The sequence below is a fragment of the Ranitomeya imitator genome, chromosome 2 (genome assembly GCF_032444005.1).
Source record: "Ranitomeya imitator isolate aRanImi1 chromosome 2, aRanImi1.pri, whole genome shotgun sequence".
Classification (NCBI taxonomy): Eukaryota; Metazoa; Chordata; class Amphibia; order Anura; family Dendrobatidae; genus Ranitomeya; species Ranitomeya imitator.
In genome coordinates this window covers 267,181,625-267,469,982 of record NC_091283.1, presented here as the reverse complement: position 1 = coordinate 267,469,982, position 288,358 = coordinate 267,181,625, and the positions used below count along the sequence as shown (strand labels likewise).

At 45.5% G+C, this 288,358-nt stretch overlaps 7 protein-coding genes, 1 long non-coding RNA gene and 1 pseudogene across 14 annotated transcripts; 7 read left to right on the top strand and 2 right to left on the bottom strand.

Moving 5' to 3' along the window:
• Nucleotides 1-17,807: 17,807 nt before the first annotated feature.
• On the top strand, nucleotides 17,808-53,042 carry LOC138663061 (serine/threonine-protein kinase SBK1-like). The gene is made up of 4 exons (XM_069749125.1): nucleotides 17,808-17,964; nucleotides 49,574-49,811; nucleotides 50,775-50,977; nucleotides 51,280-53,042. The coding sequence occupies exons 2-4, from the start codon at nucleotides 49,640-49,642 to the stop codon at nucleotides 52,030-52,032; spliced, it is 1,128 nt and encodes a 375-aa protein (XP_069605226.1). The 5' UTR covers nucleotides 17,808-17,964; nucleotides 49,574-49,639; the 3' UTR covers nucleotides 52,033-53,042.
• Nucleotides 53,043-79,642: 26,600 nt separating this feature from the next.
• LOC138663060 (uncharacterized) lies at nucleotides 79,643-118,495 on the top strand. Its single transcript, XR_011318110.1, has 4 exons — nucleotides 79,643-79,796; nucleotides 88,525-88,689; nucleotides 92,581-92,645; nucleotides 115,112-118,495. It is a non-coding gene; the product is annotated as an uncharacterized lncRNA (long non-coding RNA).
• Nucleotides 118,496-119,666: 1,171 nt separating this feature from the next.
• Nucleotides 119,667-200,319, top strand: ABCC3 (ATP binding cassette subfamily C member 3). 3 transcript variants are annotated; one of them, XM_069749121.1, is made up of 31 exons: nucleotides 119,667-119,922; nucleotides 159,906-160,082; nucleotides 160,158-160,283; nucleotides 162,798-162,935; nucleotides 163,025-163,147; nucleotides 163,234-163,295; nucleotides 163,989-164,117; nucleotides 164,467-164,685; nucleotides 164,791-164,968; nucleotides 176,492-176,653; nucleotides 176,775-176,867; nucleotides 178,432-178,635; nucleotides 178,718-178,864; nucleotides 180,169-180,256; nucleotides 180,363-180,429; nucleotides 182,305-182,431; nucleotides 185,192-185,368; nucleotides 185,443-185,610; nucleotides 190,259-190,442; nucleotides 191,321-191,426; nucleotides 191,510-191,660; nucleotides 191,744-191,951; nucleotides 193,034-193,344; nucleotides 196,313-196,512; nucleotides 198,039-198,165; nucleotides 198,240-198,341; nucleotides 198,539-198,685; nucleotides 198,761-198,919; nucleotides 199,282-199,448; nucleotides 199,698-199,892; nucleotides 200,006-200,319. In XM_069749121.1, exons 1-31 carry the CDS (start codon nucleotides 119,875-119,877, stop codon nucleotides 200,115-200,117), a joined length of 4,602 nt encoding a protein of 1,533 aa, XP_069605222.1. In that variant the 5' UTR covers nucleotides 119,667-119,874; the 3' UTR covers nucleotides 200,118-200,319. The 3 variants fall into 3 exon arrangements, with proteins under 3 accessions (XP_069605222.1, XP_069605223.1, XP_069605225.1); XM_069749122.1 differs by lacking the exons at nucleotides 198,039-198,165; nucleotides 198,240-198,341; nucleotides 198,539-198,685; ... (2 more) ...; nucleotides 199,698-199,892; nucleotides 200,006-200,319 and adding an exon at nucleotides 197,868-198,004; XM_069749124.1 differs by lacking the exons at nucleotides 180,169-180,256; nucleotides 180,363-180,429; nucleotides 185,443-185,610; ... (11 more) ...; nucleotides 199,698-199,892; nucleotides 200,006-200,319 and having other exon boundaries at nucleotides 185,192-185,330.
• A 9,261-nt stretch (nucleotides 200,320-209,580) lies between these two features.
• Nucleotides 209,581-211,994, top strand: LOC138667378 (tripartite motif-containing protein 14-like). Its single transcript, XM_069755607.1, has one exon. The coding sequence runs from the start codon at nucleotides 209,683-209,685 to the stop codon at nucleotides 211,108-211,110; it is 1,428 nt and encodes a 475-aa protein (XP_069611708.1). The 5' UTR covers nucleotides 209,581-209,682; the 3' UTR covers nucleotides 211,111-211,994.
• A 4,331-nt stretch (nucleotides 211,995-216,325) lies between these two features.
• On the top strand, nucleotides 216,326-217,819 carry LOC138667377 (E3 ubiquitin-protein ligase TRIM8-like). The gene has a single exon (XM_069755606.1). It carries the CDS (start codon nucleotides 216,359-216,361, stop codon nucleotides 217,676-217,678), a length of 1,320 nt encoding a protein of 439 aa, XP_069611707.1. The 5' UTR covers nucleotides 216,326-216,358; the 3' UTR covers nucleotides 217,679-217,819.
• Nucleotides 217,820-240,628: 22,809 nt separating this feature from the next.
• WFIKKN2 (WAP, follistatin/kazal, immunoglobulin, kunitz and netrin domain containing 2) lies at nucleotides 240,629-242,788 on the bottom strand. Its single transcript, XM_069755605.1, has 2 exons — nucleotides 242,385-242,788; nucleotides 240,629-242,234 (listed from the first exon to the last, which is right to left on the bottom strand). Exons 1-2 carry the CDS (start codon nucleotides 242,586-242,588, stop codon nucleotides 240,735-240,737), a joined length of 1,704 nt encoding a protein of 567 aa, XP_069611706.1. The 5' UTR covers nucleotides 242,589-242,788; the 3' UTR covers nucleotides 240,629-240,734.
• An 11,898-nt stretch (nucleotides 242,789-254,686) lies between these two features.
• LUC7L3 (LUC7 like 3 pre-mRNA splicing factor) lies at nucleotides 254,687-266,022 on the bottom strand. 3 transcript variants are annotated; one of them, XM_069749119.1, is made up of 11 exons: nucleotides 265,812-266,022; nucleotides 260,571-260,637; nucleotides 259,417-259,456; nucleotides 259,185-259,329; nucleotides 258,835-258,909; nucleotides 257,869-257,973; nucleotides 257,374-257,535; nucleotides 256,678-256,958; nucleotides 256,441-256,595; nucleotides 256,158-256,339; nucleotides 254,687-254,910 (listed from the first exon to the last, which is right to left on the bottom strand). In XM_069749119.1, the coding sequence occupies exons 1-10, from the start codon at nucleotides 265,908-265,910 to the stop codon at nucleotides 256,191-256,193; spliced, it is 1,278 nt and encodes a 425-aa protein (XP_069605220.1). In that variant the 5' UTR covers nucleotides 265,911-266,022; the 3' UTR covers nucleotides 254,687-254,910; nucleotides 256,158-256,190. The 3 variants fall into 3 exon arrangements, with proteins under 3 accessions (XP_069605220.1, XP_069605219.1, XP_069605221.1); XM_069749118.1 differs by having other exon boundaries at nucleotides 256,211-256,339; nucleotides 256,441-256,592; nucleotides 265,812-266,003; XM_069749120.1 differs by having other exon boundaries at nucleotides 256,211-256,339; nucleotides 265,812-266,002.
• Nucleotides 266,023-270,522: 4,500 nt separating this feature from the next.
• Nucleotides 270,523-276,793, top strand: ANKRD40 (ankyrin repeat domain 40). Of its 3 annotated transcripts, none has more exons than XM_069749115.1 (5): nucleotides 270,523-270,834; nucleotides 273,055-273,203; nucleotides 274,925-275,374; nucleotides 275,495-275,676; nucleotides 275,770-276,793. In XM_069749115.1, the coding sequence occupies exons 1-5, from the start codon at nucleotides 270,728-270,730 to the stop codon at nucleotides 275,905-275,907; spliced, it is 1,026 nt and encodes a 341-aa protein (XP_069605216.1). In that variant the 5' UTR covers nucleotides 270,523-270,727; the 3' UTR covers nucleotides 275,908-276,793. The 3 variants fall into 3 exon arrangements, with proteins under 3 accessions (XP_069605216.1, XP_069605218.1, XP_069605217.1); XM_069749117.1 differs by having other exon boundaries at nucleotides 270,535-270,896; XM_069749116.1 differs by having other exon boundaries at nucleotides 270,596-270,834; nucleotides 275,501-275,676; nucleotides 275,770-276,057.
• A 3,539-nt stretch (nucleotides 276,794-280,332) lies between these two features.
• LOC138663054 (UDP-glucuronosyltransferase 2A2 pseudogene) lies at nucleotides 280,333-282,365 on the top strand (annotated as a pseudogene).
• The last annotated feature ends 5,993 nt before the right edge of the window (nucleotides 282,366-288,358 follow it).

The following is a 288,358-nucleotide window of genomic DNA, read 5'->3' as shown; positions in this document are numbered from 1 at the left end:
TTGAATGAATTGAATGGTTCTAATGTATCTTTGAATCGCGATGTAAATCAAGCTGATCAATTCATAACAAAAAATCCATCATTCTACCCCATTCATTCGAGGGTAGACTGCATGGACAGATTCCAGGCTGTCATGGAACGAGATTTAAGATCTTTGGATACATATGTCCAGCAAGAAACTCACAAAGGTAATTTAAATTGGAAGCAGCGCAGAGCTCTCCATGAAATTAAAAAAATGGACGAGATCACTATAAAAAAGGCAGACAAAGGTGGCCTAATTGTGGTGATGGACACATTGGTCTACAAAGAACAAATGAATGATCTCCTAAATGACAGCACCACGTATAGAAAATTACTCTCAGATCCTACATCTTCTTACAAAAAGGAATTGTTCAGTTTGATTGATGATGGTGCAGCTCTGGGTGTTCTTACTAGAACACATGCTGAATACCTAAAGGTTGATTGCCCCATTATACCTACAATATATGGCTTACCCAAGGTACATAAAGGTGTTACACCTCCACCAATGCGCCCTATATTATCAGGGATGGGCTCTCTAACAGAACATCTTAGTCAATGGGTAGATTCCCTCTTACAGCCATTGGTTACGAGAGTTCCAGGATTCTTGAGAGATTCGAGAGATGTTTTACATCAGCTCTCTAATATTGTATGGTGTGATGGATTTCAATGGATAAGTTGTGATGTCATCTCTCTGTACACCTGCATTCCACAAAATATTGTTATTCAAGCACTTGAATTTCATTTGCATAAGTACAGTAATTACACCATTGATTTGTGCAATTATATCTTGCAGGTTATTGTTTTTTTAATGACTCACAATTATTTTTTCTTTGATCAGCAGTTTTTTCTCCAATGTAAAGGAGTTTCTATGGGAGGCAAACATTCACCATCCGTTGCTAATTTGGTAATGTCATATTGGGAGGAATTATTTCTTTATTCGGATCGTAATCCATTTTTGATGGACATATTCTGGTATGGTAGATATATCGATGATTTGCTCCTCATATGGAGTGGCGATGAATCTACCATACCGGAGTTCCTCAGTTATCTCAATTCTAATGAATTTAATCTTTGTTTTACATGCAGCCATAATTCACACATGATTTCCTTTTTGGACTTGATGCTGCATAGTACTGTTGGCTCTGGTATTGCCACTTCCACATTTCATAAACCTTTATCTGGTAATAGTATTTTACATGCGTCCAGCAGTCATCCTGGACATACAATAAAGTCTATACCAGTGGGTGAGCTGACTAGAATAACCAGAAATTGTAGTGATGCTAGCATTTTAAAGCAAGAGACTGATTTGTGTTGTAAAAAATTAGAAAAAAGAGGCTACTCTAATTGGTCTCTGGATAGAGCCAAAAATATAGTACAACATAAAAAACGCAGTGACATGCTGCTATCTAAAAATAAGAGTAAATTGCATCAAAACCAAAAAATTTCTGCTCCATTAAATACAGTCCTCAATACAATAACATCAAATCTCTTATTTTGAAAAACATTCCTATTCTTTATGAGGATGAGATTCTCTCCAAAATTCTGTCTTCAGGCTGTCAGGTGATTGCAAAAAAGGCTACCACTTTGTCTGATATTCTTTCACCCAGCCTATTTAAATCTAGCAAGGTCTCCCACACATGGTTACATCATAAAGGCTTTTATCATTGTGGTGCTTCTAAATGTCGCACATGTGCGCATTCCATTGTTATGCATTCCTTTACTGATAGTAGTAACAGACAAGAACACAAAATTCAGCAATTTATTAACTGCAATAGTAAGAATGTAGTTTATATGATAACATGCATTAAATGTAATTTAAGTTATATAGGTTGCACTACTCGCATGTTAAAGACGCGTATTTCTGAACATATCACTGACATTGTTGTTTCTACTAATAATAATCGCTCTATGTCTCACGCCTCTAAGCATTTTATTATCAGTCATCAAAGAGATACTGCATTCCTTCGGGTTGTCGGCATTGAAAAGCTTCTGATAACAGCCAGAGGAGGAGATCTGAAAAGACGCTTAATGACGCGTGAAGCCTACTGGATGTTTTGCCTTAACACTTGCTATCCCATGGGTTTAAATGCTCGCAAGGAAATTATGTTTCATTACTGAGAGATCAATGCTGTTTAGTTATATGTTTTTTATATGTCTGTATTATATATTTTCTTTGTTTTTCTCTTTTGCAATATTATTGCGTTTTTATTGTATATAATTACTGATGTATCAGGTGTGGATTAATTCACTGTGATTGGTCACAGTTGCTATTTAAACCTCATTCTGGTGCATAGTAGGCAGCTTTGAAAAAGAACCTAGTGTTCGAAACGCGTAGCATGCTGCTATCTCCTCTCCTGTGAACCATGTTTTTGGACCTTGGATTTTAACTTTAATAAATTGGATATTTTTGGAAGCTGGATTTTCTCTTCTATTTTGTCCTAAACATATGGGCCCCTTGGATAATGTTTAGGGAGACCGCGGGTCTGACCGTATGGCTCAGTGGAGTCTCTGACTCAAATCATTAATTTTTTCGGATATGACCCCTTGGGCTGTGAATCAATATGCATTAATATCGACTCCGGGATGAGTTGGATGGGACAGCGGAGACCGGATCCACCCCCACCCTCCGCTCTCTTGTCTCTTCTTTTCTCTCTGTCTCTCCCCACTTTCTTCCGTTTGTAAGTTAATTGTTGTATTGGTTATAAAGGTGTTATGGCTATGATTAGGAATTAATTTGGATAACCTACTCCGGCAATATATCCGAGGCTAGCCGCTAATCTGAGTTCCGGAGATATAGATCCACACTATGACTATGACTATAAACATATTTCATCGCCATTGGTAACAACCTAATACATGGTTGAGGGGTGGGTGTCCTTGGGTGCCCACTCTAGAATTAACACACTGATTTATGGTTCTGCTACTAGAATAACCCTTTTTCCATAAGAAGACAACGGAGTCATGGTGTGGGATTATTACTCCAATGGTTTTTGTAAAAGTGACTTCATTCAATAAACTTGATTTACACAAAAATTGGCCAGAGAAGAGGTTTTTTTTTTTGCATTCCATTAACCATACATCTAGCTTGGACACAGGTCAGACCTGACCGGCACGCATCTTTTCTCCACTGTATACTTTGAAGAATCGAGCGTTATTAGAACTCAGCCCAAGATTACACCTAATATTTTTCCTCAATACAATGAGGCAATTCATTACTAAAGACGCCCACTCGGCCCCGAAATAGTGACTCCGCGAAAATTGGAGGAGGAGGAGAACAGGGAGGAGGAGGAGCAACACCGCCGAGTCTTTATCTGCGGAACGTTCAGTACTTTTAACATTTCCAGAAATGTCTGGACAATCAGTTTATTTTATTCCGCGGCATATTTATAACCTTCACACTGTGTTGAGACAAAAAAAACAAACGTCAGAACAAATTATTAATTCTCAACTTGGAATTATTTTACTGTCACCATGGGTGATGCATCAGGAGTAAGAAATCCGGGCAAACAAAACACTGCTGGTCTTAACCCCTCTGTGACCTTAGACGTACTATCCCGTCGAGGTGCCCTGGGCTTATCTGACCCTGGACGGGATAGTACGTCATAGCGATCGGCAGCGCTCACGGGGGGAGCGCCGCCGATCGCAGCCGGGTGTCAGCTGCTTATCGCAGCTGACATCCGGCACTATGTGCCAGGAGCGGTCACGGACCACCCCCGGCACATTAACCCCTGGCACACCGCGATCAAACATGATCGCGATGTGCCGGCGGTGCAGGAAAGCACCGCGCAGGGAGGGGGCTCCCTGCGGGCTTCCCTGAGCCCCCCGCAGCAACGCGATGTGATCGCGTTGCTGCGGGGGTCTTACCTCCCTCCCTCCCTGCTCGAGCCCCGGATCCAAGATGGCCGCGGATCTGGGTCCTGCAGGGAGGGAGGTGGCTTCACAGAGCCTGCTCAGAGCAGGCACTGTGAAGGCTGCAGCACTCTGAGACAGATCAGTGATCTGACAGAGTGCTGTGCAAACTGTCAGATCACTGATCTGTGATGTCCCCCCCGGGACAAAGTAAAAAAGTAAAAAAAAAAATTTCCAAATGTGTAAAAAAAAATATTCCAAAATAATGAAAAAAATATATATATTATTCCCATAAATACATTTCTTCATCTAAATAAAAAAAAACCCCAATAAAAGTACACATATTTAGTATCGCCACGTCCGTAACGACCCGACCTATAAAACTGTCCCACTAGTTAACCCCTTCAGTAAACACCGTAGGGAAAAAAAAAAAAAACGAGGCAAAAAACAACGCTTTATTATCATACCGCCGAACAAAAAGTGGAATAACACGCGATCAAAAGGACAGATATAAATAACCATGATACCGCTGAAAACGTCATATTGTCCCGCAAAAAACGAGCCGCCATACAGCATCATCAGCAAAAAAATAAAAAAAGTTATAGTCCTGAGAATAAAGCGATGCAAAAATAATTATTTTTTCTGTAAAATAGTTTTTATCGTATAAAAGCGCCAAACCATAAAAAAATGATATAAATGAGGTGTCGCTGTAATCGTACTGACCCGAAGAATAAAACTGCTTTATCAATTTTACCAAACGCGGAACGGTATAAACGCCTCCCCCAATAGAAATTCATGAATAGCTGGTTTTTGGTCATTCTTCCTCGCAAAAATCGGAATAAAAAGCGATCAAAAAATGTCACGTGCCTGAAAATGTTTTCAATAAAAACGTCAACTCGTCCCGCAAATAACAAGACCTCACATGACTCTGTGGACCAAAATATGGAAAAATTATAGCTCTCAAAATGTGGTATTGCAAAAAATATTTTTTGCAATAAAAAGCGTCTTTCGGTGTGTGACGGCTGCCAATCATAAAAATCCGCTAAAAAAATCGCTATAAAAGTAATTCAAACCCCCCTTCATCACCCCCTTAGTTAGGGAAAAATAAAAAAAAATGTATTTATTTCCATTTTCCCATTAGGGCTAGGGTTAGGATTAGGGTTAGGGCTAGGGTTAGGGTTAGGGCTAAGGTTAGGGCTAGGGTTAGGGCTAGGGTTAGGGTTAGGGCTAGGGTTAGGGTTAGGGCTAGAGTTAGGGCTAGGATTAGGGCTAGGGTTAGGGCTAGGGTTAGGGCTAGGGTTAGGGCTAGGATTAGGGCTAGGGTTAGGGTTAGGGCTAGGGTTAGGGTTGGGGCTACAGTTAGGGTTGGGGCTAAAGTTAGGGTTAGGGTTTAGATTACATTTACAGTTGGGAATAGGGTTGGGATTAGGGTTAGGGGTGTGTCTGGGTTAGAGGTGTGGTTAGGGTTACTGTTGGGATTAGGGTTAGGGGTGTGTTTAGATTAGGGTTTCAGTTATAATTGGGGGGTTTCCACTGTTTCGGCACATCAGGGGGTCTCCAAACACGACATGGCGTCCGATCTCAATTCCAGCCAATTCTGCGTTGAAAAAGTAAAACAGTGCTCCTTCCCTTCCGAGCTCTCCTGTGTGCCCAAACAGGGGTTTACCCTCACATATGGGGTATCAGCGTACTCAGGACAAATTGGACAACTTTTGTTGTCCAATTTCTCCTGTTACCCTTGGGAAAATACAAAACTGGGGGCTAAAAAATAATTTTTGTGGGAAAACAAAAAGATTTTTTATTTTCACGGCTCTGCGTTATAAACTGTAGTGAAACACTTGGGGGTTCAAAGTTCTCACAACACATCTAGATAAGTTCATTGAGGGGTCTAGTTTCCAATATGGGGTCACTTGTGGGGGGTTTCTACTGTTTAGGTACATTAGGGGCTCTGCAAACGCAATGTGACGCCTGCAGACCAATCCATCTAAGTCTGCATTCCAAATGATGCTCCTTCCCTTCCGAGCCCTCCCATGCGCCCAAACGGTGGTTCCCCCCCACATATCGGGTATCAGCGTACTCAGGACAAATTGGACAACAACATTTAGGGTCCAATTTCTCCTGCTAACCTTGGAAAAATACAAAACTGGGGGCTAAAATATAATTTTTGTGGAAAAAAAAATATTTTTTATTTGCACGGCTCTGCGTTATATACTGTAGTGAAATACTTGGGGGTTCAAAGCTCTCACAACACATCAAGATGAGTTCCTTAGGGGGTCTACTTTCCAAAATGGTGTCACTTGTGGGGGGTTTCTACTGTTTAGGTACATTAGGGGCTCTGCAAACGCAATGTGACGCCTGCAGACCATTCCATCTAAGTCTGCATTCCAAATGGCGCTCCTTCCCTTCCGAGCCCTCCCATGCGCCCAAACGGTGGTTCCCCCCCCACATATGGGGTATCAGCGTACTCAGGACAAATTGGACAACAACTTTTGAGGTCCAATTTCTTCTCTTACCCTTTGAAAAATAAAAAATTGGGGGCAAAAATATAATTTTTGTGAAAAAATATGATTTTTTATTTTTACGGTTCTGCATTATAAACTTCTGTGAAGCTCTTGGTGGGTCAAAGTGCTCACCACACCTCTAGATAAGTTCCTTAGGGGGTCTACTTTCCAAAATGGTGTCACTTGTGGGGGGTTTCAATGTTTAGGCACATCAGTGGCTCTCCAAACGCAACATGGCGTCCCATCTCAATTTCTGTCAATTTTGCATTGAAAAGTCAAACGGCGCTCCTTCCCTTCCGAGCTCTCCCATGCGCCCAAACAGTGGTTTACTGCCACATATGGGGTATCAGCGTACTCAGGACAAATTGGACAACAAATTTTGAGGTCCAATTTCTTCTCTTACCCTTGGAAAAATAAAAAATTGGGGGCAAAAATATAATTTTTGTGAAAAAATATGATTTTTTATTTTTACGGTTCTGCATTATAAACTTCTGTGAAGCACTTGGTGGGTCAAAGTGCTCACCACACATCCAGATAAGTTCCTTAGGGGGTCTACTTTCCAAAATGGTGTCACTTGTGGGGGGTTTCAATGTTTAGGCACATCAGTGGCTCTCCAAACGCAACATGGCGTCCCATCTCAATTCCTGTCAATTTTGCATTGAAAAGTCAAACGGCGCTCCTTCGCTTCCAAGCTCTGTCATGCGCCCAAACAGTGGTTTACTGCCACATATGGGGTATCAGCGTACTCAGGACAAATTGGACAACAACTTTTGGGGTCCATTTTCTCCTGTTACCCTTGGTAAAATAAAACAAATTGGAGCTGAAGTAAATTTTTTGTGTAAAAAAGTTAAATGTTCATTTTTATTTAAACATTCCAAAAATTCCTATTAAACACCTGAAGGGTTAATAAACTTCTTGAATGTGGTTTTGAGCACCTTGAGGGGTGCAGTTTTTAGAATGGTGTCACACTTGGGTATTTTCTATCATATAGACCCCTCAAAATGACTTCAAATGAGATGTGGTCCCTAAAAAAAAATTGTGTTGTAATAATGAGAAATTGCTGGTCAACTTTTAACCCTTATAACTCCCTAACAAAAAAAAAATTTGGTTCCAAAATTATGCTGATGTAAAGGAGACATGTGGGAAATGTTACTTATTAAGTATTTTGTGTGACATATCTCTGTGATTTAATTGCATAAAAATTCAAAGTTTGAAAATTGCGAAATTTTCAAAATTTTCGCCAAATTTCCGTTTTTTTCACAAATAAACGCAGGTACTATCAAAGAAATTTTACCACTATCATGAAGTACAATATGTCACGAGAAAACAATGTCAGAATCACCAGGATCCGTTGAAGCGTTCCAGAGTTATAACCTCATAAAGGGACAGTGGTCAGAATTGTAAAAATTGGCCTGGTCATTGACATGCAAACCACCCTTGGGGGTAAAGGGGTTAAAGAGGAATCCAATATCAAATGTGCATCAAAGTCTAGAAAATCCAACCAGGAGGAGGAGGTGAGCTGTGACATCACCTATTGTGAGTGGTGGATCCTGTGTAATCTACTGTATATAGAGGTGTTATCAGTCATTGTACAGTAGGAGGTGGTGAACTGTGACATCCCCTATTGTGAGTGGTGGATCCTGTGTAATCTACTGTATATAGAGGTGTTATCAGTCATTGTACAGTAGGAGGAGGTGAGCTGTGACATCACCTATTGTGAATGGTGGATCCTGTGTTATCTACTGTATATAGAGGTGTTATCAGTCATTGTACAGGAGGAGGAGGTGAGCTGTGACATCAACTATTGTGAGTGATGCATCCTGTGTTATCAGTCATTGTACAGGAGGAGGAGGTGAGCTGTGACATCACCTATTGTACATGGTGGATCCTGTGTTATCTACTGTATATAGTGGTGTTATCAGTCATTGTACAGGAGGAGGAGGAGGTGAGCTGTGACATCACCTATTGTGAATGGTAGATCCTGTGTTATCTACTGTATATGGAGGTGTTACCAGTCATTGTACAGGAGGAGGTGAGCTGTGACATCACCTATTGTGAATGGTGAATCCTGTGTTATCTACTGTATATAGAGGAGTTATCAGTCTTTGTACAGGAGGAGGAGGTGAGCTGTGACATCACCTATTGTGAATGGTGGATCCTGTGTTATCTACTGTATATAGAGGTGTTATCAGTCATTGTACAGGAGGAGGAGGTGAACTGTGACATCACCTATTGTGAATGGTGGATCCTGTGTTATCTACTGTATATAGAGGTGTCATCAGTCATTGTACAGGAGGAGGAGGTGAGCTGTGACATCACCTATTGTGAATGGTGGATCCTGTGTTATCTACTGTATATAGAGGTGTTATCAGTCATTGCACAGGAGGAGGTGAGCTGTGACATCAACTATTGTGAATGGTGGATCCTGTGTTATCTACTGTATATAGAGGAGTTATCAGTCATTGTACAGGAGGAGGAGGTGAGCTGTGACATCACCTATTGTGAATGGTGGATCCTGTGTTATCTACTGTATATAGAGGTGTTATCAGTCATTGTACAGGAGGAGGAGGTGAGCTGTGTCATCACCTATTGTGAATGGTGGATCCTGTGTTATCTACTGTATATAGAGGAGTTATCAGTCATTGTACAGGAGGAGGAGGTGAGCTGTGACATCACCTATTGTGAATGGTGGATCCTGTGTTATCTACTGTATATAGGAGTTATCAGTCATTGTACAAGAGGAGGAGGTGAGCTGTGACATCACCTATTGTGAATGGTGGATCCAGTGTTATCTACTGTACGTAGAGGTGTTATCATTCATTGTACAGGAGGAGGAGGTGAGCTGTGACATCACCTATTGTGAATGGTGGAACCTGTGTTATCTACTGTATATAGAGGTGTTATCAGTCATTGTACAGGAGGAGGAGGTGAGCTGTGACATCACCTATTGTGAGTGGTGGATCCTGTGTTATCTGCTGTATAAAGAGGTGTTATCAGTCATTGTACAGGAGGAGGAGGAGGTGAGCTGTGACATCACCTATTGGGAATGATGGATCCTGTGTTATCAGCTGTACATAGAGGTGTTATCAGTCATTGTACAGAAGGAGGAGGTGAGCTGTGACATCACCTATTGTGAATGGTGGATCTTGTGTTATCAGCTGTATATAGAGGTGTTATCAGTCATTGTACAGAAGGGGGTGAGCTGTGACATCACCTCTTGTGAATTGTGGATCCTGTGTTATCTGCTGTATATAGAGGTGTTATCAGTCATTGTACAGGAGGAGGAGGTGAGCTGTGACATCACCTATTGTGAATGTTGGATCCTGTGTTATCTGCTGTATATAGAGGTGTTATCAGTCATTGTACAGAAGGAGGAGGTGAGCTGTGACATCACCTATTGTGAATGGTGGATCCTGTGTTATCTACTGTATATGGAGGTGTTATCAGTCATTGTACAGGAGGAGGTGAGCTGTGACATCACCTATTGTGAATGGTGAATCCTGTGTTATCTACTGTATATAGAGGAGTTATCAGTCTTTGTACAGGAGGAGGAGGAGGTGAGCTGTGACATCACCTATTGTGAATGGTGGATCCTGTGTTATCTACTGTATATAGAGGTGTTATCAGTCATTGTACAGGAGGAGGAGGTGAGCTGTGACATCACCTATTGTGAATGGTGGATCCTGTGTTATCTACTGTATATAGAGGTGTTATCAGTCATTGTACAGGAGGAGGAGGTGAGCTGTGACATCACCTATTGTGAATGGTGGATCCTGTGTTATCTACTGTATATAGAGGTGTTATCAGTCATTGTACAGGAGGAGGAGGTGAGCTGTGACATCACCTATTGTGAATGGTGGATGCTGTGTTATCTACTGTATATAGAGGTGTTATCAGTCATTTTACAGGAGGAGGTGAGCTGTGACATCATCTATTGTGAATGGTGGATCCTGTGTTATCTACAGTATATAGAGGAGTTATCAGTCATTGTACAGGAGGAGGAAGTGAGCTGTGACATCACCTATTGTGAATGGTGGATCCTGTGTTATCTACTGTATATAGAGGAGTTATCAGTCATTGTACAGGAGGAGGAGGTGAGCTGTGACATCACCTATTGTGAATGGTGGATCCTGTGTTATCTACTGTATATAGGAGTTATCAGTCATTGTACAGGAGGAGGAGGTGAGCTGTGAAATCACCTATTGTGAATGGTGGATCCTGTGTTATCTACTGTACATAGAGGTGTTATCAGTCATTGTACAGGAGGAGGAGGTGCGCTGTGACATCACCTATTGTGAATGGTGGATCCTGTGTTATCTACTGTATATAGGAGTTATCAGTCATTGTACAGGAGGAGGAGGTGAGCTGTGACATCACCTATTGTGAATGGTGGATCCAGTGTTATCTACTGTATATAGAGGTGTTATCATTCATTGTACAGGAGGAGGAGGTGAGCTGTGACATCACCTATTGTGAATGGTGGAACCTGTGTTATCTACTGTATATAGAGGTGTTATCAGTCATTGTACAGGAGGAGATGAGCTGTGACATCACCTATTGTTAGTGGTGGATCCTGTGTTATCTGCTGTATAAAGAGGTGTTATCAGTCATTGTACAGGAGGAGGAGGTGAGCTGTGACATCACCTATTGTGAATGGTGGATCCTGTGTAATCTACTGTATATAGAGGTGTTATCAGTGATTGTGCAGGAGGAGGAAGTGAGCTGTGACATCACCTATTGTGAATGATTGATCCTGTGTTATCTGCTGTATAAAGAGGTATTATCAGTCATTGTACAGGAGGAGGAGGAGGTGAGCTGTGACATCACCTATTGTGAATGATGGATCCTGTGTTATCAGCTGTACATAGAGGTGTTATCAGTCATTGTACAGAAGGAGGAGGTGAGCTGTGACATCACCTATTGTGAATGGTGGATCTTGTGTTATCAGCTGTATATAGAGGTGTTATCAGTCATTGTACAGAAGGGGGTGAGCTGTGACATCACCTCTTGTGAATTGTGGATCCTGTGTTATCTACTGTATATAGAGGTGTTATCAGTCATTGTACAGGAGGAGGAGGTGAGCTGTGACATCACCTATTGTGAATGTTGGATCCTGTGTTATCTGCTGTATATAGAGGTGTTATCAGTCATTGTACAGGAGGAGGAGGTGAGCTGTGACATCACCTATTGTGAATGTTGGATCCTGTGTTATCTGCTGTATATAGAGGTGTTATTAGTCATTGTACAGAAGGAGGAGGAGGTGAGCTGTGAAATCACCTATTGTGAATGGTGGATCCTGTGTTATCTACTGTATACAGAGGTGTTATCGGTCATTGTACAGGAGGAGGAGGTGAGCTGTGACATCACCCATTGTCAATGGTGGATCCTGTGTTATCTACTGTATATGGATGTGTTATCAGTCATTGTACAGGAGGAGGAGGTGAGCTGTGACATCACCTATTGTGAATGGTGGATCCTGTGTTATCTACTGTATATGGAGGTAACATAGTAACATAGTAACATAGTTAGTAAGGCCGAAAAAAGACATTTGTCCTTCCAGTTCAGCCTATATTCCATCATAATAAATCCCCAGATCTACGTCCTTCTACAGAACCTAATAATTGTATGTTACAATATTGTTCTGCTCCAGGAGGACATCCAGGCCTCTCTTGAACCCCTCGACTGAGTTCGCCATCACCACCTCCTCAGGCAAGCAATTCCAGATTCTCACTGCCCTAACAGTAAAGAATCCTCTTCTATGTTGGTGGAAAAACCTTCTCTCCTCCAGACGCAAAGAATGCCCCCTTGTGCCCGTCACCTTCCTTGGTATAAACAGATCCTCAGCGAGATATTTGTATTGTCCCCTTATATACTTATACATGGTTATTAGATCGCCCCTCAGTCGTCTTTTTTCTAGACTAAATAATCCTATTTATCAGGTGTTATCAGTCATTGTACAGGAGGAGGAGGTGAGCTGTGACATCACCTATTGTGAATGGTGGATCCTGTGTTATCTACTGTATATAGAGGAGTTATCAGTCATTGTATAGACGGAGAAGGTGAGCTGTGACATCACCTATTGTGAATGGTGGATCCTGTGTTATCTACTGTATATAGAGGTGTTATCAGTCATTGTACAGGAGGAGGAGGTGAGCTGTGACATCACCTATTGTGAATGGTGGATCCTGTGTTATCTACTGTATATAGAGGTGTTATCAGTCATTGCACAGGAGGAGGTGAGCTGTGACATCAACTATTGTGAATGGTGGATCCTGTGTTATCTACTGTATATAGAGGAGTTATCAGTCATTGTACAGGAGGAGGAGGTGAGCTGTGACATCACCTATTGTGAATGGTGGATCCTGTGTTATCTACTGTATATAGAGGTGTTATCAGTCATTGTACAGGAGGAGGAGGTGAGCTGTGTCATCACCTATTGTGAATGGTGGATCCTGTGTTATCTACTGTATATAGAGGAGTTATCAGTCATTGTACAGGAGGAGGAGGTGAGCTGTGACATCACCTATTGTGAATGGTGGATCCTGTGTTATCTACTGTATATAGGAGTTATCAGTCATTGTACAAGAGGAGGAGGTGAGCTGTGACATCACCTATTGTGAATGGTGGATCCAGTGTTATCTACTGTATGTAGAGGTGTTATCATTCATTGTACAGGAGGAGGAGGTGAGCTGTGACATCACCTATTGTGAATGGTGGAACCTGTGTTATCTACTGTATATAGAGGTGTTATCAGTCATTGTACAGGAGGAGGAGGTGAGCTGTGACATCACCTATTGTGAGTGGTGGATCCTGTGTTATCTGCTGTATAAAGAGGTGTTATCAGTCATTGTACAGGAGGAGGAGGAGGTGAGCTGTGACATCACCTATTGGGAATGATGGATCCTGTGTTATCAGCTGTACATAGAGGTGTTATCAGTCATTGTACAGAAGGAGGAGGTGAGCTGTGACATCACCTATTGTGAATGGTGGATCTTGTGTTATCAGCTGTATATAGAGGTGTTATCAGTCATTGTACAGAAGGGGGTGAGCTGTGACATCACCTCTTGTGAATTGTGGATCCTGTGTTATCTGCTGTATATAGAGGTGTTATCAGTCATTGTACAGGAGGAGGAGGTGAGCTGTGACATCACCTATTGTGAATGTTGGATCCTGTGTTATCTGCTGTATATAGAGGTGTTATCAGTCATTGTACAGAAGGAGGAGGTGAGCTGTGACATCACCTATTGTGAATGGTGGATCCTGTGTTATCTACTGTATATGGAGGTGTTATCAGTCTTTGTACAGGAGGAGGTGAGCTGTGACATCACCTATTGTGAATGGTGGATCCTGTGTTATCTACTGTATATAGAGGAGTTATCAGTCTTTGTACAGGAGGAGGAGGTGAGCTGTGACATCACCTATTGTGAATGGTGGATCCTGTGTTATCTACTGTATATAGAGGTGTTATCAGTCATTGTACAGGAGGAGGAGGTGAGCTGTGACATCACCTATTGTGAATGGTGGATCCTGTGTTATCTACTGTATATAGAGGTGTTATCAGTCATTGTACAGGAGGAGGAGGTGAGCTGTGACATCACCTATTGTGAATGGTGGATGCTGTGTTATCTACTGTATATAGAGGTGTTATCAGTCATTTTACAGGAGGAGGTGAGCTGTGACATCATCTATTGTGAATGGTGGATCCTGTGTTATCTACTGTATATAGAGGAGTTATCAGTCATTGTACAGGAGGAGGAAGTGAGCTGTGACATCACCTATTGTGAATGGTGGATCCTGTGTTATCTACTGTATATAGAGGAGTTATCAGTCATTGTACAGGAGGAGGAGGTGAGCTGTGACATCACCTATTGTGAATGGTGGATCCTGTGTTATCTACTGTATATAGGAGTTATCAGTCATTGTACAGGAGGAGGAGGTGAGCTGTGACATCACCTATTGTGAATGGTGGATCCTGTGTTATCTACTGTACATAGAGGTGTTATCAGTCATTGTACAGGAGGAGGAGGTGCGCTGTGACATCACCTATTGTGAATGGTGGATCCTGTGTTATCTACTGTATATAGGAGTTATCAGTCATTGTACAGGAGGAGGAGGTGAGCTGTGACATCACCTATTGTGAATGGTGGATCCAGTGTTATCTACTGTATATAGAGGTGTTATCATTCATTGTACAGGAGGAGGAGGTGAGCTGTGACATCACCTATTGTGAATGGTGGAACCTGTGTTATCTACTGTATATAGAGGTGTTATCAGTCATTGTACAGGAGGAGGTGAGCTGTGACATCACCTATTGTGAGTGGTGGATCCTGTGTTATCTGCTGTATAAAGAGGTGTTATCAGTCATTGTACAGGAGGAGGAGGTGAGCTGTGACATCACCTATTGTGAATGGTGGATCCTGTGTAATCTACTGTATATAGAGGTGTTATCAGTGATTGTGCAGGAGGAGGAAGTGAGCTGTGACATCACCTATTGTGAATGATGGATCCTGTGTTATCTGCTGTATAAAGAGGTATTATCAGTCATTGTACAGGAGGAGGAGGAGGTGAGCTGTGACATCACCTATTGTGAATGATGGATCCTGTGTTATCAGCTGTACATAGAGGTGTTATCAGTCATTGTACAGAAGGAGGAGGTGAGCTGTGACATCACCTATTGTGAATGGTGGATCTTGTGTTATCAGCTGTATATAGAGGTGTTATCAGTCATTGTACAGAAGGGGGTGAGCTGTGACATCACCTCTTGTGAATTGTGGATCCTGTGTTATCTACTGTATATAGAGGTGTTATCAGTCATTGTACAGGGGGAGGAGGTGAGCTGTGACATCACCTATTGTGAATGTTGGATCCTGTGTTATCTGCTGTATATAGAGGTGTTATCAGTCATTGTACAGGAGGAGGAGGTGAGCTGTGACATCACCTATTGTGAATGTTGGATCCTGTGTTATCTGCTGTATATAGAGGTGTTATTAGTCATTGTACAGAAGGAGGAGGAGGTGAGCTGTGAAATCACCTATTGTGAATGGTGGATCCTGTGTTATCTACTGTATACAGAGGTGTTATCGGTCATTGTACAGGAGGAGGAGGTGAGCTGTGACATCACCCATTGTCAATGGTGGATCCTGTGTTATCTACTGTATATGGAGGTGTTATCAGTCATTGTACAGGAGGAGGAGGTGAGCTGTGACATCACCTATTGTGAATGGTGGATCCTGTGTTATCTACTGTATATGGAGGTAACATAGTAACATAGTAACATAGTAACATAGTTAGTAAGGCCGAAAAAAGACATTTGTCCTTCCAGTTCAGCCTATATTCCATCATAATAAATCCCCAGATCTACGTCCTTCTACAGAACCTAATAATTGTATGTTACAATATTGTTCTGCTCCAGGAGGACATCCAGGCCTCTCTTGAACCCCTCGACTGAGTTCGCCATCACCACCTCCTCAGGCAAGCAATTCCAGATTCTCACTGCCCTAACAGTAAAGAATCCTCTTCTATGTTGGTGGAAAAACCTTCTCTCCTCCAGACGCAAAGAATGCCCCCTTGAGCCCGTCACCTTCCTTGGTATAAACAGATCCTCAGCGAGATATTTGTATTGTCCCCTTATATACTTATACATGGTTATTAGATCGCCCCTCAGTCGTCTTTTTTCTAGACTAAATAATCCTATTTATCAGGTGTTATCAGTCATTGTACAGGAGGAGGAGGTGAGCTGTGACATCACCTATTGTGAATGGTGGATCCTGTGTTATCTACTGTATATAGAGGAGTTATCAGTCTTTGTACAGGAGGAGGAGGTGAGCTGTAACATCACCTATTGTGAATGGTGGATCCTGTGTTATCTACTGTATATAGAGGTGTTATCAGTCATTGTACAGGAGGAGGAGGTGAGCTGTAACATCACCTATTGTGAATGGTGGATCCTGTGTTATCTACTGTATATAGAGGTGTTATCAGTCATTGTACAGGAGGAGGAGGTGAGCTGTGACATCACCTATTGTGAATGGTGGATCCTGTGTTATCTACTGTATATAGAGGTGTTATCAGTCATTGTACAGGAGGAGGAGGTGAGCTGTGACATCACCTATTGTGAATGGGGATCCTGTGTTATCTACTGTATATAGAGGTGTTATCAGTCATTGTACAGGAGGAGGAGGTGAGCTGTGATTTCACCTATTGTGAATGGTGGATCCTGGTAAATGGTCATCTCCCACATCAGTATCAGGTGACCGCCCCTTGCCTCCATCAGCATCTGGTGACCGCTCGTCACCTCTATTATCAATGTACGGTATCTGTCGCGTCCATCATCAGTATCTCGTGACCTCCCATCACCAGTATCTGGTGACCGCCCCTCGCCTCCATCAGCACCTGGTGACTGCTCATCACCTCCATTATCAATATACTGTGACTGTCGCTTCCATGATCAGTATCTGGTGACCGCCCCTCGCCTCCATCATCAGCATCTGGTGACTGCCCCTCGCCTCCATCAAGCAGTATCTGGTGACCGCCTGTCACCTGCATCACTTCTTCCCGTCACTTGTACACAGGTTATGGAATTTCTCGGCAGGAGGTTGTGCCAAACATCTTGGAGAATTGGCCCCAGATCTCCTGTGTATGAGGCTTGTGCGGATCCTTCTGTCCCTTCATGTGATCCCAGACAGACTGTATGACATGATCAGGGCTCTGTGGGGCCTCACCTCCAGGACTTCTCGTTCTTAATGCCATTGGTTGGATGGTGGCGGTCCCTGTCCTGCTGCAGACACATTTGGAGGCAATCAGACGCCTCCTGATGGCGTCACATGATGGGTAAAGGATCTGCCGGGATTTCTCAGCGTTGAGGACACCAAGAAATGGACAAAGCTGAAGACCATGGACAGAGCGGTCGTCCAAGTGCAGCAGATAAGACGCATCACGTTACCTCCCATGGAAATCTCAGTCTGCCTGGGGTCACATGAAGAGACAGAAGCTGCATACACAGAAGATCTGGGGTCGATGCTTCATGATGTTTGGCACAATCTCCTGCCCAGTTCCTTCAAACGCTTTCTGCTTTGACGCTGTTCTTAAGGCAACGGTTGTCCAAATACTGACGTGATTTAGATGTCAATTTTGTTCATTAATATTGCGTTTCATTAATTAATAAAAATAAACTATTAACTCTTCAATATTTTTAAAGCTTTTTACTTTGCAGCAGTTCTTCAACACCTGCCTAAACCGACACAACAGATATATATACATGCACACGCACGCAGTACCATATATTTACAAATACATAAATTATATATATATATATATATATAATTGGCGTGTTTTTCCACGGATCGTCTAACCCTGCATTGTGCGGAGCGCTGCATGGATTACACTGGTGGGAGGGTCTATTGTCACTACCATGGTACGCGGCTCAGCCTGTTTAGCCATTCCATCTGCTGCAGAGACTGCGGGCTGACACTACAATGACAGGATCCGCACTGGAACAAAGGCACATGACAAATCCATAATACACCCCAAACAGGCGACATCCAGGACTGGGGGCATGGACTGAGGCTGCCTGACCTGCAGGGCTTTCATGTAAGGTGAGGAGGATGGTGCTATGCTCCCAGATGATGGCCACCCCTATAGCTATGCAGCATCCGACCCGTCACTACGTATATATACTCATATATATATGGATACATCATGGCCGGGCCTGTTCTAGTGTTACAGGATCCATTTATTTATCGACCACACCGTGGATCTAATGGAATCTATATTTATTTCCTATATCTATTGCTATCTTCTAACCACTCATCTATGACCTCTCCTATATATACAATGCACCCCTTATCTGTCCATACTCTGCACACTGATACACCTCCTCCATACCCCCCATTATTTAGAATGCTCATCCTGATGGACCCCTTTTTGGAGGGTAGTAAACGTTGCGCGGTCGGTTTAGTCCTTGTCCCTGAATGACTGCAGAGATTTCCATCTCATTCCCCACCAGAGTGCGCAGAGCGAGGGGCTGCTGGGGGGGCGGATTATCTGGTGGGTGCTGAGGACCATGAATTATGAGCTATAGCCTGGCCTCCATGTAATAGGCCCATCATCCCAGGAGAAACCACTGACCTCACAAATCAGTCCCTACATCATAGCTATAAGAAGGGGCAAACATGGCGTCCGGCGGTCCATGGCGCTCTACTACTGAGGCTTCTACTGATATCCCGGATAAAAGAAAGATTTATCTCCTTAATCTGGATGATGACAGATGTTCTTCATATGAGGAAGGCCTGATACAACATAGGTATAAAAACAGGAGGTCTCCACTACAGTCACCAATAGCAGAATTATATATATACAGGTACAGCTGGTATAACCTGGGCATCTCTGTATATAATTATATATGTACAGCTGGTATAGCCTGGGCATCTCCTGTATATACCACAATTATATGCGTACATCTGGTATAACTTGGGCATCTCTGTATATAATTATATATGTACAGCTGGTATAGCCTGGGCATCTCCTGTATATACCGCAATTATATGCGTACATCTGGTATAACTTGGGCATCTCTGTATATAATTATATATGTACAGCTGGTATAACCTGGGCATCTCCTGTATATACAGTAATTATATATGTACAGCTGCTATAATCTGGGCATCTCCTGTATATACTTATATATGTACAGCTGGTATAACCTGGGCATCTCCTGTATACAATTATATATGTACAGGTGGTATAACCTGGGCATCTCCTGTATACAATTATATATGTACAGGTGGTATAACCTGGGCATCTCCTGTATATAATTATTTATATACAGCTGGTATAACCTAAGTATCTCCTGTATATAATTATATATGTACAGCTGCTATAACCTGGGTATCTCCTGTGTATAATTATATATGTACAGCTGGTATAACCTAGGCATCTCTGTATATAATTATATATGTACAGCTGGTATAACCTGGGCATCTCCTGTATATAATTATATATGTACAGCTGGTATAGCCTGGGCATCTCCTGTATATACCGCAATTATATGTCTACAGCTGGTATAACTTGGGCATTTCCTTTATATAATTATATATGCACAGCTGGTATAACCTGGGTATCTCCTGTATATAATTATATATGTACAGCTGGTATAGCCTGGGCATCTCCTGTATATACCGCAATTATATATGTACAGCTGGTATAACCTGCATTTCCTTTATATAATTATATATGTACAGCTGGTATAACCTGGGTATCTCCTGTATATAATTATATATGTACAGCTGGAATAACCTGGGCATCTGTATATAATTATATATGTAGAGCTGGTATAACCTGGGTATCTCCTGTATATAATTATATATGCACAGCTGGTATAACCTGGGCATCTCCTGTATATAATTATATATGTACAGCTGGTATAGCCTGGGCATCTCCTGTATATACCGCAATTATATGTCTACAGCTGGTATAACTTGGGCATTTCCTTTATATAATTATATATGTACAGCTGGTATAACCTGGGTATCTCCTGTATATAATTATATATGTACAGCTGGTATAGCCTGGGCATCTCCTGTATATACCGCAATTATATATGTACAGCTGGTATAACCTGGGCATTTCCTTTATATAATTATATATGTACAGCTGGTATAACCTGGGTATCTCCTGTATATAATTATATATGTACAGCTGGAATAACCTGGGCATCTCCTGTATATAATTATATATGTACAGCTGGTATAACCTGGGTATCTCCTGTATATAATTATATATGTACAGCTGGTATAACCTGGGCATCTTCTGCATATAATTATATTAACAGTCTATGTGCCTCCCCTTCACATTCTCCTCCAGGATCTTTTCTCACGCCTCATTCTACCTTCATACACATTAATATGGAGTTGCTTCTCTGGAGGTTGTGGTAGCCATCATAATGTGTAGAGGGCAGTGAGGGGTCCATATGTACTGTGTAGGGGTGTGTGGGAGCCATCATATTGTGTAGGGGGGCTGTGGATGATATAGGACTCTACATGGAGGCTGTGGGAGCCATAATACTGTGTAGGGGGTTGTGGGAGCCACCATATTGTGTAGGGGGGCTGTGGAAGCCATCAGACTCTACATGGGGGCTGTGGGAGCCATCATACTGTGTAGGGGGCTGTAGAAGCCATCGGACTTTACATAGGGGCTGTGGGAGCCATCGTACTGTGTAGGGGGGCTGTGGAAGCCATCGGACTCTACATGGGGGCTGTGGAAGCCATCATACTCTGTAGGGGGCTGTGGGAGCCACCATACTGTGTAGGGGGGCTGTGGGAGCCACGATACTGTGTAGGGGGGCTGTGGGAGCCATTATACTGTGTAGGGGGGCTGTGGAAGCCATCGGACTCTACGTGGGGGCTGTGGGAACCATCATACTGTGTAGGGAGGATGTGGAAGCCATCAGACTCTACATTGGGGCTGTGAGAGCCATCATACTGTGTAGGGCAGCTGTGGGAGCCACCATAATGTGTTGGGGGGGCTGTGGGAGCCATTTTACTGTGTACGGGGCTGTGGAAGCCATTGGACTCTACATGGGGGCTGTGGGAGCCATCATACTGTGTAGAGGGGCTGTGGGAGCCATCATACTGTGTAGAGGGGCTGTAGGAGCCACCATATTGTGTAGTGGGGCTGTGGGAGCCATCATACTGTGTAGGGGGCTGTGGAAGCCATCATACTGTGTAGGGGGCTGTGGAAGCCATCATACTGTGTAGGGGGCTGTGGAAGCCATCAGACTCTACATGGGGGCTGTCGGAGCCATGATACTCTGTAGGGGGCTTGGGAGCCACCATACTGTGTAGGGGGCTGTGGGAGCCATCATATTGTGTAGGGGGGCTGTGGATGCCATCGGACTCTACATGGGGGCTGTGGGAGCCATAATAGTGTGTAGGGGGTTGTGGGAGCCACCATATTGTGTAGGGGCTGTGGGAGCCATCATACTGTGTAGGGGGCTGTGGAAGCCATCATACTGTGTGCGGGGCTGTGGAAGCCATCGGACTCTACATGGGGGCTGTCGGAGCCATTATACTGTGTAGGGGGGCTGTGGAATCCATTGTACTCTGCATGGAGGCTGTGGGAGCCATCATACAGTGTAGGGGGCTGTGGAAGCCATCATACTGTGTGGGGGGCTGTGGAAGCCATCGGACTCTACATGAGGGCTGTAGGAGCCATCATACTGTGTAGTGGGGCTGTGGAAGCCATCTGACTCTACATGGGGGCTGTGGGAGCCATCATAATATGTAGAGGGGCTGTGGAAGCCATCGGATTCTACATGGGGGCTGTGGGAGCCATGATACTGTGTAGGGGGGCTGTGGAAGTCACCATACTGTGTAGGGGGCTGTGGGAGCCATCAAACTGTGTAGGGAAGCCGTGGAAACCATCTGACTCTACATGGGGGCTGTGGGAGCCATCATCCTGTGTAGGTTGGCTGTAGGAGCCATCATACTGTGTAGGGGGGCTGTGGGAGCCAACATACTGTGTAGGGGGCTGTGGAAGCCATCAGACTTTACATGGGGCTGTGGGAGCCATCATACTGTGTAGGGAGGCTGTAGAAGCCATCAGACTGTACATGGGGGCTGTGGAAGAAATCATACTGTGTAGGGGGGCTGTGGAAGCCATTGGACTCTACATGGGGCTGTGGGAGCCATCATACTGTGTAGGGGGGCTGTGGGAGCCACCATACTGTGTAGGGGGGCTGTGCGAGCCATCATACTGTGTAGGGGGGCTGTGGAAGACATCGGACTCTACATGGGGGCTGTGGGAGCCATTATACCATGTGGGGGGCTGTGGGAGCCACCGTACTGTGTAGGGGGGCTGTGGGAGCCATCATACTGTGTAGGGGGGCTGTGGAATCCATTGGACTCTGCATGGGGGTTGTGGGAGTAATCATACTGTGTAGGGGGGCTGTGGAAGCCATCGGACTCTACATGGGGCTGTGGGAGCCATCATACTGTGTAGGGAGGCTGTAGAAGCCATCACACTGTACATTGGGGGCTGTGGAAGAAATCATACTGTGTATGGGGGCTGTGGAAGCCATTGGACTCTACATGGGGGCTGTGAGAACCATCATACTGTGTAAGGGGGTTGTGGAAGCCATCGGACTCTACATGGGGCTGTGGGAGCCATCATACTGTGTAGGGGGGCTGTGGAAGCCATTGGACTCTACATGGGGCTGTGGGAGCCATCATACTGTGTAGGGGGGCTGTGGGAGCCACCATACTGTGTAGGGGGGCTGTGCGAGCCATCATACTGTGTAGGGGGGCTGTGGAAGACATCGGACTCTACATGGGGGCTGTGGGAGCCATTATACCATGTGGGGGGGCTGTGGGAGCCATCATACTGTGTAGGGGGGCTGTGGAATCCATTGGACTCTGCATGGGGGTTGTGGGAGTAATCATAATGTGTAGGGGGGCTGTGGAAGCCATCGGACTCTACATGGGGCTGTGGGAGCCATCATACTGTGTAGGGGGGCTGTGGGAGCCATCATACTATGTAGGGGGGCTGGGGGAGCCATCATACTGTGTACAGGGGTTGTGGAAGCTATCGGACTCTACACGGGGGCTGTAGGAGCCATCATATTGTGTAGGGGGGCTGTGCAAGCCATCGGACTCTCCATGTGGGCTGTGGGAGCCATCATACTGTGTAGGGGGGCTGTGGAATCCATTGGACTCTGCATGGGGGTTGTGGGAGTAATCATAATGTGTAGGGGGGCTGTGGAAGCCATCGGACTCTACATGGGGCTGTGGGAGCCATCATACTGTGTAGGGGGGCTGTGGGAGCCATCATACTATGTAGGGGGGCTGGGGGAGCCATCATACTGTGTACGGGGGTTGTGGAAGCTATCGGACTCTACACGGGGGCTGTAGGAGCCATCATATTGTGTAGGGGGGCTGTGCAAGCCATCGGACTCTCCATGTGGGCTGTGGGAGCCATCATACTGTGTAGGGGCGCTGTGGGAGCCAGCATACTGTGTAGGGGGGCTGTGGGAGCCACCATACTGTGTAGGTGGCTGTGGAAGCCATCAGACTCTACATGTGGGCTGTGGGAGCCATCATACTGTGTAGGGGGGCTGTAGAAGCCATCGGACTCTACATGGGGCTGTCGGAGTCATCATACTGTGTAGGTGGGCTGTGGAAGCCATCGGACTCTACATGGGGGCTGTGGGAGCCATCACACTATGTAGGTTGGCTGTGGAAGCCATCGGACTCTACATGGGGGCTGTGGGAGCCATCATACTGTGTAGGGAGGCTGTGGAAGCCATCACATTGTGTAGGGGGGCTGTAGAAGCCATCGGACTCTACATGGTGGCTGTGGGAGATATCACACTATGTAGGTTGGGTGTGAAAGCCATCGGACTCTACATGGAGGCTGTGGGAGCCATTATACTGTGTAGGGGGGCTGTGGAAGCCATCTTACTCTGCATGGGGGCTGTGTGAGCCATCATACTGTGTAGGGGGCTGTGGAAGCCATCGGACTCTACATGGGGGCTGTGGGAGCCATCATACTGTGTAGGGGGGCTGTGGAAGCCATTGGACTCTACATGGGGGCTGTGGGAGCCATCATATTGTGTAGGGGGGCTGTGGATGCTATCGGACTCTACATGGGGGCTGTGGGAGCCATAATAATGTGTAGGGGGTTGTGGGAGCCATCATATTGTGTAGGGGGGCTGTGGAAGCCATCAGACTCTACATGGGGGCTGTGGGAGCCATCATACTGTGCAGGGGGTTGTGGGAGCCACCATATTGTGTAGGGGGGCTGTGGAAGCCATCAGACTCTACATGGGGGCTGTGGGAGCCATCATACTGTGTAGGGGGCTGTAGAAGCCATCGGACTCTACATAGGGGCTGTGGGAGCCATCGTACTGTGTAGGAGGGCTGTGGAAGCCATCGGACTCTACATGGGGGCTGTGGAAGCCATCATACTCTATAGGGAGCTGTGGGAGCCACCATACTGTGTAGGGGGGCTGTGGGAGCCACCATACTGTGTAGGGGAGCTGTGGGAGCCATTATACTGTGTAGGGGGGCTGTGGAAGCCATCGGACTCTACGTGGGGGCTGTGGGAACCATCATACTGTGTACGGAGGATGTGGAAGCCATCAGACTCTACATGGGGGCTGTGAGAGCCATCATACTGTGTAGGGCAGCTGTGGGAGCCACCATAATGTGTTGGGGGGGCTGTGGGAGCCATTATACTGTGTACGGGGCTGTGGAAGCCATCGGACTCTACATGGGGGCTGTGGGAGCCATCATACTGTGTAGGGGGCTGTGGAAGCCATCATACTGTGTAGGGGGACTGTGGAAGCCATTGGACTCTACATGGGGGCCGTCGGAGCCATTATACTGTGTAGGGGGGCTGTGGAAGCCATTGTACTCTGCATGGAGGCTGTGGGAGCCATCATACTGTGTGGGGGGCTGTGGAAGCCATCGGACTCTACATGAGGGCTGTAGGAGCCATCATACTGTGTAGTGGGGCTGTGGAAGCCATCTGACTCTACATGGGGGCTGTGGGAGCCATCATAATATGTAGAGGGGCTGTGGAAGCCATCGGATTCTACATGGGGGCTGTGGGAGCCATGATACTGTGTAGGGGGGCTGTGGAAGTCACCATACTGTGTAGAGGGCTGTGGGAGCCATCGAACTGTGTAGGGAAGCTGTGGAAACCATCTGACTCTACATGGGGGCTGTGGGAGCCATCATCCTGTGTAGGTTGGCTGTAGGAGCCATCATACTGTGTAGGGGGGCTGTGGGAGCCAACATACTGTGTAGGGGGCTGTGGAAGCCATCAGACTTTACATGGGGCTGTGGGAGCCATCATAATGTATAGGGAGACTGTAGAAGCCATCAGACTGTACATGGGGGCTGTGGAAGAAATCATACTGTGTAGGGGGGCTGTGGAAGCCATCAGACTCTACATGGGGGCTGTGAGAACCATCATACTGTGTAGGGGGGTTGTGGAAGCCATCGGACTGTACATGGGGCTGTGGGAGCCATCATACTGTGTAGGGGGGGCTGTGGAAGCCATTGGACTCTACATGGGGCTGTGGGAGCCATCATACTGTGTAGGGGGGCTGTGGAAGACATCGGACTCTACATGGGGGCTGTGGGAGCCATTATACCATGTGGTGGGGCAGTGGGAGCCACCATACTGTGTAAGGGGGCTGTGGGAGCCATCATACTGTGTAGGGGGGCTGTGGAATCCATTGGACTCTGCATGGGGGTTGTGGGAGTAATCATACTGTGTAGGGGGGGGTGGAAGCCATCGGACTCTACATGGGGCTGTGGGAGCCATCATACTGTGTAGGGGGGCTGTGGGAGCCATCATACTGTGTAGGGGCGCTGTGGGAGCCAGCATACTGTGTAGGGGGGCTGTGGGAGCCACCATACTGTGTAGGGGGCTGTGATAGCCATCAGACTCTACATGTGGGCTGTGGGAGCCATCATACTGTGTAGGGGGGCTGTAGAAGCCATCAGACTCTACATGGGGCTGTGGGAGTCATTATACTGTGTAGGTGGGCTGTGGAAGCCATCGGACTCTACATGGGGGCTCTGGGAGCCATCACACTATGTAGGTTGGCTGTGGAAGCCATCGGACTCTACATGGGGGCTGTGGGAGCCATCATACTGTGTAGGGTGGCTGTGGAAGCCATCATACTGTGTAGGGGGGCTGTGGAAGCCATTGGACTCGACATGGGGCTGTGTGTTGTGAATTCCGCTCTTGGGCTCCCTCCGGTGGTTTTAAGTGGTATGGCTGCTCCTTGGATTTAGCAGTCTGCAGCTGCTTCCACTGATTGTCTTTCTGCTCGGCAATTTATGCCTGGCTCTTCCCTTCAGCCAGTGCCACTTGTCAATGGTTCCTGGTTGGATTCACATCTCTCTTGGATTTCCCTGATATCCTGACCAGTTCAGCAAAGATAAGTCCTTGCTTTGCTCTTTTCTGTCCACATGTTGTGGACTTATTCGTTCTGTGCATTCTATGTTTTGTCTAGCTTGTCAGTATGGATTAATTCAGTTAAGCTGGAAGCTCTGGGAAGCAGATTTACCCTCCACACCTTTTGTAATGTATTGTACATAGTCTGTTAAGAGTCTTGTGCTTGGGTGCGAGGAAGACACAGGAGACAGAGGTTTAGTTATAACTTGCTTGTATTACTTCATACAAGTAGGTCACAGGGAAAAGGGCTTCACACAATTGCAGGTACACAGGCAGGAGACATGGCAGATGGCACGGCAGGTCGGAGTAAACATTAAGTCCAACATTTAGCACAAACTGGTTCCAAGTCTCTCTCTGTTACTTCCCTTGCAAATGTAGATCAGCATGCAGCAGAGTTCCAGTATCCAGAGATCCTCAGTAGTAGATGGAGAGTCCAAGGCTTCCAGGAGCAGGTAACAGGCTGACTGCAGACATGATTCAGAAGCACTGATTGCACAGCTGAGGCTGCTTAAAAAGGCAAGAGGCTGAGAACAGGGCAGAAACACAGAAGCTAGAAACTCCATACTGACTCAGGGCAAAGTAGCTGCAGCAGGACAAAGCAAAATGGCCGACGGAAAAACCAGGTTACAATAACAGAAAATCACAGCAGATATAACAAAGAGACCGAGAACCTTACACCTTTAGTCAGGTGTGGAGATTTTTGTAAACTCTGTGTGGATTTTTGTAGTTTTTATACTGACCACACAGTATTCTATCCTGTCCAATCTATCTAGCTAGACTGGCCTCCTGTGCTTCATCCTGGTTTCATTCTGTGTATGTCTTTTCCCTCTCCACTCATAGTCATTACTTGTGGGGGGCTATCTATCCTTTGGGGATTTTCTCTGAGGCAAGGTAGTTTTCCTGTTTCTATCTTTAGGGGTAGTTAGTTCTCAGGCTGTGACGAGGTGCCTAGGGAGTGACAGGAGCATCCCACGGCTACTTCTAGTGTTGTGTTGAGCTTAGGGACTGCGGTCAGTACAGGTACCACCTCCTTCATAGCTCGTCCCATGTTGCTCCTAAACAACCAGATCATAACAGTACAAGTGGCCATTTTTTCCGATGATTGGGAGTCTCATGTGAAGCAGGTCAGGATGGTATTCCAGATCCTTCGTGATAATGCTTTATTTGTGAAGGGGTCTAAGTGCCTATTCGGAGTTCAGAAGGTCTCTTTTTTGAGTTTTATTTTTTCTCCCTCGTCTATGGAAATGGATCCTGTTAAGGTCCAAGCTATTCATGACTGGATTCAACCCACATCTGTGAAGAGCCTTCAAAAATTTTTGGGCTTTGCTAATTTTTATCGCCGTTTCATTGCCAACTTTTCCAGTGTGGTTAAGCCCCTTACTGATTTGACGAAGAAAGGCGCTGATGTGACGAATTGGTCCTCTGCGGCTGTTGAGGCCTTTCGGGAGCTTAAACGCCGATTTACTTCTGCCCCTGTGTTGCGTCAGCCGGATGTTTCTCTTCCTTTTCAGGTTGAGGTTGACGCTTCTGAGATTGGGGCAGGGGCCGTTTTGTCTCAGAGGGATTCTGATGGTTCTTTGATGAAACCGTGTGCTTTTTTTTTCCAGAAAGTTTTCGCCTGCGGAACGCAATTATGATGTCGGCAATCGGGAGTTGTTGGCTATGAAATGGGCGTTTAAGGAGTGGCGACATTGGCTTGAGGGAGCTAAGCACCGCGTTGTGGTCTTGAGTGATCATAAGAATCTGATTTACCTCGAGTCGGCCAAGCGGCTGAATCCTAGACAGGCTCGATGGTCCCTGTTTTTCTTCCGTTTTGATTTTGTGGTCTCGTATCTTCCGGGATCTAAGAATGTTAAGGTTGATGCCCTCTCTAGGAGTTTTTGCCTGATTCTCCTGGAGTCCTTGAGCCGGTTGGCATTCTTAAGGAAGGGGTGATTCTTTCTGCCATCTCCCCTGATTTGCGGCGGGTACTTCGGGAATTTCAGGCTGATAAGCCTGACCGCTGTCCTGTGGGGAAGCTGTTTGTTCCTGATAGATGGACAAGTAAGGTAATTTCTGAGGTTCATTGTTCAGTGTTGGCTGGTCATCCTGGGATTTTTGGTACCAGAGATTTGGTTGCTAGGTCCTTTTGGTGGCCTTCCTTGTTGCGCGATGTGCGTGCTTTTGTGCAGTCCTGTGGGACTTGCACCCGGGCCAAGCCTTGCTGTTCCCGCGCTAGTGGGTTGCTTTTGCCTTTGCCGGTCCCTGAGTGGCCCTGGACGCATATTTCCATGGATTTTATTTTGGATCTTCCTGTTTCCCAGAAGATGTCTGTTATCTGGGTTGTTTGTGACCGGTTCTCTAAAATGGTCCATCTGGTACCTTTGCCTAAGTTGCCTTACTCCTCAGATTTGGTTCCATTGTTTTTTCAGCATGTGGTTCGTTTGCATGGCATTCCGGAGAATATTGTGTCTGACAGAGGTTCTCAGTTTGTCTCTAGGTTTTGGCGGACCTTTTGTGCTAGGATGGGCATTGATTTGTCTTCGGCGTTTCATCCTCAGACTAATGGACAAACTGAGCAAACTAATCAGACCTTGGAAACCTATTTGAGATGCTTTGTGTCTGCTGATCAGGATGATTGGGTGGCTTTCTTGCCGTTGGCCGAGTTTGCCCTTAATAATAGGGCTAGTTCGGCTACTTTGGTTTCACCTTTCTTTTGTAATTTTGGTTTTCATCCTCGTTTTTCTTCAGGGCAGGTTGAGCCTTCTGACTGTTCTGGTGTGGATTCTGTGGTGGACAGGCTGCAGCAGATTTGGACTCATGTGGTGGACAATTTGACGTTGTCTCAGGAAAAGGCTCAATGTTTTGCTAACCGCCGTCGGTGTGTTGGTCCCCGGCTTCGTGTGGGGGATTTGGTTTGGTTGTCTTCTCGTCATGTTCCTATGAAGGTTTCTTCCCCTAAGTTTAAGCCTCGGTTTATTGGTCCTTATAAGATTTCTGAAATTATCAATCCGGTGTCTTTTCGTTTGGCTCTTCCAGCCTCTTTTGCCATTCATAATGTTTTCCATAGATCTTTGTTGCGGAGATATGTGGTGCCCGTTGTTCCCTCGGTTGATCCTCCTGCCCCGGTGTTGGTTGAGGGAAAGTTGGAATATGAGGTTGAGAAAATTTTGGATTCTCGTTTTTCGAGGCGGAGGCTTCAGTATCTTGTCAAGTGGAAGGGTTATTGTTGTGAGTTCTGTTTTTGGGCTCCCTCTGGTGGTTACTGATGGTACTGGGTGACTTGTCTTTCCTGGGTCTCTGGGTTCCACCTGTTCCATCAGGATATGGGAGTTTCCTATTTTACCTGGCTTTGCTGGCATTTCCTCGCCGGTTATCAATGTATCCAGTGTGTCTTGTTACCTCTGCTCCCTGCTCCTAGAACCTTCTGGTCAAGCTAAGTTTGGATTTTCCTGTTTTGGTGTTTTGCTTTATTTGGTTTTTAGTCCAGCCTGCAGATATTTGATTCTTTGCTGCTGGTTGCTCTAGTGGGCTGAAATTGCTCCTCATGTACCATGAGTTGGCACATGAGTTCAAGTAATTTCAGGATGGTTTTTTGAAGGGTTTTTCGCTGACCGCGCAGATCACTTTTGTATTCTCTGCTATCTAGCTTTAGCGGGTCTCATTTTGCTGAAACTGTTTTCATACTGCGTATGTGCTTTCCTCTCATTTCACCGTCATTATATGTGGGGGGCTGCTATTTCTGTGGGGTGTTTCTCTGGAGGCAAGAGAGGTCTGTGTTTCTTCTAATAGGGGAAGTTAGATCTTCGGCTGGAGCGAGACGTCTAGGATCATCGTAGGCACGTTCCCCGGCTACTTTTATTTGTGTGTTAGGTTCAGGGTCGCGGTCAGCTCAGGTTCCATCGCCCTAGAGCTTGTTTGTATCTGTGCTTGTCCTTTAGTGATCCCCTGCCATTGGGATCATGACAGTATAACCGGCCCACAAAGTGTTAATTGTATTGGCTGAAGTAGGAGGATAAGTAGTCTGAGGAAGTTTTTTTTTTTTTTTTTTCTCTTTCCCTCAGAGTTTGCTGCCTAGCCTTATTGCAGCGTGGCTACTTCCTCCTCCTCTTAATCTTTGAATGGCTCTGATCCCAGCTGTTTATCATGGACGTCCAGAGTTTGGCTTCCAGCCTGAATAATCTTGCCGCTAAGGTTCAAAATATACAGGATTTTGTTGTACATGCGCCTATGTCTGAACCTAGAATTCCTGTCCCAGAGTTTTTTTCTGGAGATAGATCTCGTTTTCTGAATTTTAGGAACAATTGCAAGTTGTTTCTTTCTTTGAAATCTCGCTCCTCTGGAGACCCTGCTCAGCAAGTCAAGATTATTATATCTTTCCTGCGGGGTTACCCTCAGGATTGGGCATTTGCATTGGCACCAGGGGACCCTGCGTTGCTTAATGCGGATGCGTTTTTTTCTGGCATTGGGTTTGCTCTATGAGGAACCTAACCAAGAGATTCAGGCTGAAAAAGCTTTGTTGGCCCTCTCCCAGGGGCAAGATGAAGCAGAAATTTATTGTCAAAAATTTCGGAAGTGGTCGGTGCTTACTCAGTGGAATGAGTGCGCCCTGGCTGCAAAGTTCAGAGATGGCCTTTCTGAGGCCATTAAAGATGTTATGGTGGGGTTCCCTGCGCCTACTGGTCTGAATGAGTCTATGACTATGGCTATTCAGATTGATCGGCGTTTACGGGAGCGCAAACCTGTGCATCATTTGGCGGTGTCATCTGAACCGTCACCTGAGATAATGCAATGTGATAGAATTCAGTCCAGAAGTGAACGGCAAAATTATAGGCGGAAAAAAAGGTTGTGCTTTTATTGTGGTGATTCAGCTCATGTTATATCAGCATGCTCTAAACGCACAAAAAAGGTTGATAAGTCTGTTGCCATTAGTACTTTACAGTCTAAGTTCAGTCTGTCTGTGACTCTGATTTGTTCATTATCATCCATTTCCGTCGATGCCTATGTGGATTCAGGCGCTGCCCTGAGTCTTATGGATTGGTCATTTGCCAATCGCTGTGGGTTTAGTCTGGAGCCTCTGGAAGTCCCTATTCCTTTGAAGGGAATTGACTCTACACCTTTGGCTATGAATAAACCTCAGTACTGGACACAAGTGACCATGCGTATGACTCCTGTTCATCAGGAGGTGATTCGCTTCCTGGTACTGTATAATTTGCATGATGTCCTAGTGCTTGGTCTGCCATGGTTACAAACTCATAATCCAGTCCTTGACTGGAAATCATTGTCTGTGTTAAGCTGGGGTTGTCAGGGGGTTCATGATGATGCACCTCCGATTTCTATCGCTTCATCTACTCCTTCTGAGATTCCTGTGTTTTTGTTTGACTATCGGGATGTTTTTGAGGAGCCTAAGTTCAGTTCGCTTCCTCCTCATAGGGATTGCGATTGTGCTATAAATTTAATTCCAGGCAGTAAATTTCCTAAAGGTCGTTTGTTCAATCTGTCAGTGCCAGAGCATACTGCTATGCGGGATTATGTTAAGGAGTCCTTGGAAAAGGGACAAATCCGTCCATCTTTGTCCCCTTTGGAAGCAGGTTTTTTTTTCGTGGCCAAAAAAGATGGTTCCTTGAGGCCTTGTATAGATTATCGTCTTTTGAATAAGATTACCGTAAAATATCAGTATCCTTTGCCATTGTTGACTGATTTGTTTGCTCGCATTAAGGGGGCTAAATGGTTCACTAAGATTGATCTTCGGGGCGCGTATAATCTTATACGAATAAAGCAAGGTGATGAGTGGAAAACCGCATTTAATACGCCTGAGGGCCATTTTGAGTATTTGGTAATGCCTTTCGGACTTTCTAATGCTCCTTCAGTCTTCCAGTCCTTTATGCACGATATTTTCCGTGAATATCTGGATAAATTTATGATTGTGTATTTGGATGATATTTTGTTTTTTTCTGATGACTGGGAGTCTCATGTTCAGCAGGTCAGGAAGGTGTTTCAGGTCCTGCGGGCCAATTCCTTGTTTGTAAAAGGCTCAAAGTGTCTCTTTGGAGTCCAGAAGATTTCTTTCTTGGGGTATATTTTTTCCCCTTCTACTATTGAGATGGATCCCGTCAAGGTTCAGGCTATTTGTGACTGGACGCAGCCTACATCTCTTAAGAGTCTACAGAAGTTCTTGGGCTTTGCTAATTTCTATCGTCGTTTTATAACTAATTTTTCTAGTGTTGTTAAGCCTTTGACGGATTTGACTAAGAAGGGTGCTGATGTTGCTAATTGGTCTCCTGCGGCTGTGGAGGCCTTTCAGGAACTTAAGCGCCGGTTTTCTTCTGCTCCTGTGTTGCGTCAGCCAGATGTTTCGCTCCCTTTTCAGGTTGAGGTTGATGCTTCCGAGATTGGAGCGGGGGCGGTTTTGTCACAGAGAAGCTCCGATGGCTCAGTGATGAAGCCATGCGCGTTTTTTTCTAGAAAGTTTTCGCCGGCTGAGCGGAATTATGATGTTGGTAATCGGGAACTTTTGGCCATGAAGTGGGCATTTGAGGAGTGGCGTCATTGGCTAGAGGGTGCTAGACATCGTGTGGTGGTCTTGACTGATCACAAAAATTTGATTTACCTTGAGTCTGCCAGGCGTCTGAATCCTAGACAGGCTCGTTGGTCACTGTTTTTCTCTCGTTTCAAATTTGTGGTTTCATACCTGCCAGGTTCAAAGAATGTGAAGGCGGATGCTCTTTCTAGGAGTTTTGTGCCTGACTCCCTTGGAGATTCTGAGCCCTCTGGTATCCTTAGGGATGGGGTGATTTTGTCTGCTGTCTCCCCAGACTTGCGACGTGCTTTGCAGGAGTTTCAGGCGGGTAAACCTGATCGTTGTCCGCCTGAGAGACTCTTTGTTCCGGATAATTGGACCAGTAGAGTCATCTCCGAGGTCCATTCTTCTGCGTTGGCAGGTCATCCTGGAATATTTGGTACTAGAGACTTGGTGGCCAGGTCTTTTTGGTGGCCTTCCTTGTCGAGGGATGTGCGTTCTTTTGTGCAGTCTTGTGAGGTTTGTGCTCGGGCTAAGCCTTGCTGTTCTCGGGCCAGTGGATTGTTGTCACCTTTGCCTATCCCGAAGAGGCCTTGGACGCACATTTCCATGGACTTTATTTCGGATCTCCCTGTCTCTCAAAAAATGTCCGTCATCTGGGTTGTGTGTGATCGCTTTTCTAAAATGGTTCATCTGGTACCCTTGCCTAAGTTGCCTTCCTCCTCTGAGTTGGTCCCTCTGTTTTTTCAGAATGTGGTTCGTTTGCATGGGATTCCTGAGAACATCGTTTCTGACAGGGGATCCCAGTTTGTGTCTAGATTTTGGCGGACGTTCTGTGCTAAGATGGGCATTGATTTGTCCTTTTCGTCTGCATTCCATCCTCAGACGAATGGCCAGACTGAACGAACTAATCAGACCTTGGAAACTTATTTAAGGTGTTTTGTTTCTGCTGATCAGGATGACTGGGTTACCTTTTTGCCGCTGGCCGAGTTTGCCCTTAATAATCGGGCTAGTTCTGCTACCTTGGTTTCTCCTTTCTTTTGTAATTCGGGGTTTCATCCTCGTTTTTCCTCTGGTCAGGTGGAACCTTCTGATTGTCCTGGAGTGGACATGGTGGTGGATAGGTTGCATCGGATTTGGAGTCATGTGGTGGACAATTTGAGGTTGTCCCAGGAGAAGGCTCAGCAGTTTGCTAATCGCCGTCGCCGCGTGGGTCCTCGACTTCTTGTTGGGGACTTGGTGTGGTTGTCTTCTCGTTTTGTTCCTATGAAGGTCTCTTCTCCTAAGTTCAAGCCTCGGTTCATCGGTCCCTATAGGATCTTGGAAATTCTTAACCCTGTGTCGTTTCGTTTGGATCTCCCGGCATCGTTTGCTATTCATAATGTGTTCCATCGGTCGTTGTTGCGGAAGTATGAGGTACCTGTTGTTCCTTCGCTTGAGCCTCCTGCTCCAGTGCTGGTGGAGGGAGAATTGGAGTATGTTGTGGAGAAGATCTTGGATTCTCGTGTTTCCAGACGGAAACTCCAGTATTTGGTCAAGTGGAAGGGTTATGGTCAGGAGGATAATTCTTGGGTGGTTGCCTCGGATGTTCATGCTGATGATTTGGTTCGCGCTTTTCATAGGGCTCATCCTGGTCGCCCTGGTGGTTCTCGTGAGGGTTCGGTGACCCCTCCTCAAGAGGGGGGTACTGTTGTGAGTTCTGTTTTTGGGCTCCCTCTGGTGGTTACTGATGGTACTGGGTGACTTGTCTTTCCTGGGTCTCTGGGTTCCACCTGTTCCATCAGGATATGGGAGTTTCCTATTTTACCTGGCTTTGCTGGCATTTCCTCGCCGGTTATCAATGTATCCAGTGTGTCTTGTTACCTCTGCTCCCTGCTCCTAGAACCTTCTGGTCAAGCTAAGTTTGGATTTTCCTGTTTTGGTGTTTTGCTTTATTTGGTTTTTAGTCCAGCCTGCAGATATTTGATTCTTTGCTGCTGGTTGCTCTAGTGGGCTGAAATTGCTCCTCATGTACCATGAGTTGGCACATGAGTTCAAGTAATTTCAGGATGGTTTTTTGAAGGGTTTTTCGCTGACCGCGCAGATCACTTTTGTATTCTCTGCTATCTAGCTTTAGCGGGTCTCATTTTGCTGAAACTGTTTTCATACTGCGTATGTGCTTTCCTCTCATTTCACCGTCATTATATGTGGGGGGCTGCTATTTCTGTGGGGTGTTTCTCTGGAGGCAAGAGAGGTCTGTGTTTCTTCTAATAGGGGAAGTTAGATCTTCGGCTGGAGCGAGACGTCTAGGATCATCGTAGGCACGTTCCCCGGCTACTTTTATTTGTGTGTTAGGTTCAGGGTCGCGGTCAGCTCAGGTTCCATCGCCCTAGAGCTTGTTTGTATCTGTGCTTGTCCTTTAGTGATCCCCTGCCATTGGGATCATGACAGGTTATAGCCAGGAGGATAATTCTTGGGTTGTTGCCTCTGATGTCCATGCCGCCGATTAGGTTCATGCTTTTCACTTGGCTCGTCCTGATCGGCCTGGGGGCTCTGTTGAGGGTTCGGTGACCCCTCCTCAAGGTGGGGTACTGTTGTGAATTCCGCTCTTGGGCTCCCTCCGGTGGTTGTAAGTGGCACTTTTGTGAGTTCTGCTCTTGGGCTCCCTCCGGTGGTTTTAAGTGGTATGGCTGCTCCTTGGATTTAGCAGTCTACAGCTGCTTCCACTGATTGTCTTTCAGCTCGGCTATTTATGCCTGGCTCTTCCCTTCAGCCAGTGCCACTTGTCAATGGTTCCTGGTTGGATTCACATCTCTCTTGGATTTCCCTGATATCCTGACCAGTTCAGCAAAAATAAGTCCTTGCTTTGCTCTTTTCTGTCCACATGTTGTGGACTTATTCGTTCTGTGCATTCTATGTTTTGTCCAGCTTGTCAGTATGGATTAATTCAGTTAAGCTGGAAGCTCTGGGAAGCAGATTTACCCTCCACACCTTTAGTCAGGTGTGGAGATTTTTGTAAACTCTGTGTGGATTTTTGTAGTTTTTATACTGACCGCACAGTATTCTATCCTGTCCAATCTATCTAGCTAGACTGGCCTCCTGTGCTTCATCCTGGTTTCATTCTGTGTATGTCTTTTCCCTCTCCACTCACATTCATTACTTGTGGGGGGGCTATCTATCCTTTGGGGATTTTCTCTGAGGCAAGATAGTTTTCCTGTTTCTATCTTTAGGGGTAGTTAGTTCTCAAGCTGTGACGAGGTGCCTAGGGAATGACAGGAGCATCCCACGGCTACTTCTAGTGTTGTGTTGAGCTTAGGGACTGCGGTCAGTATAGGTACCACCTCCTTCAGAGCTCATCCCATGTTGCTCCTAAACCACCAGATCATAACAGCTGTGGGAGCCATCATACTGTGTAGGGGGCTGTGGGAGCCATCATACTGTGTAGGGGGGCTGTAGAAGCCATCAGACTCTACATGGGGGCTGTGGGAGCCATCATACTGTCTAGGGAGGCTGTGGAAGCTATCGGACTCTACATGGGGGCTGTGGGAGGCATCATACCTTGTAGGGGGGCTCTGGAAGGCATCGGACTGTACATGGGGGCTGTGAGAGCCATCATACTGTGTAGGGGAGGCTGTGGAAGCCATCGGACTCGGCATGGGGCTGTGGGAACTGTTGTGAATTCTGTTGTCGAGCTCCCTCCTGTGGTCGTGAATGGTACTTCGGCGAGTTCTGTCTATGGGCTCCCTCTGGTGGCTGTGAGTGAAGCTGCTGCTTCTGAGGTTCCTTACACAGGTGACGTGGTTTATCCTTTGGTTGACTGCTCTATTTAACTCCTCTCAGATCGTTACTCCATGCCAGCTGTCAATGTTTTTGCATTGGTTCAGTTCGCTCCTGGATATCTCTGGTGACCTGCCTTCTCCTGCAGAAGCTAAGTTCCTGATAGTCATTATTTGTTCACTGTTTTCTTGTCCAGCTGGTTTTCATGATTTTGTCTTGCTAGCTGGAAGCTCTGGGATGCAGAGTGGTCCCTCCGCACCGTGAGTCGGTGCGGAGGTCTTTTTTGCACACTCTGCGTGGTCTTTTGTAGGTTTTTGTGCTGACCGCAAAGTTACCTTTCCTATCCTCTGTCTATTTAGTTAGTCTGGCCTCCCTTTGCTGAAACCTGTTTCATTTCTGCGTTTGTGGCTTTCATCTTTACTCACAGTCAATATATGTGGGGGGCTTCCTTTACCTTTGGGGAATTTCTCTGAGGCAAGGTAGGCTTTATTTTCTATCTCTAGGGCTAGATAGTTCTTAGGCTGTGACGAGGCGCCTAGGTCTGGTCAGGAGCGCTCCACGGCTATTTTTAGTGTGTGTGATAGGATTAGGGCTTGCGGTCAGCAGAGCTCCCACATCCCAGAGCTCGTCCTGTATGAGGTTTAATTATCAGGTCATTCTGGGTGCTCCTAACCACCAGGTCATAACAGTACAGCTGGCCCAAAGTATTAATGCATCTCAATAGAGGGATAAGAGAACTTCTGAGACCATTTTTTTTATTTGCACTGTGTTTTGTCTTTCTTTTCCCCTAGACCTTTGGGTGGTTCAGGACACAGGTGTAGATATGGACATTCAAGGTCTGTCCTCTTGTATGGATCATCTCTCTGCAAGGGTACAAAACATTCAAGATTTTGTGGTTCAGAATCCTATGTTAGAGCCTAAAATTCCTATTCCTGACTTATTTTCTGGGGATAGATCTAGGTTCTTGAATTTCAAAAATAATTGTAAACTGTTTCTAGCTTTGAAACCCCGCTCCTCTGGTGACCCCGTTCAACAGGTAAAAATCATTATTTCTTTGTTGCGTGGTGACCCTCAAGACTGGGCATTTTCCCTTGCGCCAGGAGATCCGGCATTGCGTGATGTTGATGCGTTTTTTTCTGGCGCTTGGATTGCTTTATGATGAACCAAATTCAGTGGATCAGGCAGAGAAAATCTTGCTGGCTTTGTGTCAGGGTCAGGATGAAGCGGAGGTGTACTGTCAGAAGTTTAGAAAGTGGTCTGTGCTTACTGAGTGGAATGAATGTGCCCTGGCGGCAATTTTCAGAAAGGGTCTTTCTGAAGCCCTTAAGGATGCCATGGTGGGATTTCCCATGCCTGCTGGTCTGAATGAGTCTATGTCTTTGGCCATTCAGATCGATCGGCGCATGCGTGAGCGCAAAGCTGTGCACCATCTGGCGGTATTCTCTGAGCATAGGCCTGAGCCTATGCAGTGTGATAGGACTTTGACCAGAGCTGAACGGCAAGAACACAGACGTCGGAATGGGCTGTGTTTTTACTGTGGTCAATCCACTCATGCTATCTCCGATTGCCCTAAGCGAACTAAGCAGTTCGCTAGGTCTGCCATCATTGGTAAGGTACAGTCTAAATTTCTTTTGTCCGTTACTCTGATTTGCTCTCTGTCGTCCTATTCTGTAATGGCATTTGTGGATTCAGGTGCTGCCCTGAATTTGATGGACTTGGAGTTTGCCAGGCGCTGTGGTTTTTTCTTGGAGCCCTTGCAGTATCCTATTCCATTGAGAGGAATTGATGCTACGCCTTTGGCCAAGAATAAGCCTCAGTACTGGACTCAATTGACTATGTGCATGGCTCCTGCACATCAGGAGGATATTCGCTTTTTGGCGTTGCATAATCTGCATGATGTGGTTGTTTTGGGGTTGCCATGGCTACAGGTCCATAATCCAGTGTTGGATTGGAAATCTATGTCTGTGTCCAGCTGGGGTTGTCAGGGGGTACATGGTGATGTTCCATTGCTCTCAATTTCACCTTCCACTCCTTCTGAAGTCCCTGAGTTTTTATCAGATTACCGGGATGTATTTGAAGAGCCCAAATCTGGTACCCTACCTCCTCATAGGGATTGCGACTGTGCTATTGATTTGATTCCTGGTAGTAAGTTTCCTAAGGGCCGTCTGTTTAATTTATCTGTGCCAGAGCACGCCGCTATGCGGAGTTATATAAAGGAATCCTTGGAGAAGGGTCATATTCGTCGGTCGCCGTCACCATTGGGAGCAGGGTTCTTTTTTGTGGCCAAGAAGGATGGTTCTTTGAGACCTTGTATTGATTACCGCCTTCTTAATAAGATCACAGTCAAATTTCAGTATCTTTTGCCGCTGCTGTCTGATTTATTTGCTCAGATTAAGGGGGCTAGTTGGTTCACCAAGATAGATCTTCGTGGTGCATATAATCTGGTGCGAATTAAACAGGGTGATGAATGGAAGACGGCATTTAATACGCCCGAGGGCCATTTTGAGTACCTGGTTATGCCATTCGGGCTTTCTAATGCCCCATCTGTGTTTCAGTCCTTTATGCATGACATCTTCCGAGAGTACCTGGATAGATTCATGATTGTATATTTGGATGACATTTTGGTATTTTCGGATGATTGGGAATCTCATGTGAAGCAGGTCAGAATGGTGTTCCAGGTCCTTCGTGCGAATTACTTGTTTGTGAAAGGGTCAAAGTGTCTCTTTGGAGTTCAGAAGGTTTCATTTTTGGGTTACATTTTTTCCCCTTCTACTATCGAGATGGACCCTGTTAAAGTTCAGGCCATTTACGATTGGACTCAGCCGACATCTGTGAAGAGCTTGCAGAAGTTCCTGGGCTTTGCTAATTTTTATCATCGCTTCATCGCTAACTTTTCCAGTGTTGCTAAGCCGTTGACTGATTTGACCAAGAAAGGTGCTGATGTGGTCAATTGGTCCTCTGCGGCTGTAGAGGCTTTTCACGAGTTGAAGCGTCGTTTTGCTTCTGCCCCTGGGTTGTGCCAGCCAGATGTTTCGCTCCCTTTTCAGGTGGAGGTTGATGCTTCTGAAATTGGAGCAGGGGCTGTTTTGTCGCAAAGAAGTTCTGATGGCTCGGTGATGAAACCCTGTGCCTTCTTTTCTAGAAAATTCTCGCCTGCTGAGCGCAATTATGATGTGGGTAATCGGGAGTTGTTGGCCTTGAAGTGGGCTTTTGAGGAGTGGCGACATTGGCTTGAAGGAGCTAAACATCGCGTGGTGGTCTTGACGGATCACAAGAATTTAACTTATCTCGAGTCTGCCAAACGGTTGAATCCTAGACAGGCTCGATGGTCGCTCTTTTTCTCCCGTTTTGATTTTGTGCTTTCATACCTTCCGGGATCTAAGAATGTGAAGGCTGACGCCCTGTCAAGGAGTTTTGTGCCTGACTCTCCGGGTGTTCCGGAGCTGGTGGGTATTCTTAAAGAAGGGGTAATTTTGTCTGCCATTTCCCCTGATTTGCGGCGTGTGCTGCAGAAGTTTCAGGCTGATAGACCTGACCATGTCCTACGGAGAAACTGTTTGTCCCTGATAGATGGACTAGTAGGGTTATCTCGGAGATTCATTGTTCAGTATTGGCTGGTCATCCTGGAATCTTTGGTACCAGAGATTTGGTGGCTAGATCCTTTTGGTGGCCTTCTTTGTCACGGGATGTGCGTTCTTTTGTGCAGTCCTGTGGGATTTGTGCTCAGGCTAAGCCCTGCTGTTCTCGTGCCAGTGGTTTGCTTTTGCCCTTGCCGATTCCGAAGAGGCCCTGGACGCATATTTCCATGGATTTTATTTCTGATCTCGCTGTTTCTCAAAAGATGTCGGTTATTTGGGTGGTTTGTGATCGCTTCTCTAAGATGGTCCATTTGGTACCCTTATCTAAACTGCCTTCCTCCTCTGATTTGGTGCCATTGTTTTTCCAGCATGTGGTTCGTTTGCATGGCATTCCAGAGAACATCGTCTCGGACAGAGGTTCCCAGTTTGTTTCGAGGTTTTGGCGGTCCTTTTGTGCTAAGATGGGCATTGATTTGTCTTTTTCTTCGGCTTTCCATCCTCAGACTAATGGCCAAACCGAACGAACTAATCAGACTTTGGAGACATATCTGAGATGCTTTGTTTCTGCTGATCAGGATGATTGGGTGTCTTTCTTGCCTTTGGCTGATTCGCCCTTAATAATCGGGCCAGCTCGGCTACTCTAGTTTCTCCTTTTTTCTGTAATTCTGGTTTCCATCCTCGCTTCTCTTCAGGGCAGGTTAAGCCTTCGGACTGTCCTGGTGTGGATGCGGTGGTGGACAGGTTGCAGCAGATTTGGACTCATGTGGTGGACAATTTGACATTGTCCCAGGAGAAGGCTCAACGTTTCGCTAACCACCGGCGTTGTGTTGGTCCCCGACTTCGTGTTGGGGATTTGGTTTGGTTGTCATCTCGTCACGTTCCTATGAAGGTTTCCTCTCCTAAGTTTAAGCCTCGTTTCATTGGACCATATAAGATTTCGGAAGTTCTTAATCCTGTGTCATTTCGTTTGGATCTTCCAGCTTCTTTTGCCATCCATAATGTGTTCCATAGGTCGTTGTTGCGGAGATACGTGGCGCCTATGGTTCCCTCCGTTGATCCTCCTGCCCCGGTGTTGGTCGAGGGGGAGTTGGAGTATGTGGTAGAGAAGATTTTGGATTCTCGTGTTTCGAGACGGAAACTCCAGTACCTGGTCATGTGGAAGGGTTATGGTCAGGAAGATAATTCCTGGGTTTTTGCCTCTGATGTTCATGCTGCCGATCTGGTTCGTGCCTTTCATTTGGCTCATCCTGATCGGCCTGGGGGCTCTGGTGAGGGTTCGGTGACCCCTCCTCAAGGGGGGGTACTGTTGTGAATTCTGTTGTCGAGCTCCCTCCTGTGGTCGTGAATGGTACTTCGGCGAGTTCTGTCTATGGGCTCCCTCTGGTGGCTGTGAGTGAAGCTGCTGCTTCTGAGGTTCCTTACACAGGTGACGTGGTTTATCCTTTGGTTGACTGCTCTATTTAACTCCTCTCAGATCGTTACTCCTTGCCAGCTGTCAATGTTTTTGCATTGGTTCAGTTCGCTCCTGGATATCTCTGGTGACCTGCCTTCTCCTGCAGAAGCTAAGTTCCTGATAGTCATTATTTGTTCATTGTTTTCTTGTCCAGCTGGTTTTCATGATTTTGTCTTGCTAGCTGGAAGCTCTGGGATGCAGAGTGGTCCCTCCGCACCGTGAGTCGGTGCGGAGGTCTTTTTTGCACACTCTGCGTGGTCTTTTGTAGGTTTTTGTGCTTATCGCAAAGTTACCTTTCCTATCCTCTGTCTATTTAGTAAGTCTGGCCTCCCTTTGCTGAAACCTGTTTCATTTCTGCGTTTGTGGCTTTCACTCACAGTCAATATATGTGGGGGGCTTCCTTTACCTTTGGGGAATTTCTCTGAGGCAAGGTAGGCTTTATTTTCTATCTCTAGGGCTAGATAGTTCTTAGGCTGTGACGAGGCGCCTAGGTCTGGTCAGGAGCGCTCCATGGCTATTTCTGTGTGTGATAGGATTAGGGCTTGCGGTCAGCAGAGCTCCCACATCCCAGAGCTCGTCCTGTATGAGGTTTAACTATCAGGTCATTCCGGGTGCTCCTAACCACCAGGTCATAACAGGAAACCATCATACTGTGTAGGGAGGCTGTGCCATCATACTGTGTAGGGGGCTGTGGAAGCCATCGGACTCTACATTGGGGCTGTGAGAGCCATCATACTGTGTAGGGAGGCTGTGTGAGCCATTATACTGTGTATGGAGGCTGTAGAAGCCATCGGACTCTACATGGGGGCTGTGTGAGCCATCATACTGTGTAGGGGGGCTGTGGAAGCCATCGGAGTCTACATGGGGGCTGTGGGAGCCATCATACTGTGTAAGGGTGTGTGGGAGCCATCATACTGCCAAATGCCAATCGCCCTGCAGTGTTGGGCTGTAAGACAACACCCTCTTGTGGACATCAGACCCTCAGACCACCATCATGGAGTCTGTTTCTGACAATATGAGCAGACACATGTATGTTAGTGGCCTGCTGCAGGTTATTTTGCAGGGCTCTGGCACTGCTCATCCTGTTCGTGCTGCTGCTGGGTTGTTGCCCTCCTATGTCCCCATTCACATGTCCAGGTGTACTGCTCCATGCTCTGGACACAGCTACCCTTCTAGCCACAGCTCACATTGATGTGCCATCCTGGATGAGCTGCACTACCTAAGTAACTTCTGTGGGTTGTAGACACCGCCTCATGCTACTGTACCTCTAGGGGTGAAAGCAATGACAAAATGCCAAAGTGACCAAAACAACAGCCAAGAAGGATGAGATCAGAGAAATGGTCTGTGGTCACCCCCTGCAGAACTGCTCCTTCATAGGGGTTGTCTTCCTATTTGCCCATCAATTCTACTGTTGTCTGTCACATTTGCACAATAAATTGATTCACAATCAGTGTTGCTTCATCCCTGGACAGGTTGATTTCACAGAAGTGATTGGAGTTACAGGTAGGTTCACACTAGGCGTTTTTTCAGCATTTTTTTTCTGCAGCAAAATCTGATCTTTTGGCAGGAAAGAAGCTGAAGAAAAAAGGTAGGTTTTCCTCGCGTTTTATGTTGCTAAAGTTTCCTCTTGTGCATGCTGATAAAGTATAGTGTTGAAAAAAAATGTCCCATTCTATAGAATAAGGTATTGGCACAAAAAATGCAGATCCCTGAGTATTTGGTGCGTTTTTTCACTACCTATTAATTTCAATGGGTGAAAAATGCTGGAAGAAGTGACCAGCTCCATTTTGAGCATTGCAGAAAAAAAAAAGAAAAATGGATATTTGTATAGGATGTTTTTAATGTATCCCTAGCATAGATTAAAGGAAATTGCATATAGGATTGTATTTATTTATTTTAAATTGTAAATTAAAAAATAAAAAAGGCATCCAGATGTGAAAAACAGGTGCACAGCGGATGTACAAGCAGAAAAAAACACATCTGTAGGGTGTTGTGCTGGAAAAAGTTAAACTGGCAATATTCACAGACTTCAAGGTTCTTCTCGAGCCTATGTGGACCATTATTATGTATTTATTTCTTTTTTCCCTTTAATCTGAGAATAAAGGTCTGGTTGTGATATTCAGAAAACAGTGGTGTCTAATGTCTAATGTAGGATAAATATTAAGGTTAGGGTACACTAGGAATCCTGTCCTGATTATGTTAGGATTAGAGTACACTAGGGGTCCTGTCCTGATTATGTTAGGATTAGAGTACACTAGGGGTCCTGTCCTGATTATGTTAGGATTAGAGTACACTAGGGGTCCTGTCCTGATTATGTTAGGGTACACTAGGGGTCCTGTCCTGATTATGTTAGGGTTAGGGTACACTTGGGGTCCTGTCCTGATTATGTTAGGGTTAGGGTACACTAGGGATCCTGTCCTGATTATGCTGATTATGTTAGGGTTAGGGTACACTAGGGGTCCTGTCCTGATTATGTTAGGGTTAGGGACAGGGTACACTAGGGGTCCTGTCCTGATTATGTTAGGGTACACTAGGGGTCCTGTCCTGATTATGTTAGGGTACACTAGGGGTCCTGTCATGATTATGTTAGGGTTAGGGTACACTAGGGGTCATGTCCTGATTATCTGGCAGGGATCACAGATCAGGCTGGCAGCGTTGTAATGGCCCAGATGCTCCGTCTGCATCCTCCTGTTCAGTAATGGAGACACACGTGGCATTTGCAGTCTGCGCCGAGTGTTGTTTATCCTGATAAACTCTGGCCGCTCTGTCGTCTCTGCCGCTTATTATTTTAATTAAAGCCGATTATTTTCTTATAATCTAACCTGTAAAGAAAATCAAAACATTTTCTACATATGATCAGCACCTCTATATCCATGGTGCAATTTTATTATTATTATTATTTATTGTTATAGCGCCATTTATTCCATGGCGCTTTACATGTGAGGGGTATACATTATAAAAACAAGTACAATAATCTTAAAGGGCCTCTGTCACCCCCTCCAGCCATTATAAACTAAAAGAGCCACCTTGTGCAGCAGTAATGCCGCATTCTAACAAGGTGGCTCTTTAGTTGTAAAGAAGTCACAGTAAATGAGCAAGTGCTAGTCAAAAAATGAAAAAAAAAAATACAGGGTATTTAGTTAATACGTTTTTTTGATTGGTGGAGCAGCTTAATACTCACACATTTTTTTGCAAAAAAAAAAACCGTATTAACTAAATACCCAGTATTTTTTTCATTTTTTGACTAGCACTTGCTAATTTACTGTGACTTCTTTACAACAGAGTATTTTTGACCTCGCTGTGATCTTTTTGTGTCTTAATAAATAATAATAATAATAATCTTTATTTTTATATAGCGCTAACAAATTCCGCAGCGCTTTACAGGTTGCACACATTATCATCACTGTCCCCGATGGGGCTCACAATCTTAATTCCCTATCAGTATGTCTTTGGAATGTGGGAGGAAACCGGAGTACCCGGAGGAAACCCACGCAAACACGGAGAGAACATACAAACTCTTTGCAGATGTTGTCCAAGATGGGATTAGAACCCAGGACCCCAGCGCTGCAAGGCTGCAGTGCTATCCACTGAGCCACCGTGCTGTCTTCAAGTTTCTTGGTGGTGTGAACAGGTTTCTACAGACTTGTTCACTGTGCAAGTAGCCCATGTGTTTCTGGTTCTATAATTGTTCTCTTGTTTCTACAAGACTGGGGAGTCCACCACTCCTCTATGGGTCATTTGCACTAAAGCTGTTCCATCCAGCATGTCCACATGGATATTTTCTCTCTCAACCCTGCTTATACAGGTACTATACAGATGATCAGGTTTTTAAATACATCAGATAGGGATTATATACATTAGACAGGACTGCTCTATTATGGGTATACCTTGGCGATTGGTGGAGCAGCTTAATATACATTTTTTTGCAAAAAAACGTATTAGCTAAATACCCTGTATTTTTTTCATTTTTAAACTAGCAATTGCTCATTTACTGTGACTTCTTTACAACAGAGTATTTTTGACCTCGCTGTTCTCTTTTTGTGTCTTTATGTGCACTTCATAGACAGACAGCAGGAGAGCTGGATGGATGAACATACCATGTGAATGCTAGGTGCAGAGGCGAGTCTATGTGCAAAGCTGGGTGATGTACTATGTGCACTTCATAGACAGCAGGAGAGCTGGGTGGATGAACATACCATGTGAATGCTAGGTGCAGAGGAATGTCTATGTGCAAAGCTGGGTGATGTACTATGTGCACTTCATAGACAGACAGCAGGAGAGCTGGGTGGATGAACATACCTGTCGGAAGAATAGAGATTCTTGTTAGAGTGCGATGGTGGCAGGTAGCAGGGCACAGTCTGTATACATCTTTCAGATTTTAATTCTACTGTAATCTTCACACTTCTAGGACACACTTCTAGGAATCACACTGCAGATTTCCTATTTACTTTTATTTTTACTATTTTTTTAAATATGATTTTTGGTATTTTCATTTTTAGTCATTATTAGTATTTTTGGTATTTTGAGTTAATTTACGTTATTTTTTATATATAGCATCTGTTTGTTTTTTTCTATGTTTAATTTTATGATCTTTGGGATGACAAAAGTAAAAAAAAAAAAAAAGAGGCTTTCTAGAGGAATCGTTCTATGGAATAAAAGTTCAATATATACTGAAGATATAGAAACTGAAAATCCATAACCAAAAATTTTGTCAAGATTGGTGTGGTCTTCAGAGGGATTTTTATTATATTCTAGCTATAACATTTTATTTACCGTAATCATTTATTATTAATAATTATTAAATACAAATATTATTATTTAATTATTTTTATACACCTTCAGGAGAGTAAATGCTCATCACCTACTCCCCCACCAAAAAAAAAAAAAACGGATTGTTTTCTGTGGAATTGGAATTCAATCCATATTTTATTATATCGGACTTTTACTTTACAATATTAATCTATTGGACCCCCTTGAGCCAGTCTGCGCGGGCACCAACGTATGTACCGTTCTAATGCCACTTTTAGAGACAGATTCCTGATACTGTATGTAATATAGCCATTATCTGCCACCTGTGCAGAGAGTTTAGCTCATGAGCCCCTTCCATACCTCCAGACCCCTTAACAGGGCATTAATTCATGTCCTAATGCGGGAAGGAGTTGAATTACATGATCAAAGAAGGGTGAAGAACAATAGTTGGACTAAAAAAATTAGTTCAAAGTAATTTAAGAAAAAAAAAATTAAATAATAAAAATACATAAGAGTTTGAAGCATCAAATAAAGACAGTCAGAAAGGTCAGATCAATAAGAGATTCTATCAAAATACACATTTATTTAACCCATATAGTGAACACCGTAAGAAAATATAGAACAGCTTGAATTTGCGACCACTGTACTTTCCTCCAAAAATGCAATGCAAAGACATCAAAATTTCTTAATTACTACAAAATGGTACCAATAAAAACCACAGCCGGCACACAAAGTAATAATAATAATAATAAAAATCGAAGTGTTAAAAATAAACTTATCAATTAACAAAATGGAAAATGAATGAACAAAAGAGAAATGTAAATCCCACCCGTATCTGGTGACTGCCTTTTGCTTGTAAAACAGCATCAATAGTTCTAGGTCAGAGATTGTATCCCGGTGTATGAGAAACCAGTGATACTAAACATGTGATAATGATCAATTTCATACGTAGGTTGAAACTAAACTAAAACAGAAAAAGCTACGTAGGAGGCTTAAAACTGGGTGAAGAACAGCGAACTCTGCTACAAAAGGTGACGCTATGGAACACAATTTCACGTCATATCTCTTACACAATAACAAGACTGAGCTCAGCACAAGGTAGTTATACTGCATCAGCAAGGTCTCTTCCAGGCAAAGATTTCAGAGCAGACTAGGGTTTTAAGAAGTGTTGTTCAAACTCTTTCGAAGAAGCACTCCAAAAAATTGGGCAACCTTGAAGACCAAATACGCAGTAATCAGCCAAGGAAACTGTGTGGCGCATGCATGATACATCATGGTTAAATTAGATAGTGCCCATAATGCCAAGAAATACAGACAGACACTGTAATACCATCCGGTGGCGTCTGATTGGCTCCATCTTTATTCTGCAGCTGGAGAACAATCCCAAAAATGCAACCAATGTCACTAAGAACTATCTTCAGAAGAACAAGAAGTTTAGGAAGTGATGATACTTCCCCACAGAGGCCTGATCTCAACATCTTCCAGTCTGCTGAAGATCTGTAGTTACTTCTCCAAGATGTTTGCAACAACCTCCCTGCCGAGTTCCTCCAGAAAAGGAGTGCACCTAGCAGAATCAATCCTTTTTTTTTAAAGCAAAGTGCGGTCACACCAGACATTGATTCTAGATTTCTCTTTTGTTCATTTTGCATTTTGATACCTGACAAAAATAAACTATCACTTCTATTTTTTAAAGCATTCTTACTTTGCAGCATTCTTTTTATAGGTTTGCACAGTACTGTAAGTGTAACTTGTGAGACAAGGGAATATGGGATTTGTTATCAAGTTTCCATATTGCAAGGTATTTCTATGTGTTGTCATATTATTCCCATGGTGTTCTGGACAATGATCAAACAATAAGATAATCTCCGTTTGGTTTCAGAAAGCTAAGTCGTCAATTTAATTATGCTTAAAAATATTATTACAAAAATATAGGACCTCCTGAAAATTACTAAACTGTTTTCTGAATATCTCGAATGAATCATTATTAGATACATTAATCTGGAGGGGAAATAACAGCTTTTACTGTGATATCTCATTCTGCAGCCTACATCTAGTTCCCTGAGGAATATTAAAGACGACTAATCGGTGGTTAAAAATCTCTTTACTCGTAATGTCACTGGTTCCAATGTCAATCCACATAAGAAACAACCACCTTTCCCATCATTAGAGGTACTGGTTGTTTGCTGTACAACTTGGTCTAAGTAGGTGACAGGAAAAAAAAATTAATCTGGATATTTTTGTTTAATCTCCTGCAGAGGACAATTACATGTAAAGTTTAACTTCTTAATCCACTTATGGAACATATCTGCTGGTAGCAGAGGGCATTCCAGCAAGAGTCACACGTGTTATCCTGTCCTAATTAACTCCAAGAGGATTACTAAAAGCTGGCCTCCTTTGTGTGTAATGGATGTATTTGCTGCATCATTTTAAGTTAACAGAACAATTAACACTTATCGTCAATGTCCCATGTAAAGTGCCATGGAATAAATGGCGCTATAAAAATAAATAATAATGTCGATCAGGTGTCTGATATGTTCATGAGAATGCTTATTCCCAACATGCTGTTGATCAGCCGAGACACAATGAAAACGCAAGTTTGTCAGCCAACCCGATCACTCATGTGAGTCATTAAATAATAGTCATCTGATCTAGATCGCTCATGTGGGTTATTAAATAATAGCTATCGGCAGTATATAGACGATCTCTTTTCATCTGATTATGTAGATCACTCATATGGGTTATTAAATAATAGTCATCCGCAGTATATAGACGATCTCCTTTCATCTGATTATCTAGATCACTCATATGGGTTATTAAATAATAGTAATTGGCAGTATATAGATGATCTCCTTTCATCTGATTGTCTAAATGCACATTTAAGCTAAGACTTTAGAGTAAAAGGTGATGCAAAATAGTAAAAACTACTACTAAAGCATTCTGTCATGCCAAAGACTACGACTAAAGCACTGTGTAATGCCAATCTGTGTAATGCAATGCATCCAACACATCATTACATTGAGAAAATGTTGGCTGATCATGATGAAGGGTTGGCAAAAGTGATAATAGTCAAGATAATGACTGAGGGGAAAACATGATCAATAATGAAGACAATAGGATATTTGATGATGACCTTTAATGGACTTTAATTACAGAAATTATTTTCACTACTTGACAAATTATTGTAATTGTCTCTTTAATTCCAGATCAACACGGATCTAATGAAAGTAAAACATTACTGGTGACTAAATTACTTCACGCAGAGAATAACCATGAGCGTCTCATCACTACTGTCCCGAGGAGCAGTGGATATCCTTGAAGAGTTACAGATATTGACAGCGAAGACAATGGAGAAAGTAGAAATCACAAAACAATATGAGGTCATTAGGGAGCTTGGGAAAGGCACATACGGAAGAGTCAATCTGGTGATCCATAAAGCCAGAGGTGAGTCATAGATAAAAAAAAAATGGCTTTATGACTAATTGGTTCTAACCCGAGTTAAGAAGAGACCAACCTTTAGTTTCATTTGACCAGTCCATGTGATAGGCCAGTGTCAGACACATTAGCTCTTCTCAAGAAGAAAGAAACTGTCTCTGTAGCACCATTTATCAGAGGTAGTTACTGTATGTCCTCAACCTTGTAAAGAGTCTTGTAACATAACTAAGAAAAATTGACAAATCAGTCTACTTAAAAAGAAAAATTCCCAGTAATAATAATCTTTATTTTTATATAGTGCTAACATATTACGCAGCGCTTTACAGTTTTGCACTTTATCATCACTGTCCCTGATGGGGCTCACAATCTAAATTCCCTATCAGTATGTCTATGTGGGAGGAAACTGGAGTGCCCGAAGGAAACACACGCAAACATGGGGAGAACATACAAACTCCTTGCAGATGGTGTCCAAGGTGGGATTAGAACCTAGGACTCCAGCGCTGCAAGGATGCAGTGCTATCCACTGAGCCACCGTGCTGCCCCAGCTGTATACTACTATTTCAGAGATTTTGTGGTTTGTCCATGCAGAGCAGGGTACTAATTTGGTGGTGTCCGAGACCTTTGAGACGTGTCTAGGGAACCATTTCTTCTTGTGGAGGCCGCCACTTGGTTTTGGCAGTTTTATAGGCGAGCCGTTGATCTCTGATTTATGGAGTAGCTGGCTCCAGTAGATGGCACTGAGTGACAACTTGATTTTGCCTTCTGAAAAAGATATTTTGCATAACTCCCCATGTCAGATTGTGGTCTAGCCTAGGAGCAGTGTTGTGTAGCAAGCTGGGAACTGAGAACAGTGCACACAGTATTTCAGAAGATGAGTATGACAGCATTTTGCAAGGGGTAATCATTATAGATTATGAATGCTACTTGCCACATTAAGCCAATTTTCATTGATATCTCTGCTTAATTCTTTAGGTACAAAGATGGCTCTAAAATTTTTAAGGAAGAAAACGACAAAACAAAAGAGCTTTTTGCAGGAATATTGCATTTCCCGCTACCTGTCGGCCTGTCCGTATATTATTGGCATGTACGACATTGCATTTGAGACAGATGAATTCTATGTGTTTGCACAAGAATATGCTGTAGCTGGAGACCTGTTTGATATCATCCCTCCTCAGGTACATGTGATGTGGTTAATGGGTGGGGTGAGTTTGCATGGGGAACCATTTTTAAAGGGTCCAAACTAGTAAAAAAAAAGATAAATTCATCCTTACTAATCCCCTGCAGCTACTATACTGGCACTTACCTGGCCTTTTGGAATCTGTCTCCTTCCTGGTGACCGTTTTCAGTAATTGGGCATTTTCTGCCATGTCCAGTATGTCGATACTATAGCATGAAGTAGAAACCAGCCAGAGCTATGTAAGGCTGATGATAATTTATTCTTTTTTTTTTCTTACTTCATATTTTTGTGCAATTTTAGGTCGGTCTTTCTGAACATACAACCAAACGTTGCATCTACCAAGTAGCATTAGCTCTGGATTACCTCCATAACCGAAAACTTGTCCACCGTGATATCAAACCGGAAAATATTCTAATTTTCGACAAAGAATGTCGCAAAATTAAACTCTCCGATTTCGGCATGACCAGGATTTCCGGAACTACAGAAAAGCGAGTGAGCGGAACCATCCCTTACACAGCTCCTGAACTTTGTGAAACTTCAAAGCACAGTGGATTTCTGGTGGATTACAGTATCGACGTGTGGGCGTTTGGGGTCCTACTGTTCTGCATGATGACGGGGAACTTCCCCTGGGAGAAAGCATTACATTCGGACTCCTTTTACTATGAATTTTATCAGTGGCAAAAATACAAGAATGCCAACGTACCATCGCAGTGGCGGAGATTCACCTCTCATGCCCTTAAAATGTTTAGCAAATTGCTTTCCATCGAGCCGGAGAAAAGATGCTCCATTAAGGATATCCTCTGGTATTTTGGCAAAACTTGGCTGGTGACCAAGGAGGAATCTCATCCTTCGGAGGCAAAAAACAACAACGATGTCTTCGTAAATATCAAGCCGCAAGGTCTTCCTTATCTCAACGGTAATACTCTGGATAGCAATAAAAGCGACACCAGCCCCAGTTTATCCTTTTCTTCGTGCAGCAGCTACGAGGATGTCCCGAAAGAGAGTAATGCAAATAGTATCTTGGTGTCAGCGCCAATCGAGATATGTGTATGAAATGCTATTCTTCATCGTGTACTATATGCAGACGGAGCAATCTTCTTTTGGACTGATGCCATGAACTAGCAGACGTCATATGGCTCTCCAGTCGTAAGGTCCAACGTAAAGGGGTAGTCCCAGCTCATACATTTATGACAGAACCATAGAAGTGAATGTTATCTGATTGGCAATATCTGAAAACGGCCACAACGCAGTGCATAGATGTGTGCTCGTCCAACTCCATGATTTGTGTACTCTCAGCCACTGTTAACGCAAGCAGACAGGTGATTGATGGGGATGCTGGAAAAGATAACTATGCCCATACACACCTTTGAAATCCTCCACATGTCCATGGTCCCCAGCTGGTTTCTATTTACATAGCTATATCGATGACGTAACCGTACTGTCGCTGCCAATCACTGACTGCTGTAGTCACATGCCGCACATACGGCCATCAATATCCATTCTCCTGGAGATACTTCTTGAATTCTTCCCATATCAATATTTTTTCTATTACTTTTACAATAGCGTTCAAACAATTTGCATCTTGACGGTGAATCTTACGAGTTTTATGTCATGAGTCCAAAAGTGCTCTGTCTGTGAACGCCAACATTGCAGAACATTACAGGTATTCCATTGCAGCCATGAGCCAAGAAAATTAATGTTACATGTGTATTGTTGTAGTAACGATCATCTTAGCGCTGACCGATCCTGTGTATCATATGAAAGGCATATCGACATATTACAACTTTTGTTTTTTATTTTATGTAGTGGTCATACAACTCTGTGTCATTTTATGTTTTTTGGTTCAGTAACTGGTAAACTTTTACAACTTAAAAAAGGCAATATTAGTGTGAATGAGACAACGCTATGTTCAGCTTTTTTTTAATATTGAGTGAGCTTGAAAAAAAATTCCACTGTGTAATATGAACTGCAAAAAGTATATATATATATATATATTAAAAAAATAAACTCACGAAACAAACTTAAGAAAAAACCATGAAATAAATTATACTTAAAAATGAGAACTTTCTACAGTCTGACATTTTATTGTAATGTTCTTCTTGACCTTGATGTCTTAATATCAAGTAAAATGGGCAAACCTAAGAGTTGCAACAAGTTTGACTCAGCCCTCTAAACATAGTTCAGCTCTTGTCAGATCATCTCCTACAGTATATGGGAGGATTTTTCTGGCATATGGCAGGCCTTGTGGGGTTCGCCTAGTCACAGTGGTTACTTCCAACCAAAAATGAGCCCAGGAAGGAGAACCAGTGTATTTGTCTCAGGGTCATGGACACCAAGCCTCAATGATCAGGGACGGATTTAAGAGGTGGGTGGCCCGGGGCCCATTTTGGAGGCAGGCCCATTTTTCAAGGTGTTGCAATATGTAATGCAAAAACACAAAAATGAAACGAACGCAAGTTTATTTACAAAAATCATTTACGCAGAGTAATTCAGGTAAAATCATTCATTTTTTACAATCCAGGCACTTTCCTTTAGATTTTCGTGCTGCAAAATCACTAATGATGTCACTAAAGTCCAATTCACGCAGTATATCTGACTCGATGCTCATGATAGCCAAATTTACAAGTCATTCCTGCTTCATGGATGTCCTTAACCGGTTTTCAACTAATTTGAGCTTTGAGAAGGAACGCTCACCACTGCAGTTTGTTACCATCAAAATTAGATATATCCTTAGAGCTATCTCAATATTTGGGAAAGTGTCCTGCACACCCTTTTCCACGATAATCTTGTACATGAAAAGTTCAGTGTTGATATCTTTTGGCTCCTCGTCTGTGAATAAATTGGCAAATGTTACAAGCCGACACAGTTCATCGATAATTGTAATGTCCAAGTCATCTGAATAAGACCTCACGAGCTGCTCTGCTGTGGCCTTTAGCTCGTCTGAAGACAGTTCTTTCAAATGGCTAAAAAAACGAAATTTGTTTGATATATCTTTATATGCTTGAAGACGTTGGTCAAGAGAAGCGATAAACTGACCAATGATAGGCAAGAAAGTTTCTGTTCTGGAAAGTTTCTGTTCTGTATTTTTCAGAAGGGCTGAGTTGTACTTCTTCCGTTTGGCCATAATCCAATGGATTGAGACACGTTTCGACACCTGTGTCAAGTTATCGTCTGAACATACTCAGATGAACCAGACAGCTCTTCGCCTTGTTCTCATAAATTTTGAAGGAGTCACGCTTTGATGCGACAGTTTTTTAAGCTGGTCAGTGATGCCACAGCAGTGGACCTGTGTATACAGTATGGTACTGTGTAGGACAGGGGCTGCAGGAAAGATACACAGACACACACAGACAGAGAGATCATACTCACCCACCGCAACACTGTGAAGACTGAACCACTTCACCTATGGATCTTCAGTGACTGAAGATCCAGAGTGAAGTCCTGCCGCGCTCCGGGGTGGAGAATCCTCTTCTTACGACGACATCGTGGCTCCACCTCCTTCCTCGAAGGTAGCTGAACAAACTCTCATCTGATCTAATCCGAGGGAGCGATCATATAGCTGAATGGGTAGCGCCTAGAAGCTTCTGTTGGGTTCGGAGAAGGCTGCTGCATGCCATTAGCTAAGCATTAGGTACTAAGGAAGTCTGGCTAGGCTAGCCAGGTCAGTAGATGCTGACACAGGTCATGTGCCATGACTCTGCTGCTCTGCACCAGCCACTGAGGTGTAGGCCCGTAGATCGGTCCCTACACTTTCAATAGTTTCTCTTTTGTTAAATGTTCCTTATCATTAGAAATGGTTCTCAGCAAAGAGACGTGTATTTTACATGTTTTGAGATATTTATCCCTATATTGGTGGGAGGCCCCCGCTTGGTGGGTGGCCCCGGGCCCCTTAGGCCCCCTCTAAATCCGGGCCTGTCAATGATGTGTGGGGAGTGAGTGTTAGCATGTCCAGTCCGATCCCATAGAAAAGTAACTATACCCCAAATGTACTGCTGGCTATAACTGAAAGGTATGAGAACACACAGAGCCTCGCAGCTACGATAGAAAGGTATCAGAACACACAGAGCATCGCGGCCACGATAGAAAGGAATCATAACACACAGAGCATCGCGGCTACGATAGAAAGGTATCAGAACACACAGAGCATCGCCGCTACGATAGAAAGGAATCATAACACACAGAGCATCGCAGCTATGATAGAAAGGTATCAGAACACACAGAGCCTCACAGCTATGATAGAAAGGTATCAGAACACACAGAGCATCGCGGCTACGATAGAAAGGTATCAGAACACTCAGAGCCTCACAGCTATGATAGAAAGGTATCAGAACACACAGAGCATCGCGGCTACGATAGAAAGGTATCAGAACACACAGAGCCTCACAGCTATGATAGAAAGGTATCAGAACACACAGAGTGGGGACCTGTCTCCCCCTATACTGCACCCTTATCAGGCTCAGGAAACTGAAATGGGCCCCCCACTACTACCACCAGGGAGGCATGAGAGAGGGGCCTCTCCCAGTCTAGTGCCAAAGGACATTGTGCCCACCATCACTGCATCTCATGGCCTCCACACACAGGCTCCTCTTAGGTCCCTGGCCTCTGATGACTATATAACTGCCTCTGAGCTGAGAGCGCAGCTGAGTGCCTTCCCTACAAAGGCTGACATGGAGGGCTATATACAGCGTCTGGAGGCAGTGTGCAGGAGTGAAGTGGGGTCCCTTAAGGAAGACGTGTCCCACCTTACCACCACTGTCTCTGCATTAGAAGCTAAAGTGGAGTCGCTTTCCTCACAATTGCAGAGTCAGCAGCAGCTTCTTGACCTACACTCAGAGACTTTCAATGTGGTCCTAGATATGCTGGAGGACTCTGAGAACAGGAACCGGAGGAATAATATCAGGCTCCGTGGGATCCCTGAGTCCGTAGCCCCACGTGACCTCTCCTCGGCCCTCCATGGCATTTTCAATTCTCTCTTAGGGAGGTCACCCACTGAACACATTGAAATTGACAGAGCCCACCGCTCGCTAGGCCCAAAGAACCCCGATACATCTAAGCCGAGGGACGTCATCTGCAGGATTCACTACTTCCAAACTAAGGATGACATCATGCGTAAGGCGAGGGACCACGATGCTATTGACTTTAATGGGTCTGATGTCCTTCTCTTGTCTGACCTCTCACGCTTCACCCTGGCTAAACGGAGGGCACTGCGCCCCCTCCTGGAGGTGCTGCGGGAAAATAAGATCCCCTACAGTTGGGGTTACCCATTTCAATTACAAGTACGCAGTGATAAAGGATTGATAATTTTGAGATCCCCGTCAGATCTGCAGAACTTCACCGCTGCACTGGGCTTACCCATTGTCACACTGGGAGACTGGCATCGCCTTACTGCGTCTGACCTATGGGGCCCACGCCGTGCTGGAGGCCCCCACACCGGGTCGCTGGGAAAGAGGAAACGGGGCTCCCGCCGTAGACCTGCCTCCGTTACTCATGCTGATGACACTTGATCACCTAATTCAGACCTTATGATCACTATTGCCCCTTTTCTCTTTTTGCTTTCTTGCCGCCTACATTGTCCCTCCATGTTGCCAGGCTCCCACGGGGGGCTTGGTCGTGACTTTGCTTTAGCCTGTTAATTGTGGATGGATTGGAGCCACATGTTTTGTAGCGGTGATATTCCTATTTGATTCTACCTGGGACTCCTGAGCGGGGTTCCTAACATGGTTCATTTTGCACTATTTATGAATGTCCACCTACATCAATTGACTCGTCATGTACTGTGCTCAACTGTTGCACTACCGAATTAATGTGTTAATGTTATTTTATGTTGGCTAACGCTGCTCTTTCTCCTGAAATGTGACTTTTGATGATACCCCTTCGGGGGCTTGTTATGACTCTGCTCATTTCGACAAATGTACTTGGCCCATGATCCGCTGTTATGTTCATTAACAATGTTTATGTTACCAAGGTCATGGGCCTACTGGGTAGAGTTGGATTTTTTTTTTTTTCTTTTTTGCTGCAGGGGCTCGGCTGGTTGCTCTCTGCTCAATCACCTCCCCACTAGGGTGTGTCTCTGACACTACTTCTCAGAGTTTTCTATGATATTGTCCTGTACCCTTGAGGCCTAGTGGCTTCTTGGTTTTTCTCTTTTTTTTTTCTGGTCGGAACCCTATCTTCCGGCTGAACTACTCTCTTTCCTTGGTGCTTTACTTTCTCTGTTTCTATTTTTCCCCACTTTCCACCCCTCCTACTCCTTTCCGACCCGATTGTACCACCCGCAGGCCCGATAGTTCCTATGGCGTCTCTACAACTCTGCTCGCTTAATGTCAGGGGGTTTAATGTCCCTGAAAAGCGATCAAAGGTTTTATACGGTATGCATAAGAAACGGGTTGACATACTTCTGCTGCAGGAGACACATTTCCGAGCAGACAGAATCCCTAAGCTTAACCATAAATACTACACACAGTGGTTCCATGGCAGTAACTCTGACTCCAAGTCTAAAGGTGTCAGCATTGCATTGCACAAGTCTTTACAGGCTCAGGTAGTTGCCTCTAAAGCGGATTCTAATGGTCGATATGTGTTTTTAAAGCTCAAAATTGCCCATGATTTGTTCACCATAGCTAACATTTATCTCCCCAATCAAGACCAGGTCCGAGCGTGCAGAAAGTACCTACGGGACCTCTCGGCCTTTGCGGAAGGCTATGTGATTATGGGAGGAGACTTCAATATGGTGTTGGACCGCGCTGTGGATTCCTCTTCGGGCAGGTCAGCAGTGTCCCTCTCACAGCTGGAGAGACTGCGGCGGGCCCTGACGGACTCAAGGTTGGTGGATGTTTGGAGGTTACTACACCCCACTACCCGAGATTATACCTACTTCTCCACAGTACATAATTCCTATAGTAGATTGGATTATTTTTTGATCAGCCACGGGCTCCTGTCTCTTGACCCAAAGTCTGACATTGACACGATGTTGTGGTCAGACCATGCCCCAGTTTTGCTCTCCCTTCGGCTGCCGAGCCTTTCTCCGAGAGAATGGACCTGGTCCTTAAACCCTGGTCTCCTTGGAGATCTAACATGTCAGGCGGCCGTGCGAACAGCAATCTCAGACTTTCTAGATTTTCACAAGCATGACCCCACGGCCATCCCATACCAATGGGAGGCTCTGAAGGGAGTAATACGGGGAGTATTTATACAACAGGGGGCCCGACTGAAGAGAGAGAGGGAGACTAACATTGTGGGTTTGTTGACTCGTATCCAAACTCTGGAGTTGGATCATAAACGGACTAGAGATGCTGGCTGATCTCCTCCGGGCACGCTGTGAGTTGAGTGCCTTGTTGGACACGATGTTAGCACGACAGAGGGACCGCTTTCATAAATTTCTGTATAAGTACTCTGATAAACTCGGGAGAGCTCTAGCGAGGTTTTTGCACCCCCGTGCTCCCACCACTTATATCCCTACCATGAGGTCTGCTACGGGTGAACTGGTCCATTTTCCTGAGATTGTGGACTCATTCAGAGCATATTACGACTCTCTCTACAATTTAAGTGGCCCTCTGTCTGATATGTCCCCTTCCGAGTTTCAAGCACGGGTGGACGACTACATCCGGGACACTGAGCTCCCGCCTATGTCGGTGGAGGAGTCTGAGGCCCTGGAGAGTCCTCTCTCGGAACAGGAGGTTTTAGACACGATAAAATCTTTGGCTAATGGTAAAAGCCCTGGTCCTGACGGATTCTCCGCCGCCTTCTATAAGTTATATGCGAATTCCCTGGTCCCCTTCATGACCAAACTGTTTAACTCCATCTCGGCCAGCTGCCCCTTTGCCCCCCAAACGCTGATGGCCACAATCACCGTGATTCCTAAACCGGGAAAAGATCCCCTATTGTGTGCAAGCTATAGGCCCATATCCCTCATTAATGTGGATGTGAAGGTGTTCGCGAAAGTGTTAGCTGGTAGACTGAACCCTATTCTCCCTGGGTCCATCCATAGTGATCAGGTGGGCTTTGTGCCGCACAGGGAGGCCAAGGATAACACGGTGAAGACGTTGCTTCTGACCTCGTACATGCGCACAGGAAAGGTACCAGCATGTTTATTATCTATTGACGCTGAGAAGGCGTTTGATCGCCTAGGCTGGACCTTTCTACGTGCCTCCCTGAAGCAACTGGGAGTGGGACCTAACATGTTGGAGAGGATTTTTGCTCTGTATCATAGGCCTACGGCCCGTCTTAGAGTGAACGGTACCCTTTCCCCACCCATTGACATTAGAAACAGGACCCGTCAGGGTTGTCCCCTTTCCCCCTTACTTTATATCCTTGCGATGGAGCATCTGGCAGTGGCATTACGGATGACTCCTGATATTGAGGGTCTGCGGATTGGCCAACATGAGTTTAAGATATCCCTGTATGCGGATGATTTATTGCTGTACATTACCAACCCGACCGTGGCTTTTCCTGTACTCCTCCAAGAGTTCCGTAGGTTCGGGGAGGTTTCAAACTTTAAAGTCAACTACTCCAAGACGGAGGCGCTCAATATCTCCCTGCCTGATGATCTAGTCTCTCAGCTTCAGGCGTCCTTCTCTTTTAAGTGGAAGACCGATGCCTTAAAATATTTAGGAGTCTTAATACCTGCTGACATTAGCGCAACATATGCTCTGAACTACGTCCCGCTCCTGCAGAAAACTATCTCGGACCTTAAACGGTATGGCAGACCTCAGCTATCTTGGTTCGGACGGGTGGGAGTGGTCAAAATGGATATTTTACCCCGATTCCTCTATCTTTTTCAGACTGCTCCAGTGCAGGTTCCAGATTGCTTTTTCAGGCGCCTGCAGTCAGCTATCAATAGCTTTATTTGGGGAACTAAGAAGCCGCGGACTCGGTTCTCAGTGTTAGTGAGACCCAAGACTAAAGGGGGGGTAGGCCTTCCTGATTTTAAACGTTATTATCAGGCAGTCTTGCTCTCTAGGATTGTCGACTGGAGGTTCGGTGATGCTCATAAACAATGGGTGCTCCTGGAGAAACTTTTATCGCCCTCTTTTTTGTACTGGCTGCCTTGGCTGGGGGGGACCGGACGCCCACCTGTGTCGAGTTTTGCTCCACTCACACAGATTGTTTTGAGGTTCTGGGATAGATCCTATGTGAAATTACGCCTGACCTCCCGATTGAGCAGACTGAGTCCCCTTTTTGACAATCCGGCCTTTCCCCCAGCAATGAATAGATCTACGTATCTGTGTTGGTCACGACTTGACGGGGTGGGACTGGGTCAGGTGAAGGATAAGCTTGTGGGGCTCTCCGGCATGCGGGGGTTACGAGGTTCTGATCTTACGACACCGCTGTCCTGGCTGGAGTTTCTGCAATTGCGGAGCTTTCTTTCCAGTGTGCCGATGGGGGCGCTGACACCATTTGAGTCCCTGATGCTCCCTACCGAGGGTCCCTCCCACGTGGTTTCGGTGCTCTATGGCCTGGTCTTGAATTCACTTCCCCCTACTACGCTTGGATTTATGGAGGCTTGGGAGAGGGACCTGGGGATCACCTTTTCTGAGGCGGATAGTCTAAAAATCTTCACTCTTGCACATAAGATGACGATGTCCAGTCAGGCGCAGGAGAGGAATTATAAATTACTGACACGCTGGTATAGGTGTCCCGTCCTTCTCCACAGGATTAACCCGGAGATCTCGGACGCCTGCTGGAGATGTGGCTCTGCCACGGGCTCTATGCTTTATGTTTGGTGGTCCTGTGGTCCCCTGCAACCCTTCTGGAACTCAGTCTTCGATGCCTTTCATTTGATGACTGGGGTCCGCCACGAGCCCTCCCCCCAAATGGCACTACTGTCCCTGATACCCAGTTCGATAGCTTCGTTAAAAAGGGGATCCTGAGATTTTGCCTCATAGCTGCTAGGGCAGTTATTCCCCGACATTGGAGGTCCACTGAGGTCCCCTCCACGGAGGAATGGATAGCTGAAATGGATAGATTACATCGTCTAGAGTCGCTGGTGGCGGGTGATGGTGATGCTGCATATGTCCAGGGACGCACCTGGTTCCTCTGGCAATCCTTCAAGGAAAGCACAGGGTTCCTGACTTGGCTGCGTACATACTCATAATTCTCAATACGTGGGCGTATACATTGCTGGGTCTCCCTTAATCCCCCCTTCTTCCCCTTTCCCCCCCCCCTTTTTTTTCTTCTCTCTCTTCTTCTCTTTCTTTCTTTTTCTCCTATCTCTACAATTGCTTTTCTCACAGGTTTTGTATCCTGTATCCATGTCCCGAGGTGATTCTCAAGATGAGAAGCATGTACCCTTTATGTGCCAGAGTCCTTGATCAACTACACTTGTGCTGTGTGCTCAGAGGCGTAATGTATAGTTCTGGACATTGTAATGATTCATTTTATTGTTTTTCCTGTTTAAAATTTCAATAAATATATTTACTGAAAAAAAAAAAGAACACACAGAGCATCGCGGCTACGATAGAAAGGAATCAGAACACACAGAGCCTCACAGCTACGATAGAAAGGTATCAGAACACACAGAGCATCGCGGCTACGATAGAAAGGTATCAGAACACAGAGCCTCGCAGCTACAGAAGAAACATATCAGAACACACAGAGCATTGCAGCTATGATAGAAAGGTATCAGAACACAGAACCTCACAGCTACGATAGAAAGGTATCAGAACACACAGAGCCTCACAGCTACGATAGAAAGGTATCAGAACACACAGAGCCTCACAGCTACGATAGAAAGGTATCAGAACACACAGAGCCTCACAGCTACGATAGAAAGGTATCAGAACACACAGAGCCTCACAGCTACGATAGAAAGGTATCAGAACACACAGAGCCTCACAGCTACGATAGAAAGGTATCAGAACACAGAGCATGGCAGCTAAGATAGAAATGTTATACTAACAACAAAAACTTACACCAGGTGTCTGGTATTTACAACAGGCAAAAAATAGAAGTGACCAAAAATGTAAAATAAAAACATAATTTTGTATTTAAATGCAAAAATTAGTTGAATATATAAAATTCAGGAATAGATACTGGAAACAATAGAAGGCAAGGACTAAAATGTGTTAATAGCAGCACATGTATACAATAAATGCAGGATTCACCACTACACAATATCAAAATAAGCATACAGTGGGGCAAAAAAGTATTTAGTCAGTCAGCAATAGTGCAAGTTCCACCACTTAAAAAGATGAGAGGCGTCTGTAATTTACATCATAGGTAGACCTCAACTATGGGAGACAAACTGAGAAAAAAAAAATCCAGAAAATCACATTGTCTGTTTTTTTAACAATTTACTTGCATATTATGGTGGAAAATAAGTATTTGGTCAGAAACAAACAATCAAGATTTCTGGCTCTCACAGACCTGTAACTTCTTCTTTAAGAGTCTCCTCTTTCCTCCACTCATTACCTGTAGTAATGGCACCTGCTTAAACTTGTTATCAGTATAAAAAGACACCTGTGCACACCCTCAAACAGTCTGACTCCAAACTCCACTATGGTGCAGACCAAAGAGCTGTCAAAGGACACCAGAAACAAAATTGTAGCCCTGCACCAGGCTGGGAAGACTGAATCTGCAATAGCCAACCAGCTTGGAGTGAAGAAATCAACAGTGGGAGCAATAATTAGAAAATGGAAGACATACAAGACCACTGATAATCTCCCTCGATCTGGGGCTCCACGCAAAATCCCACCCCGTGGGGTCAGAATGATCACAAGAACGGTGAGCAAAAATCCCAGAACCACGCGGGGGGACCTAGTGAATGAACTGCAGAGAGCTGGGACCAATGTAACAAGGCCTACCATAAGTAACACACTACGCCACCATGGACTCAGATCCTGCAGTGCCAGACGTGTCCCACTGCTTAAGCCAGTACATGTCCGGGTCCGTCTGAAGTTTGCTAGAGAGCATTTGGATGATCCAGAGGAGTTTTGGGAGAATGTCCTATGGTCTGATGAAACCAAACTGGAACTGTTTGGTAGAAACACAACTTGTCGTGTTTGGAGGAAAAAGAATACTGAGTTGCATCCATCAAACACCATACCTACTGTAAAGCATGGTGGTGGAAACATCATGCTTTGGGGCTGTTTCTCTGCAAAGGGACCAGGACGACTGTTGTGAATTCTGTGGCAGAGCTCCCTCCTGTGGTCACAAGTGGTACTTCGGCTGATTCTCTCTGGGAGCTTCCGTTTGTGGAGGAAAGTGGTACTGCGGCTTCTGAGTTTCCTCCCTCAGGTGATCTTGTGAGCTCGTTAGGTGCTTCTCTACTTAACTCCACCTAATGCTTTGATCCATGCTTCCTGTCAATGTTCCAGTGTTGGACTTGTTTCTCCCTGGATCATTCCTGTGGCCTGCTGCTCTGCATAGCTAAGTGCTTCTTTGCTATTTGTTTGCTATTTTTTCTGTCCAGCTTGTCTATTTGTTTTGCTGGAAGCTCTGGGACGCAAAGGGTGTACCTCCGTGCCGTTAGTTCGGTACGGAGGGTCTTTTTGCCCCCTTTGCGTGGTTTTCTTTAGGGTTTTGTGTAGACCGCAAAGTTATCTTTCCTATCCTCGCTCTGTTTAGAAAGTCGGGCCTCACTTTGCTGAATCTATTTCATCCCTACGTTTGTCTTTTCATCTTACTCACAGTCATTATATGTGGGGGGCTGCCTTTTCCTTTGGGGTATTTCTCTGAGGCAAGGTAGTCTTATTTTTCTATCTTCAGGCTAGTTAGTTTCTCAGGCTGTGCCGAGTTGCATAGGGAGCGTTAGGCGCAATCCACGGCTGCCTCTAGTTGTGTTTTGGAGAGGATTAGGGATTGCGGTCTGCAGAGTTCCCACATCTCAGAGCTCGTTCTATGATTTTGGGTTATTGTCAGATCACTGTATGTGTTCTGACCGCTATGTCCATTGTGGTTCTGAATTGCCTTTCATAACAGTACAGGAAGCCAAAAGTGTTAATGATTCTCAATAGAGGGAAAAAAGAAGTTCTGAGACCATTTTTTTTTCCTTTGCACTGTGTTTTGCCTTTTTTTCCCCCTAGACATTTGGGTGGTTCAGGACACAGGTGTAACAATGGACATTAAAGGTCTGTCTTCATGTGTAGATCAGCTCACGGCAAGAGTTCAAGATATTCAAGATTTTGTGGTTCAGAATTCTTTGTTAGAACCGAGAATTCCTATTCCAGATTTGTTTTTTGGAGATAGAACTAAATTTCTGAGTTTCAAAAATAATTGTAAACTGTTTCTGGCTTTGAAACCTTGCTCCTCTGGTGACCCAGTTCAACAGGTTAGGATCGTCATTTCTTTTTTGCGTGGCGACCCTCAGGACTGGGCATTTTCTCTTGCGTCAGGAGATCCTGCATTAAGTAATATCGATGCATTTTTCCTGGCGCTTGGATTGCTGTACGATGAGCCTAATTCAGTAGATCAAGCAGAAAAAAAATTGCTGGCTCTTTGTCAGGCTCAGGATGAGATAGAGGTATAGTGCCAGAAATTTAGAAAGTGGTCCGTGCTCACTCAATGGAATGAATCTGCGCTTGCAGCTATATTCAGAAAGGGTCTCTCTGAAGCCCTTAAGGATGTCATGGTGGGATTTCCTATGCCCGCTGGTTTGAATGAGTCTATGTCTTTGGCCATTCAGATCGGTCGACGCTTGCGTGAGCGTAAAGCTGTGCACCATTTGGCGGTATTACCTGAGATTAAACCTGAGCCTATGCAGTGCGATAGGACAATGACCAGAGTTGAACGGCAAGAACACAGACGTCTGAATGGGCTGTGTTTCTACTGTGGTGATTCCACTCATGCCATCTCTGATTGTCCTAAGCGCTCTAAGCGGTTCGCTAGGTCTGCCACCATTGGTATGGTACAGTCAAAATTTCTTCTGTCCGTTACCTTGATCTGCTCTTTGTCATCGTATTCTGTCATGGCATTTGTGGATTCAGGCGCTGCCCTGAATTTGATGGACTTGGAGTATGCTAAGCGTTGTGGGTTTTTCTTGGAGCCCTTGCTACACCTTTTGCCAAGAATAAGCCTCAGTACTGGACCCAGCTGACCATGTGCATGGCTCCTGCACATCAGGAGGATATTCGCTTTCTGGTGTTGCATAATCTGCATGATGTGGTCGTGTTGGGGTTGCCATGGCTACAAGTCCATAATCCAGTATTAGATTGGAAATCCATGTCGGTGTCCAGCTGGGGTTGTCAGGGGGTACATGGTGAGGTTCCATTTCTGTCAATTTCGTCATCCACCCCTTCTGAGGTCCCAGAGTTCTTGTCTGATTACCGGGATGTATTTGATGAGCCCAAGTCCGATACCCTACCTCCGCATAGGGATTGTGATTGTGCTATCAATTTGATTCCTGGTAGTAAATTCCCAAAAGGTTGATTGTTTAATTTATCCGTACCTGAGCACACTGCTATGCGCAGTTATGTAAAGGAATCCCTGGAGAAGGGGCATATTCGCCCGTCATCGTCGCCATTAGGAGCAGGGTTCTTTTTTGTAGCCAAGAAGGATGGTTCGCTGAGACCTTGTATAGATTACCGCCTTCTTAATAAGATCACGGTTAAATTTCAGTACCCCTTGCCATTGTTATCTGATCTGTTTGCTCGGATTAAGGGGGCTAGTTGGTTCACAAAGATAGATCTTCGTGGTGCGTATAATCTGGTGCGAATTAAGCAAGGCGATGAATGGAAAACTGCATTTAATACGCCCGAGGGTCATTTTGAATATCTAGTGATGCCGTTCGGACTTGCCAATGCTCCATCAGTGTTTCAGTCCTTTATGCATGACATCTTCCGAGAGTACCTGGATAAATTCCTGATTGTGTACTTGGATGACATTTTGATCTTCTCGGATGATTGGGAGTCTCATGTGAAGCAGGTCAGAACGGTTTTTCAGGTCCTGCATGCTAACTCTTTGTTTGTGAAGGGATCAAAGTGTCTCTTTGGTGTGCAGAAGGTTTCATTTTTGGGGTTCATCTTTTCCCCTTCTACTATCGAGATGGATCCTGTTAAGGTCCAAGCCATCCATGATTGGACTCAGCCAACATCTCTGAAAAGTCTGCAAAAGTTCCTGGGCTTTGCTAATTTTTATCGTCGCTTCATCTGCAATTTTTCTAGTATTGCTAAACCATTGACCGATTTGACCAAGAAGGGTGCTGATGTGGTCAATTGGTCTTCTGCTGCTGTGGAAGCTTTTCAGGAGTTGAAGCGTCGTTTTTCTTCTGCCCCTGTGTTGTGTCAACCAGATGTTTCGCTTCCGTTCCAGGTCGAGGTTGATGCTTCTGAGATTGGAGCAGGGGCTGTTTTGTCGCAGAGAGGTTCTGATTGCTCAGTGATGAAACCATGCGCTTTCTTTTCCAGGAAGTTTTCGCCTTCTGAGCAAAATTATGATGTGGGCAACCGAGAGTTGCTGGCCATGAAGTGGGCATTCGAGGAGTGGCGTCATTGGCTTGAAGGAGCTAAGCATCACGTGGTGGTATTGACTGATCATAAGAACTTGACTTATCTCGAGTCTGCCAAGCGGTTGAATCCTAGACAGGCTCGTTGGTCGCTGTTTTTTGCCCTGTTTTGACTTTGTGATTTCGTACCTTCCGGGCTATAAAAATGTGAAGGCGGATGCTCTGTCTAAGAGTTTTGTGCCCGACTCTCCGGGTTTGTCTGAGCCGGCGGGTATCCTCAAGGAAGGAGTAATTGTGTCTGCCATCTCCCCTGATTTGCAGCGGGTGTTGCAAAAATTTCAGGCTAATAAACCTGATCGTTGTCCAGCGGAGAGACTGTTTGTCCCTGATAGGTGGACGAATAAAGTGATCTCTGAGGTTCATTGTTCGGTGTTGGCTGGTCATCCTGGAATCTTTGGTACCAGAGAGTTAGTGGCTAGATCCTTTTGGTGGCCATCTCTGTCGCGGGATGTGCGTACTTTTGTGCAGTCCTATGGGATTTGTGCTCGGGCTAAGCCCTGCTGTTCTCGTGCCAGTGGGTTGCTTTTGCCCTTGCCGGTCCCGAAGAGGCCTTGGACACATATCTCTATGGATTTTATTTCAGATCTTCCCGTTTCTCAAAAGATGTCAGTCATTTGGGTGGTCTGTGATCGCTTTTCTAAGATGGTCCATCTGGTACCCTTGTCTAAATTGCCTTCCTCCTCTGATTTGGTGCCATTGTTCTTCCAGCATGTGGTTCGTTTACATGGCATTCCAGAAAATATCGTTTCTGACAGAGGTTCCCAGTTTTTTTCGAGGTTTTGGCGAGCCTTTTGTGGTAGGATGGGCATTGACTTGTCTTTTTCCTCGGCTTTCCATCCTCAGACTAATGGCCAGACCGAACGAACCAATCAGACCTTGGAAACATATCTGAGATGTTTTGTTTCTGCTGATCAGGATGACTGGGTGTCCTTTTTGCCTTTGGCTGAGTTCGCCCTTAATAACCGGGCCAGCTCGGCTACCTTGGTTTCGCCATTTTTCTGCAACTCTGGGTTCCATCCTCGTTTCTCTTCAGGACAGGTTGAGTCTTCGGACTGTCCTGGTGTGGATACTGTGGTGGACAGGTTGCAGCAGATTTGGACTCATGTAGTGGACAATTTGACCTTGTCCCAGGAGAGGGCTCAACGTTTTGCTAATCGCAGACGCTGTGCGGGTCCCCGACTTCGTGTTGGGTATCTGGTTTGGTTATCTTCTCGTCATATTCCTATGAAGGTTTCCTCTCCTAAGTTTAAACCTCGTTTCATTGGTCCGTATAGGATTTCTGAGGTTCTTAATCCTGTGTCTTTTCGTCTGACCCTTCCAGATTCTTTTTCCATATATAACGTATTCCATAGGTCATTGTTGCTTAGATACGTGGCACCTATGGTTTTATCTGTGACCCTCCTGCCCCGGTTTTGGTGGAGGGGGAGTTGGAGTATATTGTGGAGAAGATTTTGGATTCTCGTGTTTCAAGACGGAAACTCCAGTATCTGGTTAAATGGAAGGGTTATGCTCAGGAAGATAATTCCTGGGTTTTTGCCTCTGATGTCCATGCTCCCGATCTTGTTCGTGCCTTTCATGTGGCTCATCCTGGTCGGCCTGGGGGCTCTGGTGAGGGTTCGGTGACCCCTCCTCAAGGGAGGGGTACTGTTGTGAATTCTGTGGCAGAGCTCCCTCCTGTGGTCACAAGTGGTACTTCGGCTGATTCTCTCTGGGAGCTTCCGTTTGTGGAAGAAAGTGGTACTGCGGCTTCTGAGTTTCCTCCCTCAGGTGATCTTGTGAGCTCGTTAGGTGCTTCTCTACTTAACTCCACCTAATGCTTTGATCCATGCTTCCTGTCAATGTTCCAGTGTTGGACTTGTTTCTCCCTGGATCATTCCTGTGGCCTGCTGCTCTGCATAGCTAAGTGCTTCTTTGCTATTTGTTTGCTATTTTTTCTGTCCAGCTTGTCTATTTGTTTTGCTGGAAGCTCTGGGACGCAAAGGGTGTACCTCCGTGCCGTTAGTTCGGTACGGAGGGTCTTTTTGCCCCCTTTGCGTGGTTTTCTTTAGGGTTTTGTGTAGACCGCAAAGTTATCTTTCCTATCCTCGCTCTGTTTAGAAAGTCGGGCCTCACTTTGCTGAATCTATTTCATCCCTACGTTTGTCTTTTCATCTTACTCACAGTCATTATATGTGGGGGGCTGCCTTTTCCTTTGGGGTATTTCTCTGAGGCAAGGTAGGCTTATTTTTCTATCTTCAGGCTAGTTAGTTTCTCAGGCTGTGCCGAGTTGCATAGGGAGCGTTAGGCGCAATCCACGGCTGCCTCTAGTTGTGTTTTGGAGAGGATTAGGGATTGCGGTCTGCAGAGTTCCCACGTCTCAGAGCTCGTTCTATGATTTTGGGTTATTGTCAGATCACTGTATGTGTTCTGACCGCTATGTCCATTGTGGTTCTGAATTGCCTTTCATAACAGACGACTGATCCGGGTACATGAAAGAATGAATGGGGACATGTATCGTGAGATTTTGAGTGCAAACCTCCTTCCATCAGCAAGGGCATTGAAGATGAAACGTGGCTGGGTCTTTCAACATGACAATGATCCAAAGCACACCGCCAGGGCAACGAAGGAGTGGCTTCGTAAGAAGCATTTCAAGGTCCTGGAGTGGCCTAGCCAGTCTCCAGATCTCAACCCTATAGAAAACCTTTGGAGGGAGTTGAAAGTCCGTGTTGCCAAGCGAAAAGCCAAAAACATCACTGCTCTAGAGGAGATCTGCATGGAGGAATGAGCCAACATACCAACAACAGTGTGTGGCAACCTTGTGAAGACTTACAGAAAACGTTTGACCTCTGTCATTGCCAACAAAGGATATATTACAAAGTATTGAGATGAAATTTTGTTTCTGACCAAATACTTATTTTCCACCATAATATGCAAATAAAATGTTAAAAAAACAGACTGTGATTTTCTGGATTTTTTTTTTCTCAGTTTGTCTCCCATAGTTGAGGTCTACCTATGATGTAAATTACAGACGCCTCTCATCTTTTTAAGTGGTGGAACTTGCACTATTGCTGACTAAATACTTTTTTGCCCCACTGTACATTTGCCTGTTGGATATGGGATTTTTTTAAATGAAGAAAAAATTATACTATCATAAAGGACCTAAATTTTAATGTTTCAGCTTACAACTCGTCAGAAACACGAGCCAGTTGTATTTATTTTGACTGGCCAGCAGATGGCAGTAAACCTTAAAGTGCTCGTGCTTATAAAGGCCATTGAATATATATAATGAAGATCAATTCTAAATATTTTTCTATCCACTGGCTAACACGGTACCAAGATATATATCTTTCCTGGATCACTATAGAATACAGCGATAAACCATGCATTTTAAATATAATCATGAGCATATTCATCATTAGACTTCATTAATATGGCATCTATTCGTGCCTTAAGACCTTTAACTATAATTATTTTAGATCTATTAAAGTGATTCTGTCAGCAGGATTGTGCTAAGTAACCTACAGTGTCAGATTGGCGTTGCTATACTGATTATACCTGGCGATCAAATCCGTCTTGTGGTTGCTGTTTAATCTTTATTTTCAGTTAATAAGATTCTTGTGCTCCGCGGTGACCAGTGGTCGAGGCTTTCTTTACCGTATGTGGTTCTGTGCTTACATATGCATCTGCACGACTAGTGATGAGCGAGTATACTCGTTGCTCGGGTGGTCTCCGAGTATTTGTGACTGCTTGGAGATTTTGTTTTCCTTGCCGCAGCTGCATGATTTGCGGCTACTAGACAGCTTGATTACATTTGGGGATTTCCTAGCAACCAGAAAACCCGCACATGTACTGAGGCTGGCTAGTAGCTGTAAATCATGCAGCTGCGCCATCAAAAACTAAATCTCCGAGCACTAACAAATACTCGGAGACCACCCGAGCGTGCTTGGGAAAACCCGACCAACGAGCGTACTCGCTCATCACTACTTACTATTTTATATACTGAATATAAGGTTTTTGAAAAAAAAAAAATTCACATTCAGCAGGCTTGCGCCTGCTCTGCAGCAAGATCGCATCTATAATAAGCACATTATTTTATTTAGTGATATACATTTATTCTGAAAAAAAGATTCTGTCTCAAAATGGCGCCGGCCACTCCTATGCAGTAGCATCTATGGGATGGTCGATAGATGCTACTGCACAGGTGCCGCCGGCGTCATCTTGGTGGAGACATTTTTTTTTCCACAAGCAAAACGGTGCCGTCCACACCTGCACAGTAGCATCTATCGGATCGCCGATATATCCTTCTGCACAGGCGTGGCTGACGCCATTTTGAGACATATTATAGATGCGATTATGCTGCAGCATAGGTGCCGCCGCCTTCCTGTTGAACGTGATTTTTTTTCTTTTCAAAACATATTATATTTGGTAAGTAAAACAAGGGGCAGCTCAGTGAGGGATCAGTGACCTGACATAAGTTCTAGCTTCAGTCCTTATTTTGATTTTCAATGGTTCTAGCTTCGATCTTCATTTTGATTTTCGTTAGTGCTAGCTTTGATCCTCATTTTGAATTTTGTTGTTTCTAGCTTCAGTCATCAATTTGATTTTCGATGCTTCTAGTTCCGGACCTCATTTTGAATTTCGATGGTTCTAGCTTTGATCCTCATTTTGATTTTCGATAGATCCTTATTTTGATTTTCGATGGTTCTAGCTACGATCCTCTTTTTCCATTTTCGATGGTTCTAGCTTCCATCCTCAATTTGATTTTCGACGGGTTGCTATGGTTGACGAAGGCACAGAAATGGCTACAACATAGGTTCAAACTGAGAAGCACACAGTCCAGAGGACGCGTGGCAGTCTGAAGAGCTCTTCAACCTGCCTCTTAGTTGATGGCAACTTTGGCTCCACTTAGCCGCCTTTTTCGACGTTATTGTTACGTCGTGATGAGCATGTGACGTCAAAACAAGAGCAAGCAGAAGAGCGGCTATTCTCAGGGCGACCACCCATAGCCGATGGTACAGGTCTCCCAAATTGATTACCAGCACTTGTAATGGCCACCATGGCTGCCATCTTCGTAGATGGGAAAAGTAACGCCGTCACAAATATAATTAAAATACAAAATTGTTCTTTTCCCTTCCCCCCATCAGACAAGGAATGGAATAAAAGGCCATGTGTACCTAAAATGAAAAGTGAAAAAAAAAAGGTTACAGTGCTCAGAAGAAGTCGACACAGGAACATATGTTTTTATTACTATGGAAAAGTAATAAAATGACATTTGAGGCCTGACCGACTGAAGTGGTCATCCGGAGGCTGCACCCCTGAGGGCTCTTCATGTTGCTTCTTCACATTCTTGTCATGGATGTAGACCTTGGGAGTATATAAATCACTATTTACTTGTTACCTCACTTAGACAATGGCAAATACGTAAAAAAAAGAATCATCTATTGCATATAGTTCACACATTGCACAGTAATGGAGGATTACCTCAGCGTGGACATCAGTTTTACTTCAGGATCCTTGCCTGCTGCGCGCAGTTTGGACACAAGGTGGCGCTCGCTGCTAGCCGATAAACTGTTACTATTCAAACGCTAGATGGCGGTCTCCTCAGAGGAACGATCGTATCTACCGCAGGAAAACCTTGTCTCACCGATGATCTCTCTGTCTGCACTGATCGGTGACTCTGCTGCACAGATGGACGCCGCAACATTACCGGCACCATCTGCGACTATAAGAGCGACCCAGTTCCCTCACAGAGTCAGGCCAGACGCCACTATTGTTTACTCCCACCTCTTCACTTCCCGCCAAATCAGCGACCAATCAGAGTTAGATTATATTTTCTCCGTTACCAGGTGAAGTTTGTGTACGCATGCGCAGTAGAGACCTATTCCTGAGGTAACCAGTAGGTGTAGTCGGGTCGTGAGGTGACAGAAAATGGCGCCTAGTGACAGAGCTCAGCTTTATCAAGGGTCATGTCACCAAAATGGCTGACTTTTTTTTCTAGCGTTCATTTTGCGCAGATTTAATGTAATATATCCTGTGGCGTGCGACTAGCTGGTTTGGAGCTTTGAAAATAGTTATTTTATCTCCAATATATTTTCATTGATGAGAGGAAAGAGTGAAGTAAAAACAAATAGAGCAACAAAAAGACAGAAAAAATGCACCGTAAAGCTGCACCATGAAAGAAACGTGCCAAATCCTATAAGGAAAAAAATGGCGACCATCTGTATTATAAAGTAGATCTAAAAGTCCGAAACATGGCTGACAGAAAGGGAAGGAAATGGTGTAACAGGTAACACCTCACATGTAACATGGAGACTGTGCCGAGAACGGTGGAGAGCAATACATTGTCCCTGTATATATACACTGTATATATACCTGTCCAGTATATATATACTGCACAGTACATGTATACACCTGTACTGTATGTATACCCTGCACAGTACATGCATATACCTGTCCTGTATATATACACTGCTCAGTACATGTATACGCCTGTCCTGTATATATACACTGCACAGTACATGTATATGCCTATCCTGTATATACAGTACTAGCTATTGAACCCGTTCTACGTCCGGGTGGCGAGCATTTATATTGGTATATGGTCTCCATCCTGTCATGTGCTGCTCCATCCTGCGCCCCCATCCTGTCATGTGCTGCTCCATCCTGCGTCCCCATCCTGTCATGTGCTGCTCCATCCTGCGTCCCCATCCTGTCATGAGCTGCTCCATCCTGCGCCCCCATTCTGACATGTGCTGCTCCATCCTGCGCCCCCATCCTGTTATGACCTGCTCCATCCTGTGCCTACATTCTGACATGTGCTGCTCCCATCCTGCGCCTCCATTCTGACATGTGCTGCACCCATCCTGCGCCTCCATTCTGACATGTGCTGCACCCATCCTGCGCTCCCATCCTGTCATGACCTGCCCCATCCTGCGCCCCCATTCTGACGTGCTGCTCCCATCCTGCGCCTCCATTCTGACATGTGCTGCTCCCATCCTGCGCCTCCATTCTGACATGTGCTGCTCCCATCCTGCGCCTCCATTCTGACATGTGCTGCACCCATCCTGCACCCCCATCCTGTCATGTGCTGCTCCATCCTATGTCCCCATCCTGTCATGTGCTGCTCCATCCTGCGCCTACATTTTGACATGTGCTGCTCCCATCCTACGCCTCCATTCTGACATGTGCTGCTCCCATCCTGCGCCTCCATTCTGACATTTGCTGCACCCATCCTGCGCCCCCATCCTGTCATGTGCTGCTCCATCCTGCGTCCCCATCCTGTCATGTGCTGTTCCATCCTGCGCCTACATTTTGACATGTGCTGCTACCATCCTGCGCCTCCATTCTGACATGTGCTGCACCCATCCTGCGCCCCCATCCTGTCATGTGCTGCTCCATCCTGCGTCCCCATCCTGTCATGTGCTGCTCCATCCTGCGCCTACATTTTGACATGTGCTGCTCCCATCCAACGCCTCCATTCTGACATGTGCTGCACCCATCCTGCGCCTCCATTCTGACATGTGCTGCACCCATCCTGCGCCCCCATCCTGTCATGACCTGCTCCATCCTGCGCCCCCATTCTGACATGTGCTGCTCCCATCCTGCGCCTCCATTCTGACATGTGCTGCTCCCATCCTGCGCCTCCATTCTGACATGTGCTGCACCCATCCTGCGCCCCCATCCTGCCATGTGCTGCTCCCATCCTGCGCCCCCGTTCTGTCATGTGCTGCTCCCATCCTGCGCCCCCGTTCTGTCATGTGCTGCCCTATTCTGTCATGTGCTGCTCCCATCCTGCGCCCCCGTTCTGTCATGTGCTGCTCCCATCCTGCGCCCCCGTTCTATAATTTGCTGCTCCCAGGTTTATGGCCCCCATAAGATGCTCCATAGTATATGACCCGTACACTGCGCCATAAAGGTTTATGGCCCCCATAAGATGCTCCATAGTATATGCCCCGTACACTGCTCCATAAAGGTTTATGGCCCCCATAAGATGCTCCATAGTATATGCGCCGTACACTGCTCCATAAAGGTTTATGGCCCCCATAACATGCTCCATAGTATTATGTGCCCCGTACACTGCTCCATAAAGGTTTATGGCCCCCATAACATGCTCCATGGTATTATATGCCCCGTACACTGCTCCATTATGGTTGATGGCCCCATAAGATGCTCCATGGTATTATATGCCCCCTTACACTGCTCCATTATGATTGATGGCCCCATAAGATGCTCCATGGTATTATATGCCCCCGTACACTGCTCCATTATAGCTGACGGCCCCATAAGATGCTCCATGGTATTATATGCCCCCGTACACTGCTCCATTATGGTTGATGGCCCCATAAGATGCTCCATGGTATTATATGCCCCCGTACACTGCTCCATTATGGTTGATGGCCCCATAAGATTCTCCATGGTATTAAATGCCCCCGTACACTGCTCCATTATGGTTGATGGCCCCATAAGATGCTCCATGGTATTATATGCCACCGTACACTGCTCCATTATGGTTGATGGCCCCCATAAGATGCTCCATGGTATTATATGCCCCCGTACACTGTTCCATTATGGTTGATGCCCCCATAAGATGCTCCATGGTATTATATGCCCCCGTACACTGCTCCATTATGGTTGATGGCCCCCATAAGATGCTCCATGGTATTATATGCCCCGTATGCTGCTGCGATATATATAAAAAAAAAACATACTCACCTATCGTCGCTGGGTGCCGAGTGCTGGGGGGCCTAAGCAGGATACCGGCGCGCTGTGGGGGGCGTGCTGTGGAGGACAGGTGCTGGAGTCGCCGCTCGCTCAGGCCCCCGACACTTGCTATATTCACCTGGCCCTAATCCAGCGCTGCGTCCGCTCCGTGTTCCGGCTCCTCTGGCTGTGACTGTTCAGTCAGAGGGCGGCGCGCATTAAGCGCGTCATCGCGCCCTCTGAACTGTGAACGTCACAGGCAGAGGACCCGGGAGACGGAGCCGCACGCAGCGCTGGAACGGGGGACAGGTGAATATACTCACCCTCCTGCCACGTCCCTGCCTCTCCGGTGGAGATCGCGGTGTGCGTTCAGTGTTTACGCATACCGCAATCTCCCGGGAGCGTCACTCTGTGGGGTCCAGACTACGCCGGCGCTTGCGATCCCAGCGTTATATTATAGATACCCTGCACAGTACATGTATATGCCTATCCTGTATATAAACCCTGCACAGTACATGTGTGTACCAGTCCTGAATATACACCCTGCACAGTATATATATATACACCTGTCCTGTATATATACCCTGCACAGTACATGTATACACCTGTCCTGTATATAAACCCTGCACAGTAGTTACTGTATATTCTTGTGCATAGGGAGCAATATTATAGTAGTTATATTCTTGTCAGAGGCGCAGCTAGGGTTTCACCTTAGGGATGGCGAAACACCTGAGTGGGCCCCTAACCAGCTAACCCTGATTACAACTACGGTTGCGCACTCTAATTGTGAATATAGTGGAACCTCAGAATATGACTGCGCTGTTATTGAAAATAAATCTATATACAAAAACAAACATTGATTTTACTGCCATATTGTGACCATATAGTGGTAGATACCAGTTCTGCAGACCATATAAGATACAGTCATAGATGGAGACTTACAGCTGACGTTTTCTCTGATGGAGTCATTCACTTTCCCATCTTTTCCATCTGGCCCACACTGACATGACAACAACACATCTGACTCCTCACATTTCCTGCACTGTCCCCATCTTTCCCCAATCTGTACAAACTCCTCATCCTGCTGATATCCCAATACTGAACCGCTGCTGCCGTATGTGTCCCTATTACTGCACCTACTGTGTGGTACAATAACGGCTCCTCTTACCGCCCCACATAATAATGCCACCACTGTGCTCCTTACATAGTAATAATGACTCCTTTTTGCTCTCTAGAGAGTTAAATTGCCTCCTAGAAAATATTAATGCCCTTTGCTAGTGCCCTCCACATTTTTGACCTAGAAAGTAATAATACCCCATATGCAACTTTGATGGTCACAGTACTCTGAGTGCCCCTATAACAATAATGCTTAAGTGCCCACTTAACATTTAATAATGTCCCCTAAGTTCCCCCATGTACTGCTCCATTATACACAGTATGGTGAGCTCAAAGCTTCCCTATACACAGTATAAGGCCCCCACAGCTCCCGTATACAAATTATGATGATTCTACAACTCCCCTATACACCGTATGATGTTCCCACTGCTCCCCTTTACACAGTATGATGTTCCCACTGCTCCTCTATAGAAAGTATAAGCCCAATGCTCCCCTTTACACAGTATAATGCTGACAGAGCTCCACTATGTAAAGTATAATGACCCCCAGAGCTCCCCTATACCCAGTATGATGATTCTATAATTCCCAATACACAGTATGATGTTCTCACTGCTCCCCTTTACACAGTATAATGCTGACAGAGCTCCACTTTAGAAAGTATAATGACCCCCAGAGCCAACTATATACAGTGTAATGGGCCAACAGCTCTCATATGCACAATTTAATGCCTTCACAGTTCACCATACACAGTATGATGGGCCCGCAGCTCCCTTATACACAGTATGATGGGCCCGCAGCTCCCTTATACACAGTATGATTGGCCTGCAGCTCCCTTATACACAGTATGATTGGCCCGCAGCTCCCGTATACACAGTATGATTGGCCCGCAGCTCCCGTATACACAGTATGATTGGCCCGCAGCTCCCTTATACACAGTATGATTGGCCCGCAGCTCCCTTATACACAGTATGATGGGCCCGCAGCTCCCTTATACACAGTATGATGAGCCCGCAGCTCCCTTATACACAGTATGATGGGCCTGCAGCTCCCTTATACACAGTATGATGGGCCTGCAGCTCCCGTATACACAGTATGATTGGCCCACAGCTTCCTTATACACAGTATGATGGGCCCGCAGCTCCCTTATACACAGTATGATGGGCCCGCAGCTCCCTTATACACAATATGATGGAGCCACAGCTTCCTTATACACAGTATGATGGGGCCACAGCTCCCTTATACACAGTATAATGGGCCCGCAGCTCACGATCATGATTTGGCAGTCTGCAGTCATATAAAGTGACTGCAGACATTTATTCCAAGCCTTTATCAACTTTATAGTAAAAAATTGCTTATTATTAAATTATTAAAGCACCACTCTAGCAGGGTTTTTTTTTCTACCACTGGAATGGTGCTTTAAGCGCACTATTTTGTGGCACTGCTACAGTGCGGCGGCTCAAACTTGTAAGCGCAGCTTCTGACTGGCCAGAAGTGAGAAGCTACCGTATGTCACAAGCGCTCAATGTAAGACTATGAGAGCGAGGAACATACCAGAACGAGGCTCCCATAGACTTACATGATTAGTGACCTCTGCTCCGCTCCATGAAACACTGCAGGAGACGGAGCTGAGGTGAAAACTGATGAAAACCCCTGAAGGTGAGTATTAGACAGGGGGCAGGGGACTTGGATTTTCAGCTCCGCTCCAGCAGTGAAATAAAAAAAAAATATACTGGAGTGGTGCTGTAAATGTGATGCAGCTCTTGGTTACTGTATGGGGCTTCTTATACTAATACTCATAAAAGACCCAAGTGGTACGTATCAAAAGCCTCTACCCCCCCCAGACAGCAAATATTACATGTGATGGAGTACATATAATAAAATAACATAAAACATAATATTCAGCCCCCAGTGCCCTGTCCCCCTCCCCCATTTCAGCCCCAACAATACCCCCATCATCTCACATCCACCCCCTCAGTGCCCTGTCCTCACCTCACCCACAACACCCCCATGGTCTCACATTCACCCTCCAGTGCCCTGTCTCCCCGCCCCCATTTCAGCCCCAACAATACCCCCGTGGTCTCACATTCACACTCCAGTGCCCTGTCTCCCCTCCCCCACAATACCCCCATTGCCTCACATTCACCACCCAGTGCCCTGTCTCCCCTCTTCCACAATACCCCCATGGTCTTACATTCACCCCCCAGTACCCTGTCTCCCCTCCCCCACAATACCCCCATTGCCTCACATTCACCCCCCAGTGCCCTGTCTCCCCTCCCCCACAATACCCACATTGCCTCACATTCACCCCCCAGTGCCCTGTCTCCCCTCCCCCACAATACCCCCGGTGCCTCACATTCACCCCCCAGTGCCCTGTCTCCCCTCCCCCACAATACCCCCATTGCCTCACATTCACCCCCCCAGTACCCTGTCTCCCCTCTCCCACAATACCTCCATGGTCTTACATTCACCCCCCCAGTACCCTGTCTCCCCTCCCCCACAATACCCCCATTGCCTCACATTCACCCCCCCCAGTGCCCTGTCTCCCCTCCCCCACAATACCCCCATGGTCTCACATCCACCCCCCAGTGCCCTGTCTCCCCTCCCCCACAATACCCCCATTGCCTCACATTCACCCCCCCAGTGCCCTGTCTCCCCTCCCCCACAATACCCCCATGGTCTCACATCCACCCCCCAGTGCCCTGTCTCCCCTCCCCCACAATACCCCCATTGCCTCACATTCACCCCCCAGTGCCCTGTCTCCCCTCTCCCACAATACCCCCATGGTCTCACATTTTCCCCCCAAAACCCTGTCCTCCCTCACCTACTTTCAACGCTCACAATACCCCAATGGTCTCACATTCACCTCACAGTGACATACCTGAATTTAGTAAAGCTAATAAGTTACATCCCCACGTACTGATGAAGTTTGCAGGCCGGACCAGGAAGTGTCTGTGTCAGTGAAACGGCACTAGGACCCAGCGTGCACACTGCACAGAGTCAAGATTCAGAGCTGCAGCCCAGGAAAAGATGGGCAACACCATTCACTGCAGGAGGGAGACTCTGCAGCCGGACACTGTGCTAGCAGCGTGCAGAGTCTCCGTCAGACGGGAGCAGACATACTGCTCTGCTCCTATGCTGTGATCTGCCTCCTCACAGAAGTGGGCTCGCCCTGGCTCCCAGTGGGCCCCTTCATGTGACCGGGCCCGGGGCGACGGCCCCCTCTGCCCCCCAGTAGCTACGCTACTGATTCTTGTACATAGGGGCAGTATTATAGTAGTTATATTCCTGTACATAGGAGGCAGTATTATAGTAGTTATATTCTTGTACATAGGGGCAGTATTATAGTAGTTATATTCCTGTACATAGGAGGCAGTATTATAGTAGTTATATTCTTGTACATAGGAGCAGTATTAGAGTAGTTATATTCTTGTACATAGGGGGCAGTATTATAGTAGTTATATAATATCGACCTTGAGAAAGACGCCGTGAGCGTCGATACGCGTGGGTCTTTGCACCCACACAGCCTCACTGATCTGATGTGCCTGCCAGTCTAGGATTCTTTTTATAGGTGTATGCGCCAGGTTGGGTAAGATTTACTTTAGGACTTAGGTGTGGGGTGGACTGGGTATTACCAGTTTTAGGGTTATTGATTTGTACATACCTCTACGTGCGTCCGTATATGTGTGCGTCCACAGTTATTGGTGGCTCATCTGCACCTACCTGTCTGCCCGATGTTGTGGAGCAGTTACTTGCTTAAAACGCACCTATATAGTATGTAGGCTATTATGATCAGTGGTTGTTTATGTCTATTGGTGATAGAATTGATACTAGCTGTGTGGGAAGCTTACTGTTGTGGGTATTCTCCCGTTATTTTGGTGGACCCAGTACTCTGCTGTATGTTTTTAGATGTTTTTAAATGTTTTTGTGCATGTTGTTCTCATAATAAAGATTTTTGTTATTCTTAAAAACTTTGTGGTGATCCCTATCTTTATGCATACACTTGTTCTTGTTTATTGCCATTGTTGTTTGGTATGCATATGGTGATCCCCTTCTTGCATGTATATTTGGATGGTGCCCGCTCAACAAAGAGTTTATGAGCAGTATTATAGTAGTTATATTCTCATAAATAGGAGCAATGTTATAGTAGTTATATTCTTGTATATAGGGGCAGTATTATAGTAGTTATATTCTTGTACATAGGATCAGTATTATAGTAGTTATATTCTTGTACATAGGATCAGTATTATAGTAGTTATATTCTTGTACATAGGAGCAGTATAATAGTAGTTATATTCTTGTATATAGGGGCAGTATTATAGTAGTTATATTATTGTACATTGGGGGCAGTATTATAGTAGTTATATTCTTGTGCATAGGGGGCAGTATTATAGTAGTTATATTCTTGTACATAGGATCAGTATTATAGTAGTTATATTCTTGTATATAGGAGCAGTATAATAGTAGTTATATTCTTGTATATAGGGGCAGTATTATAGTAGTTATATTCTTGCACATAGGAGCAGTATAATAGTAGTTATATTCTTGTATATAGGAGCAGTATTATAGTAGTTATATTCTTGTACATAGGAGCAGTATTATAGTAGTTATATTCTCATAAATAGGAGCAATGTTATAGTAGTTATATTCTTGTATATAGGGGCAGTATTATAGTAGTTATATTCTTGTACATAGGAGTAGTATTATAGTAGTTATATTCTTGTACATTGGGGGCAGTATTATAGTAGTTATATTCTTGTACATAGGGGCAGTATTATAGTAGTTATATTCTTGCACATAGGAGCAGTATAATAGTTATATTCTTGTATATAGGAGCAGTATTATAGTAGTTATATTCTTGTACATAGGAGCAGTATTATAGTAGTTATATTCTTATACATGGGGCAGTATTATAGTAGTTACATTCTTGTACATAGGGGGCAGTATTATAGTAGTTATATTCTTGTACATACGAGCAGTATTATAGTAGTTATATTCTTGTACATAGGGGGCAGTATTATAGTAGTTATATTCTTGTACATACGAGCAGTATTATAGTAGTTATATTCCTGTACATAGGGGCAGTATTATAGTAGTTATATTCTTGTACATAGGAGGCAGTATGATAGTAGTTATATTCTTGTACATAGGAGCAGTATTACAGAAGCTATATTCTTGTACATAGGGGAAGTATTATAGTAGTTATATTCTTGTACACAGGGGCAGTATTATAGTAGTTATATTCTCATACATAGGGGCAGTATTATAGGAGTTATATTCTTGTACACAGGGGCAGTATTATAGGAGTTATATTCTTGTACATGGAGCAGTATTATAGTAGTTATATTTTCATACATAGGGCCAGTATTATAGTAGTTATATTCTTGTACATAGGGGCAGTTTTAATAGCAGTTATTTTCTTGTACATAGGAGCAGTATTATAGTAGTTATATTCTCATAAATAGCAGCAATGTTATAGTAGTTATATTCTTGTACATAGGGGCAGTATTATAGTAGATATATTCTTGTACATAGGGGCAGTATTATAGTAGTTATATTCTCATAAATAGGAGCAATGTTATAGTAGTTATATTCTTGTATATAGGGGCAGTATTATAGTAGTTATATTCTTGTACATAGGAGTAGTATTATAGTAGTTATATTCTTGTACATTGGGGTCAGTATTATAGTAGTTATATTCTTGTACATAGGGGCAGTATTATCTATATAATCGTCTAAGGGTCACTTCCATCTGTTTGTCACCAATGTTGGCACCAATGACACGGCAAGGAAGGACCTACCGACAATCTGCAAGGACTTTGAAGAGTTGGGGAAGAAAGTAAAGGAACTGGATGCACAGGTAGTTTTTTCTTCTATCCTTCCAGTAGACGGGCATGGCACCAGGAGATGGAACAGGATCCTTGATGCAAACAACTGGCTAAGACGATGGTGCAGACAACAAGGATTTGGATTCCTAGACCACGGTGTGAATTACTGGTATGATGGACTCCTCGCCAGAGACGGACTACACCTCAACAAACCTGGGAAACACACATTCGCCAGAAGACTCGCTACACTCATCAGGAGGGCGTTAAACTAGAAGAAGAGGGGACGGGAAGAAAAACATTAGACTCGAACAAAGACGACCCAGGAAAACATACTCAGAAGGGAGGTAAGAACATTTCTAAAACAATCCACAGTGAGGAGATTGGAACAAAACAAAATCCTCTAAACTGCATGCTCGCAAACGCCAGAAGCCTGACAAACAAGATGGAAGAACTAGAAGCAGAAATATCTACAGGTAACTTTGACATAGTGGGAATAACCGAGACATGGTTAGATGAAAGCTATGACTGGGCAGTTAACTTACAGGGTTACAGTCTGTTTAGAAAGGATCGTAAAAATCGGAGAGGAGGAGGGGTTTGTCTCTATGTAAAGTCTTGTCTAAAGTCCACTTTAAGGGAGGATATTAGCGAAGGGAATGAGGATGTCGAGTCCATATGGGTTGAAATTCATGGAGGGAAAAATGGTAACAAAATTCTCATTGGGGTCTGTTACAAACCCCCAAATATAACAGAAAGCATGGAAAGTCTACTTCTAAAGCAGATAGATGAAGCTGCAACCCATAATGAGGTCCTGGTTATGGGGGACTTTAACTACCCGGATATTAACTGGGAAACAGAAACCTGTGAAACCCATAAAGGCAACAGGTTTCTGCTAATAACCAAGAAAAATTATCTTTCACAATTGGTGCAGAATCCAACCAGAGGAGCAGCACTTTTAGACCTAATACTATCTAATAGACCTGACAGAATAACAAATCTGCAGGTGGTTGGGCATTTAGGAAATAGCGACCACAATATTGTGCAGTTTCACCTGTCTTTCACTAGGGGGACTTGTCAGGGAGTCACAAAAACATTGAACTTTAGGAAGGCAAAGTTTGAACAGCTTAGAGATGCCCTTAATCTGGTAGACTGGGACAATATCCTCAGAAATGAGAATACAGATAATAAATGGGAAATGTTTAAGAACATCCTAAATAGGCAGTGTAAGCGGTTTATACCTTGTGGGAATAAAAGGACTAGAAATAGGAAAAACCCAATGTGGCTAAACAAAGAAGTAAGACAGGCAATTAACAGTAAAAAGAAAGCATTTGCACTACTAAAGCAGGATGGCACCATTGAAGCTCTAAAAAACTATAGGGAGAAAAATACTTTATCTAAAAAACTAATTAAAGCTGCCAAAAAGGAAACAGAGAAGCACATTGCTAAGGAGAGTAAAACTAATCCCAAACTGTTCTTCAACTATATCAATAGTAAAAGAATAAAAACTGAAAATGTAGGCCCCTTAAAAAATAGTGAGGAAAGAATGGTTGTAGATGACGAGGAAAAAGCTAACATATTAAACACCTTCTTCTCCACGGTATTCACGGTGGAAAATGAAATGCTAGGTGAAATCCCAAGAAACAATGAAAACCCTATATTAAGGGTCACCAATCTAACCCAAGAAGAGGTGCGAAACCGGCTAAATAAGATTAAAATAGATAAATCTCCGGGTCCGGATGGCATACACCCACGAGTACTAAGAGAACTAAGTAATGTAATAGATAAACCATTATTTCTTATTTTTAGTGACTCTATAGCGACAGGGTCTGTTCCGCAGGACTGGCGCATAGCAAATGTGGTGCCAATATTCAAAAAGGGCTCTAAAAGTGAACCTGGAAATTATAGGCCAGTAAGTCTAACCTCTATTGTTGGTAAAATATTTGAAGGGTTTCTGAGGGATGTTATTCTGGATTATCTCAATGAGAATAACTGTTTAACTCCATATCAGCATGGGTTTATGAGAAATCGCTCCTGTCAAACCAATCTAATCAGTTTTTATGAAGAGGTAAGCTATAGACTGGACCACGGTGAGTCATTGGACGTGGTATATCTCGATTTTTCCAAGCGTTTGATACCGTGCCGCACAAGAGGTTGGTACACAAAATGAGAATGCTTGGTCTGGGGGAAAATGTGTGTAAATGGGTTAGTAACTGGCTTAGTGATAGAAAGCAGAGGGTGGTTATAAATGGTATAGTCTCTAACTGGGTCGCTGTGACCAGTGGGGTACCGCAGGGGTCAGTATTGGGACCTGTTCTCTTCAACATATTCATTAATGATCTGGTAGAAGGTTTACACAGTAAAATATCGATATTTGCAGATGATACAAAACTATGTAAAGCAGTTAATACAAGAGAAGATAGTATTCTGCTACAGATGGATCTGGATAAGTTGGAAACTTGGGCTGAAAGGTGGCAGATGAGGTTTAACAATGATAAATGTAAGGTTATACACATGGGAAGAGGGAATCAATATCACCATTACACACTGAACGGGAAACCACTGGGTAAATCTGACAGGGAGAAGGACTTGGGGATCCTAGTTAATGATAAACTTACCTGGAGCAGCCAGTGCCAGGCAGCAGCTGCCAAGGCAAACAGGATCATGGGGTGCATTAAAAGAGGTCTGGATACACATGATGAGAGCATTATACTGCCTCTGTACAAATCCCTAGTTAGACCGCACATGGAGTACTGTGTCCAGTTTTGGGCACCGGTGCTCAGGAAGGATATAATGGAACTAGAGAGAGTACAAAGGAGGGCAACAAAATTAATAAAGGGGATGGGAGAACTACAATACCCAGATAGATTAGCGAAATTAGGATTATTTAGTCTAGAAAAAAGACGACTGAGGGGCGATCTAATAACCATGTATAAGTATATAAGGGGACAATACAAATATCTCGCTGAGGATCTGTTTATACCAAGGAAGGTGACGGGCACAAGGGGGCATTCTTTGCGTCTGGAGGAGAGAAGGTTTTTCCACCAACATAGAAGAGGATTCTTTACTGTTAGGGCAGTGAGAATCTGGAATTGCTTGCCTGAGGAGGTGGTGATGGCGAACTCAGTCGAGGGGTTCAAGAGAGGCCTGGATGTCTTCCTGGAGCAGAACAATATTGTATCATACAATTATTAGGTTCTGTAGAAGGACGTAGATCTGGGTATTTATTATGATGGAATATAGGCTGAACTGGATGGACAAATGTCTTTTTTCGGCCTTACTAACTATGTTACTATGTTACTATGTTATGTCTGTAACGGAAATCCCGGGTCGCTGATTGGTGACGGGCACAGTCCGGCCGCGAATTCGCCCCTTCCTAATCTCTGTCAGTGCCCCTCCATACTCCCCTCCAGTCAGCGCTCACACAGGGTTAATGGCTGCGTTATGCCACGGTGTAACGCAGTCCGTTAACGCTGCTATTAACCCTGTGTGACCCACTTTTTACTATTGATGCTGCCTATGCATTATCAATAGTAAAAAGATCTAATGTTAAAGATAATAATAATAAAAAAAATTACATACGTCATCATCTCGCGAGACCGCCATGCATTCTTGGGACCAGAGCGTTGCGAGGAGCATCGCTAAACGCCTCACCTGGATCCGGGGGCCGCCGCAAGGTGAGTATATAACTTTTTTTTATTTTCATTCTTTTTTTTTAACAGGGATATGGTGCCCACATTGCTATATACTACGTGGGCTGTGCTATATACTGCGTGGATGTGCAATATATTACGTGGCCGGGCAATATACTATGTGACTGGGCAATATACTGCGTGGGCTGTTCTATATACTACCTGGGCTGTGCTATATACTACGTGGCTGTGCAATATATTATGTGGCTGTGCAATATACTATGTGGGCTGTGTTATATACTGCGTGAGCTGTGCTATATACTACGTGGGCTGTGCTATATACTATGTGGCTGTGCAATAGATTACGTGGCTAGGCAATATACTATGTAGCTGTGTTATGTAGTGCGTGAGCTGTGCTATATACTACGTGGGCTGTGCTATATACTACATGGCTGTGTTATATACTACGTGGGCTGTGCTATATACTACATGGCTGTGCAATATACTATGTGGGCTGTGCTATATACTACGTAGCTGTGCAATATACGTGACTGGGCAATATACTACATGGCTGTATTATATACTACTTGGGCTGTGTTATGTACTACGTGGGCTATGTTATACACTACGTGGGCTGTGTTATGTACTACGTGGGCTGTGTTATATGCTACGTGGGCTGTGTTATATGCTACGTGGCTGTTATATGCTACGTGGCTGTGCGATATGCTACGTGGGCGAGACTGTTTCGCCCGGGGCCCTCAAAACCTGGAGCAGGCCCTGGCTTCACTGATTGTTCACGCCTGGCCGGCCACAAACAATCAGCAACAGGTGCAGTCCAGCCGCGAATTGGCGTGGAATTTGAACCACACTTTGCTAATTGGTCACGCCTGGCCGGCCGAATCCTGTGTATAAATTGCATTATTCTGAAAACTTCATAAATAAACTACATACATATTCTAGAATACCCGATGCGTTAGAATCGGGCCACAATCTAGTAGTAGTTATATTCTTGTACATAGGAGGCAGTATTATAGTAGTTATATTCTTGTACATAGGGGCAGTATTATAGTAGTTATATTCTTATACATAGGGCAGTATTATTGTTGTATTCTAACATAACAGAATTTTTGTTCCTCAGGATTTGGTGTGAGTCTGTACAGTGCAGTGTGGAATTAACACTGTGGAAATACAGCTGTGAGATGCCATGCAGGCAGGTAGAAATAAAGTAATAAATCGGAGCAGCACGCTATCCTCCCTACTGGAACATATCCGGAGTCCAGTGCTGGATTTGTGTTTCCAGTCCTATCCATATCTCAACATGCAGCTTTGTCAGAGATACATTCACACTGTCCCATCTGCCAGAAGTGATGGTTTCCAGAGGCCAGAACTTTAAAAAACCTGCCGTAACTTCACCTCCTTACCTTGGTTTCTTGCCAAAATAACCACATTCACTATAAATCCGAGTAAGACAGGGAAAACGCATTAGAGAGAGATTGTGAACTGAAAGAAGCAAATAATGTGCAAAGTCAACCCATTTCCAAGATGAAAGTAAAATAATATTTAAAGGGAGATGTTGACAGAGCGGCCTGCGAGAAGTAGAGCTGTCTGTGAGACTCGCACATTGCTCCTCAATGGTTTTCCATTTTGTTGTGTAATGTATATACCTGCACACAGGACTGGAATTAGTGATTTTATAGGATTTCTGCCCAAGCCTGCCTCCTGACTCAACCGACCAGCGAGATTATAATCTGCCTCTCTCTAGTCATGTCCCTGCGGGGGAGTTAAGGTACTACCGTCACACTCAGCGACGCTGCAGCGATATAGACAATGAGCCGAACTAAACTCGATCGCTGGAGCGTCGCTGGTTAGGTCGCTGTAGAGATGTCAAACACAGCAACTCCAGAATGATGCAGGAGCGATCCAGTGACGTAACGGTGACTCACTTATCATTCTCGCTGGTTGTTAGCTGCATGTCAAACAGCCCGAGTGTACCGATCCAACACACATCTAGGGGCCCTATGCTCGTTGCTGGCATCGTTGCTTTTGATGTCAAACATGACGATACACGCCGACCTGGCGACGAAATAAAGTTCTGGACTTCTAGCTCCGACCAGCGATGACACAGCGGCATCCAGATCGCTGCTGCGTGTCAAACACAACGAGATCGCTATCCAGATCGCTGCAACGTGACAGATCGTTGTCGTTCTCTTTGCAAAGTTGCTGAGTGTGACGGCACCTTTATTCCTCTCGAATTAAAGGTTTACACATTCATATATGTGGATGGAAACAATGGAGGACAAAAAGTGGTAGAAGTGCCCACTGCAATGTAGAATTACCAGTGGGAGTCCGTCCACCTGTGGAGATCCTCACAGACCAGATTACGTCTCAGCCTGCACTAGAATGAATAGAAGTTATGAAAAGAGTTCAATGTTGTTTTTGGACTATACTATCGAATCTTGGGTTGGCCGATGGGCATTCGCAATGGACGCCTGGACAGGATTAAAGGCCTTAATCACTTCAATCCTACCCAACTATGATATATCATCTAAGTGAAGTGTCTGTGCCCAGCTGGGGTTATAGTAAAGATTGCTCATGAAAGCTGCCTCCTTGAGGAATGCTTTCCGAATCGCGCGTTGGGGCGGACGCTCAGGATTTTCAAGCCCCTGTATACATTGTTAGTGATTTAAGGTGAACCGCTGTTGATAACAATTACTTTGTTCTTATACATGGACTTTGATACCAAACCACTTGGTGATAACTACAGGGTTCCCTTGCCTGTATTTATTATCCAATAAAATGTTTTGTTGTATTTTGTAATACCATTGAACTCTTGATTGCTTTTTTTTTCTCTTTCCTTTTCTAGCTGAGGTTTAGCAGATCTTAGATGGCTCAGAAATTCATGTCCTGAAGTGAAACCTTTCTCCAGAGCATTGTGCAATTTACACATAATGATGACAGCTAAAGACGGAGATGAATGAAACCTAGTTATGAGCGAATGCCCTAAGGATAAGGGGTCTGAATAATCAAGGTGGGTTTTTTTTTTCACCAGGATTCTGTTGCAAAACAACTTGAAATTTTTCAAAAAATTTTCGCAAAACTTTTCAGAACTTTGGCGTTACTGCTGCAGTTCCAGCGAGCTGCGTCAAAGTGAGCGGATCTGGGGCATGGCGAGACCTGAGGGGCAAATTCGGCAACAGTTATGAGAGAGCCATCACCAGACATGACTGGCGGCGGTTTATCTTTAGGGGACAATACGATGGGGCAGTCTGAAATTGGACAAGCTGGGTCCATATATCCATTGACAATTTAGGGCATATTAGATAGCTGGTCGAAAAATATTACTGAGGAAGACATTTATTTTGCCGTGAGATCATGTTGATGATTTTGTGGGTGAGGTTTATGTAAATTACATACATGTTGGCGTAACTTTATTCCTGAGAAACATATATTCCTCTTTTCAGTGGTCGACGCTTGGGAAGCTTGGACATTACGTTACCTCCGGCTTCGAAGCCCTCCTTAATTGGTGATTTAATTTTCCGTAATTTCCTGCCAAGCTAAACTTTAGTGTAATTATTCACTATAGAGTTCAGGAAAAACTTTTGTGCCGCCAATCCAGGAAACAAAAGTCAAAGTAGTTGCTGACTTGAAGCCAAGGCAGTAATAAGATTATTGTTTGGAGGAAGGAGTGACTTCCTCCGTGGCTCCATGTTCATATGTACTGTATATAAATAAACCTCCAAAGTCAGTTACGACACAGAGTGTGGACCTCTTATGCTCCATAGTAAGGACCGTGTGTGCTGACTGGGGCATTGCTGGTCCCTTTATTCAATACCACATGTGAAAAACCTTTAAGGTCCAAAAGGAAGACTTCTGTAGAACTTTCATGGCCCACATGTGTGGACTCCTAGAGTAGTTCCCTAAGATTCTAGAGCTAAAGAACTAGTGTTAATTCCACTCTACCAATGTGGATGGTGTTTAATCCTCATCTCAAAGATCAAAGGCAAGATGAATGGTAGATTTTGCTCCAGGGACCTTGTGCTGATGGATTAATTAGGCTTAAAAGGTGTGTGACTAGTCATCTTAGGTTTCGGCTAGAGATCATCAAAAAGTTTCCAGCAGCCATATTGGTTGTCCATTGCTAATAATGGTAAACTGACTGAACAGAGAACTAGTCTGAACTGGTGCATAACCAAAAAAGACTTAAGGTACCGTCACATTAAGCGACGCTGCAGCAATATAGGCAACGATGCCGATCGCTGCGGCGTCGCTGTTTCATCGTTGTGTGGTCGCTCTCCAGCGACCAACGATGCCGAGGTCCCATGGTAACCAGGGTAAACATCGGGTTACTAAGCGCGGCCCTGCGCTTAGTAACCCGATGTTTACCCTGGTTACCATTGTAAATGTAAAAAAAAAAACACTACATACTTACATTCCGGTGTCTGTCGCGTCCCTCGCCATCACCTTCCCTGCACTGTCTAAGCGCCAGCCGTAAAGCAGAGCGGTGACATCACCGCTGTGCTCTGCTTTACGGCCGGCCGGCGCTGACAGTGCAGGGAAGCAGAACGCCGGGGGACGCGACAGACACCGGAATGTAAGTATGTAGTGTTTGTTTGTTTTTTACATTTACACTGGTAACCAGGGTAAACATTGGGTTACTAAATGCGGCCCTGCGCTTAGTAACCCGATGTTTACCCTGGTTACCAGTGAAGACATCGCTGAATCGGCGTCACACACGCCAATTCAGCGATGTCTGCGGGAGATCCAGCGACGAAATAAAGTTCTGGCCTTTCTGCTCCGACCAACGATGTCACAGCAGGATCCAGATCGCTGCTGCGTGTCAAACACAACGATATCGCTATCCAGGACGCTGCAACGTCACGGATCGCTAGCGATATCGTTAAGTTGTTCAGTGTGAAGGTACCTTTACATAGCAAATAGATCAATGGCTGCACTCAATTGTACTAAATAAAGCAAGGGAATGTGTGATACATGAAATGTGAATAGCATCATGGCTTATGAAATCTATGAAAAAAACACAAAAAATTTGAGTCCATCCACCAACGTCAAGGTAATCTCATTGATCGGATGGGTGTGTGACTCGTCATCTTAGGAGTTGTAATGCACCCTAAGGTTTCGGCTAGAGATGATCAAAAAGTTTCCGGCAGCTATATTGGTTGTCCACTGCTTTCAGACCTGACTCTGCAATGGTGGCCTCCCACCAGGCCTAGTAATCAGGAGAGATGCTGGGGATGTGGTCAGGTAGAAAGAGACTCATAGGGTTCTGTTTGGCAGCCACGGACCACTGACATGACTTCTGGACCAGGATTCTGCAATTCATTTTGCGCAACTCTAGTTTTGGCACGTAAGGCGTAGTCAGTGTACCTGTCAAGTGTAGGCATCACAAGTTCCGAGGGAGTAAAAAAGTGTGGCAACCTCCAAGGGATCAGTTGTGTTCAGCTGCAATATTGTTTTTGCTACAAAGACCCAACTTACGGGATGGAAAAGTAGTTTGGGACTAGAGTAAATGGTCCAGGCCAGGTATATGGAAAGGCGAGGAAGAACCATATGACATGTGGATTCCTTGAACGAGAGTGAGAGATTGTGTTAGTTTACCAGGTAGTGGAAGAGTCTTGTCCAACAGAAACTATCCTAAGGGCGTCACCATAACTCGGCTAATTTCCACCACAGGCGGCACATCTCTACTTTGCTGTCTATTATTTATATGCAATGAAATTCCCTCTTAGAGGTCATTGTAGGATGGGAACCACTCTGCAGATGGCCCTGCTGTGACCACCACATTTCTTAGTGAGGGAGCCATCTTTGGTCCTCACGTCACAAACTCACTCATGTTCTAATTAATTTGAGACTGGACACCTAACCTGGAAATTTTATAATTGGCTACCGATTCTTAAGGCCAAGTGATGGTCCTACAATTCTGAATGATTTCGGGTCCAGTTTCAAGAAACTTTTCATACGGTGAGTCACTTTGTTATCAACATGAAGATGTCAATGAGAAAAATTACCCTGAATATGTGAAGGAACAAATTATGAAAGATTCTCCATTTTGTGCTTTGACTCCATTTTGTTGTTGGTTAAAGATAAATTCTGTTATTTACTTAGGTAGAAGATTACAGCTGCTATGAAATAACTGTCCTGTTTCTCACGAAGATAATATTTTGTTATTCAGCTAGTCTATGGTTCATAATTGGTATAAAGACCTTGAGTATTCTAACTCAAGTGAGCCAGATAAGAGACTCGTGGGGGTATCGCTATACAAGACTGAGGCATCTGTTAATATGTTTTTCTATGCCAAAAAGACATGACCATATCTGTAGTTCCCATTTTTCCTGTATCCTCATGGGTTAAGTTTTTCCTGTATTCTTATAGGTTAAGAACTGTGAACGTGTTCTTATGCTGATTGGTTGAAGTATAATTTCTATGACTATGAAAAGTCAGACAATAAAACGGGGGCACAGAGATCTGCTCGATCCCCCACACAGAGGCACGAGTCTCCGTCTGGTCATTTTCAGTTGCCGGCAACGCCCTGTAAATTAATCTGGAAATCACTGAGTCAACCGTGAAGGATCACTTTAGATCCTCCCTCAACAAATACACGGCCGAGTAAGATATATCCCACAATATATGAAATTTCTACTTCTAAAAGATATTGAGTTACTCAGCTGCATCACTCCCACTCAACACCATGTCTAGAAATGACCGTTCCTCTGAGCTTCATCTAATTCATTTACACAGCACTTCACTTAATCCCTCAGAGGTCGACAACAGGTCAAGTGCTCTGGAAATAGGTCATACAACTGTTCATTGGGACAATATGGAGCTTCGTCAATCTCAATCAGGTGCGTTACATTTTCACAAACTAGTTCTCGTGTGACAAGTTTACACATTCTGAATTTTGCAGATAAGAAAAATGAGCCGACTTAAGGATTCGAAGAAGGGGACACCTGAGGTGACTGCTGCCGACAGGTGAAATTAATACAATGTTCACAACACTAATCTTGCGGGCCAATGTATATTTCTTAAGATTCTTGCTTTTCTAAAACCTTCACATTGTGATGAGACATTACCTTTCATGTAATATATTGTGACCAGCTTGACCATTTTTGGAATTATGCGAACAAGAAAAAGAGCCAACTTCAGGATTCGGGGAAGGGACACCTGAGGTGACGGGTGCCGACGTATGAAATTAATACAAGGGTCACAGCTCTAATCTTGCTTGCCAATGTATATCTTTTAAAAACCTTCACGTCGTGATGAGACATTACCGCCCATGTAATATATATCATGACCAGTTTGACGACTTTTGGAAATCTTTTTCTACCATTGCCCAAGCCGTGCCAGGGTAATTCAATTCTTCATTAAACCTCATTGTTCTCCTGCACTTATGAAATACTTGGGTTACGCGATTTCTCGTTGGGTTGCATTCATGTTCAGTCATGTTCATTGACTGTAGACACTTTTATAATATGTTAGCATTGCAATCTGGGTTTGGAAGGCTTAGGAAAACGCATTGAAAGCCATGGCTTTGCGATTTCAGCAGTCGCGCCCTCCATCTCGGCACAATGACTTCACTTCTGCAGGGACTGAAGATTCACCGACTCGCTCAACTTTTTCCTGCCACATTGGATTGAACCCTTCAGCTCTGGACAGTTGTATGGTACCTGGATAAACCTAATTTAATGGCTCCTTTACATCATAGGCAGGCGGAAATCCCTCCGTAGAGCACTCCCACCATGTGTTTAGGGAGGTTCGTGCAGCTCTATTACCTGTTTTAATATCAGCAGGGAGTGGCATGTTGTAGCACAATGTTATCGTTACTGTGTACACAGGAACATTCCTCAGCCATGGTGGTTATTAACCTGTATTTCCACAATCTGCTCATCCCCTCCTCCGTCCCTGGGGAAATTCTTCTACCCACACGTGCTTCACCCACACCTCGTGACACCTTCAGTGACACACTAATGACTTCAAATTATCTATAGTTTATGGATTTGCCGTTGACCAGTATAGAAGTGTAACAGATAATGTAGTAGATGTCACATGCAGTCCTATGTAACACCACCAAATACACAGTGATAACTCTGTGGGTACAGATAATATAGCAAATGTCACCTGCAGTCCTATGTAACACCACAGATAAAAAAGTGATAACTCTGAGTACAGATAATGTAGGAAATGTCACCTGCGGTCCTATGTAACTCCACAGATAACACAGTGATAACTCTCTGAGTACAGATAATATAGTAGATGTCACCTGCAGTCCTATGTAACACCACATATAGCACAGTGATATCTCTCTGAGTACAGATGATGTAGGAGATGTCACCTGCAGTCCTATGTAACACCACAGATAACAGTGTTAACTCTCTGAGTATAGATAATGTAGGAGATGTCACCTGCAGTCCTATGTAACTCCACAGACAGCACAGTGATAGTGGTTGTCGCTGATGAGACGAACCCTGTAACTTTTTCAGCTATTAATGACAATGAGATAACTGCTTATTTTTTCCAGTCTGTAAAGAAAAGCTAACAAGTGATCTATGGGGTTAAAAAAAGGCAATATCACCGTCCAAAAGACATTTTTTGATGAAACATTGACTTCCATCTTAAAGTGAAGGTTAATCAGGGTGACTATTCTAGGAAAGTAACAATTCACTGCACACCCACTCTCTTAGCCGGCGTTGTAATAATAGGCCACGTGGAGCGTGATGCCTAGAAAGCTCCGGGACATGAAATCTGATGAGTAATGCTGATTCCACTGTTTCATTCATTGTGGAATATACCCAGCATTTGGCGACTCGTGGAGCCACATTGTTATCAGTCATGGCCACTGTCCTGCATGTGGACTAAGTGTGTTAAGTCAAATTGTTATTTCCTGTTGAGTATTTTGTCTAAACATTTTTAGCTCTTTCGACCCCTGTACATGGGCCGATATTCAGGCTAAGGAACAGACCACAGACCAGCTAGAGCAGTGGTTCTCAACCTTTCTAATGCCGTGACCCCGCAATACAGTTCCTCATGTTGCGGTGACCCCCAACCCAAAAAATAATTTTGGTGGCTACTTTAAAACTGTAATTTTATTAGTTATGATTCGGAATGTAAATATCTGATATGCATTATGTATAGAGGTAATACAGAGATCACTGGTGACATTATACACAGGACCTCTATATAGTATACAGTGTATAGTGTCAGTGTATAGGTAACACTGACTCACCAGTGACGTCTCTAGGTGAAGTCCTTCATCTTTCATCCAGCACAGACCGCCATCATTCCTTCCAGCCAGGACTCGTTTCTGCAGGAAATAACACAGTTATCTAGAGCTCCGCTTGCAGAACACATTACTTAATTTTTCACAACTTCTACATTACACCACATGAAGATAAAAAGGCGATATAGTGTCACTCTGCACAGTAACAGGACCGCCCCCCCATTTAAAACAGTATACTAAAAAAATAAAATAAATACATCACTGCAGTAATAATATCCCTTAATTATCCCCTATTATGCCTATGGTAACACTATTCCCCACCCTGGCCCCGTTTATCTCATTCCTGGCTCCAGCCATATGTTCTCGCATCCTGCCCTCATGAGTATCCATTCTACTCCATATGATCTCCCCATCCTGCCCCACCAGCCTCCATTGTATCCGTCCTGCCCCATGATCCAATCCTGCCCCGTGTCTCCAATCATGCCCCGTATCTACATTCTGCCCATGCCTCAAGTCCTGCCCCCAGTGTGTCCAGCATATTACCCCCATGTTGTCCAGCAATCTGCCCCAGTGTGTCCAGCATATTACCCCCAGTGTCCAGCATTGCCCCAGTGTGTCCAGCATATTACCCCCAGTGTGTCCAGCAATCTGCCCCAGTGTCCAGCATTGCCCCAGTGTGTCCAGAAGTCTGCCCCAGGGTCTCCAGCATTGCCTCAATGTGTCCAGAAATCTGCCAAAGGGTCTCCATTATTGCCCCAGTGTGTCCAGCAATCTGCCCCATAGTCTCCTGTATTGCCCCAGTGTGTCCAGCAATCTGCCCCATGGTCTCCAGTATTGCCCCAGTGTGTCCAGCATTCTGCCCCATGGTCTCCAGTATTGCCCCAGTGTGTCCAGCATTCTGCCCCATGGTCTCCAGTATTGCCCCAGTGTGTCCAGCAATCTGCCCCATAGTAGTCTCCTGTATTGCCCCAGTGTGTCCAGCAATCTGCCCCATGGTCTCCTGTATTGCCCCAGTGTGTCCAGCATTCTGCCCCATGGTCTCCAGTATTGCCCCAGTGTGTCCAGCAATCTGCCCCATAGTCTCCTGTATTGCCCCAGTGTGTCCAGCAATCTGCCCCATGGTCTCCAGTATTGCCCCAGTGTGTCCAGCATTCTGCCCCATGGTCTCCTGTATTGCCCCAGTGTGTCCAGCATTCTGCCCCATGGTCTCCAGTATTGCCCCAGTGTGTCCAGCATTCTGCCCCATGGTCTCCAGTATTGCCCCAGTATGTCCAGCAATCTGCCCCATAGTCTCCTGTATTGCCCCAGTGCGTCCAGCAATCTGCCCCATGGTCTCCAGTATTGCCCCAGTGTGTCCAGCATTCTGCCACATGGTCTCCTGTATTGCCCCAGTGTGTCCAGCAATCTTCCCCATGGTCTCCAGTATTGCCCCAGTGTGTCCAGCATTGCCCCCAGACAGTCAGACATAAAGAAAAAAAAAAAAAGTAAAATCCTCACCTCTCCCGTTCCTAGCGCAGGTCCGGTGCAGCCAGTCAGCGTCTCTCCGGCTCTGCGACGCTCAGGACAGAGAGGCAGAGCGGCGCGCACAGTAGTGACGTCATCGCGCCCTCTGCTCTGAGACGTCGCAGAGTCAGAGGACGCTGCAGCTGCCGGCGCCGCAGGAACCAATAGAGGTGAGTATTAGAGCGGGGGCGGGGCCCGGGGGTGGGGGGAGCTGGCCCTGGTCGTGGCGGCGGACGGCGCCGCCCGAAGATTTAAAGGGGCGTCTTTTTTTTTTTTTTTCTTCTTCTCCCCCCTTCCTACGCCACTGGTGGCGACCCCTGTGTTTTGGTCGTTCGACCCCCCTCGGGGTCGCGACCCCCAGGTTGAGAACCGCTGAGCTAGAGACACAGCAAAATGCTTATACGTTGGCCAATTGAATTGTTTACACGAGACCTAAAATCATCGTTGTCGGCAGTACATCTCCTCATGTGCACATAGGATTTGTCCAACAATATTCAAACTGGCGATCATGATCATTTGATCCCCATAAAGCTTGCACTGACCCAGATAAAAGGGAATAAACGAACACTAATCAACTTGTCAGATTACCTTAGGGTTGATCCATCTAGGATGAAGAAGTTTCCTATACAGGTAATCTCTCTACTCTGGATCAAGAAGGCCCAAATAGAGGTAATCTTCCCACCTTCGCACCCAGGGTCAAGAAGGTCCAAACAGAGGTAATTTCGTCACCCAGGCAGATCTCATTAGAGGTAATCTCTCCACCCAGGGTCTTAAAGGTCCAAGTACAAGTAATCTCCCCACCCATGGCCAAGAAGGTCCCAATAGAAGTAATCTCCCTATGCAGGGTCAAAAAGATCTCATTAGAGATAATCTTCTCACCCAGGGTCAATAAGGTTTCAAACAGAGGTAATCTCTCCACCCAGGGTCAGAAGGTCCAAACAGAAGTAATCTTCTCACCCAAGGTCAAGAAGGTCCAAGCAGAGGTAATCTCGCCATCCAGTTTCAAGAAAGTCCAAACAGAGGTAATCTCACCCAGGCTCAAAAAGGTCCAAATAAAGGTAATCTCCCCACTCAGGGTTAAAAATGTGCAAACAGAGGTAATCTCCCTGCCCAGGGTCTTAAAGGTCCAAATACATATAATCTCTCCACCCATGGCCAAGAAGTTCCCAATAGAAGTAATCTTCCTACACAGGGTTAAGAAGATCTCATTAGAGATAATAATAATAATATTTATTTATATAGCGCCAACATATTCCGCAGCGCTTTACAGTTTACCAGTTTCAAACACAACAGTCATAGGTAACAATGTTAACAATACAGTAATAAAGCAAAATAAGACAAAATAAGACAACCCTGCTCGTGAGAGCTTACAATCTACAATGAGGTGGGGGAGATACTCTCCCCACTCAAGGTCAAGAAGGTCCAAACAGAGGTCATCTCGCCACCCAGGATCTACTTGAAAAGTAGATCCAAACAGAGGCAATCTCACCCAGGGAAAAGAAGGTCCAAACAGAGGTAATCTCCTCACCCAGGGTCAAGAAGGTCCAAACAGTGGTAATCTCCCCACCCAGAGTCAAGAAGGTCCATGATGTTATGAACTGGTGATTCAGAAACACAATGGACCTGGTGGTTAAGAGCACACAAAGTGACCTGATAGTTACTAATAACATAGGACGAGCTCTGAGACGTGGGTCCGACTTACTGAATAGACCGAGTATAGTAAAGATAGCTTTGCGGTCAGCACAAAAACCTACAAACAACCACGCAGAGGGCGCAAAAAGACCCTCCGTACCGACTAACGGCACGGAGGTGCTCCCTCTGCGTCCCAGAGCTTCCAGCAAGCAAGAAAAACCAATATAGCAAGCTGGACAGAAAAAATAGCAAACAAAAGAAACACAAGCAGAACTTAGCTTATGCAGGGCAGACAGGCCACAAGACGATCCAGGAGAGAGCAAGACCAATACTGGAACATTGACTGGAGGCAAGGAACAAAGAACTAGGTGGAGTTAAATAGAGCAGCACCTAACGACTTAACCTCGTCACCTGAGGAAGGAAACTCAGAAGCCGCAGCCCCACTCACATCCACCAGAGGAAGCTCATAGACAGAACCAGGCGAAGTACCACTCATGACCACAGGAGGGAGCTCGACCACAGAATTCACAACACCATGAGTTTAGGATTAGCTCAACACCAAATCAGTGGAGCCTCAGACATCTTCGATTACCACCTTTGTATGGTTGTAGTCTAAACATTTCCTTCTGTACAGAGATTGAAAAGCAACATGATGGATGTAAACAATCACAATGATCATGAACAGCCCACCAGTAAGCCTGAAGAACCAACCAGAACACAGGACTTTCTGGAGGAACCCCGCTCAGATAGCGGCTGAGGACTTAAACACTTGATGTCTTATTAGGCTCGCACTGATCAGACGATACTGAGTGTTTATTCCCCGATGCTTTTCATCACATGCCACTGCTTTACTCAGACAGAACTAAAGTCAATAACTCCCAGAGTTTCCTATTCATGTGCCCTGTCGAGCTTAGCTTGGCCTAAACCCCACTGATCTCTATCAGTCGAATGTGAAAATTAAACTTAATGACTGTATTAGTTTTGAAAACTGATTAAGCCCAGATCAGATAACATAACGTCATCCGTCTGAGTATCAGCTTTGTACTATAAGATGAAAAAAACCTTCCTTCCTGGATGTAATGCAGATGTCGGCTTTTAATGTGTTGTTGATACAAACTAGAAAAGTTCAGATGTCATGCGTGACAGACTATTCCTGACATGTAGCTCTGTCTGAGGTGAGGTGACCAGCTTTGGAAAAAAAATAATAATTTCACGATACTCTGTTGGGAGATGTTTATGCTATATGTGTCTGTGTGTGACATCCTAGTGGTTATAATGTGAATTGCAGATCACCAAGAATTTTTCTAGGTTATAACTATAACATATGAACCCTTTAAGGGTCAGAGATTTTTTGTTTTTGCACTTTGATTTTTCCCTTTCCTTCTTCATTTTTTATTTTTCAACCCACATAGATATGTGGAGGCTTGTTCTTTGCAGGGCGAGTTGTAGTTTCTGGTGAAAAAATGAAAAACAGAAATACAAATGGTGTGAAAAAAATGCAATTCCGCCGTTGTTTTTTTGGCTTTTGTTTTTATGTCAATCATTGTGCGGTTTACATGACATAAGTTTTCAAGGTCAGTACAATTACGACGACGTCAAACCTTTTTTGCTTTGTGTCTCCATTTTCCGAGACCGAGAACAGCAGCAAGTAAATGGTTGACAGCTCAACTCCAGCTGCAGCTGATAGATACAAATGTTGGCATCCTCCACGTGTGAAGGCAGGTCAACTCTTCAGCCCACTAAACACCTGCGGACCCCTGCCCAGAACGTTTATTCACTCCCTAATGTGGGAAGGGGTTGACTTTTTACCGTGAGACATCTAAAGTCATCTATCTCGGGATATATCCAGATGAGGTCTGAGAAGGTTTGCACACCCAGAATTCGTCCAGATTCTTTGCAATCATCTAAAGTTTCAGAGGATTTCAAAGAATGTGTTTTTTTTCTGACTTCTCAAAATTCTGACATCTGAGAACAATTGTTTACTGAGTCATTTTTAGAGCATGGTTCAGGAAGAAAGGTTTTAGTTTTACTGTTTGGTTTACGTTTTTATTACCACCATAATAGAAAATGTTAATGGTCTATAAACCGCTCAAAAAGTGAATGGGAAACAATGATGCCATTGTAGGAAATACTGTGATTCAACCAAGGAGGTGGCCAACGTAATTTCTTAAGCTCTTGCTTATTTGATAATTGTCATAGAGAAAAAATAAAATCTGTAAGACTTCTCTGGAGAGGGGACACATCGCCCTCACATTGATCATATGGGATTAATTACTAATACTTCTACCTCCATTGTAGTAGAACTCTACATTGAACATATGGGACTAATTAAAACAAGGAAAGTAGAGAAAGAGAGAGCTGACTCTTCCATCTCCATTGAAGTAGGGGCCTACTAGAGTGATCATGTAATTACAGCAGGGGGATTTGCTGGGAATAAGGCATCAAGGTTGATATTCGTTTATGCAAAGGCAGGGAAGTTCACGTCAAACCAAAGAGCTTCCACTGATCAAATAATCTGAGACATTTTGAGAGTGGTCAGTAATGAATATTGGGGTTTTGCATCAATCTGATATTTATGGGAGCAAAGGGACCCACATAACGTACTGACTCACATCACCGTAAGACGGGCAGAACCCCTCCAATTTAATATCGCCTCAATGGATGATGCTATCCATGTCATGTTTCATTTCTATAGACAGGTAAAATCGCGATAAGAAACATAACGACAATATTTACAGCCTGGGACCTCCAGGGATCTGTAAGTTGGGGATCTCATAAAGTTCTAAAGGATGTAGCACATCCCACAACCAGCGCCTACATGAACTCCTCAAGGGGAGATGTATGGGCGTAACCTTGATCTAATAAAAATCAGAAATTGGGTTTATTCATTTGTCTGTCCTGTCCTGGAAGGTGTAGCTTGCTGTGGGTTCTGTTTTCCTAAGGAGTACCTTCCTCCGCTAAGCTCTGAGCCATTTCCATGACATCAGGTTTAGTACTTTTCTTTTGTTATTCCTTTTTATTATATGTAATTGTATATATCGAATTGTTTGTTCCCATTTTGTGTCATTTTTGTATATTTTTTATAAACACTGACTACCTTTCCGGATTAAATATATAAAATTTAATAGCTCTGTTCCTCTTGTTCTGTAAACCGCACCCCTGAAGCCATACACTACCTGTGACGAGCATCCAGTTGGCCTGTATAAACGATTGGTGGTGGCAGCTATTAGTTCTTTTTTGTTATTGCAGAGTTGGCAGTGACCATACAGAGGTGTATATATATTTATATTCCATGCATTGGAATCAGAGGTGTATATACCATACGCTCATTGTGAGTTCCCCAATAACTGACCTAGTAGAGGAAGTTGGAGAGTTGTAAACTCTGGGCCTTGCAGCTAGGTGTCCTCTCCCAGGAGCCTGCGCCAGACAATCACTCCGTCTCTTAGTCACATCTGCTCTGGACCTTGCTATCCCTTTCCTCTGGTCTCCACTTGCTTAGGAACACCCAGAATACGGCACTGCTCCCTTTGGACCTTAGCTCCTTTTGCTATGCTCTCCCGGCCCTATTTGACTCTCTAATAGGAAATCGTCACATCCCTTCAACTTAGCCTCCCCAATCTGGGTTAGTCCCAAACATTAACTCTTGACATCCTTACCGTCAAGCAATTCACATTATCAATATTACGAATATCTTTAATGCACATCACAGTTCACATGACATCATATAACATTATACTTATTTCTTCAAGGAGGAACATGGGCAATATGTCCATCTGTTTACACCTTGGTCAGTCTCGGCAACTGTCCAAGACTGTGCAGATATCACAGTGCTAGGAAACAAAATTGAAAGCTTTTTCGTGGCTGCGTGAAAACTTGTCATCACTGTAGAGAATAAATGATGTAAACTAATAACATTCAGGTTACTGCTTCATCCTCGGAGTCCCGTGGGAAGACTGTAATCGAGTCACTTATTGAATTTTCCATCTATATATATCTACAGCATCTATATCTGGCCGCCATGGATTCTTCCAGTAAAGAAAACAAAATGTAGAGATATTGGAAATATGTTTCAAAAATAGGTTCTCCACTGTCGAAGAATCCATCCTCATGCCCAAGTGGTACATGGTATCTCTTCTCCGTTGGACATGTCCTCCAAAAACAGTCTACAGAAAACTCGGAAATGTCAAGTGACTCAAGTTCGCTATGCTGGGAAGCTCCTATTATTTAGGGAATATAAATTGAATGAACTTTTATCAGAAAGCTTTCAAAATAAACCCAACTCCCGCTAATCGGTATTTATTATCTGAGCCCATGAGGAAACATACGGGAAGGAACTGGCTTTCATCACTCCATTTCCTTTCCTGAATATTTCAGGGAATTTACAGAATTGTTACCTTTATCTCAAATAGAAATAATTTATGCAACAATTCAAAGTCAAAAACACAAAAGCAAGAAGCAAAAATAATGTAATGTTCCACCAACGCGCGTCAACCTCGGGATAGAATCCTCAGGTTTTGTAACCTGTAGCCAAATTCAACAGACAATGCCACAATCAGTCCAGATCTGTGACATGCATGACAGACTGGAAAGTCCTGCTAATCACTGATTGGATGTCTAGTAGCGCCTCTCTATGGTACAGTGTGGTACTACATATTCCTCACTGTTTTTCTTCCTGTACCACAATGAGCAGCTTCTTTGGATATCCGGAGCATGCAGCTTGAAAAGTATTCATACCCTGTGATATTTTCCATATTTTTACACCCATGAACTTAAATGTGATTTATTAAACAGTATAAATCTGAGAATTGTGCGGTGTATTTGTATTCTGCCCCCTATAGTCTGAAACGCCTAAATAAAATCCAGAGTGACCAATCGCCTCCAGAAGCCACATAATTAGTACATTGCGTCCCTCTGGGTGTGATTTCTTCTCATTATAACTACAGCTGTTGGTGAAGGCCCTCAGATGTTTGAGAAATTTAGGGATCAAACACCATCATGAAAACCAGGGAGCACACCAGACAGGTCAGGGATAAAGTGGGGGAGGTTATGGAGAAGAGGAAAGCAGGGTTAGGTTATAAAAAAAATAGCCCAAGTTCCGAACATCTCATGGAGCACTATTCAATCCATCATCCAAAAATGGAAAGAGTATGGCACAATTGAAAACCTACCAAGACATGGCCATCACCTGAACTGACATCCCAGGCAAGGAGAACACTAATTAGAGAAGCAGCCAAGAGGCCCATGGTCACTGTGGAGGAGCCCAGGTGGGAGAATCTGTCCACAGGACAACTATTAACTACTACACAAATCTGGCCTTTATGGAAGAATGGCAAGAAGAAGCCATTCTTGAAAGCCATAAGAATCTGTGACCTATCTTCCCAGCAGAAGCTAAGTTCCTGCTTGTTTTTCTTTGTTTGCTATTTTTCTGTCCAGCTTGCTATTTTGATTTTTGTCTTGCTTGCTGGAAGCTCTGGGACGCAGAGGGAGCGCCTCCGCACTGTGAGTCGGTGCGGAGGGTCTTTGCACCCTCTGCGTGGTCTTTTTGTAGTTTTTTGTGCTGACCGCAAAGTTACCTTTCCTATCCTCAGTCTGTTCAGTAAGTCGGGCCTCACTTTGCTAAATCTATTTCTTCTCTGTGTTTGTATTTTCATCTTTACTCACAGTCATTATATGTGGGGGGCTGCCTTTTCCTTTGGGGAATTTCTCTGAGGCAAGGTAGGCTTTATTTTTCTATCTTCAGGGCTAGCTAGTTCCTTAGGCTGTGCCGAGTTGCATAGGGAGCGTTAGGAGCAATCCACGGCTATTTCTAGTGTGTGTGATAGGATTAGGGATTGCGGTCAGCAGAGTTCCCACGTCTCAGAGCTCGTCCTATATTATTTGTAACTATCAGGTCATTCCGTGTGCTCTTAACCACCAGGTCCATTATTGTCCTTACCACCAGGTCATAACAGTACAGGTGGCCCAAAGTATTAATGCATCTCAATAGAGGGATAAGAGAAGTTCTGAGACCATTTTTTTTTCTTTGCAGTATGTTTTGTCTCTCTTTTCCCCTTTACCTCTGGGTGGTTCAGGATACAGGTGTAGATATGGACATTCAAGGTCTGTCCTCTTGTGTGAATAATCTCACTGCAAGGGTACAAAACATTCAAGATTTTGTGGTTCAGAATCCGATGTTAGAGCCTAGGATTCCAATTCCTGATTTGTTTTTTGGTGATAGATCTAAGTTTCTGAATTTCAAAAATATTTGTAAATTGTTTCTTGCTTTGAAACCTCGCTCCTCAGGTGACCCTGTTCAACAAGTGAAAATCATTATTTCTTTGTTACGGGGCGACCCTCAAAACTGGGCATTTTCCCTTGCGCCAGGAGATTCGGCATTGCGTGATGTTGATGCGTTTTTTTGTGGCGCTCAGATTGCTTTATGATGAACCAAATTCAGTGGATCAGGCAGAGAAAATCTTGCTGGCTCTGTGTCAGGGTCAGGATGAGGTAGAGATATATTGTCAGAAGTTTAGGAAGTGGTCTGTACTCACTCAGTGGAATGAATGTGCCCTGGCAGCAATTTTCAGAAAGGGTCTCTCTGAAGCCCTTAAGGATGTCATGGTGGGATTTCCCATGCCTGCTGGTCTGAATGAGTCTATGTCTTTGGCCATTCAGATCGATCGACGCTTGCGTGAGCATAAAGCTGTGCACCATTTGGCGGTATTATCTGAGCATAGACCTGAGCCTATGCAATGTGATAGGACTTTGACCAGAGCTGAACGGCAAGAACACAGACGTCGGAATGGGCTGTGTTTTTACTGTGGTGATTCCACTCATGCTATCTCCGATTGTCCTAAGCGCACTAAGCGTTTCGCTAGGTCTGCCACCATTGGTACGGTACAGTCGAAATTTCTTTTGTCCGTTACTCTGATTTGCTCTTTGTCATCCTATTCTGTTATGGCATTTGTGGATTCAGGCGCTGCCCTGAATTTGATGGACTTGGAGTTTGCCAGGCGCTGTGGTTTTTTCTTGGAGCCCTTGTAGTATCCTATTCCATTGAGAGGAATTGATGCTACGCCTTTGGCCAAGAATAAGCCTCAATACTGGACCCAATTGACCATGTGCATGGCTCCTGCACATCAGGAGGATATTCGCTTTTTGGTGTTGCATAATCTGCATGATGTGGTCGTTTTGGGGTTGCCATGGCTACAGGTCCATAATCCAGTATTGGATTGGAAATCAATGTCTGTGTCCAGCTGGGGTTATCAGGGGGTACATGGTGATGTTCCATTTTTGTCTATTTCGTCATCCACCCCTTCTGAAGTCCCGGAGTTTTTGTCGGACTACAGGGATGTATTTGATGAGCCCAAATCCAGTGCCCTACCTCCTCATAGAGATTGCGATTGTGCTATCAATTTGATTCCTGGTAGTAAGTTTCCTAAGGGCCGACTGTTCAATTTATCTGTGCCAGAGCACGCCGCTATGCGGAGTTATGTAAAGGAATCCTTGGAGAAGGGTCATATTCGCCCGTCGTCGTCACCATTGGGAGCAGGGTTCTTTTTTGTGGCCAAGAAGGATGGTTCTTTGAGACCTTGTATTGATTGCCGCCTTCTTAATAAGATCACAGTCAAATTTCAGTATCCTTTGCCGCTGCTGTCTGATTTATTTGCTCGGATTAAGGGGGCTTGTTGGTTCACCAAGATAGATCTTCGTAGTGCGTATAATCTTGTGCGTATTAAACAGGGCGATGAATGGAAAACAGCATTTAATACACCCGAGGGCCATTTTGAGTACCTGGTTATGCCATTCGGGCTTTCCAATGCTCCATCAGTATTTCAGTCCTTTATGCATGACATCTTCCGAGAGTACCTGGATAAATTCCTGATTGTATATTTGGATGATATTTTGGTCTTTTCGGATGATTGGGAGTCTCACCTGAAGCAGGTCAGAATGGTGTTCCAGGTCCTTCGTGCGAATTCTTTGTTTGTGAAGGGGTCAAAGTGTCTCTTTGGAGTTCAGAAGGTTTCATTTTTGGGTTTCATTTTTTCCCCTTCTACTATCGAGATGGACCCTGTTAAAGTCCAGGCCATTTATGATTGGACTCAGCCGACATCTGTGAAGAGTCTGCAAAAGTTCCTGGGCTTTGCTAATTTTTATCGTCGCTTCATCAGTAATTTTTCTAGTGTTGCTAAACCGTTGACTGATTTGACCAAGAAGGGTGCTGATGTGGTCAATTGGTCTTCTGCGGCTGTGGAAGCTTTTCAGGAGTTGAAGCGTCATTTTTCTTCTGCCCCTGTGTTGTGCCAGCCAAATGTTTCGCTCCCGTTTCAGGTCGAGGTTGATGCTTCTGAGATTGGAGCAGGGGCTGTTTTGTCGCAAAGAAGTTCTGATGGCTCGGTGATGAAACCATGTGCCTTCTTTTCTAGAAAGTTTTCGCCTGCTGAGCGCAATTATGATGTTGGCAATCGAGAGTTGTTGGCCATGAAGTGGGCATTCGAGGAGTGGCGTCATTGGCTTGAAGGAGCCAAGCATCGCGTAGTGGTCTTGACGGATCACAAGAATTTGACTTATCTCGAGTCTGCCAAACGGTTGAATCCTAGACAGGCTCGTTGGTCGCTATTTTTCTCTCGCTTTGATTTTGTGGTTTCGTACCTTCCAGGCTCTAAGAATGTGAAGGCTGATGCCCTGTCAAGGAGTTTTGTGCCAGACTCTCCGGGTGTTCCTGAGCGGGCGGGTATTCTCAAAGAGGGGGTAATTTTGTCTGCCATCTCCCCTGATTTGCGGCGGGTGCTGCAAAAATTTCAGGCTGATAGACCTGACCGTTGCCCAGCGGAGAAACTGTTTGTCCCTGATAAATGGACTAGTAGAGTTATCTCTGAGGTTCATTGTTCGGTGTTGGCTGGTCATCCTGGAATCTTTGGTACCAGAGATTTGGTGGCTAGATCCTTTTGGTGGCCGTCTTTGTCGCGGGATGTGCGTTCTTTTGTGCAGTCCTGTGGGACTTGTGCTCGGGCTAAGCCCTGCTGTTCTCGTGCCAGTCGGTTGCTTTTGTCCTTGCCGGTCCCAAAGAGGCCCTGGACGCATATCTCTATGGATTTTATTTCGGATCTCCCTGTCTCTCAAAAGATGTTGGTCATTTGGGTGGTTTGTGATCGCTTCTCTAAGATGGTCCATTTGGTACCCTTGTCTAAATTGCCTTCCTCCTCTGATTTGGTGCCATTGTTTTTCCAGCATGTGGTTAGTTTACATGGCATTCCGGAGAACATCGTTTCGGACAGAGGTTCCCAGTTTGTTTCGAGGTTTTGGCGTGCCTTTTGTGCTAGGATGGGCATTGATTTGTCTTTTTCCTCGGCTTTCCATCCTCAGACAAATGGCCAAACCGAACGAACTAATCAGACTTTGGAAACATATCTGAGATGCTTTGTTTCTGCTGATCAGGATGATTGGGTGTCCTTTTTGCCTTTGGCTGAGTTCGCCCTTAATAATCGGGCCAGCTCGGCTACTTTGGTTTCGCCGTTTTTCTGCAATTCTGGTTTCCATCCTCGTTTCTCTTCAGGGCAGGTTGAGTCTTCGGACTGTCCTGGTGTAGATACTGTGGTGGATAGGTTGCAGCAGATTTGGACTCATGTGGTGGACAATTTGACATTGTCCCAGGAGAAGGCTCAATGTTTCGCTAACCGCCGGCGCTGTGTGGGTCCCCGACTTCGTGTTGGGGATTTGGTTTGGTTGTCGTCTCGTTATGTTCCTATGAAGGTTTCCTCTCCTAAGTTTAAGCCTCGTTTCATTGGTCCGTATAAGATTTCTGAGGTTCTCAATCCTGTGTCGTTTCGTTTGACCCTTCCAGCTTCTTTTGCCATCCATAATGTATTCCATAGGTCGTTGTTGCGGAGATACGTGGCACCTGTGGTTCCATCCGTTGATACTCCTGCCCCGGTGTTGGTTGAGGGGGAGTTGGAGTATGTGGTGGAGAAGATTTTGGATTCTCATATTTCGAGACGGAAACTCCAGTACCTGGTCAAGTGGAAGGGTTATGGTCAGGAAGATAATTCCTGGGTCTTTGCCTCCGATGTTCATGCTGCCGATCTGGATCATGCCTTTCATTTGGCTCGTCCTGGTTGGCCTGGGGGCTCTGGTGAGGGTTCTGTGACCCCTCCTCAAGGGGGGGTACTGTTGTGAATTCTGTTGTCAAGCTCCCTCCTGTGGTCATGAATGGTACTTCGGCTGCGGCTTCTGAGTTTCCTTCCACAGGTGACGAGGTTAATTCGTTAGCTGGCTGCTCTATTTAATTCCACTTAGATCATTGATCCATGCCACCTGTCAATGTTCCAGTATTGGTCTAGTTCTCTCCTGGATCGTTCTTGTGACCTATCTTCCCAGCAGAAGCTAAGTTCCTGCTTGTTTTTCTTTGTTTGCTATTTTTATGTCCAGCTTGCTATTTTGATTTTTGTCTTGCTTGCTGGAAGCTCTGGGACGCAGAGGGAGCGCCTCCGCACTGTGAGTCGGTGCGGAGGGTCTTTGCGCCCTCTGCGTGGTCTTTTTGTAGTTTTTTGTGCTGACCGCAAAGTTACCTTTCCTATCGTCAGTCTGTTCAGTAAGTCGGGCCTCACTTTGCTAAATCTATTTCATCTCTGTGTTTGTATTTTCATCTTTACTCACAGTCATTATATGTGGGCGGCTGCCTTTTCCTTTGGGGAATTTCTCTGAGGCAAGGTAGGCTTTATTTTTCTATCTTCAGGGCTAGCTAGTTCCTTAGGCTGTGCCGAGTTGCATAGGGAGCGTTAGGAGCAATCCACGGCTATTTCTAGTGTGTGTGATAGGATTAGGGATTGCGGTCAGCAGAGTTCCCACGTCTCAGAGCTCGTCCTATATTATTTGTAACTATCAGGTCATTCCGTGTGCTCTTAACCACCAGGTCCATTATTGTCCTTACCACCAGGTCATAACAACATCATAGTAAACCTGGTATAATTTTTTTTACATAGCACAAATACTTGTTACTTTGTGTTGTATCATAGAAAAACCCAATGAAATACATTTAAGTTTGTGGCGAAATGTCAAAAAAATGTGGAAAAGGCACTTTATGTACTGCCGGTATAACCTGGGCATCTTCTGGATATAATTATATAAGTACAGCTAATATAACCTGGGACTCTCCTGTGTATAATTTACATGTACTGCTGTTTAATCTGGGCATTTCCTGTATATAATTATACATTAACTGCCGGTATAACCTGGGCATCTTCTGTGATTAATTGTGCATGTAATCCTGGTATATTCTGGGCATCTTCTGTGTATGATTACACATGAACTGCCGGTATAACCTGGGCATCTTCTGTGAATATTTGTGCATGTACTGCTGGTATATTCTGGGCATTTTCTCTATATAACTGTACATGTACTGACGATATAATCAGGCATCTTCTGTATATAATTGTACATCTACTGCCAGTATAACCTGGGCAGCTTCTGTATATAATTATACATGTAATGCCACTGTAACCTGGATGCCTTCTGTGTATAATTGTACAGGTACTGCCACTATAATCTGGACATCTTCTGTGTATAATTGTACATGTACTGCTGGTATATTATGGGCAACGTCTGTTAATAATTGTACATGTACTGCCACTATAATCTGGACATATTGTGTGTCTAATTGTACATGTACTGCTGGTATATTCTGGGCATCTTCTGTGTATAATTATATATGTACTGCTGGTACAACCTGGGCATCTTGTGTGTATAATTGTACATGTACTGCTGGTATATTTTGGGCATCTTCTATGTATAATTGTACATGTACTGCTGGTTTAACCTGGGCATCTTCTGTGTATAACTGTACATGTACTGCTGGTATAGTCTGGGCATCTCCTGTGTATTATTGTACAAGTACTGCCACTATAATCTGGATATCTTCTGTGTATAATTATACATGCACTGCTGGTATATTCTTGGCATCTTCTGTGTATAATTATATACAGTACAGACAAAAAGGTTGGCCACACCTTCTCATTTTAAAGATTTTTCTGTATTTTCATGACTGTGAAAATTGTACATTCACACTGAAGGCATCAAAACTATGAATTAACACATGTGGAATTATATACTTAACAAAAAAGTGTGAAACAACTGAAATTATGTCTTACATTCTAGGTTCTTAACCCCTTTACCCCCAAGGGTGGTTTGCACGTTAATGACCGGGCCAATTTTTACAATTCTGACCACTGTCCCTTTATGAGGTTATAACTCTAGAACGCTTCAACGGATCCTAGTGATTCTGACATTGTTTTCTCGAGACATATTGTACTTCATGATAGTGGTAAAATTTCTTTGATATTACCTGGATTTATTTGTGAAACAAACGGAAATTTGGCGAAAATTTTGAAACTTTTGCAATTTTCCAACTTTGAATTTTTATGCAATTAAATCACAGAGATATGTCACACAAAATACTTCATAAGTAACATTTCCCACATGTCTACTCTACATCAGCACAATTTGGAACCCAAATTTTTTTTTGTTAGGGAGTTATAAGGGTTAAAAGTTGACCAGCAATTTCACATTTTTACAACGCCATTTTTTTTTAAGGACCACATCTCATTTGAAATCATTTTGAGGGGTCTATATGATAGAAAATACCCAAGTGTGACACCATTCTAAAAACTGCACCCCTCAAGGTGCTCAAAACCACATTCAAAAAGTTTATTAACCCTTCAGGTGTTTCACAGGAATTTTTGGAATGTTTAAATAAAAATGAACATTTAACTTTTTTTCACAAAAAATTTACTTCAGCTCCAATTTGTTTTATTTTACCAAGGGTAACTGGAGAAAATGGACCCCAAAAGTTGTTGTACAATTTGTCCTAAATACGCTGATACCCGATATGTGGGGTAAACCACTGTTTGGGCGCATGGCAGAGCTCGGAAGCGAAGGAGCGCCATTTGACTTTTCAATGCAAAATTGACTGGAAATGAGATGGGATGCCATGTTGCGTTTGGAGAGCCACTGATGTGCCTAAACATTGAAACCCCCACAAGTGACACCATTTTGGAAAGTAGACCCCCTAAGAACTTATCTAGATGTGTGGTGAGCACTTTGACCCATTAAGTGATTCCCAGAAGTTTATAATGCAGAGCCATAAAAATAAAAAATCATATTTTTTCACAAAAATGATCTTTTCGCCCCCAATTTTTTATTTTCCCAAGGGTAAGAGAAGAAATTGGACCACAAAAGTTGTTGTACAATTTTTCCTGAGTACACTGATACCTCATATGTGGGGGGGGGGGAACCACCGTTTGGGCGCATGGGAGAGCTCGGAAGGGAAGGAGCGCCATTTGGAATGCAGACTTAGATGGATTAGTCTGCAGGCGTCACATTGCGTTTGCAGAGCCCCTAATGTACCTAAACAGTAGAAACCCCCAAGTGACCCAATATTGGAAACTAGACCCCCCAAGGAACTTATCTAGATGTGTTGTGAGAACTTTGAACCCCCAAGTGTTTCACTACAGTTTATAACGCAGAGCCGTGAAAATAAAAAATATTTTTTTTCCACAAAAATTATTTTCTAGCCCCCAGTTTTGTATTTTCTCTAGGGTAATAGGAGAAATTGGACCCCAAAAGTTGTTGTCCAATGTGTCCTGAGTATGCTGATACCCCATATGTGGGGGGAACCACCGTTTGAGCGCATGGCAGAGCTCGGAAGGGAAGGAGCGCCATTTGGAATGCAGACTTAGATGGAATGGTCTGCAGGCGTCACATTGCGTTTGCAGAGCTCCTAATGTACCTAAACAGTAGAAACTCCCCACAAATGACCACATATTGGAAACTAGACCCCCCAAGGAACTTATCTACATGTGTTGTGAGAACATTGAACCCCCAAGTGTTTCACTACAGTTTATAATGCAGAGCCGTGAAAATAAAAAATTTTGTTTTTTTTACACAAAAATTATTTTTTAGCCCCCAGTTTTGTATTTTCCCAAGGGTAACAAGAGAAATTGGACCACAAAAGTTGTTGTCCAATGTGTCCTGAGTACGCTGATACCCTATATGTTGGGGTAAACCCCTGTTTGGGCGCACGGGAGAGCTTGGAAGGGAAGGAGCACTGTTTTGCTTTTTCAATGCAGAATTGGCTGGAATTGAGATCGGACGCCATGCCGCGTTTGTAGAGCCCCTGATGTGCCTAAACAGTGGAAACCCCACAATTATAACTGAAACCCTAATCCAAACACATCCCTAATCCCAACTGTAACCCTAACCACACCCCTAACCTTGACACACCCCTAACCCTAATCCCAACCCTATTCCCAACCGTAAATGTAATCCAAACTCTATCTTTAGCCCCAACCCTAACCCTAACTTTAGCCCCAACCCTAACTGTAGCCTTAACCCTAGCCCTAACCCTAACCGGAAAAGGGAAATAAATTCATTTTTTTAATTTTTTAATTTTTCCCTAACTAAAGGGTTGATGAAGGGGGGTTTGATTTACTTTTATAGCGGGTTTTTAGTGGATTTTTATGATTGGCAGCCGTCACACACTGAAAGACGCTTTTTATTGCAAAAAATATTTTTTGCGTTACCACATTTTGAGAGCTATAATTTTTCCATATTTTGGTCCAGAGTCATGTGAGGTCTTGTTTTTTTGCGGGACGAGTTGATGTTTTTATGGGTAACATTTTCGGGCACGTGACATTTTTTGATCGCTTTTTATTCTGATTTTTGTGAGACAGAATGACCAAAAAACAGCTATTCATGAATTTCTTTTGGGGGAGGCGTTTATACCGTTCTGCGTTTGGTAAAATAGATAAAGCAGTTTTATTCTTCGGGTCAGTACGATTACAGCGATACCTCATTTATATCATTTTTATGTTTTGGCGCTTTTATACGATAAAAACTATTTTATAGAAAAAAATAATTATTTTTGCATCGCTTTATTCTGAGGTCTATAACTTTTTTATATTTTTGCTGATGATGCTGTGTCACAGCTCATTTTTTGCGGGACAAGATGGCGTTTTCAGCAGTACCATGGTTATTTATATCCGTATTTTTTATCGCGTGTTATTCCGCTTTTTGTTTGGCAGTATGATAATAAAGCGTTGTTTTTTGCCTCGTTTTTTTATTTTTTTGTTTCTTACGGTGTTCACTGAAGGGGTTAACTAATGGGACAGTTTTTTAGGTCGGGTCGTTATGGACGCGGCGATACTAAATATGTGTAGTTTTATTGTTTTTTTTATTTAGAGAAAGAAATGTATTTATAGCAACAATATATATATATATTTTAGGAATTTTTTTTATTTTTTTTACACATGTGAATATTTTTTTATGGTTAAATATATTTTTATTAAAGAGAAGAGAAGTTTACAAGAAAAACAGTAGTTGAAAACTACGTCAATGATCAAAGTACTTTTTCTCATAATATACAATTCGAGAAGAGTAACACAAAAAAACACTCGTTCACAAACCTTGCATAAATCTTACATAAAAGAGAGAAAGAATAAAGAAAAAAAAGAAAAAAAAATTAGAAGGAGTAAACCCTCAAGAATGACTACGGTATCTTTAACATATAAGCAATAACTCCTTGCCCCCGCAACAGGCGAGGACTTTCCTTACTGTGAATAAAATAAAGCATACCTAAAATCAGTTCGCCCATGTCCCCTAGAGCGAGACATGCACGCAAATAGTATCATTATAAAAGTAACTGATAAATCATGGTATAGTCCTATCACACCGAGCTGTTGGAAGGTGAACAGCTCACCCAGGGGGGAGATTGAGAGAAGAGGAAATAGAGGGGGGAGCCGGAGTAGGTGGGGCTCAAGAAAAGAAATATAAAATGAGAACACGAAAAGAGAGGAAGAGTAGCATAGTAATCGACTGTAGAATAGACAGGTGTATTCAGGTAAGCAGGTCAGGGAAACGAGCAGAATCTTTAAATAGAATCCATTCAGTCCAGATACCTAAAAAGGAGACCCTTGTCTGTGAAAGGTCTGCATCAATTTCCTCCATCCTAAAGATGGTTTCAAATTCTGAAAACCACTCCCCCCGTGAGCGCAGCCGATCGCATATGATGTACTATCCCGTTGGTGGTCATACGGGCCCACCACACCTCGTCGGGATAGTACGTCAGATGTCAGAAAGGGGTTAAAGTAGCCACCTTTTACTTTGATGACTGCTTTGCACACTCTTGGCATTCTCTTGATGAGCTTCAAGAGGTAGTCACCGGGAATGGTTTTCACTTCACATGTGTGCCCTGTAAGGTTTAATAAGTGGGATTTCTTGCCTTAAAAATGGGGTTGGGGCCATCAGTTGTGTTGAGCAGAAGTCTGGTGGATACACAGCTGATAGTCCTACTGAATAGACTCTTAGAATTTGTATTATGTCAAGAAAAAAGCAGCTAAGTAAAGAAAAACGAGTGGCCATCATTACTTTAAGAAATGAAGGTCAGTCAGTCCGAAAAATTGGATAAACTTTGAAAGTGTCCCCAAGTGCAGTGTCAAAAACCATCAAGAACTACAAAGAAACTGGCTCACATGGGGACCGCCCCAGGAAAGGAAGACCAAGAGTCACCTCTGCTTCTGAGGATAAGTTTATCTGAGTCACCAGCCTCAGAAATCGCAGGTTAACAGCAGATCAGATTAGAGGTCAGGTCAATGCCACACAGAGTTCTAGCAGCAGACACATCTCTACAACAACTGTTAAGAGGAGACTTTGTGCAGCAGGCCTTCATGGTAAAATAGCTGCTAGGAAACCACTGCTAAGTACAGGCAACAAGCAGAAGAGACTTGTTTGAGCTAGAGAACACAAGGAAAGGGCACTAGACCAGTAGAAATCTGTGCTTTGGTCTGATGAGTCCAAATTTGAGATCTTTGGTTCCAACCACCGTGTCTTTGTGCGACACAGAAAAGGTGAACGGATGGACTCTACATGCCTGGTTCCCACCGTGAAGCATGGAGGAGGAGGTATGATGGTGTGGGGGTGCTTTTCTGGTGACACTGTTGGTGATTTATTCAAGATTGAAGGCATACTGAAGCAGCATAGCTACCACAGCATCTTGCAGCGGCATGCTATTCCATCCGGTTTGTGTTAAGTTTGACCATCATTTATTTTTCAACAGGACAATGATCCCAAATTCACCTCCAGGCTGTGTAAGGGCTATTTGACCAAGAAGGAGAGTGATGGGGTGCTACACCAGATGACCTGGCCTCCACAGTCACCAGACCTGAATCCACTCAAGATGGTTTGGCGTGAGCTGGACCGCAGAGTGAAGGCAAAAGGGCCAACAAGTGCTAAGCATCTCTGGGAACTCCTTCAAGATTGTTGGAAGACCATTCCAGGAGACTACCTCTTGAAGCTCATCAAGAGAATGCCAAGAGTGTGCAAAGCAGTCATCAAAGCAAAAGGTGGCTACTTTGAAGAACCTAGAATATGAGACATAATTTCAGTTGTTTCACACTTTTTTGTTATTATTTGTAATTCCACATGCGTTAATTCATAGTTTTGATGCCTTCAGTGTGAATGTACAATTTTCATAGTCATGAAAATACAGAATAATCTTTAAATCAGAAGGTGTGTCGAAACTTTTGGTCTGTACTGTATGTACTGCCGGTATAACCTGGGCATCTTCTGTGTATAATTGTACGTGTACTACTATAACCTGGATGTTTTCTGTGTATAATTGTACATGTACTGCCACTATAATCTAGACATCTTGTGTGTATAGTTGTACATGTACTGCTGGTATATTATGGGCAACTTCTGTGTATAATTGTACATGTACTGCCATTATAACCTGGATGTCTTCTGTGTATAATTATACATGTACTGCTGGTATATTTTGGGCATCTTCTATGTATAATTGTACATGTACTTCTGGTTTAACCTGGGCATCTTCTGTGTATAATTGTACATGTACTGCTGGTATAATCTGGGCATCTCCTGTGTATTATTGTACATGTACTGCCACTATAATCTGGATACCTTCTGTGTATAATTGTACATGTACTGCTGGTATATTCTGGGCATCTTCTGTGTATAATTATATATGTAATGCTGGTATAACCTGGATGTCTTCTGTGTATAATTGTATAAGTGTTGCCACTATAATCTGGACATCTTCTGTGTCTAATTGTACAGGTACTGCCGGTATAACCTGGGCATCTCCTGTGTATAATTGTACATGTAATGCTGGTATAATCTGGGCACCTTCTGTGTGTAATTGTACATGTACTGCTGGTATAATCTGGGCACCTTCTGTGAATAATTGTACATGTACTGCCACTATAATCTAGACATCTTCTGTGTATAATTGTACATGTACTGCTGGTATAATCTGGGCATCTTCTGTGTATAATTGTACATGTACTGCTGGTATATTCTGGTCATCTTCTGTGTATAATTGTACATGTACTGCTGGTATAATCTGGGTATCATGGAAGTTGTTGTGGTTTGGTCGCATTAATACGATAAAAATGGACGTGCTTCCTCAGTTTTTGTTCCTGTTTCAGTCAATCCCTATAGGTATCCCTGCCTCATTCTTTGTTAGACTCCAATCGGCTATTTCGGGTTTTATTTGGGGAAATCGTAAATCCAAGATTGGGATTAAAACCTTATATAGACATAAACACCTTGGAGGGTCGGGCCTCCCTAACTTTAAAAAACACCATAAAGCGGCCATCCTGTTACTGTTGTTGGACTGGCAATACCATCGAGAATCCAAACAAAGGGTTGCCTTGGAGCAGTTAGATGTGGCGACCCCCTTGTGGTGCTTGCCCTGGATCACCTCCAGGGACATGACTGTCCTTGAGACAAGTATGTTGGCAACAACCTCAGGCACAGGCCCCCTTACGCCACTTTTCCATAATCTGGACTTCCCCCCGGCATTGAAGGCAAAGACAATCTTGGGTTGGCAGGAACGTGATGGACCACGTATTTTCCAGATTTTGAAAAGGTGAGAACCTGACGCCCTTAGAATCGCAGACAAACACAGGACCTGCAACGCTTTGGTTTGAATACTCTCAATTCAAATCATATTTGTCCACGAGGGAGAAAACAGGGAGCTTTAAGGCCCCTTTAACTAAATTTGAAAAGTTGTTTGTTTTGGAGTCCCTGCCTGCTCGCTGTATTTCCCAGATATACAACATCCTAAACTCAGGGAATGAGACGACTAAACCAAGAGTTGTGAGAAAGATCTCAAAATGCAGATATCGGGGACAGAATGGAGGAAGGCATGCATCCTGTCTCACAGTTTGTCGATGGCCTGTGCAGCTCAGGAAAGGAGTTACAAAATTCTTTCCCGTTGGTATCGTTGCCCGGTGATCCTACATGCTTCTTTCCCCTCTGTCCCCGATGAATGCTGGAGGTGTAACAGGGAAAGAGGTCCTATACTACATACTTGGTGGAGCTGTGGAAAGATTCAGCCTTTTTGGGAGATAGTGTTTCACATCTATCAGTTAATTAGTGGTCAGATGATAGATAAGACACCCACGATAACCCTATTATCAATACTTTTGGGCTCCATTAAGTCCCCAAAACAGGACACACTTTGATTCTGCCTCACGGCGGCTAGAGCAGTCATTCCAAGACATTGGAAGACACCCCATTGTCCTTTACTGACTGAATGGTTTGACGAAATGGGTTGGATTTACAAGATGGAAGACCTTACTGTGGAGATGACTGGTGCCAGGGATAGATTCCTTCGTACCTGGAGTCAGTGCGTCCTGTTTCTTGATTCTCCGAGATTTAACAAAGCATTTGGGGCACCAGTACATCAAACTGTATCTGCATAGTCGGTTCGCCTGTGCTGGACTTCAATCCATTCCCTTTTAATTTTGCTCTTCTCACATAGATCTACTTCACAAAAATTAGCTCAAAATGCTTCAGAGGGGTTCACTCTCCCCTTTTTATCCTATTGAAACGTGACCGTCTATCCACTCCTATCTTAATCCCAAGGTCCCCCCCCTTTTTTTCTCTGCTTTCTCTCTCTTGTTTATCTAGCTCTATTCTCTATACTCTTTTTTATCATGTTTCCTGGTATGATGTACATAATCTCTGGTTCTCCGTAGGTAAATATGGTTGTTAAGATGGTTTAGTTGTTGTTCTGATTTATATTAAGGTTTGTATCCTCTTCCCTCGATAAGGGTTGAGTGACTTGGTTGAGAGGCTTATTTCCAACTCCGCTAGACTACTAGTTTGTTCCCTTAATTAATATGTTAAACTCCCTAAATACCTTAAGTTCAATTGGAATAATAACGGAGTCCTGTATCCAGCTACTGATGGATTTGCTACAAAATGTTGTGGACTATTGAGTGAAATCGTGAAAATACTCTATCAGGACTTATACTATAATTCTATACACTACCTCAAAGTTGACGGAGCTAAGGAAATCGAAAAGTTGCAATGTTGGTATGCCTATAACTTGTAATGTTCTCTACGGTTTACGACTGTACGAATGTTCCCTTTTTTTCTGTTGTTATGTTTAATAAACAAAGATTGAACAATATTCTGGGCATCTTATGTGTTTAATTGTACATGTACTGCTGGTATTTTTGGGCATCTTCTTTGTATAATTGTACATGTACTGCTGGTATATTTTGAGCATCTTCTGTGTATAACTGTACATGTACTGATGGTGTATTTTGGGCATCTTCTGTGTATAATTGTACATGTACTACTGGTATATTCTGGGCATCTTCTGTGTATAATTGTACATGTACTGCTGGTATATTCTGGGCATCTTCTCTGTATAATTGCACATGTACTGATGGTATATTCTGGGCATCTTCTGTGTATAATTCTGCATGTACTACTGGTATATTCTGGGCATCTTCTGTGTATAATTGTACATGTACTGCTGGTATTTTTTGGGCATCTTCTGTGTATAATTGTACATGTACTGCTGGTATATTTTGGGCATCTTCTGTGTATAATTGTACATGTACTGATGGTGTATTTTGGGCATCTTCTGTGTATAATTGTACATGTACTACTGGTATATTCTGGGCATCTTCTGCGTATAATTGTACATCTACTGCTGGTATATTCTGGGCATCTTCTGTGTATAATTGCACATGTACTGATGGTATATTCTGGGCATCTTCTGTGTATAATTGCACATGTACTGATGGTATATTCTGGGCATCTTCTGTGTATAATTTTACATGTACTGCTGGTATATTCTGGGTATCTTCTGTGTATAATTGCACATGTACTGATGGTGTATTTTGGGCATCTTTTGTGTATAATTGTACATGTATAACCTGTACGTCTTCTGTGCATCTATAGCATTAGATTATTAGACATCCTTCCTCCGTACAGTGCTGTTGCTCTTAGTCACTGGTTTGATGATTATTTTTCTGCCGCCAGTTCTTCATCTTCATCTCAGACGAGCCGCCAGCTGTGTTATAATATGAGTTCGGCTTCCAAACACAGATTAATACGTTTATCAATGACATCATCTGCTGCGTACAGTGTCCGGGACTGACACGGACCATCTGCTCCGCCGCGATGTCACCTCACGATATCCTGACATTATTACGAGAGAGGCAGGAATATTTTACCGCTTTCCTCGTCTGGAGTTGGGTGTGGAGAATTGGTCACATCACGGAGGGAGGGGAACTATCAAATTCATTGAAGGAGGAGGAGGAAGAGGAGGAGGGCGGTTGTAAAAAACCAGGAAATACTGAATCTGCACATCGCTCCATGCAGCAGAGAAAAAAAGCAGAAGTCAGGAGCCCTCTGCCTGGAGCTTCTCATCACCCACAAACACAAGTCACCCGCCCTGGGAGTACCACCGTCACCCGGAGTGGATGTCATTCCCTGACACTGGGCATTTACCACGGCACCGTCCGTCGCCGATGAGCCGTTCTTCTCCTGGAAATCATGGAAGCTTTCTGTGGAACTGACGGGAAACTGGGCTCCAAGTTTTGGGTAAGAACTTTGACTTTTTTATCTTGTTATATTGTTTTTTTTTTGCATTATTTTAAATTAATCAATGAAACTTTCCACGTTTTTTGTGGGTTTATCCGCAGTTTATTTTAATGTCAGATCCTAATGTAAGCGACGTTCAACTTCATCCAAAATTCAGGAAAAAAAAAAAAATAGTTAAATCTTTGGAAGAATACAATTTTTTTAACATGAAATAATAGCAGTGCTATATTCTAGATATTACAGTTACACGCTTTCCGCTGCACGTCGCGGTCGTCCCGTGGTCGTGCTGATGGCGCCCAATAATCCGCCAACAGTGGGACTAAACCTCAGATTTGCCATGCGGTAATAGGAGGTTGCTACTAATTTCTGTGGCTGATTTTATTTGGATTACAAATCAGCAGAGAAACAGTCTGTAGAATGTAAAATGTCAGCAGACGTTATGTGGCGTTGACCATGGAGTCCGCCTCATATCCCACATGTGTGGAAAAGTCCCTAAAAACACCGACAGGTGAAGAGATGGGAAGCGATAAGAAGCAAGAACGGTCAGTTATTGACACTGATGTGTTGGAAGCAAGAAAATGAGCAAATGTATGGATCCGAGTGACTCTGGTAAGGACCAAATTGTGATGTGTAGACGACTGGGTCAGAGCATCTCCAGCATTCTGGGTCTTGTGGGTTGCTGTGGGTCTTGTGGGGTGTTCCCGGTATACAGCAGGTCTTGTGGGGTGTTCTCAGAATACAGCAGGTCTTGTGTGGTGTTCTCGGTATCCGGCAGGTTTTGTGGGGTGTTCCCGGTATACGGCAGGTCTTGTTGGATGTTCCCGGTATATGGCAGGTCTTGTGGGGTGTTCTCAGTATACGGCAGGTCTTGTGGGGTGTTCCCAGTATACGGCAGGTCTTGTGTGGTGTTCTCGGTATCCGGCAGGTTTTGTGGGGTGTTCCCGGTATACGGCAGGTCTTGTTGGATGTTCCCGGTATACGGCAGGTCTTGTGAAGTGTTCTCGGTATACAGCAGGTCTTGTGGGGTGTTCTCAGTATACGGCAGGTCTTGTGTGGTGTTCTCGGTATACGGCAGGTCTTGTGGGGTGTTATCAGTATACGGCAGGTCTTGTGAAGTGTTCTCGGTATACAGCAGGTCTTGTGGGGTGTTCTCAGTATACGGCAGGTCATTATTATTATTATTATTTATTGTTATAGCTCCATTTATTCCATGGCGCTTTACATGTGAGGAGGGGTATACATAATAAAAACAAGTACAATAATCTTAAACAATACAAGTCATAACTGGTACAGGAGGAATGAGGACCCTGCCCGCGAGGGCTCACAATCTACAAGGGATTGTTGAGAATACAGTAGGTGAGGGTAGAGATGGTCATGCAGCGGTTTGGTCGATCGGTGGTTACTGCAGGTTGTAGGCTTGTCTGAAGAGGTGGGTCTTCAGGTTCTTTTTGAAGGTTTCGATGGTAGGCGAGAGTCTGATGTGTTGTGGTAGAGGGTTCCAGAGTAGGGGTGATACGCGAGAGAAATCTTGTATACGATTGTGGGAAGAGGAGATAAGAGGGGAGTAGAGTAGGAGATCTTGTGAGGATCGGAGGTTGCAGGTAGGTAAGTACCGGGAGACGAGGTCACAGATGTATGGAGGAGACAGGTTGTGGATGGCTTTGTACGTCATGGTTAGGGTTTTGTAGTGGAGTCTCTGGGCAATGTGGAGCCAGTGAAGGGATTGACAGAGGGGAGAGGCCGGGGAATAGCGGGGGGACAGGTGGATTAGTCGGGCAGCAGAGTTTAGAATAGATTGGAGGGGTGCGAGAGTGTTAGAGGGGAGGCCACAGAGCAGGAGGTTGCAGTAGTCAAGGTGAGAGATGATGAGGGCATGGACTAGGGTTTTTGCAGATTCATGGTTGAGGAATGAACGGATTCGTGAAATATTTTTGAGTTGAAAGCGGCAGGAAGGTCTTGTGTGGTGTTCTCGGTATACGGCAGGTCTTGTGGGGTGTTCTCAGTATACGGCAGGTTTTGTTGGGTGTTCTCGGTATACGGCAGGTCTTGTGGGGTGTTCTCAGTATACGGCAGGTTTTGATGGGTGTTCTCGGTATACGGCAGGTCTTGTGGGGTGTTCTCGGTATATGGCAGGTCTTGTGGGGTGTTTTGGGTATATGGCAGGTCTTGTGTGGTGTTTTCGGTGTATGGCAGGTTTTGTGGGGTGCTCCCGGTATACGGTGGGTCTTGTTGGATGTTCCCGGTATATTGCAGGTCTTGTGGGATGTTCTCGGTATACCGCAGGTCTTGAGGGGTGTTCTCGGTATACGGCAGGTCTTGTGGGGTGTTCTCGGTATATGACAGGTCTTGTGGGGTGTTCTCGGTATACGACCGGCCTTGTGGGGTGTTCCCGGTCTACAGCAGGTCTTGTGGGGTGTTACCAGTATACAACAGGTCTTGTGGGATGTTACCAGTATACGGCAGGTCCTGTTCGGTGTTATCTGTATATGGCAAGTCTTGTGGTGTGATCTCTGTATATTGCAGGTCTTGTGGGGTGTTCACGGTATACGGCGGGTATTGTGGGGTGTTCCTGGTGTACGGCAGGTCTTGTGGGGTGTCCTCTGTATATGGCAGGTCTTGTGGGATGTTCCTGGTATACAACAGGTCTTGTGGGGTGTTCCTGGTATATTGCGGGTACTGTGGGGTGTTCCTGGTATACGGCAGGTATTGTGGGGTGTTCCCGGTATGCAGCGGATCTTTTGGGATGTTGCCGGTATATGGCAGGTTTTCTGTAATTGCATGTAAAGAAGCTGCGGAGACACCATCACATGTTTCTCGACGCAAGCAGTGAATAGCCAGGCCTTTCCCCGGGAAGGAACAACCAAGGGAAGGGCAGCATCCTATGAAGGAAAGCCACCTATGCCAAGCATGGTATCCATCCACAGGTTTTCTGTAATGGTCCTGGTATACAGCGGGTCCTATTGGGGTGTCCTTGGTATATATGGCAGGTCTTGTGTGATGTTCTCAGTATACAGCGGGTCTTGTGATGAGTTCCTGGTATATGGCGAGTCTGATTCGGTGTTCTTAATATTTAAAAGGCCTTGTTGGGTGATTCCCGATATACGGCGGGTCTTGTGATGTCTAGTAGTTTCTACTAGAACTAGTGAATGATTCGAAGGACCCTGGTGCAGAGGCCATATCAGTATTCACTGGCCATCGGACGGGAGCCCTCTGAACCGCCTCCTACCTGATGGACTCCGCGAGACCGCTTCTGATTTGTAGATGTTATCATCATCGTGGTGACGCATGATGGTACACTGGGCAAATAATCAGAAGATGTGCCAGAGATGTCGGCAGGTAGGTTCACAAGGCTAGCAAAAAGACAACCGGAGAACCAGTTGATGAATGTTGTCAGACATGACGGACCGGTCATGCTTGACCCCAGTGCACCCCAAAAACTCCCACAATGAGTCTGTGAGCGTCAGACATGGACTGTGGAGAAATAGAAGTTGTCCTGGTCTGATAAATGAAGTGTCACATGACCTGGACTGCGAAGTGTGTAAGTGTCACCTGTGGACGAGATGGGAACAGAAATACTCTACGAGCAGAAGACAACCTACGGAGGCCGAGTGATGGAGCGACGATCCGCAGAGAGCTTCGTGTCCTGACATCATGTGACACGTACCACCATACTGAACACTGTACAGGCTGCCCTTCATGGCTTGACAGGAATGGTCTGAAAACATGACAGTGATGACCCCAGATCTCCACAGGGTGGGATGTGCTGGGATAATGACTACGATCTGTGGGGTCGTTGTTTTAATTTTTATTTCATAAATCAATGCAGATGAAAATAAGAGAATATCTTACTAGAGACATTCTCCTCCTCCTTCTCCTCCTGGACTGATCGTTCATTCTCAAAATTCTGAATTCACTGATAAAAGTTGTCTTAAAGGGGTATTCCCATCTCCAAGGTCCTATCCCAGTATGTAGTAGGTGTAATAATATTAGCAAATACCTCAAATTAGAAATGTATAGTTCTTCTGATTTGCTATGTCACTTATAACATGTACAGGGCATTTCGGTAGCTTAGGTATCCATGGTAATGACCACTAACAGCTGTCAAGTGAGCAGCATAGCTTATCACAAGGACTATTCTACCTTAGTAATATTATTATTATACTTAGTACATATTGTGATGGGATCTTGGAGCTGGGAATACCTCTTTAAGTGATTAAAGCCTTTCACAGTACTGAGATAGGAGATTACAGTTGGTGCTTATTAAGTTCTATAGAGAAGTGGAACTGTCATTTCAGGAGAACTTACAGCAGAATGTCTGTCTGCCTCTAGCACCTCACCCACTGTTTGCCTCTAGCTCCTCCTCTGTCTGCCTAGTTGCTCCCTTCTGTGTCTGTCTATAACTACTACCCCTGTCTATCTGCCTCTAGCTCCTCCTCCTGTTTGCCTCTAGCTCTTCTCCCTTTCTGCCACTAGCTCCTCCCCTGTGTGTCTGTCTACAGCCCCTCCCCTTGTTTGCCTCTAGCTCCTCCCCCTCTATCTGCCTCTAGCTCTTACTCCTGTTTGCCTCTAGCTATTCCCCTCTGTCTGTCTATAGCTCCTCCCCATTTGCCTCTAGCTCTTCCCCTATGTCTGCCTCTAGCTCCTCCCCCTGTTTGAATCTAGCTCCTCCCCCTCTATCTGCATCTAGCTTCTACTCCTGTTTGCCTCTAGCTATTCCCCTGTCTGCCACTAGCTCCTCCTCATTTGCCTCTAGCTCTTCCCCCTCTGCCTCTAGCTCCTCCCCTGTTTGCCTCTAGCACCTCCCCTCTGTCTGTCTATAGCTCCTCCTTATTTTCCTCTAGCTCTTTCCCCTCTGTCTGCCGCCAGCTCCTCCCTACTGTGTCTGTCTATAGCTCCTCCCCATTTTCCTCTAGCTCTTTCCCCTGTGTCTGCCGCTTGCTCCTCCCTTCTGTGTCTGTCTATAGCTACTCCCCTGTCTGTCTGCTCCCAGCTCCTCCCCGTTTGACTCTAGCTCCTCCTCTGTATATGTCTGCCTTTAGCCCCTCTTGTTTGTGTCTGCCTCTAGCTCCTCCCCCTTTGCATGTATCTGCCTTTAGCCCCTCCCCTTTCTGTTCCTCTAGCCCCTCTGCCTGCCTCTAGACCCTTCCCCTCTGCATGTGTCTGCCTTTAGCCCCTCCCTCTATGTTTTTATATGGCTCCTCCCCCTCTGCATGTTTCTGCCTTTAGCCCCCTATGTCTTCCTCTAGCTCCTCCTCTGTATGTGTCTGCGTTTAGCCCCTCCCCTGTTTGTGTCTGCCTCTAGCTCCTCCCCTTTGCATGTATCTGCCTCTAACCCCTCCCCTTTCTGTTCCTCTAGCCCCCCTGCCTGCCTCTAGACCCTTCCCCACTGCATATGTCTGCCTTTAGCCCCTCCCCCTATGTTTTCCTATAGCTCCTCCCCCTCTGCATGTTTCTGCCTTTAGCCCCCTATGTCTTCCTCTAGCTCCTCCCCTATGTCTGCCGCTAGTTTCTCCCTTCTATCTGTCTATAACTACTCCCCATGTCTATCTGCTTCCAGCTCCTCCCCCTCTATCTGCCTCTAGCTACTCCCTCTCTGTTTGCCTTAGCTCCTCCCCCTGATTGCCCCTAGCTCTTCCCCCTGTCTGCCGCAAGCCCCTCCCTTCTTTATGTCTGTCTACAGCTACTCCCTTGTCCATCTGCTTCCAGCTCATCCCCCCTGCATGTGTCTGCCTCTAGCCCCTCTCCCTCTGTGTGTGCCTCTAGCCCATCCCCTTTCTGTTTCTGAATCTAGCCCCCTCTGCCTGTGCCTGCCTATAGCCCCTCCCCATTGCTGTGTCTGCATTTAGTCCCTCCCCCTATGTATGCCTATAGCCCCTCCCCCTCTGCATGTCTTCCTTTAGCCCCTCCCCTCTGCATGTGTTTGCCTTTAGCCCCTCCCCTAAGTTTGCTTCTAGCCTCTCCCTCTCTTACCTTCCTCCATAGAACTTTATAAGCACCAGCTGTCATCTTCCATCTCAGTAATGTAGCAATCTGACTTCACAGAATGCAGATTTTACCCATGAACTCAGAGTCCAGGAGGAGGAAGAAGCCATCTCTCTGATGAAACCTGTTGCAAAATTAAAGTGACAGTAACCATTGATTTGTGTCGGATACCAGTGTCTGGGGGGCTGCACAGTATGATGGCGGTGGTTTTACTGTCAGTGGCTGGTGTGTACACAACACACACAGATATCACATGTAGCTGGTGACACTTGATCAGAATCTCGTCACTGGATTGGATTTTTACTGTTGTAGGTTAAAGTGAAGCTATGAATCATAGAGGAGGTAGGCGTGATCCTGATACTCTCCTTGTGCGAGTCCCTGTGGCTTTTACTACACGCGATCGTCGCCGCTCTGGGACTGTTAGGAAGCGCCGAGCTTTCCACATAGCATTAGTAATAATCCGAATATTAGCCAGGAACATTTCTGTAGGTTCCCTCTAAGCCCTCTGGACCCGGGTTTGGCCGATTTCTCACTCCTCCTGGATGGAGGCTCCTTCATGGGTCGGACATTGATTGATGGTCGGCTTTATTTTTAGACTTTACTGTGGATTTGTCGCTGACACGATTTATGTGTCTGCTCCCCGTGTTCAGCACTTCACGCCATAGTCCCATTGCTTGTGACACATTGTATCACCCCGCACTTAGGGCACACGCGTTACTTATCCCTCCGGTCACAAGGCTTGTCAGACACATGTAAAATGTCAGAGCCGCGCTGGCTTCAGTCCATAAGAAGTGCAAACAAGGACAGGGCTGTTCCACATATGTGATATTGGGTTGTGAGCTGCCGATGAAGCTCGGAGATCAGGGCTGAGCAAATATTCTCACAGCAATGGCTCGGGTCACCTTCAAGGACATATCCGTAATTTACCAAAACTGACTAAAGTCAGGAAATGTTGATTTTCGGCCCAGAACTGCGAGATCTAGAAATTAAAAAGTGTAGTAACGTCCTATTATTTCTGAATGAGTGCGTAAAATTCCCAAAATACCGATACTTTCCCCTTCATCAGACTATCTCCAGTACCCGACACCCTCCGTACCAGATGGTATCAGCACAGTGTCGGGTGAGTCCTGCCCTTATTGCATCATAGTGCCGGGGCCTCCATTCCCCAGAGAGGGGCTGAAAATGCGCAGGCCCCAGGGAGGAAAGTATCAGGTTTATGTCAGTATATGGACAATGGCACCGCTATGGGCACGGACCTCGCTCCTTAGAGGCCACTGGAGAGCAGAGATACAATGTTATCAGAATGAGATGAAAATGTACAGGAAATATGGGTTTTCTGAATGGGGAAAGTGACCATAGTCTCTATGGGAAATCGACCATAGTCTTTAGGGGAATGATGACTGAAGTCTCAACGGGAAAGATGACCATAGTCTCAAGGGGAAAGTGATCATAGTCTCAAGGGGAAAGTGACCATAGTCTCAAAGGGAAAGTGACCATAGTCTCAAAGGGAAAGTATTCATAGTCTCAAAGGGAAAGTAACCATAGTCTCAAAGAGAAAGTGACCGTAGTCTCAAAGGGAAAGATGATTTTAGTCTCAAAGGAAAAGTGACCATAGTCTTACTGGGACAGTTGGAGTAGATGGAGAGATTACAGATGTTTTATAATTAGTACTATATCTCCGGGATGAGCCCGGGGGTCCGGAGAGTAGCAGTGGACAGAACCACTCTATAATACCGCTTCACTGATGAGTGTAAAGTCAGGACACAGCATGTGCTTCATGTTTCCACAAATACGACCCTCATTGGTGCAGTAGGCGACTACGCAGTCCAGCTCTACCCCAGGATGAGGCCACGTAGTCCAGCTCTACCTCCAGTATGAAGCCATGCAGTCCAGCTCTACCCCCAGGATGAGGCCATGCAGTCCAGCTCTACCCCCAGGATGAGGCCACGTAGTCCAGCTCTACCTCCAGTATGAGGCCATGCAGTCCAGCTCTACCCCCAGGATGAGGCCATGCAGTCCAGCTCTACCCCCAGTATGAGCCAACGTAGTCCAGCTCTACCTCCAGTATGAGGCCATGCAGTCCACAGCTCTACCTCCAGTATGAGGCCATGCAGTCCACAGCTCTTTCTCCAGTATGAGGCCACGCAGTCCAGCTCTACCTCCAGTATGAGCCAACGTAGTCCAGCTCTACCTCCAGTATGAGGCCATGCAGTCCACAGCTCTACTTCCAGTATGAGGCCACGCATTCCAGCTCTACCCACATTATGATGTCACGCAGTCCAGCTCTACCTCCATTATGAGGCCATGCAGTCCAGCTCTACCCCCAGGATGAGGCCATGCAGTCCTGCTCTACCCACAGTATGAGGCCACGCAGTCCAGCTCTACCCCCAGGATGAGGCCACGCAGTCCAGCTCTACCCCCAGTATGAGGCCACGCAGTCCAGCTCTACCCCCAGTATGAGGCCATGCAGTCCAGCTCTACCCCCAGTATGAGGCCATGCAGTCCAGCTTTACCCACAGTATGAGGCCATGCAGTCCAGCTCTACCCCCAGTATGAGGCCATGCAGTCCAGCTCTACCTACAGTATGAGGCCATGCAGTCCAGCTCTACCCACAGTATGAGGCCATGCAGTCCAGCTCTACCCCAGTATGAGACTATGCAGTCCAGCTCTACCCCCAGTATGAGACTATGCAGTCCAGCTCTACCCCAGTATGAGGCCACGCAGTCCAGCTTTACCCCCAGTATGAGGCCACGCATCCAGCTCTACCCCATTATGAGGCCACGCAGTCCAGCTTTACCCCCAGTATGAGGCCACATAATTCAGGATAGCCACAGATACAGGTACACATGTAACAGCGGGGGGGCCACGGAGCTGGAAACTTCAGAGAAGAGGGGATACCTGTGCCCACCACCCTACTATACAGTAGGGCCATGGTGGACCCTCACACTACCTACTGTCCTGGCAGTCATCAGTGAGCTCAGAGTCTGTCCTCCATAGTGCAAACATGCTGTGTAGCCTTCACATGCCAGCGGTACCGCTGCGGGGAATCCTCCATTGTGTACAAGCTGCATAATATCTGTAAGAAAGGTCTGTACTATGACATACTGGGTGCAGAACTGACACCAGGGGTGCAGGAAAGTGGCACTCGGGGTACAGGATAATGACACTGACACTGAGGGTACAGGATAATGGCACTGACACTGGGGTACAGGATAATGGCACTGACATTGGGGTACAGGATAATGACACTGACACTGAGGGTACAGGATAATGGCACTGACACTCGGGGTGCAGGATAATGACACTGACACTGGGGTACAGGATAATGACACTGACACTGAGGGTACAGGATAATGGCACTGACACTCGGGGTACGGGATAATGACACTGACACTCGGGGTACAGGATAATGACACTGACACTCGGGGTACAGGATACTGACACTGACTCTCGGGGTACAGGATAATGATACTGACACTGGGGGTACAGGATAATGACACTGACTCTCGGGGTACAGGATAATGACACTGACACTGGGGGTACAGGATAATGACACTGACTCTCTGGGTACAGGATAATGACACTGACACTCGGGGTACAGGATAATGACACTGACACTCGGGGTACAGGATACTGGCACTGACACTCGGGGTACAGGGTAATGACACTGATACTCGGGGTACGGGATAATGACACTGACACTCGGGGTACAGGATAATGACACTGACACTTGGGGTACAGGATAATGACACTGACACTCGGGGTACAGGATAATGATACTGACACTCGGGGTACAGGATAATGGCACTGACACTCGGGGTACAGGATAATGGCACTGACACTCGGGGTACAGGATAATGACACTGACATTCGGGGTACGGGATAATGACACTGTCACTCGGGTTACGGGATAATGACACTGACACTCGGGGTACAGGATAATGACACTGATACTCGGGGTACAGGATAATGACGATGACACTCGGGGTACAGGATACAGGCACTGACACTGAGGGTACAGGATAATGGCACTGACACTCGGAGTACAGGATAATGACACTGACACTCGGGGTACAGGATACTGGCACTGACACGGGGTACAGGATAATGACTCTGACACTCGGGGTACAGGATAATGACACTGACACTCGGGGTACAGGGTAATGGCACTGACACTCGGGGTACAGGATGATGGCACTGACACTCGGGGTACAGGATACTGGCACTGACACGGGGTACAGGATAATGACACTGACACTCGGGGTGCAGGATAATGACACTAACACTCGGGGTACAGGATAATGACACTGACACTCGGGGTACAGGATAATGACACTGACACTGGGGGTACAGGGTAATGGCACTGACACTCGGGGTACAGGGTAATGACACTGACACTCGGGGTACAGGATAATGACACTGACACTGGGGGTACAGGGTAATGGCACTGACACTCGGGGTACAGGTTAATGGCACTGACACGGGGTACAGGATAATGGCACTGACACTCAGGGTACAGGATAATGACACTGACACTCGGGGTACAGGATAATGACACTGACACTCGGGGTACAGGATAATGACGCTGACACTCGGGGTACAGGATAATGACGCTGACACTCGGGGTACAGGATAATGGCACTGACACTCGGGGTACAAGATAATGACACTGACACTCGGGGTACAGGATAATGACACTGACACTCGGGGTACGGGATAATGACACTGGGGTACAGGATAATGACACTGACACTCGGGGTACAGGATAATGACACTGACACTCGGGGTACGGGATAATGACACTTACAGTCGGGGTACAGGATAATGACACTCGGGGTACAGGATAATGACACTGACACTCAGGGTACAGGATAATGACACTGACACTCGGGGTACAGGATAATGACACTGACTCTCGGGGTACAGGATAATGCCGCTGACACTGAGGGTACAGGATAATGGCACTGACACTCGGGGTACAGGATAATGACACTGACAGTCGGGGTACAGGATAATAACACTGACACTCGGGGTACGGGATAATGACACTGACACTCGGGGTACAGGATAATGACGCTGACACTCGTGGTACAGGATAATGACACTGACACTCGGGGTACGGGATAATGACACTGACAGTCGGGGTACAGGATAATGACACTCGGGGTACAGGATAATGACATTGACACTCGGGGTACAGGATAATGACGCTGACACTCGGGGTACAGGATAATGACACTGACACTCGGGGTACGGGATAATGACACTGACACTGGGGTACGGGATAATGACACTGACACTCGGGGTACAGGATAATGGCACTGACACTCGGGGTACAGGATGACACTGACACTCGTGGTACAGGATAATGACGCTGACTCTCGGGGTACAGGATAATGACACTGACACTGGGGTACGGGATAATGACACTGACACTCGGGGTACAGGATAATGACACTAACACTCGGGGTACAGGATAATGGCACTGACACTCGTGGTACAGGATAATGACACTGACACTCAGAGTACAGGATAATGACACTGACACTCGTGGTACAGGATAATGACACTGACTCTCGGGGTACAGGATAATGACACTGATACTCGGGGTACAGGATAATGACGATGACACTCGGGGTACAGGATACAGGCACTGACACTGAGGGTACAGGATAATGGCACTGACACTCGGAGTACAGGATAATGACACTGACACTCGGGGTACAGGATACTGGCACTGACACGGGGTACAGGATAATGACTCTGACACTCGGGGTACAGGATAATGACACTGACACTCGGGGTACAGGGTAATGGCACTGACACTCGGGGTACAGGATGATGGCACTGACACTCGGGGTACAGGATACTGGCACTGACACGGGGTACAGGATAATGACACTGACACTCGGGGTGCAGGATAATGACACTAACACTCGGGGTACAGGATAATGACACTGACACTCGGGGTACAGGATAATGACACTGACACTGGGGGTACAGGGTAATGGCACTGACACTCGGGGTACAGGGTAATGACACTGACACTCGGGGTACAGGATAATGACACTGACACTGGGGGTACAGGGTAATGGCACTGACACTCGGGGTACAGGTTAATGGCACTGACACGGGGTACAGGATAATGGCACTGACACTCAGGGTACAGGATAATGACACTGACACTCGGGGTACAGGATAATGACACTGACACTCGGGGTACAGGATAATGACGCTGACACTCGGGGTACAGGATAATGACGCTGACACTCGGGGTACAGGATAATGGCACTGACACTCGGGGTACAAGATAATGACACTGACACTCGGGGTACAGGATAATGACACTGACACTCGGGGTACGGGATAATGACACTGGGGTACAGGATAATGACACTGACACTCGGGGTACAGGATAATGACACTGACACTCGGGGTACGGGATAATGACACTTACAGTCGGGGTACAGGATAATGACACTCGGGGTACAGGATAATGACACTGACACTCAGGGTACAGGATAATGACACTGACACTCGGGGTACAGGATAATGACACTGACTCTCGGGGTACAGGATAATGCCGCTGACACTGAGGGTACAGGATAATGGCACTGACACTCGGGGTACAGGATAATGACACTGACAGTCGGGGTACAGGATAATAACACTGACACTCGGGGTACGGGATAATGACACTGACACTCGGGGTACAGGATAATGACGCTGACACTCGTGGTACAGGATAATGACACTGACACTCGGGGTACGGGATAATGACACTGACAGTCGGGGTACAGGATAATGACACTCGGGGTACAGGATAATGACATTGACACTCGGGGTACAGGATAATGACGCTGACACTCGGGGTACAGGATAATGACACTGACACTCGGGGTACGGGATAATGACACTGACACTGGGGTACGGGATAATGACACTGACACTCGGGGTACAGGATAATGGCACTGACACTCGGGGTACAGGATGACACTGACACTCGTGGTACAGGATAATGACGCTGACTCTCGGGGTACAGGATAATGACACTGACACTGGGGTACGGGATAATGACACTGACACTCGGGGTACAGGATAATGACACTAACACTCGGGGTACAGGATAATGGCACTGACACTCGTGGTACAGGATAATGACACTGACACTCAGAGTACAGGATAATGACACTGACACTCGTGGTACAGGATAATGACACTGACTCTCGGGGTACAGGATAATGACACTGACACTTGTGGTACAGGATAATGACACTGACTCTCGGGGTACAGGATAATGACACTGACACTCGGGGTACAGGATAATGGCACTGACACTTGGGGTACAGGATAAAGACACTAACACTCGGGGTACAGGATAATGACACTGACACTCGGGGTACAGGATAATGGCACTGACACTTGGGGTACAGGATAATGACACTGACTCTCGGGGTACAGGATAATGACACTGACACTCGTGGTACAGGATAATGACACTGACTCTCGGGGTACAGGATAATGACACTGACACTCGGGGTACAGGATAATGACACTGACTCTCGGGGTACAGGATAATGACACTGACACTCGTGGTACAGGATAATGACGCTGACTCTCGGGGTACAGGATAATGACACTGACACTCGGGGTACAGGATAATGGCACTGACACTCGGGGTACAGGATAAAGACACTAACACTCGGGGTACAGGATAATGACACTGACACTCGGGGTACAGGATAATGACACTGACACTCGGGGTACAGGATAATGACACTGACACTGAGGGTACAGGATAATGACACTGACACTGGGGTACAGGATAATAACACTGACACTCGGGGTACAGGATAATGACACTAACACTCGGGGTACAGGATAATGACACTGACACTGGGGTACAGGATAATAACACTGACACTCGGGGTACAGGATAATGACACTAACACTCGGGGTACAGGATAATGACACTAACACTCGGGGTACAGGATAATGACACTGACACTCGGGGTACAGGATAATGACACTAACACTCGGGGTACAGGATAATGACACTGACACTGGGGGTACAGGATAATGACACTGATACTCGGGGTACAGGATAATGACGCTGACACTCGGGGTACAGGATAATGACGCTGACACTCAGGGTACAGGATAATGACACTAACACTCGGGGTACAGGATAATGACACTGACACTCGGGGTACAGGATAATGACACTAACACTCGGGGTACAGGATAATGACACTGACACTGGGGGTACAGGATAATGACACTAACACTCGGGGTACAGGATAATGACACTGACACTGGGGGTACAGGATAATGACACTGACACTCGGGGTACAGGATAATGACACTGACACTCGGGGTACAGGATAATGACACTAACACTCGGGGTACAGGATAATGGCACTGACACTCGGGGTACAGGATAATGACACTGACACTCGGGTTACAGGATAATGACACTGACACTGGGGGTACAGGATAATGACACTGACACTCGGGGTACAAGATAATGACACTAACACTCGGGGTACAGGATAATGACACTGACACTCGGGGTACAGGATAATGGCACTGACACTGGGGGTACAGGATAATGACACTGACACTCGGGGTACAGGATAATGACACTGACACTTGGGGTACAGGATAATGACACTGACACTCGGGGTACAGGATAATGACACTGACACTTGGGGTACAGGATAATGACACTAACACTCGGGGTACAGGGTAATGACACTGACACTCGGGGTACAGGATAATGGCACTGACACTGGGGGTACAGGATAATGACACTGACACTCGGGGTACAGGATAATGACACTGACACTCGGGTTACAGGATAATGACACTGACACTCGGGGTACAGGATAATGACACTGACACTTGGGGTACAGGATAATGACACTGACACTCGGGGTACAGGATACTGACACTCGGGGTACAGGATAATGACACTAACACTCGGGGTACAGGATAATGACACTGACACTGGGGGTACAGGATAATGACACTGATACTCGGGGTACAGGATAATGACACTAACACTCGGGGTACAGGATAATGACACTGACACTCGGGGTACAGGATAGTGACACTGACACTCGGGGTACAGGATAATGACACTGACACTCGGGGTGCAGGATAATGACACTGACACTCGGGGTACAGGATAATGACACTGACACTCGGGGTACAGGATAATGACACTGACACTCGGGGTACAGGATAATGACACTGACACTCGGGGTACAGGATAATGACACTGACACTCGGGGTACAGGATAATGACACTGACACTTGAGAAGCAGGATGATAACAGCAGTCAGTATCACACAGGATAGGATTAGATACACAGCTCAGCAGTCAGTATCACACAGGATGGGATTAGATACATGGCTCCGCAGTCAGTATCACACACGAGAGGATTAGATACACAGCTCAGCAGTCAGTATCACACAGGATGGGATTAGATACACGGCTTAGCAGCCAGTATCACACAGGAGAGGATTAGATACACGGCTCAGCAGTCAGTATCACACAGGAAAGGATTAGATACACGGCTCAGCAGTCAGTATCACACAGGAGAGGATTAGATACACGGCTCAGCAGTCAGTATCACACAGGATAGGATTAGATAAATGGCTCAGCAGTCAGTATCACACAGGATAGGATTAGATAAATGGCTCAGCAGTCAGTATCACACAGGATAGGATTAGATACACAGCTCAGCAGTCAGTATCACACAGGATGGGATTAGATACATGGCTCCGCAGTCAGTATCACACACGAGAGGATTAGATACACAGCTCAGCAGTCAGTATCACACAGGATGGGATTAGATACACGGCTCAGCAGCCAGTATCACACAGGAGAGGATTAGATACACGGCTCAGCAGTCAGTATCACACAGGAGAGGATTAGATACACGGCTCAGCAGTCAGTATCACACAGGAGAGGATTAGATACACGGCTCAGCAGTCAGTATCACACAGGATAGGATTAGATAAATGGCTCAGCAGTCAGTATCACACACGAGAGGATTAGATACACAGCTCAGCAGTCAGTATCACACAGGATGGGATTAGATACATGGCTCCGCAGTCAGTATCACACAGGAGAGGATTAGATACACGGCTCAGCAGTCAGTATCACACAGGATAGGATTAGATACACGGCTCAGCAGTCAGTATCACACAGGATAGGATTAGATACACAGCTCAGCAGTCAGTATCACACAGGATAGGATTAGATACACGGCTCAGCAGTCAGTATCACACAGGATAGGATTAGATACACGGCTCAGCAGTCAGTATCACACAGGATAGGATTAGATACACGGCTCAGCAGTCAGTATCACACAGGATAGGATTAGATACATGGCTCAGCAGACGGTATCACACTGGATAGTATTAGATACACGGCTCAGCAGTCAGTATCACACAGGATATGACTAGATACACGGCTCAGCAGTCAGTATCACACTGGATAGTATTAGATACACGTATCACACAGGATAGGATTAGATACACAGCTCAGCAGTCAGTATCACACAGGATAGGATTAGATACACGGCTAAGCAGTCAGTATCACACAGGATAGGATTAGATACATGGCTCAGCAGTCAGTATCACACAGGAGAGGATTAGATACACGGCTCAGCAGTCAGTATCACACAGGAGAGGATTAGATACACGGCTCAGCAGTCAGTATCACACAGGATAGGATTAGATAAATGGCTCAGCAGTCAGTATCACACAGGATAGGATTAGATAAATGGCTCAGCAGTCAGTATCACACACGAGAGGATTAGATACACAGCTCAGCAGTCAGTATCACACAGGATGGGATTAGATACATGGCTCCGCAGTCAGTATCACACACGAGAGGATTAGATACACAGCTCAGCAGTCAGTATCACACAGGATGGGATTAGATACACGGCTCAGCAGCCAGTATCACACAGGAGAGGATTAGATACACGGCTCAGCAGTCAGTATCACACAGGAGAGGATTAGATACACGGCTCAGCAGTCAGTATCACACAGGAGAGGATTAGATACACGGCTCAGCAGTCAGTATCACACAGGATAGGATTAGATAAATGGCTCAGCAGTCAGTATCACACACGAGAGGATTAGATACACAGCTCAGCAGTCAGTATCACACAGGATGGGATTAGATACATGGCTCCGCAGTCAGTATCACACAGGAGAGGATTAGATACACGGCTCAGCAGTCAGTATCACACAGGATAGGATTAGATACACGGCTCAGCAGTCAGTATCACACAGGATAGGATTAGATACACAGCTCAGCAGTCAGTATCACACAGGATAGGATTAGATACACGGCTCAGCAGTCAGTATCACACAGGATAGGATTAGATACACGGCTCAGCAGTCAGTATCACACAGGATAGGATTAGATACACGGCTCAGCAGTCAGTATCACACAGGATAGGATTAGATACATGGCTCAGCAGACGGTATCACACTGGATAGTATTAGATACACGGCTCAGCAGTCAGTATCACACAGGATATGATTAGATACACGGCTCAGCAGTCAGTATCACACTGGATAGTATTAGATACACGTATCACACAGGATAGGATTAGATACACAGCTCAGCAGTCAGTATCACATAGGATAGGATTAGATACACGGCTCAGCAGTCAGTATCACACAGGATAGGAATTAGAAACATGGCTCAGCAGACAGTATCACACAGGATGGGATTAGATACACGGCTCAGCAGTCAGTATCACACAGGATAGGATTAGATACACGGCTAAGCAGTCAGTATCACACAGGATAGGATTAGATACATGGCTCAGCAGTCAGTATCACACAGGAGAGGATTAGATACACGGCTCAGCAGTCAGTATCACACAGGAGAGGATTAGATACACGGCTCAGCAGTCAGTATCACACAGGAGGATTAGATACACGGCTCAGCAGTCAGTATCATACAGGAGAGGATTAGATACATGGCTCAGCAGACGGTAGCACACTGGATAGTATTAGATACACGGCTCAGCAGTCAGTATCACACAGGAGAGAATTAGGTACACAGCTCAGCAGTCAGTATCACACAGGATATGATTAGATACATGGCTCAGCAGTCAGTATCACACTGGATAGTATTAGATACACGGCTCAGCAGTCAGTATCACACACGAGAGGATTAGATACACAGCTCAGCAGTCAGTATCACACAGGAGAGGATTAGATACACGGCTCAGCAGTCAGTATCACACAGGATAGGATTAAATACACGGCTCAGCAGTCAGTATCACACAGGATAGGAATTAGATACACGGCTCAGCAGACAGTATCACACAGGATAGGATTAGATACACGGCTCAGCAGTCAGTATCACACAGGATAGGATTAGATACACGGCTCAGCAGTCAGTATCACACAGGATAGGATTAGATACACGGCTCAGCAGTCAGTATCACACAGGATAGGATTAGATACATGGCTCAGCAGACGGTATCACACTGGATAGTATTAGATACACGGCTCAGCAGTCAGTATCACACAGGAGAGGATTAGATACACGGCTCAGCAGTCAATATCACACTGGATAGTATTAGATACACGGCTCAGCAGTCAGTATCACACACGAGAGGATTAGATACACAGCTCAGCAGTTAGTATCACACAGGAGAGGATTAGATACACGGCTCAGCAGTCAGTATCACACAGGATAGGATTAGATACACAGCCCAGCAGTCAGTATCACACAGGATAGGAATTAGATACACGGCTCAGCAGACAGTATCACACAGGATAGGATTAGATACACGGCTCAGCAGTCAGTATCACACAGGATAGGATTAGATACACGGCTCAGCAGTCAGTATCACACAGGATAGGGTTAGATACATGGCTCAGCAGACGGTATCACACTGGATAGTATTAGATACACGGCTCAGCAGTCAGTATCACACAGGATATGATTAGATACACGGCTCAGCAGTCAGTATCACACTGGATAGTATTAGATACACGTATCACACAGGATAGGATTAGATACACAGCTCAGCAGTCAGTATCACATAGGATAGGATTAGATACACGGCTCAGCAGTCAGTATCACACAGGATAGGAATTAGAAACATGGCTCAGCAGACAGTATCACACAGGATGGGATTAGATACACGGCTCAGCAGTCAGTATCACACAGGATAGGATTAGATACACGGCTAAGCAGTCAGTATCACACAGGATAGGATTAGATACATGGCTCAGCAGTCAGTATCACACAGGAGAGGATTAGATACACGGCTCAGCAGTCAGTATCACACAGGAGAGGATTAGATACACGGCTCAGCAGTCAGTATCACACAGGAGGATTAGATACACGGCTCAGCAGTCAGTATCATACAGGAGAGGATTAGATACATGGCTCAGCAGACGGTAGCACACTGGATAGTATTAGATACACGGCTCAGCAGTCAGTATCACACAGGAGAGAATTAGGTACACAGCTCAGCAGTCAGTATCACACAGGATATGATTAGATACATGGCTCAGCAGTCAGTATCACACTGGATAGTATTAGATACACGGCTCAGCAGTCAGTATCACACACGAGAGGATTAGATACACAGCTCAGCAGTCAGTATCACACAGGAGAGGATTAGATACACGGCTCAGCAGTCAGTATCACACAGGATAGGATTAAATACACGGCTCAGCAGTCAGTATCACACAGGATAGGAATTAGATACACGGCTCAGCAGACAGTATCACACAGGATAGGATTAGATACACGGCTCAGCAGTCAGTATCTCACAGGATAGGATTAGATACACGGCTCAGCAGTCAGTATCACACAGGATAGGATTAGATACACGGCTCAGCAGTCAGTATCACACAGGATAGGATTAGATACATGGCTCAGCAGACGGTATCACACTGGATAGTATTAGATACACGGCTCAGCAGTCAGTATCACACAGGAGAGGATTAGATACACGGCTCAGCAGTCAATATCACACTGGATAGTATTAGATACACGGCTCAGCAGTCAGTATCACACACGAGAGGATTAGATACACAGCTCAGCAGTTAGTATCACACAGGAGAGGATTAGATACACGGCTCAGCAGTCAGTATCACACAGGATAGGATTAGATACACGGCCCAGCAGTCAGTATCACACAGGATAGGAATTAGATACACGGCTCAGCAGACAGTATCACACAGGATAGGATTAGATACACGGCTCAGCAGTCAGTATCACACAGGATAGGATTAGATACACGGCTCAGCAGTCAGTATCACACAGGATAGGGTTAGATACATGGCTCAGCAGTCAGTATCACACAGGATAGGATTAGATACACGGCTCAGCAGTCAGTATCACACAGGAGAGGATTAGCTACACGGCTCAGCAGTCAGTATCACACAGGAGGATTAGATACACGGCTCAGCAGTCAGTATCATACAGGAGAGGATTAGATACATGGCTCAGCAGACGGTATCACACTGGATAGTATTAGATACACGGCTCAGCAGTCAGTATCACACAGGAGAGGATTAGATACACAGCTCAGTAGTCAGTATCACACAGGATAGGATTAGATACACGGCTCAGCAGTCAGTATCACACAGGATAGGATTAGATACATGGCTCAGCAGTCAGTATCACACAGGAGAGGATTAGATACACGGCTCAGCAGTCAGTATCACACAGGATAGGATTAGATACACGGCTCAGCAGACAGTATCACACAGGAGAGGATTAGATACACGGCTCAGCAGACAGTATCACACAGGAGAGGATTAGATACACAGCTCAGCAGTCAGTATCACATGTCCAGTATTTGGTAGTAATGTTAGAGCCCCCCTCCCTGGCTCAGTCACATTCCTCCGGTGGTCTGACCGCTGCTCTGTCACTGTCTCCGCACATCTGCGCCGGCTGCTGTAAATATATATAATATTCAGAATATACAGTGAGGAGCGACGTCCTGCAGGAGGGAGAAATCACACAGGACACCGTGACTCCTGACATTACCACACTGAGAGATGTCACCCTGTGCGCCAAGACCAGCACACTGCTCTCCTGAAATACTCTGTGCTGCTGTCACCCTGCTCCTCCACCATATTATTATTATTTATTGTTATAGCGCCATTTATTCCATGGCGCTTTACATGTGAGGAGGGGTATACATAAAAACAAGTACAATAATCTTAAACAATACAAGTCATAACTGGTACAGGAGGAATGAGGACCCTGCCCGCGAAGGCTCACAATCTACAAATATCTCCCTCTGTGACCCCCCATAGACCAGCACACTGCTCTCCTGAAATACTCTGTGCTGCTGTCACCCTGCTCCTTCCACCATATATCTTCCTCTGTGACCTCCATAGACCAGCACACTGCTCTCCTGAGATACTCTGTGCTGCTGTCACCCTGCTCCTCCACCATATATCTCCCTCTGTGACACCCATAGACCAGCACACTGCTCTCCTGAAATACTCTGTGCTGCTGTCACCCTGCTCCTTCCCCCATATATCTTCCTCTGTGACCTCCATAGACCAGCACACTGCTCTCCTGAAATACTCTGTGCTGCTGTCACCCTGCTCCTTCCCCCATATATCTCCCTCTGTGACACCCATAGACCAGCACACTGCTCTCCTGAAATACTCTGTGCTGCTGTCACCCTGCTCCTTCCCCCATATATCTTCCTCTGTGACCTCCATAGACCAGCACACTGCTCTCCTGAGATACTCTGTGCTGCTGTCACCCTGCTCCTCCACCATATATCTCCCTCTGTGACCCCATAGACCAGCACACTGCTCTCCTGAAATACTCTGTGCTGCTGTCACCCTGCTCCTTCCCCCATATATCTCCCTCTGTGACACCCATAGACCAGCACACTGCTCTCCTGAGATACTCTGTGCTGCTGTCACCCTGCTCCTCCACCATATATCTCCCTCTGTGACCTCCATAGACCAGCACACTGCTCTCCTGAAATACTCTGTGCTGCTGTCAACCTGCTCCTTCCCCCATATATCTCCCTCTGTGACACCCATAGACCAGCACACTGCTCTCCTGAAATACTCTGTGCTGCTGTCACCCTGCTCCTTCCCCCATATATCTCCCTCTGTGACACCCATAGACCAGCACACTGCTCTCCTGAAATACTCTGTGCTGCTGTCACCCTGCTCCTTCCCCCATATATCTCCCTCTGTGACACCCATAGACCAGCACACTGCTCTCCTGAAATACTCTGTGCTGCTGTCACCCTGCTCCTCCACCAACAGGGGGCATAGCCTGTGTCAAATAGACCAATTTAAGAAACTGCTATATTCCATACATAGTAGTAGTGCAATAGTTAACATACAATACAGTATAGCATGGTAAGAAGAGGCTATAGAAAACGGTAAAAGATAATTAATACATCACCCCAGAAAGTGGTACTTGACAGGTGCAGAGTCCCAGTGTCCGGCTATGCCCCCTGTTGGTCTTGTAATTCTGACCCAATATGCTAACGGTCGTAATTTCCTTTATTATGGGTCGGCAGGCAGACTCCCTAGTGTCCTGTATGTATTAGTTGTTTTTATTCACTGTTGGGCGACTTTGTTGTCGTCATTGCCCTCTTGCCTTGCACTCTAATAAAGCAATTTTACCATAAGACACAAGGTTATCTTTTTGGATTTATTTCCTCCCCCCTTTCATTGTATGTTTTTCTGATAACCGTCTTGATCCGATACTTGGGCAAAATAACTTCATCTGGGAGTGATCATTATTCTCTTCTTATACTTTAATTATAATTTTCCCAGATGCTCTACTATAGATATTTTTTGCCTTTGGCTACCCCTACTTTTTTCCAATGAGTCTGGGGGCACTGACTGTGGACTTCCCCTTTAACTGCGGTTCTTCTTTACCAGCCATGTTTACTCGTCCTCTAGTCCCCTTCCTGTTGCCTTTCTCTCTTCTGGGTGACTCATCACTCCAGGCGGACATGTTACATAACCAGGAGACCTGTGGGTGACAAGAGAAGACTTGTAGGAGCTGCTGTTGAGTCAGGGGGTGTCCTGCAATGCTGCAGTCAGACTCAGAGCTGAAATCTGGCTGCTGCCTAACTTATCTGCAGGATGGTCTTATCTGTAGGTCAAGCTTATCTGTAGCAGGAGCTTATCTAAAAAGGACATATCTCTAAAGGTATCGTCACACTAGACGATATCGCTAGCGATCCGTGACGTTGCAGCGTCCTCGCTAGCGATATCGTCCAGTGTGACAGGAAGCAGCGATCAGGCCCCTGCTGTGCTGTCGCTGGTCGGGGAAGAAAGTCCAGAACTTTGTTTGGTCGCTGGACTCCCCACAGACATCGCTGAATCGGCGTGTGTAACACCGATCCAGCAATGTCTTCACTGGTAACCAGGGTAAACATCGGGTAACTAAGCGCAGGGCCGCGCTTAGTAACCCGATGTTTACCCTGGTTACCATCCTAAAAGTAAAAAAAAACAAACACTACATACTTACCTAACGCTGTCTGTCCTCCAGCGCTGTGCTCTGCACTCCTCCTGCACTGGCTGTGAGCGTCGGTCAGCCGGAAAGCAGAGCGGTGACGTCACCGCTCTGCTTTTCGGCCGCTGTGCTCACAGCCAGAGCAGGAGGAGTGCAGAGCACAGCGCTGGAGGACGGACAGCGTTAGGTAAGTATGTAGTGTTTGTTTTTTTTTACTTTTAGGATGGTAACCAGGGTAAACATCGGGTTACTAAGCGCGGCCCTGCGCTTAGTTACCCGATGTTTACCCTGGTTACCGGCATCGTTGGTCGCTGGAGAGCTGTCTGTGTGACAGCTCTCCAGCGACCAAACAGCGACGCTGCAGCGATCCAGATCGTTGTCGGTATCGCTGCAGCGTCGCTAAGTGTGACGGTACCTTAAGTCAAGCTTATCTGTAGGATGAGCTTGTAGGTGGGGGCTTATCTAGTGGAAGGGGTTATCTGTAGGAGGAATTTCTAGGTGGGGCTTATCTAATGGAAGGGTTTATCTGTAGGATGAGTTTATCTGTAGGTGGGGGCTTTTCTAATGGATGGCCTTATCTGTAGGTCAAGCTTATCTGTAGGATGTGTTTGTAGGTGGGGCTTATCTAATAGAAGGGCTAATTTGTAAGTGAAGCTTATCTGTAGGATGAGTTTATCTGCAGGTGGGGCTTATCTAAAGGAAGGACTTGTTTGTAGGTCAAGATTATCTGAAGGTTGGACTTAAGGTACCTTCACACATAACGATATCGTTAACGATATCGTTGCTTTTTGTGACGTAGCAACGATATCGTTAAGGATATCGTTATGTGTGACAGCGACCAACGATCAGGCCCCTGCTGGGAGATCGTTGGTCGCTGAACAAAGTCCAGAACTTTATTTCGTCGCTGGATCTCCCGTGGACATCGCTGGATCGGCGTGTGTGACACCGATCCAGCGATGTCTTCACTGGTAACCAGGGTAAACATCGGGTAACTAAGCGCAGGGCCGCGCTTAGTAACTAGATGTTTACCCTGGTTACCAGCGTAAAAGTAAAAAAAAAAAAACACTACATACTTACCTACCGCTGTCTGTCCCCGGCGCTGTGCTCTGCACTCCTCCTGTACTGGCTGTGAGCGTCGGTCAGCCGAAAAGCAGAGCGGTGATGTCACCGCTCTGCTTTCCGGCCGCTGTGCTCACAGCCAGACCAGAGAAGCAGAGCGCCGGGGACAGACAGCGGTAGGTAAGTATGTAGTGGTTGTTTTTTTTTACTTTTACGCTGGTAACCAGGGTAAACATCGGGTTACTAAGCGCGGCCCTGCGCTTAGTAACCCGATGTTTACCCTGGTTACCGGGGACCTCGGGATCGTTGGTCGCTGGAGAGCTGTCTGTGTGACAGCTCTCCAGCGACCAAACAGCGACGCTGCAGCGATCCGGATCGTTGTCGGTATCGCTGCAGCGTCGCTTAATGTGAAGGGGCCTTTATTGTTTGAGCTTATCTGTAGGTGGAGCTTATTTGTAGGTTAAGCTTATGTAAAGGAGGTGTTTTTTGTAGGTCAAGCTTATCTGTAAATTAGGATTGCCTACAGGGGAGCTTATCTAAAAGATGGGCTTATCTATCGTGAGGAAAATGTATATAATAAAGGCCCCTTCACATTTAGCGACGCTGCAGCGATACCGACAACGATCAGAATCGCTGCAGCGTCGCTGTTTGGTCGCTGGAGAGCTGTCACACAGACCGCTCTCCAGCGACCAACGATGCCGGTAACCAGGGTAAACATCGGGTAACTAAGCGCAGGGCCGCGCTTAGTAACCCGATGTTTACCCTGGTTACCATGCTAAAAGTAAAAAAAAAACAAACAGTACATACTTACCTACAGCCGTCTGTCCTCCAGCGCTGCGCTCTGCTTCTCTGCTCTCCTCCTGTACTGTCTGGGAGCCGGAAAGCAGAGCGGTGACGTCACCGCTCTGCTTTCCGGCTCACAGCCAGTACAGGAGGAGAGCAGAGCGCAGCGCTGGAGGACAGACGGCTGTAGGTAAGTATGTACTGTTTGTTTTTTTTACTTTTAGCATGGTAACCAGGGTAAACATCGGGTTACTAAGCGCGGCCCTGCGCTTAGTTACCCGATGTTTACCCTGGTTACCAGTGAAGACATCGCTGGATCGGTGTCACACACGCCGATCCAGCGATGTCTCCAGGGAGTCCAGCGACGAAATAAAGTTCTGGACTTTATTCAGCGACCAACGATCTCCCAGCAGGGGCCTGATCGTTGGTCGCTGTCACACATAACGATTTCATTAACGATATCGTTGCTACGTCACAAATAGCAACGATATCGTTAACAATATCGTTATGTGTGAAGGTACCTTAAGTTTAGTTTCTCTTGCCTGTTAGCACCATACTGCGGGCGTTGACCCCCCTTTACTTCAGGGTTTAGCTTTTCTTTTCAATGGGTGTAGAAAAGCTTTTATGGCTTCTTGCTGCACATTCCTGACTTTCAGCTCCCAAACCCCTCATGCCCTACTAAAGGAATTTTTACGATCAGTATAGATGCATAGACAGTTGTACCAGCTGAAACTGGTCGGATCTCCCTTTTAAAACATGAGGTTCTTTGTCCTAATATTGCAAGATATTGGGCCAACGATTTAGGCTAGGAAAATAAAAAGTACATATTGTTAACGTCCATCGGCGGATCTGTCAGCTGCTGTAAACATGAGCCTCTAACTCCATCAGGTACAAAGTATGGATTTCTCTGGAACTGTGCGTCCCAAATAGCACAAATTTGGTCTCATTAGAAAGCCAATTTTAAAATAAGGTGAATGCTGGGTGTGTTATGATTCTGACATGTTCTGGACCGAAAATACACAAATTATAAGATTTGTTGGAGAAAACTATAAGGCTGAGGAGAGAGACAACCAGCCCTGTTGGTGATGTCACGGGCTGTGGATTATAAGTTTCTGCCAGGCCCCCAGCAGTTAGTTTTACCTGAGGAGCCCTGACTTCTAGCCCTGATGAACTGGGACATATGGGAGCTCCGCCCACTAGCCTGGTTCTGCCTGCCATGATCTGAACACATGTAAGTGTTGATTTCTTATTTAATCCTTGTTATTTTTATAATTACCTTTGTACATATTTTCAGTTGTCTCATATTGTAACATCTTTACATGCCTTTTTATAAGCACTGCCTTAATTTCGGAGTAAAATATGTAAAATATGTAAATTACTAGTTTCGTTCTTCCTGCTCTAAAATGTACCCTAAGTCTTCTGAAGGGAATTACGCTACTGTTTTGGATTAGCTTCGGACCTGTTTAAACGGAGCTGGTGGCAGCATACCGTGTGCTGTGCCTTTGGGAGTCGTTGTAGCGACTGCGGCATTGATAATTATTGTTCCTGCCTGAGTGGGACTAGTTATATCACCTCGCTGCAGCATGCCCAATAGCCAGTATATAGCAGGCAGCCTTTCTGGCGACTAATTACCCTGAGTGCAGTACCTAGTCTGACCTGAGGGTGAGGGGGCGCCAGAGAGCTGCAAGTTTTCAGGCGGAACTGTAAAGCGTGATATACATAAATCCCTGCAGTTCGTGGTATACTGAAGAGCAGTGGGATACCTGAAATAAGCCCCTGCTGTAAACTAAGAGGTCAATATCCTTGTGTGTGTTTTTTTCATCACATTGTAGCAGTGGAGGGATAACTAAGATAAGCCCCCCTGCACATGTGATAGCCGTCTGTTGGCCTAAAGTTACCCCGATCTGTGACGTTGCGGTGACGGTCATGGTGTGAATCGTGACGGTCACGGTGTGAATCGTGACATCTATAAAATGGGCTTATCTGTAAAATGGAATTATGCTTATCTCCAAGTCGAGATTACCTGTAGGATGGGCTTATTCCTAGAACAGGTTTACCTGTAGGATGGACTTCTCTGTGCAACAGGCTTATCTGTACGAGGAAGTTATGTATAGGAGGGGCTTATTGAGAGGAATACTAATCTACAGGAGGGGCTTATCATGTACAGGGCTTATTGTCAGGGTCACTTATCAGGGGCATGTGCCATAAAGGGGGTTTATCAGCTGGAGGAATTTATCTGGAGGAGGCGCTTCTCCCAAGAAGCTTACCTAGAGGAGGAGCTTCTGTATTAGGACCTTCTCTGTTATGGACTCACACGCTTAGAGTAGTGATATTGCAACCACCGGGGGCAGCATCGGCAGGTAGCGTAGTCTGGGATAGCCAAGGAGTTGGTACACAGAAACAGCAATGTAGTTTGAGGGAATAAACAGAAATCGTAGTCAAGGAAGCCAGAGGTCATTTACCAGGAACAGCAGTGTTGTTTGTAGGAATAGCAGGTGGAAGGAAACTTGACTAGAGGCTGGTCGCTCAATAATCACGCAAGGAACTGAGAGCAAAGCCAGGTTTAAATAGGGTGTGCAATCAGGATGGAGCCAATCAGGAAGTCAGGGTGATAACCAACAGAAAACTCAGGGTGGAGACATCAGCAACAACATAGGTACAAGTATTTGGATAAGCACAGAAATGTCCAGCGAACAGGAAGAGCTGCCCTCTGGTGCACAGGAGCTGCTGGGTTCAAATCCTGACATTCTCTATTAATCAGATCTTATCTAGAGGAGATTCTGTATTATTAAGAGCTTATCTAGGGAAGGAACTTATATATAAGAGCTTTCCTAGAGAAGGAGCTTCTGTATGAGAAAAAGCTTATCTAGAGGAGGAGCTTCTGTATTAGGAAGAGCTTTTCTTAGGAGGAGCTTATCTAGAGGAGGAGCTTCTGCATTAGGAGGAGCTTATCTAGAGGAGGAGCTTCTCTATTAGAAGGAGCTTATCTATTAAGAGGAGCTTATCTAGAGGAGGAGCTTCTGCATTAGGAGGAGCTTATCTAGAGGAGGAGCTTCTGCATTAGGAGGAGCTTATCTAGAGGAGGAGCTTCTCTATTAGAAGGAGCTTATCTATTAAGAGGAGCTTATCTAGAGGAGGAGCTTCAGCATTAGGAGGAGATTCTGTATTAGGAGGAGCTTATCTAGAGGAGGAGCTTCTGTATTAGAAGTTTCTCTTAGGAGGAGCTTACCTAGAGGAGGAGCTTCTGCATTAGGAGGAGATTCTGTATTAGGAGGAGCTTATCTAGAGGAGGAGCTTCTGCATTAGGAGGAGCTTCTCTATTAGTAGGAGCTTCAGTATTAGGATAAGGTTATCTAGAGGAGGAGCTTCTGTATTAGTAGTTTCTCTTAGGAGGAGCTTACCTAGAGGAGGAGCTTCTGTATTAGGAGGAGCTTATCTGGAGGAGGATCTTCTCTATTAAGAGGAGCTTATCTAGAGGAGGAGCCTCTCTATGAGTAGGATCTTCTGTATTAGGAGAAGGTTATCTAGAGGATGAGCTTCTGTATTATGAATAGCTTCTTTATTTAGAGGAGCTTATCTAGAGGAGGAGCTTCTCTATAAGGAGGAGCTTCTCTATTTAGATGAGCTTATCTAGAGGAGGAGCTTCTGTATTAGTAGGAGCTTCTCTTAGTAGGAGCTTATCTAGAGGAGGAACTTCTGTATTAGGAGGAGCTTGTCTATAAGCAGGAGCTTCTGCATTAGGAGGAGCATATCTGCTCCTTGTCCTGGTTGCTTAGAAGGTCAAAGGTCTTGTTATAAGAAAAATTTCCTGGTAAAGATTCAGGGCCCAGGATGATCTCAGAGTCGGAGCCGATTTCATAATATACAGCATTTTATTTATATTTGTGCCTTGCGGAGATTAAAGACCAACGCTGCACAGTAATTGCACACATTTTAGGCAGGGGTGCAGAACATTTTTCGGTGTAATGGTCACATTGTCATTCTGAACCATCCGCCATTTTTTTTATATGAATACATTCACCACAGTGTAGTTAGGTCCCCAATCTTGTTGAGCTCCGAGGCTCTGTTTAGCCATTACTAAGAATGGTAATTATATTATACCAGGTCTGCCCGCCCCAGCTGGTACATTCGTGGGTGAGGCCTTTATTATAGGGCGTAGTGAGGCCACCTCCAGGACAGTATCGTCACACAGCGTGGTTTTGTTAGCAGCGTCCGTGGTTGTATATGATTTATATTATATTTATGTGAAGAAAGTGTAAAAGGAGGAGTAGAACCATGAGCCAAGCAAAGTAACAGTGGGATTCAAAGCCCCTCACCTCATTCTCTCAATGCCTTCATCCTTCGGGCATGGTAAGCTCAGGTTTCTGGGGCCATGTGAAAGCTGTAAGGAGACATCACTGAGCAGAGATCATGACCTGTTATGTCTCACCTTGTGAGATGGCATAGATCAAGATTAGAACCATAGACTGGAGATGTTGACATAGTTGGATGAGCCGGACAACATATGGGGCAGCCGGATTTAATGGGTGGCACATGGATCAGTGATGAACAGTGTAGCTAAATGTACAAACAGAAGCAGAATCATGTTGGCAGATAGGTACCTTGAAACAGCAGAATCGAGAATGTGGACAGCACCTCAGAACAGGAGAGCCGAGTGTGCAGACAGCACCTTCAATTAGTAAAGCCAAGTTGGCAGACAGGTACCTTGGTATAGCATAGTCATTGGATTAGCAGACGGGCACCTTGAGGTGAAAGAGCCCAAAGAGATGGTTTAGTCTGAGTGGATGCCATCAGAGATGTTAATGCTAACTGCACTAGACATTCAAAGGAAGGACAAAGCAGAACCTGGTGGTGGATAGGTAGTGTAACCCTACAGTTGACTTGTGTCTATGAAGAGGTTCACATGTGTCTACTCCACCACCTAAGCTAAGACCTCCTCAGCCATGATGATTGCCCCTTTAGAACATCTGGCCTCCAGCCTGGAGATGGACCTGTTGAGCCCACATATGTACAATGGGCTCCCACATGGACAGGAGACAACGTGGAGGCAGGCTTGACCCTTCTTTAGATATTCTAAACTGTTTGTAGGATCCATCGATGAAGAAAGATGTCTAACAGACAAGATGTCCCACTCTGAGCAATGGTCCTGGCACAGCACCTCCCTGTGAATACGGAGGTCATTACATCTCACAAATAACATTAATATTCTCCACGGCAGCTGGGCTTTGTCTGTGATCTGGCAGCTGGAGAAGTATTTGGGACCTATTATACGTGCAGCTCATTTTCCACCCACCTCTTCTATTCACAGATGCCTGCTGTTGACATTCAGTCCTTCGTGGGTGGAAAATAAGCAGGTTAATGGGATTAGAATGTCTCTGTAGAGCGCAGCAGAGAAGAACCAAGCTGGGGTAGTGACACAGTGGCTTCTAATTGGGGCCGTGTCATGACTTCGTCAAAGGCTTCTTAAAGTGACGCTCGACTTTAAAGATTGTGTGAGGGAGTTGTGCCTCAACACTGGCAAGTATGAAGTACATAACTGACCAAACATCCCGAGTAGACTTTCGAAAAATATTAGCACTGATTATGTGGTGCCAAGAAAAAACGGAAGCTCTACATTTGACACAGGTGACCCATCTGTCAGGTCATGTAGGAATCGGATTGTCAGAAATCAGCTGGTGCATCACTACATTCTGCTCACACTGTAGAATTTTATCCTGCAATCAAGAACATGGGCTGTAGACAGTATATTTGTTGGCATCTCCTACCATGACTGGTGCCACAAATGTACTGCAGATCATTCAAGTAGAACTGAGGAGATGACGATCTGTGCCGTGAAGCACAACTAGGTGGAGAACTCCTCAAGAATAGAAAAACTGCAGCCAAAATATCTCACAGCTGGCAGAGGGCCACCAAAAACAAGTCTATAGAGCGGACCGATACAGTCTACTGACCAGTGGTGATTAGTTATATCTGAAAGGTTCCTAAATAACAGTAGATTAGTTGGCATCTCCTACTATGACTGGTGCCACAAATGTACTGCAGATCCTTCAAGAAGAACTTGAGGAGATGAAGATCTGTGCTGTGAAGCACAACCAAGTGGAGAACTCCTCAAAACTAGAGAAACTACTGCGAAAATATCTCACAGCTGGTGGCAGGCCACCAGAAACATGTCTATAGAGCGCTACCGACACAGTCTACTAACCAGTGGTTATTAGTTATATCTGAAGGCTAAATAATCTATCTTTCTATCTGTTATTTATCTCTCACACATCTTAGGGGATGTTTGGATTGTGTTTTTGGTTCCTACATTTGTTTACTATTTCCTGCATAAAACGATTATGTCACATTACATCCTCTTTGTGTACAGCCCGTTTTTAGCACATAGCGGCAGCGCTGTAATTTTTCTGATGATTGTGCCTGGAAAGTTCACAATCTTTTCGCTGATCTGCAGAATGGGATAATCCAATCTGACTTTGGTGATACCAATGGTTGGTATCTTTTACTCATGTAGTTAGTCCCTTGTTTTGTGGGTATATGGCAACCCCACTTCTGACCCTCAACTGAAGACCTCCGACTAGTACCCAGTGATCAGGGTCAACTGAAGACCTCCAACTAGTACCCAGTGATCAGACGGTAATGCAAAAACATCTGAGAGGAAAGTGAAGATTGAGTCCAGACATGAGACCTGGTAGCAATTTCTCCCCTGATTAATTACATTACCGCCCTTGGAAATAAATCTACATGCACATATATTAGAACGCCGATGACCTCATCAAGCAGAGAATTCGATATTTCATCACCCCAGGAGCCTCGTAACAGAACATTCATCAGAAATAAATATTAACACAGCGGACAGATCCATCAAGGGCCGAAGACAGCACTGAAAGATGTCAAATACTCAAATTTATCAATATCTTCTGGATGTCAAATTTATTACAAAATGTTGTCGATGGAAGTTATAGCAGAAGATGGCCACATCTGGCCTATTGTGGAGGTCCACAGAGATCATGTCATGGTCAGAAGGTCTTTCCGATTGTAAGCTCCTCTCAATCTCTTGGATACTTGCCTAATTTGTGATACTGTAATAGCATAGAAGGCGTCTAGACTTTGAACAATCCCTACTTGCTAGAAGGGCAAGTAAGCTGATTACAACTTGTTCCTCCATTGGGAACTCCAGTAATCAGCATTTCATAGGAAGTGTTCAATTTTGCACCGTGTCCATCCAAACCAAACGTTATCTGCACAAAGCCAGACAGAATTGGTCCTCCAGAGAGAGACACTGTCTACCCCAAGAGACGAGAATCCAGGACAGAGGACTTATCAACTTGTAATTCCTTAATAGGTTACACGAAAATGGGTTTTACAAACTTGACACCACTTCAAGAACCGGCAAGGGTCCCATCACTGTTGCAAATTTGGAAGCGCTGTAGGCATGAGTGTCCTCGAGGTCATTGAACTCGGGTCTCCATATGTACCATACGTCTCCATCTCGTGAGACGACTCATTTATGTGTTTGCACAGTAAACACACTACATGACTGCAGGTCTTCGTCTTCATATGAACCAGATCACATTGCAGGGGAAAACATGGTTATCACTTTACCTGGTGCAGATCCAGAGAGTAGGGAGTGCGTTTGGATGATGCTTCCCAAAAGAAGAGAAGAGTCTCTCTACTGCCCCCAAGGATATCTGCCCTTTAAGTCAATGTCGGACGTAAGGAGTTTAGAAACATGACTCAGGTTAGAAGCCAAACAGAAGCCAAACCAAAGGCCATCAACTGTGGACAGCATAGTCTCAGAATATTTGCTCTTCATCAATATTGAGTGATGTTCTGGTTGGTTCTGGGAAGGTACTGGTTCTTCTTGCCGAAGTAATTAGGGCAATGTTTCTTATGAAAAAGTTTTAAAAACATCGAAGACCTAAAGAATGGAGGTTGGAGAGCGCTCTACTCATTAGGAGCAGTGGGAAGTCTGCATCCTACCACCTCAGTCGTTGGTGGAGCTCGGCAGATAATGGTGATCATATCCAACTAATTCACCCATACACGAAATGATCCTTGGATTTATGGGAAATGATGGTATAGTTTATCGGATATTATTATAGACATTATTATTTATATATACAAATATAGACAAGTACAATAAACATGAGCAAAGCAAGGCACACACAAGTACAGAGGGAGAAAAGACCCTGCCCGTGAGGGCTCACAGTCTGCAGGGGATGGGTGAGGATACATTAGGAGAAGGTAGAGCTAGTCGTGCGGAGGTTCAACAGGCTAAGGATCAGTGCAGGTTGTAGGCTTGTTGGAAAAGGTGGGTCTTCAGGTTCTTTTTGAAGATTTCCGTGGTCGGCGAGAGTCTGATATGTTGGGGTAGAGAGTTCCAGAGTATTGGGCAAGCACAGGAGAAGTATTGTATGCGGTTGTGGGAAGAAGAGATAAGAGGGGAGTAGAGAAGGAGATCTTGAGAGGATCGGAGGTTGCGTGTGGGTAAGTACTGGGAGACCATGTCACAGATGTATGGAGGAGACAGGTTGTGGATGGCTTTGTATGTCATAGTTAAGGTTTTGAACTGGAGCCTCTGGACAATAGGAAGCCAGTAAAGGGCTTGGCATAGGGGAGAGGCCTGGGAATAACGGGGAGAAAGGTGGATTGGTCAGGCAGCAGAGTGTAGGATGGATTGTAGAAGGGCCAGAGTGCTAGAGGGAAGGCCAGAGAGTAGGAGGTTGCAGTAGTCGAGGCGGGAGATGATAAGGGCGTGCACTAGTGTTTTTGTGGTTTCATGGTCAAGGAATGCACAGATGCGGGAAATATTTTTGAGTTTGAGTCGGCAGGAGGAGTCAAGGGCTTGGTATAAGGCTTGAAAGAGAGGGCTGAGTCGAGGATCACCCCAAAGGCACCGAGCGTGTGGGACTGGGGAAAGTGAGGAACCATTGTGGTATGGGAGAAGGAGACACTGAATGTTCGTTCTCACATGGGCTTAAGGTTCCAGAAATAGAGTGAAGGTGGAGATCAGCACTTGCACCTTTGCACCTGGCATTGATCGTTCAGATTTCCTACTCATTTCTGCTGTTCATGTGTGCTCTTTACTCTACATCCGCCCATGATATTGTATAATATCCCTTTGTCTTCTTCCTCAGTTATCTGATGGGTGATAGCACTGTGTACACAGGAAGTCGTTACGAGAAGATAGAGATGGGACCTATTTACCCACATTAGGGCCACCTATATGACGACTTCTAGACTCACTTCTGTTCGATCAGGATGGCAATCTAAGTATGGAAGTCAATGGTTCCTCGATGTTTTCTGATTGGGAGAAGAACAAATGGTTTCCGAGTCAGTCTCTTGACTCATCCAGGGAGAGGCAGGATGGGGTCTCATATATCTACTGTTCCCTTTCGTGGTCGTTCTCCATAAATGATAACCTTCTGTGTGTGACTTTATTGTATGGTGTCTCAGAAAGCGGAAGGGGTCGTAGAGTTGCAGTGAGAAGCTCACAGCCACATGATTCCTCACATGTTCTCTCTGAGGTTTAGAAAAACTTTGTTCATGCCTAGAAATGATTGATGGAACTCTTGAAACTGCAACGTTGGTCGTTTCACGATACTCGTCCTGTGATCCTAAAAGGTTACACCACTGGGACTATACATTTGTGCTAATAGCACTAAGCCCTTGAACTGTGCCCTATGCCATACATGCACCAGCACTTACTAGTTGCTGCCATGAATGATCACCATTTTGCTACTTTCTGTCTGTGCTGATCTGTCCCGGCTCCAGCGCTAGGTTCTAGTTCTTCCTTCCCCATGGACAATTCTCACAGTGCTACAGTAGCTTGCGACGAGTTGCAATAATAGCCCATCATCATCCAACGCCCTTTCAGGCCAGCTCAGGTGGCTGCACATTACCTGAGTGTTCAGGTAGTAGGGCACACTGTTACTTCATGCTTTCCTGGAGTCAAGCCACACTTCCTACTTGGCTCTGCTATGGCCTGGTGCCTGACTATCTACTCAGCTGTTCCTGAGTGCCACCAAATATCTAGATCCTTCTACCAACTCAGCTCTGCGGTTCCTGGTGCTATCTGCACTCTCAGCTCTGCTGTTTCAAAATATTTGCTAGTTTACTCGCCTGTACAATTCCAAGGTTCTGTCCACACTATCAGCTTTGCAGCATTAAGATACCTTGTATTCCAAGGTGCTGTCTGTTCCCTCAACTCTGCTGCAATAAGGTGCCTGATTGCCTACTCATCTCTGCTGTTCCTGTGCGGTCATTGTCCCCTTGCAAGGTACCCAATTGCCTACTGATTTCTGTTATTCCTATGTGCTCTTGCACGGTGCCTGATTGCCTACTCATCCTTGCTATTCCTGTATGCTATTTGCACTCTTGCAAGGTGTATGATTGCCTGCTCATCACTGCTGTTCCTGTGTGGTCACTGCATTCTTGCAAGATGTCTGATTACCTACTTATCTCTGCTATTCCTGTGTGCTCTTTGCAGTCTTTCAAGGTGTCTGCTTGCCTATTCATCACTGCTGTTCCTGTGTGGTCATTGCATTCTTGCAAAGTGCCTGATTGCCTACTCGTATCTGCTATTCCTGTGTGCTTTTTTGCACTCTTGTAAGGTGCCTGATTGCCTACACATCTCTACTATTCCTCCGTGCTTTTTGCACTCTTGTAAGGTGCCTGATTACCTACTCATCTCTGCTATTCCTGTGTGCTTTTTGAACTCTTGCAAGGTGTCTGTTTGCCTAGTCATCACTGCTGTTCCTGTGTGGTCATTGATTTCTTGCAAGGTGCCTGATTGCCTACTAATCTTTACTATTCCTGTGTGCTTTTTGCACTCTTGTAAGGTGCCTGAATGCCTACTCATCTCTGCTATTCCTGTGTGCTTTTTGCACTCTTGCAAGGTGCCTGATTACCTACTCATTTCTACTTTTCCTGTGGGCTCTTTGCACTCTTGCACGGTGCCTGATTGAATACTCATCTCTGCTGTTCCTGCGTACTATTCATATTCCTGCATCAAGGTGCTGTCTGCACATTTGGCTCTGCTGCATCCAGCACTTCCAGGGAGCTCCACTGATTTCCCTACCGCCCAGCAAATCAAGCTGTACTGGTCATTGCTGTTCCACATACTGTCCTGTTTTCCTGCTCAGCTGCATCAGCGCCTCTGGGTCCATGCTGCTCACTCTGAGCCAATAACTTCGGGTAAACTCACTCGCAAGTGACCACTGTGGCCACACACTGAGACCATTTTAATGATGGCTATTCATCTCATCCTTCCACATGGACCCCTCAGTGGGCATCTTTTCTCCTCTGACACCAAAAGGAGTCTTCCATGGAGGAAAAGACATCCCTATTAATTTACAGAACATGGTCACTGATACTGCAAATCATCCAAAGCTTGCCTTCAAAGTCTTTGCAGTAAGAGCAGTAAAGAAAAGAGATGTGGAGTACTAATTTTAACAGTAGTAAAGAACCTGCAGGAGATCTTCATGGATACAGGATTCTTTGCAGTAAGAGCAGAACAGCTATGGATTAAGGTGTTTTCAGCTCACTTTTGGTAAAAATCTAGTGGGATTGTATGAAAATGCGGCATTAAAATGTAACATCTGCATATTGTATCATGGATTCTTTACAGGAAGAGCAGTTGTAGATGTTGAAAGAGTTGAAACCAACAAAATGTATTCTTAATGCTCCCAACAATATAATGGCGAGATATGTTTCCACCATAAAGTATCATGCTGTGTGACTCTTAGGTTTGGAAAGGATTCTTTACAGTAAGAGAAGTGCATATGGGTTTGGTTAGAGAAATAATAAAGCCTATATCCAATTAAATTAATTTGTAGCAATAAGAGGATGAGATATGTTTACAGCTCATCACTCCAGTACTTGTGAAGGATTCTCTTCAGTAACAGCAGTAACAATGTATAGCATTGAGCTGTCGTGTAGGACATTTTCACAAGAGCGTAGTTATCCAGATGTATCGCTCTCCCAGAGCCCGGGCCTCTGCTCTACATTACGGGCTGACTATTACATTATCGTCATCAGTCACTATTATTACATTTGGGCTTTCTGCCACTCGTCTATGAGCTCATTCAGACACGTCTCGCGGCTTCAGCCTCGTGCCAGGATATTGTTAGGTGGTAGGCGGGAGGAGAATTTACTTTTGAAGTCTTTATCCTAAAGAACCGCTAATTCCATTAACACAGCGCCCCCTCTGGAGACGCAACGTATGACGGGCCTATAGCTCTGGAACTTGAGGCTTATAATAAGCCGTGATTTGCATGGTGAGACTGTAACAACACTTCTCCATTGTCCTCCGCTCTTTTTTATGTCTTTTTTTTTTCTTTTTTGTTCCTCTTTTTTCCTTTTGCATATTATTTTAAAAAAACAGGATGAGATCAACAAAGGCAAAGTCAATGCTCCTTGAGTGCCGAACTAGAGAAATGTTCATACAGAGCTTCATTTTGTAAAGTCCATATTAATTTTTCTTCCCCATAAATGTCCTCTCCCCCCCCCCCCTTATAAATAGGATAGAGGCTCTTTCAGGAGGAAGAGGTTAATTATTTTTTTTTAAATGAATGGATTTTTGCAATTGGGATTCATTAATAAATTTGCAGAATGAGTTAACTGAGAACCTGTCAGGGAGTTTTAGCTTTTGTATCTGTCTTTTTCTGAAATCCTTTAGGTTTATTTAACTTCAGTATTCAGCCCGCAGGCATGTTTCGTGCTCCGCACCTCCCATCTGCTCAGAAGTCTTAGAAATTGTAAAAACAAAATGCTTTTAGAGTTTCCCTAAAGAGTCTGCGGCGGCCTGGCGGAGAGGAATGGTGCCCAGGTCTGCTTTATATTAGGAAACAATCCGGGTATTCATCAGCCCTTGGCTCAGCCGCTTCATTGCCTTTAATGAGGGCAGTCGGTGGTAATGTGAGATCTGCTGGAAACCAGGACGCGGTATCGTCCAGAGACACCGGAGCGACCTGTCATTATTATTACCGGGAAGATATAAAATCCGTCTTCTCTCTGCTCCATATTTATCACCTTATTCCTCATTTTGCTAATTTTGCATAAAAAAAGAGTGTTACTAAAGGAAAACTATCAGCAAGCAGGTTGACAGATCTCACTGTGTCACTTTCAGTTTCCTTTTACTAGGATGGTCTGCTCTTGCCATATGGAAACTATCAACAAGCAGGTTAACTGCTAATAATGGATCTTATTTGTCACGTTTTAGTTATACTAGAATTCTGGTATTATATGGAAACTATCAACAAGCAGTTTTGATGCTGTTGATGGATCTCTTTGTTCCACTTTCAGTTTCCTTTTACTAGAATTGTCTCCTCTTGCTATATGGAAACCATCAACAAGAAGGTCAACTGCTAATAATGGATCTTATTTGTCACTGTGGAGACACAGGGGGTCAGCGGGTGCTCTAGTCCACTAACCTGAAACCGCATGTACCAGGGGTCATCCCACTGAACACCTGCTATCCAATGCTACTCAGACAACACAGTGAGGCTAAAAGTGTGGCAACACTTTACTTATTCAAAAACAGGCATATAACACATAGAACAGTCCCAGCAAAGTACCCAAAATGGTGCACATTACAGAGTCTCCACGCTGACTCGCCAGGATAGTGGCAGCTGTTACTTGATGACTACCCCACCTGTGGCATGCACAGAGAGAAGGTAGTGACAAGCGTAGGAAGATGACAGTCCGAACGTCTCCATGGGGCCAGGTGACCGAAGGGTTCCAACCTGGCTTCTCTGAACGTCTCCATGGGGCCAGATGACCAGATGGTCCCAAACTGGCTTATCCGAAGGTCTCCATGGGGCCTGGTGACCGGGGAATGCAAATCCTGACTATCCCAAACATATCCATGGTTCACTGATGGTGAATGGAGCAGATCTGTATTCTTCCAGCTGGGGCCGTGGTCCCCTAAGCTGGCATCCTGTAGAATGTCAAATCTATGTCCCTTCATGATGGAGCCATGATCTGGCAGGTATCCTGGAGAGTGTTCGTTCCTGACTGTGGTTTTGGAAAGAGTCTCTGGTTCTTTGGATCTCTGGGCTGTCTGGATGAATATCGTTAGAGGCATATCCCACTTATATAGCTCACAACCTTGTCCTTTAAGCCAGCATCCAGAGGTCAAGAGGATGATTTGTTGAAATTAACTCGCATTATTTGACTATTTTATCAATTTGAATAGTTTTTACTTCTCTGTGTTGCAAATCAACAAGCTAGCTGACCTGGATAATGTTTAATCAGCATATCAGCAAACATCATTGTTCAGTTACCCTGCATCTCATTCATCCAGGATAACAGCATAATATGTTACATCAAATGTCAACTTACAAGTCAATATTACAGGCTTATACCAACAAAAATCTGTGTTTTCTTGCCCAACCAAAGAACACATAAATTCAATAGTCTACATATGCCGGTAGATTCTTCCTGGATTTCTGAAAATAGACCTCTGGTTAATAAAGATACAATGCTGTGTCATTACAGTCACATTTAAATTATACTAGAATTCTGGTATTATATGGAAACTATCAGCAATGAGGCTGTCAGCTGTTCATGGATCCTGTATGTAGACCCGTGGTAGTAAGTTCTGGTGGGTCAGGGACCCCACTACAGTCACTGTTTTGTTTTTTCAGGACTCTAACCTGACATTGTACACGGAGCGACCGGACCTGACGCCATGCTTCCAGAACACGGTGGTCGCCTGGACCCCTGTCATCTACCTCTGGGTCGCGCTGCCATTCTATATTATTTATTTAAAGTATAACCGGAGGGGATACATTGTGCTGTCCATGCTGAGCAAAGCCAAGACGGTAGGAGGGCGAGAGCCGTCGACATATCGCTCATGGTTTTTACTGTTGGGTAACACATTTCTTTCTGCTCTGCAGCTCTTCGGAGTGCTGCTGTGGTGCGTCTGCTGGGCCGACCTGTTCTACTCTTTCCATACTCTGATCCAGAATCAGCCCCCTCCCCCGGTGTACTTCGTCACACCGCTGATCGTCGGAATAACTATGGTTTGTATCCAGTTTTTTATGCTATGGGTATCGGTATAGATGGGGAACGTCTGCCAGAGTGAATTATACAGACGGGTAATGTCTCCTGGAGTGATCGGTATAGAAGGGGAACGTCTTCCAGAATGATTTATATAGACAGGGAATGTCTTCTGGAGTGATTGGTATAGACGGAGAATGTCTCTTGAAGTGATCGGTATAGACGGGGAACGTCTCCTGGAGTGATTGGTATAGATGGGGAACATCTCCTGAAGTGATCGATATAGTAACATAGTAACATAGTTAGTAAGGCCGAAAAAGACATTTGTCCATCCAGTTCAGCCTATATTCCATCATAATAAATCCCCAGATCTACGTCCTTCTACAGAACCTAATATAGACGGGGAACGTCTCCTGGAGTGATTGGTATAGATGGGGAACGTCTCCCGAAGTGATCGGTATAGATGGGGAATATCTCCCGGAGGGATCGGTATAAACAGGGGAAAGTCTCCCTGAGTGATCGGTATAAACGAGGAACGTCTCCCAGAGTGATCGGTATAAACGAGGAACGTCTCCCAGAGTGATCGGTATAGATGGGAAACATCTCCCTGAGTGATCGTATAGATGGGGAACGTCTCCCTGAGTGATCGGTATAGATGGGGAACGTCTACCGGAGTGATCGGCATAGATGGGGAACGTCTACCGAAGGTACCGGTATAGACGGGGAACGTCTCCCAGAGTGATCGGTATAGACAGGGACAATCTCCCTGAGTGATCGGTATAGACGGGGAATGTCACTCAGAGTGATTGGTATAGACGGGCAACATCTCCTGGAGTGATTGGCATAGACGGGGAACGTCTACCAGAGGTATCGGTATAGACAGGGAACATCTCCCGGAGTGATCGGCATAGATGGGGAACGTCTACCCGAGGTACCGGTATAGACGGGGAACGTCTCCCGGAGTGATCGGTATAGACGGGGACCGTCTCTCTGAGTGATCAGTATAGACGGGGAATGTCTCTCGGAATGATTGGTATAGATGGGGAACATCTCCCGGAGTGATTGGCATAGACGGGGAACGTCTACCGGAGGTATTGGTATAGACGGGAAACGTCTCCTGGAGTGATCGGAAAAAACAGAGGACAGTCTCCCGGAGTGATCAGTAAATATAGGGGAATGTCTCCCAAAGTGATCGGTATAGACGGGGATCATCACTCAGAGTGATCAGTATAAACAGATAATGTCTCCTGGAGTGATCGGTATAGACGGGGAACATCTCCCGGAGTGATCGGTATAGACGGGGAACATCTCCCGTAGTGATCGGTATAGACGGGGAACGTCTCCCGGAGTGATCGGTATAGACGGGGAACATCTCCTGGAGTGATCGATATAGATGGGGAAAGTCTCCCGGAGTGATCGGTATAGACGGGGAAAGTCTCCCGGAGTGATCGGTATAGACAAGGAAAGTCTCCCGAAGTGAACGGTATAGATGGGGAATGTCTCCCAAAGTGATTGGTATAGATGGGAAACTTTTCCCGGAGTGATCGGTATAGACGAGGAACATCTCTCGGAGGGACGGGCATAGACAGGGGAAAATCTCCCGGAGTGATCGTATAGACAGGGAAAGTCTCCCAGAGTAATCAGTATAGATGGGTAATGTCTCCCGCAGTGATAAGTATAGACAGGGAACATCTGCCTACGTGATAAGTATAGACGGAGAAAGTCTCCCGAAGTGATCAGTATAGACGGGGAACATCTGCCGAAGTGATAAGTATAGACGGAGAAAGTCTCCCGAAGTGATCGGTATAGATGGGGAACGTCTCCCGGAGTGATCGGTATAGACAGGGAACATCTGCCGAAGTGATAAGTATAGACAGGAAACGTCTCCCGGAGTGATCTGTATAGATGGAGAAATGTCTCCCAGAGTGATCGGTATAGATGAGGAATGTCTCCCAGAGTGATTGGTATAGATGGGTAATGTCTCCCAAAGTGATCGGTGTAGACGAGGAACGTCTCCCGGAGTGGTCGGTATAGACGGAGAAATGTCTCCCAGAGTGATCAGTATAGATGGGGAAAATCTCCTGAAGTGATCAGTATAGACGGAGAAGATCTCCCGAAGTGATCAGTATAGAAAAGGAACGTCTGTATAGACGGAGAAAGGTCTCCCAGAGTGATCGGTATAGATGAGGAGTGATCAGTATAGATGGAGAAGATCTCCCGAAGTGATCAGTATAGACAAGGAACGTCTGTATAGACGGAGAAAGGTCTCCCAGAGTGATCGGTATAGATGAGGAACCTCTCCCGAAGTGATAAGTATTGACGGGGAACGTCTCCCGGTGTGATCGGTATAGACAGAGAAACGTCTCTTGGAGTGATCGGTAGATGGGAAATTCTCCTGGATCACCATCCGCATCAATGTTTACACTCATTTCTGACTGTTCATGCCATGCAGGGTGTAGATATTGATGTGGCTGGTGGAGTAGACCTAGACATGTGATTGTTAGGAGGCCTCTTTTGACGTTCTGCATTTTTTTTAGATCACGGCGACTATACTTATCCAATACGAGAGGCTGCGGGGCGTCCAGTCTTCAGGGGTGCTGATAATATTCTGGTTTCTAGCTACACTGTCTGCCATTATTCCGTTCCGCTCAAAAGTCTTGTCTTCAGTCAATGAGGTAATGAGGAGTTGATGGAGTTGTGGTCACCCAGAGACCTTCACCATGAATGACCCCGGCACCGATATTTGTCTCCTTCTTGTGTTTAGGGCGTAACAGATCGATTCCGCTTCACCACATTCTTTATTTATTTCTCGCTGCTTGTGGTGGAGCTTATTCTCTCCTGTTTCAAGGAGGCACCACCATTCTTCTCTCCCGTCAGATCAGACAGCGTGAGTCAATACACACCTCTACGTCTATATAATCTACTGATCTTCAATCTGCCCTATAATGAATGACATTAAAATCTCTTCTGCAGAATCCCAGCCCAGAGTCGGACGCTGGATTTCTATCGAGATTAACGTTTTGGTGGTTCACCAAGTAAGTGTTACCCTCAACAAGTCTAGGTGGGCAGAAGATCCAGAGCAGTCATTTCTGGCCAAAGGCTATTTCCTTTTGAGGGCTTCCTAGAAATCTCCCTGGATGCCCACGAACAATCTTGAATCCATACCCTGACCATCACTGAGTGACTGAAAAGCCTTTAGACCATCCCTTGCTTATCAGTCAGTGTTTTGAGACCTTCTCCCACCCATCAGTGAGTGATTGACAGCCCTGAGATCTTCCCTTGCTCATCAGTGAGTTATTGAGACCTTCCCTGTTCACCCATGAGTGGTAGCTTTGAGGCATTTCTGTGCCTATCAATGAGTTACTAGTCTTTAGACCTTCCAATCAGTGTTTGAAAACCCTGAGACCTTCCCATGCCCATCAGTGCTGTAGACCTTCCCTGTTCATCAGGAAGCCTTTGAGACCTTCTCATGACCATCAGTAAGTGATTGACAACCTCAAAACCTTCCCCAGCTCATTACTAATTGGCAACTTTTAAACTATCTATTGACTCTTAACAAGCTATTGAGATCTCTCGATGCCCATCAGTGAGTACCACTCATGAAGACAGCCTTGTGTTGATGACCATCTCCCACCCAAGTGCTGCAGCCTCTCATATCTCACACACACCTCTAAAGGCCTTGATATTCTGTCAATTTCTGATTGACTTGACATTTTCTACCCTCTTAGGATGGCCATTTTGGGCTACAAAAGACCTCTGGAAGACAAAGACCTCTGGTCTTTGAATGAAGATGATACCTCGAAAATAGTTGTTTCCAAACTGATTAAAGAATGGGAAAATGAGAAGAACAAGCTAAGGTACATTATATATCACGTGACCACACTGTGGTGGGTCAACCTCCATGAGCAACCAAGTCTTGGCTAAGGTTCTCGCAAATATCTAAGCTCTCAACATAAAAGCTCATATATCAATCCTTCTAGGGTGTTTAAAAAAACTTCCTTTTCGAGCCCCATATGTATTCAAGTAATATGGTAGCATCATCATAAAAGCTATTTTTTTAAGTGTCACATATGAGGACCCCACTCATCTAGTATTGGGAATAGCTTGTACTGAGTTGGGTCCTCTGACTATCATCCATGTTTCCTTCCTGTGGATCAGCACAGAAGGCAGAACTACTAAATCTCCCATGGCTCTTTTATATTGCAGGACAAGTGAAGTGACGTTCATTAAGACTCAGGACATAGAGCTAAACCATGTGGATGAGAAGCCCACCGAGTCTGATGTTCTGATCGAGAACAGCAAAAAGAAGAAAGAGCCGTCCTTCATAAAAGTTCTGGTGAAGACATTTGGACCTTACTTTTTAATTGGTTCCGTCTTCAAGCTGTTTCAAGACCTCTTTGCTTTTGTGAACCCCCAGTTACTAAGGTGTGTAACTCTAACAACATCTATGGGGCCGATTAGATCACATTAGTGATCATTGGAGCAGTGTTTATACTGTCTTCATTACTATTTACACCCTGTCTGTTCTAGCATTCTCATCATGTTCATCAAGGATGGCCAAGCTCCCGCCTGGTGGGGATTTTGTATTGCGGTCTTGATGTTCCTCTCCTCTATAGCCCAAACTTTGATACTCCACCAACATTTCCAATACTGCTTCGTCACGGGAATGCGTTTAAGAAGCGCTATCACTGGGATCATATACAGGAAGGTGAGAAAAGCATATATCGTATTATGGGTCTATGGGTTCTGCACCCATCTATAATATCACCAGTAGAGTCTATCATCCATGATTAGTAGATTCCACCTGGAGACTCTACTATCCGTAGCTATAACCCACAGAGTGTACCATCCATGAATAGTAGATATAACCACAGAGTGTACCATCCATTAGTATATATAACTCACAGAGTGTACCATCCATGATGAATAGATTCCACCTGGAGACTCTACTATCCGTGATTAGTAGATATAACCCACAGAGTGTACCATCCATGAATAGTAGATATAACCACTGTGTACCATCCATTAATAGATATAACCCACAGAGTATACATCCATTAGTAGATATAACCCACAGAGTGTACCATCCATGAATAGTAGATATAACCCACAGAGTGTACCATCCATGAATAGTAGATATAACCACTGAGTGTACCATCCATTAATAGATATAACCCACAGAGTATACATCCATTAGTAGATATAACCCACAGAGTGTACCATCCATGAATAGTAGATATAACCCACAGAGTGTACCATCCATGAATAGTAGATATAACCACTGAGTGTACCATCCATTAATAGATATAACCCACAGAGTATACATCCATTAGTAGATATAACCCACAGAGTGTACCATCCATGAATAGTAGATGTAACCCACAGAGTGTACCATTCGTTAGTAGATATAACCCAGAGTGTGCCATCCATTAGTAGATATAACCCACAGAGTGTACCATCCATTAGTAGATATAACCCACAGAGTGTACCATCCATTAGTAGATATAACCCACAGAGTGTACCATCCATTAGTAGATATAACCCACAGAGTGTACCATCCATTAGTAGATATAACCCATAGAGTGTACCATCCATTAGTAGATATAACCCACAGAGTGTACCATCCGTTAGTAGATATAACCCACAGAGTGTGCCATCCATTATTATATATAACCCACAGAGCGTACCATCCATGGTTAGTAGATATAACCCACAGAGTGTACCATCTATTTGTAGATATAACCCCGAGTGTACCATCTATGAGTAACAAATATCACCCGCAGAGTGTACCATCAATGAATAGTAGATATAACTCGTAGAGTCTACAATCCATATTTAGTAAAAAAAACACCCATAGTCTTCCATCCATGGTTAGTTGATATCACCTGAAGAGACTACGATCCATCTTTAGTAGATATCATCCATAGATTATAAGAGTGTTTCTCAACTCCAGTCCTCAAGACCCACCAACAGGTCATGTTTTCAGGATATCCTTAGTATTGCACAGGTGATAATTTCTTCACCTGATCAAGCATTAATTCCATTTCCTAAGCAATAATAAGGAAATCCTGAAAACATGACCTTCTGGTGGGTCTTGAGGACTTGAGTTAAGAAACACTGGACTATACCATCCATAATTAGTAGGTATCTCCAGGAGAGTTCATCATCCATGAGTTATAGATATCACCCATAGAGTCGACCATCCATGATTAGTAGATATCACCTGTAGAGTCTGCCATCCATGATTAGGAGATGTCACCTGTAGAATTTACCATCTATGATTAGTAGATGTCACATGTAGAGTCTACCATCCATGATTAGATGTCACCTGTAGAGTCTACCATCCATGATTAGTAGATGTCACCTATAGAGTCTACCATTCATGATTAGTACTTTATTTTTTCTAGTGCTTTGATACTTCATGGGCTGGCTTTTTTTTTTTTTTTACCAGAGACACCCCCTCCTCCATCAACTTAGTGTCTCCTAGCAGCTGGCTCAGAGTCACCACACTGATGCTGAGGATAGAGAAGACCCCCCATCCAAATAGCACAGAATGGACCAGAACTGATAAGCTCAAGTGATCCAACAACCCAAGACACTTATAGTAGCTAGGATTACAGGTGTGCGCCACAGCACCCATTCATGATTAGTAGTTGTCACCCATAGAGTCTACCATCCATGATTAGTAGATATCACCTGTAGAGTCTACCTTCCATGATTAGTAGATGTCACCCATAAAGTCTACCATCCATGATAGTAGAAGTCACCCATAGAGTCTAGATGTCACCTGTAGACTCTACCATCCATGATAAGCAGATATCATCCATAGAGTACCATCCACGATTAGTAGATATCACGTGTAGAGTCTACCATCCACGATTAGTAGATGTCACCCTTAGAGTCTACCATCCATGATTAGTAGATGTCACACATAGAGTCTACCATCCATGATTAGTAGATGTCACACATAGAGTCTATGATCCACGATTAGTACATATCACCTGTAGAGTCTACCATCCATGATTAGTAGATATCACCTGTAGAGTCTACCATCCACGATTAGTAGATGTCACCCATAAAGTCTACCATCCATGATAGTAGAAGTCACCCATAGAGTCTAGATGTCACCTGTAGACTCTACCATCCATGATAAGCAGATATCATCCATAGAGTACCATCCACGATTAGTAGATATCACCTGTAGAGTCTACCATCCACGATTAGTAGATGTCACCCATAGAGTCTACCATCCATGATTAGTAGATGTCACACAGAGTCTACCATCCATGATTAGTAGATGTCACTCATAGAGTCTACCATCCATGATTAGTAGATGTCACCCATAGAGTCTACCATCCATGATTAGTAGATGTCACACATAGAGTCTACCATCCATGATTAGTAGATGATGATAGCAGAGTCTACCATCCATGATTAGTAGATGTCACACATAGACATCATAGGGCTAAGCAACAGCATGTGTGAAAAAGACTTGGGTATACTAATAGATCACAGACTAAACATGAGGCAGCAGCAAAAAAGGAAAATGCAATTCTGGGATGCATTAACAGAAGCAAACAGTCTAGATCACGTGAAGTCATTTTTGTCCTCTACTCCTCTTTGGTCAGACCTCACCTGAAATACTGTGTCCAGTTTTGGGCACATTTAAAAAAATACATCAACAAACTGGAGCAAGTTCAGAGAAGAGCAACTAGAATGGTGACCGGTCTGCAAACCATGTCCTATGAGGAACGGTTACAGGATTTGGGAATGTTTAGCTTGCTAAAGTGAAGACTGAGAGGAGACTTGATAGCTGTCTACAAATATCTCAAGGGCTGTCACATTGTAGAAGGATCATCTTTATTCTCATTTGCACAAGGAAAGACTAGAAGCAATGGGATGAAACTGAATGGGAGGGGACACAGATTAGATATTGGAAAAAACTTTTTGACAGTGAGGGTGATCAATGAGTGGAACAGGCGGCCACGAGAGGTGGTGAGTTCTCCTTCCATGGAAGTTTTCAAACAGAGGCTGGACAGACATCTGGCATGATTTAGTGAATCCTGCTTTGAGCAGGGGGGTTGGACCAGATGACCCAGGAGGTCCCTTCCAACTTTATTATTCTATAATTCTATAATCATGAATGGTAGACTCTACAAGTGATATCTACTAATCATGGATGGTAGACTCTACAGGTGATATGTACTAATCGTGGATCGTAGACTCTATGTGTGACATCTACTAATCATGGATGGTAGGCTCTATGGGTGACATCTACTAATCGTGGATGGTAGACTCTACAGGTGATATCTACTAATCATGGATGGTAGACTCTACAGGTGATATGTACTAATCGTGGATCGTAGACTCTATGCGTGACATCTACTAATCATGGATGGTAGACTATGTGTGACATCTACTAATCATGGATGGATGCTTAGCCCTATTCCTCCCATTCTGTAAATGCTTTTTTCATTTTTATTGCCCAGATGTACTTTGCATTTTCCTTGTTAAAAACCATTCTGTTAGTTGCTGCCCACTGCTCCAGTTTATTTATATCTTTTTGAATCCTCTCTCTCTTCTCTAGTATTAGCTATCCCTCCTAGCTTTGTGTCATCAGCAAAATAAATCAGTTTACCCTCAATTCCTTGATCTAACTAATTGATAAAGATGTTGAACAATACAGGGCCCAGGACAGAGCCCTATGGTACCCCACTTGAGACATTCTTCCAACTGGATGTGCAGCCATTTATGATCACTATTTTGGTCCGATCACTAAGCCAGTTATGAATCCACCTAACAGTTTCCTTGTCCATTCCACACTTAGTCATTTTTTCAATAAGGATTGTGTGAGATACTGTTAAATATTAATTATTCTTATTTTTATTCTGTATCGAGCACATGGTTTCTTGCTGACACTATCAAAAGCTATTTCTGTGTATGTAGCTCAGAGTATAAGTTAACTCCATATACAGAAGACACGTGATCTGTGCAGACACCCAATTGACATAGCCCAGTGCAGCCAGCCTCGAACTCCTGGACTCAAGCGATCCACCAGACTAACAAAAATATCTAATCAAGACTTAACCAGGTGCGTTATTCTTAAAAGAAAAATGTCATGATTTTCTGAAGAAAGTATAGTGGTTTATTGACTAGTCCACAGAAAAACCAAATTGCAGAAAACATAAAAGGTAGATGAAACAATTACAAACAGAGTGTCCATGTGTAGATATCAGCGCTTTTCTTGTTACTCATCTTTAAAAGGTAGAATGGTAAAAGTCATCTGTCTGTGTGAAGTCATCATGGCATGGAGTAGCTAACAGCTGTTGTTCCTCGTATCTTGTCTCATGTCCATGGAGAATGATGGTGAAGGAAGGGAGGTGACCGTCCCACGTGACAAAAGGCCCCCCACCCTCCTTAGAGATGTTATTTATATGGTTTCTACAGATCACGTGTCTTCTGTATATGGAGTTAACTTATACTCTGAGCTACATACACAGAAATAGCTTTTGATAGTGTCAGCAAGAAACCATGTGCTCGATACAGAATAAAAATAAGAATAATTAATATTTAACAGATACTTTGTCAAATGCTTTGCTGAAGTCATGATATACTATATCTACAGCATTTCCCTGATCCACCCAGCCAGTGATTCTGTCATAGAAGGAGATTAAGTTAGTCTGACTTGACTTATTATTTACAAACCCATGCTGACTCTGATTAATCACTTCATTCTTATCCAGGTACTTACATACATGTTGTTTAATAATTTGTTCAAAGATCTGTCCTGGTATGGAAGACAGACTCACCGGCCTATAGTTCCCTGGGTTCATCATCTTCTCCTTTTTGAAGATAGGAACATTTGCCCTTCTCCAGTCTTCTGGGACTTCTCCTGTTCTCTAAGAATTTTCAAAGATTATGGAGAGTGGTTCAAAAATTTCTTCTGCTATCTTCTTCAGTACTCTGGGGTGTAATTCATCTGGACCTCGAGACTAGAATTAATTTATGTTAGCTAAGTGTTTCCTCACTATGTTTCTGTTTATAGATGTCCTGGATTCTTCTATTCCTTTAATAGGACAGTGAAGATCAGTTGATGTTACATTTCCTTTCTGAGAGAAAACAGATGCAAAATAGGCATTTAAAAGTTCGGCCTTCTCAACATCCTTTCTTACCATTTCATCATTTTTATCCTGTACAAATCCTATAGCATCTTTGACTTTTGACATATCCCCCAAATCCTTTTTTACTGATTTTTTTATGAGATGTCATCACCTGTAGAGTCTACATCCATGATTAATAGATGTCACTCATAGTCTATCATCCATGATTAGTAGATATCATCCTTAGAGTCTACCATCCATGATTACCAGATGTCACCTATAGAGTCCACCATCCATGATTAGCAGATGTCACCTGTAGAGTCCATCATCCATGATTAGCAGATGTCACCTGTAGAGTCTGCCATCCATGACTAGCAGATGTCACCTGTAGAGTCAACAATCCATGACCAGTAGATATGACCTGTAGAGTCTACCATCCATGATTATGAGATGTCATCACCTGTAGAGTCTACCATCCATGATTAGTAGATGTCACCCATAGAGTCTACCAATCATGATTAGATGTCACCTGTAGAGTCTACCATCCATGATTAGTATATGTCATCCATAGAGTCTTACATCCGTGATTTGTAGATGTCACCTGTAGAGTCTACCATCCATGATTAGTAGATGTCATCCATAGTCTTCCATCCGTGATTAGATGTCACCTGTAGAGTCTACTATCCATGATTATGAGATGTCATCACCTGTAGAGTCTGCCATCCATGATTAGCAGATGTCACCTGTAGAGTCCACCATCCATGATTAGCAGATGTCACCTGTAGAGTCCACCATCCATGATTAGCAGATGTCACCTGTAGAGTCTGCCATCCATGACTATCAGATGTCACCTGTAGAGTCAACCATCCATGACCAGTAGATATCACCTGTAGAGTCTACTATCCATGATTATGAGATGTCATCACCTGTAGAGTCTACATCCATGATTAATAGATGCCACCCATAGAGTCTACCAATCATGATTAGTAGATGTCACCTGTAGAGTCTACCATCCATAATTAATAGATATCACCTGTAGAGTCTACCATCCATGATTAGATGTCACTCATAAAGTCTACCATCCATGATTAGTAGATGACACCTGTATAGTCTACTATCCATGAATAGATGCCATCCATAGAGTGTTCCATCCATGATTAGTAGATGTCATCCTTAGAGTCTTCCATCCATGATTAGTTGATATAACCTGTAGAGTCTACATACATGATTAGCAGATGTCACCTGTAGAATCTTCCATCTATGCTTATTAGATGTCACCCATAGTCTACCATCCATGATTAGTAGATGTCACCCATAGTCTACCATCCATGATTAGTAGATGTCACCTGTAGAGTCTACCATCCATGATTAGTAAATGTCATCCATAGAGTCTTCCATCCATGATTAGTATATGTCACCTGTAGAGTCTACCATCCATGATTAAATGTCACCTGAAGAGTCTACCATCCATGATTAGCAGATGTCACCTGTAGAGTCTACCATCCATGATTAGTAGATATCACCTGTAGAGTCCACCATCCATGATTAGTAGATATCACCTGTAGAGTCTACAATCCATGATTAGATGTCACCCACATAGTCTACCATCCATGATTAGTAGATGACACCTGTATAGTCTACTATCCATGATTAGTAAATGTCATCCATAAAGTCTTCCATCCATGATTAGTATATGTCACCTGTAGAGTCTACCATCCATGATTAAATGTCACCTGAAGAGTCTACCATCCATGATTAGCAGATGTCACCTGTAGAGTCTACCATCCATGATTAGTAGATATCACCTGTAGAGTCTACCATCCATGATTAGATGTCACCCATAGAGTCTTCCATCCATGATCAGTAGATGTCATCCTTAGAATCTTCCATCCATGATTAGTAGATATCACATTTAGAGTCTACGTCCATGATTAGTAGATGTCACCTGTAGAATCTTCCATCCATGATTAGTAGATATCACCTGTAGAGTCTTCCATCCATGATTAGTAGATATCACCTGTAGTATTCCATCCATGATTAGTAGATATCACCCATAGAGTCTACATTCATGATTAGCAGATGTCACCTGTAGAATCTTCCATCCGTGATTAGTAGATATCACCTGTAGAGTCTACCATCCATGATTAGTAGATGTCACCCATAGAGTCTACCATCCATGATTAGTAGATATCACCTGTAGAGTCTACCATCTATGATTAGTAGATGTCACCTGTGGAGTCTACCATCCATGATTAATAGATGTCACCTGTAGAGTCTTCCATCCATGATTAGTTGATGTCACCGATAGTCTTCCATCCATGATTAGTAGATGTCATCCTTAGAGTCTTCCATCCATGATTAACAGATATCACCTGTAGTCTTCCATCCATGATTAGTAGATATCACCTGTAGAGTCTACCATACATGATTAGTAGATGTCATTCATAGAGTCTACCATCCATGATTAGTAGATGTCACCTGTAGAGTCTACCATCCATGATTAGATGTCACCTGTAGAGTCTGCCATCCATGATTAGCAGATGTCACCTGTAGAGTCCACCATCCATGATTAGCAGATGCCACCTGTAGAGTCCACCATCCATGATTAGCAGATGTCACCTGTAGAGTCCACATCCATGATTAGCAGATGTCACCTGTAGAGTCTGCCAACCATGACTAACAGATGTCACCTGTAGAGTCAACCATCCATGACCAGTAGATATCACCTGTAGAGTCTACTATCCATTATTATGAGATGTCATCACCTGTAGAGTCTGCCATCCATGATTAGCAGATGTCACCTGTAGAGTCTGCCATCCATGACTAACAGATGTCACCTGTAGAGTCAACCATCCATGACCAGTAGATATCACCTGTAGAGTCTACTATCCATGATTATGAGATGTCATCACCTGTAGAGTCTTCCATCCATGATTAGTAGATGTCATCCTTAGAGTCTTCCATCCATGATTAACAGATATCACCTGTAGTCTTCCATCCATGATTAGTAGATATCACCTGTAGAGTCTACCATACATGATTAGTAGATGTCATTCATAGAGTCTACCATCCATGATTAGTAGATGTCACCTGTAGAGTCTACCATCCATGATTAGATGTCACCTGTAGAGTCTGCCATCCATGATTAGCAGATGTCACCTGTAGAGTCCACCATCCATGATTAGCAGATGTCACCTGTAGAGTCCACATCCATGATTAGCAGATGTCACCTGTAGAGTCTGCCATCCATGACTAACAGATGTCACCTGTAGAGTCAACCATCCATGACCAGTAGATATCACCTGTAGAGTCTACTATCCATGATTATGAGATGTCATCACCTGTAGAGTCTACCATCCATGATTAATAGATGCCACCCATAGAGTCTACCAATCATGATTAGTAGATGACACCTGTATAGTCTACTATCCATGAATACATGCCATCCATAGAGTGTTCCATCCATGATTAGTAGATGTCATCCTTAGAGTCTTCCATCCATGATTAGTTGATATCACCTGTAGAGTCTACATCCATGATTAGCAGATGTCACCTGTAGAATCTTCCATCTATGCTTATTAGATGTCACCCATAGTCAACCATCCATGATTACTTGATGTCACCCATAGTCTACCATCCATGATTAAATGTCACCTGAAGAGTGTACCATCCATGATTAGCAGATGTCACCTGCAGAGTCTACCATCCATGATTAGTAGATATCACCTGTAGAGTCCACCATCCATGATTAGATGTCACCCACATAGTCTACCATCCATGATTAATAGATGACACCTGTATAGTCTACTATCCATGATTAGATGGCATCCATAGAGTCTTCCATCCATGATCAGTAGATGTCATCCTTAGAATCTTCCATCCATGATTAGTAGATATCACATGTAGAGTCTACGTCCATGATTAGTAGATGTCACCTGTAGAATCTTCCATCCATGATTAGTAGATATCACCTGTAGTCTTCCATCCATGATTAGTAGATATCACCCATAGAGTCTACATCCATGATTAGCAGATGTCACCTGTAGAATCTTCCATCCGTGATTAGTAGATATCACCTGTAGAGTCTACCATCCCTGATTAGTAGATGTCACCCATAGTCTACCATCCATGATTAGTAGATATCACCTGTAGTCTACCATCCATGATTAGTAGATATCACCTGTAGAGTCTACCAGCCATGATTAGTAGATGTCACCTGTAGAGTCTACCATCCATGATTAGTTGATGTCACCGATAGTCTTCCAACCATGATTAGTAGATGTCATCCTTAGAGTCTTCCATCCATGATTAACAGATATCACCTGTAGTCTTCCATCCATGATTAGTAGATATCACCTGTAGAGTCTACCATACATGATTAGTAGATGTCATTCATAGAGTCTACCATCCATGATTAGTAGATGTCACCTGTAGAGTCTACCATCCATGATTAGATGTCACCCATAGTCTACCATCCATGATTAGATGTCATCCTTAGAGTCTTCCATCCATGATTAATAGATATCACCTGTAGTCTTCCATCCTTGATTAGCAGATGTCACCTGTAGAGTCTACCATCCATGATAAGTAGATGTGATCCTTAGAGTCTTCCATCCATGATTAATAGATATCACCTGTAGTCTACCATCCATGATTAGATGTCACCTGTAGAGTCTTCCATCCATGATTAGTAGATATTACCTGTAGAGTCTACCATCCATGATTAGATGTCACCCATAGAGTCTACCATCCATGCTTAGTAGATGTCATCCTTAGAGTTTTCCATCCATGATTAGTAATAATAATAATCTTTATTTTTATATAGTGCTAACATATTCCGCAGCGCTTTACAGTTTGCACACATTATCGTCGCTGTCCCCGTTGGGGCTCACAATCTAAATTCCCTATCAGTATGTCTTTGGAATGTGGGAGGAAACCGGAGAACCCGGAGGAAACCCACACAAACACGGAGAGAACATACAAACTCTTTGCAGATGTTGTCCTTGGTGGGGTTTGAACCCAGGACTCCAGCGCTGCAAGGCTGCTGTGCTAACCACTGAGCCACCGTGCTGCCCATTAGTAGATATTACCTGTATAGTCTACTATCCATGATTAGATGTCATCCATAGAGTCTTCCATCCATGATTAGTAGATGCCATCCTTAGAGTTTTCCATCCATGATTAGTAGATATCACCTGTAGAGTCTACATCCATGATTAGTAGATGTCACCTGTAGAATCTTCCATCCGTGATTAGTAGATATCACCCATAGTCTACCATCCATGATCAGTAGATGTCACCCATACTCTACCATCCATGATCAGTAGATGTCACCCATACTCTACCATCCATGATCAGTAGATGTCACCCATACTCTACGATCCATGATTAGTAGATGTCATCCTTACAGTCTTCCATCCATGATTAGTAGATATCACCCATAGTCTACCATCCTTGATTAGTAGATGTCACCCATAGAGTCTTCCATCCATGATTAGTAGATATCACCCATAGTCTACCATCCATGATTAGTAGATATCACCCATAGTCTACCATCCATGATTAGTAGATATCACCCATAGTCTACCATCCATGATTAGTAGATATCACCCATAGTCTACCATCCATGATTAGTAGATATCACCTGTAGAGTCTTCCATCCATGATTAGTTGATGTCACCCATACTCTACCATCCATGATCAGTAGATGTCATCCTTAGAGTCTTCCATCAATGATCAGTAGATGTCACCCATACTCTACCATCCATTAGTAGATGTCATCCTTAGAGTCTTCCATCCATGATTAGCAGATGTCACCCGCAGATTACCGAGTGCTGTCCAGATGTCAGATCCCAGTACTCTTCTGGCATCAAACCCCCCCTGAATGTGTCTCCCTGGGGATAAGCAGGACTGGAAGTGTGTGACCGCCCCATTTGCCATCTCCACAAGAGGAGTCCAGTCCATTAAATCATAAAAGTTCCACATTTTTGGATATAAACATTTATTTACATTGTGTGGAGATTGTTGAGACGTCTCCTTGGGTTTCGCCTTGTGCTTCTGTAGGATTCTGTCTGATTTGTTAGCAAGTAGTCTACGTGCCACCATTAAGGTTCCATCCTCTGTTTCCTCAGTCGCTGGTGATCACTAATGCCGCAAAGCGCTCATCTACGGTGGGAGAAGTGGTGAATCTGATGTCGGTGGACGCTCAGCGTTTCCAGGACCTGACCACGTTCCTGAACATGTTGTGGTCGGCTCCTCTGCAGATCTGCCTGGCGCTGTACTTCCTCTGGCAGGTAGTGATCACCTTGTAGGAGGAAGACAGAAAGCTGTGTTGCCCCCTGGTGGAGAGAGCTGATAATGCCTCCACTACTCCTTGTATGTGACTGGTCAGATCTGAGTCCCTTCCTCTTTCAGAACCTGGGACCCTCGGTGTTGGCCGGAGTTGCCGTCATGGTTCTTCTTATCCCCATTAATGCCTTTATTGCCATGAAAACCAGAGCCTTCCAGGTAAACGACTACTACAGGGGCTTATGTTCTATATGTTCCCCCAAAATTAGCTAGTTATGGGTGTGGTGTAACTGGTGGACCCCTGCTGGAAATGCTGGTGCTACACTGCCCCCTGCTGGAGATAATGGTGCTATACTGCCCCATCCCCCCCCCAAGTTGGAAATGCTGGTGCTACACTGCCCCCTGCTGGAGATAGTGGTGCTATACTGACCCCCCCCCCCCCCCCCAGCTGGAAATGGTAGTGCTACACTGCCTCCTGCTGGAAATGCTAGTGCTACACTGCCTCCTGCTTAAGATCCTGGTGCTACACTGCCCCCTGCTGGAGATAATGTTGCTACTCTCCCCTCTGCTGGAGATGCTAGTGCTGCACTTGCTCCTTGCTGGAGATCACTGATGCGGCACTGCTCCTGCTGGAAATGCTGCTCTGCCTTCTGCTGGAGATGCTGGTACTGCTCTGCCCCCTGCTTGAGCTACACTGCCCCTGCTGGAGATGCTGATACTGCACCGTCCTATGCTGGTACTACACTGCCCCTTGCTGGAAATGTTGGTGCTGCACTGCCCCTTGCTGGAGATCACTGGTGCTGCACTGCCCCTGCTGGAGATCACTGGTGCTGGAGATCTTTGGTATTGCTCTGCCCTCTGCTGGAGATGTTGGTGCTGCGTTGCCCCCTGCTGGAGATCACTGGTGCTGCACTGCCCCTGCTGGAGATCACTGGTGCTGGAGATCTTTGGTATTGCTCTGCCCTCTGCTGGAGATGTTGGTGCTGCGTTGCCCCCTGCTGGAGATCACTGGTGCTGCGCTGCCCCCTGCTTGAGATCATTGGTGATGCACTGCCCCCTGCTGGAGATCTTGGGTACTGCTCTGCCCTCTGCTGGAGATGCTGGTGCTGCACTGGCCTCTACTGGAGATCTCTGGTGCTGCACTGCCCCCTGCTGGAGATGCTGATGTTGCACTGCCCCTGCTGATATTTCTCTGCCCTCTGCTGGAGATCACTGGTGCTGCGCTGCCCTCTACTGGAGATGCTGGTGCTGCACTGTCCTCTGCTGGAGATCATTGGTGCTGCTCTGCCCTCTCTTGGATATACTGGTGCTGCTCTGTCCCCTGCTGGAGATATTTGACGCTGCACTGCCCCCTGCTAGAGATCTCTGTTGCTTCAATGCCCCCTGCTGGAGTACACTGGCGCTGCTCTGCCTATGCTGGTGATCACTATTGCTGCACTGTCCTCTGCTGGAGATCTTTGGTGCTGCACTGACCCCTGCTGATGATCACTGGTGCAGCTCTGCCCCCTGCTAGAAATTTCTGGTGCTGTACTGACCCCTGCTGGAGATCACTGGTGCTGCACTGACCCCTGCTGGTGAATACTGTTGCTGCACTGCCCCTGCTGGCAATCACTAGTGCTGCACTGCCCCTGCTGGCAATCACTGGTGCTGCGCTGCCCCTGCTGGTGAATACTGTTTCTGCACTGCCCCTGCTGGCAATCACTAGTGCTGCACTGCCCCCTGCTGGCGATCACAGGTACTGCACTGCTCTGATCCTATGATACCTCCCTGCTGTCGGTTCCAGGTGGAGCAGATGCAGTACAAGGATTCCCGGATAAAGCTGATGAACGAGATCCTGAACGGTATGAAGGTGCTCAAGCTTTACGCCTGGGAGCCGTCCTTCTCCCAGAAAGTCCTGGAGATCCGCAGCAGAGAGCTCAGCGTCCTGAGGAAGTCAGCTTACCTTGGCGCACTGTCTTCCTTCGCCTGGACCAGCGCGCCATTCCTGGTAAGACTGTGGGACTACAGCTACCAGCAGTCCCGCTGAGGGTTGTAGTAGTGATGACACCTGCCCCTCCGTTGTATTCCAGGTGGCGCTGACCACATTCGCCGTCTACGTCTCCGTGGATGAGAAGAACATTCTGGACGCAGAGAAGGCGTTCGTCTCCCTCTCACTCTTCAACATCCTAAGATTTCCACTCACCATGCTGCCCCAAGTCATCAGCAACCTCGTCCAGGTACTGAAAGTCCGGAATGTCTGATAATACAGGACGAAGTCACTGTATAATGGAGATCAGGAGCAATTACCATGTCTGATAATCTAGCACCTATCAGGTCCCTTAATACTAATAACATCTGATAATCCGGCACCTGTCAGGTCCATTAATACTGATAATGTCTGATGATTCGGCATCTGTCAGGTCCATTAGTACTGATAATGTATGATAATCCAGCACCTGTCAGGTCTATTAATACTGATAACGTCTGATAATCCGGCATCTGTCAGGTCCATTAATACTGATAACATCTGATAATCCGGCATCTGTCAGGTCCATTAATACTGATAACATCTGATAATCCGGCACCTGTCAGGTCCGTTAATACTGATAACATCTGATAATCCGGCACCTGTCAGCTCCACTAATACTGATAACATCTGATAATCCAGCACCCGCCAGGTCCATTAATACTGATAACATCTGATAATCCGGCACCTGTCAGGTCTATTAATACTGATAACGTCTGATAATCCGGCATCTGTCAGGTCCATTAATACTGATAACATCTGATAATCCGGCACCTGTAAGGTCCGTTAATACTGATCACATCTGATAATCCGGCACCTGTCAGGTCCATTAATACTGATCACATCTGATAATCCGGCACCTGTCAGGTCCATTAATACTGATCACATCTGATAATCCGGCACCTGTCAGGTCCATTAATACTGATCACATCTGATAATCTGGCATCTGTCAGCTCCACTAATACTGATAACATGTGATAATCCGGCACCATTAATGCTGATACCATCTGATAATCCGGCATCTGTAAGCACCATTAAGGCCGGGATCACACATGCGAGAAACACGTCCGTGTCTCGCATGTGAAATCCAAGCTCTGGCGCCGGCACTGTGGAGCGGAGCGTGCGGCTCCATGTGTTCCTATGCTGCCGCACGCTCCAATCTGGAGTGCCGGCGCCAGAGGAGGGATTTCACGTGCGAGACACGGACGTGTTTCTCGCATGTGTGATCCCGGCCTAATACTGATAACATCTGATAATCCGACACCTGTCAGCTCCACTAATACTGATAATATCTGATAATCTGGCACCTGTCAGCTCCACTAATACTGATAACATGTAATAATCCGGCACCATTCAGCTCCATTTCTGACAGATTTGCAGTAACATTCCTTTAATCAAACATCAGAAGCATAAATGCTGGATTATCAGATGTTGGTCGGATGTCGCTCTAGATTATCGGATGCTGGATTACAGGACAGATGTGACTTGTGTACCCCATTCTCTCTTCCCCCCCAGGCTAGCGTCTCCATTAAGCGGATACAGAACTTTTTGGCCAATGATGAGCTGGACCCTAGTGCGGTCAGTAAGGAGAAGTCAGTGAGCGGTGAGACCCCCGACAGCTCTGAGTCCGGGATATAAAGGGGCATACCTTCAGTCTAATACTCCAGAAAGTCTGATAATCCAGCAGCCATTCTGTCCTTTCTTCCCAGGCGTCGCCATCGCAGTACAAAATGGGACGTTCAGCTGGGCGCGATCCAGTGACCCGGTACTGAGCAAGTAAGAGGCGCAGCGTCACCCAGTGCTGATCCCTGACCAGAGATAATGAACGGGGGGCCCTGGTTCCATGGTCGGCCAGGACCCTCCTTCAGGGCCGGTTTTAGACAAACTGGGGCCCCAAATGCTGACATATTACCCCATCACAGAAACATTTTGGCTGTAGTTACGTGCGCTGAGTTCAGGCCATTAAACGAGCAATAGACAATATTGAAGTCATTCAACGCTTGTTTCCCGGCCACTTTACATTGGCTAAGGAACAATGATGGGGACAGATAGTCCTCAATACAGTGTAATGCAGGTCCCATGTAATATAATGCAGCCCCCTCATAGAGTATACTGCAGCTCCCTTCTGAGTATAATGCAGCCCCCCTCATAGAGTATACTGCAGCCCCCTTCTGAGTATAGTTCAGCCCCCTCAGAGTGTACTGCAGCCGCCCCACAGAGTATAAAGCAGCCACCCAATAGAGTATAATCCAGCCCCCTCATAGAATATACTGCAGCCTCCTTCTGAGTATAAAGCAGCACCCACAAAGTATACTGCAGCCCCCCTCAGAGTATACTGCAGCCCCCCTCAGAGTATAGTATTGTAGCCCCCTCAGAATATAATTCAACCCCCTCATAAAGTATAATGCATCCCCCTCAGAGTATAATTCAGCCCCCTCACAGTATAATGCAGCCCCCTCAGAGTATAATGTAACCCTCTCATAGAGTATAATGCAGCCCGCTCAGAGTATAATGCTGCCCCCTCAGAGCATAATGTTGCCCCCTCAGAGTATAATGCTGTCTCCTCACAGTATAATGCAGCCCCCTCACAGTATAATGCAGTCCCTTCACAGTATAATGCTGCCCCCTCACAGTATAATGCTGCCCCTTACAGTATAATGCAGCCCCCCTCAGAGTATAATGCAGCCCCCCACAGAGTATAATGCATCCCCCTCAGAGTATAATGCTGCCCCCTTACAGTATAATGCAGCCCCCTCAGAGTATAATGTAACCCTCTCATAGAGTATAATGCAGCCCGCTCAGAGCATAATGCTGCCCCCTCAGAGCATAATGTTGCCCCCTCAGAGTATAATGCTGCCTCCTCACAGTATAATGCAGCCCCCTCACAGTATAATGCAGTCCCTTCACAGTATAATGCTGTCCCCTCACAGTATAATGCTGCCCCTCACAGTATAATGCAGCCCCCCTCAGAGTATAATGCAGCCCCCCACAGAGTATAATGCAGCCCCCCTCACAGTATAATGCTGCCCCCTCAGAGTATAATGCAGCGCCCTCAGAGCATAATGCTGCCCCCTCACAGTATAATGCAGCCCACTCACAGTATAATGCAACCCCTCAGAGTATAATGCTGCCCCCTCACAGTATAATGCAGCCCACTCACAGTATAATGCAACCCCCTCAGAGTATAATGCTGCCCCCTCACAGTATAATACAGCCCCTTCACAGTATAATGCTGCCCCCTCAGAGCATAATGCTGCCCCCTCACAGTATAATACAGTCCCCTCAGAGTATAATGCTGCCCCCTCACAGTATAATGCTGCCCCCTCAGAGTATAATGCAGCCCCCTCAGAGCATAATGCTGCCCCCTCACAGTATAATGCAGCCCCCTCAGAGTATAATGCAGCCCCCACAGAGTATAATGCTGCCCCCTCACAGTATAATACAGCCCCTTCACAGTATAATGCTGCCCCCTCAGAGCACAATGCTGCCGCCTCACAGTATAATACAGCCCCTTCACAGTATAATGCTGCCCCCTCAGAGCATAATGCTGCCCCCTCACAGTATAATACAGCCCCTTCACAGTATAATGCTGCCCCCTCAGAGCATAATGCATTCTGGGCCTTCATGACCTTTAGTCTCTTCTCCCCACAGCATCGATCTGCTTGTCCCAACTGGGTCGATTGTCGCCATCGTCGGTCATGTAGGCTGTGGAAAGTCGTCACTGGTGTCGGCCCTGCTGGGCGAGATGGAGAAGATGGAGGGTGAGGTGGCGGTGCGGGTGAGTATCGGTCAGTGACTGCACAGCTGAGGTGGCGTCACACTGTGCTAGAGCAGGAGGATGATAGCAGCGGTGCGGGTGGGTACCGGTCAGTGATGTGGCACAGCTGAGGGGGCGTCACACTGTGCTAGGGCAGGAGGATGGTAGCAGCGGTGCGGGTGAGTACTGGTCAGTGATGGGGCACAGATGATGGGGCGTCACACTGTGCTAGGGCAGGAGGATGGTAGCAGCGGTGCGGGTGGGTACTGGTCAGTGATGGGGCACAGCTGATGGGGCGTCACACTGTGCTAGAGCAGGAGGATGGTAGCAGTGTTGCGGGTGGGTACCGGTCAGTGATGGTACACAGCTGAGTGGGCGTCACACTGTGCTAGGGCAGGAGGATGGTAGCAGTGGTGCGGGTGGGTACCGATCAGTACTGTGCACAGCTGAGGGGGCGTCACACTGTGCTAGAGCAGGAGGATGGTAGCAGCGGTGCGGGTGGGTACCGATCAGTACTGTGCACAGCTGAGGGGGCGTCACACTGTGCTAGAGCAGGAGGATGGTAGCAGCGGTGCGGGTGGGTACCGATCAGTACTGTGCACAGCTGAGGGGGCGTCACACTGTGCTAGAGCAGGAGGATGGTAGCAGCGGTGCAGGTGGGTACCGGTCAGTGATGGGGCACAGCTGAGGGGGCGTCACACTGTGCTAGGGCCGGAGGATGGTAGCAGCGGTGCGGGTGGGTACCGGTCAGTGATGGGGCACAGCTGAGGGGGCGTCACACTGTGCTAGAGCAGGAGGATGGTAGCAGCGGTGCGGGTGGGTACCGGTCAGTGATGGGGCATAGCTGAGGGGGCGTCACACTGTGCTAGGGCAGGAGGATGGTAGCAGCGGTGCGGGTGGGTACCGATCAGTACTGTGCACAGCTGAGGGGGCGTCACACTGTGCTAGGGCAGGAGGATGGTAGCAGTGGTGCGGGTGGGTACCGATCAGTACTGTGCACAGCTGAGGGGGCATCACACTGTGCTAGGGCAGGAGGATGGTAGCAGCGGTGCGGGTGGGTACCAGTCAGTGATGGGGCACAGCTAAGGGGGCGCCACACTGTGCTAGAGCAGGAGGATGGTAGCAGCGGTGCGGGTGGGTACCGGTCAGTGATGGGGCACAGCTGAGGTGGCGTCACACTGTGCTAGGGCAGGAGGATGGTAGCAGCGGTGCGGGTGGGTACCGGTCAGTGATGGGGCACAGCTGATGGGGCGTCACACTGTGCTAGGGCAGAAGGATGGTAGCAGTGCTGCGGGTGGGTACCGATCAGTACTGTGCACAGCTGAGGGGGCGTCACACTGTGCTAGGGCAGGAGGATGGTAGCAGTGGTGCGGGTGGGTACCGATCAGTACTGTGCACAGCTGAGGGGGCGTCACACTGTGCAAGAGCAGGAAGATGGTAACAGCGGTGCGGGTGGGTACTGGTCAGTACTGTGCACAGCTGAGGGGGCATCACACTGTGCTAGGGCAGGAGGATGGTAGCAGTGGTGCGGGTGGGTACCGATCAGTACTGTGCACAGCTGAGGGGGCGTCACACTGTGCTAGGGCAGGAGGATGGTAGCAGCGGTGCGGGTGGGTACCGATCAGTACTGTGCACAGCTGAGGGGGCGTCACACTGTGCTAGAGCAGGAGGATGGTAGCAGCGGTGCGGGTGGGTACTGGTCAGTACTGTGCACAGCTGAGGGGGCGTCACACTGTGCTAGGGCCGGAGGATGGTAGCAGCGGTGCGGGTGGGTACTGGTCAGTGATGGGGCACAGCTGAGGTGGCGACACACTGTGCTAGGGCAGGAGGATGGTAGCAGTGGTGCGGGTGGGTACTGGTCAGTGATGGGGCACAGCTGAGGTGGCGTCACACTGTGCTAGAGCAGGAGGATGGTAGCAGTGGTGCGGGTGGGTACTGGTCAGTGATGGGGCACAGCTGAGGTGGTGTCACACTGTGCTAGAGCAGGAGGATGGTAGCAGCGGTGCGGATGGGGACTGGTCAGTGATGGGGCACAGCTGAGGGGGCGTCACACTGTGTTAGGGCAGGAGGATGGTAGCAGTGGTGCGGGTGGGTACCGGTCAGTGATGGTACACAGCTGAGGGGGCGTCACACTGTTCTAGGGCAGGAGGATGTTAGCAGCGGTGCGGGTGGGTACCAATCAGTACTGTGCACAGCTGAGGGGGCGTCACACTGTGCTAGGGCAGGAGGATGGTAGCAGCGGTGCGGGTGGGTATCGGTCAGTGATGGGGCACAGTTGAGGGGGCGTCACACTGTGCTAGGGCAGGAGGATGGTAGCAGCGGTGCGGGTGGGTACCAATCAGTACTGTGCACAGCTGAGGGGGCGTCACACTGTGCTAGGGCAGGAGGATGGTAGCAGCGGTGCGGGTGGGTATCGGTCAGTGATGGGGCACAGTTGAGGGGGCGTCACACTGTGCTAGGGCAGGAGGATGGTAGCTGCGGTGCGGGTGGGTACCGGTCAGTGATGGTACACAGCTGAGGGGGCGTCACACTGTGCTAGAGCAGGAGGATGGCAGCAGCGGTGCGGGTGGGTATCAATCAGTACTGTGCACAGCTGAGGGGGCGTCACACTGTGCTAGAGCAGGAGGATGGCAGCAGCGGTGCGGGTGGGTATCAATCAGTACTGTGCACAGCTGAGGGGGCGTCACACTGTGCTAGAGCAGGAGGATGGTAGCAGCGGTGCGGGTGGGTATCAATCAGTACTGTGCACAGCTGAGGGGGCGTCACACTGTGTCCCCGCAGGGCTTGCTCGCCTACGTCCCCCAGCAGGCCTGGATACAGAACTCCACCCTGAAGGGTAACATCCTCTTCGGTCGACCTGAAAATGAGAAGAATTACAAGAAGGTTCTGGAAGCCTGCGCCCTCCTCACCGACCTGGAGGTGCTGCCGGGGGGCGACCAGACGGAGATCGGGGAGAAGGTGAGGTACCGGCCGCTCTGCTTACATCCTCTGTGCTGCTCTGAGCTGTGTCTGATCCCCCGCTCTCCCCACAGGGCATCAATCTGTCCGGAGGGCAGAAGCAGAGGGTGAGCCTCGCCCGCGCCGTCTACAGCAACGCCGACGTCTTCCTGCTGGACGACCCTCTGTCCGCCGTGGACGCCCACGTGGCCAAACACATCTTCGACAACGTGATCGGACCTGACGGCCTGCTGCGCGGGAAAGTGAGTGCCCGGGCAGTGGACCACCAGTGTATCTAATCCTCTCCTGTGTGATACTGTCTGCTGAGCCGTGTATCTAATCCTATCCTGTGTGATACTGTCTGCTGAGCCATGTATCTAATCCTCTCCTGTGTGATACTGTCTGCTGAGCCATGCATCTAATCCTATCCTGTGTGATACTGTCTGCTGAGCCATGTATCTAATCCTCTCCTGTGTGATACTGTCTGCTGAGCCGTGTATCTAATCCTCTACTGTGTGATACTGACTGCTGAGCTGTGTATCTAATCCTCTCCTGTGTGATACTGTCTGCTGAGCCGTGTATCTAATCCTCTCCTGTGTGATACTGACTGCTGAGCTGTGTATCTAATCCTCTCCTGTGTGATACTGACTGCTGAGCTGTGTATTTAATCCTCTCCTGTGTGATACTGACTGCTGAGCCGTGTATCTAATCCTCTACTGTGTGATACTGTCTGCTGAGCCGTGTATCTAATCCTCTCCTGTGTGATACTGACTGCTGAGCTGTGTATCTAATCCTATCCTGTGATACTGACTGCTGAGCCATGTATCTAATCCTCTCCTGTGTGATACTGACTGCTGAGCCGTGTATCTAATCTTATCCTGTGTGATACTGACTGCTGAGCCGTGTATCTAATCCTCTCCTGTGTGATACGGTCTGCTGAGCTGTGTATCTAATCCTCTCCAGTGTGATCCTCCCTGCTGAGCCGTGTATCTAATCCTCTCCTGTGATACTGACTGCTGAGCAGTGTATCTAATCCTATCCTGTGTGATTCTGACTGCTGAGCAGTGTATCTAATCCTATCCTGTGTGATACTGACTGCTGAGCTGTGTATCTAATCATATCCTGTGTGATACTGACTGCTGAGCCGTGTATCTAATCCTCTCCTGTGTGATACTGTCTGCTGAGTCGTGTATCTAATCCTCTCCTGTGTGATACTAACTTCTGAGCTGTGTATCTAATCCTCTCCTGTGTGATACTGTCTGCTGAGCCCTGTATCTAATCCTATCCTGTGTGATACTGACTGCTGAGCCGTGTATCTAATCTTATCCTGTGTGATACTGACTACTGAGCCGTGTATCTAATCCTCTCCTGTGATACTGACTCCTGAGCAGTGTATCTAATCCTATCCTGTGTGATACTGAATGCTGAACCCTGTATCTAATCCTCTCCTGTGTGATACTGTCTGCTGAGCCGTGTATCTAATCCTATCCTGTGTGATACTGACTGCTGAGCCGTGTATCTAATCATATCCTGTGTGATACTGACTGCTAAGCCGTGTATCTAATCCTCTCCTGTGTGATACTGTCTGCTGAGTTGGTGTATCTAATCCTCTCCTGTGTGATACTGACTGCTGAGCCGTGTATCTAATCCTCTCCTGTGTGATACTGTCTGCTGAGTCGTGTATCTAATCCTCTCCTGTGTGATACTAACTTCTGAGCTGTGTATCTAATCCTCTCCTGTGTGATACTGTCTGCTGAGCCGTGTATCTAATTCTCTCCTGTGTGATACTGACTGCTGAGCCGTGTATCTAATCTTATCCTGTGATACTGACTGCTGAGCCGTGTATCTAATCCTCTCCAGTGTGAGCCTCCCTGCTGAGCCGTGTATCTAATCCTCTCCTGTGATACTGACTGCTTAGCAGTGTATCTAATCCTATCCTGTGTGATACTGAATGCTGAACCCTGTATCTAATCCTCTCCTGTGTGATACTGTCTGCTGAGCCGTGTATCTAATCCTATCCTGTGTGATACTGACTGCTGAGCCGTGTATCTAATCCTCTCCTGTGTGATACTGTCTGCTGAGCCCTGTATCTAATCCTATCCTGTGTGATACTGACTGCTGAGCCGTGTATCTAATCCTATCGTGTGATACTGTCTGCTGAGCTATGTATCTAATCCTATCCTGTGTGATACTGACTGCTCAGCCGTGTATCTAATCCTATCCTGTGTGATACTGTCTGCTGAGCTATGTATCTAATCCTATCCTCTGTGATACTGACTGCTCAGCCGTGTATCTAATCCTCTCCTGTGATACAGACTGCTGAGCCGTGTATCTAATCCTCTCCTGTGTGATACTGACTGCTGAGCCGTGTATCTAATCCTATCCTGTGATACTGACTGCTGAGCCGTGTATCTAATCCTCTCCTGTGTGATACTGACTGCTGAGCTGTGTATCTAATCCTCTCCTGTGTGATACTGACTGCTGAGCTGTGTATCTAATCCTATCCTGTGTGATACTGACTGCTGAGCCGTGTATCTAATCCTATCCTGTGTGATACTGTCTGCTGAGCCATGTATCTAATCCTATCTTGTGATATTGTCTGCTGAGCTGTGTATCTAATCCTATCCTGTGTGATACTGACTGCTGAGCCATGTATCTAATCCTATCCTGTGTGATACTGTCTGCTGAGCCATGTATCTAATCCTATCTTGTGATATTGTCTGCTGAGCTGTGTATCTAATCCTATCCTTTGTGATACTAACTGCTGAGCCGTGTATCTAATCCTATCCTGTGTGATACTGTCTGCTGAGCTGTGTATCTAATCCTCTCCTGTGTGATACTGACTGCTGAGCCATGTATCTAATCCTCTCCTGTGTGATACTGACTGCTGAGCTGTGTATCTAATCCTATCCTGTGTGATACTGACTGATGCGCTGTGTATCTAATCCTATCCTGTGTGATACTGTCTGCTGAGCCATGTATCTAATCCTATCTTGTGATATTGTCTGCTGAGCTGTGTATCTAATCCTATCCTGTGTGATACTGTGCTGAGCTGTGTATCTAATCCTATCCTTTGTGATACTAACTGCTGAGCCGTGTATCTAATCCTATCCTGTGTGATACTGTCTGCTGAGCTGTGTATCTAATCCTCTCCTGTGTGATACTGACTGCTGAGCCATGTATCTAATCCTCTCCTGTGTGATACTGACTGCTGAGCTGTGTATCTAATCCTATCCTGTGTGATACTGTCTGCTGAGCCGTGTATCTAATCCTATCCTGTGTGATACTGACTGTTGAGCCGTGTATCTAATCCTCTCCTGTGTGATACTGACTGCTCAGCCATGTATCTAATCCTCTCCTGTGTGATACTGACTGCTGAGCCGTGTATCTAATCCTCTCCTGTGTGATACTGACTGCTGAGCCGTGTATCTAATCCTCTCCAGTGTGATACTGACTGCTGAGCCGTGTATCTAATCCTATCCTGTGATACTGACTGCTGAGCCATGTATCTAATCCTATCCTGTGTGGTACTGACTGCTGAGCTGTGTATCTAATCCTATCCTGTGTGATACTGTCTGCTGAGCCGTGTTTCTAATCCTATCCTGTGTGATACTGACTGCTGAGCCCTGTATCTAATCCTATCCTGTGTGATACTGACTGCTGAGCCGTGTATCTAATCCTCTCCTGTGTGATACTGTCTGCTGAGCCGTGTATCTAATCCTATCCTGTGATATTGTCTACTGAGCCATGTATCTATTCCTATCCTGTGTGATACTGTCTGCTGAGCTGTGTATCTAATCCTATCCTTTGTGATACTAACTGCTGAGCCGTGTATCTAATCCTATTCTGTGTGATACTGACTGCTGAGCCGTGCATCTAATCCTATCCTGTGTGATACTGACTGCTGAGATGTGTATCTAATCCTATCCTGTGTGATACTGACTGCTGAGCTGTGTATCTAATCCTATCCTGTGTGATACTGACTGCTGAGCTGTGTATCTAATCCTCTCCTTTGTGATACTGACTGCTGAGCTGTGTATCTAATCCTACCCTGTGTGATACTGACTGCTGAGCCCTGTATCTAATCCTATCCTGTGTGATACTGTCTGCTGAGCTGTGTATCTAATCCTATCCTGTGTGATACTGACTGCTGAGCCCTGTATCTAATCCTCTCCTGTGTGATACTGACTGCTGAGCTGTGTATCTAATCCTATCCTGTGTGATACTGACTGCTGAGCCCTGTATCTAATCCTATCCTGTGTGATACTGACTGCTGAGCCCTGTATCTAATCCTATCCTGTGATTGTCTGCTGAGCTGTGTATCTAATCCTTTCCTGTGTGATACTGACTGCTGAGCCGTGTATCTAATCCTATCCTGTGTGATACTGACTGCTGAGCCGTGTATCTAATCCTCTCCAGTGTGATACTGACTGCTGAGCTGTGTATCTAATCCTATCCTGTGTGATACTGTCTGCTGAGCCGTGTATCTAATCCTATCTTGTGTGATACTGACTGCTGAGTTGTGTATCTAATCCTCTCCAGTGTGATACTGACTGCTGAGCTGTGTATCTAATCCTATCCTGTGTGATACTGACTGCTGAGCCCTGTATCTAATCCTCTCCAGTGTGATACTGACTGCTGAGCTATGTATCTAATCCTATCCTGTGTGATACTGACTGCTGAGCCGTGTATCTAATCCTCTCCTGTGTGATACTGACTGCTGAGCCGTGTATCTAATCCTCTCCTGTGATACTCTCTGCTGAGCCGTGTATCTAATCCTCTCCTGTGTGATACTGTCTGCTGAGCCGTGTATCTAATCCTATCGTGTGTGATACTGACTGCTGAGCTGTGTATCTAATCCTCTCCTGTGTGATACTGACTGCTGAGCTGTATCTCATCCTCGCCCCTCAGACGCGGCTTCTGGTCACGCACGGGATCAGTTTCCTCCCACAAGTTGACCACATCGTGGTGATCGTGGACGGTCAGGTCTCGGAGACAGGATCCTACCAGCAGCTGATGAGCCAGAACGGCGCCTTCTCTGAATTCCTCCGGAACTACACCTTCGATGACAACGTGGAGGAGGAAGAGCTGACGAGTAGGTGGCAGTCCTGACACCCCACAACCTTGACAACTCCGCACGTGACAACCCCGTATGTGACCACCCCACACGTGACAACCCAATACATGACAACCCCGCATGTGACTTCCCCACACGTGACTACCTCGCACGTGACAACTCCCCACGTGACAACCCCATACGTGACAACCCCATACGTGACTACCCCGCACCTGACAACCAGATACATGACAACCCCGCACGTGACAACCCGATACATGACAACCCCGCACGTGACAACCCCATACGTGACTACCCGATACATGACAACCCCATACGTGACAACTCCCCACGTGACAACCCCGCACCTGACAACCCGATACATGACAACCCCGCATGTGACAACTCCCCACGTGACAACCCCATACGTGACAACCCCATACGTGACTACCCCGCACCTGACAACCCGATACATGACAACCCCGCATGTGACAACCCCATACGTGACAACCCCATACGTGACAACCCCATACGTGACAACCCCATACGTGACTACCCCGCACCTGACAACCCGATACATGACAACCCCGCACGTGACAACTCCCCACGTGACAACCCCATACGTGACAACCCCATACGTGACTACCCCGCACCTGACAACCCGATACATGACAACCCTGCACATGACAACCCCATACGTGACTACCCGATACATGACAACCCCATACGTGACTACCCCATACGTGACAACTCCCCACGTGGCAAGCCCGCACCTGACAACCCGATACATGACAACTCCCCACGTGACAACCCCATACGTGACTACCCCGCACCTGACAACTCCACACTAGACAATCTGACAACATTGGGTCGGACTTTGCATCTGACACTGACAACTCTTTCCACCTTATCTCCAGTCCAGGACGAGGAGGAAGTCCTTCTGGCGGAGGAGACGCTCAGTAATCACACGGATCTAGTGGATAATGAGCCCATCGCTAATGAGGCCCGGAAGAAGTTCATCAGGTGCGGAGCGGAGGAATGACGGCACCGGAGGGCGCTGCGTCCGCTGTGACTCCGCTGTGACCCCTGTAACCCTTCCTCTCCAGGCAGATCAGCGTCCTCTCCTCCGACACCGAGCCATCACACGCCATGTCGACGCGCAGAAGACTCTGCGAAAGGAAATTGTCAGAAACGGTGACATCGAAGAAACCCCAGATGGAGAAACTGATCCAGACGGAGACCGCCGAGACCGGGAGGGTGCGAGCGGTGGTCCTGCGTACAGAAAACGGGCCGCGGTGATCAGATCACTGATATAACACATTGTGCGTTGTCACCCTCAGGTTAAAATGACGGTGTTCTGGCAGTACATCAAGGCGATCGGACTCGCGGTCGCCATCTTCATCTGCTTTCTGTACTCCTGCCAAAATGCATCGGCCATCGGAGCCAACGTGTGGCTGAGCGACTGGACCAACGAAGCGGTCATTAACGGCACGCAGCAGAACACGCAGTGGAGAGTCGGGGTGTACGCCGCGCTGGGACTGCTACAGGGTAAGAAGGTTGCGGGTGAGGTCATGGAAGAAGTCAGGGGTGAGGTCGTGGATGAGGTTGTGGATGAGGTCACAGGTGAGATCGTGGATAAGGTCACAGATGAGATCATGAATGAGGTTGTGGAAGAGGTCACGGGTGAGAGCATGGATGAGGTCACAGGTGAGGTTGTGGATGAGGTCACGGTGAGATCGTAAGTGAGGTTGTGGATGAGGTCACGGTGAGATCGTAAGTGAGGTTGTGGATAAGATCATGGGTGAGAACATGGATGAGGTCACAGGTGAGGTTGTGGATGAGGTCACGGGTGAGATCGTAAGTGAGGTTGTGGATGAGGTCGCGGGTGAGATTATGGATGATATCACAGATAAGGTCATGGATGAGGTCACGGTGAGGTTGTGGATGATGCTAACATGAGGTCACAGATGAGGTTGTGGATGAGGTCAGGGGTGAGATTGTGGATAAGATCACAGGTGAGATTGTGGATGAGGTCACAGGTGAGTTTGTGGATGAGGTCACAGGTGAGATCGTAAGCGAGGTTGTGGATGAGGTCATGGTAAGGTTGTGGATGAGGCTATGGATGAGATTGTGGATGAGTTTGTGGGTGAGGTAGTGGATGACATACCGGGTGAGGTCACGGGTGAGATCGTGGATAAGGTCACAGATGAGAGCGTAAATGAGGTTATGGATGTGGTCATTGGATGAGATTGTGCATGAGGTCACAGGTGAGACCGTGGATGAGGTCACAGGTGAGGTCATGGATGAGGTCGCTGAAGAGGTTGTGGGTCAGGTCACAGATGAGGTCGTGGATGAGGTCACGGGTGAGGTTGTGGATGAGGCCATGGATGAGTTTGTGGATGAGTTTGTGGGTGAGGTAGTGGATGATGTAATGGGTGAGGTCGTGGGCGAGGTCGCGGGTGAGGTAATGAATGAGGTCGCTAATGAAGTTGTGGGTGAGGTCGGGGGTGAGGTAATGAATGAGGTCGCTAATGAAGTCGTGTGTGAGGTCGCAGGTGAGGTCATGGATGAGGTCGCTGGTGAGGCTGTGGGTGAGGTCGCGTATGTCTCACGTGCTCCTTTTTTATCAGGAGTTCTGGTGATGGTGTCCTCGTTCACCCTGGCCATGGGTGGCATCAGCGCGGCCCGGAAACTACATGAGGCGCTGCTGGATAATAAGATGCACACACCGCAGTCCTTCTACGACACCACGCCCATCGGACGCATCATCAATCGCTTTTCTAAGGACATTTATGTAATCGATGAAGTCATCCCACCAACCTTCTTCATGTTCTTGGCCACGTTCTTCACCTCACTCTCCACCATGATTGTCATTGTGTCCAGTACCCCTCTCTTTGCGGTGGTCATTATACCACTGGCATTCAGCTACTTCTTTGTACAGGTGAGTGCTGAGCCTAGCAAGAAAGCATTACTATGGGGGCCGCAAACTATACTTTCACCACCAGATGGAGACAAAACTCATCATGTATCTCTGTATACAGGGAGCTCCTCCTAGTGGTGACTACAGAAAGGATCTTATCATGTATCTCTGTATACAGGGAGCTCCCCCTAGTGGTGGCTGCAGACAGGATCTTATCATGTATCTCTGTATACAGGGAGCTCCCCCTAGTGGTGGCTGCAGACAGGATCTTATCATGTGTCTCTGTATACAGGGAGCTCCCCCTAGTGGTGACTGCAGACAGGATCTTATCATGTATCTCTGTATACAGGGAGCTCCCCCTAGTGGTGACTGCAGACAGGATCTTATCATGTATCTCTGTATACAGGGAGCTCCCCCTAGTGGTGGCTGCAGACAGGATCTTATCATGTGTCTCTGTATACAGGGAGCTCCCCCTAGTGGTGACTGCAGACAGGATCTTATCATGTATCTCTGTATACAGGGAGCTCCCCCTAGTGGTGGCTGCAGACAGGATCTTATCATGTATCTCTGTATACAGGGAGCTACCCCTAGTGGTGGCTGCAGACAGGATCTTATCATGTATCTCTGAATACAGGGAGCTCCCCCTAGTGGTGGCTGCAGACAGGATCTTATCGTGTATCTCTGTATACAGGGAGCTCCCCCTAGTGGTGGCTGCAGACAGGATCCTATCATGTATCTCTATATACAGGGAGCTCCTCCTAGTGGTGACTGCAGACAGGATCTTATCATGTACCTCTGTATACAGGGAGCTCCCCCTAGTGGTGGCTGCAGACAGGATCTTATCATGTATCTCTGTATACAGGGAGCTTCCCCTAGTGGTGGCTGCAGACAGGATCTTATCATGTATCTCTGTATACAGGGAGCTCCCCCTAGTGGTGGCTGCAGACAGGATCTTATCATGTATCTCTGTATACAGGGAGCTCCCCCTAGTGGTGGCTGCAGACAGGATCTTATCATGTATCTCTGTATACAGGGAGCTCCCCCTAGTGGTGGCTGCAGACAGGATCTTATCATGTATCTCTGTATACAGGGAGCTCCCCCTAGTGGTGGCTGCAGACAGGATCTTATCGTGTATCTCTGTATACAGGGAGCTCCCCCTAGTGGTGGCTGCAGACAGGATCTTATCGTGTATCTCTGTATACAGGGAGCTCCCCCTAGTGGTGGCTGCAGACAGGATCCTATCATGTATCTCTATATACAGGGAGCTCCCCCTAGTGGTGACTGCAGACAGGATCTTATCATGTATCTCTGTATACAGGGAGCTCCCCCTAGTGGTGGCTGCAGACAGGATCTTATCGTGTATCTCTGTATACAGGGAGCTCCCCCTAGTGGTGGCTGCAGACAGGATCCTATCATGTATCTCTATATACAGGGAGCTCCCCCTAGTGGTGACTGCAGACAGGATCTTATCATGTATCTCTGTATACAGGGAGCTCCCCCTAGTGGTGGCTGCAGACAGAATCTTATCATGTATCTCTGTATACAGGGAGCTCCCCCTAGTGGTGGCTGCAGACACGATCTTATCATGTATCTCTGTATACAGGGAGCTCCCCCTAGTGGTGGCTGCAGACAGGATCTTATCATGTATCTCTGTATACAGGGAGCTCCCCCTATTGGTGGCTGCAGACAGGATTTTATCATGTATCTCTGTATACAGGGAGCTACCCCTAGTGGTGACTGCAGACAGAATCTTATAATGTATCTCTGTATACAGGGAGCTCCCCCTAGTGGTGACTACAGAAAGGATCTTATCATGTATCTCTGTATACAGGGAGCTCCCCCTAGTGGTGGCTGCAGACAGGACCTTATCATGTATCTCAGTATACAGGGAGCTCCCCCTAGTGGTGGCTGCAGACAGGATCTTATAATGTATCTCTGTATACAGGGAGCTCCTCCTAGTGGTGACTACAGAAAGGATCTTATCATGTATCTCTGTATACAGGGAGCTCCCCCTAGTGGTGGCTGCAGACAGGATCTTATCATGTATCTCTGTATACAGGGAGCTCCCCCTAGTGGTGGCTGCAGACAGGATCTTATCATGTATCTCTGTATACAGGGAGCTCCCCCTAGAGGTGACTGCAGACAGGATCTTATCATGTATCTCTGTATACAGGGAGCTCCCCCTAGTGGTGGCTTCAGACAGGATCTTATCATGTATCTCTGTATAGAGGGAGCTCCCCCTAGTGGAGGCTGCAGACAGGATCTTATCATGTATCTCTGTATACAGGGAGCTCCCCCTAGTGGTGGCTTCAGACAGGATCTTATCATGTATCTCTGCATACAGGGAGCTCCCCCTAGTGGTGACTGCAGACAGGATCTTATCATGTTTCTCTGTATACAGGGAGCTCCCCCTAGTGGTGTCTGCAGACAGGATCTTATCATGTATCTCTGTATACAGGGAGCTCCCCCTAGTGGTGGCTACAGACAGGATCTTATCATGTATCTCTGTATACAGGGAGCTCCCCCTAGAGGTGACTGCAGACAGGATCTTATCATGTATCTCTGTATACAGGGAGCTCCCCCTAGTGGTGGCTTCAGACAGGATCTTATCATGTATCTCTGTATACAGGGAGCTCCCCCTAGTGGAGGCTGCAGACAGGATCTTATCATGTATCTCTGTATACAGGGAGCTCCCCCTAGTGGTGGCTTCAGACAGGATCTTATCATGTATCTCTGCATACAGGGAGCTCCCCCTAGTGGTGACTGCAGACAGGATCTTATCATGTTTCTCTGTATACAGGGAGCTCCCCCTAGTGGTGTCTGCAGACAGGATCTTATCATGTATCTCTGTATACAGGGAGCTCCCCCTAGTGGTGGCTACAGACAGGATCTTATCATGTATCTCTGTATACAGGGAGATCCCCAACCTGTATACACTCCCCTATAGGAATGAGAGGTTTTATATATGCATTTCTGACTGTCTCCACAGAGATTCTACGTGGCCACATCCCGTCAGCTGAAGCGTCTGGAGTCAGTCAGCAGGTCTCCCATCTACTCCCACTTCTCAGAAACCATCACCGGTGCCAGCATCATCCGGGCATACGGGCGCCAAAGCAGCTTTGTCCAACTCAGTGACCACAAGGTGGATGAAAATCAGAAAAGCTACTACCCGGGCATAGTGTCCAACAGGTGCGGAGCGCCATGTGTATGATCAGGGCGGACATTATGTATCGGGGGGCTCTTCCTGCTATTTTTTTTTTCTTGCTAGCATCTGGCACAAATCCCCCCCCCCCCCCATCCCTGTGCCTTCCTCTCTACGTCTGCTGGCGCTGCAGGTTGTGGCCGCACTGGCACAAGTGCAGGTGTAACAGTTGCAGCGCTGTCCAGATCCACTACTCTGTGGGTCCGCACGTGAGGGGCCTGTCCTGTTAGCTGGATATTTGGTACTGCTCTGGGGGTCCGCAGGTGAGGCGCTAGTCTAGTTAGCTAGATATTGCACACTGCTCTGGGGGTCCCCATGTGAGGGGCTTGAATATTGGGGCACTGCTTTGGGGGTCCGCAGGTAAGGGGCCCGTCCTGTTAGTGTGAATATTGTGCACTGCTCTGGGGGTCTGCAAGTTGTGGCCGCACTGGCATAACTGCAGGTGTAAGAGTTGCAGTGCTGTCCAGATCCACTGCTCTGGGGGTCCACAGGTGAGGGGCCTTTCCTGTTAGCTGGATATTGGGCACTGCTCTGGGAGTCTACAGATGAGCGGCCTGTCCTGTTAGCTGGATATTGCGCACTGCTCTGGGGGTCTGCAGGTGAGGCGCTAGTCTAGTTAGCTAGATATTGCACACTGCTCTGGAGGTCTGCATGTGAGGGGCCTGTCCTGTTAGCTTGAATATTGGGCATTGCTTTGGGGGTTCGCAGGTGAGGAGCCCGTCCTGTTAGCTTGGATATTCGGCACTGCTCTGGGGGTCCGCAGGTGAGGGGCCTGTCCTATTAGCTGGATATTGCCAACTGCTCTGGGGGTCCACAGGTGAGGGGCCCGTTCTGTTAGCGTGGATATTGGGCACTGCTCTGGGGGTCTGCAGGTCAGCGGTCTGTCCTGTTAGCTTGGATATTGCGCACTGCTCTGGGGGTCCTCAGGTCAGGGGCCTGTCCTGTTAGCTTGGATATTGCGCACTGCTCTGGGGGTCCTCAGGTGAGGGGCCTGTCCTGTTAGTGTGGATATTGTTCACTGCTCTGGAGGTCCGCAGGTGAGGGGCCTGTCCTGTTAGCATGGATATTGAGCACTGCTCTGGGGGTCCGCAGGTGAGGGCTCGTCCTGTTAGCGTGGACATTGCACATGTTAGCGTGTGACATGGACTTTTCGGTCACTTTCTGCCGTCCTGCCCCATTGCTGACTTTGCTTTTCTCTCTCTTTCCTTTCCTCCGTCTCTTCAGCCTTTTCTCGCTCTCTCGCCATCTGCATGAACGGAGCCGCCACATCTGCTTCTCTCTCTCTTTGCCGCTCGATCAGACTCTGTCCTCGCACTCAAAATCTGCTTTATTGTATTTCCAGGTAAAACATGGTGCAATTGTATACACCCCCCGTGTGTGAGAGAGGTTTGTGCCCCCATCTGGCAGCCATTTTCTTGTGGCTTTCTTGGCGCAAAGTTATGACTGAATTCTAGATGATGTGAAGAGAAAGTTATGGAAAGTTGTGAGTTGTTCCGGGTTCTTATTGTTCCAGGTGGCTCGGAATCAGGGTGGAGTTTGTCGGAAATTGTGTTGTCCTTTTCGCTGCTCTCTTCGCTGTGATTGGTAGAGAGAATCTGAGTCCTGGACTTGTGGGTCTCTCGGTATCTTACGCCTTGCAGGTGGGTCCCGTCTTCATATGGACCATGGATGGTAGCAGAACTCCTCGAGATCATCTCCATTTTATATTGTTAAGGTCACCATGTCATTGAACTGGATGGTGAGGATGACCTCTGACCTGGAGACCAACATTGTGGCCGTGGAGCGGGTCAAGGAATATTCCGAGACGGAAACAGAGGTGAGTTCTTCATTGTGAGCATTAGACATGTGTCCAAGAAGGACGATCTCACGATCCCTAGAAGAGAGTGACCTGTAGGCTCTAAGAAGCCTCTACGTGAAGCACAATGCTTCCAGCAGTTCCCCAATGGAAGATGAAGATGATAGAGCCGAGGATGTTGTATTCTGCTCACACCGGCTTCTACCTTCTGTCTGCAGGCTCCATGGAGCATAGAAGATAAGAAACCTTCAGAGGACTGGCCAAGCAGAGGGGAAGTCCAGTTCTCAAACTACTCAGTCCGCTACCGGCCCGGATTGGATTTGGTGCTGAAAAATTTAAGCCTCGAGGTGAAAGGAGGAGAAAAGGTAAACATAAGATTATTACATGACAGGTCGAAGTAGAAATCCAGGTTTTTATATGACTTGTTAAATCATTTACAGGTCGGGATTGTTGGAAGGACGGGAGCTGGGAAATCTTCCATGACTCTTTGTCTCTTTCGGATCTTGGAAGCAGCGGAAGGACTCATCAAAATTGATGGTGTGAACATCTCGGAAATTGGGCTGCATAACCTCCGGTCTATGCTGACCATCATCCCTCAGGTAGGCTACCAGCTCATGACATAGCTAATACTTCACGAGCTTCAGAGCTCGGACTCCACGGACCATCAATACGGGACCTCATGGACCGCCGAGCTGGAGTCACATGGCCCTCGGAGCTCAAACCACACGGACTTCGGAGTTCAAACCACACGGACCTCGGAGCTGAAGCCATACGGACCATGGAGCAAAAGCCACACTGAACTGAAGCCATGTGGACCTCGGAGCCGGGACCTCATGGACCTCCAAGCGGTTGCCATACGGACTTCGGAACTGAAGTTACACTGACCTCAGAGCTGGGACCGCATGAAGTAGTATTTCAATGTTTCTTGGTATAACACCCTCTTATGTTTGTGTTTTCGCAGGACCCAGTTCTTTTCTCAGGAACCCTTAGAATGAACCTCGACCCCTTTGATAAATACTCTGATGATGATCTCTGGAAAGCGCTGGAGTTGTCGAATTTAAAAAAGTTTGTTTCCAGTCAAACCGAGAAGTTGGACTACGAATGTTCAGAAGGCGGCGAAAATCTCAGGTAGGGAAGTCTTCTGCTTGGTCTGACTTCCTCCAGTCCATGCAACACCAAAAACAGAGCAGCTCATCCCTGCTAATTCGTAAGGATGCAGAAAGCTGATAATTCAGCTGCTGTATGTAGGAACTTGGCAAATTGTAACAGGGAGAACAAAGCCCTCATAGTCATATCGACAACCTCTATGGATGAAATTGGCAACCGGAATGGTTGTCACCGGTAGCCACCTCTGCTCACCTTCTGCTTTTTCCCCAGCGTCGGTCAGAGGCAGCTCGTGTGTTTGGCCCGCGCTCTGCTCCGCAAAACTCGCATCTTGATCCTGGATGAAGCCACCGCCGCCATTGACCTGGAAACCGACGACCTCATACAAATGACCATCAGGACGCAGTTTGAGGACTGTACAGTCCTCACCATCGCTCACCGGCTCAACACCATCATGGATTACACTAGGTAGGTCATATTTTATACTGCTCTGCGTCATGAGGATGTTCCATGACCGTCCCCCACCTTTACCTCCCGCCGCTCAGTTATTACTTCTCATTCTGTAATCATTTCTATTTCAGGGTTCTGGTTCTAGACAAAGGGAAAATTGCCGAATTCGACACTCCGACCAATCTTATCTCAGCCAGAGGGATATTTTACGGGATGGCCAAAGACGCCGGACTGGCTGCCTAGAACGTTTTATATCTTATTATTAGCACATTCCACAATGGACGGAAAGTTCATCACTTGGACTGTAATCACCGGACTGATATTTTATGTAACGGAGCAGACACTTTTATTAACACAAACATTTGTACCAGAAGAAAAATTATTTAAGATTGTAAAAAAACACTGAAAACCAAAAAACACAATAAAGTTTCATTTTTTTTTTTTACTAACGTCTGTAGAATTTATACCAACTACCCATATATCATTAGATACAGGAAATGCCATATACCATCACAATACTACACCACCAAGAACATTATTCTAAATGGCTTCACCGCCCTAGACCACCAGGAATATCACCCCCCCATTATACCTTCACAACCAGCAATATTACTCTATATACTGTAGCTTCACTGCTCTAGACCACCAGCATATTACACTATAAACATCCACAACCCTGGACCACCAGAAATAATAACTTATACCTTCAGCAGCCTAGAACTCGAGGACTATTACCTGATGATATACCTTCAATGCCATTGTGCACCAGAAATATTACTGTAAGAACTTTCATCACTCCAGACCTCTTGAATTTCAACCTAAATAACTTCACTACCCTAAAGCACCAGGAATATTACCCTAAATACTTCACTACCCTAAAGCACCAGGAATATTACCCTAAATACCTTCACTACCTTAAAGCACCAGGAACATTACCCTAAACACCTTCACTACCCTAAAGCACCAGGAATATTACCCTAAATACCTCCACTACCCAAAAGCACCAGGAATATTACCCTTAATACCTTCACTACCCAAAAGCACCAGGAATATTACCCTAAATACCTTCACTACCCAAAAGCACCAGGAACATTACCCTAAATACCTTCACTACCATAAAGCATCAGGAATATTTCTCTAAATACCTTCACTACCTTAAAGCACCAGGAATATTACCCTAAATACCTTCACTACCCTAAAGCACCAGCAATATTACCCTAAATACCTTCACTACCATAAAGCACCAGGAATATTACCCGAAACACCTTCACTACCTTAAAGCACCAAGAATATTACCCTAAATACCTTCACTACTCTAATGCACCAGGAATATTACCCTAAATACCTTCACTACCTTAAAGCACCAGGAATATTACCCTAAATACCTTCACTACCCTAAAGCACCAGGAATATTACCCAAATACCTTCACTACCATAAATCACCAGGAATATTACCCTAAATAACTTCACTACCCTAAAGCACCAGGAATATTACCCGAAACACCTTCACTACCCTAAAGCACCAGGAATATTACCCTAAATACCTTCACTACCTTAAAGCACCAAGAATATTACCCTAAATACCTTCACTACTCTAATGCACCAGGAATATTACCCTAAATACCTTCACTACCTTAAAGCACCAGGAATATTACCCTAAATACCTTCACTACCCTAAAGCACCAGGAATATTACCCAAATACCTTCACTACCATAAATCACCAGGAATATTACCCTAAATAACTTCACTACCCTAAAGCACCAGGAATATTACCCTAAATACCTTCACTACCCTAAAGCACCAGGAACATTACCCTAAATACCTTCACTACTATAAATCACCAGGAATATTACGCTAAATACCTTCACTACTATAAATCACCAGGAATATTACCCTAAATAACTTCACTACCATAAAGCACCAGAAATATTACCCTAAATAACTTAACTACCCTAAAGCACCAGGAAAATTACCCTAAATACCTTCACTACCACAAAGCACCAGGAATATTACGCTAAATACCTTCACTACACTAAAAACACCAGAATATTACCCTAAATACCTTCACTACTATAAATCACCAGGAATATTACGCTAAATACCTTCACGACCATAAAGCACCAGGAATGTTACCCTAAATACCTTCACTACCATAAAGCACCAGGAATATTACCCTAAATACATTCACTACCCTAAAGCACCAGGAATATTACCCTAAATACCTTCACTACTATAAATCACCAGGAATATTACGCTAGATACCTTCACTACTATAAATCACCAGGAATATTACCCTAAATACTTTCACTACCATAAAGCACCAGGAATATTACCCTAAATACCTTCACTACCCTAAAGCACCAGGAATATTACTCGAAATACCTTCACTACCCAAAAGCACCAGGAATAATACCCTAAATACCTTCACTACTATAAAGCATCAGGAATATCTCCCTAAATACCTTCACTACCCTAAAGCACCAGCAATATTACCCTAAATAACTTCACTACCCTAAAGCACCAGGAATATTACCCTAAATACCTTCACTACCATAAATCACGAGGAATATTACCCTAAATACCTTCACTACCAGAAAGCACCAGGAATATTACCCTAAATACCTTCACTACCATAAATCACGAGGAATATTACCCTAAATACCTTCACTACCATAAAGCACCAGGAATATTACCCTAAATACCTTCATTACCATAAATCACGAGGAATATTACCCTAAATACCTTCACTACCATAACGCACCAGGAATATTACCCAAAACACCTTCACTACCCTAACGCACCAGGAATATTACCGTAAATACCTTCACTACCATAAAGCACCAGGAATATTACCCTAAATACCTTCACTACCTTAAAGCACCAAGAATATTACCCTAAATACCTTCACTACCATAAATCACCAGGAATATTAACCTAAATAACTTCACTACCCTAAAGCACCAGGAAAATTACCCTAAATACCTTCACTACCATAAATCACCAGGAATATTACCCTAAATAACTTCACTACCCTAAAGCACCAGGAATATTACCCTAAATAACTTCACTACCCTAAAGCACCCAGAATATTACCGTAAATACCTTCACTACCATAAAGCACCAAGAATATTACCCTAAATACCTTCACTACCATAAATCACCAGGAATATTACCCTAAATAACTTCACTACCCTAAAGCACCAGGAAAATTACCCTAAATACCTTCACTACCATAAATCACCAGGAATATTACCCTAAATACCTTCACTACCCTAAAGCACCCAGAATATTACCGTAAATACCTTCACTATCCTAAAGCACCAGGAAAATTACCCTAAATACCTTCACTACCCTAAAGCACCATGAATGTTACCCTAAATACCTTCACTACCCTAAAGCATCAGGAAAATTACCCTAAATACCTTCACTACCCTAAATCACCAGGAATATTACCCTAAATAACTTCACTACCCTAAAGCACCAGGAAAATTACCCTAAATACCTTCACTACCTTAAAGCACCAGGAATATTACCCTAAATACCTTCACTACCAAAAATCACCAGAAATATTACCCTAAATACCTTCACTACCCTAAAGCAACAGGAACATTACCCTAAATACATTCACTACCCTAAAGCACCAGGAATATTACCCTAAATACCTTCACTACCATAAAGCACCAGGAATATTACCCTAAATACCTTCACTAGTATAAATCACCAGGAATATTACCCTAAATACCTTCACTACTATAAATCACCAGGAATATTACCCTAAATAACTTCACTACCATAAAGCACCAGAAATATTACCCTAAATAACTTAACTACCCTAAAGCACCAGGAAAATTACCCTAAATACCTTCACTACCTTAAAGCACCAGGAATATTACCCTAAATACCTTCACTAACAAAAATCACCAGGAATATTACCCTAAATACCTTCACTACCCTAAAGCACCAGGAAAATTACCCTAAATACCTTCACTGCCTTAAAGCACCAGGAATATTACCCTAAATACCTTCACTACCATAAAGCACCAGAAATATTACCCTAAATAACTTAACTACCCTAAATCACCAGGAAAATTACCCTAAATACCTTCACTACTTTAAAGCACCAGGAATATTACCCTAAATACCTTCACTACCATAAATCACGAGGTATATTACCCTAAATACCTTCACTACCATAAAGCACCAGGAGTATTACCCTAAATACCTTCACTACCTTAAAGCACCAAGAATATTACCCTAAATACCTTCACTACTCTAATGCACCAGGAATATTACCCTAAATACCTTCACTACCTTAAAGCACCAGGAATATTACCCTAAATACCTTCACTACCCTAAAGCACCAGGAATATTACCCAAATACCTTCACTACCATAAATCACCAGGAATATTACCCTAAATACCTTCACTACCCTAAAGCACCAGGAATATTACGCTAAATACCTTCACTACTATAAATCACCAGGAATATTACCCTAAATAACTTCACTACTATAAATCACCAGGAATATTACGCTAAATACCTTCACTACTATAAATCACCAGGAATATTACCCTAAATAACTTCACTACCATAAAGCACCAGAAATATTACCCTAAATAACTTAACTACCCTAAAGCACCAGGAAAATTACCCTAAATACCTTCACTACCACAAAGCACCAGGAATATTACGCTAAATACCTTCACTACACTAAAAACACCAGAATATTACCCTAAATACCTTCACTACTATAAATCACCAGGAATATTACGCTAAATACCTTCACGACCATAAAGCACCAGGAATGTTACCCTAAATACCTTCACTACCATAAAGCACCAGGAATATTACCCTAAATACATTCACTACCCTAAAGCACCAGGAATATTACCCTAAATACCTTCACTACTATAAATCACCAGGAATATTACGCTAGATACCTTCACTACTATAAATCACCAGGAATATTACCCTAAATACTTTCACTACCATAAAGCACCAGGAATATTACCCTAAATACCTTCACTACCCTAAAGCACCAGGAATATTACTCGAAATACCTTCACTACCCAAAAGCACCAGGAATAATACCCTAACTACCTTCACTACCATAAAGCATCAGGAATATCTCCCTAAATACCTTCACTACCCTAAAGCACCAGCAATATTACCCTAAATAACTTCACTACCCTAAAGCACCAGGAATATTACCCTAAATACCTTCACTACCATAAGTCACGAGGAATATTACCCTAAATACCTTCACTACCATAAAGCACCAGGAATATTACCCTAAATACCTTCATTACCATAAATCACGAGGAATATTACCCTAAATACCTTCACTACCATAACGCACCAGGAATATTACCCAAAACACCTTCACTACCCTAACGCACCAGGAATATTACCGTAAATACCTTCACTACCATAAAGCACCAGGAATATTACCCTAAATACCTTCACTACCTTAAAGCACCAAGAATATTACCCTAAATACCTTCACTACCATAAATCACCAGGAATATTACCCTAAATAACTTCACTACCCTAAAGCACCAGGAAAATTACCCTAAATACCTTCACTACCATAAATCACCAGGAATATTACCCTAAATAACTTCACTACCCTAAAGCACCAGGAATATTACCCTAAATAACTTCACTACCCTAAAGCACCCAGAATATTACCGTAAATACCTTCACTACCATAAAGCACCAGGAATATTACCCTAAATACCTTCACTACCTTAAAGCACCAAGAATATTACCCTAAATACCTTCACTACTCTAATGCACCAGGAATGTTACCCTAAATACCTTCACTATCCTAAAGCACCAGGAAAATTACCCTAAATACCTTCACTACCCTAAAGCACCATGAATGTTACCCTAAATACCTTCACTACCCTAAAGGATCAGGAAAATTACCCTAAATACCTTCACTACCCTAAATCACCAGGAATATTACCCTAAATAACTTCACTACCCTAAAGCACCAGGAAAATTACCCTAAATACCTTCACTACCTTAAAGCACCAGGAATATTACCCTAAATACCTTCACTACCAAAAATCACCAGAAATATTACCCTAAATACCTTCACTACACTAAAGCAACAGGAACATTACCCTAAATACATTCACTACCCTAAAGCACCAGGAATATTACCCTAAATACCTTCACTACCATAAAGCACCAGGAATATTACCCTAAATACCTTCACTAGTATAAATCACCAGGAATATTACCCTAAATACCTTCACTACTATAAATCACCAGGAATATTACCCTAAATAACTTCACTACCATAAAGCACCAGAAATATTACCCTAAATAACTTAACTACCCTAAAGCACCAGGAAAATTACCCTAAATACCTTCACTACCACAAAGCACCAGGAATATTACGCTAAATACCTTCACTACACTAAAAACACCAGAATATTACCCTAAATACCTTCACTACTATAAATCACCAGGAATATTACGCTAAATACCTTCACGACCATAAAGCACCAGGAATGTTACCCTAAATACTTTCACTACCATAAAGCACCAGGAATATTACCCTAAATACATTCACTACCCTAAAGCACCAGGAATATTACCCTAAATACCTTCACTACTATAAATCACCAGGAATATTACGCTAGATACCTTCACTACTATAAATCACCAGGAATATTACCCTAAATACTTTCACTACCCTAAAGCACCAGGAAAATTACCCTAAATACCTTCACTGCCTTAAAGCACCAGGAATATTACCCTAAATACCTTCACTACCATAAAGCACCAGGAAAATTACCCTAAATACCTTCACTACCATAAATCACCAGGAATATTACCCTAAATAAATTTACTACCCTAAAGCACCAGGAATATTACCCTAAATAACTTCACTACCCTAAAGCACCAGGAATATTACCGTAAATACCTTCACTACCATAAAGCACCAAGAATATTACCCTAAATACCTTCACTACCTTAAAGCACCAAGAATATTACCCTAAATACCTTCACTACTCTAATGCACCAAGAATGTTACCCTAAATAACTTCACTACCCTAAAGCACCAGGAAAATTACCCTAAATACCTTCACTACCCCACAGCACCAGGAATGTTACCCTAAATACCTTCACTACCCTAAAGTATCAGGAAAATTACCCTAAATACCTTCACTACCCTAAATCACCAGGAATATTACCCTAAATAACTTCACTACCCTAAAGCACCAGGAAAATTACCATAAATACCTTCACTACCTTAAAGCACCAGGAATATTACCCTAAATACCTTCACTGCCAAAAATCACCAGGAATATTACCCTAAATACCTTCACTACCCTAAATCACCAGGAATATTACCCTAAATACCTTCACTACCCTAAAACACCAGGAATATTACCCTAAATAACTTCACTACATTAAAAACACCAGGCATATTACCCTAAATACCTTCACTACCCTAAAACATCAGGAATGTTACCCTAAATACCTTCACTACCATAAATCACCAGGAATATTACCCTAAATAACTTCTCTACCCTAAAGCTCCAGGAATATTACCTAAATACCTTCACTACCATAAATCACCAGGAATATTAACCTAAATACCTTCACTACCCTAAAGCACCAGGAATATTACCCAAATACCTTCACTACCATAAATCACCAGGAATATTACCCTAAATAACTTCACTACCCTAAAGCACCAGGAATATTACCCTAAATACCTTCACTACCTTAAAGCACCAGGAATATTACCCTAAATACCTTCACTACCCTAAAGCACCAGGAATAATACCCTAAATACCTTCACCGCCATACATCACCAGGAATATTACCCTAAATACCTTCACTACCATAAAGCACCAGGAATATTACGCTAAATAACTTCACTACCCTAAAGCACTAGGGAATTTGACCACCAGGAATGTTAATCACTTGCTTTCACTGTCAGGGATAACACTGGAGAGATGACACAGATCCCACTGCTGCAACCAATTTGTCAGGGGCCACAACTCCCCTACCTGCAATCATTAGGACAATTACACAATTGACTGACGACTGCTTACACTACTAGGCTGGTTATTGGGAATCTCACAGTGAGCGTATGGTATATACACCTCCGATTTCAACTCATGGAATATATATATATACTGCCAGCTCCGCAATAACAAAATAAACCACTAGCTGCCACCACCAATCATTTACACAGGATGTAATATACCTTCATTACCCTAGATCTCCAGGAATACTACCCACGTACCTCATCACCCTAGTCAACCAGGAATATTACTCTAAATACCATCACCACTCAAGACCTTAAAGACCATTACCCGATATACCGTCATTACCCTAGATCTGCAGGAATACTACCTAATGTACCTCATCATCCTAGTCAACCAGGAATATTATTCTATATACCATCACCACCCAAGACCTTAAGGACTATTATCCGATATACTCAGCAGCAATGATATCACACTGGGTCTAAAAATCAGAAGAGGCACCAGGGACTCCAACGGGTAGGTGGTAGTTTGCTCACGTTTGGTGGTTTTGGACCATTAACGTGGCACTGAACAATTGACTACCATATCTCTTGATAATGTTTTTTGAAGTGAAACCTTTATAGCTTTTGGGGGCTTTTTTGGACACAATTGTCAACATTTCTGTTGGGGAAATATGGACTTTATGTCCTTCCTCTACACCTTTTGGAAATGCCCCAACTCTCTCAGCAACATCACTGGCCCAACCGGAATGCCCACTTTGAGGCAGGATTTACACAATCCCCGTCCCTTTTTCTATTCGGGATGGCACAAATTTGGATTGTGATTCAAAATTTAGGACAGATCCAATAAATGCGGGACAGAGAGTGCAGGGATTCCAGGTGTCCCCTCTTCCGGTTTCTGTCTTTGTACAGTGTCTTTGGATTTTATGATGCCCGCATATTTTTTGGTTTAATCTTTGAGGTTTTCCATATTGCCGCACACTTTTATTTAAGTGGTATTATAGCATACTTAAAAACCATGGGGCACTGTGGCATTGGCTAAGATCAGGAGCATCTAGCTCACATTGGCTAGGTAGAGAACCAAGAGTTGGCAAAAAAGAGCAAACCTCAGCCAGAGCCTTAAGATGAAGGCTGTGTTCTCACGTTTCCTTCGTGTTGTTTTTTTTTCTATAACTGCAGATAAAATAAATAATTTCTACATGATTTCTCAAAACTGCTGCAAAAGCAATTGTGTCAACAACAAAAAAACACCACAATGCAACAATAATGTGTGAATGCAGCCTGAAGACCACATTCACGCAATGCATTCCTGATGCATTTTGTGTTGTTGTTTTTTTTGTTTCAAAAATGTAATAAAATTGTGTTTTTTCCCCCAATTGTGGAAAATCGTAGCAAAAATTAGTAGGTAAGGCATTGTTGTTGTATTTAGGAGGTTGAGGACTTAAAGGAGGACGCTGGGGACCTCTGTAGGGTTTGGGATTGTGAAACACTGAACACTAGGAGGCATTTTTCTTTGGCCCAAAACCTTTTTCTTTTTTTTCAGATGTGGTCTTTTCTTTTTGTAATCTTGAAGTCCAATAGTTTAACCCAAGGATCACACCGAAGGGTTAAACTATTTGCAGCAGTCACCATTTCTGCTTCACTTTCCCACTTCCTTATTGCAGTCATGGCGCTGGTGAAGCTGAGACAAGAGCTGGAATGTTGTATCTGCAGAGATATTTTTGGTGACCCTGTAACCATTTCTTGTGGACATAGTTTCTGCCGGGACTGTATCTCTAAGACATGGGACATGCAGATGATGGAGAGTGGTACTTGGGAAGGCGAGTATACTTGCCCTGAATGCCGGAGACTGTATAAGGAGAGATCCGAGCTAAAAACATCTGAAACTCTCTGTAATCTCCTCTCGCACTTACAGTCCTTGACCCTTGTCGAAACCAAAACTTGCACCTATTGTCTTGACCTGCCAACAACTGCTGTTAAATTCTGTGTTTTATGTGAAGCTTCTCTGTGTATGGATCATCTAAATGTCCACAACTGGTCACCAGAACACATCCCTTCACTAGAAGAAAGAAAATGCTCCATCCACAAGAAGAACCTGGAGTATTACTGTCCTAGAGAGGACGTCTGTCTCTGCGTCACTTGCTGCCTCTCCGGCACACACAATGAACATCAAGTCAAGTCCATAGAAGAAGCTCATCGGAGTAAGAAGATGGATTTACTAATGTGCGCGGAGATACTTCACCTACAGGCCAACCAGATGGAAAGCAAATGTCAATCACTAAAGGAACTTCAGGGAAGATCTCGAAAGAGAGCCGCTACCAATTCCAAAATGGTCACATCCATCTTTAGAGATGCGAGAAGAAACTTGAAAGACCTGGAGAGAAAAGTTCTGATGGATATTTCCAGGAAGAAAAGAGAAGTGTTGGCTTCAGTCTCTCATCAAATTGACCAGCTAGAGACAATTAAGAAAGAGCTGTCGCAGAATATGCATCGAATTGAGGAGCTCTGTAATATGACGGATCCGCTCTCCTTCTTAAAGGAATCTGACAAAGACAACTTCTGTACTAGGAAGTGGGCACACAAGGAGGACGCGGACATCTATGATCTGGATGAAGGTCTGATCTTGGCCACAATTCACTCTGGACTGTCCAATATCATAAATGAGGCGAAGAGAGCGTTTTGTGGCTCTAACTTGATAGACCTGGAGCTCAATGTACACACGGCCAATAATTACATCAATGTTTCCGGAGATCTTAAAACTGCAACTTGGTCACCAGTGGACCAGAGCCGTCCAGATACAAGGGAGAGGTTTGACAGTTTTCAGGTTATGTACTCTGGGGCCTTCTCTTCAGGACGGCACTACTGGGAGGTAGAGACCAGCGAATCAGGGTACTGGGGTATAGGGCTGTGCTACCCCAGCATAGACAGAAAAGGCACTGGCTCATATATTGGAGGAAGACACAACTCCTGGGGCATCGGCCGATATTCCGATTGGGATCAGTATTATTCCGTGAGATGTGACGGAGTAGAAGACATCTTATCTCTGGTGCCTTCATGTCTCGTGATAGGGTTATATCTGGATTATGAGGCTGGACAATTGTCTTTTTATGAGCTTGGTGACCCCATCAGACACTTACACACCTACAAGGCCGCTTTCTCCGAACCCCTCCATGTTATTCTTAGGTTATGGAACAGTTGGGTGAAAATCTGTAAGTAAGTTGGAAGCACAACCCTTTTAATTCCCCAAGTGGTGGCATTGTCCATTTGCTACCAGGTCTTCCACAAATAACGTCGTATAATTCTTCAGATCACTTATTTTCGGGGATCCTTCTATGAACAAAGTGGTGTCCGGAGGGGTTAGATCAGTGTCGTACTGGGATGCTGAGGGCCCACCGGGGGATCCTCCTGTTCTCCTGTGGGCCAGTCCTGTTGGTAGATATATCCATATAATTGAGCTTTTGTTATGCTCTGGTAGTCCACACACACCCTATAGCTCTCCAGCAAGGATACTACAACTCCCAGCATACTCTGAAAGGAGTAGTAGTCATGTAACAGCAAAGGGGCCACCGATATACCCAGAGCTCTGGTAATATACGGCCTCCAGACTCATCACTCTGTATACTCCTGTATTCTGCTTGATTCTTGCTTTAAAATCATCACAAAGAAATGACGCTTCAATAGCAAAAATAAATTGGGATGAAGAATGTGGGGATGTAGCTCGTAAGTCTGTAAGGGAGAGATCTCAAACCGCGGCGCCTTCAGATACTCGCTAATTCTGTGTGAACTCTTCTAATCCTACCGTCCCCCAATTCCGTACGCATTTCAGATACAGTATATTCCCCCTACAGGTCCTCTCCTAGCTCTTTGTTTCCCATAGCAACCAATCACAGAGCAGCTTTCATTTTACAAGAGCTGTTTTAAAAATGAAAGCTGAACTCTGATTGGTTGCAGTTGTAAAATGAAAGCAGAGCTCTGATTGGTTGCTGTGGGAAAATGAAAGCTACTGGTTGTCGTGCGCAACAGGGACAGATGATCTTTCAGCCAGCGTAGCTGGGGGCCCCGGTGGCCCCGTCCACCCTGTACAACTGCAGAAAACTGATTATTTTCATGACAAAGTGGTAAAACTTTAAAAAATATATCTTTTTTTATCATATCAATGTGCAGAATAAAACTAAAAATTAATAATAATTCTAGAATTCTTCTTTTTTTGTTCATTCCCCTCCCAGAGATGTTAATAAAAAGTGATCATAAAGTTGTATCTGCCAGAAAAATGGTAGCCCCGTCACGGCTGAAGTGATGGCTGAAGTGACCGTAAGCCCGCAAGGACAGGGTCCTCTCCCCTCTGTACCAGTCTTTCATCATAAATTTGTGTACTGTAAATGATATCTACAACCCTGTATGTACGGTAACCCCTTTCTCATGTACAGCACCATGGAATTAATGGTGCTATATAAATAAATTATAATAAAATGACTGAATATGTAAATGAGGCTGGAGGTGCACTGGGGGTGTGTCAGTACCTGAACTGGGTCTTCCAAGTGCATTGACACGCCCTGATGCACCTCCAGCCTCATTTATAGCAGATCGCTCATGACTGGCACATTACTTGGATACAGCTAAATTGGAGGACAAGGGCCTACATCCATAAACATGCTGAACATTGTAGTACCACCTCCTAATGGCGACTGCTATAATCCAGTAATGTGAGGCTCAGTAGAGGACTGTGCCGATTTTTTCATCTGCTGCTTCTACAAAGGTCCTTGGATGGAAATGGCGCTTTGGCCCAATAACCGGATGGTCTAGGCTTGATGTTATTCCATCTCTACTGACACCACTCCAAAAATAGTAAGTGGAAGTCACATGGACATCAGTGACCCAATCAAAACACCATCGTACCCCTGAATACAAACTACAGGTCCTTGACAGTCAAAGGTGAACTTCCCCACCATCACGGCCAACTCCCAGCAACAGTACACATAATATACATGTCAGATTCCAGAGCAACGCTGCAAAAAACTGGTGTCTGACTATCCATAACATCTGCAGCAGGTCATAACAGCCAGAGGGGCAGCAGCTCATAACGGCCAGAGAGTCAACCAATCATATAAGTCAGAGAGGCAGCAGGTCATATCAGCCAGAGGGCAGCAGATCATAACAGCCAGAGAGGCAGCAGGTCATAACAGCCAGAGTGGTAGCAGGTCATAACAGCCAGAGGGACAACAGGGACAGCAGGTCATAACAGCCAGAGGGGCAGCAGTTCATAACAGCCAGAGGGGTAGCAGGTCATAACAGCCAGAGGGGCAGTAGGTCGTAACAGCCGCAAGGACAGCAGGTCATAACTGTCAGAGGAGTAGCAGGTCATAACAGCCAGAGGGGTGGCCGGTCATCACAGCCATAGGGTTAGCAGGTCATCACAGCCAGAGGGACAGCAGGTCATAACAGCCAGAGGGGCAGCAGATCATAACAGCCAGAAGGGCAGTAGGTCATAACAGCCAGAGGAGCGCTACTAAGTACCAAAGACACTTGTCATGAAGAATGTGACTACTGTTGAGACTGCGGTAGTCGGTAAAAGAGTTGAAATTGTTGATGAGATTTATTGACAGTAAATTTCCAAATATGTGAATAAAAGGCCACAAAACATGGCCACAAAACTTAGATGAAAGGAACAAGGAATCTAAACCACCCTGTAGTGTGTGAGGCCATCAAATGAGACTTTCTACATTTTTTTTCTAAAAGACAACCTGAGCTCAATAATGGGCAATTAAGGTACCTTCACACTAAGCGACTTTAGAACGATAACGATAGCGATCCGTGACGTTGCAGCATCCTGGATAGCGATATCGTTGTGTTTGACACACATCAGCGATCTGGATCCTGCTGTGAGATCGCTGGTCGGAGCTAGAAGGCCAGAACTTTATTTCGTCGCTGGATCACCCGCTGACTTCACTTGTAACCAGGGTAAACATCGGGTTACTAAGCGCATTGTAAATGTAAAAAAAAAAAACCACTACATACTTACATTCCGGTGTCTGTCGCGTCCCCCGGCGTCCGCTTCCCTGCACTCCTCCTGCATCCTGTGTCAGCGCCGGCCGGCCGTAAAGCACAGCACAGCGGTGACGTCACCGCTCTGCTTTACGGTCGGCGCTTACACAGTGCAGGGAAGGTGACGGCGAGGGACGCGACAGACACCGGAATGTAAGTATGTAGTGTTTGGTTTTTTTTACATTTACAATGGTAACCAGGGTAAACATCGGGTTACTAAGCGCGGCCCTGCGCTTAGTAACCCGATGTTTACCCTGGTTACCAGGGGACTTCGGCATCGTTGGTCGCTGGACAGCTGTCTGTGTGACAGCTCTCCAGTGACCACACAACGACGAAACAGTGACGCTGCAGCGATCGGCATCGTTGCCTATATCGCTGCAGCGTCGCTTAATGTGATGGTACCTTTAGTTTCGTACAGAGAGGTAGGATGAAGACACAATGAGCTATTTCTGGGAAAATCGGGATACGTGGAACATCATTCATTCAAATGTGGAATCCAGGAAGGTGTAGTAGCAGAGGAGATCCTACATAGACACAAAACCGGTCAGAAACATGGACAAAACAGAATTCATCATCTTTCCCCCATCTCACGCGACCCCCCAACGAACCTATCCATTACAGTAAATGGCTGCCCACTCTCCCCAGTCCCACAAGCTCGCTGCCTCGGGGTAATCGTTGACGCTGATCTCTCCTTCAAACCACATATCCAAGCCCTTTCCACTTCCTGCCGACTTCAACTCAAAAATATTTCATGAATCCGTTCATTCCTCAACCAAGAATCTGCAAAAACCCTAGTGCATGCCCTCATCATCTCTCGCCTTGACTACTGCAACCTCCTGCTCTGTGGCCCCCCTCGAACACTCTCGCACCCCTCCAATCTATTCTAAACTCTGCTGCCCGACTAATCCACCTGTCCCCCCGCTATTCCCCGGCCTCTCCCCTCTGTCAATCCCTTCACTGGCTGCCCATTGCCCAGAGACTCCAGTACAAAACCCTAACCATGACGTACAAAGCCATCCACAACCTGTCTGCTCCATACATCTGTGACCTCGTCTCCCGGTACTTACCTACACGCAACCTCCGATCCTCACAAGATCTCCTTCTCTACTCCCCTCTTATCTCCTCTTCCCACAATCGTATACAAGATTTATCTCGCGTATCACCCCTACTCTGGAACCCTCTACCACAACACATCAGACTCTCGCCTACCATCGAAACCTTCAAAAAGAACCTGAAGACCCACCTCTTCCGACAAGCCTACAACCTGCAGTAACCACCGATCGACCAAACCGCTGCATGACCAGCTCTATCCTCACCTACTGTATTCTCACCCATCCCTTGTAGATTGTGAGCCTTCGCGGGCAGGGTCCTCACTCCTCCTGTACCAGTTATGACTTGTATTGTTTAAGATTATTGTACTTGTTTTTATTATGTATACCGCTCCTCACATGTAAAGCACCATGGAATAAATGGCGCTATAACAATAAATAATAATAATAATATGTTGCAGAAGGCTACTGGTTCGTGAACATCAAGACCTCCTTTAGGTGACACCCTGTGGTCTCCTGGAAGCTCTTCATATTGGCTCCATGTCTACGTGCCTGGGGTGTAATGAGAATTCCCAATTGTCAGGAATTGTAGATTAATATATATATTTTTTGCATGACTCATCATACTCTACTCTTGGCATTATAGCGGCAATGCTGGCTCTACAAAAACAACCGTAAAGATCATCGGAAACTAGGCAGAAAAAGAAAACTTGGGTTTGCAAAAATCATCTCTACTTGTATTTATTGTTTGCTTGTCTGAGCCCGCAGATAAATCCTATCTTTTGTGCAAGTTCTCTGTGTCAGGTTCATTGAAAAGCTCCTGGCAAAGCGGTGAAGCCGGTCCTACCGGAATCAATGACGGCTGTCCTGACTAAGAGATGGTTGAGCGTGCACGACTGGCCAGGGGTAGGATTTGGAGTTCAAAATGTCTGACCCCAGACTTGTGTGACCATGCTTCATGCATCACGTCTTGCCATTATGTCTTTGCTGTTGACAATGGTGACCACTCTGAGATTATGTCCTGAAAATCCCAGCAACAAAGTCCATATCACTTGGAAAGTTAAAAGGATAAGTTTAAGGGAGTCACATGGTCCTCAAGCTTTAGTTGTGAACCTGGAGCTCCACTATTTACACGTGGATCGTGTCACCTGCCCAGACAATGAAAGCAACGGGCTTGGTTGACTTTCCCACGTTAATCTCCCATGTTACGAGGACCATAAAGATTTGTTCTGCAATCTGAAACCTCTTCATTTATAAATTTACATATCTGAGCTACTTCCTTTTACGCCCTGTGAAAACTGTGATCAAATGTGTCTCCTGCACTGAGCAATGGCAGTCGTAGATCTGAGGGACGAGCTGAAGTGCTGCATCGATATGGAGGTTTATAAAGACCCTGTAACCTTGCCATGTGGACACAACTTCTGCCGGGATTGTATCACCAAAGCATTTGACAATCAAGACAAAGATGACTACAGATGTCCCGAATGTCTGCAGAGGTTTAAAGAAAGGCCGAAACTCATAAGAAACCATAAATTGCGGAATATGGCTGAGGCGTGCACTCCGTCTGACCAAGAGGAGACCGGGATCTTCTGCACCTTCTGTGACTTTCCTGTTCCTGCAGAAAAATCCTGTTTGCAGTGTGAAACCTCCATGTGTAGCAAACACGTGACAAGACACAACAAAACAGCCTTGGGGCACACTTTATTACCCCCCAGCATAGACCTAAGGAAGATAAAGTGTCCTGTCCACGAGAAGATCCTGGAATATTACTGCAAAGAGGATGAGACTTGTATCTGTGTGTCCTGCTGGATGGATGGAGATTACAGGAAACATCAAGTGGAGCCTCTTCATGAAGCCGCTGAGCACAAGAAGGAGAATCTGAAAAATATTCTGAAGATATTGGCATCAAGGGAAGAGGAGATGACAAAAAGGATCCAAAGTCTGCAAGAAAATAGGCATAAACTACATAAAAAAGCAGCCGTCGTATCCGAAAGAATCATCAAGCACTTTGAATATGTCAAAAGTCAACTGGATCTCCTACAGGAGAGGGCCCTAAGTGAGATCTCCAGTCAGAAGGAGGACGTATTATTCTCAGTCTCTGGCGTCATCGAACAGATGCAAAAAAGAAGGGATGAGCTCTCCGACAAGATTGGACACATCGAGGAGCTTTGTAGGATGAACGAGCCGGTAACTCTCATGGAGGTGTCAGTAGATAACTTCTCTGATGTTAGTGACAGTGATGACGTCGTAGAACTCGAAGACCAAAAGATGCGATACGTGGACGAAATACAAGAAGGCATCAACCTGAAATCTCTGCTGGAATATTTGTCGTCTTTAATAAAGAGTGTGAAAAAAGGGATTTTTACGTTTGCACCAGTGGCCATAACGCTAGATAGAAAATCAGCCGGGCAGAATTTACACATTTCTGGAGACTTTTGCACAGAGATTTTTTCAAACCAAAATGAGCCCGAGTTGCCGGACAGGTTTGAGTTTCCTATGGTTTTTAGTATAGAACAATTTTCCTTTGGAAAGTATTACTGGGACCTGGAGACTTGTGAGTCGGGGTGCTGGAGGGTTGGAGTAAGCTACGGCAGTGTAGCCAGGAAAGGCAACCAGTCCATGATTGGGGACAACGACAAGTCCTGGTGCTTGCGAAGGTTTGGTAGAACAAACTGGGCCAGACACAATAGTTAGGACATCCCTATAGCCTACAGTACATCATGCGAGAGGCTGAGGGTCTGTCTGGACTATGATGAGGGCAGGTTGTCCTTTTATGAGCTGAGTGACCCTATAACGCACTTACACACCTTCATTGCTACCTTCACTGAGCCCCTTCACGCTGCAATTGCTCTTTGGGGTTATTCGTGCAAAGACAAATGGGTGAAAGTTATAAGATACTAGGCATGGTGTCCACAACTGGACCACCATAAGTTTAGTCACCCCGAGTGCTGGGAAGAAGAGATCACTAATCACCATCATCTCCAGAGCAGCTGCTGAGCAAATCATGAGTCCAAAAACATTATTTATGACAGAAACTCTGTGACTAAAAACTAGAAAGCCAAGTACTCAGAAGCTGATCCATCTATATTTAGGAATATCCATTCTTAAAGATATGCAGGAGTGGGAACGAGCACTTGGCAGTGTTGGCACCAACAGGTGATGGAAAAAGTGGAGGATGATTAGATCCCATTCTTTATTCACTGGCATGTTCGTAGGTATAATTGTGAATGACCACTCCATTGATGAGATGCCCTCACAATTGTGCGTGATCCCCTCCATGGATGAAATGCCCCCACAATTGTGAGTGATCCCCTCCATGGATGAGAAGCCCCCACACATTGAGTGATCCCCTCCATGGATGAGAAGCCTCCATACATTGTGAGTGACCTCCTCCATGGATGAGAAGCCTCCATACATTGTGAGTGATCCCCTTCCATGGATGAGACGCCACCACAATTGTGAGTGAACCCCTCCATGGATGAGAAGCCCCTACACATTGTGAGTGATCCCCTCCATGGATGAGAAGCCCCCACACATTGTGTGTGATCCCCTCCATGAATGAGAAACCTCCACACATTGTGAGTGATCCCCTCCATGGATGAGAAGCCCCCACACATTGTGAGTGATCCCCCTCCATGGATGAGAGGCCCCCACACATTGTGAGTGATCCCCTCCATGGAGAAGCCTCTGCACATTGTGAGTGACCCCCTCCATGGATAAATTGTAAGTGATCCCTTCCATGGATGTGAAGCCCCACACAGTGAGTGACCCCTCCATGAATGAGAAGCCCCGACACATTGTGAGTGACCTCCTCTATGGATGAGAAGCCCCCGCACATTGTGAGTGATTTCCCTCCATGGATGAGACGCCCCCACACATTGTGAGTGACCTCCTCCATGAATGAGAAGCTCCCGCACATTGTGAGTGACGTCCTCCATGGATGAGAAGCCTCCACACATTGTGAGTGATTTCCCTCCATGAATGAGAAGCCTCCACACATCAGTGGTCTCAGGAGGCTTTACTGCTGGTAGACACAGAACTTCTCTGGACAATCATTCCTCCAGAGACATCACCCGGCAGTAATGCAGATGCCACATTGATGATAATCTGATATCAACATTATACTCAGATATATCTGTGATCATGGGACATTAGCGCTTCTTTGAGTTGAAGCGCTAGGATTTTTTGACCTTGGAAAGCCACAGAAATGTTATATAAACTCGAATTATGGATGCATCATAGTTGTGTTTGGTATCTAGGATGGCAAAAGTCTGCTTTGAGATATGGTGGTCATATTCCACTAGGAGGTTTCTGTGGGAAAATACAGTTGTGCTCAAAAGTTTACATACCCCGGCAGGATTTTTGCTTTCTTGGCCTTTTTTCAGAGAATATGAATGATAACACCAAAACTTTTTCTCCACTCATGGTTAGAGGTTGGGTGAAGCCATTTATTGTCAAACTACTGTGTTTTCTCTTTTTAAATCATAATGACAACCCAAAACATCCAAATGATCCTGATCAAAAGTTCACATACCCCATTTCTTAATACCGTGTATTGCCCCCTTTAACATCAATGACACATTGAAGTTTTTTGTGGTAGTTATGGATGAGGTTATTTTCTCAGATGGTAAAGCTGCCCACTCTTCTCGGCAAAAAGCCTCCAGTTCCTGTAAATTCCTGGGCTGTCTAGCATGAACTGCGTGCTTGAGATCTCCCCAGAGTGGCTCAATGATATTGAGGTCAGGAGACCGAGATGGCCACTCTAGAATCTTCACTTTGTTCTGCTGTAGCCAATGACAGGTCAATTTGGTCTTGTGTTTTGGATCGTTGTCATGTTAGAACGTCCAAGTACGTCCCAGTTTCCGGGCTGATGAGAGCAAATGAGCAAATTTGCCTCCAGTATTTGCTCATAACATGCTGCATTCATCTTTCTTTTAACTTTAACCAAGGTTCCTGTGCCTTTGTAGCTCACACATCCCCAAAACATCAGGGATCCACCTCTGTGCTTTACAGTAGGAATGGTGTTCCTTTCATCATAGGCTTTGTTGAACTCTCTCCAAATGTAACGTTTATGGTTGTTGCCAAAAAGTTCAATTTTGGTCTCATTACTCCAAATTACCTTGTTCCAGAAGTTTTGAGGCTTGTCTCTGTGCTGTTTTGCTTATTGTAGATACTTCATGGCATTTGCGCAGTAATGGCTTTCTTCTGGTGACTGGACCATGCAGCCCATTTTTATTCAAGTGCTTCCTTATTGTGCATCTTGAAACATCCACACCACTAATTTTCAGAGAGTCCAGTATTTCAGCTGATGTTATTTGTGGGTTTTTCTTTGCATCCCGAACAATTTTCCTGGCACTTCTGGACGACATTTTTGTTGCTCTACCTGACCGTGGTTTTGTTTTTACAGAGCCCCTTATATTTCATTTGTTAATCACAGTTTGAACGCTGCTGACTGGCATTATCAATTCATTGGATATCTTTTTGTATGTCTTTCCTGTTTTATACAGTTCAACTACCTTTTCCCGTAGATTCGTTGACAATTCTTTTGCTTTCCCCATGACTCACAATCCAGAAACATCAGTGGCTGGATGAAAGATGCAAGAGTCTGTTTGGATCCCAGAAACTCAATCAGCTTTTATGCACACACACTAATTACAAGCAAACAGGTCACAGGTGAGCATGTTACCTTTAGTAGCCATCCATTTGTGTCAACTTCTGTCGATGTTAGACCAAAATCACCAGGGTATGTGAACTTTTGATCAGGGCCATTTGGATGTTTTGGGTTGCCATTATGATTTATAAAGAGAAAACACAGTAGTTTGACAATAAATGGCTTCACCAAACCACTAACCATGAGTGGAGAAAAAGTTTTGGTGTTATCATTCATATTCTCTGAAAAAAGGCCAAGAAAGCAAAAATTCTGCCGCTGTATGTACATTTTTGAGCACAACTGTATGACATAAAGGAGTCATTATGTTTTATCACCTATATTCCTTGCATACAATTAGTCATCCTCATCTCACCCGGCCAGGAAGAGCGGTGAGGGGTGAGGAGACCTTTCACCATATCTCCTCCAGAAAGTCTCATGGTCAGATCAAGGATAGACAACGTGAATTGTAGATGTGTTCTCATTCTTGTGGCCATCTCCTCTGCAATGAATCGCTCCTCGATCTAATCATAAGAAACTTCTTATTTTATCTCTTTTGTTTTATACTGTTTTTGCCTTATGTTTAGGTCTTTTTTTATCATTTCATCTTTTTTTGGAAGTACTGTACTTATTTTTTTCAGATATTAAACCTAAAATTGAATACGTTTGGAAATTCTGCTTTAACAATCCAGCGATACAGGTCAGCATGGGAAGGGAACTTACGTTTTTATAAAATTTTATAAACTTTGTACTACTTTAAGTTTGAGCCTAAATATCTTCAAGAATAAAAGCGAATACTCAGGGAGCAAAGGTCAAACATAGGAGGCTTGATGTAGAGGTGCCGTATCTACACCATGGTCCACCAGCCTTTCTGAGTGCACCAGGTGACTATACCGGGCTTACGAATGATGAACTTACACTTTTCCGTCAGATATATAAAGCTAGGAGAGTTCCCTTATCTGTTCTACCTTTGTAATCCACAAAGGGCTTGGTTATTTGTAGGTGTCTGAAGAAACAGAAACAGATACAGTAATAAAATCTACGCCAGACATGACCATAAAGATGTCCCGGTACCACACATTGAATCGTCTGACAGGCTACTGGTATGTCTAGACTATGATGAGGGCAAACTGTCCTTTTATGAGATAAATGACCCTTTAAGACATTTACACACCTTTAATGCCAACTTCCCTGGCATGCTCTTTGCAGCTTTTGGCTTACATTGTGGAGAACTAGATGTAACTACGGGAATGGACATTGGGTGTTTGTTGTTGGGATGAGGTTCCATGTGCAGAAAATAAATTGCCTTTGAATGATCTACAACCGCTTGACTATGCAACCTAAAATATAGAGGGGAGTGTAAAGTTAGCAGCCTATAAAGTGGTCTGTCTCAAAATTGAGGCACTGTTCACCAGTGGCCCGGGGTTCCTCATTGCCATAATTTCTCCAGGCCCAATTCTCAACACACCCCTCGGTCATCTCCTCAGGTTCCTGTGAATTCTCACTCAGCACCTGCTGCTCCTCAGGATTTATTGGTCCACCTATTGTTTGCCATAAGCATCATGAACTGAAAGGCGGAGACTAATAATTCCAGTCATTGCTGTTTAACCCTCTGCTTGGTTTCTGTTGGATAACCTATAATTTGTTGTAAGCATTACAAACAGTTCATATTCTGCTATCTACATCTGTATTCCTCTACATCTGCCCTCCTGGTTATGTGGCTTCTGGTGTGCGATTCCTTACTTGTTTGCCTACTTTCCTTCATAGCCTACTATCCAAGTCCTCGTAGACCAAGTGCCTTCATCTTTAACTTTAAGCCTTTTAGAGATCATTTAATCTTCAGCTTGCTTAACTGTTCACAGTTACTGTAATTTTGACCAGGGGTGCCCAAACTTTTACATGCCACTGTATATCTAATCCTATACCGTGTTCTACTGTGGATCTATTTCTATATTTGCCCAAACACATAAAACGTACGTTCTGTGTTACGCTCGCACCCTGATGGGTTGGCGCGAGCATGGGATTGTGGCCCCACTGTGCCACAAACCAGACTACCCTGGAAGGGGCGTGACTAAGCAGCTACCTTGGTGTTCGCTGGAGGCTCTAGTGGTGAGGTCATGCTTGTGCAGCAGGGAGCTGCCAGGTACCACTCCAGGGCAGTGTCTGGTCGTAGCAGCTGATCCCACCGGGGAACGGAAGTCTATTGACAGGTGCGGGCAAGTACGGACGTGGACAACTAGTACTCAGGCGGACACGGCTGCAACTCTGGCAGGCAGGCGGGCACGGCAGGCACTCTTGGCAGGCAGGTGGGCACAGCTAGCGGGACTGGAACTGGTTCGGATAGGACAGGAACATAGGCAGGTACGAGTGGGAAAGGGAACAGGTAGGAACCAGATCAGACTGGAGGGACAGGAACCGGTAGGAGCCAGTACAGACTAAAGGAGCAGAACCGCAGGATGCGGAGCAAAGAGCAGAGCCGCAGGATGCAGAGCAAAGAGCAGAGCCGCAGGATGCGGAGCAAAGAGTAGCACCGCTGGTCACAGAGCAGAGCCACAGGAAGCGGAGCAAAGAACAGCACCGCTGGTTGAGGAGGAAAGAGCAGAGCCGTAGGTTGCAGAGCAAAAGCAGAAGGAGTGAACACAACGAAAGACACAGCGGTATAGGAAAGGCTACAGATAGGGATACAAACAGACACAGGTATAGGACAGGATCAGGTACAGGATAAGGTACAGGAACAAGGATTCAGATAAGGGTATGCAGCACCCTGGGAGGCAGAAACGAGAGACGTAGGATACAGGTACGGACCAGGGTACTCACTTCCCTGGGAGGCGGAAACGAGAGATATAGCAAGACAGGACCTGGCAACTCAGTATCAGAATACAGACTGAGAAAGTTCATTGCTCAGGCATCCCCCTACGGGTGGAGATGCCTTAAGTACCTGATGCCTCTTGGCAATTGGCTGGGGACACCTTAGGAAGGTGCACACAGTATCTATATGAAACAGGAAGCATGGGGGCCACCACCCTAAGCATACAGCCAGGAAGCATGCAGCAAGCAAGGACAGGAGGCCAAGAGCATGGAGCCGGCAGAGGACAGAACTCACAGCATGGCCCGGAGTGGTTAGTAAGAGGGGAGATGGGAAGCCATGCAGTGATGCCGGCAGGGATGTTACATTCTGTACATTTACAAGATTCTTCCAGTCTTGAAACAGGACATTCTGGACATACAGGGCTGAATATATGGATGTAAGGAACGTCTGATGATCTACAACAAAATTTAGTCATCAATCTTAGTAAATAAATACGTAGCGTCCCCTGATATAAGCAATGAAATAATATATGTTTTGCAATAATACTGGAAATTTAACTCACATGTACAACAAAATACGGCCCCTGTCAAGTCACATTTATACCAAGTCCTGACAACATTGTTCAAAGCCCGGCCTGGGACTAAGCAAGAATATCAACATGGATGGCAGCATAGTATGGCTAGGAGGAAAGTCACATGTAATTAGTGCAAGGACATAACTCCTATAATACTGCCCCTATGTACAAGAATATAACTACTATAATACTGCTCCTATGTACAAGAATATAACTACTATAACACTGCTCCTATGTACAAGAATATAACTACTATAAAACTGCCCCTATGTACAAGAATATAACTACTATAATACTGCTCCTATATACAAGAATATAACTACTATAATACTGCTCCTATGTACAAGAATATAACTATAATACTGCCCCATGTACAAGAATATAACTACTATAATACTGCTCCAATGTACAAGAATATAACTACTATAATACTGCCCCTATGTACAAGAATATAACTACTATAATACTGCTCCTATGTACAAGAATATAACTACTATAATACTGCTCCTATGTACAAGAATATAACTACTATAATACTACCCCATGTACAAGAATACAACTACTATAATACTGCTCCTATGTACAAGAATATAACTACTATAATACTGCCCCTCTGTACAAGAATATAACTACTATAATACTGCCCCTATGTACAAGAATATAACTACTATAACACTGCCCATATGTACAAGAATATAACTACTATAATACTGCTCCTATGTACAAGAATATAACTACTATAATATTGCTCCTATGTACAAGAATATTACTATAATACTGCCCTCTATGTGCAAGGATATAACTACTATAATACTGCCCCCTATTTACAAGAATATAACTACTATAATACTGCCCCTATGTACAAGAATATAACTACTATAATACTGCTCCTATGTACAAGAATATAACTACTATAATACTGCTCCTATGTACAAGAATATAACTACTATAATACTGCCCCATGTACAAGAATACAACTACTAGAATACTGCCCCATGTACAAGAATATAACTACTATAATACTGCTCCTATATACAAGACTATAACTACTATAATACTGCCCTATGTACAAGAATATAACTACTATAATACTGCCCCTATGTACAAGAATATAACTACTATAATACTGCTCCTATGTACAAGAATATAACTACTATAATACTGCCCCTATGTACAAGAATATAATTACTATAATACTGCCCCTATGTACAAGAATATAACTACTATAACACTGCCCATATGTACAAGAATATAACTACTATAATACTGCTCCTATGTACAAGAATATAACTACTATAATATTGCTCCTATGTACAAGAATATTACTATAATACTGCCCTCTATGTGCAAGGATATAACTACTATAATACTGCCCCCTATGTACAAGAATATAACTACTATAATACTGCCCCTATGTACAAGAGTATAACTACTATAATTACTGCCCCTATGTACAAGAATATAACTACTATAATACTGCCCCTATGGACAAGAATAGAACTACTATAATTACTGCCCCTATGTACAAGAATATAACTACTGTAATACTGCCCCTATGTACAAGAATATAACTACTATAATACTGCTCCTATTTACAAGAATATAACTACTATAATACTGCCCCCTATGTACAAGAATGTAACTACTATAATATTGCCTCCTATGTACAGGAATATAACTACTATAATACTGCTCCTATATACAAGAATATAACTACTATAATACTGCTCCTATGTACAAGAATATAACTACTATAATACTGCCCCTATGTACAAGAATATAACTACTATAATACTGCTCCTATGTACAAGAATATAACTACTATAATACTGCCCCTATGTACAAGAATATAACTACTATAATACTGCCCCTATGTACAAGAATATAACTACTATAATACTGCCTCCTATGTACAAGAATATAACTACTATAATACTGCTCCTATATACAAGAATATAACTACTATAATACTGCTCCTATGTACAAGAATATAACTACTATAATACTGCTCCTATGTACAAGAATATAACTACTATAATACTGCCCCTATGTACAAGAATATAACTACTATAACACTGCCCCTATGTACAAGAATATAACTACTATAATACTGCTCCTATGTACAAGAATATAACTACTATAATATTGCTCCTATGTACAAGAATATTACTATAATACTGCCCTCTATGTGCAAGGATATAACTACTATAATACTGCCCCCTATGTACAAGAATATAACTACTATAATACTGCCCCTATGTACAAGAATATAACTACTATAATTACTGCCCCTATGTACAAGAATATAATTACTATAATACTGCCCCTATGTACAAGAATATAACTACTATAATACTGCCCCCTATGTATAAGAATATAACTACTATAATACTGCCTCCTAGCTGTGAGGTTGTGTGTTGGTAGCTCTCCTGATGTCTGGAGCAAGCCCAGGGAGGGGCCACCCTGGGCGGGGAAGCTCCCCAGGCAAGGCCCAGGCTTCTCGGCCTACACTGGGACAAGGCTCCCAGGTTTCTCTGAATGGGAATGCTAATCCCAAAGCCACTGTGAGACCAGTGAATGCAGCGAGCCAAAGCTGCAGCAGTTCTGTGAAGGAAGAAAAACCTGCAAGTAAAGTTTTGGGAGGAAAATCTACTCCAAGTCCAGCAAAGAAGCCAGAAGTTAAAGTGTTGGTGAGTGATGTTCCACAGCACAGTATGAAGTCCTGTAACTCCCCGGTCAGTAAGCAGCCCCTGCCTGAGGCACAGGTGAAATCGGTCTCAGCTGTACCAATCACCTCTCCTGCTTCCAGGCAGAGACGGACGTCTTTGGAAAGACAGACCATCCAGGAGAACTTGCAGCAACATGGCAGTGTGGCGCTGTCAGGACGCACCCGGTCACAGTCAGGTGGCAGCGATAAACCTGCTGCGGAGCCGGCATCCAGCCGAGGAGCCACAAAGCCATCTGTGGTGGAACCGCACAAGGCAGTGTTCAAAACCCCTGTACCCGTGGTGAAGACAAAACCTGTGCAGCCGGCGCGTGCACCCGAGCTGCAGCTAGCGGACGAGATACCAGGACTTGTCAGAAAACTGGGTGAGTTACAGCAGCAAAAAAAAGCGCTGCAAATGGAAGTAGACTTTATCTATAGCCTAAAGACCACTAATCCAGCCAGTAATGATGTGTATGACCTGAGACTGAACACACTGGGGGTGCAGCTGGCAAGTGTGGTGCAGGACATTGAATCTGTGCTGGAGGGCATGGGGCCCCTGGCGGAGACCTACAGGAAACGGGAGCGGTTCGCCTCCCAAAAGCAGGACTGTGCTGTAGAGACCAGGACCCCTGATGTTCAGGACGGGACCCCCCGGACACGGCCAGTGTTACAGGCTGCCCGCTTCTGCTTCCAGGAAGGAAAAAAACTGCAGCAGCAAGCAGCTGAGTGTGAACAGGAGCTTGCACTTCAGACTCCAACAGAGGCACCACAGGTCCCAGAATGCCCCATGCAGGAGCCGGACTGTATTTGTGAGACTGTTTGTGCTGCTGAGGCAGCTGAGTGTGAACAAGATCATACACTTCAGACTCCAGCAGAGGCACCACAGGTCCCAGAATGCCCCACGCAGGAGCCGGACTGTATTTGTGAGACTGTTTGTGCTGCTGAGGCAGCTGAGTGTGAACAAGATCATACACTTCAGACTCCAGCAGAGGCACCACAGGTCCCAGAATGCCCCACGCAGGAGCAGGACAGTGTTTGTGAGACTGTTTGTGCTGATGAGGCCGAGGCTGAGGCACAGACTGGGGCTGGTGATGTTGTGCCCATGGGGTCGGGGGTTGGGGAGGCTTCACATTCTGTCATGGACGTGGCACTGTCTGATAATGATGCTGCTAATAATAATATGCATGAGATGTGTGACTATCCCCCGTTACCATCTAGTCCACAAGGTGTGGCAGCCCCCCCTGCTGCAGACCCTCTCCCTGTCAGTCGGCCCAGTGTGACCCGGCAGGTGCCCCCCAGGAATGCCTGGAGCCGCGGCGCCCCATCCTTCACTTCCAGCGCCAGGTATACCGGCCAGACATTTAAGCGCATTAATGTGGTACGGTTTAAGTACATAGGTGCCAAGGAGGATCTGCCACAGCGCAGGTATGTGGTGAGAGAGCTGCTATGCGGCCAGATGGGGTTTGTGGCAAACGAGATACTGGCGGTGTCTAATCTTCTCGACAGACAGGGCTACGAGGTCAGCTTCAAGCTGCAGTGTGACCTGGACAGGTTCTGGGCCAATTACCCCAGGTTTAGAGACGCTGAAGGCTGGAATAAGTTTATATTAGTTCCTATCTCCAGGCCGGACACTGTCACAGTAAATATCACCTTCTGGAATGAGGCCGTTCCCCCACAGGACATCGAGGTTTGGCTCCGGAGACACTGTGACCTCGCCTCTGGACTCTCCAAGGTCAGAGATGAGGATGGTATCTGGACAATGGGGTGGAAAGCTGTGGTTAAACTGCGGCAATTTAATAATATTACTGCCCATTTACCCAACTCCTTCTTCATTGGGAGGGAGAAGGGAAGATGTTATTACCCCGGGCAGCCCAGGAAATGCTTCAAATGTGGTGAGAAAGGTCATCTGGCCAACGCCTGTACTGTGGTGAAGTGCAGCCTGTGTGGGGATATATCGGCTATGTCGCTGTGGATTGCCGGGATGTTAGGTGCAACCTCTGCGGTAAGATGGGCCACCCTCACAGGGACTGTCCAGACGCCTGGCATAATATCTGCAGAGTCTTCCCTGATGAGGCTGTACTAGCAGGGGCAGAGGCTCAGGAGGATGAGGATGCGGTGGCAGGGGCGCATGAGGGGGAGGATTTAATTTCAGGAGAGATAGTGACCAGCCCAGATGCCCACCAGGAGTCCATTCATGTAACACCAGAGAGAAGCAGGGTTTAGAGGGTGCAGAGGGGAACATGGAGGTCCAGCAGCCTCAGGTAGCCCCCCCTTCAGCATCACTGTCTGAATCTGATGACTGGCGTGTTAATCATAATAAAAGGAAGAAAAAGAGCACGTCCTCCCGTAAACCTGAGGCAGAATATGACGCCCGTCAAGAGTGCTACTAAGAAGGTTCAGAATTCTGCAGGAGTGATGGTTGTGTCTAACAAGTATGGAGTTTTATCTGAGTCTAATGATGACGATTATGAGACAGAGTTGAGGAAAGTTGATGCAGAGTGTGACAGGGACGTAGAGGACCACCCTCCGTCAAAGCGGAAGCCCTTATCTGTAGACCCTCGGGTAGAGTCTGACATGGACACCGGTGGTGGACAGAACATCCCTGACTCATGATGATGGCAGTTACTGTGCTCCTCTGTTGTGTTGTGATGGCGGGGTTCTCATTAACACTAACATCAAGTAATGTCAACAGTATTAAGGCAAGGAGGACGAGACGTGGTGTATGAACATCTGACACATCTGGACACCGATGTCATTTTCCTGCAGGAGACACGACTGACATCTATGGGGCTTATGAGAGAGGCTGAGAGGGAATGGCGGTGCGGTCCTTCTTTCTGGTCACTGGCTGTGGAGCCTTACGCCGGAGTCGCTGTCCTGTTTAACACCAATGATGTGACTGTGCATAGGATGACGGAGGTGGTCATGGGAAGATGTTTGGTCCTGGAAGTCACTATTCATGGGAGGCGACTCCGGCTTATTAACATCTATGGGCCACAGACAGTGACTGACAGGATTCAGCTATTTAATAACGTTAAGCCTTACCTCTTCACTTCTCTTCCGGTGGTGATGGCAGGGGACTTTAACGCCATACTGACATCAGGTGACAGTTCTTCGGGCAGGACAGTGACCAGGGACGGGAAGGTCCTACATAACATTATAATGCAGTCTGGACTGACTGACATTTTCGCACAGGGAGGTCGACAGCCAAAATTCACATATACATGTTCCAACAGGAGCAGTAGGATAGATTTTGCTTTTGTGAGTCCTACTGAGGCTGTTGACACCCTGAGTGAGAAGGTCGTCCCTTACTCTGATCATCTCGCCTTGTGCTTCTGTCTGGGGACCTCTAACCGTCCGGAGATCGGTAGAGGGTTGTGGAAGCTCAATTCCAGTCTCCTGGATGATGCTTATGTTCAGAGTCGTGTCTACTCCCTTATCCAGCTTCATCTAGATAGGGTTGACTTCTATGACAACATGACCGACTGGTGGGAGGACGTCAAGGAGGATATCAGATCCCTCTTAAAGAGACTGTCAGTTAATAAAGGGAGGAATAAGTACAGCCAGTACCTAAAGCTGCGTAAAGAATTGGAGTCACTATATTCGGCGGGCGGGGATGACAAAGTGAAGATCGACCGACTGAAATCTGAGATAAGGCAGTATCAGTATAGTAGGTATACCTCCCTGGTTCTTGAACGGGATTATGGGTCTTTAGGGGCCCCTGATCCCTTTGAGAATTGCAGGGAGAGGGTAGTAAAAAAGATGGTCACGGGTCTCACTGACTTCCAGGGTGTATTGCAGGATTCACGGGAGGGTATCCTGGAGGTGGTGAGATCTTACTATGCTGACTTGTTTCAGAGGAAAGTTTTGGATAAAGAAAAGATGGCTCATTTCTTGGAGGCAACTCCTGCGCCTGATACTAATGATCTGGACTTTTCTCCTTTGACAGCAGAGTTATCGGTGGAGGAAGTTAAGGAGGCTATTGATAAATTACATCTGAAGAAGGCACCAGGTCCAGATGGCATAACAGCAGAATTTTATAGGAAATTCAGAGACCTCCTGGCTCCAATCCTCGTGGATGTATATAAAAGTTGTCTAGAAAATCACCTGATGCCTCCATCCATGAGAGTGTCTTCGTTGATTCTGCTGTCTAAAGGTAAAGAGCCAAGCGACATCAAGAACTGGAGGCCGATTGCCCTCTTGAATGTGGACAGGAAGATTCTAGCAAAGATCCTGTTTTCTAGATTAGTCTGTTTGTCCCCAGCACTGTTGGCAGGCTCTCAGTTTGGCACAGTAAAAGGGCGGAACATCTCTGGAGCAGTCATCTCGATACGGGAGATGTTTGAGAGATGTAAAGCTCTGCGGTGTGGGAAATATATTGTTAGTCTGGACCAGGCTAAAGCCTTTGACAGGGTTGATCATGACTATCTGTGGGCCACTTTGTCAAAGTACGGTATTCCGGGACAATTTGTGGATTGGCTGAAGACATTGTACAGAGAGGCAGTGAGCTTTCCTCTGATTAATGGTTGGCAGGGTGTTGTGAATTCTGTGGCTGAGTTCACTTCTGTGGTCACAAGTGGTATTGCAGTCTCTGGGCTTCCTCCCTCAGGTGTTTTGGTGAGCTCGTTGGCTGCCTTGCTATTTAACTCCACCTGAGTCTGTCTTCCTTGCTCCTTGTCAATGTTCCAGTGTTGGATTTGAGCTCTGCATCTTTCCTTGGGCCTGCTGCTCTGCTAGATAAGTGCTTCTAGTTTGTTTTCTGTTTTTTTCTGTCCAGCTTGCTATTATCTTTTGCTGGAAGCTCTGAGAAGCAAAGGGGTGCACCGCCGTGCTGTTAGTTCGGCACGGTGGGTCTTTTTGCCCCTTTGCGTGGTTTTCGTTTTAGGGTTTTTTGTAGACTGCATAGTTCTCTTTGCTATCCTCGCTCTGTCTAGAATATCGGGCCTCACTTTGCTGAATCTATTTCATTCCTACGTTTGTCTTTTCATCTTGCTAACAGTCATTATATGTGGGGGGCTGCCTTTTCCTTTGGGGTATTTCTCTGAGGTAAGTCAGGCTTGTATTTCTATCTTCAGGCTAGTCAGCTCCTCAGGCAGTGCCGAGTTGCATAGGTAGTGATAGGCGCAATCCACTGCTGCTTATAGTTGTGTGAGGATAGATCAGGTACTGCAGTCTACAGAGATTCCACGTCTCAGAGCTCGTCCTATTGTTTTTGGTTATTGCCAGATCTCTGTATGTGCGCTGATTACTGCACGCTGTGTTGCCTGATTGCCAGCCATAACAGTACAAGGAGCCACACCAATGATTCCCAATAGAGGGAAAAAAGAAATCCTGACATCATTTTTTTTCTTAGCTCTATCTTCAGTCTTTTTTTTCCCCTAGACATTAGAGTGCTTCAGGACACAGCTGTGGACATGGATATTCAGGCTCTGTGCTCCTCAATGGATAATCTCGTTGTAAATGTACAAAAGATTCAAGATACTATTGATCAGAAATCGATGCTAGAACCAAGAATTCCGATTCCTGATTTGTTTTTTGGTGACAGAACTAAGTTCCTGAGCTTCAGAAATAATTGTAAGCTATTTTTGGCCTTGAAACCTCATTCTTCTGGTAATCCTATTCAACAGGTTTTGATTATTATTTCTTTTTTGCGCGGCGACCCACAGGACTGGGCGTTTTCTCTTGCACCAGGAGATTCTGCATTGAGTAATGTTGATGCATTTTTCCAGGCGCTGGGATTGCTTTACGATGAGCCTAATTCAGTGGATCAGGCTGAGAAAAATCTGCTGGCTTTATGCCAGGGTCAGGATGATGTAGAAGTATATTGTCAGAAATTTAGGAAGTGGTCAGTACTCACTCTGTGGAATGAATCTGCACTAGCGGCTTGTTCAGAAAGGGTCTCTCTGAGGCTCTTAAGGATGTCATGGTGGGATTTCCTATGCCTGCTGGTTTGAATGAGTCTATGTCCTTGGCCATTCAGATCGGTCGTCGCTTGCGCGAGCGTAAATCTGTGCACCATCTGGCGGTATTGTCTGAGAGTAAACCTGAGCCTATGCAGTGCGACAGGACTATGACTAAAGTAGAACGGCACGAACACAGACGTCTGAACAGACTGTGTTTCTATTGTGGTGATTCTACTCATGCTATTTCTAATTGTCCTAAACGCACTAGGCGGTTCGATAGCTCTGCCGTCATTGGTACTGTACAGTCCAAATTCCTTTTGTCCATTACCTTAATGTGCTCTTTGTCATCGTATTCTGTCATGGCGTTTGTGGATTCAGGCGCTGCCCTGAATCTGATGGATTTGGATTATGCTAAACGTTGTGGATTTTTCTTGGAGCCTTTGCGGTGTCCTATTCCGTTGAGAGGAATTGATGCTACACCTTTGGCCAAGAATAAACCTCAATACTGGGCCCAGCTGACCATGTGCATGGCTCCTGCACATCAGGAAGTTATTCGCTTTCTGGTACTGCATAATTTGCATGATGTGGTCGTGTTGGGGTTGCCATGGCTACAAACCCATAATCCAGTATTGGATTGGAACTCTATGTCGGTAACCAGCTGGGGTTGTCAGGGAGTACATGGTGATGTTCCATTTTTGTCTATTTCGTCATCCATTCCTTCTGACATCCCAGAGTTCTTGTCGGACTTTCAGGATGTATTTGAAGAGTCCAAGTCTGATGCCCTACCTCCGCATAGGAATTGTGATTGTGCTATCGATTTGATTCCTGGTAGTAAATTCCCTAAGGGTCGTTTATTTAATTTGTCCGTACCTGAACACACCGCTATGCGCAGTTATGTGAAGGAGTCCCTGGAGAAGGGACATATTCGCCCATCGTCGTCACCATTGGGAGCAGGGTTCTTTTTTGTAGCCAAGAAGGATGGTTCGCTAAGACCGTGTATTGATTACCGCCTTCTTAATAAGATCACTGTTAAGTTTCAGTATCCCTTGCCATTGATTTCTGACTTGTTTGCTCGGATTAAGGGGGCTAGTTGGTTTACTAAGATTGATCTTCGTGGTGCGTATAATCTGGTGAGAATCAGGCAGGGAGATGAATGGAAAACGGCATTTAATACGCCCGAGGGTCATTTTGAGTATCTGGTGATGCCGTTCGGACTTGCCAATGCTCCATCTGTTTTTCAGTCTTTTATGCATGACATTTTCCGTGAGTATCTGGATAAATTCTTGATTGTTTACTTGGATGACATTTTGATCTTCTCAGATGATTGGGAGTCTCATGTGAAGCAAGTCAGAATGGTTTTCCAGGTACTGCGTGCTAATTCCTTGTTCGTGAAGGGATCAAAGTGTCTCTTCGGTGTGCAGAAAGTTTCATTTTTGGGGTTCATCTTTTCCCCTTCTACTATCGAGATGGATCCGGTTAAGGTTCAGGCCATCCAGGATTGGACTCAGCCGACATCTCTAAAAAGTCTGCAGAAATTCCTGGGCTTTGCTAATTTTTATCGTCGCTTCATCTGTAATTTTTCTAGCATTGCCAGACCATTGACCGATTTGACCAAGAAGGGTGCTGATTTGGTTAATTGGTCTTCTGCTGCCGTGGAAGCTTTTCAGGAGTTGAAGCGTCGTTTTTGCTGTGCCCCTGTGTTGTGTCAACCTGATGTTTCTCTTCCGTTCCAGGTCGAGGTTGATGCTTCTGAGATTGGTGCAGGGGCGGTTTTGTCACAGAGAGGTTCTGGTTGCTCAGTGTTCAAACCATGTGCTTTCTTTTCCAGGAAATTTTCTGCTGCTGAGGGTAATTATGATGTGGGCAACCGAGAGTTGCTGGCCATGAAGTGGGCATTCGAGGAGTGGCGTCATTGGCTTGAGGGTGCTAAGCATCGCGTGGTGGTTTTGACTGATCATAAGAACCTTACTTATCTTGAGTCTGCCAAGCGCTTGAATCCTAGACAGGCCCGTTGGTCGTTATTTTTTGCTCGTTTTGATTTTGTGATTTCATACCTTCCGGGCTCTAAAAATGTGAAGGCGGATGCTCTGTCTAGGAGTTTTGTGCCCGACTCTCCGGGGTTATCTGAGCCGGCGAGTATCCTCAAGGAAGGAGTCATTGTGTCTGCCATCTCCCCTGATTTGCGGAGAGTGTTGCAGAAATTTCAGGCTAATAAACCTGATCGTTGTCCGGCCGAGAAACTGTTCGTCCCTGATAGGTGGACTAGTAAAGTTATCTCTGAACTTCATTGTTCGGTGCTGGCCGGTCATCCAGGAATCTTTGGTACCAGGGAGTTGGTTGCTAGATCCTTCTGGTGGCCATCTCTGTCACGGGATGTGCGTGCTTTTGTGCAGTCCTGTGGAATTTGTGCTAGGGCTAAGCCCTGCTGTTCACGTGCCAGTGGGTTGCTTTTGCCCTTGCCGGTCCCGAAGAGGCCTTGGACACATATTTCGATGGATTTCATTTCTGACCTTCCCGTTTCTCAAAAAATGTCGGTCATTTGGGTGGTCTGTGATCGCTTTTCTAAAATGGTCCATCTGGTGCCCTTGGTTAAATTGCCTTCCTCCTCTGATTTGGTGCCTTTGTTCTTCCAGCATGTGGTTCGTTTACATGGCATTCCTGAGAATATGGTTTCTGACAGAGGTTCCCAGTTTGTCTCGAGGTTCTGGCGAGCCTTTTGTGGTAGGATGGGCATTGACCTATCTTTTTCTTCGGCCTTCCATCCTCAGACTAATGGCCAGACCGAACGAACCAATCAGACCTTGGAAACATATCTGAGATGTTTTGTTTCCGCTGACCAGGATGATTGGGTGTCATTTTTGCCGTTGGCTGAGTTCGCCCTTAATAATCGGGCCAGCTCGGCTACCTTGGTCTCTCCATTTTTCTGCAATTCTGGGTTCCATCCTCGTTTCTCTTCAGGACAGGTTGAGTCTTCGGACTGTCCTGGTGTGGATTCTGTGGTGGACAGGTTGCAGCAGATCTGGACTCAGGTAGTGGACAATTTGACCTTGTCCCAGGAGAAGGCTCAGCTTTTCGCTAATCGCAGACGCCGTGTGGGACCCCGACTTCGTGTTGGGGATCTGGTTTGGTTATCTTCTCGTCATATTCCTATGAAGGTTTCCTCTCCTAAATTTAAACCTCGTTTTATTGGTCCGTATAGGATTTCTGAGATTCTCAATCCGGTGTCTTTTCGTCTGACCCTCCCAGACTCCTTTTCCATACATAATATATTCCATAGGTCGTTGTTGAGGAGATACATGGCACCTATGGTTCCATCTGTGGAGCCTCCTGCCCCTGTTTTGGTGGAGGGGGAATTGGAGTATATTGTGGAGAAGATTTTGGATTCTCGTGTCTCTAGACGGAAACTCCAGTATCTGGTCAAATGGAAGGGTTATGCTCAGGAAGATAATTCCTGGGTTTTTGCCTCTGATGTCCATGCCCCAGATCTTGTTCGTGCCTTTCATGTGGCTCATCCTGGTCGGCCTGGGGGTTCTGGTGAGGGTTCGGTGACCCCTCCTCAAGGGGGGGGTACTGTTGTGAATTCTGTGGCTGAGTTCACTTCTGTGGTCACAAGTGGTATTGCAGTCTCTGGGCTTCCTCCCTCAGGTGTTTTGGTGAGCTCGTTGGCTGCCTTGCTATTTAACTCCACCTGAGTCTGTCTTCCTTGCTCCTTGTCAATGTTCCAGTGTTGGATTTGAGCTCTGCATCTTTCCTTGGGCCTGCTGCTCTGCTAGATAAGTGCTTCTAGTTTGTTTTCTGTTTTTTCTGTCCAGCTTGCTATTATCTTTTGCTGGAAGCTCTGAGAAGCAAAGGGGTGCACCGCCGTGCTGTTAGTTCGGCACGGTGGGTCTTTTTGCCCCTTTGCGTGGTTTTCGTTTTAGGGTTTTTTGTAGACTGCATAGTTCTCTTTGCTATCCTCGCTCTGTCTAGAATATCGGGCCTCACTTTGCTGAATCTATTTCATTCCTACGTTTGTCTTTTCATCTTGCTAACAGTCATTATATGTGGGGGGCTGCCTTTTCCTTTGGGGTATTTCTCTGAGGTAAGTCAGGCTTGTATTTCTATCTTCAGGCTAGTCAGCTCCTCAGGCAGTGCCGAGTTGCATAGGTAGTGATAGGCGCAATCCACTGCTGCTTATAGTTGTGTGAGGATAGATCAGGTACTGCAGTCTACAGAGATTCCACGTCTCAGAGCTCATCCTATTGTTTTTGGTTATTGCCAGATCTCTGTATGTGCGCTGATTACTGCACGCTGTGTTGCCTGATTGCCAGCCATAACAGCAGGGTGACAGTTTTGGAGTTGGGGCAGGGGTGAGACAGGGTTGCCCACTGAGTCCGCTCCTGTATGTTTTTGCCCTAGACCCGTTTCTGAGGTCACTGCAGGAGTGTGATTTTTCAGGGGGTGCCGGTCCCCCATTGCCAGCCTCTGAATGTTGTTGCCTATGCGGATGATGTGACGTTGGTGATCTCTAATCCTCGAGAGGTGCAGATGTTATCTGCGTCTATCAGAAGTTACTCAGAGGCCTCCGGGTCTCTGGTCAACCTTGAGAAGAGTCAAGCTCTGTGGACATTAGATACTGATCCCAGCTATGATCTGCTGCAGTTTGCCAAAGCCTCCACCCATATTAAGATCCTAGGGGTTAAATTTGGAAGGGATGATAATGCCACGCTAAATTGGGAGGAGAAATTGGAAACCGGAAATGCAAAGGTTCAGCGATGGAAGAACTGGAGGCTGACCTACAGAGAAAGGGTCGCAATGTTGAAGACTTATCTGGTCCCTGTTTTCTTGTATGTCTCTGTCATTTTCCCTTTGCCAGAATCTTTCTCAGCGAGGCTCTTCAGCCTGTTCTTCCAGCTCTTGTGGGGGAATAGGTTGAATCTAATAAAGAGGGGAATAACGTACCTACGGCGGAGAGAGGGTGGGCTGGATATGTTGAATCCAAGGGTTTTCTTTGACTCCTTGTTTCTAAAGGTAAATTTTGGGAACATGGACTCAAACAGTAGCTCCCTGTGGGTAAATAGTATCAGGTGCTGGATATTGCCTTTTGCAGAATCTTGGGTGCGAGGCGGCAGTCTCAAGAGGAGGAGATGGACAGGTGACCACCTCCCCCAGTATCTGGACTACGGTCTGAAGTGTGTTAGGAGGTGGGGACTGGAGAAGTCTTACATTGAGAGCAGTACGAGAAGAGACCTGTATGCTCATGTATGTAGGACTTTCTTCAACTCTCCACTGGCCCTGAGAGATTGTGTCACCACCACCCTGCAGGAAAGCCTTAGGTTCCTAAACGGGAAACGACTTCCTCCTAAACTGTTTGATGTCACTTGGCTTTCACTGCATGGTCGGCTCTTTGTCAGGGGGAACCTGAAACATCTGAGTCTCTCTGATCGGAATTGTCCCCTTGGCTGTCAGCAGGAGGAGACTATGGAGCACTTTATATGTGATTGCTGGGGAGGGAGGAAGATCTGGGAGGAAGTGTCTGATAATCTAAAAATCCCCAGACTGCGGACTCTAAAGTATTCTGACATAATCTATGGTGTCCCCTCCACTGTTAGTAACATCGACAGAGAGACGATGTACATTATAATAAGCGTCATTAAATACTATCATTGGCACATGAGAACCCGGGTGTCACTGCACAATGAGCTGTTTGATCACACCGCTGCAGCTGGTCAGGTAATGTCAGAACTCCGGTGGATAAAATCGCTAGAAGTTGGAAGGAGTACGAGAAATATTAAGCTATGGAGGAATGTTAAATTCAGTTAGAAAATATGATATGACTTTTTTTTTTTTTTTGTTTAGTTTAATTTTCTTCTACCTCCAGGTGTGGACACTTTAATTTATGTATCAATATGATCTGATTATGTAGTACTTGTGTATATATGACCAAAGTGAATTGTGTTTTGTAATTCTTGTAATTCTGGGTGATTTTTGTTTTTATTATAATTGTATTTATGTTTGGTTTTTATAATAAAAATTGCCCCTATGTACAAGAATAGAACTACTATAATTACTGCCCCTATGTACAAGAATATAACTACTGTAATACTGCCCCTATGTACAAGAATATAACTACTATAATACTGCTCCTATTTACAAGAATATAACTACTATAATACTGCTCCTATGTACAAGAATATAACTATAATACTGCCCCATGTACAAGAATATAACTACTATAATACTGCTCCAATGTACAAGAATATAACTACTATAATACTGCCCCTATGTACAAGAATATAACTACTATAATATTGCCTCCTATGTACAGGAATATAACTACTATAATACTGCTCCTATATACAAGAATATAACTACTATAATACTGCTCCTATATACAAGAATATAACTACTATAATACTGCTCCTATATACAAGAATATAACTACTATAATACTGCTCCTATGTACGAGAATATAACTACTATAATACTGCCCCTATGTACAAGAATATAACTACTATAATACTGCCCTATGTACAAGAATATAACTACTATAATACTGCTCCTATGTACAAGAATATAACTACTATAATACTGCCCCTATGTACAAGAATATAACTACTATAATACTGCCCCTATGTACAAGAATATAACTACTATAATACTGCTCCTATGTACAAGAATATAACTACTATAATACTGCCCCATGTACAAGAATATAACTACTATAATACTGCCCCTATGTACAAGAATATAACTACTATAATACTGCCTCCTATGTACAAGAATATAACTACTATAATACTGCTCCTATATACAAGAATATAACTACTATAATACTGCTATGTACAAGAATATAACTACTATAATACTGCTATGTACAAGAATATAACTACTATAATACTGCTCCTATGTACAAGAATATAACTACTATAATACTGCTCCTATGTACAAGAATATTACTATAATACTGCCCTCTATGTGCAAGAATATAACTACTATAATACTGCCCCTTATGTACAAGAATATAACTACTATAATACTGCCCCTATGTACAAGAGTATAACTACTATAATTACTGCCCCTATGTACAAGAATATAACTACTATAATACTGCCCTTATGTACAAGAATAGAACTACTATAATTACTGCCCCTATGTACAAGAATATAACTACTATAATACTGCTCCTATATACAACAATATAACTACTATAATACTGCCCCCTATGTACAAGAATATAACTACTATAATATTGCCTCCTATGTACAGGAATATAACTACTATAATACTGCCCCTATGTACAAGAATATAACTACTATAATACTGCCCCTATGTACAAGAATATAACTAATTTAATACTGCCCCTATGTACAAGAATATAACTACTATAATACTGCCCCCTATGTACAAGAATATAACTACTATAATACTGCTCCTATGTACAAGAATATTACTATAATACTGCCCTCTATGTGCAAGAATATAACTACTATAATACTGCCCCTTATGTACAAGAATATAACTACTATAATACTGCCCCTATGTACAAGAGTATAACTACTATAATTACTGCCCCTATGTACAAGAATATAACTACTATAATACTGCCCTTATGTACAAGAATAGAACTACTATAATACTGCTCCTATGTACAAGAATATAACTACTATAATACTGCCCCTATGTACAAGAATATGACTACTATAATACTGCCCCCTATGTACAAGAATATAACTACTATAATACTGCCCCTATGTACAAGAATATAACTACTATAATACTGCCCCTATGTACAAGAATATAACTACTATAATACTGCCCCTATGTACAAGAATATAACTAATATAATACTGCCCCTATGTACAAGAATATAACTACTATAATACTGCCCCCTATGTACAAGAATATAACTACTATAATACTGCCCCCTATGTACAAGCATATAACTACTATAATACTGCCCCTATGTACAAGAATATAACTGGTATAATACTGCCCCTATGTACAATAATAGAACTACAAGTGTAATATTTTCACTTCTGACCATAGTTTCCTTTAATTCAGAGTTGACATTAGTAATTTCAGAAATACATATTCTTTTAAGAATCACGCCTGGTCGATGGTCATCCATAAATCATGACTGTCCTAAAATTTCTTTGAGGAGATCACAAGTTTTATTGTGGATGACTTCCCGGAGTTTCCGCACCCGGCGGGCACTTGACATGCCGACAAAGCTGTGTGGTTGCAGGACTGCCATGCCGTTATGTGCATCCCCCATGATGATGAGCTGCCCGCTAACTGAGGTGATGTTGGGGCATGGACAACTCCAGTCTATGTTTAGAAGAGTGATTTCGAGTGGTTGCTTTCCCAAAAACTTTAGTCCCATATTCTCATCTTTCAAAATTTCTTCCACTGAAATGAGAGCATGTCCAGATTCTTGGTCTTCCGTCAGTTCTAGGATACGCCCAAGGATGGCAAAGTCACTTTTACAGAAGCTCGTCACTAACTTCTGTCGAGGTTTGCAAACTTTGCACTTTTGGTTTTTGGGGAAAGGGCAAGACTCCTCGCACATTTCCTTGCTTTCAAAATTGTTCTCATTGCCACCACACCCTCCATAAATGAAAGACTGGCACTGACTCAGTAGCCTGTTGAATGCCCATCTGGGCTCGTATGCCTTGCATGGACCTTGAAGGGCAGGATAATTGCAGATGTTGACCGGTCCGTTCATACACGTCAACATGCAGGACTCGTAGGTGTCGAAATGGTTCAAGTTAGTGTTGCAATTGCCATACACAAAGATAAAACAATTGTTCTTCTTGGCGTCAAAATACCATCGCGTCTGCTCTTCTCCACAGTCTTCGCTGTCCGGGGGTTTTAGGCACTCGTTCGTTGGAAAAAAAGATTTAGATCCAGGTTCTTCCTTGGTGGCTTGCTCTTTGACGGATAAAGGGAAGTTGATCTTGATGATGCCACCACTGTTCTTGGCTGTACATACATAGACTCCGTTGTCTTCCAGTTGTGTGTTGTAGATGACTAGCTGGGCAATGTTGGTGACCACTATGTTGGCGACCACATGGTTGGGTCGCATGACTACATTATCCTTTCCTTCCTTCTCCCAGGTTATTTCCGGTTTGGGTTTTCCACTTACGTCACAATGGAAACTGACCGTGTCCCCTACATTGACCGTTTTGTGAGTCGGGTTATTCAATAGAGCTGGAGGAACCACGTTGACAATGGCCGTTTCTGCTGATGGGATGGTTGGGTTGGTGGTGGTTTCTGATGGAAGAGGAGTAGTATGTGGCCAGGTGAGGTGATACTTGCACGTGACTACAGTCAACGAGATCCCCTTGGTGCAAGCTTCGGCATCCATAAAGCACTTGTTGTAGTAAGTGAGTCCGTCAGAGGCGCAGGTAAAACTCGGCTCCTTCTCACATCGATCTTTGCATTTGCAGATGGGTTGCCCGTCCCAAATGTCACACTGGGAACCTTGCTGAGTGCACATGAAAAGGTCGCACGTAGGCTGTTTGGGCATCCCCAGGGGACCCTTCCCTCCCTTCACATCCATGTATCGGGCAGCAACACAGCTCTTGGTCCCACAGACATTAGGACAACATTTTTCATAAGTTTCACATTCCTATCGAATGAAAAAAAAAAAAGAAAAATATAATTTTCAAAATTATAAAAAAAATGTAAAATTATATTTTTAAAGCAAAATGTTGTAACAAAATAGAAATAACAAAATCACCCACTAAAACATCCAAAAATATTATTAAATTGGACTCACCTGGTCGGTATCGCATTCTCGTTGACAGGTGCTCTGAGCGTCCACCCATAGGTTTGGATTCATATCGTTGGGACATAAGCCAGGATGGGAATACCTCATGTGGGGTATTGCATGACCCCCTCGTAGAAGTAAAAAGAGAAGAATCACAACAGTCCTTGTCTCCATCCAGGTCGTAATGAATGAACGACGCATTTCGGGTCTCATGGTTCAATTCTAGCCGTTAAAACCGTTAAAAAAAAAAGCAAAAAAAATTAAAATAACAAATGTCGGTTGCCCTGCGTATAGTGCTGCCAGTAATACAGGCAGCTCCGATCTGCACTGGATTAACGCTCGTATAATTTAGTCTTTAGTCCACGCAGGCGGCGTGTGTATATTTACTGTACAATTTATTCCATCGCTCCATTAATTAATTCGGGAAATCTTGATTTTTATAGGACAATACTTTTTTTGTCCAAGGTTTAGTCTGTGAATTTCGGAGATAAAAAAAAAATTCTGGAAAGACTTAAAAGGAGTGAGCCGGTTGTAGTGACCCCTCCACATTATTAATTGTTCTGTTCACGGGTGAACGGTCTTAGATTTATGTAATATGACGAAACGAAATACGACGACTGTCGGGTAATTACATAAAAAATTTCAGTCTAATTGGGGGAGACATATTTATAGGACTGCTCATTATTCTGCGCGACACAGAAACTTTTAGATATCAAATTAAAAGCTTAATAAATTCCTTGGCAGCATTAAACAGCGTAAGACCGTTGTCCTTTGTTAGATCTCGGGCGAAACCTTAAAAGGAGGAAAAGTCTTAATGAATGGGCCGCCTTAGAAATACACTATTTTTAACAGCGGTAATTTCACTGTCTGAGCCGATTAGTCAAAGTCGTAATACAGACTGCTTACCGTCAGCGCGCCGCGCTCGGTACGGCCAATCGGGTGATGTTTGACCGGCCGCACCTTACAAATGCTACGTTCCGAGGCATAGAGAAGGGTATGCCCACGACACTTACACCGCAGCGAGAACTCAACTTCAGAAGAAGGAAAAATGGTTTCTCCAAGGCCCCGAGAACAGAGACATTCACGGCTATGAATTCTCAGTCTTCACGGTAAACCGAAGGGGTGAAAATTTCATCAGGTTGAGGAATGAAAAGTGGGGTGTAGACATAGAGAAAGAGAAGACATCTTGAAACCTTTGATGCAGGGGGGAACCTGGTACCAAAGTCTATGGTGTTCGTAATTATCCCACTTTCTCCTGTCCAATGACCAAAGCCTACAAGAGTAGCTTGTTCTCGAGGGGTGGCAGTGAGTGAGTGCCTACCTAGCAATGCTTCAGTACAGTCATTAATGAATACAATTCGGGAAGTTTTGAGTAGACATTGGTCTATTCTCAAGACTGAACCAATTATAGGTGGATTACTTCCCGAGAGACCTAGCAGCTTGAAAGATCTGTTAGTCAAAAGCCACTATGTGGCAAAATCCACCTTCCCCTTCCACACTGGGAGACCACGTCAGGGATGTTTTCCATGTGGGTCATGCCTGGCATGTCGTAGCGTGGAACGGGCAACTCAATTTCACTCTTCTGATGGAAAACAGGTCTTTCAAATTAGAGAGTACATCTCGTGTAGCAGTGATTTTGTGGTGTATTATGCTACATGTCCTGGTGACCTCATATACGTTGGGTTAACATCAAGGGAACTACGCGTGAGAACCAGGGAACACGTTAGAGATATCAAAGCAGCCCTGACAATTGTTGACATGGCGTCTCTGAAAACGATTCCCCAACATTTCAGGTTGCGCCATGCCTGTAATTCAGATCTTCTGAGAAATACGCGGCATAGATCGGGTACATGGTGGTATTAGAGGAGGTGACCTCAGGCGCAGCTGGAATGTCGTTGGATTGTAAAATTAGATTCCATGGCCCCTTCGGGCCTTAATCAAAAGTTAAGCTTTGCTCCCTTTCTATAATATGGATTGGCATTTAGACCCTATGTTCTTATGACGATGTTCATGAGTCTCTGGAAAATGTATATAATTTTTAAAAGTATTGGCTTTTATTTTAATTATGTGTTTTATTTTACTTATTATCAGATGATTATCTCAGCACTTAACTTGCACCTTAGATTAATATTCCCATGAGGACGCCATATTTGCCAATTGACGTATGGAATATTTAATCAATATTTCCGATGAGGACGTTCATGTATCAGTCAACTCATGGAGCGCATAGCCATCACCTCCGATGAGGACGTTATATCCATCAGTTAAATCTATGGAGCGGAACGAACGATCTGACATGTGCGGCATGAAGGGATAACAACGTATTGGCGGATGTTATATCTTGTTGATATGATAAAAATGATGTTATTAATTCATGATGTTGTAAGTATATTGGTAATTAATATTGACCATTTTGCCCTTTTCTATGCCCTTCACTATTATGGCCTCCTGTGTTTTGCGTGGTAAATTTACTATGGTGCTCTTCTGTTGCGGTCCTTCTTTTGGCCCACATCCCAGATGGCATCTTTACGGGGCGGTGTGTAGTGTTGACGTCAGCTGGAACACTTGTTCCTCATACTCATCGCCCTCGTGATGCCGGATGTGACGCTGTGGATCTTCTGATGCTCCGCCCCCACACAGTCGTCTGACGCAGCTCCAGAGGAGTGTCCGCTCCTGTGAGATCCTCATTGGATGCTGGGCGGTATCGCAAGATATTTAAAATGGTGCTTGTGACACAAGACGCATTGCTTCCCGAAGAAGCAACAGTGAAACGCGCGTCGGGGCATGAGTTGCGAAGATTCATGTACCTTTACTATTAACTAAAGTTGCTATTTGTTAGCCTTAATGATATGCCATTGGTGTTTTGGTCATGGCCTCTTTTGCCGGATATTGTGCAATATTATCTTTGTTCTGCCCTGCCATCATGCGGATTGTGGTGAGACCTCAGTACATGTATTTGGATAATGATGTATGTGATGTGCATTATGCACTTTATTAATGAGCGATATTGTCTCCATTTTTCCATGTCTGGGATCTCTCCATACGGTCGCATGCGGTGTGCGCACCTTTGCCTTCCATAGTTTTCATTGATGCCCGCTTGTTCTTTTTTAAAACGTTTTTTTTTTTTTTTATATGGACAAAATTGTTTTTCACTTGATAGGTGGCTTGTTTGTAGCTTTTCTGATAATAAAGATATTTTGTAATTTTACAAGATACGGTCTAAAAATGATTTACTTATAGGCAAACCCTTTGGGCATTATATTTACATCATTAATACGGGTCAAAAAAAAAGCTCTCTAGGTTTCTTATGTATTTTATATGGTATTTTTGAGAGGATCCTTCCCTTTCTCCCCCTTTTGGATTATGTATGTCGTTGGTTCCGTCGTGTTCTCATTATTGATTACCCTAACTATTGGTAGGGCTAAAGCTAGGGAAAAAGCTAGGGATAGGTTTAGAGCAAGGGATTGGGCGAGAACTAGGGTTACAACTGGGCGAGAACTAGCGCTGGAGCTAGGGAATGGGTTAAAACTAGGGATAGGATAAGAGCTAAGGAGGTTAGAGCTAGGCATAGAGTTAAAGCTAGGATTAGAGCTAAGAATTGAGTTAGAGCTACGTATAGAATTAGAGCTAGGGATAGGGCGAGAACTAGGGTTAAAGCTGGGTTAGAACTAGGGATAGGATAAGAGCTAATGAGAGATAGGCATAGAGTTAAAGCTAGGGTTAGAGCTGGCAAAGGCTAGCATTAGCGGTAGGGATAAGGCTACAGTTGGGGATAGAGCTAGGCATAGGGCTAGAGTTAGAGGTAGGGCTACAGAGCTAGAGATATCGTTAGAGCTAGGCATGGAGTTACACCTAGGATTAGAGTCAGGCATAGGGTTAGAATTAGGGTTTGAGCTAGGTAAAGAGTTAGAACTAGGCATAAGACTAGCGTTACGGTTAGAGCTAGGGTTAGGTTTAGAGCTAGGCATAGGGCTAGAGCTAGGCTTAGAGCAAGGGTTGGAGATAGGTTTGAGCTACTGTTACACAAAAAAAAAATGCAACAGAACAAAAAAATAAAATATTTAACAAGTTATTTGTAAAATGTTATACCAGATTTAGGCAAGAAGTAGAAAAAAAAAACTAGGTCAAACCAAAAACTATAATTCCACCAGTATTTTTCTGAAATTAAAAAGTTGACAAAGCTCTCGATATAATGACATTAGCCTCATCATCTCAGTGATACTCATCTCGCCTGCTGCTGCGACCACCCCTTTAATCTCTGGCTGGTGTTCGATCATCATCATTGTAAGTGGGGCCAATGCCAAAAATGATAAGCAAATGATCAGGAAGGGTAACTCCAGCGTGTTTTCTTTGGAACAAGGCGGTGCATGTGTAGCTCCCTTTGTTCTTTAAACCACCTCTCAATTTCTGCTCTTCAGATAGATGTGGCTTCATTTACACATAAGAGGAGGTAAGTATGGGGGTCAGCACCACAAAGGAAGCTAATGGTGGGCCGATATTGCTCTGCATTCTTCTCTCGCCGGACTCCTTGTATCAACATATGGTGGTGAGAGTTCTGGAATGCCCCACACCTGAGTCAAAGGGACAATCTGTGATCTGAAGAGGGCGCTGTACACAGGAGATGCCCCCACAATCTGACAGATGTGAAGCAAGGGGGAGGCGGCAAATATCGCCAATTCTAGATGTGCCACGCTGATAGACCCTGACCCAAAAAGACTGAACACTGGCAGACATTCACACCGCAGCAGACAGCAGCTGAGATATTCGGGAGTCGGATACCACGGTGGTCACGGCGGAGATTTTCGCATTACAGACTTAGGTCTAATCCATCTCCAGACATAATCGCAGTCACAAGGCTGTGGAGCCCCCGGGTTCTCATGTGCCCAAAGTGGATATAAAATATTGATCCAGTTGAGGGAAATAAATAGATACATGCATTGTTCTAATAGGACACTTCCCAACAGTCAAAGGAACACGCACTTCTGACAATTTACCAATATATTTCCAGGAGGGACAGTTACAAATAGTGTCGTGAAAGTACATGTATAAATAAATCTGGGTATTTTTCATCATACTGTCAAAAAGAAAAAAGTGGAATAAAGCGCAATCAAAAAGATAAATGTAAAGAAAAATAGAAAATGTCATCTTTTCCTGAAAAAAAAAAAGCTGCTATACAGCTACATAAGCGGAAAAAGTTATAGTTCTCAGAATCAAGAGATAAAAAAAAGCTATAAATCTGGTATTGCTGTGATCGCACCAAGAATAAAGTAATCTAATCACTTATATCGCACAAGGATCAGCAAAAAAAAAAAATTCTTCACCTGCTGTTATTTGTTCATTCTGCCTCCCAAAGATCGTAGTAAGGCTCGGTTCACATTTATCCTGTGCTCTGTGCTGAGCTCTTACACCGATTTCCGTGAAAATATCTGAAATACGTGATTCAGATGTAACCTCCAGCGGAAGATTCCCTATAAAGAGGCAGATGGGAAGCACTGTGGATGCCATACGACCTGTGATCCAGCGGTGTCCGTCTTGTTCGGCGTGCATAAAAGCGTGATCCGCCAGTTTTATGCACTTCTGAAAAAAAGGACACCGCTGATCAGAGACCAGACGGAGTCCAGAGCAACTCTGCTCCCTCATTACAGTGAATGGATCCCTCGGGGATTTCATCTGAATCACGTCACTCAGAAATTTAAATGGAAACCCCAAAGTAAGTGCTCAGCGTAGAGCGCAGGATAAATGTGATCCTAAATGTTATGTAAAATGTTCCCAATAAAAACTTCAACTCAATCCACAAAAAAAAAAAAAGCAAGTCCCCACTCAGATCTGTCATCTGTTAACGGAAATAGAGGGAGCTTCCAGGGCACAAAGGCCCTCGTCTCAAAAGAAATTCAGCAAATTTCCGCTGCCAAATCCAAATGCCACCTCCATTCTGAGCCACAGTGTGCCTACACCACACACAGATAAAATCATAAGTTTCCATCCACTTTATATAAAAGACACATCTGCAGGTTTTTCTCAATATCTGACATGAAAGCAGAATAAACCTTTCCTGTTTTAGGTCAATTAGGATTACCATAATTATTAATATTTGCCAAAAGCCATAATGAGAGAATGTTTTAAGGCACTTTTATTACTTACTGCAAAGTCAAAAGTTTACAGTGATTACTATAAGCCTTTAAGCAATTCTGGACAGAGGATGTATTTTAATGCACACCTGAAACATACTGCTTCTTTGTGTCTTTCTATATAGTGTATGGAAACTTCTGGTTTCAACTGTGTAGGGTCGAAATATTTTGCATTTCTGTAGCGTGAGCACGCTTACCATGGGTGCGTGTCTCCAGAAGAGAAAGCTGGGCACAATATACTGGGCGCTACAATGTACGGGCACTACAACAAATTGAAAACGGAACTGTACAGGCACAACATACAGGACCCAAATGTACGGGCACTACAACGTACTGGTCACTACACTGGCAGATTTGCAATTTTCACTCCGCAACATCCACTGATGCTTGTTTCTGGAAAACACCCATGGAGTCAAAATCATCACTACATCTGTAGATAAATTCCCAAAGGGGTGGAATTCCCAAAATGGGGTCAGAGCCCATTCTGATCTTCTGGTACTTAGGGGTTCTGTCTATGGAGTCTGCAAACTACGAGTCTTGCTGCTTGGCTAATCAATTCTGTACCGCCACATACAGGGTATTGCTACTTTCATCAGAAATTGTGACACATTTTGGTGCCATTTCTTGTGAAAATGTAAGATTTGGGGCCAATACAAATGTTTTATTGGAATATTACCTCACTATCCAATGGTTTAAAATTCTTTGTCACCTGTGGTGTCAATATGATCACGGCACCCCTAGATGAATTGAGAGGTGTAGTTTGTAAAGTGGGGTCACTTATGGGGGGGTTCCGCTGTTCTGGCACCTCAGGGGCTCTGCCAATGTGACATGGCACCCTCAAACCAGTGTAGCAAAATCTGAACTCCAATATGGTGCTTCATCCCTTCTGAGCTTTGCACTGCGCCGCAACAGTAGTTTTCAACCACATAGACATCAGCGTACTTGAGAAATAGTGTAAGAAATTGTACGATTAGTTTTCTCCCATTACACCTTTTGAAAATTACAAACTTGGGGTAAAAGCAACATTTTAGTTGAAAAAAAGAGGTAGTATTTCATTTACTCAGCCCAATGTTATACAATTCTGTGAAACGTGCGAGGGATAAAAATGCTCACTACACCCCTAGATGAATTCGAGAAGTGTAGTTTCCAAAATGGGGTCACTTGTGGATGGTTTCTTCTGTTTTAGCATTTGAGGGTCTTTTCAAATGTGTCATGATATCCACAACCTAGAAATGGCATCTCTTCCATTCCAAGCCCTGCCGTGCACGCAAACAGTAGTTTTCCCCCACATATGGGGTATCGACGTACTTAGGATAATGTGGACAACAAATTTTGGGGTCCATTTTCTCTTGTTACCCTTCTGAAAAAAAATTGTGGCTAAAGTAACTTTTCTGTGAAGCACCTGAAGGATTAATAAACTTCTCGATTGTGGTTTTGAGGACACTGAAGAATGTAGTTTTTAGAATGGTGTCAGTTTGGGGTATTTTCTGTCATATAGGCACCTTAAAGTCACTTCAAATATGATGTGGTACCTATAAAATGGTTTTGTAAATTTTGTTGGAATAAATGACAAAATTGCGGATACACCTTACCATTAACTCTTCTAACTTCCTAACAGCTATTACCTCATAAAGCGAAAATAATCAGAATATAAAATAAAAAGGGGGAAGGATTCAAACGTTTATACATTAATTTTTTTTTTTTTTTTTTTAAGTTGACTTGATTGCAAGACTCCCTTTATAACCATTGGACCCCCATGATGATCTTGTAGGTACGGTGGCCTGTGACACCTAGCTATTGTACTGATAAAAATAGAAATGTAAAAAAATAAAATAATACATGTATGGTATCGCTGCATCAGTGGCGACCTACCCTATAACTGTGTCACTCGTTAACCCCTTCAGTGAGCACTATGAAAAAAAAAATTGGGAGAAAAATGTTTTTCCTCATATTGCTGAATAAAAAGTGGAATAAAACACAATCAAAATGACAAATGTAAAATAAAAATGGTATATCTGAAAACATCATTTTGTCCTGCAAAAACAAGCCACCATATAGCTCCATCAGTGAAAAAAATAAAAGTTATAGCTTTCAGAATAAACCCGCAAAATGCACAACTGTAAGGCTATGTGCACACGTCAGGATTCTTTGCAGAAATTTCCTGAACAAAACCGGACTTTGTTTTGCAGGAAGTCTGCGTGAGTTTTGCTCTCGTTTTACGTGCGGATTTTTTGAGTTTTTTCCGGAGCTTCCCAATGCATTAAACAGCGGGAAATCCACAAAATTAATTAACATGCTGCATTTTTTTTCCGCACAACATGTGCACAAAAATTGCAGAAAGCATTAAAAATGATGGGATGCTTAATGTATGCGTTTAAGCGTTTTTGCTGCGGAAAACTGCCGAAAAAGACGGGCAAAAAATCCGGAACGTGTGCACATAGCCTAAATGTACTGACCCAAAGAATAAAGCTGCCTTACCAATTTTACCACACGCAGAACTGCATAAAAAAAAAATTCCTGAATTGCTGTTTTCTTTGTTGATTCTGAATCTGAAAAATTGGAATAGAAAACGATCTAAAAATGTCATGGGACCCAAAATGATACCAATATTTTCCACTGGTAAAGCACACCAGGGGCTTTTCTGACATGACACCAGCAGACAATTCCATCAAAGTATGCGTTTTACAATATCACTCCTTCCTTTCTGAACCGTGCTGTACACCAAAACAGTAGTTTTCCCCCACGTATGGGGTATCTGCACACACAGGAGAAATTGCACAACAAATTGTACAGTGCAATTTCTCCTGTTGCCCTTATAAAAATGCAAAATTTTGGGATAAACATTTTTGTGAGAAAAATGTGATGTTCTTTATTTTCACGGCTCAATGGTATTAATATCTGAGAAGCACCAAGGGGTTTCAAGATGTACACCACACATCTAGATAAGTTCCCTTAGGGGTCTAGTTTACAAAATGGTGTCATTTGTGGGGGATTTCCACTGTTTAGGCTGATCAGGGGCTCTCCAAACACATGATGTCCGCTAATTATTCCAGCAAATGTTGCATTCAGAAAGTCAAATGTCTCCCCTACCCTTTCGAGCCCTGCTGTGCAACCAAACAGTAGTTTTCCCCCACATATTCAGTATCGGCATGCTCATGCGAATCAACAAATTATGGGGCCCATTTTCTCCTGTTACCCTTGTTAAAATAAAAAAAATTGGGGTCTAAACTAAAATTTGTGAAAAAAGTTAAGTGTTCATTTTTTTCTTTCCACATTCTATTAATTTCTGTGAAGGGATAATAAACTTCTTGAATGTGGTTTTGAGCACCTAGAGGGGTGCAGTTTTTAGAATGGTGTCACTTTTGGGTATTTTCTTTCATACAGACCCCTCAAAGTGACTTCAAATGTGAGTTGGTCCCTAAAAAAATGGTTTTGCAAATTTTGCTGTAAAAATGAGAAATCGCTGGTCAACTTTTAACCCTTATATCTCCCTAACAAAAAAAAATGTTTCAAAAATTGTGCTGATGTAAAGTAGATATGTGGGAAATGTTATTTATTAACTATTGTGTGACATGACCAATTTATGGGCATAAAAATTAAGCTTAAAAATAGAAAAATGTTACAAATTTTCGCCAAATATAAAAGTCATATCGAATAAATTTTACCACCATCATTAAGTACAATATGTCACAAATATAAAAAAAATCGTAGTTACTTACCGATAACAGTATTTCTCTGATCCCATGACGGCACCCGTATATTCTGTGGTGCCGTCATGGGGGAAAGAGAAAAAACAATCTCAGAATCGGTGGGATCCGATTAAGCACTTCAGAGTTATTACCTCATAAAGTGACTGTTTAGAATTGTTAAATTTGGCTTGGTCGTGAAGGTGTAAACAGCCTTGGGAGAAAAAGGGGTTAATATATTTTTTATAAATATATTTGTATAATAAATGTGTAAATATTTTTGTAATCCAATTTGTGTGATTCAGCAGCAGTAAATAGGTAAGTTAAAGTCATGTGTGAAAAATATAGGCATAAATTTAATTTCTGGGATGATCAAATACACTAAAATTGTCATGGGCATAAGACCGAGGAAATCTCTAACCGCCACCATCACGAAGACAGAAGAGATCTCCAACCGCCTCCATCACAAAGACCGACGAGATCTTCAACCGCCACCATCACGAAGACCGACGAGATCTCCAACCGCCACCATCATGAAGACCGACGAGATCTCCAACCGCTACCATCACGAAGACCGAGGAGATCTCCAACCACCACCAAAGACCGAAGAGAGCTCCATCCACCACGAAGACCAAGGAGATCTCCAACCACCAAGAAGACCAAGGAGATCTCCATCCACCACCATTAAGAAGACCAAGATCTCCAACCACCACCACGAAGACAACACCAACCACCACGAAGACATAGGAGAACTCCAACCACCACCACCATGAAGGCCGAAGAGAACACCAACCACCACGAAGACAGAACTCCAATCACCACCACCACAAAGATCAAGGAGATCTCCAACGACCACCGTGAAGACCGAGGAGATCTCTAATCAAGTCTAGGACAAAGTTGTTGAGAAGTCCAAGTCAGGGTTGGGTTATAAAAAAAATTTCCGCAATCTGATGATTTGCTGCAGCACCATCAAATCCATTTATCAAATGGAAAGATCATGGTACCGCAACAAACCTGCCAAGAGAGGGCAACCACCAAAACTCTCAACCCGGGCAAGGGCGGCATCATAGAGGCAGCACACAGACCAAAGGTAACCCTGAAGGAGCTGCAGACACTGGAGTATCTGTCCATACAACCACAATAGAGGGGGCCTTTATATAAGAGTGGACAGAAAAAAAAAAAAAACCTTTACACACAAATTTAAGGCACGTTTTGAGTTTGCCAAATCCCCAAATGTATGGAGGAAGGTCCTGTGGTCAGATCACACCAACATTTAACTTTTTAACCACCAAGGTAAATGTCTGGTGCCAAACCAACACAGCTCATCACCCCAAGAACACCATCCCCACAGTGACACACGGTGGAAGCCGCATCATGCTGTGGGGAGGTTTTTCAGCAGCAGGGACAGAAAAAAATAGTCCTTATTGAGGGGTAAGATGGATGGTGCGAATTACAGGGATATTCTGGAGGAAAACATGTTTCAGTCTGTCAGTGATTTGAGATTGGGATGCAGGTTCACCTTTCAACAAGACAATGAGCCAAACCATTCTACTAAAGCAACACTCGAGTGGTATTAGCGTGGCCAAGTCACAGCCCAAACCTGGAGAATCTGTGGTCAGATTTGAAGATTGGATGCTGTTCACCAGTGCACACCAATGTGAAGGAGCTGGAGGAATTGGCAAAAATCACAGTGGAAAGCTCATAGTGGCTTATCCAAAACCACTTGCAGCAAAAGGAGGTTCTACAAAGTACTGACTTTTAGGGGGTGAATAGTTTTGTTGTTGTTTGCTCCACGATAAAAGAAAACTAAATACTCAAAGTTGTCGGCATGTTCCGTACATGAACAAAGCCGATGGGGTGAATACTTGTGCAAACCATTGCAGGAATTAAATAAATATGACTATGTAATATACCATAGAAAGAAAAAAAAAAAAAAAACTAGACGACCCAATCCAAATCTTATACACCCGTGGTTTCCTGTGTAGTCTACGAAGTGACACCTAATCTACTGTTTGGCTGCAGCGCTGGTAATCCATATGTGATCACTTTATGATCGGTGAGATCTCCCGGCGATCCCGAGAATTAATGTGTAGCCAACGCAGGGTTGTCGTACGATTCTCAGGATCGATGCGGGTCCACAAATGACCGATCACAGAGTGGTGGCGCATCCTAAAACTGCAAAAAAATATAAAGGTAAAAAACAAGAGACGCGGAAACAAACAGTAACAAGTTTATTTGAAAAAAGCAAGTAATATCAAGCCAAGTAACAACAGCGCACATTTACACGAGGATTCAGAGGATGCTTTTTATTGGATAATCTACCACTACTCGTAAAAAAAAAAAAATGTAAAAATAAAAGTTCACAAACATGTCGATTTTATTCTGGTTTTATTTCTCCCCCCCACCCAGAGTCCAAAAAATAAAAAAAAATGCTTTTTAATTTTTAAACCAGTGTGCGAGGTGGGTTTTAGCAAGTGCCTGCACTGGTCATAAATAATTTTATTTTTTTTTTACAGCGTGTCCTGACACCTCCAGGACGGACATGAAGTGGATAAAACTAGAATTACTTTGTGTGTGGGTGTAGGGGGGAGGGTGGTGGTATTTTTTATTTTTTTTTAATTCTCAATACAGGTTTCTGTCACCTCTTATAAAGTAGATCTTCAATTAAGACATCTTGGGGTGGGGAGGTGGAGAGGATGGCGGTCTCTTCGTCTTGTCGTCCTAGTTGGTAAAAGGCGCAAAGAAATAAAGAGAGAAAAAAATAAATTGCTGATAAAGATTCTATAGACAAATGCAAACTGATTATCTGTCCCCCAAAATCTAACACTTTCATGCAACAAAAAGGCATCTAGAACAGAAAAAAGGGGAGTATGTGTCAAATTACGGACAACCTTCTAACCTCCGATTTTTTCCGTCAGAGCCAAAAAAAAAAAAAAAAAAGGTTCTGTGCTACAATGAAAGCCGCTGGATCACACACGATACAATCTTCTCCTACCAAAAAAGACGTTAAAAAGACATACCTCGGTAAAAGCTTGAATGTAACATGGCCCGTTTAGAGCGAGCACAGATTTTTGCAATTAATACCTTTTACAGAATTTTTGCATTAATGACATCACTGCATCCCTAGACACAAGATTACCAAACTGTTAAAAAATAAAAAAAAAGTATAAAAAAAAATGCAAGAAAAAAAAAAACCATTGCAGCTTTGCTTGGTTGACAAAAAAAAAAAATAAAAAAAAATAATAATAATAATACATAAAATAAATAAACATCAAAGCTTATGCTAGTATGTAACAGCATTCAAACATGGATTTTGGTAGAGAAAGGAGTACCTGTCGAGAGTACCTGATTAGTATGACTGAATCCGTGATTTTTAATTTTCAGGGGCCCCGCTTACAACACCAACGCTGAGTGAGGTATGGCAGAGAGGTGAATTTATTCATTAACCCTACACTTCCAGCAATCCAATGCTCTCGAGTTACAGAACAGACCGCATTAGTGTGCAAGGCAAACCACTCCAAACAGCTTTCACAAAAACATCCAGAGATTTCTTTTATTATTCATTTTTTTTTTTTTTTTTTAACTCCAGCCATTTCTTATTTTTTTGTAATTTTTTTTTCCGTATAAATAAGAGTTGCGCCTCTTCGATAAAACTCTACGACTACGTTCACATTTGCTGCATTCGGTATTTATGACAAAGCATCAAGACAACATCTCGGCACAAGTGGCGCAAATGTCTGAAGAGGGCGCGGGAGGAGAAGATGGCTGGACGGATGGCCGTGGTCAGGGGGGGCACTACAAATACAGAAAATGACGATATACCTCCACAGATTCTGCAGGGCTACCGAGCTTTCCCGTGGGGGCCAGCAGGCATCTCAGAGACGCTCTTCATCTGTGCATACTTACGCTGCACCGTTACATTCTAGCACAACATAAGAGCTATGGACGGAGAGGCGCTGACCACTTACCTCTGACCGACCAGAGGACAAATCAGATCAGTTTTAATTGGACTGAGTGTCACCTTCAGATTTTACGCCCTCGTTGGCCCCATTCACTGAGGTCTGCTCGTTAGAGTCGGACTTGCGGGAGTCACTCGGTTCGTCCCGACTGCTTGACTTGCTGCTTTTTTTGTCGTCGGAGCTTCTTTTTTCTGGGGAGAAGAACGTGGTAACAATTTATAAAATGGACATGCCATGACGTTGTGTGAACTGGAGCCTAGCCATAGAGCGCCCGCACGGCCCCAGGACAAACCTCTTTCCTTTGACCTCCGCTCTCTGTCTCGGCTTCTGCTCCTGTGTTTGTAAGATTTGCGCTCTCTGCTTTTGGATCGCCGCTTGTCTCTGCTGCGGGACCGGTGCCTCCGGTCCGTTCTGTTGTGGCTTCGGCTACGCTGGCGTTCCCGGCTTCTGAAGGGACACGGGGGAGCTATCAGGCATGGCCAGCAGCAGATAACGGGTTAATAATACATGGCACCGAGGCGACGCGTACCTGCTTCTCCTCCGGTCCCTGCTCCGCGACCTCTTGTGGTCACGGGACCGGCTGCTCCTCCTTTCGGACGCTCTGCTGGAGTTGCGGCTGTGGGAACGGCTTCTTTTGCGCTTGTCGCGCTCTCGGTTTCTGTCTTTGTCTCGCTCTTCTTCCTCTCTGCGCCGTTTCTTCTCCTTCTCTTCTTTCTCACGTTCCTTTTCTTTTTCTCTGTCTTTTTCTTCTTTCTCCTTTTTTAACTTATCGTCCCGCTCGGGCTCATCTGTCTTTTTCCTAAGTTTTTCCTTCACCCAAGAAAAAAAAAAAAAGAATTACTCAAAGCATCGACTACAAGGTGGATGCCATAACCTTGTGGGCCCACCACCCATCGCTGCACTTCAGTCACCATTTCTCAGCATTTGTCTCCATTATTGGACCCGCCTGCACTAATGGGGGCGCCACTGTGCAGTGACTGCTTATATGGGGGCAGCACAAGCTATGCAGCCCCTTCAGTGTCACATGAAGACGGTCCCAGATATGAGAGCTCGTGGCTTTGGGCATCTCCGTACACAGGCATGTAATACGATGCATTTCTAACCCTGCCCAATGTGATAGCACGGTGTGAGCCGCCACCTTCCACCACCCTCTACTGGCAGCACAGCGGAATGACCGCTCGCATTTTCCCCTCCATTCCCAACCATGTATTCAGTGTCCAGTCACCTTTAACTCCTCCACCGTGTTCTTTATTTTGGCGTAGCCCATGTGTTGTTTGCCCATGAGATGGTCGTCCACCCGGGACTGAGCGTCTCCAACAATCAGGAAGGCACCGCAGACCTCGCACACCTCCATCTGCTTCTCCTGGGCAGCAAAACTTTCAATGGTCTGCAGGAAGAAAAAGTAAAAAAGTGAAAAGGGAGAACTATGTTCACACGGGGTTAGGATGCTTCGTGGTGACCCGATAGGCGAGGGAATGGCTGCACCCGGGATGTTCCTAGACCTACGGTAACCACAGGCCTACGTCATGGCTGCCCACCCTAGGAGAGGAAGCGATGCATATTGGACACCGGCGGAGGAAAAGCGGAGCACTGCTCTCCGTAGACCAGTCTGCTGCTCCGCCATGGGCGCTGCGGCCCTTTACCTCTCCTGTTGTCTCAGTCACACTAAGGAAAGCAGGAGAGAAGCCCCCATCTGGTTCTCCATAAGCCCCTAACTCACCGATGTCGTAGACTTCAGAAGTTCCCGCTCTTCCTTTAACTGTTCGACGAGTTTCATCATCCCCTGTGCTTCCTCTACTTTTCCTTCAGAGCCGAGCTCCTCTATCTGCAAAGAAAATGTCACTAGTGAATACAAGGCTGCTGTGGAGTAAGGAGGACTAAAGAGTCCGCTCATCATCACCGAGGACTGACGTCGGCGGCCGTGGAGAGGGGACGCCGCTTCGGCAGCCGCTGCGGGCTGACGCATCACCAACCGCAGAGAGGGGACGACGCAGGCAGACGCATCATCAATCACGGAGGGGATGCTGCAAGCGGACGCATCACCGGCCGCAGGGAGGGGACGCCGCGGGCTGACACGTCAAAGGCCGTGGAGAGGGGACGACGTGGGCTGACACGTCAAAGGCCGTGGAGAGGGGGACGACGCGGGCTGACACGTCAAAGGCCGTGGAGAGGGGACGACGCGGGCTGAAACGTCAAAGGCCGTGGAGAGGGGACGCCGCGGGGTCACAAGTCCAGATGTCACACTGTGGATAATCCCAGCAGCGCCTCTCCATGCCAGATGTAAAATTGAGAGTGGCTACCTGCGATCCGGATTTAGTGAGGCCTGAGGATTCACTGCTGACCCTGGGTAAAACGCCATCTGACCCGGTAACAGCCATCTGTGCACGGATCAGAAATTATTGAACGGCATGTCCAGAACCACTCACTTCAGCATCGGCAGGCAAATGGCGTCAGCGACGCTGCGTATGCACAGAGCTGCCGAGACACGCACCACAATAGGGCAGGTCTGTGCCAATGTTACGTCACCAGGGCCGCTTCGCTCCAGGCGTACAAGCGAGCGGCGACGGACAACACCCCTATAAGTCAGGAGAGCGCCCAGTGATCGATCTCTGCCTTCAGTCAATGACAGCAAGCGGAGATACACCGGAAGGTAATCACGAGGCCGCCGGGCGTCAGGGCCCATTACCTGCAGCAGCAAGGCTTCAATTTTATCTGTCAATACTTGGATCTTCTCCTCATTCTTCCCTGCCGGCCCAACAGACTGTGGAAGAAAGAAATAACAGGTAAGGAAAGGGTTACACCGAGGGGCAGAGACTGGAGACCCCCAACACTTATGGAGGGAGCAGCAATCACTCAGGATCCCCCCTCCCCGGCCACAGACTCACGACAGCGCTCCCCAATGGCTAGGACGCCACACGGGGACCATGATCCACATTGGGCTACAATTCCGGGTTCCCCCATAAGCAGCAGATACTGTGCACAATCCTACAGACCCCGGGAGCTGCGACTACATCCTGTGCATCCGCATATACGTACCCCAGATGCCTGCTGACTCTGGGACAGAGCCAACCGCGCGTGACCCCTGCGGATCCGCCGCTCCACCTCGGCCAGCAAGCTCTGCAAGTACCGCAGGAACTCCCGCTCATAGCCGACCTTCAGGAAGCGCGAGCTCTTCTCGTATCTAGGATATAAGAAACCGGCAGCGGGTGAGAGGACGGCAGAGACGGACGCAAGGCACAAGTGTAACGCCATGGACGGTGACACTCACTGTTTACGCAAGTTCTCGTCATGGATCTTCTCACAAGGACCTGCAAAACATGGAAAGAGAAAGGGAAGTTTCAGCCTGCAATCTGTATTCATTATCAGACCGCAAAATGCAGTTTGCAACCTGATCAAAATGTCATTTTTCCCTTCATGGAGTGTCTCTCCCAGTAATATAGGCTGGATGTGAGGTCTGTGTGTCTCTCCCAGTAATATAGGCTGGATGTGAGGTCTGTGTGTCTCTCCCAGTAATATAGGCTGGATGTGAGGTCTGTGTGTTTCTCCCAGTAATATAGGCTGGATGTGAGCTCCGTGTGTCTCTCCCAGTAATATAGACTGGATGTGAGGTCTGTGTGTCTCTCCCAGTAATATAGGCTGGATGTGAGGTCTGTGTGTCTCTCCCAGTAATATAGGCTGGATGTGAGGTCTGTGTGTTTCTCCCAGTAATATAGGCTGGATGTGAGCTCCGTGTGTCTCTCCCAGTAATATAGACTGGATGTGAGCTCTGTGTGTCTCTCCCAGTAATATAGACTGGATGTGAGCTCTGTGTGTCTCTCCCAGTAATATAGACTGGATGTGAGGTCTGTGTGTCTCTCCCAGTAATATAGGCTGGATGTGAGGTCTGTGTTTCTCCCAGTAATATAGGCTGGATGTGAGCTCCGTGTGTTTCTCCCAGTAATATAGGCTGGATGTGAGCTCCGTGTGTCTCTCCCAGTAATATAGACTGGATATGAGCTCCGTGTGTCTCTCCCAGTAATATAGGCTGGATGTGAGGTCTGTGTGTTTCTCCCAGTAATATAGGCTGGATGTGAGGTCTGTGTGTCTCTCCCAGTAATATAGGCTGGATGTGAGCTCTGTGTGTCTCTCCCAGTAATATAGGCTGGATGTGAGGTCTGTGTGTTTCTCCCAGTAATATAGGCTGGATGTGAGCTCCGTGTGTCTCTCCCAGGAATATAGGCCGAATGTGAGGTCTGTATCTTTGAAGTGAGGGAACTTGATAACATAGTGGTAGCACCAATGTGATCTACGTTTTGCTAATCAGACTGTAAAGTGCTTGTATTATTGCCCATTTCAGAGGTCTGCTAGTCACAAGTTCATGACAATGACATAGGACAACCACAAGGGGGCGCTCTTATAACCAGCAATGCACCCGATACTTACCCAAATCCGACCTGGTGTTTGTGAACAGCTCGGCTGGACAGAATTCACACAGAAAGTGTTTACAAACCTGCAGGGGTCAGAATAAATGATCGTTAGCCAGGAGGCACTAAAGGGATGTTACCGTCACCCTGCAAAATGTCTGCCGATGTCGCCCTTGGTTCAAGTTATCAGAAGTAGTTGATTCGGACGGATGGACCCTTTAAATTTCATACTATAAATATCTGGGATTATGCAGGACCTCGTCCCCCGCCAGGCTGAAAATGTCAGAGGGCAGCAGGGAAGCTGGCACCATCGCTGCAGACATGCAGGACTGGACACCAGCCACATTGTACCTGCCAGGGCAATGCTGGGACTTGTAGTCACATCCCTAGAGGACAGCCACAGCTGGACTCCTGACTTATCAGTCCCCCGACCCAGGAGGTCGCCATCATAGACAATGGTGAGGACTGAGCCCATCATTGTGCTCCGCAGCAGTGGCCAGCGGTCTCCTGAGCAGAGCTGGGCCAGGTCCTCCGCAGATGACAACGCTACCATTCACTGACAGCAAGAGGAGACTGGAGGAAAGCCTTTCTGGGCGCTGCCGGACTAGACGTGGAAAGTGACTGAACCGGACGACCACCCAATGTGAATGGCGCACGGACCCCCCGATACAGCAGAGATCAGGCAGATGGATTCTAACATGTCCAATCTCACTTTCATCTAAAGGTAGATGATAATCCGCCGGCGTCTGCCCCACTGTATACTCCCCTCATGTGCCTGATATATGCGTATGGGGGGCCGCAGGCCGGACCATGTGACCTGTAAGGCCAGCTTCATTTACAATACATTGCAAGAGACCCCAGGGAGCACAGCAGCCCCCCACCCCAGGTGTGACCGCACCACCACATCTGTACAGAGGAAGGTCAGGAGTCAGCACCCACAATGTAAAAACAGAACCTTCACTCCCACATCATCTGCCTCTAAAGACCCCGACTGCCAGCCACGGTGTACATGCATTACTGATCCTATATTATACCCCAGAGCTGCACTCACTATTCTGCTGGTGCAGTCACTGTGTATATACATTACTGATCCTGAGTTACATCCTGTATTATATCCAAGAGCAGCACTCACTATTCTGCTGGTGCAGTCACTGTGTACATACATTACTGATCCTGAGTTACATCCTGTATTATACCTCAGAGCTGCACTCACTATTCTGCTGGTGCTGTCACTGTGTACATACATTACATTACTGATCCTGAGTTACATCCTGTGTTATACTCCAGAGCTGCACTCACTATTCTGCTGGTGCAGTCACTGTGTACATACATTACTGATCCTGAGTTACATCCTGTATTATATCCCAGAGCTGCACTCACTATTCTGCTGGTGCAGTCACTGTGTACATACATTACTGATCCTGAGTTACATCCTGTATTATATCCCAGAGCAGCACTCACTATTCTGCTGGTGCTGTCACTGTGTACATACATTACTGATCCTGAGTTACATCCTGTATTATACCTCAGAGCTGCACTCACTATTCTGCTGGTGCTGTCACTGTGTACATACATTACTGATCCTGAGTTACATCCTGTGTTATACTCCAGAGCTGCACTCACTATTCTGCTGGTGCAGTCACTGTGTACATACATTACATTACTGATCCTGAGTTACATCCTGTGTTATACTCCAGAGCTGCACTCACTATTCTGCTGGTGCAGTCACTGTGTACATACATTACTGATCCTGAGTTACATCCTGTATTATACCTCAGAGCTGCACTCACTATTCTGCTGGTGCTGTCACTGTGTACATACATTACATTACTGATCCTGAGTTACATCCTGTATTATACCCCAGAGCTGCACTCACTATTCTGCTGGTGCAGTCACTGTGTACATACATTACATTACTGATCCCGAGTTACATCCTGTGTTATACTCCAGAGCTGCATTCACTATTCTGCTGGTGCAGTCACTGTGTACATACATTACTGATCCTGAGTTACATCCTGTATTATACCCCAGAGTTGCACTCACTATTCTGCTGGTGCAGTCACTGCGTACATACATTACTGATCCTGAGTTACATCCTGTATTATACTCCAGAGCTGCACTCACTATTCTGCTGGTGCAGTCACTGTGTACATACATTACTGATCCTGAGTAACATCCTGTATTATACTCCAGAGCTGCACTCACTATTCTGCTGGTGCAGTCACTGTGTACATACATTACTGATCCTGAGTTACATCCTGTGTTATACTCCAGAGCTGCACTCACTATTCTGCTGGTGCAGTCACTGTGTACATACATTACTGATCCTGAGTTACATCCTGTATCATACTCCAGAGCTGCACTCACTATTCTGCTGGTGCAGTCACTGTGTACATACATTACTGATCCTGAGTTACATCCTGTATTATACCCCAGAGCTGCACTCACTATTCTGCTGGTGCAGTCACTGTGTACATACATTACATTACTGATCCCGAGTTACATCCTGTGTTATACTCCAGAGCTGCATTCACTATTCTGCTGGTGCAGTCACTGTGTACATACATTACTGATCCTGAGTTACATCCTGTATTATACCCCAGAGCTGCACTCACTATTCTGCTGGTGCAGTCACTATGTACATACATTACTGATCCTGAGTTACATCCTGTATTATACCCCAGAGCTGCGCTCACTATTCTGCTGATGCAGTCAATGTGTACATACATTACTGATCCTGAGTTACATCCTGTATTATACCTCAGAGCTGCACTCACTATTCTGCTGGTGCTGTCACTGTGTACATACATTACATTACTGATCCTGAGTTACATCCTGTGTTATACTCCAGAGCTGCACTCACTATTCTGCTGGTGCAGTCACTGTGTACATACATTACTGATCCCGAGTTACATCCTGTGTTATACTCCAGAGCTGCATTCACTATTCTGCTGGTGCAGTCACTGTGTACATACATTACATTACTGATCCTGAGTTACATCCTGTATTATACCCCAGAGCTGCACTCACTATTCTGCTGGTGCAGTCACTGTGTACATACATTACATTACTGATCCCGAGTTACATCCTGTGTTATACTCCAGAGCTGCATTCACTATTCTGCTGGTGCTGTCACTGTGTACATACATTACATTACTGATCCCGAGTTACATCCTGTATTATACCCCAGAGCTGCACTCACTATTCTGCTGGTGCAGTCACTGTGTACATACATTACATTACTGATCCCGAGTTACATCCTGTATTATACTCCAGAGCTGCACTCACTATTCTGCTGGTGCAGTCACTGTGTACATACATTACTGATCCTGAGTTACATCCTGTGTTATACTCCAGAGCTGCACTCACTATTCTGCTGGTGCAGTCACTGTGTACATACATTACTGATCCCGAGTTACCTCCTGTATTATACCCCAGAGCTGCGCTCACTATTCTGCTGATGCAGTCAATGTGTACATACATTACTGATCCTGAGTTACATCCTGTATTATACCTCAGAGCTGCACTCACTATTCTGCTGGTGCTGTCACTGTGTACATACATTACATTACTGATCCTGAGTTACATCCTGTGTTATACTCCAGAGCTGCACTCACTATTCTGCTGGTGCAGTCACTGTGTACATACATTACTGATCCCGAGTTACATCCTGTGTTATACTCCAGAGCTGCATTCACTATTCTGCTGGTGCAGTCACTGTGTACATACATTACATTACTGATCCTGAGTTACATCCTGTATTATACCCCAGAGCTGCACTCACTATTCTGCTGGTGCAGTCACTGTGTACATACATTACATTACTGATCCCGAGTTACATCCTGTGTTATACTCCAGAGCTGCATTCACTATTCTGCTGGTGCAGTCACTGTGTACATACATTACTGATCCTGAGTTACAACCTGTATTATACTCCAGAGCTGCACTCACTATTCTGCTGGTGCAGTCACTGTGTACCCCAGAGCTGTGGTCTCCCATCATGCACTGTATGTAGTGTCCGCACACGGTTTCCTCTAGTTACAGTGCAGCACATGTTACCTTATGTGCGGGGCAGTGATCTCTCCACTATCGCAGCTTGCTGACAGTTTCCAGTTCTCACTAGTAGAATAGTGACTGCATGGCCAAGGCTAATGACCGATGCATACAAACAGCCACTGCAGCCAATCACAGCGCTGGGCGGTGAGGTCATCCGTGCAGGGGGGGGCGCATAAGATGAGAATTTAACTTTGTTCTTTTACTATATTTTCTATTATCCGACTTTTCTAACCTGAGATGATATTTGAAGAACATTGTGCTGGACCTTGTAGTTCTACACAGAAAATGGCTATAAACCTGAAAGGTGTCAGCACCACACTCCCAGTAACCCCTCCACCCCCGCCCAGTCCCCCATTAACCCCTCCACCCCCACTCAGTCCCCATTAACCCCTCCACCCCCGCCCAGTCCCCCATTAACCCCTCCATCCCCGCCCAGTCCCCCATTAACCCCTCCATCCCCGCTCAGTCCCCCATTAACCCCTCCATCCCCGCTCAGTTCCCCCATTAACCCCTCCACTCAGTCCTCCATTAACCCCTCCACCCCCGCTCAGTCCTCCTTAACCCCTCCATCCCCGCTCAGTCCCCCTTAACCCCTCCATCCCCACTCAGTCCCCCATTAACCCCTCCATCCCCGCTCAGTCCTCCATTAACCCCTCCACCCCGCTCAGTCCCCCTTAACCCCTCCATTCCCACTCAGTCCCCCTTAACCCCTCCATCCCCACTCAGTCCCTCTTAACCCCTCCACCCCCGCTCAGTCCCCATTAACCCCTCCACCCCCGCTCAGTCCCCATTAACCCCTCCATCCCCGCTCAGTCCCTTAACCCCTCCATCCCCGCTCAGTCCCTTAACCCCTCCATCCCCGCTCAGTCCCCCATTAACCCCTCCATCCCCGCTCAGTCCCCCATTAACCCCCCCAATCAGTTCCCCCATTAACCCCTCCATCCCCGCTCAGTCCCCATTAACCCCCCACTCAGTCCCCCATTAACCCCTCCATCCCCGCTCAGTTCCACATTAACCCCTCCATCCCCGCTCAGTTCCACCATTAACCCCTCCACCTCCGCTCAGTCCCCATTAACCCCTCCATTCCCGCCCGCTCCCGTCATTAACCCGTGCACCGCCAGCTCCCGGAGGTTCTGTGCCCCTCCCCCGGCCACAGTGTCGCCCTCCTCCTCCATGCTCCCTCCGCCCGCGGCCTACCACTCACACTGTCGTCATCCCAGCGGACGTTACTTCGCTTCTCGTCCGGCGCCAGGTTTCGGTCCCGGCCCATCAGCTCGTCCAGTAACTGCGCGGCGGACAACATGGCTGCGACGCGTCCCGGAGCCTCTACACCGAGCGACCGACGGCGCCGCACACACGGACAAGATGGCGGCCGCGCGAGGGTGAATCCCAGCGTGCACTGCGCAACCGCCCTCACAGTCTCGGCCACGCCCACCCGACGCCTGAAAACACGCCACCTCTGGGCTGACTGCCCTGGTAACCATGACACCCTGGCCCCGCCTCCTCCCGCACTAGATGCCCTGGCCCCGCCTCCTCCCGCACTAGATGCCCTGGCCCCGCCTCCTCCCGCACTAGATGCCCTGGCCCCGCCTCCTCCCGCACTAGATGCCCTGGCCCGTGCTTCCCATAACTGTCACGTGACCCGTGAGCAGCACACAGGGGCCAGCTCCGGGTCTGTGGCCCTCAGGGGCCCCTCTTCTCCTTCCAGCAGTGATAACATTCTCTTTCTCCATCATTAGCGCTATGTGATGCCTTTTCTTTGGCAGCCCGGGCTGTCGCTGTTACTGTGGCCATTTTTGGGGCCATACGACCTTCTCGTCTCGTTTTCTTACCATTTCTTACTATTTTTGTGAGGCACAGAGGCTGAGCCTGAGCGAGCTCTCCGTTTCTCTCTCGTCTTCATTGTGGCGATCACGGATGCGATAAATAACGTTATATTTCATTAGTCCGGAGCGTTCCGCACGCGGCGATACCAAATATGTGCTGTATAAGTCGTACGATAACACTGCGGTGTGCTGGGTGGACAAACATGGCCGACACGGGGTGGACAAGTCACCAGTGGGGCACAAACACTCGCCCTCCAGTCTGCGAGTGCCTCTGCCCAACGGGGGGCCGGGAGACATCCATGTCCGTGTGTGCGCTACGTGTGCCGCATCAGTACCACACGGACGGCCGCCGGGGAAGAAGCGCTACAGTCAGCACTGTTCCCCGGCGGCTGGTGCTGAAGCCGAATGTCCTCATCCTCCCCTGCTCTGACGGTGATCAGAGGAGAATGATGAGTGTTATATTAAAGTCCGAACGACAGCAGGTGGGGCTCTCGGGACTGTTATCCCCATCATCCGTCACTTGCTGCCGCTAATAACAGTGACAGTAGATGCGGATGATCGGGGTATTCCACAGCTGCGATTTAAGCAAATGAATGAATGAGAAACCCGACGTGGGTTCCCCCTATTTTATTAACCAGCCAGACAAAACTCACAGCTGGGGGCTTCTGCAAGGTTGGTTATCAGGAATTGAGGGGTCCCCAAGCTGTTTTTTAATTATTTAAATAAATCATATTTTTTTTAAACAGCGTGGGGTCCCCCCCATTTTTGACAACCAGCCTTGCTAAGGCTCACAGCTGGGGGCCATTGATATAGGCCCCTCCAGCTTAAAAATAGCAGCACGCAGCTGCCCAGAAAAGGCACATCTGTTAGATGCGCCTTTTCTGGCTCTACCCACTTGCCCTGTAGCGTTGGCAAGTGAGGTAATATTTGTGGGGTTGATGTCACCTTTCAGGTGACATCAAGCCCACGGCTTAGTAATGGAGAGACCTCTATAAGACACCTATTCATTACTAATCCTATAGTTGTATGGTAAATAAAGACATAAAATAAATTTATTAAAAGAAAGAAAATTACAGACTCCTTTATTGTTTTAAATTAAACCATACTGCCACACCTAATTCCCCGAAGCTCTTGATCTCCTGTAATAAAAATAAAATAATAAACCAACACTATACCATACCTGTCCGTAGTTGTGTCCCACGCAGTAATTCAAGTCTGAGGGCTAAATAGTTTTCAACCAGGACGGTGCCAAGATGCGACGGTTCCGGCTGAAAACCACTGGTGAATGAGCGGCTGAGAGTGCAGCGTCATTCACCAGTGGTGACATCATCGGTATTTTCCCTCGGTCCTGAGGTCACCGCAGTTCAGCCAGGCCGTGATGACGTCACCACCGGTCACTGACGCTGCGCTCTCTTCAGCTCATTCACCAGTGGTTCTCAGCCTGGACGGTCGCATCTTGGCACCGTCCTGGTTGAAAACTATTTAGCCCCCAGAAATGGATTACAGTGTGGGACAGAACGACGGACAGGTATGGTTATATTGTTGGTTTATTATTTTATTTTTATTACAGGAGATCAAGAGCTTCGGGGAATTAGGTGTGGCAGTAAGTATGGTTTAATTTAGAACAATAAAGGAGTCTGTGTAATGTTTTAAAATAAAAGATTTTATTCTGGCTGAATGAATAGGTGTCTTATAGACGCTTCTCCATTACTAAGCCGTGGGCCTGATGTCACCTGAAAGGTGACATCAAGCCCACAAATATTACCCCACTTGCCACCGCTAAAGGGCAAGTGGGAAGAGCCTGGGCAGATGCAGGCTGCTGTTTTTAGGCTGGGGGGTCCTATATCAATGGCCCCTTACCAGTCTGAGAATACCAGCCCCCAGATATGAGCTTTAGCAAGGCTGGTTGTCAAAAATGGGGGGGACCCCATGCCATTTTTTTTAAATGATTTATTTAAATAATTAAAAAAAACAGCATGGGAACCCCTCTATTCTTGATAACCAACCGTGCAGAAGCTGACAGCTGAGGGTTGCAGCCCCCAGCTGTGAGTTTTGTCTGGTTGGTTAATAAAATAGGGGGAAACCCACGTCGGGTTTCTCATTTTAATTCCTTAGATCGCAGCCGGCGGCTGTGGAATACTCCGATCATCCGCACCTACTCTCACTGTTATTAGCGGCAGCAGGTGTCGGATGATGGGGGTAACAGTCCCGAGAGCCCCCACCTGCTGTCATTCGGACTTTAATATAACACTCATCATTCTCCTCTGATCACCGGCAGACCAGGGGAGAATGATGACAGCCGGCTTCAGCACCAGCCGCCGGGGACATGTGAAACCAGACGCAGCTACAGATCTCACGCTTCCTTCGGATGTCCAAGGTTCCTCTAAAAGAAGTGTGAACGCTGCAGCCAGTCAGCTGTCAGGCTGCAGCACTCAGGTGGAATCAATATGGCGCCAGAGAGAAGTATATATATTATACCCAGGGGGATATAGTATAAGGGGATGTCTGAGTAGTGGAAGACCCCTCGAAGAGCTCATGGGTCTACTGAAGTGTTTGCTGTCAGCCATATTTGTACACCCGCCAGTAACTTACCCTATAGCATCACACTATATTGCAGAAGTGATCGCAGGGTCAAGTCCCCCAGAACTAAGAAAATGAAAAATACAAAAACCTCAAATTTGCCGAGTTTTGTGTCAAAATATTTATCCTGGAACAGAAATGGACGGACGCCGAAACGGTGATGATGGAAACTACAGCTCATGCCACACAAAACACGGGCGCGGACAGCCAGCGGGAGAACAAAATGGAAGAAGCGACCCCAATACTGTGTGACTGGGCACAACCCTGGTGCAGGCCCTGCTATTGGGGTGTAGGGGCCACACACACACCCAGACCCTGGTGCCTGACGTCTTTTGTTGTGGCCCCCGGACGGTGTGAACGGGCACAACCCTGGAGCCGGCCCTGCTATGGGGGTGCAGGGACCACTCACACACCCAGACCCTGGTGCCTGACGTCTTTTGGTGTAGACCCCGGACAGTGTGACTGGGCACAACCCTGGAGCCGGCCCTGCTATTGGGGTGTAGGGGCCACACACACACCCAGACCCTGGTGCCTGACGTCTTTTGGTGTAGACCCCGGAGAGTGTGACTGGGCACAACCCTGGAGCCGGCCCTGCTATGGGGGTGCAGGGACCACTCACACACCCAGACCCTGGTGCCTGACGTCTTTTGGTGTAGACCCCGGACAGTGTGACTGGGCACAACCCTGGAGCCGGCCCTGCTATTGGGGTGTAGGGGCCACACACACCCCCAGACCCTGGTGCCTGACGTCTTTTGTTGTGGCCCCCGGACGGTGTGACCGGGCACAACCCTGGAGCTGGCCCTGCTATGGGGGTGCAGGGACCACACACACACCCAGACCCTGGTGCCTGACGTCTTTTGGTGTAGACCCCGGACAGTGTGACTGGGCACAACCCTGGAGCCGGCCCTGCTATTGGGGTGTAGGGGCCACACACACCCCCAGACCCTGGTGCCTGACGTCTTTTGTTGTGGCCCCCGGACGGTGTGACCGGGCACAACCCTGGAGCTGGCCCCGCTATGGGGTGCAGGGGCCACACACACACACACACCTGGACCCTGGTGCCTGACGTCTTTTGGTGTAGACCCCGGACTGTGTGACCGGGCACAACCCTGGAGCCGGCCCTGCTATGGGGGTGCAAGTGCCACACACACACCCGGACCCTGGTGCCTGACGTTTTTTGTTGCAGCTTTTTCACATTTATTAATATGGGTCAAATCTGCAGCAAAAACGCTGGCAGAATTGACACTCTGCAGAAAAATAAGCAACGTGTGCACGAGATGTAAGAATTCTCATTGCTGGCATCAGGAAACACTTCAAATTGTGTGATAAATTTGGACAGGAAAAAAAAACCGTGACAAATCTGCAACATGTGCCCAGTCCCTTACAGGGATTCTCTTTAAAGTGGGGCACAAAGCCTCGGTGTGACACCATCGTCTTCACACAGCACCCCGGAACCAACGTTCCCCGGAACCACAGTGTGGAGCCGCCGGTGTAACGCTGACCCTCGCCCCCCAGCGCTGCGGCTCCGGGACATGCACACAAGGGTCAAAATACCAAAATTGGCGTTTTTCTGTCAGTCGCATCTAGGGCTGCGGAGCCGGGGCCGCTCAGAGCGCTTCTCCCCCCGGTCAGTGTCGTTATAGTGCGCTGTACCGAGGCCTGCACCGTGCGGGGGTCCGGCCGCCTCCTGTATGCCCGTCCTGTCCTCACATACATGGAAGAAAGACTCAGGGAAGCGGCCGCTCTGGGAGACCTGGAAGAAGTCCACAAGCTGCTGAGTGCCGGGGTGGACGTCAACTCCCAGAATGAGATCAACGGATGGTGAGGGCGTAGTCGGGAGGATGATGATGGATATATCCTACAGAGGAGGACACTGTGTATATGTATGTGTGTATATACTACAGAGGAGGACACTGTATATGGGTGTATATATACTACAGAGGAAGACGCTGTGTATATGTATGTGTATATACTACAGAGGAGGACACTGTATATGGGTGTATATATACTACAGAGGAAGACGCTGTGTATATGTATGTGTGTATACTACAGAGGAGGACACTGTATATATGTGTGTATATACTACAGAGGAGGACACTGTATATATGTGTGTATATACTACAGAGGAGGACACTGTATATATGTATGTGTATATACTACAGAGGAGGACACTGTGTGTGTGTGTGTATGTATATATATATATATATATATATATATATATATATAATTGCCTAAGGGTTTTTCCGTCTTTCTGTCTGTCTGTCCTGGAAATCCCGGCTCTCTGATTGGTCGAGGCCGCCAGGCCTCGACCAATCAGCAACGGGCACAGCGACGATAATGTCATAATGGTTGCCATGGCGACAATGATGTCATAAAGGTTGCTTCGACCAATCAGCAACGGGCACAGCGACGATGATGTCATAATGGTTGCCATGGCAACAATGATGTCATAAAGGTTGCTTCGACCAATCAGCAACGGGCACAGCGACGATGATGTCATAATGGTTGCCATGGCGACAATGATGTCATAAAGGTTGCTTCGACCAATCAGCAACGGGCACAGCGACGATGATGTCATAATGGTTGCCATGGCAACAATGATGTCATAAAGGTTGCTTCGACCAATCAGCAACGGGCACAGCGACGATGATGTCATAATGGTTGCCATGGCGACAATGATGTCATAAAGGTTGCTTCGACCAATCAGCAACGGGCACAGCGACGATGATGTCATAATGGTTGCCATGGCGACGATGATGTCATAAAGGTTGCCTCGACCAATCAGCGACGGGCACAGCGAATTCTGGAATCATCATTGTCCATATACTACGGGGACATGCATATTCTAGAATACCCGATGCGTTAGAATCGGGCCACAATCTAATATATATATATATATATATATATATATATATATATATATATATATATATATATATATATATATATACACACATACGTATGTGTGTGTGTATACTACAGAGGAGAACACTGTGTATATGGGTGTGTGTATATATACTACAGAGGAAGACGCTGTGTATATGTATGTGTGTATATATACTACAGAGGAGGACACTGTATATGTGTGTGTATACTACAGAGGAGGACGCTGTGTATGTGCGTGTATATACTACAGAGGAAGACGCTGTGTATGTGTGTGTGTATACTGCAGAGGAGAACACTGTATATATGTGTGTATATACTACAGAGGAGGACACTGTATATATGTATGTGTATATACTACAGCGGAGGACACTGTGTGTGTGTGTGTGTGTGTGTGTATATATATATATATATATATATATATATATATATATATATATATATATATATATATATATACACACACAAATACGTATGTGTGTGTATACTACAGAGGAGAACACTGTATATGGGAGTGTGTATATATACTACAGAGGAAGACGCTGTGTATATGTATGTGTGTATATATACTACAGAGGAGGACACTGTATATGTGTGTGTATACTACAGAGGAGGACGCTGTGTATGTGCGTGTATATACAACAGAGGAAGAAGCTGTGTATATGTGTGTGTGTATACTACAGAGGAGAACACTGTATATGGGTGTGTGTATATATACTACAGAGGAGGACACTGTATATGTGTGTGTATACTACAGAGGAGGACGCTGTGTATGTGCGTGTATATACTACAGAGGAAGACGCTGTGTATATGTGTGTGTGTATACTACAGAGGAGGACACTGTATATATGTGTGTATATACTACAGAGGAGGACACTGTATATGTATGTGTGTGTATACTACAGAGGAGGACACTGTATATATGTGTGTGCATACTACAGAGGAGGACGCTGTGTGTGTGTGTGTGTGTATACTACAGAGGAGGACACTGTGTGTGTGTGTGTGTATATATATATATATATGTGTGTGTGTCCTCCTCCACATAGTACGCACACCCTGGGGTCTCTATTGCTTTTGCCGTGTTTGGGGGTCCGTTTTTGCTGTCTCATGACTCAGTCTTCGCTCTTCCGCTCTCTGTACGTTGTGTCCCCTCCCCAGGACCTGTCTCCACTGGGCATGTAAGAGGAATCACCTCCGCGTGGTCACCTACCTGCTAGAGGCCGGGGCCGACAAAGACGTCTTCACAAGCAAAGGGGAAAGAGCCGATCAGCTGACTTCAAGAAAAGAAATCAAGACTGTGTTAGGGGGTAAGTACAGAAACTAGAGCACCCCCAAAATTACCAACAGGGTCCTTCCAGCAGCACAGAGTATTTCAGGAGAGCAGTGTGCTGGTCTATGGAAGTCACAGAGAGAGATATATGGTGGAGGGAGCAGGGTGACCGCAGCACAGAGTATTTCAGGAGAGCAGTGTGCTGGTCTATGGGAGTCACAGAGGGAGATATATGGTGGAAGGAGCAGGGTGACAGCAGCACAGAGTATTTCAGGAGAGCAGTGTGCTGGTCTATGGGGGTCACAGAGTGAGATATATGGTGGAGGAGCAGGGTGACAGCAGCACAGAGTATTTCAGGAGAGCAGTGTGCTGGTCTATGGATGTCACAGAGTGAGATATATGGTGGAGGAGCAGGGTGACAGCAGCACAGAGTATTTCAGGAGAGCAGTGTGCTGGTCTATGGAGTCACAGAGGGAGATATATGATGGAGGAGCAGGGTGACAGCAGCACAGTCTTTCAGGAGAGCAGTGTGCTGGTCTATGGGGGTCACAGAGTGAGATATATGGTGGAGGAGCAGGGTGACAGCAGCACAGAGTATTTCAGGAGAGCAGTGTGCTGGTCTATGGAGGTCACAGAGGGAGATATATGGGGGAGGAGCAGGGTGACAGCAGCACAGAGTATTTCAGGAGAGCAGTATGCTGGTCTATGGGGGGTCACAGAGGGAGATATATGGTGGAGGGAGCAGGGTCCTTCCTTTCTTTATCAGGCAGCGTAGGTGCAGAGCCTGCGAGTCTCGTCAGCGTAGACACAGAGCTTGCGAGACCCGGCAGCGTAGCCTCAGAGCCTGCGAGACCCGGCAGCGTAGCCTCAGAGCCTGCGAGACCCGGCAGCGTAGCCTCAGAGCCTGCGAGACCCGGCAGCGTAGCCTCAGAGCCTGCGAGACCCGGCAGCGTAGCCTCAGAGCCTGCGAGACCCGGCAGCGTAGCCTCAGAGCCTGCGAGACCCGGCAGCGTAGCCTCAGAGCCTGCGAGACCCGGCAGCGTAGCCTCAGAGCCTGCGAGACCCGGCAGCGTAGCCTCAGAGCCTGCGAGACCCGGCAGCGTAGCCTCAGAGCCTGCGAGACCCGGCAGCGTAGCCTCAGAGCCTGCGAGACCCGGCAGCGTAGCCTCAGAGCCTGCGAGACCCGGCAGCGTAGCCTCAGAGCCTGCGAGACCCGGCAGCGTAGCCTCAGAGCCTGCGAGACCCGGCAGCGTAGCCTCAGAGCCTGCGAGACCCGGCAGCGTAGCCTCAGAGCCTGCGAGACCCGGCAGCGTAGCCTCAGAGCCTGCGAGACCCGGCAGCGTAGCCTCAGAGCCTGCGAGACCCGGCAGCGTAGCCTCAGAGCCTGCGAGACCCGGCAGCGTAGCCTCAGAGCCTGCGAGACCCGGCAGCGTAGCCTCAGAGCCTGCGAGACCCGGCAGCGTAGCCTCAGAGCCTGCGAGACCCGGCAGCGTAGCCTCAGAGCCTGCGAGACCCGGCAGCGTAGCCTCAGAGCCTGCGAGACCCGGCAGCGTAGCCTCAGAGCCTGCGAGACCCGGCAGCGTAGCCTCAGAGCCTGCGAGACCCGGCAGCGTAGCCTCAGAGCCTGCGAGACCCGGCAGCGTAGGCGCAGAGCCTGCGAGACCCGGCAGCGTAGGCGCAGAGCCTGCGAGACCCGGCAGCGTAGGCGCAGAGCCTGCGAGACCCGGCAGCGGTTGATATTTTCTCTCTTTATTGCAGTTGAGGATTTGGAGCCTGATGACAGTAAACCGGAGTCGGATTTAGCGTTTATCCCCAACTATTTGGCCAACCCGGCCTTCCCTTTCTCGTACACCCGAGAAAGCCCCAAGGCAGAGACTCCTACCCCCTGTGTGGAGAATGGTACCTCCCACTCCACGCCGCCTCCACCTCCCACGCCCGTCCCGAGTTTCCCGCTGCTGAACAATGGGGTGGAGAACATTCACATCACGACGTCGGTGACGAAGGACGACAAGTTCCCGGCCCTGTTCTATAACGGAGAGGTGCAGATCCCGCAGGAATGTCCGCACCCACCCGTGCAGAGCGTCGCCCAGAACTGCAGCATCTATTCCCCGCTCCCCTCTAATCTCCCACACGGGGGCGCTCATGGTGGACCTATGCAAGTGTTTCAACCCTTCTTCTTTACCGGAGCCTTCCCATCCAATATGAAAGGTGAGGAGAATGTATGCAGCTCTCCTGCAGAGGAGTTGGCGGCAGTCTGTGATGGCTGCGTGCCGTCATCGTACGTGTGTTCACGGTAGGACGGTAATAACGTTGTTACTCATTGCACAGAATTAGTCCTTAAGGTGCGGATCCAGAGCAGCTCCCCCGGGGACAACGACTTCATCGAGGTGGAAATGGACCGAGACGAGCTGACGTACCGGGAGCTGCTGCGTGTCTGCTGCTACGAGCTGGGGGTGAGCACCGACGGCGTGGAGAAGATCCGGAAACTGCCCAACACCGTGCTCAGGAAGGTGCGATGTGCTGCCAGGGGCAGTAATGTGACGCCGCAAATTGCTGCCATATTTTTATTTTTTTTCACCTTGTGACCGTCTTTCTTATTTTAGGATAAAGATGTCGCCCGGCTGCAGGACTTTCAGGAGCTGGAGCTGGTCCTGAAACACGACCACAGCCTCTTCAGGACCTCGACGTCTCTGACCGACAGACCCTGCTTCAATAAGAAGGCCTCGCAACTCACCTACTGAGCCCCTGCCCTAGGGGGCGCTGCGACCGGCCCTAGGGGGCGCTGCGACTAACCTACTGACACAAGCCCCAGTGCCCACTGGGCTCTGCTCCCTAGGTTATTGGGGGTCTCGCCCCCTGTAGGTAAGCTGTAACCCGCCCTCATCCCAAGCACAGACTCACCCGGATAACAAAAAAAGAATATTTTTTACTAATTTATTTAAAAAAATATATATATGATCTATCCCTTTCCCCTGTGTGACGGGACTCGCACCCCGAGTTTTTATTTAGGTTTTGGTTTTTTTAAACAAGAAAAAACTGCTCTGCTGAGAGTAGTAGTCCGCCACATCCTACCTCTGCAGAAAATACACTAATGCAAGAATTACTATAGAAATGTGACCCTGTTAACCACACATGAGTGGGGTAGCACTGTCCATTAACTTCTATGGAGGTTGGGGGTTATACTCTACGGTTTTTGTTTTTCTTGGCGAAGTATCAGACTCTCCGGATTTCTGCACCCCCGAGGCCCCAGAATGATGGACATGGAGCATTACACATACTCGCCAGCCAGCACGTACAGTCCAACTTTGACCTCTGGCTGCAGCGCCCCCTGCTGTCTGGTTAATAAAGATACTAGGAGGCTCCTCCTGCCCCGAGCAGCGTCCGATCCTCCGGATGCACCGTGTATCGCACCACTCCTTTCTCAGACTTCTTATGAAGATTTTCCGTTATGAGACCGGACAGATTTTGGGGCGACCATTATCCAGTGTTATTGGCGACCCGGCCGGCGCCTCTGTCTTCCTCCTCTACTGAGTCCTAGTAACATACAGAACCGCTGCTTCTCCAGTTCTCAAAGAGTTTTATGTCCTTTAGTAGAGTATTTCTTTACAAATAAACAACTTCAATCTTTATCTTTTTCTGTGGGGTTCCAATATAGAGTCTGCAAGTCCTGCTGACCCCGCCCATTTATAGAGAGCCTGCGAGTCCTGCTGTCCCCACTCATTTATAGTGAGTCCTGCTGCCCTGCCCATTAATAGAGAGCCTGCAAGTCCTTCTGACCCTGCCCATTTATAGAGAGCATGCAAGTCCTTCTGACCCTGTCCATTTATAGAGAGCATGCAAGTCCTTCTGACCCTGTCCATTTATAGAGAGCCTGCAAGTCCTGCTGACCCTGCCCATTTATAGAGAGCCTGCAAGTCCTGCTGTCCCTACTCATTTATAGAGAGCCTGCAAGCCCCGCCCATTTATAGTGAGTTTTGCTGCCTCTGCCCATTTATAGAGCCTGCGAGTCCTGCTGCCCCCACCCATTTATAGAGAGCCTGCGAGTCCTTTTACCCCCACCCATTTATAGATAGCCTGCGAGTCCTGCTGTCCCCGCCCATTTATAGAGAGCCTGCAAGTCCTGCTGTCCTCACTCAATTATAGAGAGCCTGTGAGTCGTGCTGTCCCCACTCATTTATAGTGAGTCCTGCTGCCTCTGCCCATTTGTAGAGCCTGCGAGTCTTGCTGCCCCCACCCATTTATAGAGAGCCTGCGAGTCCTGCTGCCCCTGCCCATTTATAGAGAGCCTGCTAGTCCTGCTGCCCCTGCCCATTTATAGAGAGCCTGCTAGTCCTGCTGCCCCTGCCTATTTATAGAGAGCCTGCTAGTCCTGCTGCTCCCGCCAATTGGTAGAGCCTGAGTCCTGCTGCCCCTGCCCATTTATAGAGAGCCTGCTAGTCCTGCTGCCCCTGCACATTTATAGAGCCTGCTGCCCCTTCCCATTTATAAAGAGCCTGCCAGTCCTGCTGCCCCCACCCATTTATAGAGAGCCTGCAAGTCCTGCTGTCCCCACTCATTTATAGAGATCCTGCGAGTCCTGCTGCCCCCGCCCATTTATAAAGAGCCTGTGAGTCCTGCTGTCTCCACTCATTTATAGAGTGAGTCCTGCTGCCTCTGCCCATTTATAGAGCCTGCGAGTCCTTTGCCCTGCCCTTTCATAGAGAGCCTGCTAGTCCTGCTGCCCCCGCACATTTATGGAGCCTGCGAGCCCTGCTGCCCCTGCCTATTTATAGAGAGCCTGCTAATCCTGCTGCTCCCGCCAATTTGTAGAGAGCCTGTGTGTCAATCTCGGTAGCTGGTTCTTTACTGTAAGATCAGTGACTATATGAAGAGCCAAACTCGAGAGCTGGTTCTTTACTGTAAGAGCATTGACTATGTGAAGAGCCAAACTCGGGAGCTGGTTCTTTACTGTAAGAGCAGTGACTATATGAAGAGCCAAACTCAGGAGCTGGTTCTTTACTGTAAGAGCAGTGACTATATGAAGAGCCAAACTCAGGAGCTGGTTCTTTACTGTAAGAGCAGTGACTGTGAAGAGCCAAACTCAGGAGCTGGTTCTTTACTGTAAGAGCATTGGTTCTTCACATAGTCAATGCTCTTACAGTAAAGAACCAGCTCCCGAGTTTGGCTCTTCACATAGTCAAACTCAGGAGCTGGTTCTTTACTGTAAGAGCAGTGACTATATGAAGAGCCAAACTCAGGAGCTGGTTCTTTATTGTAAGAGCAGTGACTATATGAAGAGCCAAACTCAGGAGCTGGTTCTTTACTGTAAGAGCATTGACTATATGAACAGCCAAACTCGGGAGCTGGTTCTTTACTGTAAGAGCAGTGACTATATGAAGAGCCAAACTCAGGAGCTGGTTCTTTACTGTAAGAGCAGTGACTGAAGAGCCAAACTCAGGAGCTGGTTCTTTACGGTAAGAGCATTGACTATGTGAAGAGCCAAACCCGGGAGCTGGTTCTTTACTGTAAGAGCATTGGCTCTTCACATAGTCAATGCTCTTACAGTAAAGAACCAGCTCCCGAGTTTGGCTCTTCACATGGTCAAACTCAGGAGCTGGTTCTTTACTGTAAGAGCATTGACTATATGAAGAGCCAAACTCAGGAGCTGGTTTTCTATGGTAAGAGCATTGACTATGTGAAGAGCCAAACTCGGTAGCTGGTTCTTTACTGTAAGAGCAGTGACTTTATGAAGGGCCAAACTCAGGAGCTGGTTCTTTACTGTAAGAGCAGTGACTATATGAAGGGCCAAACTCAGGAGCTGGTTCTTTACTGTAAGAGCAGTGACTATGTGAAGAGCCAAACTCAGGAGCTGCTTCTTTACTGTAAGAGCATTGACTATGTGAAGAGCCAAACTCAGGAGCTGGTTCTTTACTGTAAGAGCATTGACTATGTGAAGAGCCAAACTCAGGAGCTGGTTCTTTACTGTAAGAGCATTGACTATGTGAAGAGCCAAACTTGGGAGCTGGTTCTTTACTGTAAGAGCAGTGACTGAACAGCCAAACTCAGGAGCTGGTTCTTTACTGTAAGCATTAACTATGTGAAGAGCCAAACCCGGGAGATGGTTCTTTACTGTAAAAGCATTGGTTCTTCACATAGTCAATTTTTCTGGAGTAAAGAACCAGCTCCCGAGTTTGGCTCTTCACATAGTCAAACTCAGGAGCTCGTTCTTTACTGTAAGAGCAGTGACTTTATGAAGGGCCAAACTCAGGAGCTGCTTCTTTACTGTAAGAGCATTGACTATGTGAAGAGCCAAACTCAGGAGCTGGTTCTTTACTGTAAGAGCATTGACTATGTGAAGAGCCAAACTCAGGAGCTGGTTCTTTACTGTAAGAGCATTGACTATGTGAAGAGCCAAACTTGGGAGCTGGTTCTTTACTGTAAGAGCAGTGACTGAACAGCCAAACTCAGGAGCTGGTTCTTTACTGTAAGCATTAACTATGTGAAGAGCCAAACCCGGGAGATGGTTCTTTACTGTAAAAGCATTGGTTCTTCACATAGTCAATTTTTCTGGAGTAAAGAACCAGCTCCCGAGTTTGGCTCTTCACATAGTCAAACTCAGGAGCTCGTTCTTTACTGTAAGAGCAGTGACTTTATGAAGGGCCAAACTCAGGAGCTGGTTCTTTACTGTAAGAGCAGTGACTATATGAAGGGCCAAACTCAGGAGCTGGTTCTTTACTGTAAGAGCAGTGACTATGTGAAGAGCCAAACTCAGGAGCTGCTTCTTTACTGTAAGAGCATTGACTATGTGAATAGCCAAACTCAGGAGCTGGTTCTTTACTGTAAGAACATTGACTATATGAAGAGCCAAACTTGGGAGCTGGTTCTTTACGGTAAGAGCATTGACTATATGAACAGTTAAGTCATTTTTAACCGGTAAGTCCTTGATTACTTTATAGTTTACTTGGGCGTTTCCAGCCCAATATTTTCAGCTATTTTTCTTTTTCTTGCATTCCTTTAACATCCCGATACTATAAAGATATTTGCTTGGTGGTTGCCCTTTGTTGCCTTCATAGTGTAGTTAAGTAATCGACCTGATGGCTTTTGGCCTGGCTCCAGAGAATGACATCTCACTCACAATCGCTCCCCGCCCTCGGGGTAAAGTTCACTGCACATCCTGGAATCTGCTGAAGGAGAAGAAGGCCATGACTATCTGCAAGCTCAGGGAGAGCTAGGAGTTAGAACATTTCCTCTACTTCACCTAGGGTGAAGACCTTGGTATAGAGACCATGGGAGGAGCCCATCTATGACCAGAATGACTGCACACTGTGAAATCGGAGACGTTCCTCCTTTCTGTGCATTAGGAAGCTACAGAATCCTGACGATCTTCCAGACGGTGAACTTCTCAGCCATGACCGTTGCTAACAAGATGTGCGTGGTTTCCTTCTTGACCGGTGTCATGCTCCTTCTAACCTGTGCACAAGCTGGAAAAATCCTTGTGGTACCGGTAGAAGGAAGTCATTGGATTAACATCAAAATCCTAATGATGGAGCTGGTGCAGAGAGGACACGAACTGACCGTTCTTAGACCCTCCACCAGTTTGTACATTGAGGAGACATCTGAAGACTTCAAACTGTTGACCGTCCCCATGTCCGTGCAACAAGCGATGAGCAGGAAGGAATTCGAAGACTACGCCTTGAATTGGATTTTCCAACAAGCGTTCACCAAGCATGGGTCATCCTTCACCTTGGCGTGGGAGTTCATCCAAGCCCTACAGACGAGCACCGAGCTGGCCACTGTTGCCATCGGGGCCTTATTTGATAATGAAGTGATACTGGAAGATCTTAAGACCGGTGGTTTTGACATGATTCTTGCCGACCCCTATAACGTAGCCGGAGTGATGTTGGCTCATTACTTGAAGCTTCCCATTGTGTTTTTCGGAAGGTGGATGCCCACAGAAGATGTTCATTTCACTATTGCACCATCTCCGCTCTCTTACGTGCCTGTTATCAACTCCAGAGTAACGGACGTGATGGTTTTCTCAGAAAGAATGAAAAATGTGGCCCTTTATTGCCTCTACCAGGTGGCCAGCCGCTTTCTGATCTTCCCAGTCTATGACAAATTGGTTCAACGCTATCTCAACACCGATGTGAGCCTGTTGGACATGTACAAGAGAGCTGACATTTACCTGATGAAAGTCGACTTCGTGTTTGAGTTCCCGCGGCCAACCATGCCTAATACTGTGTATATTGGTGGTTTCCAATGTAGCCCCCCCAAGCCTCTCTCTCAGGATATCCAAAACTTCATGGACAACTCAGAACATGGAGTTGTGGTCTTCTCCTTGGGCACCATCGTAAAGACAATGCCGATCAACATCGCCAGAGAGATCGCAGCTGGATTAGCGCAGCTCAAGGAGCGAGTGATTTGGCGTTACTCTGGAGAACAGCTGGACACCCTTGGAAATAACACCATGACCGTTGACTGGCTTCCACAAAATGATCTTCTCAGTCACCCTAAGACCAAAGTGTTCCTAGCACACGGTGGAGAAAATGGAGTCTATGAGGCTATTTGCCATGGTGTTCCCATCGTTGGGTTCCCGCTCTTCGGTGACCAGTATGAAAATATCCTTCGCCTGAAAACCCGAGGAGCTGCTGTCCTCCTGGAGAACACACAAGATGTCACTGCCCAGGACATATTCAGTGCTGTTCGTCTAGTTATTGATGACTCTTCCTACAGCCGTGCCATGAAACATCTTTCCGAACTGCACCACGATGTCCCTATTCCACCGAGGGACTTGGCCGTGTTCTGGACAGAGTTTGTCATGCGTCATGGAGGAGCCGAACATCTTCATGCAGTTGGCAATGACCTTCCGTGGTACCAGTATTATCTCCTCGATGTTACTGCTGTTCTTCTTCTGGCTTTTCTTCTTGTCTTTTATATGACTTGCACATTCCTGAGATCCTGCTGCAGAAGAAAGCCAAGAAGGAAGACGAAGAGATCGTGAGCTCCAGAGTTCATCATGTTCTTCAGCACCATCCACATCATGCTTCAGCCCTACGTGTGCAGTCTAATTACTTTTTTTATCCATGAATTTCGCAAAATTTGGGCAAAACTTGGCAGCAGTTTTCGTAAGGGATGCATTGTGTGAATGGACTAATAAAAGAAAAAAAAAAGTTACTACAACTTTTATATGGAAGATAAAATAAAACATTTGTATATTTTGTCCTCAGCGTTTTTGCTGTACGGGCCAAGCGCGCACTGCAGGATATGATGTGAATTTACCCCCATATTGCCGAGGTCATGGTGGATCAGGTAAATGTAATCGTGCCTCCATGTGTTACATAGGTAGAAAAAAACGACAGGAGTCCACCTCTTCCATAGTCTGACTTTTTTAAGGCCAAATTCACACATCCATGTTTTGTGTCTATGATGCCCATCTAACAAGTCAACAGTCTCTTAGGTATATTTGAAGACTTTGGGCTGGTCCATGCATCTTGGTCTATACTCGGACCACAAAACGTGGATGTGTAACATGGGGGAGGTGTACTAATATTACACTGGGATCATGGCTTTTATACACCCTAATATATTTGCTTTTGCAGCTGCTGCCTGACATTGAGCATTGCTGTACAGCTTCCTGGTGACCAGACTACTCGAGTTCTAGCTCTACAGTACTCAGACGCCTCACAGCACATTTACCTGCATTAACATTCATTGACCATGGGTTTACCTGCCTTAGAGCTTATCTAGACATTTCTGGAATGTTATACAATTTAACTGAGATTTTATTATCGTACAAAGTTTTGTGTCATCAGACTTTACTCCCAATCCCATCCACAAGGTCATTAACATGAGAATTAACAACAGAGTCTGTACCGCAGAGCAGAGCAAATGTGGTGCCAATATTCAAAAAGGGGACAAAATCTGAGCCTGGAAATTATAGGCCGTGAAGTGTACCCTCAGCTGTGGGCAAAATCCTTGAAGGTTTTCTTAGGCTATTCTGCAATAATCTATACAGTATTATATATTTTGGGCAACAATTAACAGTGGGGTAGTAAAGGAGTCATTATTGGGCCCTTTTCTAATCTGGAGTATCTCAATAAGAATAGCCTCATTCCCCAGTATCATGATTGGTTTATGAGGGATTGGTTCTGTCAGACTCATCTGATTAGCTTCTATGAGGAGGTGTGGAGATATGGGAGGGGGTCAGCAGGTGCAAATTACAGAGTGTCACCCTTCCGGGATAAGAGCAGCTGATACTTCAGAGATTCCAAGGCTGACTACCCCACCTGTGGCACACACACAGAAAGGAGGTAACGGCAAGGTTAGGAAGATGACAGTCCATTGAAGTACAAGGTCAGTTGACTGGAGGGTCACAACCTGGCTTCTTCTAACATCTCCATGGAGCCAGGTGACCGGTGAGTCCAAATCCTGATGTCACGGTTCACACCGTGCTGCCAACAATATGTCACGGATCCCAACAAAATGTCAGGGATCCCGGGGAGGATACCTTGGTCGTCCCTACTTCTCACACCAATTTGTCACGAACTGGGGTTGATTTGGTTGCGCCTGCTTTCTTCTGAAGGGGATTTATCTACATCCCACTTCCCAGTTCCGATTTGGAATTTGCAGCTCTCTAGCGCCCCCTTTACCCTCAGGTCAGATTAGGTACTGTACCTAGGGTAATTAGTCGCCAGAAAGGCTGCCTGCTATGTACTGGCTATTGGGCACGATGCAGCGAGGGCAATATAACTACTCCCACACAGGCGTGAACAATAATTATCAACGCCACCATCGCTATAAAGATTCCCAATCGCACAGAACAAAGTATGCTGCCACCAGCTCCGATTCTCACCAAAGGTTAATGGGGCTGGAGCCAACCCAAATCAGTAGCGTAATTCACCTCAGAGGATGCACAGTCCGGATATAGAGCATGAAAAGACAAGCTAATAAAATTATATAGTTTACTCCATAAAAAGTTAGGCAGTATTTACAAAAAATATTAAAAGATATTATAAAGAAGACGAATTGTGTATATTACAATTACAAATAAAAGGGATTAACGGTGAAAATTGACTTACAATTCTGTTATATCATTCACATGGTACGCCGTGTGCTGGCTGGGGGGGAGGGGACCTTCCCCGCTTAGTTTCAGGTCAGATTGCACAGCCTGTCGGTAGCTGAATCCCCCTGCAAAAGACACTGCTGGAATGCGGTCTTACCAAGTTATTCTAGCCCAAATCCCATGCACTCCCCCTGTGGTGACATCACTTAGAAGCTGCAACCTCCTTTTACTTACAATATGAAAACCATCTTTTACACATATCTCGCTGTGTGAACCTCGTGTAAGGTTGACACGATGCTCATGATGTTCCCCATGTCAGGGGTGTTCTTTTAAGTGTAAATACGGAGCCATTACACAAACTGCTTAAGGAGAAATCCGCACTTTGCACTCCTTGCGCCTAGCTGCTTGCGCTTTCAGTGGGTGATAAGTCTACCGATGGACATCCGGAATATGTAATTCGTATAGTTTCAGCCCAAATTGGTGCCACGATATGCAACTTTAATCGAACAAAGAATCGAACTCATGTCTTTTAAGAGGGTCAATACCAGTTTCAACTAGTACCAGATGGGAGGAGAGAGAAATTAGCAGCCTTCCAGGAGACTGCTATTTGCAGGGGGCAATAAACCATTCTTTTCCACACACATGCAGGCAGGCAGAGTGAGAGAAGAGGGGGGTTCAGAATAGCCGCAGTGTGTGTTCTTTGCTCTTAGAGGTAGCAGAGCTCAGTGTGCGTGATAGCACACAACCAAATACCTCATGTTCTTGACACCTGACTACCCCAATATATCCTTGGGTTCGCAATGGTCAATGGAGCAGATATGTATTCTTCCAGCTGGGGCCATGGTCCCCTAAGCTGACATTCTGTAGAATGACTAATGTGTCCCTCGTGATGGAGCCATGATGTCTTGGCTGCTGTCCTGTTGACAGTATCTGGTTCTTTGGATTTCTTGTCTTGGCTATCTGGAGTTATATCTGTCTGATTTACAGAGGCACATAACCTCTTATTTTATAGTTAGCAACTTTCCTTCATACAGCATTCTCAGGTAAAGGAGAAGAATGGATAGGAGACCAACTTGCATTGTTTATTATGTAATCTATTTGCATAGTTTTTCCTCTATTTTTCAAGTCAACAAACTGGCTGGCCTGGACAATGTGTAATCAACATATCAGCAAATATAATTGCCCTGTGTCACTAATCATGCACAATATGTTACAACGGATTCTCAACTTACAAGTCAACATTACAAGCTTACACGAACAAATGTTTATTTTCTTGACCAACTAGAAACACATAAATTCAAAAGTCAACATATAGATAAGTCTATTCCTCCTGGATTATTGAAAATAGACGTCTGGCTCACAGGAGGTACCGTAAGTGCCAGACTGGACCAGGGAAGCACAGTGGTTGACGTTCATATGGACTTTCAGAGGCGTTTCATACGGCGCCACACAAAAGGTCGATTATAAAATGAGAGTAATGGGACTGGGGTAAAATGTATAACTGAGTTAACAATTGGCTCAGTGATAGGAAACAAAGGGTGGATATCAATGCAACACATTCGGGTTGGGTCACAACTAACAGTGGGTACCACAGGGGTCAGTATTGGGCCCTGTTCTTTTTAACATTTATTAAGGACCTTGTAGTTGGCATACAGAGGACAATCTCAATAATAGCACATTTCTAATAAAATAAGTGGCAAATATAATAATAGGGTGTATAGCAGGGGGTGTACATATTTATACTTCTTAGGTGTATACATATATATTATAGATGTATACAGCAGGGGGTGAACATATATATACATTATAGGGCTATATAGCAGAGGGTGTACATATATATACATTGAAGGAGTATATTGCAGGGGGTGTACACACATCTACTATATAATTGTCTAAGGGGTACTTCCGTCTGTCTGTCCTTCTGTCACGGTTATTCATTCGCTGATTGGTCTCGGCAGCTGCCTGTCATGGCTGCCGCAACCAATTAGCGACGACCACAGTCCGATTAGTCCCTCCCCTACTCCCCTGCACTCACTGCCCGGCGCCCGCTCCATAATGCCCTCTGCTCACCGCTCACACAGGGTTAATGGCAGCGGTAACGGCCCGCGGTGTAACGCACTCCGTTACCGCTGCTTTTAGCCCTGTATGTCCCCAACTATTTACTATTGATGCTGCCTATGCAGCATCAATAGTAAACATATGTCATGTTAAAAAAAAAAAAAAAACTGCTATACTCACCCTCCGCCGCCTTTCCCGCTCCTCGCCACGCTCCCGGGACCGCTCCATTGCAAGCGGCAGCTTCCGGTCCCGTCCCAGGGCTGGTGTGCGACAAGGACCTGCCGTGACGTCATGGTCGGTCATGTGACCGCGACATCATCATAGGTCCTGCTCACACCAGCCCTGGGACCGGAAGCTGCCGCTTGCAATGGAGCGGTCCCGGGAGCGTGGCGAGGAGCGGGAAAGGCAGCGGAGGGTGAGTATAGCAGCACTTCAATGGGCTTTCGGAAGGTGAGTATATGTTTATTTATTTTTTAAGTCTCTATACTACGTGGCTGGGCAATATACTACGTGGCTGGGCAATATACTACGTGCCTGGGCATTATACTATGTGGCTGGGCGATATACTACGTGACTGGGCAATATACTATGTGGCTGGGCAATATACTACGTGACTGGGCAATATACTGTACTATGTGGCTCTGCTATATACTACGTGACTGGGCAATATATTACGTCACTGGGCAATATACTACGTGACTGGGCAATATACTACATCGCTGGGCAATATACTACGTGACTGGGCAATATATTACGTGGCTGGGCAATATACTACGTTGCTGGGCAATATACTACGTGACTGGGCAATATATTACGTGGCTGAGCAATATACTACATGGCTGGGCAATATACTACGTGGCTGGGCAATATAGTACGTGGACATGCATATTCTAGAATACCCGATGCGTTAGAATCGGGCCACCATCTAGTCTACTATATAATTGTCTAAGGGTCACTTCCGTTTGTCTGTCTTTCTGTCTGTCACAGATATTCATTGGTCGCGGCCTCTGTCTGTCATGGAAATCCAAGTCGCTGATTGGTCGTGGCAAAACACCCACGACCATTGCCACGACCAATCATCGACGGCTATAGTCTGACAGCGAAATGGCCGCTGAGCGCTCACACAGGGTTAATGCCAGAGTTAATGGACCGCGGTGTAACGCAGTCCGTTGACGCAGCTATTAACCCTGTGTGACCAACTTTTTACTATTGATGCTGCATATGCAGCATCAATAGTAAAACGATCTAATGTTACATATAATAATAATTAAAAAAAAGGTTATTCTCACCCTCCGACGTCGCCTGCTGTCCTCGGCAGTGTAAGCGGCAGGTTCCGGGGCCAAGGATGCTATGCAAGAAGGACCTGCCATGATGTCACGGTCATTTGACTGCGACGTCATCACAGGTCCTGCGCTCATACCAACCCTGGGACCGGAAGCTGCCGCATGCACCGCACACAGGCGCCAGGACTTCAAGGGGCCTTCGGAAGGTGAGTATATGTTTATTTTTTATTCTAAGTCTTTTTTAAGCCACGCATATTGTGCCCACATTGCTATATACTACGTGAGCTGTGTTACATACTGCGTGGGCTCTGTTATATACTACATCTCTGTGTTATATACGATGTAGCTGGGCAATATACAACGTGACTGTCCAATATACAACGTGACTGTCCAATATACTACGTGGCTGTGCAATATACTACGATATACGTCGTGGCTATGTTATATACTACGTGGCGCTGCTATATACTACGTTTCAAAAACCTGACCTGCACATCCAAACATAAACTCAGTGTGAACAGGTGCTGAACCTAGAGTCGCCAACTCGTATATAGTTAAGTAAATAAGGCAGCACACTGCAGCGCTAGAACATACAAACTTGAAATACAAAATTTGAACTGCATTACTGCACTAGAAATATGAAAAATGAGAGCTTTTAGCGCATAAAAATGGCCAATTTTATGTGTACCTGGTAGCCCCTTTACGGCATCTCTCTTATACCAGGTCCTACACTTGCCTTACCTCGCTGAGAATAAATGTCTCCATCTGAATGGGTACATGTGAAACCTCTTCCTAGACTAAAATTCTCTC

Coding starts and splice junctions, on each gene's coding strand:
- LOC138663061 (XM_069749125.1), top strand. CDS start 49,640: ATGAGCGTCTCATCACTACTGTCCCGAGGAGCAGTGGATATCCTTGAA. Junction 49,812..50,774: donor GGTGATCCATAAAGCCAGAG/GTGAGTCATAGA, acceptor TTAATTCTTTAG/GTACAAAGATGGCTCTAAAA. Junction 50,978..51,279: donor TTGATATCATCCCTCCTCAG/GTACATGTGATG, acceptor GTGCAATTTTAG/GTCGGTCTTTCTGAACATAC.
- ABCC3 (XM_069749121.1), top strand. CDS start 119,875: ATGGAAGCTTTCTGTGGAACTGACGGGAAACTGGGCTCCAAGTTTTGG. Junction 160,284..162,797: donor TGATCGTCGGAATAACTATG/GTTTGTATCCAG, acceptor CATTTTTTTTAG/ATCACGGCGACTATACTTAT. Junction 180,257..180,362: donor TAAGGAGAAGTCAGTGAGCG/GTGAGACCCCCG, acceptor CTTTCTTCCCAG/GCGTCGCCATCGCAGTACAA.
- LOC138667378 (XM_069755607.1), top strand. CDS start 209,683: ATGCAGATGATGGAGAGTGGTACTTGGGAAGGCGAGTATACTTGCCCT.
- LOC138667377 (XM_069755606.1), top strand. CDS start 216,359: ATGGAGGTTTATAAAGACCCTGTAACCTTGCCATGTGGACACAACTTC.
- WFIKKN2 (XM_069755605.1), bottom strand. CDS start 242,588: ATGAGACCCGAAATGCGTCGTTCATTCATTACGACCTGGATGGAGACA. Junction 242,235..242,384: donor GAGAATGCGATACCGACCAG/GTGAGTCCAATT, acceptor TTCATTCGATAG/GAATGTGAAACTTATGAAAA.
- LUC7L3 (XM_069749120.1), bottom strand. CDS start 265,910: ATGTTGTCCGCCGCGCAGTTACTGGACGAGCTGATGGGCCGGGACCGA. Junction 256,959..257,373: donor ACACGGTGGAGGAGTTAAAG/GTGACTGGACAC, acceptor TCTTGGGTGAAG/GAAAAACTTAGGAAAAAGAC. Junction 254,911..256,210: donor CGAGGGCGTAAAATCTGAAG/GTGACACTCAGT, acceptor TTTACCAACTAG/GACGACAAGACGAAGAGACC.
- ANKRD40 (XM_069749115.1), top strand. CDS start 270,728: ATGGAAGAAAGACTCAGGGAAGCGGCCGCTCTGGGAGACCTGGAAGAA. Junction 270,835..273,054: donor CAGAATGAGATCAACGGATG/GTGAGGGCGTAG, acceptor TCCCCTCCCCAG/GACCTGTCTCCACTGGGCAT. Junction 273,204..274,924: donor AATCAAGACTGTGTTAGGGG/GTAAGTACAGAA, acceptor TCTTTATTGCAG/TTGAGGATTTGGAGCCTGAT.